At 40.0% G+C, this 243,793-nt stretch overlaps 2 protein-coding genes and 1 long non-coding RNA gene across 3 annotated transcripts; all 3 read left to right on the top strand.

The window, feature by feature from the left end:
- The first annotated feature begins 9,684 nt into the window (after positions 1 to 9,684).
- col8a2 (collagen, type VIII, alpha 2) lies at positions 9,685 to 62,268 on the top strand. Its single transcript, XM_040121624.1, has 3 exons — positions 9,685 to 10,398; positions 48,715 to 48,906; positions 56,944 to 62,268. The coding sequence occupies exons 2-3, from the start codon at positions 48,744 to 48,746 to the stop codon at positions 58,845 to 58,847; spliced, it is 2,067 nt and encodes a 688-aa protein (XP_039977558.1). The 5' UTR covers positions 9,685 to 10,398; positions 48,715 to 48,743; the 3' UTR covers positions 58,848 to 62,268.
- A 2,629-nt stretch (positions 62,269 to 64,897) lies between these two features.
- Positions 64,898 to 87,304, top strand: ptp4a2b (protein tyrosine phosphatase 4A2b). Its single transcript, XM_040121625.1, has 7 exons — positions 64,898 to 65,058; positions 83,165 to 83,469; positions 83,811 to 83,919; positions 84,004 to 84,096; positions 84,191 to 84,321; positions 86,170 to 86,244; positions 87,083 to 87,304. Exons 2-7 carry the CDS (start codon positions 83,465 to 83,467, stop codon positions 87,192 to 87,194), a joined length of 525 nt encoding a protein of 174 aa, XP_039977559.1. The 5' UTR covers positions 64,898 to 65,058; positions 83,165 to 83,464; the 3' UTR covers positions 87,195 to 87,304.
- Positions 87,305 to 91,608: 4,304 nt separating this feature from the next.
- Positions 91,609 to 123,048, top strand: LOC120786275. Its single transcript, XR_005706679.1, has 3 exons — positions 91,609 to 91,678; positions 122,280 to 122,495; positions 122,589 to 123,048. It is a non-coding gene; the product is annotated as an uncharacterized LOC120786275 (long non-coding RNA).
- Positions 123,049 to 243,793: the final 120,745 nt, after the last annotated feature.

Genomic DNA, 243,793 nt, shown 5'->3' with positions numbered 1-243,793 from the left:
TAATGATAACAGTGGTTTTGTTGAGACCAGCTGCAGTCTCTGAGCATTCTGTGCAAGAAAAGGCAGCAGGTAACAGCAGGAAAAAGTTTCACTGAGTAAAACAGTTGTAAAGAACATTTATTTGGCAACCTAGATTGACAATAATCTGCCACAAAAGAAAAATGCACAACCTCAGACACAACTTCACAAGCGCTGTTAATAATGTATGTAATGCCTGTCTTACTAGTGTGTCTCTTGTATTCCCTCTTGCTTACTTTCTCTTTTCTGATCTTCTATGCATGCATTATACAGCCCACCCTCTTTGTGTCTTTCCTGAACACACACACACACACACACACACACACACACACACAACTGACAGAAGTCATGACCTTGACCTATGCAAGTTACTGGCCTTAGCTCCAACAATAATGTTTATTCGTCTGTCTCAGGGAAGAAAAGACACGCCTGCCACTAGAAGCTAGTCAAAGCAGGAAATCTATGAGAGAAAATGTAGATGTCCTGCACATGTCCGCACAGAGAGACAGGCTCTGGCTCCAAGCCTGTGGCAGGCAGCTGTGATTCCTAATTGAGGAAGGTGCTAACTGGTAAAGTGTTGGTGACTTGCTTGGCCATGTGGAGGATTTGGACGCATGTTACTGAAAAAGACTACAGAGGATAAAGACCTTTTCCAGGTCTCAGCTTCAGTATGTAACCCTGACACTGATTCTGTGAAACCCTGGACTTTTGTTTCAGGGTTTTTAGCATTCGATGTCAGTGTTCTTTCTTCCTGCAATATCTGTGCATGAAAACTAAAGTGTGGTTGCGTTTAAGAAAGGATTGTGCTACTGGTAAATCAGCTATAGTTAAAGATATTCATTAGAGTTTCATGAAATCAAACCCAATTTTGATTTTATTTATGGTGTTCAAGGTATTAACATTCAGAAAATATAGTAGATTTATTGTTAGTGGTAGTGGAGTCCACCATTCCTGTGCTAGATTCAGATTGCCTGCACATACACAAGGGATTCACAGGGAACAATGCATGTATGTAATCTAGCATCAATTTCATTTTATCATGATCATATGAGCCTTGTTGTTTACTGTTTAGTCCCTTAATGCTGTATCAGAGCTTTATAAAGTTATTACTTATAAAACCCCAACATTTCCCACTGCTGCTACCTCACATGTGAGTGAAAAGTGGCAAAGTGTTAAACTGGCAAAACACACAATGGCTTTTATTGTGAAGCAGTCACAGGAAATGCGATGTATTTATCACCGAGGTTAGGGCCGACAGCAGTCATTCATCAAAAAGGAGTCAAAAAAACAAGGCAACGGCCACTTTCTGCATTTTTTGACTGTAATCAGTTCAATATTGCAGGGAATACACAAGAAAGAGCCACAGTGAGCCTTTAGATGAAGAGGTGACAGGTTGCACGCCTAGTACTCTGCCCTACTGTGTGGAAGAATACTCACATCGTATGCAGCTTAAAATCATATTCTTCTTTATTAAAACAATGGGATTTAGTTTAGCACTGTAAACAGATCCACCAGATTCCTTCTGTTGTATTTCTAACAAAGTACCTCCTCACCGAGTGTTTGCTGTAGTGTTAAACCGCACTTGTTGTCCCCATGGTAACCATGGTGATTCCTAGAGATATGGCAACATGACATGGCCATATCTCCATTTACTCCCTTTTCTCTCCGCCTTTGTTTCTCGTACTTTCAACTGTTTTTGTGGCACATCTGTATCAGACTCTTTATCCATCCTTGCATGTTGTGTTCTTTAGCTGGTAGCACCGTGATCCAAGAAGCTGGTTTCGGTCTTGGTTGCTCACGTGCCACCTCCATGGGTGGTCCTTGCTGCAGTTTTCCTGCAGTGGTGTTTGCACAGTTCACAGGTCTTTGTTTTTCTGGCATGTCTCTCTCTCCTTGCTAACCAAAGCCAGAGGCCTGTTGCCTGTTTTCTTTTGCAAAGCTACATATCTTCAAGCTTTCAAGGAGAAACTGAGCAAAAAGCAGAAAAACACAAGGAGGAGGGAAGAAGAAGAAGAAAGGCGGAAAAACACGAATGCTTTGCCTTCAAAACCAACTTTCTCCCTGTAGGTATATGTGAGAGTTAGTGTTAGCCCTGGTCTGCCGACATAAACTGTGGTTTGTTGGCAAAGGCCTGGCACACACGATGACAGCCTCATTATTTATATTCCATTTTGACAGCTTATTTTGTGTAATATGCACACATGTGTTTCCATCCTCGTGCTGCCATCTTCTCAGTTTCACAGGCATAAGTCAACTTAATGAATTTTGTTTTGTTTCCCCAAAGGGTGTGTTATGGATCAAACAGTCACTCAGTCACCGGCGCTTTATGGCTAATTCCCCCGACTCTGAACAAGGTCATATTGTTCACTATTTATACTCCCAGAATGATCAAAGTTAGAAAATGATGCCTTCCGACAGTTAATATTTCTAAATGCCTCGCTGAGAGCCAATTTTGTGTTATTCAAACTGTTTTCCCAGATGCATTTATCAGGACATATTACCCATTCAGAATTTGAAATATATCATGCGATATCCACAGACTGTGTGTGAACTGATCCCTAAGACGGTGACTGCGGTGTAATTTCTCCGTTTCCTTGTGTTTGGAAGATAGTGAGTGGTGGGACATGTGGAAACAGCTGTTTAGGGAGGAGGTTCCTATGAGCATCAAGGTCAGGACACATTCACAGAGCCAGACAGGAAGCCAGGTGGGACAGGATGCCAATATACTGTATATAAATGTGAGTGTGTGTGTGTGTGTGTGTGTGTGTGTGTGTGTGTGTGTGTGTGTGTGTGTGTGTGTGTGTGTGTGTGTGTGTGTGTGTGTGCGTGTGTTTGTGTGCGCGCATTTAGCAGGATGCATGTGTGTACATGCATGTGCCAATTCACAGACATTACTACTGTTAGCTTCACAGCTAAAGCTCAGTGGGGATATTTGGCTATAAAGGGGCTGTAACACAAAAAAAAACAAAACTAGAAAGTTCCCCAGGGTCAGAAAGTGGTCAAACGCGTAAACGAGTTTGTTATAATAGGACTAAACTTATAACAGCGGGTTTGAGAGGACCGCACTTACCTCCTGAGGCATTTGCATTGGGAACACAGAAGCTACTTAGCGTGAACAGAGAGGGTAAATATTAGGGACAGGATTGCTGCCTCTCAAAAGGTCATAGCCCAGATGTAGTGCCTGGGAGAACAGGACCTATGAGCGTAATACAGCTGGGAAACTTGTTGTCTCAGTGGGATGCAACATGGGAATTTACAGTGAAATTCGATCAGCAGTTTTTTGAATCTAAATCCACTATCGGATGTGCTTATCAAATCTGACTCCATTATATAATCTATCTAGTTTTTACCATTTTATAACAACATTATAGATAGCTTAAACTTACACATCCATTTGAGGTCTGTACTTTTTTTTGACCGAAAAGGTGGAAAGTTTGTGTTGTAACCTAATTAATGTTCACAACCTGTAGCCACAACCTGAAAACAAGATGAGCAGATAGGAAATGTTAACCAAATATTTATAAGATACATTGAAATAAAAGATATTGCCCATTTTATACAGGTTATTTTTCATGAGCCACCTGCTTGCTGTGTTTAATTTGCTGTGTTTAATATAATTCTAAATAGCAGACTATGGGTTTTGCATTGTTGGTTAGACAAAACAAGATATTTGAAGAAGTCACGTTCGGCTTTCAAAACTTTGTATTTTTCACTTTTTTTTTCTTCAACATTTCATATACCCAAACTGTTCTTTGATTGACTGAAAAAATTATAGACTAATAAATTATGAAAGTAACTTAGATGTAGGACTTAAATATGTTATCTGTTAAATGTTATCTAGAGATAACATTTATTTAGTTTGAATTGTTAACTTGAACTATCAATCCCGGAGGTCTCTTGATTACTAAATATCTCAATTACTTGAAATAAGCTAGACAGCCCCATTAATGTGACTTTTTAGAGTCTATCCATTAGACTGACAGAATAGACTCTGTCAGAAGGCGTGCTAAAACCACAAAACATTTAATAGCTAGGAATTTAAATCTTGGTATCACACTAGCAGAAATGACATTGGGCCATTCTGTTGTTTTTTAGGCAATACATTTTTGTCAAATCTCTATTGACTAGAAAATTCCAAAGCACAACTTTATAGGTTTGCTGGCAAACAAATTAATTTTTTCACTACGATAACATAGCATATACAGTATGTCAAAATGATTTATTCAAGTGATCACAAGAAAAACATCCTGTCAACATGTTTGACATCTCGCTATGATTAAAATCGTGTGTGTTAATTAATGGGTTTAAAGCATGTAACTATTGGCACAGCAACAGTGCTATTTATTATATCAAGATAATGAGATGATTAGGTCATGATTATGAAAAACAGTTTGTTATGAGAGTTAATGAGATAATTAAGATGTGATCTCGAGATAAAGGACCTAAAAACATTTGTAGCCAACCTTGTCACACTGGGCTTCACCACATTATACCTCAAATAATACAGCTTCTGTACTCTACACAGAAGGCTTAACATTTTCCTGTCTTAACAGTAATTCTTGAGAGTTAAGACACTCATGAATGAACTTTGCCCATCGTTGGACCACAGTGCCAGACCTTCATATCTAACTAGGGTGGAGTTTTGGATGTGCCGCTGAGATATCTAAACTCCGGCAGTTGACTTTATTTATTCTGACCTGATTGTTTGGGTTTGAGGATTCTGTTGCTCTTGCTGTGAGGGAAATTGCTCTCTTGCCTTTTGGTTCTGAAACGGAAAATGTTTTTAAAAACTATAACAAAAGAATCAAAACTTAACGTTTCTCTGTCTCTCACTGTGTTTGCGAAAGGTCACTGTTCTCTTTGCCCTGTCAGGACCAGGTAGCCCAGACGAGTCTGTCAGCGAGAGGGAGAAAGAAAATAAAATTTGAATTGTTGAATAGCTGGTAGAGTAATGAGCTTATCAGCCGAGTACAGATCTCTGGGTGTTTTGTTTTCTCTGTTTGCATGTAAGTGTGTTAGCAGAAGACTGGCAGGATATTGGTCGGGGTAGTGACCATGGAAATTACAGTTGCAAAGTGTGTTCGTGGTATGCACTTTGGAGATTGTTAAATGAGAGATGAACAGGACTAAAGAAGTTACATTTTGGAACTCACTAAAACCTCACAAAAGCTTCATAATCTGATAGGCTGGCTTTAACTCAAAGCATTGACGCTCACTTTTGGACTCCCGTCACTGCGCATTCTGCTAATGCACATATCCCATAACCTTGAATTGTGGTACAGTGGACGCGTATTCATGTATGCACACACACTGCAATGAAAGTTCTTCTGTTTGAGATATAGCAGCACTGTTGCACTCTGGAAACAATTACCCGGCAATAATCTTCACATTCTTTCATCCCACCACCAGCTCAGCTGATTGGGATATTCACTGGTACACGCTCACACACACACTTGCACATTTACTGTTTCTGCCATACAGTACAGTACAGTAGGTGCTCTCACTCCCTCTTCGGTTGATGACCAACCCTCCTCTCTTTCTCATGCTCACACACACACCTGACATCTGATTCCTGACTGGTGATTAATGACCCTAGAAGTCTTTCAGCAGAGACCACCCAGGGCCAAAATAACTTGCCATAAATACAGAAGTAGTAAATTACCATTCAGTCGCCACTCTTCTATTTGTGCCGCAGCATCTTGCATGTGCAAGTGCGTGCATGCACGTAAGTGTTTATGTGCCAGAGCAAGAAGGGTAGACAAGTTAGTGCTGAAACACTTCAACATGTGCACCCCCTCCTCCTGTCTTCAATCATTTGTGCGTGTGGTGTTTGTGAAGAAAGTGGGAGGAATTACTTTGCTAACACCTTTCAAACTGCTCAACCTCTTCATTTTCTCTCTTTCTTCCTTTCTCTTTTCCCCAGTCTCCTCTTGCCTGTTTCAACAGACGGCAGAATAACCCCAGCTGTCCTCTAATCTCCCCAGAGAGCCTTTTCCCAGGGTGGCAACACTGCCATCCTTTTTCTCTCCACTGTCCCCCCTTCCCCCCTTTATCAGTGTCAAATTATTACCCGAGGGTAAACTGATCTCAGCAACAATATGCATCAGATGAGCCAGGGGGATTCCAGCCAAAAACATCTCCTCCTCTACCTTCTCCCTCCATCCACCCATCCATCTATCCATCTAGCCATCCATCCACCCATCCACCTCCCCTCCTCCTCCTCTCATGCCTTCCCATCACCTCACACACACTCTCCACCCATGTGCCAGCCGAGTGCAGTGGCAGAGCCCCAAGACCATCTCAGAGGAATTTCCCTGTTGAAATTTATATCAGTTTCAGAGGCTTCAAGTTTTATCCACAGCGTGTGAAAAACTAAAATTCCCCTCTCCCTCTAGCATTCACCTTTCATTCCTTCCTCTCCTCTGTCTGCTGACTTCTTTAAATGTTTCTTTCTCTCCCTTTCTGAGTATACTCTCCACATTTGCCCTGTTTTTTTTAAAACTTTTTTCCTAATATCAGCCGTGCTTTTCAACTACGTATCTCTTTAAATTCACTTTCCTTTTGCTTCTTGCTTTCTCCTTTGCCTTTCTCCATCACCAGCTTTTTTTCACTCTCCCTAATGGCCCTGTGTAGGCACAGCCTGGTGAATGCCAGGCATTCTTTTGTAAGGTTACAACAGACAAAGGTGGACCAGATCACCTGAAAGAAAATGGCCCTTTTGAAACGTCGCCCAAGAAAAAGAGAGGCTGATAGAGAAGAAAAGAGGGAGCATAAAAGCAGAGGAGAAAAGAGAGGAACACCTGTCCTCTGCTGTCCTCATGTGAACCTTCAACTCTGACCTTTGTTACGTGATATCAGTGCCGTGTTTGAATGAAAGGGGATTAGCTGAAAGAAAGTGCCAATCTGCTATTGAAAAGCAAGGCCTTTGGGAGCTTTTAAAGGGTTTTTGTGCATCAGAGCAATAAGATTAAACACTGTCAAACCACATTAGCTCATGCTATCAACGCAATTACTACCATACAATACTTTACTCAGAGAGCGAACACTGACCTGACTAAACAAGGTCATATTACAACCCAAATCAATCTCACAAACACAAACAACCCTCCACCCTTCAACACACTCCAACCATTCACAAAACCCACTCAAGGAACATACATGCTTAATGCAAAACCCAAACAAATTCACCACACCACCACCTTTGACTAGAACAGACCCCTGTACATTAACACATAGTGGGTCTATGTTCGGTGATGCTAGGTGTGGTGTAGGGTGGAGAGTATCGGTGACGCCAACCTGCCTTTCACAGCTTATATTTGGGCCTTTGACGAACATCAAGGGCAAGGTCTGTGTGATGCAATGCAATGGTTTTCCAGTCAGTAAATGGCTGCTGTTTGTTTTTACTCTTACTAATGGAATGGAGCGAAGGAGAAAAGTGGAGTGAAAAAAGAGAAACTTATGACAACCAGGTGTTTTTTCCCTCTTCTCGGGAATGTTTCACCTTGTAAAAGCAAGCGAGTGGGAGGGGACTTGTGTACTGTGCTGAAGTGAATGGTTTGGGGAATTTTCAAGGGGTGTGTGCTGACCAAAAGGGTATGAGTGAGAATGAATGTGTGTTGTGTGAGAGCATTAGAGGGTGAGCTGAGATTTTTTTGAGGAGCCGTAGGCAGAATTCTTCAGTGGAACTGTAGCATAGCCATGAGTGGACGAGGCAAAGGCTTTCTTGTATTTGTGTATGAGCCTCCACCAACCAGTTTTTGGCCTCATTGAGCTACAGAAAGCTATTGCTTTTGTGGTAAGGGTGTGATCAACAACACACACACACACACACACACATGTTAACGCAGAAACACACACCTAGGGTATGAATGAATGGCAGGCCTGACTACCACACAGGGCTCCTATTGATGACATCATTTCTAAGCATCTGGTCACTCCACCCTTTCCATGTTCTGAGAGCCATTCAGTCAACTTCAAATGCACCATGGCTCTTTCACAGACATGACGCCTATTGCTTATTTTTTAGAGATTATTCATTTAAGCGGGCTCCAGTCGTGAACAAAATACTTCTCTGTTGACCCTGATGGCGCAATCGGCCAAGTTTATGACCCTCCATCAGTACAGTAAAGACATCTGTAAATAGAAAGAAATTAAATCAATTCCATGCTTTATTCCTGTAATGCATGTTTAACCACCATGTTAATATTGATGGAATTTGCCAAGGAGAGCAGAACTAAACACATAAAACCCCATCTACATTGGACATTCTGCCATAAAAACACTTTTCAAACAGTGGGTCCCATTAAATATAATAGACACTATCCAAATATATACTTAAGTAGATGTAGTCTATAGTTCCCATGCAAGGAAAAACTGAGTCCAGCCTGACTTTGGAACTAATGGTTGGTAGATTACACCGTCTGGGGACATTTATTAGTCTTCAAGAGCAATTTATGTAGTAATTGAAGTAATGAATCAGTGGATGTTACTGAAATGACAAACCTTTGAATAAATCAATCAAATCCCAACTCAACATGATGATGAGCAAAGCCTCAAAAAACTTGGGCAAAAGTTGGACACTGTGCTTTTGCTTAATTCTTTCTACCTCTCTCTCCTCTCATCGTAGGATTTCAAGATCTACTTGGAATCACAGTCTCTATCTGATCTCTAACTCAGCCCATGGCTTAGTCCCAATAGGTCTTTCAGGAAGAGGCTAGGCCAGCTGTCCTCCAGCTTGTCAAATCACAAGCACGGAACACTTTGCTCTTCAAGGTCCACTACCATAGCACAGGGCCAGCTAACACTCTGCCAATTAAACACTGAATGCTAAGACTGTACTGGTCTTACTAAACCTCTGGTGTGTTGGAAGTTACCTGGTGAGCGATAAGAAACAACTGTAGTTCATCCAGGTTGTTAGCCAACGTCCAAAACATGTTTTCCAATTACCCATGTTGCTGAGAATGTATGCATTTCCCGGCAAATGCTTGGCTTGTTTTAAATGTAAGGTCTATTTGATACTTGTAATGCATCTTGTAGCAATGAATAGCCGGGCTGTAGAAGCAAAATGTGAACCAATGTCATTTACTGCTGTGCTTTGGTGATTAACCCCAAGAGAGTGCTATCATCTAACGATTAGATGCAAGCTATACCAGGTTTCAGGTGACAACACAACACTCCTTTATGTATTACACTTATACAGTGTTACGTCGTCCACAGAGTTTGTTAACTGGCCATTGGAAATACAAGGCAAGTGAAGAAAGAAGTTTTTGTTGGAGACTCTCGGATTAAAATCTCTGGGGTGTTTCATGCCAGTATCTACAGGTTGAACTTGATGTGATGATTTGATTTGTCGGCATGTTTGAAAAGCAAAAGGCTAGAAGGCAGGGTGATTTCTTGGAAGGTGAGTTTGAGAGGGAGAGGAGAGTGGAGGGAGGCAGAACATGAGTGAGAGACACCTCCCAATTCCCCTCTTCTCATCCCTTTTCATTCCCTTCCCTCCTCTTCATCCTAACCCACCCCTCCCTGCGCTGCTGCTACCCCACCCCTTCCTGCTCACTCCCCTCCTTCCCCAGTGCAGCCAGCCACGGACACTTGCTTTTTGTATGAAGGGGGTAAACCCAATGAACAATCCTCTCTGTCTTTCCCAAAATAAGCCAGTGGGAGAGGGATCGGCTAGTAAGCCAGGGAGATTGGAGCAGCGAGGTGCACAGCCCCTGGTTATAAGTCCTGGGAGTGGGAGTGCAGCCTGCTTGGACCCACATATACACTGCCTTGCTGCCTGCCTGACTGCCTGACTGACTTGACTGACTGACTGAATCTCACTCCACTGTTACTCACTCTCTCTCCCTCTCTGTCCTGCTCCTTCACTCTTTCCCTCCTACTTTCCACCCTGGAGAACGAGAGCGCACAAATTGGGAAGGTGCTCTTCAGACCTGCGTCTGGACAGCTTGAAGACGGCACAGAGAGGATTTTTCCCTCTTCTCTCATCATCTCCCTCACTTTCACCATTTCTGCCAGAAAGCACATGGATGAACTTTTTTGCTTTTTGCTGGAGGCAGAAAAATAAAAATTAAACGAACAGTTTGCTCCACCTGCAGTTGAAAATATCCAATTTTTAACTTTTGTTTTTGGTTGTTTTTTTTCTCCTGCACGTGTGAGCAGCACTGGACCAATTCAGGGTGCCAGCTCTTTGCCCAGGAGGACACCACTCCTCTTTTTTGGCTGCATGTTCATTGAATATCTGATGCCATCGCATCCCATGGGAGACACGCGTGGCTGAAGCAAGGAGGGAGGTAGAAAAGAGACCTACCTGAAGCTCACACCTACCGCTTCCCTTACCCAGTGCATCCCCCGGCCCCTTAACACTCTGAGAAGAGAAAGGTAAGCCCTACCTACCCTCACATTTCTTCTGGCTGTGTTAGCATCCTCAAGTTCTGTCATCTGTTGTCTTTTCGCTTTTATAGCATGTGGCTGTAGTGAGCGGCTCCAAAAGAAACAGAGTGAGAGAACAGGAAAGGATAAAAAATAAAAATAAAAAACAGATGGTGCAATGTCTTAGTCATGGGACCTGTATAATTCTCCTCATTCCTAAGCTAGTGCACAGAGTAGTAACTTGCAGATTAAAATGAACTGGTACAGTTTGTTCACCAAACTCCAGCCCTGACACCGTATGGACACTGATTCTAATATTTATGTTGTAGCTATGCAACCTTTACTGATCTGCTTTGAGTGTCCTGACGTTCTCTGTAAAGATAGGGATGTTTCTCAGCTCCGAAAAGCGATGGTATTGATCATGGATTCTGCCTTGTGTTTGAGAATTTTCAGTCGTTTGGGCTAAGACACGATGCATCCATACCCACATACATATGGGACTCTTGCTGCTGATGTTGAAGTGGGCGTGGTGTGTATTTGGGCTGTGTATCAAGGTGGGGCAGTGTGGTAGTTGGATATGTATGACAGGTTTGGCTCTATAACAGATACCCTGATTATCCTCTTAAGAGGAGTGTCCTCCATGTGGACAGATCTTGCGTTTGTATCTGTGAATGTAATTGCTACTCATGAGTGATCATGGTCATGACTCACTGTCACATGTTCTGTTGGCATGGACTGCCACTTGTTTGATAGGTTTTGATAGATTTGGCAAACAAACGTAATTTATTGTGAATGGAATGTACGAAGGTAAAGGAATACTTCAAATGGTCACATGGTCCTCTCGTTTTTCCTCTTCTCCTCTCTTCTCTTCTCTTCTCTTCTCTTCTCTTCTTTTCCCTTCTCTTATTTTCTCTTCTCTTCTCTCTCTTTGTCCTCATCCCCCCGTTGCTTCACTCTGTCCATCCACTGTGATGCCTCTGGCAAGCAGCGCTGCATTCCATTGTAACGACATCCCTTCATCGCAAACAGAAAGAGGAGCGATAGCTGCTTCTGTGAGTCCTCAGGTATCCCACATGACAGAATAACAGCGAGTGTGACAGACAGAAAGAGATGAGCAAAAATTAATGCTAAAAAGAGCAACAGGAACACATTAGTGAAGCTAAGAAAACAGGTCCAGAAATAAAGAGAAGATTCTAAAATGTATGCTTTGCTGGGATGATACATTTCTTGCTCTCGTGTTTCATTGCACCAGCGCCAGGCTTTCTTAGGAGGGAGAGGGGTAGAGGGAGACAAAGAGAGAGAGAGAGAGAGAGAGGTGTAGCCTCAGAGTAAGAGAAAGAGATAGGGGAAAGAGAGTCTGGAAAGGACAGCAGGCTTGAGTATTGAAATCCAAAAACATTTGGCGAGAAAAGTCAACTGGATTATGTACCTGTTTATGTGTGTGTGTGTGTGTGTGTGTGTGTGTGTGCGTGTGTGTGTGTGTGTTGTTGCACGTATAGCGTGAGTATCAATGTGCGTTACACAATCTTCAAGGGGAGTGGGTGAATAGATACACACTAAAGCGTGAACTCTCCCCCCTGGCATTAAGGCATGACAGGAGTTCTGCGGTCTGCAGAGCTGCTGGTGCGCAGTAGCGTCTGCTTTACTGTTCAAAATGGTATTTGCTCATAAAGTTCAGGACCTCTCAAATAGATTTGGTAGATTCTAGTGAGTTTCCCACACTCTCTTCATTTTAAAGAACCTGTAAGGGATAAGATTTATGCTCCTCTCTGCCTCTGCCAGCATCACTCTCCTTTTTCATGGCGTGTGTTTCCATGCCTGGCACAAGGGTGATGGCAACACTGTACTGTGACCACGGCAACCTCATGCCACTGACTGGGATTCTGTGTTGTCCAGTGGGTGGCGACTGGTCAGCAATTGACTGACTGGTGGTTACGAGTAGTTCAAGTGTGTGTGTGTGTGTGTGTGTGTGTTTGTGTGTGTGTGTGTGTGTGTGTGTGTGTGTGTGTTTGTGTGTGTGGTACATTATTTAACCACAACTAACATCCTCCAACCCGCTGCCCATTCCAGTCTTTTGATAATCACTGCCAAAGCATGACCGACCATACACAAACAACAGTCACGCTGGATGCACGGCGGTACATGCATGCAAACTTTATGCGCTGTGCAATGCAAACATCTACATGGATTTAACACTCCTTACAGACACACATGCACACAAACACACACACATCTCAGAGAGATGAACACAATCACGCTGTCTGTTGCCAAACCGCCTGCTCTTATAGTGCTGAGATTCTTACGCCCCACTGCAGTTACTTTATAGGCCAGAACATGTTGAAGTTGGGACTTTTAAAACTCCAAACTTAATATCACCTCTTCCATTTTAATAATATAATTCCCGTTCTGATGTCAAGGTGAAAGAACAAGTTCTTCCCTGTAGATCTGTAAATTTTTGGTGAGCTTTAATCCTCATTAAAGCAGCAAAGGAGAGACACAATTGAAAGGAAAGAGCACTTGGAGGGCTCAGATGAAAGGCATTATGAATGTCTCCTTCTCAGTCAGGTGCCTTACTGTACTTCTAATTGTTGCTTAAAAATATCACACTCTTACTTCATGAGAAGGGCAGAGCCAAAGTTGATGCAATCTCGCATCATTTTCCTAGAAGCAGAGAGCAAAAGAGACTAAAAGAAGGTGAAGGGAATTTTAATGGGACTTCTACTAGCTGTTAATGCATTAATGCCTTCTCTGTATCAACCTGTCTTTGGCTTTTAAAATAGTCTACACTTGGTGGCCACAAGGAGGCAGAATACCAGGCAGTTCACTGTCAAACACATAGATAGAAACGCATAGCATCTTGTGGTTAAGAGGAGCTGTTGTTGTATTTGTGAAGGCTTAAGTGAATAATTATTGTGGCTTTATGAGTGCTATTACATCTGATGAATGTAATTCAACAATAAATCCTCTCGCAACACTAATATTCAGTGTAGTTTATCATTCTTTTGTTACCAATTAGTCACCATGATTTAGTCACATATTCTCTGACTTGATGGCTCAACATCTGCGAGCTATCAAACCACATTTCAAGTAAACGTAGAGATCTCTCAGACTCACTCTTGTCCTCTTTAAAGATACCATATCACTTTTAAAATTTGCTCAAAACTTTTATGTATCACTTGCATTGTTCTCCCTAATAATCCTTTAGTTCATGTTTGTATATGCTTTTTGCATGTGTGTGGGTCGGTCTTATGCTGTGCAGGAAATGAAGGGGAATGCCACTCATTCTCAAGGAAAGTAAACACCCACTTATTCCTTTACTTCCCTGGAGCCCAAACACCTTCAGAACACACACACACACAAAACACACACACACACACACACACACACACACACACACACACACACACACACACACACACACACACACACACATTTTCCTTTTTTTCACACGTACTTTAACATGAAGAGGAAAGAGAGTGAAAACAGGACACTCCAACAAAGAGTGTGCTTTCTTAAAGTGCTCTTTTCTGCCTGTAATTACACACACACACGCACACGCACACACACACACACACACACACACACACACACACACACACACACACACACACACACACACACACACACACACACACAGACAGACATACACACTGTACATGTACACACTCTTCAGCACGTATTATAAAGCTTGCTAACTGGTGTTGCTGATATTCTGAATGAGGAATTGCCGTGAAGGGCGGTGGAAACAGAACACAAGCCCTGGTCTTAATCATTGCCTGGACCATAACATTCAAGATTAATAGGCCGGATTTGTTTTTCAGCTAAAAGGGGAGGAAAAGGAAAAGGAAAAGAGAGAGACAAGAAAAAACTGAAACATATTTTTGCGTGTAGTTGCACGAAGATTTGCATCTTGTCTCTCTTTGCTTCTTTTAGCCTTGTATAGTCTCCGTGCTTGTTTGCACATCATCTGTACCCATCTTGGCCAGGACATGTAGCTGATGCATGTGGAAGTCAGTCAGCTATATGGCAGAAAGTGAATCCGCACAAAGTGGATGGAGGAGCACATTAATTAATCAGGCCCTTGTACGGAAGGAAATTGTTTTGGCTGTCAGCTCTTTATGAGCCCTGAAGAAAAAGAGCAAAGGACCGAAAAAGGCCAAAGAAACAGAAGACCAAAAAAACAGTAGAGTGTTTTCTCTGATTCTAATTTGGTTTTCTTTGTATTCTATTTTGTATTGAATTTCAATAAAAGTTTCGCAACTTAACTGATTTAATTCTCTCTTTCTGTCGTTCTCTGACTCATTTGTCTTTCTCCCTTTATCTGTGTTTATCTGTTTCCCACTTGCACTTTCAATCTCTCCTAACTGTGTCTGGACCAGAGGGAGTTTTTCCACTGGGCTGGCAGCAACAGATGGACAGAGAAAGAGAGACAGGGAGACCAGGCAGTGGGGAGGCTTGGCAGACGCCCCTTGTTATTTTTCCTCTGCCTCCCATTGACTCTGTCAGCAGTGTCTCAGTCTTAAAAGAGCCTGCAGGCTCAGAGGTGTTTGACAACATGCCCTTTTCAGCTATCAGAGGGAACTTATCACAGGCACGCTTACGAGGCAGAAGCAGGAGGAAGTGGGGACTTTCATTATTGCATTAACACTTTCTTCCCCTTTAACATTCCCCTTCCTTCTTGATTTCATTCCAGTTGCCCCCCCGCTTTCTCTCTTCTCTCCATCCTTTCCATCACTTTTTAATGGTGTAGACTACAGATCCTCTTGAATCAAACCCTTGCTCTTTACTAGGCTCTAACTAAAACCCCTGCAGTAAAGCAATGTTGTTCTCCTACGCCAGACATTGCCTTTAGTCAGTGAGGCCTGAACAAGGCGCGGTAACTAAGCTACAGACAACACGTTTTAAGCAATGCTTCCTGGAGTCAAATCTATATTTTTCCAATGGTGTGTCGGAGTTTTTTGGGGTGGGAGCTTGTGTTTTCAAAGAGAATCCAACAGGAACAAACAGGCATGAGAGCCTCAGTGCTCATCCAGCAACAGTGCTGTTCTTAGTTAATGGGATGTGACATCTTGCACTCTTCTGCTGAGGCTGCGTTTTCCCTGGTTCAGCCCTGGATGCAAGGAAGCAAGAGTTTCCCCGTGAGTCCTGAGAATTTGTGCAACCTCTCCACTAACCAGTCTCAGTTATGGGAGAAAGGTTGGCTGTGTAGTGCAAATGTTTGTATGTTCAGGTACCTAGTACAAATGAGCATGTGTGTGCAGAGCATGTGGGTAGGTTAATTTGCCTTTGGTTTTTGACTCTGCTACCTCTCATTCATTGCCCCCACGTTCACCGTCTGGCAAGAATTTGGTTTGGGGTTTCCAAAAGCAGGACACTGGGCCAACTCTTAACAGGGGTCAACTCCTCAGTATAAAACTCACATTATCCCTCTTTTCATCTTGTTACAGACATACTTACCAAGCCAACTATTTATTTTTATTATTTCACTTCAGATGCAGGATGGATATATCTTTCTGATGGGTCAATATCGAGTAAGGGGTTGGAAACAGGTCTTCTGAGACCATTTGAAAAGCTCCAGACTTTGTTATTGTTCAGTCTGAGCCTGATTTAGACGTGTGCGTAGGTGTTTGTAAAAAAAGAAAAGAGACTGGGGTTATTGTGGTGTTATGGTCCCCTCGGAACAGGATAATAAAAAGCATTTTATTTCACAGAGCCAGATTTTCTGGAGTAGGAAATGGATGCTTACTAAGTGACACATGCATTGTACACTCACTCACAGTGGAGTTTTTCCTAATCTTCAGTAGCAGACAGCAACCTCATATCTACATTGCAAAAACAAGTTTCATTCCAAAAATGACCTCATAGTTACACTTGCAACTGTTAAAGGAACAGTTTCACATTTTGAGAAATTCGCTTTCTTACATAGAAGATCTATACCAGGCTACCAGCACCTCTAAATCTCATTAAAAAATAAGAAGTAGAGCCAGACTAGGTATTTCCAGTCATTTCCGGTATTTGTGCTTAGGTAAGCCAACCCGCTGCGCTTGGTAGCTTCATATTTAGCAGACAGACATGAGAATGGTATCAGTTTTCTCATCTAACTCATGGCAAGGAAGCAAATAAGTGTATTTCCCATTATACTGGCAGTAGTTATATTGTAGCAGAAAATGCATGTTGGATAATATAAAATAATATAAATAGAACAGAATTTTTTATTTTGATAGTTTTAAACATTTAGAGCAGCATTAAATGATTTTTGGCCACTTGGGGGCAGCAGAACAACTCTTTTGACATACTGTATGATCACCTAACTTTATTTAGTTGATGGTGAACATTATAGCAAGAGGTTGCATATTTACACATCCAGTAAACATAGGACCACATTAGCATTCATTCTTTAGTGTTTTCCTGCCACCTGAGGAATGTAAGTCCAACATTCACTCTCCTTTTAACTCTGTTTTGGTCTTCACCAACCTCCGAGAGAAATATGTAATTCTTTAGCTGCTAAATGCACCACTATGTAGGTAGCATAGTGCGATATTGAGTAGTGTTATACTGTAGTGCATTCACTAGAACTTAATCCAAGATATGATTTAAAAGTTTAGAATAGGAGGTTATTACACAAGCAACTTAGAAGAAAGTTGATTGCACATCACAAGAGAATTCTGAGATGTTAGCATCTGTACTGAGCTTATCATGATAATGTAAATGTTGCTCAGCATGATATGAAATGGAAACATTTAAGACTGTCAATGTTTCTGATGTCTTTTCACATACTAATCACTCTGCGATCTTTCACTAGCAGGTGAATACAGGTGCACACCACATGGCAACAGACATTTGTGAGCCCTCTTCCTTCTCCCTTCCTTAAACAAACTGGCAGGGATTGCCAGTATCTGCCCAGATAAATACCTGAAATTTAGCTTGGCTCGCAGGCTCACAGTCTTCCTCAAAAAGATGGAATTAAGAGGACTTGTCCCATACAGTGGATCACCCTGGGCTCTTGGGTTGTTTCTTTTGAAAATTTAGTTGTGTCACACTGTATTATGCATCTCAAGAGCATAAATTATGCCTCTAGTGGTTCATACAGTCTTTGTATACACTGATACACATTATATTTACCATGGCTTCAATCCCATGTGAAGAAAGCAAATCAAAAATCCTAACTAGACAAAACACACAAATTTTGCTTAAGCTATTACGGTATCCCATGATTGTTCGATGCAGGGTGCTGGTTCGCTCAGACCTTATGTTTAAATGGCCTTGGCTTAGAGACTTAATCCTTTCTGTACAGACTTTGAGCTCATTGAGCAACATGTGTTTCATAATTCAACGTTCAGAGGCATTAGGCAGCATACAACACAACCAGTCCTTCAAGGCTTTTGTCCTAATCATTTCCTGTAATCAGCAGGAAAGTAGTGAAACGATGAAATGAAAAAGCGACTTTGTGCTCATTCCAGCTCGTTTTAGGTGAATGTTGTGTGAGTGTTGCTTTACTGAGTGCGTTCTACTGTGTGTGTGTGTACGTGTGTGTACACGTGGTCTGCAGTTCTCTTGTTTCTGTTTATCCCTACAATATATGTAATGCTTCCTGAAGTTAGACAGGAGAGGCCAAGCAGTCTGGCAGCATTCCTATGTGCTTAAAGAAGCTGTTGAAGAAGAATTATTTTGTTTCATGCTCACAAGACTGGAAGGGTTATTGCTCTGCCTCCAGTAACAATTTAGGAGGGATACAAGTGGAGTAGAGTTTCATGGAGGACATTTCAGATAGTGTACAGTGAAGACTAAGATAAACAAACACAAGGCTAATTGGATGACTACCTCACTGTTTGCCCCTCCATCACGCATTTGCTCAGTTTTGTCTGTCAATTTGAATTTAAGTAGGTAACATAAGTAAGCTTGCAGGCAAGTAAAGAAAGCTTTTCCTCATAAAACCTGGCATTTAAGTTAGTGGTGCCTCATTCACCATTTACAGAATGTATAGTGATGACGTTAAGGATATTTCTGTAGATTAAATACAATATTCAGCTCATTTATCCAAATGAGTGTGATGTTTTTACCCCTTTCCATGTTTGAGAACAAGATTAGAGGGTTTATTATGCTGTTGTTGGCTGTAAGAACACAGCTGTAGTTGCATAAAGCACAACTGAAGTTAACTGTCCTCTTAAAAACTGAGGGAGGTCAAAGATTAACATGAGGTGAGTTAAAAGTTGGATGTTCTATGGATGGTAGATTGTAGAATAAAAACATCCTCTACCTGATGTGAACCATGCAAGTCTGCAGTTGTTTGGACAGTGAATGCTACAGAATTACAACCACTTCTGGGAGGATATTCTTTCGCCAACCAACATAATACTTAATTAGAGAGGGCTTTGAATCAGTTACCACTCACTTTCATGTGGTTTGCAGATGGATACACATTCTCGCTCCCCCACTTTTTCTGCTCTTTACTCTGTGAGCTGACAGCAAAAGGCTGTGTTGTATTGCCTCAGTGCTAATTTGAACCAGAGAAATGGTCATTTCCTAACAGTGGGCCCCGGTCTGCTCCGCAAGCCGAACCAATGACCAGCCCGGTGGAGCCGGAGCTGGAGTACTCCCGAAGCTGGGCAGAAACCACACAAACCCAGGTCTTCCTGACATGTGGTGATAGGGATACGGGTAGCATCAAGAAGGGTTTGGAAAGAAGGAGGGCAATGGATCCATTTGGAAAAGAAGGAAAGATTGAAGTAGGACATGATGAAAATGGGGATAGAAGAAAGTGGAAAGGGCGGTGATTGTGGGAAAGAGTCAAGGAGAGGTGAAAGTACGGAAAAGATTTGAAGGTAGAAGAAGCAGAAAAGAGAAAATAAAGTTGGTCTGAGGAGCACTCAGTTTTTGTAGCAACCATGTGGTGTCTTTGATCTGGCCGACGATTTGAATCGGTGTCAACAGAAACATGCAGGGCCCGTCTATTTGCTCCCAGACACAGATCATTCCTCCATGAATTACTCGGCCTCAGTTCGCCACAACCTCTTTACTACTCCAATGTTTGTTTACCCTGTCGGGAACACCCGGTCCATTCCTCAAATTGAGCAACAAGCTCAGTAATACCCCAGAACCTCTGTAATCAGCTAAACTTTCTATGCCGTTAATCTCTAGGGGGAAGCAAAAATCTGGGTAGTTTTGTAGATTTAAAAGATACATTTGAATCAAACACTGCTGCCTTTTAATTCTATAGTTTACTCAGCAACAGAGTCATTTCTCATTTAGACCTGTTATACAGGATCCATTAATTCAACACCACTCACTTTCTCCCTTCATAGGGATGAGGCATGTTCTGTATCCCTCGTAGTTGGGAAAGAAGAGGGAGCAATAAAAAGGAGGTGGAGGAGGAACACGAGGATGCAGACATGTCCGCCAGATCGTTATAGTGAAAGGATGTGTCCTGAATGCTGTGTCCCTGCCATATGACAGCTTGCTGATTCAAACCTCATGTTGGGAGCAGAGAGACAGTGAAGAGACAATAGAGTTAGAGGATTGTTCATGGTTAGACTGCAAAAAATGTCCATCTAGAGAAGGCCTTTTGTAGGAAAGAGAAACCTTTTTTGTTTTGTTTTTAAAGCTGCACTAATCGGTATCTTAACCTGAACAATGGGTCAAATGACTATGTGCAATGTGAAAGGGGTCACCCATGGTGACAAACCCAAAGAGAGTTACCACCCGACTCTGTAGTTACACTCAGCTCTAAAGACCGTCCTTGCATTTTTCAGCTCATTGTTTTGGATCCAAAACTTTGGCTTTGGACGGAGATTCTTAAGTCTGAGAAAATAACCCAAGTGATGTCTTCAAGGTTATATTGGCTTAAGCTTACAAAGTACAAATTTCTAAGAGAAAGACCAAGAGATGTTATTGAGTTGGATTTTGGAAAATGTGTAGGATGCAGTGTTTTCGGAGCTTGACTTATAGATAGATCTTCTTTGATTTGCATTGAAAAGGACTTAAAAAAGTATCCCCAGACAGCACAAGTTTTCACAATAAATATGAAATGATTCTTATGATGGTATTATTCTGTGAAAGCCGGAAGGCATGCAGATATGCAGAAATTCAATTTCATGTTTTAGGTTTGAGTCTTATCTTTGGTTCTGGGATGTAGATAATTTGTAGTATGGAAACCAACATTTATGTTGCATGAAAATAGTTACAATATCAGACATAAGGAGAACCACATATCTGTGTGATTAATTCCTCACTGGGAGTGGATCAGCCAAGACATCTCGTCTTCAGGGTTGCTGAGGAAGGCCAGCTGAGACAAACTAGGCGTAACGAAGTAGGGAAATGCCCAAACAGCCCTCCACTCTCACGTGGAGGCAATGAGACAAATCCGGATTTCTTCAACACTTGTGGGGATGTTCGTAGACCCCCTCCAAGTCAGCACAGTACGCACTAACAGTGCCCTAATGAATTGAAAGCCTTTCCCCAGTGTGTGATCCGAAAACCAGGTTCACCAACATTTCTCTCTGTCTTATGTCTTTTTCTGTTCCCATGCATAATTCTGTTGATTACTCGTCTTGCTGTTTTCCCTCGAGCTTTGCTTGTCGAAAGGCATCTTCCAGGGAACAGAAAGTGATGATAGCCAAATCACACGGTCTTAACACAAAGCTCTTCTCAAAGACAGATAATATCTCTGTTGTACGGCACCATATTGCTATGGTCAAATTGATCCTGATAGTAAGGGACAACAATCACTTTTATGCAGGAGACTGCCATTTATGTTCCATCACAGACCTGCAATTAAATTCTTTCTTTTTAAATAACTATAAATATAATATTTCCCTAAACTTAACCATACCACAGGTCTCAATGGCAGAAATTGTAGGAAGTGAGAATTTTTTTAAAGTTTTCATTGTCTGTAAATTAACATTATCACTTAATGTCATCCTGAATTTTGCAGAATTTTCCAATATCAGTGTTCTTGTCTGGTGATGGGGGTTGGGAATAAAACAGCAATAATGGTTCAAGAGTGGCAGGATTGTTAGCAATATGGGTACCATTGTCACAGGGATGTCTCAGTTGAAGCCCCCCCTTAGTGGTGGTAGGGTAATAATTTTAAACTCATTGTGTCACTCACACATACCTCTAGAGGCACACACAGTATATGGTATGCAATGGTTTTCAAAAAAATAATGTGCAAAGGGAACTAGAGGGACCAAAACTTAACAACACAGAAGCTTTGTTGTGGGGTTTCTCACCGCTGCTTTCCTTCTTGATCAGTGATGCATATAAAAGAAATGGGAGAACAACGCTGAGGTATGCACTCCGTGGAGTCCGCATCGATTAATCTGCTAATCTACTCCATGTGACACTCCTCCTGCCTTCGTCCCTACCCATTACACTGCTCTCAATACGATTATTCAGAGAGGAGAGGAAAAAGAAAAGCATTAGTTGTAATGCTGCCAGGGTCCAAAATTGTCCAAATAGTTCTCAGGCCTGCCAGACACAACAGCATATTCACAGTCTCGGCCTGTCTGTGGATCCAAATCCATCTGGCACATTTTGATTCTATCTTCTGTTGTGTCCTTTAGCAATTTTGGCATTTTGCTAAAATACTGCTGACATGTCTTTTCTGTCTAGTGTCAAGAAATGGCATGACAGCGCTGTTTTTTTTTTTTTACATAGTCTGCAAAACACATAAGCATAAGCCCATGTTCCCATGCAGAGATTTAAACTTGGTGTCTCCTCGGTCCTCTACATGTTCTGAGCTCCAGGGAGGAAGGAATCTTGTCATGCTTCATCTGTAACCTCAGATGCACTACATCCTATGTCCTCTCTGCATCTTCTCTTTCTATGTTTCTCTACTGGTCCATCATTCATTCCACAGAGGGCGTGTGGAATGTGTCTGTAATCATTTTCAGTGAATTTTTCTGCAACAAGAGGGAAGCTCAGACATTAACACAATGTGTCTGGTGGGTGGGAGCACATGCAGAGATGCAGACAGTACAGACATGCAGACTAAGTAATGGATGGTGACGTTTTTTTATCTGAGAAAATCATCTGATCTACAGATATAGAAATTAAGACTGGCCAGGACTGGACCATTTTCTCAAAAGTGTCTTAGAACAAAAAACATCTTTGTTCTGTTGACTTACGATGTTTTGGGAAACATAGTTTTCAACCCAGATGGTAGGGTTTTGTCTCCACTATCAGTCTAGACTCCATTTATTTACACATCTGTGCTTATGCGATAAGCAAATTGTAGCTATTACCTTATGAGTGTGAGAGGGCAATTGTGTTTTTTAAGAAGTATAGGCAGAAGGGGGGTGGGTGAACACGAGCAAAAATGACTGTGACCACTGTGGGAGATGTGGTGAACATCAAGAAGTGGGGGTGGAGGTGGAGGCCGGGGGGGGGGGGGGGGATTTGGCATCACTGATGGAAACGGGGTCTGGAGCCAGCACATACTCAGGCTTAAACACATGTATATACACTCTCAGAGGACAGACACCAGCACCCATCATTCAAACAACATTTTAAGGGCCATTTAAGTCATTCCAATAAAAACCACAGTCGTTATCATACGTTGTCCAGGGGAGACAGTGGGAGAGAAAGTTATGGCATGGGCAGGCTAGGGATAAAGGGTAGTAGAAATAAAATGCAGGAAAAGTAAGTCAAACAATGTTTGTTTTCAAATCGGCACTGTGCATCTTTTTCATGTCATTCTCCCTCACTGAAAATGATTTTATAATAGCAGGAAGGTGTGAAAGGTTTTTTTCCTGCCAGTCTTATCAGTAATCAGTTTAGTTCTTTTGTTAGCTAAATCTGTTATATTTACCACTGGTGTAGTTCTGTTTGCTTGAACGCAGTGATTTGTCCACAGTGCCCAAATACTGACCCCTTGTTAACAACTTGTTGCCAGGAAACATTTCACGGGATATGTGACCCTGTGATGCACTTTTGCTAGTTGCTAATACCTGTTTATTTTCCCTGAAGTGTGACCCATTAACAATATGCTACTGTTGTTTGATTCAGTTACGCCACCCCTTCCATTAAGACCCCAGACTACCTTCAGACAACAACCTCCTCCGAAAACATGGCAGACCAGACCAACATGTAGCAGGAAAGTGGGGGAGTTTATCTGTCTACCTCACGACCTTAAATCTCCATCCAAGGCCAACAACCGCATAAGCAGCGTTGCATTCCGACGACTGTTATTTCGGCATTATGTCTGTTTGCACTGTTCTCAACTGAGGGTCTGTGAGAAGCCGTCTAAACACAGCTCTCTCATACCACCCGATCCTGGCCAGGGTTAGCATAGCCGACTGAGTGAAAATATGGAGCAGGGCGATAGAGATGTCGGATAATCGCTGCTCCCTGACTTCATGGGCTGTGTTCTTAATTTTTTTTAGTGTCTTGATACTTTTTCTTCCAACTCCTCCAACTTTTATCAACCTCTCCAGTCAGTCTGTGAATTCTGCAAATCCTCATTCCTCTTCATCCAAATTACAAAAAATGTTTTTTTTCACATACCTCAAGTGGTGTTTAGGGATGCAGGTATTTTTGGTTTCACTTGTCCAGGTTTCGATATTTCCATCTTTTAGGTTTTTGTCTCCACTCTAATACAATGCTGGTGGATCTATTTTTACCTGTGGTTTTTCACAGCAATAAAATAACATAAAAATTCAACAGCAACATTACTCGGGCCGAGCCAGACTTGGGTCACAAATCTGGTGATTTAAGTCTTGAATTGACAAAATCAAAAAAGAATTGCAATTCGACTTTGACTCTAGCACTACTGATTCATGACTTTTATCCTTTTAACTTGAAATTACCTGATATTTTCCCCAAGCCCAAAGATTTTAAGTTTTGTCAATTTTGTCAAAAGTGTGCAGCATCTGACAACAGACATACGTAATCAATCAAGCAAAGAGGGCAATCGGGTTGCAAAAGTAGGAGGGATACAGGTGTTCGCAGCACAGACCAGCAGACAAACAAATAATGACTTTCAAGGACTTGAAATTCAAAGTTTAGGGCTTTGATTTGACTTGGGACTTGCTTGTCTTGATTTGGGATTTGTTGGTCTTGACTTGGAACTTGACTTGGTAATTCATAACCAAGACTTGGGATATTTGGGACTTGTAAAACAAAGACTTTGTCTTACCAGCCTGTTAATCTGGATAATGCAGAGATCTCAGTATCAGAAGTTTTCATGGAAAACTGTTTAGAGCAACTTCTGTTGACTATCTGGAGTAATGAGGACCATAATTCCGGAGAGGGATTTTGATGTTGAATTTTTAATGTAATTTTCTGCAACACCACATAAAATTTACCTTGATTGTATTTGGTGGCAGCAGAAATTTCACAGGCAAAACACTTGCACATAAAACCAAAACAAAATATCCAGCTAGATACCACTACGGATTTTTAATATAATAATAAAACAATAATTTGAGTGGCCCACACTTAAAACTCCCATGCCAACTTGGTGCTGGTATATCACAATGGACTCCAGCTGGTCTTTGCAATCTGTAGCAACGGTTTGACCCAGTACCTTAATTTATTCGTAGCTATTTTTACTTAGACTCACATGTCTGTGATGCATGTGTATGCACAAACACACACATGCACACCCTCACCAGCACTGACATGCTAAAGACCCAGAAAATTTTTTCAGGCCATTCAAAAGTCATTACCCCTGATTTATAGAACACGTATTAGCTTGTTCTCCTTTAAACCCAGCTACCACAAACCTCACCCTCGACATGCACCACCTCCACCTCCAACACGCGTAAAGTTTTCTTAAACTTATGGTTTTTTAGCATAAGTCGATGTTTTCTGTCCCCATCCAGTTTTGCTTTCCATAGAAAAAAACCACACATACACACACACACAAGCACGAAGAGTGTTGGGGTTTTCACTCCTGCCTCTCCAGACCTAAGTAAACACAGTGGCTTCCAAACCATACAGAGTTGTGCTAAAGAGACGCGTCAGAAGGGGCCTGGGGTTATGCTTTCTCAGCAGTGGATGAATGATTTGAAAGGAAAGAGGTTTTGTGGGCAATTTACATACGCAGGACTTTGAGTCATTTCAGGGTCTTGTGCGGGCTGCAGGCAGCCATTCCTGCAGGTCTGCACGGACCATCATGTCTCTGTTTGATGGCCTTCATTCACATGTGCCCTTTCACTGCTCAGTTATTGATTGTGCACTTCACGAGGGAGAATGAGGGAAAGATTTTGTATCAGCAAGGAAGAAAAAAAGGGGAGACACAAATAAACAGACAAGGGAGACAAAAGACAGAAAAACTAGACATGCAATTTTTTTCCATTGTGTACTGCATGCCCTTAGAGCATAGATTTCAGATTTGGTTGACGATTCATTTACCCACCTCCCTCCTCTCTGCCTTGCCCGCTAGCATGACATTTCTCAACTGGAAAACAATGACAGAAGTCCTCCATCTGGTTGCAGTTTGTATACCATGCCAGTTTGAGTGAGATATACAGAGACCTCCAAGGGGCTTAAAACAACAACAGTTCACAGTCAAGAAGAGTTGTTGCATATTTCCAGCTACTGTAGCAACAAACACATGCTCACACACACACACACACACACACACACACACACACACACACACACACACACACACACACACACACACACACACACACACACACACACACACACACACACACACACACACACATACACAGACACATGTTCATACACAGAGAAGCTCATGTTTGTTACCATTAAATTGATATCATTTGAAAATCTGGTGACTGATTACATTCAGGGGAATGACAGAATGGTCAGGTATTGAAAAGGCATTAAAATTAGGAATTGTATAATGAGAGAGGGAGAGAAAGTATGACATGTATTTGGCCCATGGCAAGTGCAGTGGTGGAATGTCCTGGGGTGTTTTAATGGAGTTTGTCTCTCCACACCTGTGGAACTAATAGCGTACCACTGAAGTCAGATGTCCTATGAAAATATTTGGTGGAATGAGAGAGGGGGAGAAGGGGGCGTGGATCAGTTTGGAGGTTCATACCTAAAGACAGGCGTGTAGTTTGGCTAAGGCCTAGGATTTCCATTAAACGGCAGGTTTGAGGAACAAGATAATTGCTCTAGCAGATTCTCCCGCCTGAACCCCATCTCCCCCTCTGTCCCTGTTTCTCATAGAAGCACTCTGATTCATGTGCTGCAGAGTCTCTCAGAAGAAATCACAGTGTTTATTAGCATGCTGTTTGTTGTTTTCAAGTTTTTTTCAAATAGATTAAAATCAGTGATTACTTAATACAGTCATTCTTACAGTATATGTGTGTTTGTGGAATCTACATCACTAGCCATTTGAAAGCGCACATATTGTCTTATCAATATTTTAATGAACATTTGCACATTTAAGATTAAATTGTATTCAAAGCTCTTTCGTGGATTGGGAAAGATTTGTCCTCAGGGTGCGTGAAACTTTTTTATTGCCAATTAAATAACTTAAAAATGTAGAGCTTTCAAGCTAAAAACACTTTTCTCTTCTTTTTGTTTTCACCCGACAACAATGGTATGCCTGCAAAGGTTTTATGAGGTCAGTGAGGATGAGAAGCCAGAATGTGGTATGGAAATGGGCCTGGTAGCATTAGGGGATTGGTGTGGTGGTCTTTCCACTGATGAAAACACTCCCCATGTTGCTCCCTCTGTCTTTCTTTGAAGTCAGTGATGGCAATAGTTATCTCAAATGATGATGTACCTTTTACAACTGGGAGTGAATTGTGGTAAGCCTTGACTGGGTCTTTTACAGTGCAAAATATGTATGTTATGACTTATTTTTCTAAATTACTGGCAATGGGGCAAGATATTTTTCAAGTGCAGGTCTACTTATTTTGAAAAAAAACTTTCTTTGACCACTTTATTGAAGCCAGTGATCTGCAATTTAAGCCATACAAGTGACACGGCTCCAGGGATGGCAATGTCAATTGGTCTACCACTTTGGTCCAGACTGAAATATCTCAACAACTATTGTACGGATTGCCGTGAAATTTGGCGCAGATATCCATGGTGCATAGAGGAGGAATCCTAATGACTTGAGTGAAACCCTAACTTTTCACTTTAGCGCTTCCAGGAGGTTATATTTGTGGTTTTGACATTTGAGAAATGTCTTGGTACACATTCGTGTCCCCCTAAGAATGAATTATACAAACTTTGGGAATTCATCTATCTATCTAGCACTGTTATCATGTCAAAATTTGAATTCGTTCAGTACTCTGGTTTGTGACTAAATACTTGCAAAGTTAATGACATTTAGTTATACTTGCTATTTAATTCGCGGACTGTGTAAATAAATAAATATTTTCTACCATAATGGACAAACATTAGTGTAAATTGGGTGTCTGCTTTAAGGAATGGTGGTAGGTGTATGTGCCCATTTTCAAACTTCCTGTCCCCAATTAGGGTTAGGTCACTGAAAGCATACCATACATGAAAATAGGATTGCTAGCTAATTTATTTGAGTGACAGACACTCAATCCTCAAATTATATGATATAGAGAAGGCCTTACAGTATCTCATGAAATTTTTCTTCAAAAAACAAAGGCATTACATTTGGATCTTGTGACCTGAAGAAATTTGGTTTTACCTGCATTGTCCTCATAGAAACAAATAACATAAACACTAAGAAAGCAAAGGGTCACAGTCTCCCACATTGTTGTACAAAACTACTCAAAAAAATACCTTCTACAGTCAGCTACTACTGAAATACTATTTTTCTCTATGTGTAGTAAAGAGCCTGTTCAGGCAAACATAGTGTGACAAGGGTAACAAACATGATCCTTAAAAGTAAGTGACATGAGATTTGACCCTCTTACTCTTTCAACTGCTTCATAATTGGTGACATTTCCTGGGTCACAGTGGGTCACAGTACATGCACAGTTGGAAGCGAGGAAGTGGTGATGGTCTGCTGGCTTTTGACTGATAGGTGCTTAGCTGGTGGGCAGATGCTGGTGGATAAATGTAAAAATGGAGAGCAGGCAGAAGGTTCAAATGGAAGCCAAGCCATTGCTTGCTTTTACAGTGCTATAGGGTCACATTCCTCCCAGACACAGACTTTTAAATCCTTCCACAGATGTTAGAGCACGAGGTGTGAATGGATAATCGAGGATTTTCCTCAAATGAATATGTCTCGAGTTGAAAACCGATGTAGAGCTGTCAAATTGTGTTGAATATGTCAGCTTCGATGAGAGGGAACAAAAGCCCTCCTTCATTTCCCAGCCATCTTCGGTCACTAGAACAGAGCTAACAGTGGGCAGAAAGAGGGCGAATAACTCTATGGGTCAAGACCCAACCAAAAGCTGTGGCAAAGTGCCGGGCTGCCCCATACCACACAGCTCTTCTCCTCACCCAGACTTTAATCTTTATCCCACTTTGATATCAAAGACAGAATCACTAATGTGGGAGGAATGGAAGAAGAGGGGGGAGTAATGGGGGAATAAATGAGGAATATAGTTTCCAAAGCTGTGTTATTTTTTTTATGAAGCTGAGAGATGTATTGAAGTCTGGAGATCAAACGGTGTGGTGCTTTTTATGTTCTCAGACCACAGTGAATGAAGGAGCCGAGGTTTCCTGCAGCGGCCTGCTCTGTGTCATCCGAAGTCCTCGAGCAGCTTTCTCTTTCCCTGTCTACCTCTCTTTCCTTCTGCCTCTCTCTCCACTGTCTCTCCCCTTCTTGCCATTTAGCTGCTGTGTCAGTTGTTGGAAGTCAGTCTGGACTTTGCATGGTTCGATGGAAGCCATTCAAGTCCCTTAATCAGTCTGCAGATATTTTCTGTTCTGACAGTTAAAATGGTACACTGTTAAACCTGTCTACTATGTAGGTCTGTACTACTACCTTTTATTTCAGAATAAAATAGAAAGACTACCTCTACAGAGCATCAGATAAATCACTGAAGAACTTACTGACTCGTTTTCTGTAGCTGTTGAAGTATCAGGTGTTTAACAGAACATAAAGTCTGCTGTGTGTAAAATTTGACAGATCTTTAACAAGGGTGTATCCCAGGGGAAATGACACATTTTCTCATCTATGATCTCACTCACACACTTGCACGTAGGTTGCAGGCATCTGCCTGGGAAAGGCAAGATCACATAGTCAACCTTATTAACTGTTGCCAACCGGTGCTATTCCGACCGCACGTGACCTCGTGCACTCTTGCTCCACATTGCACTTATTTGCCAACTGACAACTTGTAAATAAACTTGGTGACAGAGGCCGCTCAACACCCACATCTCCCTCAAATCCCCCCTTCATCCTTGTCATTCCTTATTTTGGCAGGTTAGTCATTTACGTTTGTTTTGAGTAATAACACTTCAGAGACTCCCAACCTTGGAGGGATTTAGTTCACTGGAAGGACCGAATATGACTTCATGAAGGTATACATTTTACTCTGTCTTCCTTATTAATGCTCCTCATTGGACCCTTTATGTGTCATACTGCACAGAAGAGTTATTATGCTAGAATGAACGTACGGTAAGTCGGTAAAATCTGATTTTTTTGGCCACTTGGGGGCAGTGGAAACAAGCTGTGGACACTGACATTTTACCACCTTTTAGATATGGCTACTTTGTAAGCAAACACTTGCATGTTTACACATCCAGCAGATGCAGAGCAAAATTAGCATTCATTTGGAACCATGTTTTTGGCCACCTGATGAGTTTAAGTCTTCATCAACTCCACCAACTCCTGAGGGAAATATGTGGCCTTTTAGCTTCTAAATGCTCCACTATATTCACATGCTAGTCTCTAACTTAATATGTCTACTGTTTGGTGCTTGGCAGATAACATATAGGTAGCACTTTTAAAGCTTTTTTGCAGAAGTTAGCTCCCTCCCGTGGTCAAAGTGCCATTATCCGTAAGCGATAAAGTTGCAAGCCGGAAGACCAAAACAATAAGCTGAAAATTGATGTAAAACTGTGTAGAACTGTGAGTAATTCCAGAGCTGGGTGATAATTCTCTGTGGGTTTATCACTACAAGGCCCCCTTTAACATACAAATAATAATGTGAACCACCATTAATATAAAAATAATGACCATAGCAGCTTTAAATAAAATAACTTGTAAAGTTCAGACAGAACAGCTGCATCACTCAGATGTTTCAACATTACAAACTATTTTTGCATCTGCACATTTAGCTTCCTGTAAAGACAACAGGACCAGTCTCCGTGTCTGTTTTGATTTATTTGCTCTGGATAGGCTCTGTTTAAGGAACCTGGATTGCACCACCTCTCAGCATCTCTCCATCCCCCCCCACTGCTCCACTGGTGTCCAAGGATGTGTCTCATTCTCATGTCTGTGGTGTAAGTTTTATTCCTCTCTAACTCTCATATTCCTCCCACCAATCCTCCCGTCCCCTCCAGCTGCCAAGTGGAGACAAAGAAGCTGCTTCAGCCCTCCTTTGGTCTGGTGATTATCTAGGAGAGGGCCCATTTATCTAAACTAACTCCAGACTCTCAAGAATGTCCCCTTATTCTGGCTGCCAGGTCAGAGATAAACACATATCTGATCTTGAGAATCAGCCCTTAATGAACCATTAGATGCATGCAGACTGATGAAGCCTTCCTCAGCCTTATCATAACCTCCCAAACTGTGCTCCGTCATGCTATATGCACTGATATAATCTTGACTGAAGCACTGAGCACTGATCCCATCGTTCACAATCAGGAAAAATACTTACTCAGTGTTTCTTTATTTCCACTTAATTTCAACCATTTGCTACATAATGCATAATGAGAAGGTTATTATTGCGTCTAGCATTGCAAAGGTTGAATGTGCTGTTCATTGGCTCTTGGCAGCCATGCAGGAATTCCATGAGGCAGGTGAACAAGGAAATGGAGTTCATTCAGCACTACACAATTATCTGAATGTTTGTTGTCATTAAAGGCACTTTAGTTTTTTTCTCCCTCCTTCCCGATGAACCAAGCTCAAATTTGACTTTCTGGGGAGCAGACCGGACACTTTTACAGCCTATTTACAATAAATGTGTCCTGATTTTTTGTGTGTGTGTTTACAACAGTAACAGATGTGCAAATAATTTCTTTTCACAAAATTAACTCATACTTAACAGTGTCTCATATAGCATGCAGACACTTCAGACGACTTTGAAAGTTATATCTAGATTATATAAGTATGCAGTATTGTTATGAAGATAGCTTTCTGTCCCCCTAAACTGTCCCACTGTACAATGTGGACTGATGCCCCCGTTATATCTTGTCTCGTAGCAACTGGAACGTTGCATCGTATGTCTCTGATCACCTCCCGATGACTGGGCCTAAGAGATAAGAGAAGAAATGAGGAGATCTGGTTTTAATAGAAAAAAAAAAAAGGGAGCCCTGATGAAATCAATCACACAAACGGGAACTAAACAGGGAGTAACCCCGATCGCGATTAGTGTCAAGAGAGGGGAGGGGTGTTGACAGGACGGGAAGGAAGGTCAGAGGGAGAAACAGTGTCAGAGAAAGAGAGAGAGTGAGAAAGAGAGATAAAGGAAAAAAGGGACGTCTTCCTCCCCATCTGCATTGTAAGTTTTTAGGGAGGAAATATTGAGTTAACCTCTGTATCTACGAGGCACGCTTTGTCTGTCCTGCTCCAACCTTGGACTGATTTATTTCTCCTCTCCCTCTCTGTCTCACCTCCCACGCTCCACGGTTCAACATCTACACTTTTTTTCTGTCCCTCCTTCACCTGGGTTCAGCTCAATAGACAGGATGATGCACAGGACATGATAGAGGAGAGGGACAGTCAGGGCAGTTGCAGTGGTAATATTAGATGAAGTAACACATTGACATACTTTGTTGTAGTTGTGTAGAGTTGATACAACTGAGTGATATCATGTGGTAAAAAAAACAAAACAAAACGGCCATTCTCAAAGAAAGCACATTATGACCTATGGTTGCCATTGTGAGCTCTATCACTACCTTTATTTATGAAATCGAGTCCATGATATTGGCGGTCTTGGCTTGGCTGCAGATCTGCAGTGTCTCATTTAGCCACTTTTTGTTTCCTCCTCTTAAGCATACAAAGTGTGATTATTGAAACAAGGCCCAATGCTTCTGGCAAGCCATCATGTCTCTGTCTCCCTTCCTTCCTTGATATTTAAAAAATATGTCTGTAGAGCTGCACTGGATCACAAGCAATTTAGCGAACAGCATGCCCAACATATCTTCTGTCTAAAATCAGTACTATTTCAGCTAATGAGTATATATAATCCAAATATGATTTCAGATATTTTAATGAATATGTTGACTGTTGCAAGCTGTAGCAGACCAAGCTTTTTTTTTTTAAATTTTCTTCTGGAAAGTTTATTTTCATTATATCGCCAAATTTACATGTCAGCCTGTTTCTAATTGACTGACCTGGAGAACACTGTGTACTTCCACAAGGAAATGTCTGTATTACCTCTGTGAAGTAGCTTTTTTAGCGTCCAGGGATTCTTTTTTTTGTAGTGGGATTTTCAAACAGTTACAGACTATTATTCCTGTCCCTGAACTATTGTCTCTGATATACCGCAGCTTATTCTGACTGTGCCATACAGCTCAATTGTTCCCTAATTATGATGAACATGGTCACTGTAGTTTAGTAGTTTGTGTTAATCTATATCTGAAAATAGTACCCAACAAATGCACAGTTTACACCTGTTTGAGTAACATTCTGTAAAAACCAGGAATTTCTTGAGTATTTTTAAAAAATGAAAGTGTAAATTGTAACAATAAATATGACCATGTAATAGATGTATAGATTAGATTTTTGTGTTTTTGGTCCTTGTTGACATCAAAAGCACACTCCATTGAAATGTTTTTGTCTGTCAAGAGGTTAAATGCAGTGTCAGTAAAGTGAGTCTGAAGAAAATAGTCCTGATCACAGCCTTACTGAGATGCATTTCATTCAAATGTTGCATTTTTAGAAAGCGAACTTAAATAGGTTTTCCTAAAGAAAAATGATTACTAATGGAGCCAAATCTACTCATTTTATTTATTTCCATTAGCAGACTGACATAGTTGAATTGAAATAACTTATAATCTGGTAATTAGTGCAATGTATAAATAGTTATACTGCTTGAATATACACTACATAGAATATATGTGTTTGTGTAATTATACATGTATGCATGTTTTTTGTATTTACATGTATTGTTGGATGTAAGTGCGTACGATTTGCAGGCACACACACACTAATGACCCTATCTCTGTGTGAAATCACAAACTACGTCAGACATCCAGTAATATACAGTGAAGTAAAACAGGACTAGTGTTGACCCCAGCCCTTCACCTGTCCCAAGTGCCTGACACTTCCCAGAGCTCCTGATACTGTCTGGTCTGACCTGTGCTGCTCTCTGGTGGCTCCTAAGGCCTTTATAGGGTCTGGCTTTGGTCCACAGTACACTACTCCAATGGGACATATCACTTAGTTTTCTCACAGTTTTTACATGACCCCATGGGTGCACCTCAGCAGCCGCTTGTATGTGTTCCATACTATAAAAGCAGACTGACTATGACCGCACAGATGTGCCCACAGTAAAAATCCCACTTATCACATGCTTGCTCCATTGACACTGTACTGTTGTTTCAACAACCCTGCTAGCAACTGCTCGGAAAATTCTTGGGAAATTATTTAATTATATGCGAGGGATGACTGGATATTGATGTGCTGTACTCCACGAGTGTGTTGGTGGCTTTACATTGTTACACTGCATTTAAAAAAAAAAATCTTCTCACTCTTTGTTTGATCCCATCATCTGTACCTAACATTTTATTCTCACATTCTAAAGTCCAATCCTCCCTACACGCTTGCTTTTTAAATCTTTCTTTTTCACTTTGAATCTTGCAGCTTCGCACCATCTTTACAACTATATAGACAGAACGTGTATGGACACACACACACACACACACACACACACACACACACACACACACACACACACACACACACACACACACACACACACACAGATACAGAGCCATACTTATACAGCCCAGCAGTGGATTTTGGGAGGTGTAAGGCCAGAACTGGCAGGATCCTTTTACACAACCTGCGCTAGCCAGCAACTAATAAAGACTTGCATTGATACTGATGGGTGGGGTGGGGTTCAGCGAGGACCACAGTCAGAGGGGCTTATGCACCGTATGCTGGTGGTCTGGTTACTATGCATGCATGCTTTTGTGTGTGTGTGTGTGTGTGTGTGTATGAGGCACTTTGTGGGTTCTTTTCTGTTGGCTAGCCCAAGAGACTGAAACACCGAGCTGGGGTCAGCGATGTTTGAAGTGAGTGATCAATCAAGCGGAGGTCAATGAACAGTAATGGTCCTCAGCTGGGATTCAAACATCCAATGAATTCACATTTAAAACATAATGTGAGGTGGAAGGGAGGAAACAAGTGATTTCTGAACAGAGAGGGATTCTGCAAATTTCCTTCTGCCCTCTAGAGCAGCGAGGAAAATAAAGATGTAAGTGGAAAGTGTCACAGTTTGGTTCAAAATACCCTTCATCGTGTTAGATATGCAGAGGCAGTCAGCTGAATGCACTGCCTGTTTGATCCAATCTCTAAACTATGTTACAGTAGTTATTATATAAAGACTCCCAACATTAAAACACTACACTAACCCCTGCCCCCACACACTGTTGGAAAGACAGCAACATAATTGCGATGCTGTCCAAGAACTCACAGCACATCCCACGTCCTTATCCTCTAATGTCACACTGTCAGAGCCCTGGAGCAACAACAGCAGACTTGTTAGCTCATTTCCTGTTAGTTTCTTTCTTTGTTTTTTTTTTTTATGGCTCACAAAGCATTTAGTTAGTCTCTTTTACTGTTGATTTTCAAGAGGGTTCAAATCAGAGATCAGGGTTCAGATCAGAGGACCTGCAGTTACTCAAATTTAGTGATTTTGTTAAATCCTTTCCCTGATGTGTATTTTTTTCTTTACGGTTTTAAAGGAGCTATATTTAAGTTTTGCTATTTTTACATAGCCAAAATTAGCATTAACAGCTGTTTACTTACCAACCTAGAAGAAACGTTGTGAGTTCAGCATCAAACTTCATTCCTTTACTCGCCAAGAGCTGTTCTCCAGCAGTGGAAAGCAGCACCTATGTTAACTCTTGTTCTATTTCTATCATTTCTTTTCTTCTATTGAAGTTAGTACGCTAACCAACTAGCCCTGGCACGGCTGGCCCTTCTCGTCAGTTTTAGATATTGAGTCAGCGTAGCGGCTAGTTGCTGCTCAGAGGGTGTATTATAACCTCTTGTCCTGTAAACGCAATGATGGCTGAAGCTCTTGGCAAGCCACTATCCCCAACACACACTCTCACACTCTTTAAATAGATATTTATGTATTACTGATATAACTGAGTCAGTTCCCTGACTTAAATGATGAGTCTTCTGTATTTGTGCTATGTTACATTTTTGCATGTCACAGATAAACAATTCAATAATTTTATGTTGCAAAAATTAAAACGCAGGAAACACACCATACCTCACGAGGAGTCACGTTTGTGCTCTTGTTCCACTAGCTCAGGTTGTCTAATCATCCATCCATCCATCCATCCTTTTTCTGCTGTTTATCCAAAGTGGGGTTGCAGTGGTAGCAGGTTAAGCAAGGCAAGTCCCTCCCCCAGCATAGTTTTCCAGCTCCTCCTGGGGATCCCGAGTTGTTCCCAGGCCAGATGAGATATATAATCTCTCCAGCGTGTTCTGGGTCTACCCTGGGGTCTACTACCAGCTGGACATGCCTGGAAGACCTCCAATGTTAGGCACCTAGCAACCATCCTAATCAGATCCTCAAACCACCTCAACTGGCTCCTTTCGATGTGAAGGACAGCGGTTCCACTCCGAACTGCCCATGGATGTCAGAGCTCCTTACCCTATCTCTAAGGCTGAGCCGAGCCATCTTACGGAGGAAACTCATTTCAGCTACTTGTAACCGCGATCTCATCTTTTCAGTCATTACTCAAAGCTCATGGCCGTAGGTGAGGGTTGGAACATAGATTGACTGGTAAATCGAGAGCTTTCCCTTTTTGCAGGGATGCCTCTTCACCACAGCAGTCCGGTACAATGCCAAATCACAATATTTAAATACAACTGATTCTTTGAAAATCTTTGAAAATGAAGGGAAATTCTATGTGCTATTAACTTGCATTTGCCAATTATTTATGGCCACAGTGGCAGCTTTTCCTTGGTGTTAAGAGGTAACTATAGCACTGTTTTTGCACTGCAGTTCCTACACTTTCCAACCATGTCTTGTTAACATATACTCCAAACAGATATTTCTGAATTTAAGACATTATTTTATCAGTTTTATACCATTTTATTTTTGGCAAATGTATTGAATGGCTGCTTGCATCACCACAACATTTAACACTGCTGTGCTTGATAAGTTTGGCTTGTTTTATTAACAAATAAGGGCTTGAAAAAAAGTGTTTATATTCCATAAAGTAAGGTATTGAAAAAGTGGAATTTAGGTGCAAGTATTGACCCTCAGGTGTTGTATTGACACCAGTATCAAAATATTTCAAACAATACCCAACCTTAGATGAGTTAGAAGTTAAGTTAGCACCAAAACTGTTATATGAAAATGTGTAGGAGTCATCTTTAAACCTTTTGGCACTGAGCCTCATTAACTTACATGCTATCCAACAAGATTTATCAGTGTGGATCCAGCAGAAATAATTTAGCTGATACTATGGATTTAGAAATCGGTGATTTGAAATTTCATAGAGGAATATGGTTCCAAACCATGGTAGAGTGGGATTCCTCTCTTCCTGGTCTATTGTCTGCTTTTTTGGTTGTCCGTCCTGCCGCCTGTGCCAGAGAGAGCCCATTCAGATTGAGCCCAGTCATTCTATAGTCCAGTAGCCTCCAGCACGGAGGCATTTCAGCTCCTTCAGGGGGATTTGACCAAGATTTCCTGCCCCTTATTAAATTATAATCTCCCCTCTACCTCTCCTTCTTTCTCTCCTTCTCTCCATTTCGGAGAGAAAAATAGGCCTCCCTCTCTGTTTTGCTGCCAACTATTGTGTGTCTTTGTGCATGCGCGATGCATGCATGTACGTGTGAAGCTGTTGCGGCTGCCAGCGGAAGGAGTGTGTGAGATGATTGGCAGGGTACGCATCTGAAGTGGGTCAACAGGGAGATCAAGAGCTAAAGCTTTTACTTTCTGCTCCCTTTCATTTCTCTCGTCGATCTCCCTGTTTTTCTTTCTGCCTGTCGTAATGACTTCATGTCTCCTTCATGGCTTCTTGCTTTCTCCTCCCCTTCTGTTACTTCGATCTCGTTTACGGTCATAAGGCGCTTTCCTCTTTTTCTTCTTCCTCTCTGTCCCTTGAAATGAGTTTCCCCCTCCCTCCATCACCACCAGTGGTAGCCTTTGATCTGTATGTGATCTGTAATTTGTTTTCATGGAGTAAGTAGTATTTGTAATGTGCTTTCATGGAGTGTCAAACAGTGGAATCCTTTGTAAACAGACTACGAGAGGACTTTTCTGGGCTTTTCCCTCCTGGAAGTTAGCCCCAGCTACGTGCAGCTTGGGACTTTTTCCAGTCCTGGCAAAAAAGAATGGAATAATTGATGGTGTGCGATTGTTCCTGGTTTAGCCCCCTTATTTCAGAGCCCCAGAACATTTCTCAGTTTCAGAGCTCTGAATCTTAAGACCCATGCACTCCCTCTCCACATGGGCTTTGACTCCTCTCCACAGCCAGCTTTGCCTTAGGATGAACTGCTACCATGAATATTTTGACACAGTCAGGAAATAACAATGCTGTGTTGCAAAAAGCTTACTGCATAACTTGTTATGAAGAAAATGATGGTAGCTTGTTTTGAGCTCTGTCCTTTGTCTCGGCTTTGTCATTTTGGTGCATGTTCCCTGGCCTTTGTGTGTACTGCACATTTCAGAGGCCCAATTCTGGCAGACGCAAAGCCACCCACCCAGTGAAGGGAACAAGGTAACAGCTATTTGGAGACATGGCACAGAAACATAAGACATAACATAGACCAAACCCAACCCAGTACACTAGAGACCCACAGAGTCCTGCTTCCAATTCCTGATCCTGCAGAATACCACCCTACCCCTCTACTGAGCATGTGACCATTGCCCATTGTAAACCTGCCCCTAAACAGCGATTGTCCACTCATAGCTTTGCAGCTGTATCTAGACATGGCAGGCCTGTCAAGCTTTGGAAATCTCCAAAATGCATGGGGCTCTAATAAGACCAATATACAAAGAGTTTGGAGTATGGTGTCTGTTTTTTAACCAAAAATACTAGTGTAATGAACGTGTAACAAAGTGTAATGAATGGATTAAACTTTGTGTTTATCTGCTGTAACATAAGCTGCCAAAGTTAGAATTCTCGACGAAAAAGCTTCCTACCTACAGTTGGGGCATGACATTACCAAACCACTTACATTTTTCGTGGGGTTACAGATTACGTTAGCAAAATACTAGGTGGGGACTACAACATCTAGTGTGTGATGCTAGTTTAAAGAAATGATAGCAGTGCTGCCCAGCTCTTTTATTTGTTTGTTGGTGACTTACACTCCCCCCCCACACAAAAGCATTAGAGATAGTTACGCCGTTACGCTATGCTATCCTCCCTCCTCATCCTCATCTTCAAGTCCTTTTCTCTCCCAAAGAAGGATACTTTTAAAAAATGTGAACATTAAACCTTAAATCTAACCACCGTGTTGCCTGTGTCCACATAGAATGTTAGAATTAATAACATTTTAATTACAGTGTTAGCATTAGCTATTTAATACTGAACTTCAAACTTGAATGTTTAACGAAGGCAAAGTGAGTTTTGTTCTTTCTCAGGGGAATACATGTGTGTGCAAAACTTTAGGCAACTAAATTGCAATTAGATTTTTCCCAGCTTACTTCTTAATTATTAAAGTGTAACAAATAAGTAACACAAAATGACTATTACATAATATTTTTGGCCTTCAAAAACTTTCAGTGACCCTACTTTTCAATAACTGCATTGAGCCTTCCATCCACGGAGTCACATCAGTTTCTGGATCTCTTCGTGACTGACTTTCTCTGAAGCAGCAACCACAGCCTCCCAAGAGATGTATTGTCTTCCCTCACTGTAAATCTCACATTTGAGACGGGCCCACAAATTCTCAATAGGATTTATGTCAGGTGAAGAAGGGGGCCATGTCATTATTCTGTCATCTTTGAGGCATTTGGAGGCTAGTCAAGCAGTGGAGTACTTGGATGTACGTGACGGAGCATTGTCCTACATAAAGATCATGGTCTTCTTGAATGCTGCAAACTTCTTCCTGTACTGCTGCTTGAAGAAAGTATATTCAAGAAACTTCGCTCATTTTCATCTGTCCATAAAACCTTTGAAAAATCTCGTATTTCTTGGCCCAAGCTTGAATTTTCCACTTATGAATCTTATTCAGTGGGTAGTCATGTTTCAGCCGTCTTTACCTTGGCCAAATTTCTGAGCACTTGACATGTTGTACTACTGGACATTCCAGGTAGGTTGCAGTTCTGTAATATTGTGGCACTGGAGGTTATGGCTTTCTGATAGCTTCATGTTGAATTCTTTTGCAGTTAAGTTGGGCCTATTCTTCTACACGTGTTTTTTGTGACCCTGTTGGCTATTTACAACGTAACTTTAGATTGTAAAGTGGTCAGTGAAGCTGCCTAATAATTATGCACACCTTAACATGAGGTGTTAATCATTTTAGACCACACCCTCCCTCATTACACAAATACATATCACGTGAAAATTATTAAATCCAATAAGCATTTGAGTTTATATGGTTGGAATTGGAAAATGCGTATAAAAATAAGGTCAGAATACTCACTTGCCTAATAATTGTGCATGTGTATGTGAGTACCAGTGGCCTTACGGAGGGGAAAAAAATGCCTTGCTTGGTCAGGTTTTCGCAGCCAACAATAAAAGTATTCACACCAGCAATGAGCAACGTGGAGAGCGGAAGGCTTGAGTAGGGAAGAGAATGGGGGGAATCGAAGAGGGAGAGGAAAGAGCTGGGGTTGCCAGTCGAGACAGAGTGATCATTCTGATTTACAGGAGATTATATTACTGGGGGTCCTTGAAGTTTCCCCTTTTGAGGTGAGGTCATTTCCACAGTGCCCTCTAACACACAGTACCCTGTACGGTAATATATTCCAATGAGTGAATCTCATCTCATTGATTGTGTTAATTTCAAATTTTTCACATAATGACAAAATTATACAAAGCCAGTAATGTCAGTTTTTGGGATTGTGGATGTGTCCTTTCAGTGGCCTGTCTTGAACTGAAAAGCAGAACATGTATTGCTCCGGAAAGGCGGAAGCAGATTGCCCTTTACGAGATTATTTTTTGTACTCTTTCCTCTCGATTACCTAATCAGGTACTCATATTGGGTTTAGGTGCACTGATGGGTCAGACGGAAAGGTATAGCTTTGTCTGTCTGCCTACAGACTCTTGCTTTCTCCCATAATGTACAGTAACTAGTTTCTTGGCAGGTCAGGGGTTAGTCTGGATCTTTTGCAGACAATCTGTCTCCCTTGGCTTTATCCTGAACATAAATGCTTCACAGAAAGATGAGGTGATATAGCAGGATTCAGTGAAGCAGAAGGGGGCCAGTTTGGCTAATATATTTTAATTAATACCCTTTTACTGGCCTGAGACAGCCCCAGCTTGTGGCTGAAGAACAACCGAGGGTCATCTGAAACCACACATTCAACTATAAATTTGTGAGGTCCTACAGGTTAATATTTCTGTGACTAATTAGCCTCGCTTCGACTGCTTCACCCATGTACACTTTCATATGCACATCCCCTCACCCCCTCAATCTTACGACCAGCCCGCCTGCTTCTGCACTTAGGTAAGTGCCCAGCGGTATTAAACGTGTTCCTCTAAAGGTAGTCATTGAGAAATGAAAACCCTCCTTCTGAATTTTTCATTCCTTTCCCCTCCCGATGTTTTCTTCACAACCCTTTAACCTCTGCACATTTTCCGACACCTACACCCTCCACTCTGTTTTACTGTTCTACTTGTTCCCTCTTTAATCACTCCATCAGCATAAAATCACCCCTCTAACATCTCTCATTCCATTTCGAACCAGCTCTGACCCTCAGGGGTGTTAGGAAAACACACCGTGCTCCACATTTCCATTTCCTGAATTGATGAGTCTCTTTTTCTTCATCACCTCTGTATTTTATTAGATTTTTCTTCTCTCTCCTGAAGCAAAATTTGGCCTTCTTCAATTCTGTCTTCAGTTCACTCTTCGTCATCTTCAATTTTGCTTCTTTCCATAAACATTGAGACGGATACAATTGAAAACCAAGGATGCACAATCAGTTATACAGTTTCAAGTGAATCCCGGTTGTCAATGGAAGACAACAAGCAAGACAGATGACAGACATAGACAGACATGACAGATTCACAAAAAATTAGGATGTGATTGAATGCACATGCTCCTGCGCTTGAACAGATAAGCGTTGCATGTGTAAACTGAGAGTGCCCTATGTGTCATCTACCAGAAAGAGGAGAGAGAGATGGATGAAGTCCATCATTTTCTGTCTGTCTTCTGATAAAGTTTGATAAATTAACATGTCACATATATATGCTGTATAGCTGCCTCTAATATTCTGCAAAGGATTTTCATGCAATTTTGAAACTGGCTGTAAGGGTTTGCCCTCATTCAGCCACAAAAGCATTAGTAAGATAGGGTACTAATGTTGGGCGATAAGACTATGCTCTCAGACAGTGTTCCAGTTCATCCTAAAGGTCTTCAGTGGGGTTGAGATCAGGGTTGCAGGCCAATGAAGTTTTGTCTACACCAAACTGGGAAAACCCTTTCTTAATGGACCTGACTTTGTGCATGGGATCAGCTTCATATTGAAACAGGAAAGGGCCTTCCCCAAACTGTTGTCACGTAGTTGGAATCCCACTATTATCTCAAATTTCATTGTATTCTATAAATAGAGTTTAAGAAATTTGTGGATTAATTGATTGGTCAGTCAGCAAAATAGTAATCTGGAATTTATGTTTAAGCCAAATAATTGATTAAGTCATTTATCAAGGAAAAATGTAAAGGAAACCCTTGTTCCAGATTCTTAATTGGGAGGATTTTCTGCTTTTCTTTATCTTATTTGACAGTAAACTAAATATATTTGCCTTCTAGACTGCTTGTTGGACAAAACAAGCAATATGAAGACATCACTTTGGGCTTTAAAAACCTGTGATGGGCATTTCCCTATTGTCTGACATTTTATCAAAAAAGCAGTTAATCCATTAATTGAGGAGATAATTAAGTCTGATTAATCATTAATGAAAACAAATTCTTAGCTGCAGCTCAAGTTATTAAATTAAGATTTACCTTAATTGGAACTAAAAGGCCTTGCCCAAACCATGAATAGCCCCTTACCAAATTGTGCTAATGTAGTGGACAGGGATGTCCACATAGATTTGGCCGTACAGTCTAAGTATGAGCCTATCTCAATAAATGCTGGAAAATTTGGTGTGTCTCTATATTAGAGAGTTTTACTGTAAACTGTGTGGTGTAATTGTATGTGAGTAAATGTGTGGTCACGTACAGTTCGTGTGAATCAGCATGTTACAGAAGAAGTAAAACAGTATACGTCACGTGTCAATCAGTACATGACCGCACTGTAATTTACTAACGATTCGGTGGAAACACTAATAATAGAACATAGGAGCTTTTACTGTGGTGGTGGTGCAGACAACTTTTTCTCAGGAGAAAGATGTCCAGCTGGAATACACTTTCCAGAAACATATTTGAATGTCTCGCCTTATATGCATTAGCTTTGTGGCCACTTTTATAATACACACGGACACGTTGTGTCCCCAGTGCTTATTTGCACAGCGGTGAGTAATACGGGGTGTGCCCAAAGCCACCAAAAACTGTGACCACTGCTAAAATATTACACGGTGAGCTGACATCGGAAAGGTGTAATGGCCCAAGTGCCACTCAGGCTGCAGGAGGGATTACCTCATTCAAAAGACGGTGATTCTCTAAATAAAACCCCACATGCTCAATTTCCTCTCCCCCTCTCTCTCTCACACACACACACACACACACACACACACACACACACACACACACAAACACACCCTCAGACTCAAAAAGAGCCGTATGGCTCTGGCTTTCAGCATGTTATGTAAGTGCTGCGCTCACTTTCTCCCTTCTCTGTTTTTCCCTCACTCTCCTATGTATGTATAGAACAAGGCTTACACACGGGTCAATGGTCAATGGAGCTCTGTGTTGTCTGGAAGTGATACCTTAGTAGTGTTAGGGCCTGTTTATGTATGTTTAAAGAGTTTGCCTGACGCCTGCAGGTGCATTTCTTTTTACAGCAAATCTGTAAAATCCGTTAATACTCATATGTCTAGACTACAGATTGAATAATAAACCACAGATGTATAAATTGAATTTACTTTTAAGTTTGCCATTCTTCCCCTCTAGTGCTGGAAACTCATTCTTGTTATAAAAGCGAAGTTTCCAACATTTGCTTGCTGAATTTACAAGAAGAAAGTTTGGTAAAGGAAGATTGCTGTGGTCGGATAACAGCTGACTACTCATGTGGGTTCATGGTTGCAGCAAAGAATGGTTATGGTCATGGTTGTGGCTAAGATCTGTCAGAATTGGATGAGTCAGCTAAAATGTTTCATCCGGTTTTAAGTGCAGTTCTCTGTGAGACCTGTGGTAACCAAACTAACCCTCATGGACCTCGGCTGTTGTTGAACCATTTGGTGTTTTTGTAAAAGCTGGCATTTTGCGGTACAGGATGTTCAGGTGATTGTTCCTCCACTCAACAAGCGGCTCAAAACATTCACCACAAAAATAACTGCCCCCCCCCCCCATGACACTGAATCCTCACACTCGGTGTACCTATAATCTCTCTGTGGCACGTGGCTTAGTAAATGCTTGGCAGTAGGGATCCACACATGTAATGCTTAAGGGAAGTAGAAGCAGAGCACCTTCAACCTCACCTCCTGTTGATTTCATTAGCAGGACGATGGAGCAGTTAGGGAAGTGTGTGCTTGGCTTGAGCTCAGCTGTGGTTTCTGTGTCTCTTCTGCCTGTCTGAGCAGGCCACTTGAGATGCTGCCGGGTATGGGCTTGGAGGCTGTTGAGTCTGCTTTGGCGGCCCGAAGTCTTCGAAGATTACCGTTTCTGCTCTGTTGAAATGGCATCCAACACATGTTCAAGAAAGGTGACGACTGCAGGTTTCCAGTTTGGTTTGTTTTTGTGACTCAGATTACCAGGTGGTTCGGAGACAGATCTGCCAGTTGTACTGTGTGTGGGAAAGTGGGATGTCTGTCTATGTTCTTTATGTGCACTTGCCAACATGTGTCTTTGTGTTTGATGTGGGCATGGATGGATTACTGAACAAGCCTACCAGGCAGAGGCCTAGGGGCCCAAGGACTGAAGAGGCGCTTTTAATATTATATGCCACAAATAAGAATCCAAAAAATGTTTTTGTTTATTTATTCCTTTATACTGCAGCTGCATGGTATACTGAAGCTACAGCAACGTTTCATTAAAACACAGTGAAATTAGTGAAAACAACTAAAATCAGTATGGTTTCCTATAATAGTTTTATCTTGTAATTTGTATGTGTACAGAAGAGTGTCAGTGTGGATCTGCTGTGGCAAGAAGCATTGAATAGCGTCTTTTAATCTCCATTGTAAACAAAATACTCAAGTTCAGGTGCAGTTTTGAACATAAGTCATCATTAGATATTACACATTAGTTTTGAGAGTATGGTTTACCTGCAAAATGTTGCTGAAAGAGATGCAAGACAATTACAAAGAGACAAAAAAATTAATTAAAAGAGACAAACCATCTACAATTAGATGCAAAATGAGCACAAAGAAATGCAAAATGAGTACAAAGAGATGCAAAAGCACAACAAATAGAGGCCAAACAACTACAAAGAGACACAAAACGACACCAAAGAGACACAAAAACAACTTCAAAGAGACATAAGATAACTTCATATAGAAGTAAAATATACTACTAAGAAACCACACAAAGACAAAAATATATGCTGCACAGTAGTAAGACATACACAGAACTATACATAGAGACACAAAACGCTTTGTCCTTTGTTGTCATTTTGTGTCTCTTTCTAGTAGTTTTGTCTGAGTGTCTTGCTATTGTGCAGGACTGGGTGTCAGGCCTTTTGCATGCCTGTGACCAGAGGCCTATTTTTTCATAGTCCATCCATGGATGTGGGTGTCAGACATAGCACTCAGTAATTTAGACAGCTGTCTGGAAGTGGGAACAGCAAAGTGTTGACTAGAACACTGCAATGGTGGAGTTTGCGGTGCCCTTTTACACCCGAGGGTCAGTCTCTCTGTTATTTCTTCATTAATGCCACTTGTCTGTTCTGCTGTTTCTTTTTCTTTGTATATTTTTGGATCTGTTACTGTAATGTGTGTGGTTATTTCTTTTCTCAGTGAAATCTGTTTTATATAAAGTGTCACTCAGCCTGCCAAACGAGGCTTTTTCGCTATAACTTTGGATGCTGCTCATGTTTAATGACTGAGGGAGGCTTTGATTCACCATTAGCTCCTCTCTCCTCTCAAACCCAGGGCTTTGTTATAGTTTGTTTTGAATGGACTGATTTTATGTGAAAATGGAGGAAAGTTAACAAGTCTTAGCATTTTCAAGACACCCCACGTAACCACTTACATGAGGTATATATTGTTCTCTTGCATACCAAGAGTGTGCGTTTTGTTACGTGGGTGTTCTTGTGTGTGAGAGCATGTCGGAGTCTTGGATCAGCAGTGGCCCATGATGGCCAGCCAGAGAGGATTGCGTGAGATTTTTTAACAACGTCTGCCGAGCTTTTCAACAAAAACATTTGATAAACAGATTGTGGAGGTCTGTGAACCGCCCATTTGTGTCTGATCACTGTTCATGCACAACTTCTGTGTTTTAGTGCGTGTTGCTGTGGTTCTTCAGAGAGTTTGACGCCTGAAGAATAGTGGGCATCCAGAGCCGCCTGTTAAATTACATCTGCACCAAAACCACAGACCCCCATACCAGACAAGCCTCCCTGCCAGCCAGCCAGCAAGTCGGCCAACGACCAAACACTACCCTACCAACTGGCCTCTCTCTCTCCTGTTTATTACTCTTAACATCTTTGTCTTTGCTTTCTTCATTTGTCATAGATTAAGCTTTGGTGCGAAAATTTTAGAAATAATCTTTGATTTATCGTGGCACAGATTCCAGCAACACACAACAATATAAACAAGCATAAACAGATACCGCAGACACACACACAGCTATGACTAATTACAAAAAATAGCTCAGAAATCTAGAGAAACACATTTGTACATGTTTGTAAAACGAGAATTTGACTGCCTAGCTATTTGTTTGCTAAACAAACACAGACGAAAGCAAGAGCAAATCTGTAAAACAGACTTGATCTCAGCACACATGGTGGCAATGAACACACCTATTTCTAAGTACTTGTGATTTGAAATCGGTTTGGAACTCCCAGATTACGCCCAATCCCTGTTTCCAATTAACTGCAGGGTGTAATTTGATGTAATTTTCAAATTAGATAATGTCAAATCATTTTCAAATTAGAAAACTCATGTACGTGTAACTCCTGTACCTCAGAATAAACTTTCAGAGAGAACTCTCCTCTACCTAATGCAATCCAAACTGAGTCCATCTCTGCAGAGACAAGCAAGACTATCCCAGACACAGGATAACAAAATGAGTGTTATATAAAGAAGGAGAGATTAAGGCTGCAAATGAATATTTTAAATAATCAGATTTGCCAACATAAACAGATTATGGCCATGATATGGCTGGAGGAAATACAATATGAGGAGCTAGAGAGCTACTGTAGCATGTCTAAAGACTGTATGATCAGGGTCCAAGTCTCCTCTCCCATTATGGAGCTGGGGAGTAGTACTTAATGCTGCTTTATATCAATGAACCAAAATAATTAAGAGGTGGCAGTCAGAAATTACATTTGCCAGAGTGATGAAGTGTATCTTCCTGTGTCTTACCTGGTTTGCAAAATGTCTTTTATCCCTGTTGTTGGTCTGACTTTGTTGCATAGTCATGTAGACGATATTCTATGCCAGTTAAATCAGGAAATTCCTGGCAGGTCAATGGAAAGAAACTTGCAATGTACAGTTTTTTCATAGCTATGCACTATTTTATGTCATCCTTAGACAATTTCCATGCCTAATATAAGCATGACATTTTTGGCCTTAACTCCTGACAGTGATCAGTCCACAGAGACCTGACGAAAACAGCTCAGGGGAGAGTTTGAGTGGAAATTTTTGGGCATTTTCACACATCATTTTACCAGTTGAAACCAGTCTTGGACAATTACAGCTGCTCACTTATGATACACAAACACACTAACTATCCTCTGGTGGTTTCCTGTTCACACCTGACTACGGTTGTGAAAATATTTGGTAGAGGGCAATGTGGTCATGTCTTCCTGAAGTAAATTAAAGTCAATAGATCTGCCTGTCACAGGTTCAGAGTGCCATCTAGACCAAACACTGCCCCAGCCAAGTATCTACCACATACTGTACTGTACCTGTGCAGCAGCTGACTGCAGGGACATAAGGTACTTACAAGTTATATTTGTATGTGTTTGCATCTTGTGTTTGCACGTAAAAACCATTCGGGATCATTCTAATTTATCCTTCAACAGTGCTGTAGAGAGTGTCTGTCTTTAACAAATTGGTGCATGGCATGACATACAGTTTTGTATGCTTTCTGTAGATGTCAGCCAACGTTTTATCCCTTTATATTTGGGGATACATATCAAACACGTCTAATGCTTTTGTTGAAGAAACATTTGAAACATTTCCTTGGCTTCCTTGGTTTGCTTAGGTCAACTGTCTGTGGCTACTTGGATAGGACATAGACCTTCTATGCTTGTAGAGGATGTAAAGAAAATGTAAGACCAAATCTTCACGCCAGAAGAGATTTAATATCATTGCCAGCCTTCAAAATGCTTGAAGTAGTTTAATGCAGTAATTTTAGCTGATAAAGAGTAACTGCATGTTTCCAAATGGTAAATTACTGTGTGCCTTGCGTCTTTCAAGTATTTCAAAAGAAGCTTTTTTCCATAAATGTGTGGTATTATACACTGGTAAGTGAGGTGCAGTAAACCATAATGGCAAGATTTTCAAACTTATATCAGAGTGGTTCCATAATTTAGGTGGGTGATGGTCAGTGATTTCCGAAATCTACAAATGCTCTGCTATTTCTCTATGACTTTGTTGTGAACTCCAGTCCACAGTAAAAGGCAATGAAGCCCATATTAACAAATATCCCCTGCCCTCTTTTTCTGTTACCACCAGTTCTTTGTGTTTGACACCTGAAGCCTGAGATGCTGGTGACCATGCTGTTGGCTCCTGTCTGTGTGCTACTGATGCTGGGGGGGCGTGCTCTTGCTGGAGGCTATCCCCCCATACCCCACATGAAGTACATGCAACCCATGATGAAAGGGCCTGTTGGACCTCCTTTTCGAGAGGGCAAGGGACATTATGTTGGTGAGTAATTCCTGTGGGTGTAGTACATGTGTGTCTCTTTTAATTTATTGTCTCACTCAACAACTCTGTAGGCCTAAAGGTCCACTTACACACATAAGCAACAGTCCACTGTGTCAGTGGAAGCCTTGGTACTTTGAACTGATTTAACCTTATTTCTCTGTCTCTCTCTTATGTTAATTAAAGCATTCACAAATGCATTCACAAAATAGTGCCTGGCCCAAAGTTATTTTCTGCAAACAGTATATTTTCTTGCAATATCCTGTTGGCGGTATCCTGAGAATTAGATCTTTTTCCAGCTATTTGAACCAAAGTGGGCACGATAATTATCATATGGTAATGTTCATACATTACGAAGAGGCCAAACCTACAAAGTACTAAACATAGAGATATACAGAAAAACAACCTCCTGCAAACAAAGGGGTTCTCCAACATCGCAGTTTAAAATGTAATTGATATGGAGACTACCCCACGAACAGGACAGACTTGTGCACTAAAGCCACTGGTTTAGTGTTAAACCTCCGTCAGTCAAAGGGCTCACTACAGTGTGTATCTCCTTGCCCTGTGGGTCCAGCAGCATTTGGCGGAGGCCTGAGTGCTCACTGCGCCAGTTGTTGCTTCTGCCATCTGTATGGTGTTACTCCATTGTTTATCACATGTGCTTCAGCTGTAAGATGGAGGGGAGAGAGTGTGAAATTAGTCATCAAAGATCTGCCAAAATAATTTACCCAGTCTTAAGTTATGCTTAAAAACTGGGTAAACAGGATTGCAACAGTTGGCAGAAACAGCTGGCAGAAACAAGATTTCCCTTAAATGTGGTTCACATGAATACAGTGCCTTTACTGCCACTCAGTGGTCACATGTCCACATTGCATAACCATTGAAATAATCAAACATCTTTATTGGAGTATGTAGCGTGTGTTAGTAGCAGTCCTCCAGTTTACAACTGCATGAAAAAAGACTATCAATGTATGATTTCAGCTTTTGATTTGAAGTGATTTTAATTAACCATATACATGTGTCTTTAATTTTAGCTTATACCTGTCATAAGATCTCCTGTATTAGGTGTAGAATCAGTATCCTGCGATGGTCTTTTATCAACTTTCACATGAATGTAGGAAATGTATTTTTTTTGTGTGAGTGCTGTTACACAAAAGAGATAAAGATATAAAGCATTAGTACCATACTATCAAACAGCATGATTACAAAATGGTATCCAAGATATTGATATTTAATGTCCAACATGTAAGACTTTTCCTAGTGCAATAATTTGAAGATATTTCTCTGTCTAGGTCAGTGACGACAATGAGTCCAAATGTTATCAGTATGATTAATAATTGATGTTTAGTTACAACGTGAGGTTAAACACTAAATTATGACTAAACTTCAAAAATTTCAAAACACTAACCAGGACTTTATTTAACGGAGTTAGTCACAATTTCAAGCTGTACTAGTTTTCACACCTTTGCTGCAGTTTTTCAAATTAGTCTTGAATTTTTTTGCACACAAGCATTCGTGTGTTTCAGGTTATACATCAAATTTAGCTGGCCAGAAATCAGTACCTTGGCATTGTAATGGCCATCTGGCCTGTTGGTTGTTCCTGTTGCTTTGCTTCCTGTTTCCTGTTGCTGAGCATATTGCAATATATACATATTTGAAAGCACAAAATAAGTCTTTAAATCCCAGAAAGCATCACAACACGAAACTTAGGAAGTCTTTGTAGCCTCTCAAGTGTGCAGCGCTTTTTCTTTCCTCTCTGGGTGATATATTATTTACAGCGGAGCTACATGACAGGAAACAAGAGTAAAGCTACGGCTATAATGCTCATTGCACATTTGAAAACAATGTTTTTGTTGGATGGATGAAAAATGAATGAGCAACCTTGCTATTCTTAGGTCCACTAGTGGTGCAAAAATGAAGTTTGCCCAGAAGGTGGCACCCATGCTTATGTAGACAAACCACAAGTTTAGACATGCCATCTAAAACTTTGCTGCATACACAGATTTTAGCAATAAAGTTAGTAGGTAAAATTTAAGCAAAACATAATACGGATGATGGTCACAGCCCCAAAAGTGAGATCCAGTGTGTGGAGTCATATGATCACTTGATATAAAATGTGTGTGTGTCTTCTTGCCCTTTCCAAAATATTTTCAGGTTTCAAACTACATGATGCAGGCCTACACGAAATCCACCATCAGCTCATAATACCGCTTTTTTTTTTAGCATGCTGCTCACACACACGTTATAACATAACTGGAATTATACAATACTATATTACCCAAATACGGTTAAGGATCCTCAGCTTTTGTCAGCACTGTGTTTGATTTCATATATTGATCTTAAAAAGGCTGCATGGCACTAGGGAGAATTAGTGGCCTTTTGTTACATTGGGGGATGTAATTGGAATTTCAGCTTGAATTTCCTTGCAAGCTTGTTACAAGTAAAGGAAAAATTCAAGTTTTTAACTCATGTCATTTTTTGTTGTTGAGGTGCTCGTGAATAAGACATCAGAGGCATTTCGGTCATTAGTAAGAAGTAGTAAAATACTGTGGTGGTATTGGCAGGTCCCAGGTTTGGGAGGCCATGCATCACATACTGAAATTTGTTTACTAGGATATGGTTACAAAATGCAGAGAAATTATTCATACAGCTAGAGGAATAAACTGGCTTAGATTGTCTTCAAAACTGAATCTTAGCTTTCAAGCTTTCAGTGGGGATGGCTGGCCAAAGCAGTGGTTGTTCCTTGATGAACAGAATTAAGGATCAGCTGTCCTTTGGCCATACGACCTGCCTTGAAGAGTAATATATGGGCACAGTGTTGCTGAGATGATGCAGTGGAACAACAAGTCAGCAGAAATTGGTTAGGGGTTGTTGTAGTGTTCTGCAGACTAAGCTTGTCTGCTTTTTCGGCCCAGGCTGTGTTCTTTTCCACTTTGCTAGGAAAGAATAATGAGACAGTATGAGTTTAGCGTACTTCTTCCGTCTAGTTATCTGTCTGTTGCACAATCGAAAAACAAACACTTTACAAACACTCTCAAACTCAATATGACCCCCAAGTCAGTCAGTTGGAAAACAGAAACGTTAACACCTGTCCAACTGTACTATTACATAACAACTGCTTAATTCAGGAACTCACAGGCCCTGTTCATACCTGGCATTAACATGCATCTTGGGTGATGCGATCGAAAGGGGACATCTCTAAGTACAGGTGTAAATGCACCCAAGATGCATTGAGGATGCATTGAGATTTGATTGCTCTGAGGACATTCGGAGGTGGTCTGAGCCACATATGGCCAAATTCTTTTAGCATTGTGTATGCGAATGTGTCCTGGGCCACACTGAAAGACCACCTACTCAACTCATGTTGTCTGTGTAAGCAGTTGTACGTACTCATTTGTAAATACAAGTCATACAAATTGTGTCAGCTGGCTTTGTACACGATGTCTGAAAATTTTGAAAAGCCCATAGAAATATATTATGAGTGCGTCAAACATCTTTCGCGATTTGGTTTGCCTGGAACATGCCAAGGAATAGACACAGTCTATATTCTTTGATTTCTTCTTCTTTTTCTTCTTTTAATTTCAGATAGACTAGGCAAAGGAAGAGCATGGCTGCCTCCCACTGGTTAAAAACAACAACAACGCATTTGGTCCTTGCAAATGGAAACAATGTACGTGTTTATTTGCATATAGAGTAGGGAGGTGAGATCCGATGACAAGTGGTCATCCGAGACACATGTGGAGACACATTCTAATGCCAGGTGTGACATACTTTGAGCTGTCCACTTGTGATCTGATCACCCAAGACGCATGTTAATGCCAGGTATGAACAGGACCATAGATTACTATTTTATATATGGATTCACGACCTGTCAAGAGTGTACTCTGCCTTCCACTAAATCTGTGCTGGGATAGCCTTTATCCTTGCACAATCCTGAACAACCATTTATAAAAAAAGAATGGATGTATGACCTGAATAGTCAAAGAATTATCATACCTTTGATGGAAAAGGTCATAAGGCCACACAAAGATATAAAAGTGAATTCATATGACTAGATGCTTTATGACATTATGTTTTGAATTTCAAGATACTGGCAATTTCCAAGTTTTATTTTGACATGACTGAGGTTTGAATTTTAATTTCCCTATTTAATGATTTTTTGATGTCAGATGTCTCTTGATGTATGTACTTAATTCACTTGGGCTAATGCCGCCCCTGACTTTGACATGACGCCATCTGCTAGAAAGAAGACATCTCACTCTGTTGGATTCGTTGAAAGTAAAGGAACACTCAGTTCACTCGTGGTTGTACAGTGGTGTTAAAGGTTGGAGCTTCTTCCCTCACAAATGATCTTTGACAAATACGGGCAGTAGTGTGCAGCTTCTCAAAAATTACTGATACCAACATCTAAAATGTAGTTTTTATTAGCTAATCTGTCAGTCTGTCCATTGAGTATGCGGTATTAGTTGGAGTAATACGCAAACTTATACTACAATTTAAAACATTGATTAAATGGAGACAGACTTCTCAGTGCAGAGGTAGCTGATTTCATTTACTCTTCTACAACAAGTGTATCCTTTAGCGACTCTCATATATAATGTGGTATTCTTGAAGAGATGTGTCAGTAAGAGACCATAAATCAAAATATATAACTTATTCCTCCGCTCTTAATGACCAGGCTGCACCCATAAACACGCACAAAAAAAGAAAACGCGTTTAACTATAAGGCAAACAGCATGGCATCTAAAACACAACTAAGTTGTACCATGGGTAACCACAATGTGTTGCATTTCATTTTGTCACTGTAACCAAAGAGCATTCTCTGTGAATGTGGGTTGGCCTGGAATGACCTGCTTCAGTGGCTCTGTACAAATCACTGTAGCTCCAGAAAGCAGTTGGTCGGTATATCTCCTCCATACAATGTTATCTGTGTTCCTGACTGTGTAAGACACAGGGCCTGTCAGTGCTATGACTGTTGCAGGAACCCATTTTGGCTAGTTGTTATAGTTACATGCAAGTATATGATCACCTGGGTGGAAAATCCTTTCCTTTGCTCTTAGCCTGCATCTGCCAACCTGGGTTTGCTGTTTTAATACAACAATCTTTTTAGTTTTGGGTGGTTTCAGAAGGTCGAGGTTGGTGTGAAGCTGTCTCTTAGTGAAAAGTTCTGGAACAACTTTTTTGGTCGGATATGGGATATTTCTGTAGGACAGCACGAAGCTGTTCAGCCGCTGATGGAGGGAGCCTTGTCCTTGTGAAGCCTTCAAAACATGTTTCAAGCTCTGAAAAAATCTCTCTGCTCTAGATTGGTGATATGGAGCAGAGCAAATGTGTTGTACTCTAAGCAGATATTGCATATCTGCTTGCTGAGTGTTCCCCTCACCAATGAAACAACTGCTCCCACACTATAAGAAGAAACATCACATGCAAGTTGTATGGGCAGTGTGGGGTCAAAATGTATCAGGGCGTCAGACTCCAACAATGCTGTTTTTGTCTGAATGGATGCATTCTCACACTGATCTGTCAATTTCCAGACTCTGCCGTGGCACAGCAGCTGGTAAAGTGGTTTAAGCAGAGAATACAGGTTCAGGCTGAACCGCCCATAATAGTTGAGAAGCCCAAGATAAGGGTGTAGTTTACTCACATTTTGAGGCGCTGGTGCATTCATGATTGCCATGACCTTGGATGGGGCTTTGTGCAAGCCCTCAGAGTCAGTCACATGTCTCAAATACTCAATTGAAGGCTGGAAAAACAAATACTTGGATCTGTGGACTCTTAAGTCCATATTCTTATATTCACTGCAGTGTGGCATCCAGGTTCTTCAGATGCACTTCTTCTGTCTTCCTGATGACAGGTATGTCATCCAAATAGCATTGGACTCCAGATAATCCACTCAGTATTGTGTCCATTAGGTCCTTGTGAGTGACGATTGTGTGCAGCTCTCCCGACTTCTCATCAGCATGCATCTGGAGGTAGGCTTGGTTGAGGTGTATCTTAATGAATATTTTTCCTCCAGCCAAGCCGGTGAACTGATCATTAATGTGAGGAAGTGAATAATGGTCAGCCTCTAGCAGTGGGTTTATGGTGACTTTGAAATCGCCACGGATCCTCACTGAGTCATTCTTTGACTGGTACAATCAGAGTGGCCCAGTCACACTGGCTGACAAGTTCCAGCCCCCCACTCTTGATCAAGGACTCCAGCTCTGCTTCAACTTTCAGTCTCATTGCACATGGAACTTGTCTGGCTTTTAGGAACTTTGGTCTGCTATCAGGCTTAATGTTCAGTTTGACTGTTATTTCCCTCATGCTTCCTAGTTCCTCTTTGAACACCTCAGAATCTTTGTTCAGGGCAGTTGTCATTATTGTGTCAACGTTACATAGCATGTATTGAATTGCATGCATGAATTTCAGCCCAGTCCAGTATGATTACCTCGTGCCAAGAACGGCCTGGCAAAGATGGAAAGTTTCCTTTAAGCAAAGATGGCAAGTTTCCTTTAACCACGTACAGTGGTAGTTTAGCTGTTTGACCATTCACCTGAACTGTGACATCCATGAACCTTTTTGTTGGCACTGGCTCACCGCTGTAGGTTTGCAGGATGAGATTGGATGGTTGTAATACACTATGTACAGAATGTCTCTTTTTCAACCTTTGCTGTGGCTTTTTGTAGCAGGGTTTTGGGTTTTTTGTCAGCTCCCTTACTTTGGCAAGCACGTTCAATGTGTCCCTTTTTGCCCCATTTCTTGCACTTTAGGTCCTTAGTTCAACACTCTGCTGCAAAATGTCCTGTTTTGTCACGTCCATAACATTTGCTCTGAGCTGCCTGTTCTTCAGTGGAGACCTTGTGCCGTTTTCCATTTGTACTGACCTGATGAGCCTCCTTGGCAGCTAATGCCATGGACACACTCATTTCAGTAGCTTTCTCCAAGGTAAGTGCACTCTCTGTGAGCAGGCGTTTCTGAGCAGCTTTGCTCCTCAGCCCGCATGAGTCTATCCCTGATGGTGTAGTAGCACATCATTGAATTCACAGTGTTCTGCTAGCTTCTTTAGTGCAGCTACAAACACTGTTAAAGAATCTCCTTCTTCTTGGTTTCTTTTACGGAAGCAAAAGCACTCAGCAATTATCAAGCGCTTTGGTGAGAAGTGGGCTGCTAAGATAGCAATTATTGCTGTTGTAGCTTTTTTGGCTAAACAAGGCAGAACAACAGATTCAATGTCTTTGATCCCATTACACCTAAGAATGTTGCCACAAGCTTTTTTCTTTCAATGCTGTTTGCTTGTAAAAAAATAATCAAAATGCTCTGTGTAGGAGCTCCACTGTTCACTGTTTCAGCATAGGGGCCAATGCTCCTGACTATCCTTGTCATTTTAGCCTTGTTGTCAAATTATGGTATTGTCTGTTGCAACAGCTCTGGTTAGGTTGACTATATTCACAAGTCCCTCATTTTCACTGCCATGGTCTGTCAGTAATAAATAACATGAGAAAATAAATTCAGAGGACTCTTTTCAACAGACCAGATGCTTTCTGATGTTATGTTTTGAAGCATGTTGTTACATATTACAACATCCTTCTTTTTTACAAACTGGATCAAGAAATCAATCAAGAAAAATAAGGCATTGTTGGTGAAAATTTCAGCCCTCATTTGTTTTTGTTTTTTCTTTTTTTGTTTTTTTGACCTTTTTAAAAGCCTTACACTATTACCATTAAGTGGTATTAATGTGCAAAGTCCAGTGTTCGAACCACTTTTAATTCTTACATGGGGATGAAGCCAATGTTACTTTCTGAGTAGAAAACAGGTGGATTCCTGAATTTACCTTTAATGGTGCAGCAGCTGTGGGATGGAGTTTAATGCGATGTAGACATCTTCAAATTTTTTGTAATCTCTGACCTTCAGCAATTTAAAGACTTTATTTTTTCTTTTTCTGAAAATGCATACAGTATAAACATACAGTTTGATATGACTCTTATATGTCTGTTTTCTACTTCTTTGTTTTGAAATACATTATTATACTAACAACATGATCATCTTCTCTTTTTCTAGATATGCCACCCATGATGGAAGTGAAGGGGGAACCAGGCCCCCAAGGAAAGCCTGGACCAAGAGGCCCACCTGGGCCACCAGGACTTCCAGGAAAACCTGGACTGGGAAAGCCAGGTCTCAATGGCCAACCAGGTCCTCAGGGGCCTTCTGGCTTTCCAGGAATTGGTAAGCCTGGACTTCCCGGTCTCCCAGGAAAGATTGGGCCAAAGGGGATGCCAGGGCTTAATGGTGAGGTTGGCCCTCGTGGTGAACCAGGTCCTAGAGGTCCTCCAGGGCAGCCTGGACTCCCTGGCCCAGCTGGCCTGTCTCTGAATGGGAAACCTGGGCTTCCAGGCATCAGAGGCCCCCCTGGGGCTCGGGGAGAACCAGGAATAAAGGGTATTGCTGGCCAACCTGGTGAGCGTGGGCTTAAGGGTGAGAATGGAAATGGGAAGACAGGGCCTCCAGGTATAAGGGGTCCTCCTGGGCTGAAAGGCAGTACAGGACCACCTGGTCTTCCAGGTATAGGCAAACCAGGACCAAAAGGTTTGCCTGGACTGCCTGGTCTTAAAGGTGATCAGGGAATCCCAGGTGATCGCGGAGAACCAGGAGAGGCTGGGGCTCCAGGTCTACAAGGTCTCCCAGGGCCAGTTGGGTTAGGGAAGCCTGGGGTAGATGGACTGCCAGGAGCACCAGGTCCACTAGGACCAAAAGGTGAGCCAGGAGCAAGGGGTTCTCCCGGATTTCCTGGGACTCCTGGCTATGGAAAACCTGGTCTCAGTGGGCCAAAAGGAGAAAAGGGCCATGCTGGATTGCCTGGTCTCCCAGGGGACAAAGGAGAACCAGGAATGATGGGCTCGATTGGGGAGCCAGGTCTTGATGGACAGCCAGGAGTGTCAGGACTTCAAGGCCCAATGGGACTCCCAGGAAAACATGGAATGCCAGGACAGAAGGGAGAGCTGGGGCCCCAGGGCCCTCCAGGACTGCCTGGCCTCAGAGGTGAACAAGGCTCCAGCGGACCCCCTGGAAAATCTGGCATCCCTGGGGAAAAGGGCATCCCTGGGCTTAATGGTCCAATTGGAAAACCTGGGCCCAAGGGTGAAGCAGGGCATATTGGCCTACCTGGGAATCCAGGGCTGACGGGTGGTCCAGGGCCTAAAGGTGAGACAGGGTTTATAGGGACCCCAGGCCCCAGGGGCCAGTCAGGCATTCCTGGTCTTCAGGGACCCATGGGTCCTATGGGGCCACAGGGTGCTCCTGGCCCAAAGGGTGAAAGTGGACTTCCAGGGCCTCCAGGACTGGGTAAGTTAGGAGAGAAGGGAGCTGTTGGTCCCCAAGGTCCTCCGGGGAAATCAGGCCCTGCTGGGCTTAATGGTAACCCTGGCCCTCCTGGGCCTCCAGGGCCCCCTGGTCCTCCAGGAAATGGTCAAACAGTTGTTGCAGGGCCAACAGATTCACAGTTGGAAGGGGATGAAGTACCAGGGGACAGGAAGGGGTCTGTTTACAGTCAAGTTCCACTCTCTGCCTCTGTAGCACCAGCCTTCACGGCCATCCTCACCACACCTTTCCCTCCCTCTGGCATGCCAATCAAATTTGACAGGACTTTATACAATGGGCAAAATGCCTACAGCTCTGCTACTGGCATGTTTACTGCTCCTTTATCTGGTGTCTACTACTTTGCGTACCATATGCATGTAAAGGGAACTAGCCTGTGGGTGGCCCTGTACAAGAACAATGTACCAGCCACCTACACCTATGATGAATACAAGAAAGGCTACATGGACCAGGCATCTGGTAGTGCTGTCCTAGAGCTGAAGGAGGGTGACCAGGTATGGGTCCAGATGCCCTCGGATCAGGCAAACGGCCTCTATTCGACCGAGTACATCCACTCCTCCTTCTCAGGATTCCTGCTCTGTCCCACATAACCCTGTCCTTTCTTTCAAACATGTTCCCGTATTGGCACCTCAGAGCAACCCTAAAACCTAAAATACCTGCAGCCATAATAGAAACACAAAACCCATAAAATTCTCAACATAATTGCCATCATCTTTAAATGTCTCACCCTGAACAACATGAGCGAAAGAAAAAAAAAACTTTGTGAATGAAATGAAAAGTTTTAAAAAAAAGCAGGGGATGGAATTTCATACTGTGTTCTTTGTTTCAGTGTCCTTCAGATGTGTGTTTTGGGTTGTATTTTATGTTGGTGTTTTTTAGCTTATATTATTTTAATTATTATATTGTCATAATTTTATTGTTATTATTTGGTCCTTGTCATCATTGTTAGTGTTGTTTATTGGATTCAGACTATTAAGTGCCTTACTTTGTGCTAGTAACAGACCTTCCCATGTGACTGCACATCCTGCCCACATGCTCGGACATCGTAAGGAAGACATCATCAGACCCTGGGGGGTGATTGGTTCTTCTGGTTGCAGTCACGACCCCTTCTGTTGTTAAACCGTGAATACTGACATGAAGAGCAACAATACAACATGGAAAATAGACACAAACTATAGCAAAAGTACACATTTGGTGCTGTAATACCATTACTTTTAATTTTTCTTTTGTTTTACCTTTTTGGTAAACAATTACTACTTTAAAATTATTAATGGGATTGAATCTTTGTTTTTAGCGTGAGATGTATATTTTGACATTTAGTCGGCATAACCATCTGTTTGGTGCTTATTTCTTTGCATCTTTCTAAATTTAGTAGCTGACCATTTAAAATGATGGGTCTTTGTCTTTCTTATAGTCTACCAAACTGTCCAAAAAAATGCAATCCAAAAAAAAAAAACTATATAGGAAAATGGCCTCACAGTATTAGAAATGTTAAATTGCCCTTTATAGGAGGATCAACAACATCATGCAAGGACAATGCCTTTTTTAACTTTCAAGACGATATTAATTGAGGATGATATGTATGCATACAGTCAATGTTTACATGCCATAGAATAGATACTGAGAGCAACTACAAATGGATCGTAAGGACACAACTATAGCTGGATTGATGGCCCGTTTCCTTGTATCGATCTGATTTTTCCCGTTTGGACTGCAGATCCCATCACCGTGTCGCAGCCATCCTCTTCACATGCTCTGACAATGACATCACTGCTTTTTCTATTGGTATATTACCTATTAATAAATCAGTATCACATTAATATTCCAAGTCAGTAATCTGTACTGCCCTGCAGACAACATATTGCAAAACCTGTGAAGACGCTGTAAACGCTGCTTATAAATAAGGAGGCAAACAGATAACAAATAAAATAGATCCACTCTTCCTTCAGTACAAGTTTCTGTGTGACTCGTTGCTAGGCAAATGCGAGCAATTCTAAATCATTTGCAGTTCTGAATAACAAGACTTTCTATTACTTCGAAAACCATTGTGTTAAAAATAGCTGAATCATTATTTAGCTCAATGGAACATCTGTGGCTACAAGGACAGTATGTTTTAGAACTGAATAATGTCAAAGTATACAGCTGGAAATGAGAATCGATCTGCATTTACTCTATGAATAAGTAAAGGGATTTGACTGAGGCCCACAGGTTGTGAAAAACAGGTTGTGTAACTTTTAACAAATCCCTGCCAGATTTCTGGAGAGGTGGTGGGTTTCAAGTGAGACCTGAGTATTTACTCATTTCTGTTGGATAAGGCAGAAAAGATACACGCTGTGTTTGTGTACGCATGTGTTTGTATGTTGTCGTAGGTGTACCTTCTGTTTGTCACTGTGTCAATATGTTTGTGTGTGTTTGTGTGTGTTTTCGTGCGTGCATGTGTGTGTAGTTGTGTCACATTATCCCCCTGGCATTCAGGTCATGAACACTTCAGCAAAGATAATGATAAACTTGAATGAAGTGACAAAATGTTAGGAGAGCTTACAGTCCTGTCAATGTTCCACAAGAAATCTGACTTTAAAAGGTTTCAGCATCCTTTGGGTTATTAAGAAATTTCACACACTCTAACGGTGCCTTTGCAAAGTAAGGGAACAGGTGATGAATGTAATGGATTGATTATGGGAGACAGAAATACCTAATTTAAACAGACATAATGAGATAAGAAGATAAAATTTCTGGTTAACACTGAATGGGCTATTTTGCGTATTGTTCCAATGAATGGCATAATGGTGTGCAATAATTCTGTGTTGTACCAAGTCATGAGCAGGAAAAAGACATTCTGGGAAGTGTACGAGATCTTTATTCAGTGGATTCAGTTAAAGAAGACAGAAGATAATGAGGTTTGGGCAAAATTGTCGTGATTTAACAATGAATAGTTGGTGCTTATATTACCATGTCCGTGCCTTTACACGCCTCAGCTCAGACAGAATTCCAATCTAACTTATGCCGCCCAAACACGATCATTACACTGAAGTACAACTACCTTACACCCTGGTGGAGGAATGTCAACACACAGGAGGGCTGTGCCAAATATTGAGCTTTGTAATCAGAATGAATGTATACTGTTTGACTGATTTCCAATAGTTTCTACAATCCATGCTGTGTCACTATACATAAATGGTAACTTTTCAAGTGGCTCTAGAGAAGCAGTGCTAGGATAAGGCCTAATCAGTATTTTACATATATGTAATGCAAACAGTGCACTTGCTCTTGCCCTTTCCGTCTAATAACACGAATACACTTACAACTGCTATGTATCATTATTGTTATGTGAGTCTACAAGACAGCCTAAGGCTCGTTATGTACTGTATGTTGCCTTTTTTTGTCGCATTCTTTTTTTTGAACATATGAATGGTGATGTGAGTTACATGTGGCTAATACTCGCTGTCCTTATGTTTTCATAGACAATGTCACTTGCTTGCGGAGTTTTGCCCTGTGTGCAAATCATTTAACAAGTGTCAGTAAGATCCATGTACCGTCTCAAACACAAATCGCTTTGAAATGTTTTCTGTTTTTCTTTATAAAAACGAACAAAAAAAAGATAAAAAAAAACAGCCTTGCTTCGGTTCTTAAGGGATATTTGATTGTTTTACTTTCAGTAAATACAAACGGCCATTCCCATTTGCACATGAAATTAATGAAGATGTATTTATACATTTATGATAATTTAATAGGGATGCCAAAACCGACCACCGAAGCCTAGAACGTATAAATGGTATTTAACAGCATTGATGAGTTAAGAGCATTTACAACATGTAGTTAGCATTCTAGTGTTGTTTGTGAAGGATTATTTTTGGACTTTTATTTTCTATTTGTGTAATGTACAATGTATCAACGTATAGAACTTTTGTCATACAAGGCTATTGCGTGCACTCTGTGCAATAGAATTTGGGTATAAAATGCACTCCTTTTGATTGAAAATGTTTGTCTGCTTATACAAAATCTTCAGTACTTGATTGTATTGATACCACATCAATAAAAACTTTCTTGTATGTTGGTGTCAGGCTCCCATTTCTGTCTGCTGTATCTACACGTGGATATTAGAAAGAAAATGCAAAATCACTGGAGCAGATACGAGACCCTGGCACAAAAAGTTTTATCAGAGTGGGATTACTGGTTTTAAAAGCCACTGAGTAGTAGTAATGAGTTTTCATTTTTCTAAGTCAAGATATCTGCATGGCACATTTGGTGTAGAAATCTGTTGCAGGTAAAGGAATGGACACTAGAGGGAGATATACAGTTACAGGAAAAAGTGTTGCAGGCCTCTGATACTGTACATCTGAAACATCCTTGTCTGATCTGCTAGTAAGATCAGAGCTGCATTGATAGGCTTTTGCTTATCAGTTTGGATCACTTAGAAAACAAATATGTGTTAGTGAGTCACTTGGAATGTCAGTTCATCGCATATAGTATCGTATGAGTTGGCTTATGATGAAAACATACACTCCACGAGCACTTTATTAGGAACACTACACTAATATTCGTGGCCTCAGTTCATTGTGCCATGGATTCTACAGTTGTTGGAAACACTCCTTTGAAATTCTGGTCCATGTTGACATGATTGCATCACATTAAAACTATGGATTTGTCAGCTGCACAGTCATGCTGCCAATCTCCAGTTCTACCACATCCCAAAGGTGTTCAATGGCATTCAGATCTGGTGACTGGGAAAGCCGCCGAAGTCCATTGAACTCATTGTCATGTTCATGAAACCAGTTTGAGATGACTTTTGCTTTGTGACATGGAGCCTTATCCTGCTGGAAGTAGCCATTAGAAGATGGTAAATTGCAGCAATAACGGGATGGACATGGTCAGCAGCAGTCCTCAGATAGGCTGTGGCATTTAAACCATGATTGAATGGTATTAAGGGCCCAAAATGTGTCAAGGAAACTTCCCTTTCACCATTAAACCACCACCACCTGCCTGGACTGTTGACACAAGGCAGGTTGGGTCGATGGATTCTTGCTGCTGATGCCAAATTCTAACCCTACCATCTGCGTACTTCAGCAGAAAACCAGACACATCAGACCACGCTATGTTTTTCCAATCTTCAACTGTCCAGTTCTGGTGAGCCTATCCCCACTGCAGCCTCAGAATTCTGTTCTTGGCTGACAGGAGTGGAACCCGATGTGGTCTTCTGCTGTTGTAACTTGTCCACCTCAAGGTTCGACGAGTTGTGCATTCTGAGATGATTTTTTGCTCGCCACAGTTGTGTAGAGTGGATATCTGAGTTACTGTAGCAACAAGGCCCTTCTTTCCATAGAATTGCCACTCACTGAATGATTTTTTGTTTTTGCGACCGTTCTGAGTAAACTCTTGAGACTGTTGTGCGTGAAAATCCCAGGAGATCAGCGGTTCCAGAAATACTCAAACCAGCCCATCTGGCACCAACAATCATGCCACGGTCAAAGTCAGTGAGATCACATTTTTTTCCCTTTCTAATGTTTGATGTGAACATTAACTAAAACTCCTGCCGTGTCTCTGCATGATTCTAGGATTTTATGCACTGCCGTGCTGCAACACGATTGGCTGATTGGATAATTACGTGGATAAGCAGGTGTTCCTAATAAAGTGCTGGGTGAGTGTATAGACAATATCAATCTTTGTCTCACTTTGTGTCTTTGGTATGCCATGCTGAGAGAAGCAAGCTCAAAGACAGCTAATGCCAAATTACTCAAGGGGGACTTTTGGAACAGAGTAAAATGTTTGTCTAATTTTATCGTGCTAGCCAGTAATTTTATTTATTTATTTATTCATTTTTTGCTGTGATAGTGGTATCAAAAATAGTACAGAATCTTAACATATTTTGTAAATAAATATATGTATACACACACACACACACACACACACACAACACACACATACACACACTGACAAATAATAAATAAAAAATTAATAAATAAACATTTAATTAACACAAGAACTGTAGACCCACCCTGGTGTAGGTCCTATTGACTAGATCATTGACCCTAAAATCTATAATATGCATACCTCAATTGTCTATTAGAGCTACCTGAAATGTGATTGGATGAAGAGATCAAATTAAAAAAATACATGTTACAAAACAACTCATGAGCGCAGGGATAATATTGTGCACTTATTTTCTGGAACTGTCGTCACCATGGTGAGCTGTCTTCACGTACCCGGATTCTTCTTACGTCGTGCTGACGCCAGACCCTCCATGCTGCATTCGAGTGATCCCGATAAGCTCGAACATCTTGCTTAACTACTTGAGAATACGAGTTGACGTGCGTACATGTGCTTTTGTTGAGAGAAATAACAGCAAACGTTTTAAAGAGCCTCAGACACAACTCTAGTTAATACAATGTAGTCGGAAACGTCTGGAGAATGTTTATTCACTTCTTTGTTTTACTGAAAACACAATGCCTGTGGTCATATCAGCCTGCAGGTTGCTGCGTGTGCATTGTAAAAATTATAAATTAAAAACTACACATTTTGACAAATTAAAATGTTTAAAAATGAAAGTTTCCCAGTTAAATGTCCCCAGTTTCCCACTGTGTTAACTTGAAATCAACTTGGGCCGCCTTGAAAGTCACATTTCCGACAGCGCCTGAGGGTGTAGACAAACTGAGGAGGCTCCTCCTCAACAACAGTTCCCGACGTCCGACGAGAACTCAAGCTGCCACATTGAAGAGGAACAAAAAGGCAACTTGACAGCGGTTTCTGCACTCCCTCCACTTTCTCCGGGGTAGTCACGGGATTTCAATGTTCAGCCTGCTCTTTGTAAGTAGCTAACAACCAAACTAACCAAAAACTGACTTGTCGGAACTTGTCTCTGATGCGATCGTACACGAAAGCAACACCACAATCCCGCTAGAGCCCGATTAAAGTTCGGTTACAAATTGTTGGATGTGTGATCATTAGCATAACACAGGGCAGCTAAAGTAATCTACACGAGTGGTTGTTTGAGTAGACGGACCAATGTGTAGCCACGTTAACGTTAGCTCGCCGAGCAAAGCTTGGACGGTAGAGTGTTGGCTACGTACACTGTTCAAAATTGTGTTAACGTTTATTAATATTAATCCTCATTTTTCTGCCAATTACTTTCACCCACCCTTGGGTTAGTTGACTCTAATTTAGCGAGTGTTTACGTCTGGACTGGTTACTAAATGTTGCTGGAAAATGCAAAGTACGGAGCTGAGCTAGCCAGCTAGCTAATGTAGTTACGTTAGCCTGCTATCAGGGCTAAGGCTATTTCCTAGAAGGAGAAGAAGCATACGAAAAATAATTAACATTGCGGCCATTAAGTCACATCAGCATGCTCCCACGGGCTTTTAGTGTTGTTTTGAACCACAATACATTAGTTGTTGTATAACGCCATGTTATTGTCCAAACTGAACGTCGTCCGCAATTTCATAAAATAAGAGCTAACGTTACCCTTAGCTGTATAATGAGCCCTGGGTATATCAGTAAAGGTAGCATTTCTCTTAGACAATATCTAGCTTAACGTTAACGAATACTTTGGTTAACGTTTTAACAACTGTTCTGGCTGACGTTTACAACAGTGGCATAATTTGGGTGTTTAAAATATAACCAGTGCTGTGCATTGTCAGTATTTTCAGCTTATTTTGCTGTTAGGCGGTGTGGTCTCGACAGACATCGGTAGCCGGGAAAAGCTTGGCTAAAAGGTAGATGGCGACTGAGCAAACTGTCTTCCGCCCTTTGTGACAAATCTTGACCCAAAGAATGGTTGACCCATTTATTTGAAGCCATGTGCCAGGCTAACATTTCGATAACAACTCCAAGTGATCGACAACCCGATATATCCCGTCCATCGATTGTTTCGATGTCTTGGGTGCCCGTTTTTGTATTGTCAAACTGCTGCCTTTATTGCTAATAGCCGGGTTGACTCCGTAAATTCAACATGCCTCCATGTGGAAATGAAGCTAACACTGGGGTTAGGTGGTTCTATAATTTAGCTTTGTCTGGTTTCTTAAAACAGAAGGCACTCAACCATTTAGCCATGTGGGCTGAAGTGAAATGAGGAAATGCACTTGGGGAGGAAGTTGACTCGAGCAGCTGTGACACTAAAGGCCGCAGCACATTCCCATGCCTCTCAGTTTTCAATTTATGACCTTCCAATGGTTTCAGTGTCCTCTCCGGTAGTAAATTCTACTGGGTAGCTAATACAAAAGAATAGCTCTGAACACTCCGACCAGCATGGGTGTATGAGTCAATGATTAACTGGTGTAACAGGTAAGCTAATTATACATTCCTGCTTATGAGTCAATGCAAGGTGACCTAATTTGCTTGCAGAGAGTATAAAAGATGAGATGCATTAATGCAATTAGTTATCAAAACAAAATAAGGCCATGACAAAGTATAGTAAAAGTAACAGAAGTTGTAATTATAATTTATTCTAATTATATCACATTCTAATTTTTTTTTTATTGCAATTCACATAATTCTACCCGTAATTGGGTAATGCAAACAAAAATGACACTCTTGATACACTTGCTTCATGAAAGCCTAGGATTTCGCAGTTTTTAAAAGACTGCTTTGAGTCTTTATGCTCTATTCACATTTTATTGTGGAAGTAGGTCACTTGTACTGGTGACCTGCTTTATATTATAGCTAATTGACACATGATGCACAGCCCAATCTAGAAATAGCATAGCTCCACTCAGTCCACTTAGAGCAGAGCCTTCAGCGAAAGGCAGGCCTATACAATGGGAGGCACTCATGAGACACCACACCTCAGGTCAGACACCCATTACCTGTGGGCCCAGTCTCTAGCAGTAGTGTTCATTTTTGTAAAGTACATAACTGCTAGGCTAATCCACAACTTTTGTCTGAAACAATACTAAATAAGCATAAACACACATTATTTGGTAATATTTTTGTTTGAAGAAATCCATAACTAATATGCATCCTGTTGTAATTTTGTCTTCGTTTGCTTTGTGTTTGCAATCTTACTTAAAATCGGGCTGATGGCATCTCCTACATCTAAATACGCATTGCTTCACACTGCTCATGAATAAATCGGTTTATGTTAAGAGTTGAAGTGTGATTAGTAGGCATAAATATAGCTGGATGCCTACATGAAATTTCACAGCAACAAAAGGGTGGTTCCTCTGTCTACAGGCAATATAAAAATTAAAAAAAAAAGGCAGTGTGACAAGCAAGGAAGTTCTCAGCCTTGGTTACCGTAACTGTGAAAGGTGAGCCCAGCGTACAGTAACTTGACGCCAGCTTACCAAGGAGGGTTACTGGGGGAGAAGAACACCTATGTTGTAGCCTGCTGGCATTCAGCCCATCTAGCCACAGGGTGGCTGTGAGTGTTGAAAGGTAGGGTTGAAGAGGTCCGTTCCACAGTGACTGGCTTAACAGATTTAGCCAATTTAAAATCCAGCTATGCCCCTGGGTGTCTGGCTGTGATGAGAATGGAACAAAAGCTTTGGTTTTACTAGCAATTTTGTTGTTTTGAAATCAGCCCTAAGTGGGAAGTTAGGATTAGATGCCCAAACTATTTTCTTCTCATTTCTAGCCATTAAGTGAAAACCCATAAATAATTATGCATAAATTGCCATGGGCACCTTGTGTATTTCTTTTTGCTGTGTGTCGGTTAATGAATCATGTCCTGGTCGGCACGGTGTTCGTTTACTGTTGTTGCCACAGTGCTGGTATAAAGCAAAGGCACAAGCTCTGTAGCACTGGTAGTGTCTGACAGATTGACACCACTTCTAGATGCTGCTGCAAGGCTGCCTACTGAAGCTATAGCAACAGGTAGGAATAGGATCTTCCTTTATTATTAGTGTTTTCAGCTACCTTGTCTAGCTACAGCTGCCGGAGCTGCAGTAAGCATGGGAAAACACAGTCCTTTGCCAACGCATGCTATAGCGAAGGGTGTTGTTATTGTTATTAGAGCTGTTGTTTGTAGGCTTAGGTAGCTGCTCACCTTTGCTGATCTAGAAAATGTTCTTCTTTTGAAGCAACCATAGTCTAGAAAATGCTGGGTTACTGCACATAAACAAGCTTGCTGTGTTTTCCTATTGCCTAGGCACTGTATTGTTTCTCAGCGGAGCTTGACTTTTCCTTAATTTCCTTAAGCAGCTTATTAAATGCATGAAATGTGTGACTACCTCTCACAACATGACCTCAAACTAATGTGTTCATTGTGGCCATAATCTTAAAAAGATGGATTTGCTACCAGGAGCTAATCTTAGATCACAGGTTATATTTTATGCATTTGGCAAGGAAGTTTGATTTCATAGGTTAAAAATTTCCTAGATCAGTGTATTTGTGCTGCCATCTACTCTGAACCCTGACCCTCATCAGTGCTGCACCTCCTTCTGCTTCTTCAGCTTTGCTTGGTGAATGTTTAAAGAAAGCACAATTGCTCTTCTCTGATCACTTCACAAGGAACAACAAAATTCCCTACAGGAGCACTTGTTGCTACCGCTGAGAGAACTGTTGATATGGCAACAGGCGTCCCTTGATGCTGCTGTCAGAAGGCCACATTAGTTTCCAAATGTCAGAAGAATTGATGTCGCAGTGGGACTCTGCACCTCTCGGCAAAAATTTGAGCAGACTATCTCCTGTCTGTTGATGAGTGTTGGCCTCTCTTACTGAAACTTATTTTTTATTTTAGACCGTCATGGAAATCTGCACTTTTTTTTTTTCAGATTGATTTCCTTCCCGGTGAACATGTTCTAATTTCACTCGAAAACACACTTCTGACATTTGAAGAATAAGTTTAATCCAGAAGTCGTCATACTTCTTATACAAGTACCTTTTGTCTGTACAGAAGTCGGTGGAAGTGGCTGTCAGTTATTTGCCAGGGGAAATGAGTTGTGAGCTGGAATGTGGAAGGATTAACTTTTTATTGTGATTGATTAATCAGCACTGTATCTTTGCAGATCTTGGCTATACATGCAAATTTCTTGTTAATACTCAGTTTTAGTACTGGTTTATTGATGTGTTGGCCAACAGATAGAGGTGTGGCTCACTGCCATTATATATGTATCCTTCTAGGCGGGGAGATGATTTGAGGATTTTGACATGACATTATGACTTCTCCAAGGAGCTCAGAGATACCCGAATATAGTCCCTCGACCCATATTCTGGATCAAAGTTACTGTCATGTCTGGGGCGATGCAGTAGTATTGACAAACAAGCAACAATCTTGATACACAAGCAACTAAACCGAATGAACTTTACAAGCAGTATCCTCCCACCAAATTTCTTGCCTTAAACTTTGAATTAATTGTGAAATCGTATCCGTGGTTGTTCTGAATGGATGATTTTCAACAGTCATTTAGTGATCCATTAAAAGATTTGGAAAATGTTCAAATGACTTAGGTTCAAACAGGTTAATGTTTTCAATCATTTAGGCTCTAACTAGGGATGTCCCAGTTAAGTTCCTTTGTTTTAAATATTTAATCCCCAATGTAAACAAGTTGTTTCATACTAGTTCAGCTGTATATCCATACCATAAAATAATTAACTTCCTTCACACCACAGTGCAAACTTGAGGACAAAGTATTTGTCCTTTTCTGTGTCTTTCAGTTGTTGACCAATTATGAGCAGCAACTACAATTTCCAGGCTGAAATAACTCCTGAACAAGTAGTGGTAGTCTGTTATTTTCTACAGTTGTGAGACAAGACTACAAAAACCGGTCCAGTTTTCCAGAAACTTGAACAAAATTATCACAAATTTAGTTAATATTTGATATTTCGTTTAGCCAGGGTTGAAGCATATTTTTGGCAAGAACACTTATTTGTGTTAAGAGCCTATCTAACCTCGTTTGACTCCATTGTCAGCAGATAATCAGTTTTCCTCTGTGTTCTCATTGTCAATCCTTATTCAAATTATAGTCAAATGTCTATGTTATGTCAGGCTTTGTTTCTCTTTCAAATGTATTTTTTCAGGTGCTGGTATTTAATCTTGTGTAAAGTGTGATTAAAAGTGTAATTAGGCCAAAGCGAGGAGAGAAAAAGCCTTTGTTCAGACATGTTTTCCTCTTTTCATTCCTGTTTCTAAGGTACTGAGCCCTGGTCTCTTTCAGTCCTTTCCAGAGACGGATCAGTCCTTGTCCCCCTTCGCCCTCCCACTAAGCGCTATCAGAGGCCTTTGATCGACACACTGTTTATCTGTGCTCACTCAGAGGCTGCAGAGCAGTGTGATAAGTGGGCTTTGCCATGTGCGAGTGCATGTGTAGGGGGGTGTTCGTCTGTTTATGGAAATAGGGGGGGGGGGTTACATATTCTATCACCTCCCTTCTCCAGCCGGGTTTACACGGACACAAGAGGCCAGAACAACAAATACTCCACAGGAAGATTAGCACCTGTCCTCTGGGAGCAGATAGTAAGGTAACCTGTTGTAGGGGATAGAATGAGGATGTCTGTGTGTCTGTGTGTCTGTGTGTCTGTGTGTGTGTGTGTGTGTGTGTGTGTGTGTGTGTGTGTTATAATTACAACTTTTGATATTTTCAGCCAAATAATTAGTGTTTTCCCCTGTGCACAGAGACTTGAGACTGCAAATACTCTAATGATGCAATATAGACTTGGCACATCAACACGAGAAGCACTAAAGCCAAAAACACCTTGAATATTATATGCACTGTTAAGGTGGACACCCACTCATAACAATATTACATACTTCGCTACCATCAACAAGGCATAAATTAAGGGATAATTGGATCTAATCAAGAAGATACAAGACTAAACTGACATTATAGCTAGAGATGCACCAGTGCACTTTTTTCCAGTTCCGATTATGACACCTGAATTTGGATATTATTATTATTGTTGTTGTTGTTGTTGTTGTTATTCATATTTATTATTATTAGCATTAATATAGTTGGTATTATATGTAAGGTTACATGACGCTGTAGTAAACTAAAGATACATTTTTACAAAAGTGCATTAAATTTAAATGTATTACAAAGCAGTTTATTTGAACCGCAGGGTAAGTAGGCTACACATACAAACCGGTTCAGGATTGCAAATTACTATGGCAAATCCTGTAATATTTTGAAAACCTTGAACAAATCAAGAGCTCAGCAATGCATTATCAACTACTAGTAAGTAGATGCCTTTAAATTAGTTAGAAAGTAACAAGAATGGGGACTACTGGATATCTTTGTAGAGCTGTTTAATTACTAAATAATTAATGAATTACTGCTACAACATCTTGGCTATGGTTTCAAAATTGAATTATTACATTTATAATTCCTAAAAACATCAGGCTATGGAATCTGGATCGGTATGTGGATTGGTGGCGTCAGTCCGATATCTGATAAGTGAATTAAGTCAGTATCGGCACCCGATACGATACTGGATCAGATCAGTCCCAACTCTAATTAAAGAAGTATTAACGTTGTCTGTCATGTACACTTGTTTTTGCCGTCTCAGTTCTGACAAACCACAGAACAAAACTTAGTTTAATATGCTGATGAAAGTTTTAGAACTTAAAATAAACATTGCAAAAATGTTAGTGGGCCTTTTGAATATCAAATGTGCTGGAGCTCAGCCTAAACAATAATTAACTGTGTAAAATTGATCAAAAGAAAGAGAATTGACGTGTCTATCAATCATGTTAATGTTATTTATTTGCTTTTAATATACATATCATCTCTGTTATACATTAATGTGAACCATGCCTTATTGGCTTTAATGTGATTTTCTTTTTCGTGGATAAATGCAGGATTGTAATTATTAGCTAGCATTCGCTTTTGCTGGCAAATTTTATCAGCTGTAGGTTAGTTATGTAAGTTGGCCAAAGGACAAAAAGAGAGTTTTGTCTGAGGTCTGGTAAGTGTGCACTCTGCAAGGCGGTGTCTGTACTACAGTATCTATACTTGACCAAATGGTTTCCAGAGAAACAAACACACTGTTTTGATATTTCACATGAAAGCTAGCGGACTGTTGCTTGTGGACAGAGTCACAAGTCTTTCTTAGATAAACATTCTAGCAGTTTAACTTCCATTAAACTTTAAAGCATATTGATATTTTTAGCTTGCCAATTTAAAAGTTCTGCATTGGTACCACAGAGTCAGGTTATTCTCATCAGGGCATCATCTGTCTTTATTTGCAGCCCTTCATATACCTTTAACTTTATTTTAACCAGTTGGCTTTAATTTGAAAATGTATGCTCTTTTAAACTTAAATTGGCCTTCTACTCTCTTTGGGGTTTAGTCCAGAGCAGAATAGTCGAATTGGAAACGGAGCACACATAATTTTTTCCCTACAGCAGCATTCGTATTTAAAGACTCATTTACACCTCAAGACATCATTTTCTGTTGAGTCAGTGGGCACTCTAGTGTTAAGCCATTTGTCAGTACAGCTACCTTAGATGTTTTTCCTCCTTTACTGCATGCCTACTTTAGACTTTTAACTATTGTTTTGAACAGATTAAAAGCGTTTGAGCAAGGCTAGGTGAGACATTGTGGTGAATCTATAAACCCTTCAAAGAGGTCTGCTGTGGCTGGAGGAATCTAACTTGTTGGCAGCCCTGAAGGGGTTGAACAGTTACATTTAGAAAGGGTCATTCTGTACCCCCAATATATTTCTAGGCTTGATCAAACACGGTCCACCCACACACAGGCTATAACAGGAGGAATGTTTGTTTTTTTTGTTTTTTTTGTTTTTTTTGTTTTTTGTTTTTTTTCATAAGCAAGCGCAAACGCCAAGTCTTTTATAAAGTTTTATTTATAAAGTTTTATATATTATATATTTATATATTTTATTATATTATATTATATTATAAATACACTCACACAATCTGCTTGTTGACATTTCAGTTTACATTTTATCAGCAGTGCAAGATCTTTGTTATAACTGTAAGTCTATCACCAAACCAGAGTTTGAAAGGTTTTTCCTAAACACACTGTTAAATGTTTGTGGCTCTACCACCACATTTGAATTTTGGACTGAGTACTATTCTCTCTTCAACCATAGCAATGTCTTGCTCTGTGGTTTTTTTGAGTCCATTTCAGAGTACTACTACCCACAGTGGGGAGTGTGTATATCTTAAGGGCCTGCAGTGATACCTCAGTGAAAAACACGGGTCTATTATATTTCAAACCGAGACGTCCACAAGCCATAGTCAGTGTGTCTGTGCACGGTTCTAGCTTGACACAGATATACACAGACATTAACAGTTGTGAATCATGTTGCAATTATAAGTCTCTAATGAGGTGATCTGGTCCAAAGGGCAGGCAGTCTATTATTTTTGCTTTTATACACTAATTCTTTTTTGCTTTGATGCCTTTTACTGTCCATATGGTCAGAAACGTACTAAAACTGCCTTCCCATGAAATTGCACAAAATTTCTAGTTTGGATAGACTGCACAACCACATTCACTATACACATACTTAGACCTGGACAAGAAATTACTGAATTCAGTTTTGAAATGTATAAATTGACACAGTAAAGTATATTCAAAATGCCTGATTGTAACTGCTCTACTAAGGATTTCCCTTAATATTTAAGATTGTATTTACATAATATTTTTGAAGGGATGGGGGACACTTTTTAAACGACTTGCGATAAATTTCATCCATTTATCTTTAATATTAATGTGTGAATTTTATAAGCTTTGGATTTTTTTTTTTTCATAAAAAAAATACTTTTGTCAACAGCTGCCTTTACAAGAATGACAAATACAAGCAAATAGGGCTGCAAATAACAATGATTTCCATTATCAGTTAATCGGCCAATGATTGCTTAGTCTATAAAATGTTAAAAGTATTAAAAAAATGCCATTTACAATTTCTCCAAGCCTGTGGTGATGCTTTTGTTTGATCAACTGTCCAAAACCTAGAGATATTAAATTTACTGTTGTATTTAATATTAAAGCAGCCAATCTTTACATCTAACAGGTTGAAATCAAAGAATGTTCAGCATTTTTGCTTGAAAATGCCTAAAAGGATTATTGTTGCAGCTCTACACGTAACATAGTCCAGTCATGTCTAATATAGCATATACTAAACTGTTGTGCTCTAGAACAATGGTGCTATACAAGGCAGATGTTTGGCCAAAGTGTTGATAGTAGTTGCAGCATTCACCCACACAGCTATAATTAAGCTTTGCCGCTCCATCCCCTTCCCCTACCTGTACAACAGGTGAAGTAAAGATGCTGTTCTAAGAAAGTTTTGATTTGAAAGTGTATCAATTTTTCCCCGATCCATGACTACATTCTCATAAACCAATAGGTGGGCATGTTATCAGAATCAATCAACAAAGCACAAGGCCATACAGAAGCTACTCACTTGAAGTATCACTTGCAGCCTGAGGCTCTTGTTTGCAAATCCCAGGAGTGTGCAGTTCATTGGAAGCACAGGAACAGTTTGGGTTCACAGTTGGAGTTCAGTTTTGCATATAAACCTTCTTTTCTCCATCTCTCAATGCTGCCTTGTCCAGGCATGCCTAGGGATTTTTACTGCCTTGCTTGTTACAGTAGATAAGCTGGTGAGGCAAAAGTTTACCTAGTATAGCATATTGCAGTTTTATGTGTGTTTCTGCTTTCTTTCTTTTTCTGTCTGTTTGTCTTTGTGTGTTTTCAAGTATGACTGATGGCGAGGGAGAGCTGTGCACACTACTTCTTTTGTGTGTACTGTTTGCTGAATGCTGTGGTGACCTGTCAACATACCCCACACTGACAGGCCCCTTCAGTCTTAGACTGTGTCCCAGGAATCCACAACACACTTGTTTTTATTAAGCATAATGTTAATTCTCCTATCTTGTGACCTACTAAGTGCTTTGAATTTTACATTTCAATTTACAATTACAATTACAATTTTCAGACTTCTAAGGTGCAATCACTTGAGTTAAAACAAACTTTGTTAGGTAGATGTTACTGAAGGTTTGCTTTCGTACATGACCTGTGGATTGATTTGTAAAACGTATTCATTGCAGTATTCCAACTACGTCACACTTGTAAACCCTGAAAACATGAAACACTTTTCATTTTAATAGTTTTACTTGGGTCCCGCTGCCATGAAAAAAGAGATGAAAACCCGTGTGTTGTGGGTGCGTGACATTTCACAACGCAGCTGCACCTTCACACTAGCACACAACAGTGCAGGCTTTTACCTGACGTGTTGTTCTATGGGCTATGAATTCAGACTGTGAAAGTAAACTCATTGCAGTGATAATTGGGATCTTGGTTTTCCTGATAGTTTGATGCTGTATCCATACATATTGTAGTGTGACACAAATTATGATGATTAGCTCTCTCTGTGTGCAACAGTTGTCATTCATCTTTGAAAATAGGCACCAGCGAAGCCTGCTGTAGGTTGTGGTATGCCACCATTTTGAAGTAGACCAGAGACTGCTTGTCTGGTCAACAGCCAAAATTGACATCAACTTTCACACTTAACTAATTGTACTTAGGTCTGCAAAAAATACTTCTGGGTACAGAAGAACCTCTCCAGTTGGCCCGTGTGTGAAAAACACCCTAAAAGTAGGTGTGTGTCAACAGGGCTTTTCGTATAAATTGGCGTCTGCTCAACTTTTCTCTGTCACCAAGTCACAAAGCTCTCTCAACCAGTTGCTGCTTTTTCTTCTTGTATCCCAGTACTTGTTTGAAATGAATAAATACCAGTTCCTTCATCTCTTGTTGCTGCAAGCACAGAGTTAGGTTGAGGACAGCTCCAATTTGAGTTGAAATCCACCCGTCCAACCTATCAGCAGCATTGATGACACTGCAAAAAACCAGCTGGACCATTGGGCAGGTGTAATCCTCTGTTTTATCTCAGGCCTAGTTGCTGCTTAGCGCTTGGCTTTTTTTTTTTTTTTTTTTAATCTTGTCTTAGCTATTTTTGCTTTCTTTTTCTGTCTGTTTGTCTTTGTGTGTTTTCAAGTATGACTGATGGCGAGGGAGAGCTGTGCACACTACTTCTTTTGTGTGTACTGTTTGCTGAATGCTGTGGTGACCTGTCAACATACCCCACACTGACAGGCCCCTTCAGTCTTAGACTGTGTCCCAGGAATCCACAACACACTTGTTTTTATTAAGCATAATGTTAATTCTCCTATCTTGTGACCTACTAAGTGCTTTGAATTTTACATTTCAATTTACAATTACAATTACAATTTTCAGACTTCTAAGGTGCAATCACTTGAGTTAAAACAAACTTTGTTAGGTAGATGTTACTGAAGGTTTGCTTCGTACATGACCTGTGGATTGATTTGTAAAACGTATTCATTGCAGTATTCCAACTACGTCACACTTGTAAACCCTGAAAACATGAAACACTTTTCATTTTAATAGTTTTACTTGGGTCCGCTGCCATGAAAAAGAGATGAAAACCCGTGTGTTGTGGGTGCGTGACATTTCACAACGCAGCTGCACCTTCACACTAGCACACAACAGTGCAGGCTTTTACCTGACGTGTTGTTCTATGGGCTATGAATTCAGACTGTGAAAGTAAACTCATTGCAGTGATAATTGGGATCTTGGTTTTCCTGATAGTTTGATGCTGTATCCATACATATTGTAGTGTGACACAAATTATGATGATTAGCTCTCTCTGTGTGCAACAGTTGTCATTCATCTTTGAAAATAGGCACCAGCGAAGCCTGCTGTAGGTTGTGGTATGCCACCATTTTGAAGTAGACCAGAGACTGCTTGTCTGGTCAACAGCCAAAATTGACAAACCATTTTTCACACTTAACTAATTGTACTTAGGTCTGCAAAAAATACTTCTGGGTACAGAAGAACCTCTCCAGTTGGCCCGTGTGTGAAAAACACCCTAAAAGTAGGTGTGTGTCAACAGGGCTTTTCGTATAAATTGGCGTCTGCTCAACTTTTCTCTGTCACCAAGTCACAAAGCTCTCTCAACCAGTTGCTGCTTTTTCTTCTTGTATCCCAGTACTTGTTTGAAATGAATAAATACCAGTTCCTTCATCTCTTGTTGCTGCAAGCACAGAGTTAGGTTGAGGACAGCTCCAATTTGAGTTGAAATCCACCCGTCCAACCTATCAGCAGCATTGATGACACTGCAAAAAACCAGCTGGACCATTGGGCAGGTGTAATCCTCTGTTTTATCTCAGGCCTAGTTGCTGCTTAGCGCTTGGCTTTTTTTTTTATTTTTTTTTTTTTTTTTAAATCTTGTCTTAGCTATTTTTGCTTTCTTTTTCTCTTGTTTAATTTAGCTTATCCATTGTTATGTCCTCTTGAAGATTTTTCTTCACACCTTACCTTTCTTCATGTTACTTTTCCTTTGTCCCTGTCCTCCTTGACATTTCCAAGCATATCAGTTATCTCTTATTTGGCACTCAGAGGCCACAGGAATGAAGACATGCTTCTGTGACACTTGGCCCAATTTCTATTCCCATTGATTTATGGTTTCTGTACATTTGATTACGGCTGTCAATGTTTCCCCCTAACTGTCCTTGGTGAACTTAAGATCAGGCAGTTAAAAGGAAAATATTTCTCTCACACCTTGTATTTATGCATGTGTGTATTTTTGTGTATGAAAGCGTGTAGCCTGAGTAAATAATCTGAATGAGACACTAAAAGGAGAAGTGTGAGCTGTGGGTGTAGCAGACAGGTGGTATTTGGGGCAAGCATATCAGGGCCTTTATTATTTTCTTGTGCCGTCCATGCTGCTCTCACTCTAAGGAGAACAGGGGCTTCCTCCCCCCTCCTTTCACTGTCCATCCTGCCACGGATGACAGGCGCTCCCTCTGCTCCTTGACTCGGCGCACACACAGTACATTAGCCCTCCAGCTGCTTCAAGGCAGTACAGTCTGGTCGTGCCCAGCCTGGCTCCAGACAAAACATCAGACTGAGGCACAACCTCAGACCAAAGGAGAGGGTTGGATATAACACTAACATCTTTCACAAGGGGGTAAGAAGATGGACTAAGACATTCCAAATTTGTGTAAAGGTCTGACGTTTTGCCACCGTGCCCTTCCAGTCTGTGTATGGCATGCCCAGACATTTGAGCTCATTCGCTCTTGCCTGTCTGTCTTTTTCTTTCTAATTTTGGAACAACCCCCTCACCCGTGTGGCAAATGTATTGCCCCATGCAGCTCATGACTGTGTACATAATGTTAATAGAGTGTGTGCTCCATATGCTAGTGGTGGTGGGAGAGTGGAGAAATGGCACCTGACATCTAGGGTGTCCACACAAGCTGCCCACGGCTTTAGCTCTACAATTATGGAGTCCCATGGCAGTAAAATCCTTAACACAGTGAAATGCTTTCAATTAGCACTCCCACTGTAGCAATTCAGTCTCACTCCTTGTACTTAAGCTGTGATAACTTTACAGCCTTCACTGGCAGTGTTCCAATCTGTTGCTGATATTATGAGCTTTGTCAGTAGAAAATACTAAATAATCTGCTACTGTATAAACCTGATAATGAACAGCTGCCTCATCTCTTAACACTTAAATCACACTACAGTTGAATATGTTTTTCGCTCTTAAGCCTGACTTTACACTTTGCAGGACACACTGATGAATCATCCTAAAACGGTGAGTTAGCAGTTGCAGGATATCCATGCCCCAGTTCCCATTCTTTTGCCACCTTATCACCTGTTTAGGTTTGCGTACCCTTTTCTGTTCTGAGATACCACGGTCCTTATCAGCTAGTACTGCTACTCTCTGCTCTCTCACACTTCCCATTTTTCGCTCTGTCTCTTTCTCCGTCTCTCTCTCTCTCTTTCTCTCTCTCTCTCTCTGTCTTTTCTGTTCTTTCTCCTTAGTCATTGTAAGAGATTTCTGGGAGAGGCCAGCTGATTTGGGAAGCTCTCCCTATCAACTCTGTCAGTCCCCATCCCCACTCACTCACTCTCCCTCCCTCCACTTGCAGCTCTACTCCAACATTAGAACATGTGATGAGGAACAGGGCACCAAGGGAGCTTTCTTTGGGCCACTGCGTGGGCCTCTGCCTTTACTCAGTGACCTTTCTCCCAGATTAGTGTATATAGACTTGTACATAGACACACATGCACAAAAGCCGGATGTAACCGAGATATACTTTAACAGTGTACAACAGTACAACAGTGTTTTTTTGTTTTTGACATTTGTTTAGCCGAGGTGTACTTGATCCCACAACAAGACAAGCTGGCTTTTTTTGGCACCTGTCACTGAAACTCCACCTTCATCTACAATATGATGGGTTTTGTTGATAGAACGCTGTACATTGATTTTGTTTTGGGTTCAATAATTTCTTACCTGCGTTTGACCCGATAATAGTGACGGCGTAATGGAATTTCATTTGGTCAAAGTGTGAAGTTATACACACTTTGTATAATAACCAAATGGCCTCGGTTATTTAAGGTGGAATTTGTAATTGATGTTTGAAGTGTTGTGACATTCTGCTTTGTGCATCTTTCCCAAGATAATGAATACAGTGACTGTAGAATGGAAATGATTAGTCTTAATATTAGTTTCATAATCACTCAAAGTAATTCTTATGGCAAAAATGACAAAACGTTTATGCTTCCATCTTGTCAAAAGGGATTATTTGCTGGGTTTCTGACTCTTCTATTATAGTAAACCAACTATCTTTGAGGTTTGGGCCTTTGTTTGGACAAAACAAACAATTTAAAAATTAAAATTCGGACTTGGGAAATTGTGAGTGGCAGTCTCACTATTTTTTGGACATTTAATACCAAGTAATAGATGTTAATTGTTATAATTCTTAGTTGCAGATGTAAATCACTGTTTGATTTGGCTTACTTATAACACTGATAGTGTTGAAACAGTCAAGTATTGGAATATCACTCATTCATGTTTGACTCTACTGAAGGTTGCTGACTTTTTCTAAGTATACAGTTTTCAGGGCTTTTGTATATACTGCCTCATGTTTCCTGTGTGGTTAAACGTGTTTTTGCTTCTACAAAAAGATTTGGTGTGCATGGTTGTCTGTTTGTTTTGTCCTTGCTGCATCTGTGCCGTGTGTAACTGCAGAACCAGTTTGCAAATTCAGAGTGATTTGCATGTGTTCCCGACAGTGCTGTGACGGCAGGGTGGCAGGCTGTGTGGCAGGCGCTTGATGTTACCACAGTTTACTCACTTCTTCATTGACAAGCTTTCTCAAGACCAGGAAGCCTAGCTTTCAGTCATTCTACAGTCGATTTTTGCAATACATTACCTCAAGCTACCTGCTTTTAGTTGACTAAGTCATACATGCATATTGGCACATCTATTGTTTCTACCGTCCCCATCAGATCAGTGCAGTATGTTGGACAGTTAAACATGGTGAGGGGGTGACAACCAATACAGATAGTGTTGTAGCTTAGTCCAGTGCACACTGCATGGAGTATAATTGTGGTTTTCCTTAGCTACTGCTCATACTTCCAACCTAACCCTGATAATGCTTCAGTTCATATATGCCAGTTTGAACTTTGGCATCTCTCTGTAACCCTACTATTGGCTTAATTTAAAATGCAGACTGTTTGAAGTCACTTATTGCATCTGGGCAGCCCCCAAAAATACAGTTGCTTTTCATCTTTTAGCATAAGCTGTCATTTTGGTGTCTTCGGTGTGTCTGTTGGCCCTTTTGTTCTTAAGCATTTCCTCCATTTTTCAGTCTGCCTTAACGGTCCACTCTCCTTTCCACCATCCAGTTTCACAGGTGAGAAGCACATGTTGACTTCCCCCTCTCGCCCCTTGTCCATCCTTTTCAACTCTGGAGGATTAGAAGCTGATTGAAAACAAACCTTTAAGGTCTGGTTACCCTTTATCCGCGCTTCAGTTGTGTGCTATGCAGCAATGCCACATTGTGTTCCGTACTGTTCAGAGGCGGTAATTAGTGAGTCACGGAGAATCTCAGCCTTCACACAAAGAAAAAAAAAATCAGGGCTGTTTGAGTGACCTTTTGGCTTTGCCAAGGATAAAAGATGGAGGGGAGGAAAGAAATTTAGAGAGGACAGTGGGTTGATAGATCTCTTTGACAGTGGCTCTGTGGTTGGCAGTTAACTGAGAGGATAAGTGACAGTGGGGTAGTGAGTAGGAGCAAGAGGAAAAAAAAGGAGAGTTGGTGTAGTTTTAAAGAGTGACCTTGGGGGCTTTTTTTTTTTTTTTTTTTTTAGCCACAGAAAGGCTGGGTTGAGAAACAAAATAAAAAATGGTTTATACTGTCATACAGTTAACTTAAATACCCTGCGTAAATTGTGACTGATTGAAATGGAAATAGAGAGAGTACAGAAAGTCTTGTGTCCATCTCCAGAAGGCGAAAAGAGGGAGCATGGGACTGAAATACTTGAGCTGTTTGAAGCTTTGCCCACCCTGTAATCCTCACCTTGTGATTACTGCCTGTGACACGGTGCTAAAGTCCAAGCCCTTTCTCTCTGTTTCCCTCCCAATACCTTGTGTACGTAGTCGGCGTAGTGACAGCCAGCGCTCGTCATCCACTTTCCCTCTACTCTCCTTTCCCCATTCACCTCCTACCTCCCTCCTATGTTGCTCTGAGACAGTTCCAGCCAGTCTGTGGCGGCTGGGTTTAGGCTGTCACGGACTTGGCACAATTTGACTGACTGCTCCTGGCTAGTTACAGACTAGACATTACCTGTTTGTAATACACCCTTGTGTGCTTATGGGTGCACTCCATACTGTGCATATTATTAGTTTCCATTTTGGTGACAGGTGGTGAATTGACAGAGTGGTGTAATCCAAAAGTGTGGTCAGTTACAGCAGACTAATAGCTATGGCTGCAAGGTAGAAACTGTCATGATGGTACCCTTTTTAAGTTTCTTGACGTAGATTTACATATCCAGAAAGCTGAATTTTCAGAAGTAGAGAGAAGTAGAGACGCAACTTTCCACTCCCATTGTGACAACAGCTTTGTGAATCCTGCAGATCGTGTTTCAGTTAATCAAGACTAGAGTAAATACTGGTTGTGTTAAAAGGTGTGGAACGAGCTGAACAATTTGAGAAAAACCTTTTTATTGCAATTTTTGTAACTAATTTTGCATTTTGAATTCCAGTTTTTTTTTTCTCTAAATTAAACTCCAAACATGTATGGCCTATTAAATAAGCTATAGGTACCAAGCATAAGCATAATCATGTGCTGTGTTTCTACAATAATAGGATCATATGAAATAATCCAGTAAACATTGTCGATGTCCTCCCATGGTTCAAATGTGTCCGAGAAAAGTCAACCTCCAAAAAAGAAAAACTTGGTAATTTTAGCAATCGAGAGATTACATTTATAGTATGCTGAACATTATTCAAGTATATTTAAATATAATCCTGACATTGAGCATTGTATTTATTAACAGCTCTATATTTGGCCAGCTAAGGTACTAATACCAAAGTGCTGGTAGCACACATCTGACAATGTTTTGATACCTGACTGATGAATCCTAACACTACTGTTAACAGTTCTGTACTGTAACAACTACCAAGTGACCTGCTAGCTGGCTAACTGAAAGTGATGTGTGGCAATCGCCCAGAGTGTTCATGCACAAAACGGCCTCATGATCTGTTGTTCTTTTATGACCCGCAATAAGACAATGTTCTGTTGGTATTTTTTCAAACATCAAAATTATACACATTGGAGTTTTCTTCTTTGACTATACTATCGGCGGTCAGTTGTAAATGTACAGACACCAGCATGCAGAGGGCATATTAATCAGACAGCAGCCAAGATTTCTTTTTTTTCTTTTTGTTTGCTAACACACATAATTATTGTTAATGAACTATGATTTACAAGTTGTCATTTTAGTTGGTGAAATTGCTGGCCTAAACTTGCCATTTTAAGACTCTGGATATTGTGTAATTAGAATAATGGCTCTTCCGATTTGAAAGTTTGAATATCAAATCATAATTTTAATATAAAAAAAGCACAATTATTCAGCCTTAGGTGTGTGTGATGTCATTACAATTGCATAACCTCAGTCTGTTCTGTCTCTTTCTCCTGTCTTCACAGGGTTTCTGTGTTGACTTGAGCCGTACCTATATGGCGTGTGTGAGCGGAGAATTTTGCCAGGCACAGCACCTCACCTCTGTGGAGAAGTGAATTGGCCACCCCCCGAGGGACTACGCTACCCAGAAACCTCCCTGACTGCCGGCACACTAGGAACTGCAGACTCTTCCAAAGGCCCCCCCTCCCCCACCCCGGGATATTGCGTAGTCCTTGGCCCGACTGCCCTGCCCTGTCCCAACCAATACGAAAAATCTTTGCTTTCTACTTTCTCCTTGAACAGCCAATCACAAACAGCTCTCCTGAATGGGGTAAACTGATTGGATGACTCCTGGATAGTCTCTCCATCTTTTTTCTTTTTTTTTTTTTTTTTTTTTTTTTTTTATTCTTTTAAATTTTTTGGTTTTATATTAATTCATTTTTTACATCCCGGAGTACTGTGGACTAGTTTATCCTTTTTGTTCCTTCTCTGTGTACATCATCCCATAGTTGAACACTTGTTGTCCTCCTGACCCATCCTTCTCCACGTGTTGTCATTTTTATTTATTCTACCCTTTCCTGAATACATAAATCTCCTAGCAGTCTTTGCTGACTTCTGAGCCAAAAGTCGCTTTTGTTTTGTAAGAGTATTGTATTGTAATTGTTTTTTAAGCCGTCTCGCCAACATGAACCGCCCCGCTGCAGTCGAGATTGCCTACGAGTGCATGAGGTTCCTCATCACCCACAACCCCACCAATGCCACCCTAAACAAGTTCACTGAGGTATGCCCTCATCTGTCTGTTTGTATCTGTGCGCATCTGTTTGTAAGTCTTCTGCCTAAAGTCCTCTCTTTTGATGTCTGCCAGGAGCTGAAAAAGTTTGAGGTGAACACACTGGTGAGAGTTTGTGATGCCACCTACGATAAGGCTCCAGTAGAGAAGGAGGGGATACAGGTCCTGGTAAGAGTTGACACACAAGCACATTTGTATCAGCCTTTCATGTTGTAACTTTATCCTTTCTAACTCACATACTCTTTTCTTTTGTCTCCTCTAGGACTGGCCCTTCGATGATGGTGCCCCTCCTCCCACCCAGATTGTGGACGACTGGCTCAAGCTGCTCAACACCAAGTTTCGAGAGGAGCCTGGCTGCTGCATCGCTGTGCACTGTGTGGCAGGGCTTGGCCGGTGAGTGGCTAGCTTTGTTTGTTTTTTCTAGGGATGTGATGATAACTCAGAAGGCAAAGCTGAGTATTTTGTCTCTCATCTTTGGATTGTTGTATGGTCTACTGTTGCTAAAGCCCTCTTTGCTACTCCCCAACTAACCGTCTTGAGTCATAAGAGTAACATGCACTGTAATAAGGATCAGGTAGGGCCTTAAAATAAATGATTGGACACAGCAAATGCAGTGGCATATATGTTAGGTCAGGAGGCAGGTGTGTGGATGTATTATCATAAGATTATCCATCCATCCATCTGTTTATTTAGGCAGCAAGGTAGCCCAGACTTTTTTTTTTTTTTTTAAACCGATCTTTTACCAATTGGAAGGCAGCAACACAAACTATCAACTACTCCCCGGTGAAATGAAATCCATTCTGACCTAGTCTGTCAAACTCCCCTTCCTGTTAGTATTTTCTGGTTAGTGTGATGCTTGACAAGGTTCTGTTTCATCCCCACTGGAACAAAGTTAATCCAAAGAGATGTGGGCCACCTTTAAGAGTCCGCGCACACAAGGCAAAAGAAAGCATTTATGAATTAAATGTTACAGATGACTAAATAATTCTGTTTTCTACTAATCTTCCAGTCTTCTAGCCGTCCTCCTCACCTTACCCCTTCCTTTAACACTTCTTGCTTCTTCAGCATCGATCACACAGCTTAGGCTGGCTGAACTGTACTTGTATTTCCTGTTCTTCTGTGTCTAATCTTAAATACACACTCGTGATTCATTCAGTATCATGAATGGTTGTCCTCTCCTCCTGCTCCTGTTATTGATCTGGAAATACATAATCAGCTGGTTAAGTTATCTATCATTAGCAACAACGGTCCATTGCTGTTGCCCCTGCAGACTTGAAAAGGAAAAGCAATTAAATTTGCATGTCATCGGTCTCTTGGTCATGGGGTCTTACAGGCGATTTGCAAATATCATATTCACATACTAATGTGACAGTGAATTTATGAACAAGTTATACCGAATAAACAACATACGTGTGAAAACAAAGAAGGCAGAAGCACATGATGCGGGCGGGCTAGTGTGAAAACGTCTTTCCTGACTACAGACGCACAATAAACCCATCAGTTCTCGATGGCATACAGTGTTTTGTATTGCTGTGGCATTCGGGAAAACATATAATTACCAGTACGGGTTAGACTGGCATTTTCTGAATCCGTCTCCCCTTCTTCCCTGTCCTGTGTTTTTTGCAGTCATTGTGGTTTTCCATAGCCTTATGGTCTGATCTGCTTTAGTCAAAATTCTCTTAAGGCCTTCAGTGGGGGAAGCTTGCCTTGTTGTTGTTGTTGTTGTTGTTTGTTCTTTAACAATATCCATAGCCCTTTTTTCACACTATTGCACTGATTTTTTTTTTTTTTTTTTTTTTTTTCTCCTTCCCATTTTCTTTATATCCTTTCTTTCTCACATACTGTCCCCTGTGAATCTAGTGTGAGAAAAGCCACTCAAGCTAATGCTCTGTCAGCACTGGATTTGACCTGCCAAGTTTTCTACAAAGTTTTTATATTTATTTTTTTCCTCACTCTATCTCTTCTGGTGATAAAGGAGAAGGTTGTCTTACTGTAACTTATCAGAGTTATGTGTGTGAGGCTCAGGGTGTGAGCACAGTGCCCCAGCAGGGCAACGGTGAACCTTTGCACCCCTGTTGATTTCCCAGGCCTGTTTCCCAGGTTTAAGCATCACCCACCCCCCCATCAGACCCACAACATTACTATAGAACCATGTGAACCTTGGCATTTAATCTCTTCTCTCCTTCTTTGATTCTCTCACTGTCTCCTTGAACTGATCTACTGGATTTTTTTGCCTCTCAGAGCTCCAGTCCTGGTGGCCTTAGCCCTCATTGAGTGTGGGATGAAGTATGAAGATGCTGTGCAGTTCATAAGGCAGTAAGTTCCCTCCCTACTTGTCTGCTCTAAGGTTTTAATCAAAATTTAGCCTAAAGTCAGTAAATGGTGAAGTATGTGTAAATAGAAAAGGGGAGCGTATGAAAAAGCCACTCTCCCTTATGGTTATTAGCCAAACTGTAATTTGAGGTTGTTTTAAGAGTTAAATAAGTTGTGCCTTTTTTGTTTCACAGGTTTGTTGACAGATTATGAATTTTGGCATTTTTCTATCTTAGTCTGCAAAATACTAGGAAATCTTAACTGTAATTCTAGAGCCTGGAACTTTAGAAACTTTGACTTTGTTTCTAGAGTTGGGTACTACAGATAGAAACAAAGCCATAACTTGCAAGATATCCTTGCAGTACTTTGTCATTGCTCTCATTTTGGGAAATTCGCTTATTTGCTTTTTGCCTTGCAGAGACTCCAGGAAGTTGCTGCTCCCAGCCAAGAAATAGTCTGGCATGTAAACCCCCGTAAAACAGCAAATTGTTGTTTTTACAGTTTTTGTACAGATTAAACAAACAAGATATAACATGTTAATTAGTAAGCTTTAAGGGTGCTGGCAGGGGGATTTTAATACCTTTGGACAGAGCCAGGCTAGCTGCTTCCCCCTATTGTCAGTCTTTGTAACTGTAGCCTTATATTTAAAAGACAGATAAGAGTGGTATTGATCTTCTCATCTAACCCTCCACCAGCAAATACGAACGAGTGTATTTCCCAAAATGTCGAACTATTCCTTTAATCACTACAATAAAGACCATAGTGTGAGTTTAGTTTTAACCCTTTTTGTGAATGGCATAATTTTAATCTTCTGTCCTCCTTTTTCCTCTGTTGTTCATAGGAAGAGACGTGGAGCCTTCAACTCCAAACAGCTTCTTTACCTCGAGAAATACAGACCCAAAATGCGTCTGCGGTTCAAGGATACCAATGGCCATGGCTGCTGTGTGCAGTAGGCTGCCTGTCAGTGCATCTTTCTTGTGCGCATCTAGTGGGGAATCTTCCGTCAAGGGGAGATTTAAAAAAAACAAAAAAAAAAAAAAAAAAAAAAAAAAAAAATGAAGAGTGCTATCAGTAATTATTGTGATGATTTGTTAACACTGAGTCATGGTTAATTGATCAGAGAGCAAGTGAGTGATAGAATGAATGAATCCAGATCTGGGGATCCACCAGCTGAACCAATGAATGGAAGGTCAAAGCACACAGATAGGCCCGCCACCCGGTTATACTGTACAACCACGGGCCAGAATTTTTTCAACTTGAGTCCATCCTGTGTTTTTTTTTTTTTTTTTTTTTTTTTTTCTCAGTTGTAATCATGGGATAACATTTTCCATTATGTGAATTTTTATTTTAAGACAGTGGTGATGAAAAGATGTAATGTTAAATATTCTGATTTTTATCTCCACTAATTATTGATATTATGATTAGGCCAGAATAATGTACCTTTTTAAAAAACATTTTTAAACTTTCAACACATATTGTGATTGTCCATTTTGGTATTGGGTGTTTTTTTTTTTTTGTTTTTTTTTTTTTTTGCACAAAAACTCAAAGGTTCACCTGAAAATGCAGTAATGTTTTCCTTTTACCCTTCACTTGCTTAAAGTCACTTTCAGTTTAGGGGTTCACTGAGTTTGAATATTTCTGCAATATTTATTCACAAGATATGCTATATGCTATGTGTGGCAGTTATGAGTTTGGCAGGGGCAAGGACACTTTGTTATCCAATAGTTTTTTTTGTTTTTGTTTTTTTTTGTTTTTTTTTAAAGCCTTCGAGAGCCATGTGTTTTGTTTGTTTGTTTGTTTTTTTTTTTGTTTTTTTTTTTTAATTTTTTTTTTAATATTAAATCTTGTTGGAGTGCAATAATCAGTCCACCTCAGATAAGCCCACCAAACCCTGCTGAGCAGCCTACACACATACACATATACACTTCAGACACTCATCCGGGCAGTTAAACAGGAAAAAAAACTTAACAACTCCTACAACAGGTACTTCTCCTGCTTTCATTCATTCTCCCTAATGGGGCTACAATAGGACTTCCCCAAATATGCATATTTAAACTCATACACACAGAGCCTAAGATCCAATCTGAAAGACAAGGTGGAGAAGAATGAAAATGGTCAGTTTTTTATCATTGTACCCATTTTGAAAACATCCCCAATTCGTATTGGTTCTTACAAGATAAATAAATTGAAATAAAAAGCATACATGTCTTTTTTTTCTGCCTCATTTACACACATTTAGTGGGCTGCTTTGTAAGTTTGATTGTCATTTTTTTGGTTTATGACTGTAAAGAGGGAATGGTTTTGAGATGTGTGAATGCAGTTTGTCCTTTACGCAAGTAGTTGGAGTTGACGACAGTTAACAAAAAATTTATATTGCTGGACCTTATTTGTCTGCACAAGCATATACTTAGCTTAATTTTAGTAGAGATATTTTTGTTGGTCTTCTTATCCATGCCTTAGGTCAGTATTATTTTCATAAAAGTTTAAAAGTCCTGATAGAAAAATGTCTTTTTCATCCTGTTATTGAAACTGAGCTACAATGCTCTCACCTTGCACTTGGTGATTAATACGTTCAGTGTTTCCCAGACACTGTGTGCTCAGTATGCATGTCAGTCAAAGGCTGACCTACATGTCCTCTCCCCAGTGGAGAGTGAGTCAGCACCATGTGGAAGGCACAGGACACCGTGCTACTGAGAAATGACTCACAACCTCAACTGGTAATCATGACTCTAGCCATTACCTGAACCAATTGAAAGTGCCCCCTCTGCTGTTCAAATTCTGTTATGGCACAAGCAAGTCAGAAAATCTTGACAGTGGGTACTAAAATGTGCCAATAGGGTAACATTAACAGCACAGTTAAGTAGAAACAGAGATCAGGGACAATCAGTAATTGGAAGTTGCAATAAAATGTGCCTGCAATCGACGGCATCTGTTATTTTTAGATCCTCATAAGTAGATGTACAACATATGTACAGTCATCATTTGGTGTCTGATATTTAAATCATACAAAGATTAAAAAAACGAATCTGCCCATTTAGAGTAGCTAATGGAAAAAAAATGACAGAGTAATAAATTAACATGACAACGAAACTTGGCTTTTTTTTTTTTTAACTGAATAAGCCTTGACACTGAAACAGTGTCCGTTACTGTCATTCCCTATAACAGAGCAGCAGAACCACAAACAAATTCTGCAAAGTCTGCTCAGAAAATGAGTGTAATGTACTTTGAAATCTACGACAATTGAATCCACGGATTTAAATCCAACTTTTTATTCAGTGTTCCAGTTAAGAAGCTGTATAGAAGCTTCATTGCAGTGTGACGGGCTGGGTTACAACATAATGGGATAAGAAAGTGTTGTACACGGGTACAGGAAGCAGACTGTTTCATCCCTGGTACCCCTGAAGAATCCTTAAATTTACCCAGTGGATCCCTTTTTGGTTATCATTGTGGTGTTTTGAGTTTCCTAACAAATTATATTGCTGGTTAAGTTATGTTACAGAATGGGAGTAGAGTACCTGCTGGTTTAGATAGAGAGAAACATGTCTTTATGTAAAAGGTGAGATCTATTTACAGACACATAGCGTATGAACAACGACAGATGCACTTCAGAGTACATTGCAGACTGTAACTGTGTGCCATGCTCCCCACCAACAAGTGTTGCTAAGAGCTAACAGGATCTTTGTGGTGGCAATTGATGAAGCCCAGTGAATAAATCACTCAATACGTTGTCATTGCTGGGTAAGATAATGATCAAAGCCATAAACCTGTGATGCAATGGGTTGTAAGCACAAGACAGTGGCCTGCTGAGTTCCTTCCTTAACCGGTTAAGAAGACTGCTTGGCGTTTTCACCTTAGATTTTCCACCATATTGGCCATTTGACTAGGGGACAACCTTGACATGGGGGCCAATCTGCCTTATAAACATTTCTATCTCTCTAAGAAAAAAAATTACCTGTGGTTATGTTGATAGACAGATATGTAAGTATAAAGATAGGTCACAGGCACCATACTTGCGCATTCAGTGACACTTACATTGCATGACCCGGTGATGCTGGTTGCTATGGACACCATTAAGCACTATAACCAACACATCTTAGCTGTGCAAAAAGAAATAATACTTTCAGGTTACCTTGACTTGAAGCAGGTCACATCTGAAGGAAAACCACACAGACGCAAAAAAAAAACAAAAAAAAAACTCCATACAGCTAGTGAATATGAACACAAGACCTTCCTGCTGTGAGGCAACAGCCCCAACCACTATTAGCCATATGAACACGTAATGTAATTTAACACAATAATGCCAAATTAATGTACTACATAATCTGTTTGTATAATTCTTATGTAAGGGAGTATGATTGACCTATTGGTTTCCTCTAAGTAAATCCAGCACTTTAACTTTTGAAATAGCGATCGTATTCTTTTATCATAGCAAATATTTTGTCATATAATACACTGAGACGGCATACAGAATAGCCCGGTGGCACCGTTTATCACCAATGATTTCTTCCTAACTTGAGGCTCATGATGTATGGTATCAATTTTGTACTGATACAGAACTACATTTAAATATATACTTTTAAATACCAACGAGACTTTTGATAAATCCTTCAACTGAAAAGACAGAACTTAATGAATGGTCTTCCGAGTTGCCCATCTGCTTTTAGACCAAACAAGATGGCAGCCAGAATGCAACAAATCTCCTTGCTCCTTTTAAGTGGTTAGGGGAAAAAAAAAAAAAAGATTTACATAGATAAATTATCACGATAAGACAATTATTTATTTTGGTGATATAAAAGGTCAGGTATAAATGTCACTTCCGACAGCCATCTTGAAAAAAAACAAACTTTTTTTTACAGAAGAATCCTAAGTTTGGTTTACATCTATCTTAACAAAGGTTAGTAAAAATAAAAAAATAAATAAATAAAAACATACTACGTTTAAGAACTATGCATGATAGGGACAAATGAATTGAAACTTTACCTACAACCAACTATTTAATGCTTTGCCACCTTAAATTAAAAGAAGAAGAGCAGCAGCAGCAGCAGCGGGGCACATTTATCCCGACACATACTGTAGTTAGGCACCTGTTCAGGTGCTAAAGTGGAAACACGGAAATTGACGTCTCGAGGACGAGGAGAGCCGCGAGTCTGACAGCTGTTACCTGACACACTGCCAGCCGACGTTTGTTGGGCTTTTCCAGACCAACGTAACTTATAGGGACTTGTAAAGGTTTTTCCGCAGTTTGACACCAGCAGGAGCCGGGGAATGAAAGCCGGATACCGTGACCGGTGGAGTGGACATGCTCGGCACATTGGGCATAGAGCTCCTGATGTACAGAAAGCCCGAGGAGGAGGAGGAGGAGGAGGAGGAAGAGACTCGTTCAAAAAGTTCAGCTCATGGACGACCTGGTTTTCGAGAGAAGTTAAATCGACAAGCAGTAAGCGCAAGACCATTTTTATTTGCAGTGTCGTGTTGTTTGTGATGTGTTGGCCGCCGCGTCAGCCTGTTTCTTCAATTTGTGTCTTTTCAGCTGGTTAAATTGATTTGAGTGTTTAGTGGCTTGGGTGTGCATAAACATCTGGATTTGGATTGTCATTGGTGTCGTGGTATATGTTAGGCCTGATGCATTTATGTATCTGTCCGTTTGCCTCAATGCTTGGTACTAATTAGTTGCCTGTATAATTGTTGAGTAATCTCTTCTGGCTTTTATAAAACCAGTGTGGTAAAGTGGAGATCTATGGAGTTACCTAAGCTGAGACAAAATGCAGTCTAAGGCCCCATTTTTGCAATGAATCCTATCGTCATGATGGTTGTAAAATTCAGTTTTAGTTCAGTGTATTTTAGAGAGGTGTTGATTCAACTTTATGGTCTTTTTTGAGGTTTGTTGATTCAGCATCTGTTGAATAGCATTGTCTTATATTGACGTTTAATTCTAAATTTTGTCTGTAGTTATTGCTATAAACTAATAGGAAAAATATATTTGACACAACCTTTGACAAAACTGAGCATTGTCTAAGTTTGGTTTACATCTATCTTAACAAAGGTTAGTAAAAATAAAAAAATAAATAAAAACATACTACGTTTAAGAACTATGCATGATAGGGACAAATGAATTGAAACTTTACCTACAACCAACTATTTGATGCTTTGCCACCTTAAATTAAAAGAAGAAGCGCAGCAACGGGGCACTTTTATCCCGACACATACTGTAGTTAGGCACCTGTTCAGGTGCTAAAGTGGAAACACGGAAATTGACGTCTCGAGGACGAGGAGAGCCATGAGTCTGACAGCTGTTACCTGACACACTGCCAGCCGACGTTTGTTGGGCTTTTCCAGACCAACGTAACTTATAGGGACTTGTAAAGGTTTTTCCGCAGTTTGACACCAGCAGGAGCCGGGGAATGAAAGCCGGATACCGTGACCGGTGGAGTGGACATGCTCGGCACATTGGGCATAGAGCTCTGGATGTACAGAAAGCCCTAGGAGGAGGAGGAGGAGGAGGAGGAAGAGACTCGTTCAAAAAGTTCGGCTCATGGGCGACCTGGTTTTCGAGAGAAGTTAAATCGACAAGCAGTAAGCGCAAGACCATTTTTATTTGCAGTGTCGTGTTGTTTGTGATGTGTTGGCCGCCGCGTCAGCCTGTTTCTTCAATTTGTGTCTTTTCAGCTGGTTAAATTGATTTGAGTGTTTAGTGGCTTGGGTGTGCATAAACATCTGGATTTGGATTGTCATTGGTGTCGTGGTATATGTTAGGCCTGATGCATTTATGTATCTGTCCGTTTGCCTCAATGCTTGGTACTAATTAGTTGCCTGTATAATTGTTGAGTAATCTCTTCTGGCTTTTATAAAACCAGTGTGGTAAAGTGGAGATCTATGGAGTTACCTAAGCTGAGACAAAATGCAGTCTAAGGCCCCATTTTTGCAATGAATCCTATCGTCATGATGGTTGTAAAATTCAGTTTTAGTTCAGTGTATTTTAGAGAGGTGTTGATTCAACTTTATGGTCTTTTTTGAGGTTTGTTGATTCAGCATCTGTTGAATAGCATTGTCTTATATTGACGTTTAATTCTAAATTTTGTCTGTAGTTATTGCTATAAACTAATAGGAAATATATATTTGACACAACCTTTGACAAAAACTGAGCATTGTCACCTTCGTAAAGGCAGATTTTATTTCACCTGATAAACTGGCAGGTGTAGATTCAGAGTCTCACTTGAATTTGTTTAGATCACTACAACAAGTGCATCTCCGCCTCCTCTCTTCTGTGTATGTGAACAAGGAACATGTTTAAAAATCAATCAATCAAACTTTATTTCAAAAGAATATAAATCAATTTCTTACAAAGAGACAGCTGCACCAGCGTTTAGTTTTAAACCTTTGGGTTTGATAAGCCCAGGATGATATTCAGAGTCATTAAACTGGCAAATAAATTTATACCTAAGCTTTCTTAGAATGGTTTATAAAGTACTGACTCCTGCAGCCACAAACATTTCACCTGCACTACACCATCTAGTTCTCTTAAGTAGTATCCTCATGGATGTTACTATTATGGTTGGACACTAGTTATCTAGCTGCGCACAGAGACGCTTCTAGTCCCCACTGAGTTACTGCAGCGCATGCAACTCAGACAGGTGTTTGGCCAAAAACTAGTTAGTTTGAGAGTGAAACAAAGTGTAAGGTTGAAACTGAATGATTTTATCTACCTGGGTGGACCGCCCAAGTAGAGCCTATGTATGGGAATCGCTGCTCTGTCGTCATATTTCTTCCTGAAATGAAGCCACGCTTTGGATAGTTTCTTCCTCGCCGCCCCGACCCCTCCTTGTTGCAAGTACCAGCAGCATAGACGCCCACGTTTGACGTTAATGTTTTTAAAATACGCAACAGTCTTGAAAAACATGCCGCATTGACAAAAGGAACTGATAAGCTCGGAGGCATAAAATTCTGCTGGTTCGGAAAATTCGGAACCGGTTTTCAACTGGAACGAGTTCTCGATTCCCGTCCCCGTTAATCTCTCCAGCAGAATTCTTTCTCGGACTTGTGACAGTATGCTGGCTAAAGCTACGGGCCTGTAATTATCCAGGATGCCTACTTTACCAGCTCTGTCTTTAATGATTAGCACTAACAGCATTGACTTTGGTAACAAGCCATGAATCATAAAGGCAGTAAAACAAATAGCAAGGAGAGGAGCCGTCCACGTACTGGCATATTTAAGATGTTCAGCAGAAGAATGATCAAACCCCTTGCTCTGTTATCAGACAGCTTGTTTATAGTCGCCATAGCCCGTGATACTCAGCTACATACCTTTTCCGGCCAGCCCTGATATTAATGTCAGATTTTTTTTATGCTTGCAGTAGGGCTTACTGCCCTCATACAGGGCACTTACTATATCATTATACGTGGAGCAGATATCTCTCCAGTGCTTCACATCCTTATAATTAGAATCACTACACATAATTGCATCTCCAGATAGATGAATATTACCCAAGGATTTATCAGTATGAGCATAACAGGCTCAGATGCCTTCCCGTGTGAGGTTTGACTATTCCAGTTTTTCTGTGTTGACACTCTTTCCATTTCTGGATAGCACAGGTATACGTTTAACATTTATGGACATGGCAACAGGTATATCATCAGTCGTTGCTGCCCCACACAGAATGCTCATACACCCCACTGAAGCAAGCTTATTAACTGCACTAATTAAATAAAAAGCAATAAATAACTGCATATTCGTTGAACTGAGAATATTCACTGCGAAAGATCCACTAAAGGCATCATGGTAATGCTCAGTGTATAGTTTAAATTTACTCAGCAAATTTATTGGCCCAAGCTTCTCTTAACTCTCTTAAGGAACTGTGTGTATACAAACCCCAACTCTGACCCCTTAACTGGACATAAAGAGTCCAAGGACTCCTTGGGGTAAAAAGGCCAAGTGGTTTAGATTCTTCTACACGAAGACGTTGATCTCATGCAACACTCAGCCCTCTGCATAGCTGATCTAGGCCACACAACTAAGCAGCCAACTCTGTGATATGCCATTGTGAATCGTGGCCGTTTAAAAATGCATGTTCGCTCTTGGCTCTGTATCTTTAATGAGGTGTGTCTGAAATATTTGATAGCCTTGTGCTCATTTGAAAAACAAATACGTTTATTTTCATTAATATTTGATACGGAAATGAATATATGTAAAACACATACATTAATTAGTCTGTTTTGATCAATTGTTTCTGTCTAATGCAGATGGAATAGTTCCGCACAGTAACTCCCCACAGGCTACACTAGTGCATATCATTCTCTGGTGCTTCAGAGCAAAACCATTTAATTTTCAAAGTGGGATTTAGCATCTTTTAAGACTATGCACACTCAAAGAAATTATCAATTTTCACTCAGCAGTGAGGCAGGTTTGTAAAAGTGATATTTGTCACATTAGAATGTGTTGCTTGAGGGATGAATGAACAGGAATGCAAAAATCACAAATGTGGCATTGCAGATACTTACGGTGACAACTGAGGACTGATTTTGCCTTAGAGGCCCAGAAACGGGGCTACAGCTTCAATTGAGGTAACTGAAGTCAGGCAGTTTGGGATATTGTAGTTTATATTCGACAATTAAAAAAACTAAAACATGCGGGGTATTTTATAGGCTGATTGAAGACTGGGTATATTTAATTTTTTTTTTTTTTTTTCTTTTAAGGAGCAAATGGACCATGAACATATTGGGACATCAGCACTCAACTCCCACAACTTTTACTGTGCATACACAGTTCACTCGTACTGCTTTTAGGGTTTACTTTGGCCAACACTTTAACTTACATCCTCGTTCAATTTATACTCTTGAAGTTGCACTAATTTCTTCCGGGACTTCCACCTCCACTAACACTTTCAGCTCAGTTCATCCTCTGCAGTCTTTTTTTTTTTTGCAGTTTTCATCTCACCAGCTCCTTTCAGTGCTTTAGCTTGAACTGAATCGGCTTCAGCTTCTTTCAGCATTTCCATTTAAGTGCTAATTCAACTTCTTCCAGTATTCTTTAGACTGCCACTTCAACTGCAACTTTAAATGTTTCAGTATTTCATATTCCTCAAGTGTTTCCTCTTCAAATTTTCAGCTGCAATCACATGAAAATAGCCTTTTTTTCGTTTCCTGTTATGATTGCCCATTGTTCCATTGCAATTCATTGACTAATGGTTCATATTGAAGACAAGCAGAGTCTTTAATATCAGCTGTTAGTGGCAGCTGATTGTATTGATTAATTCACTTCTTGGATTTCCTTACCCCAGTCAACACAGCTTTGCAGTACAAAGTCTTAGGCATAGGCACACGTCACCTCTCCGTTACTACAGTCAAGCACAAAACATTTTTGAGATCAAAAAGTGTAACGCCAGCCCCAGCAGATGGTGATGGAGACCTACATGAACAGCAAAGTAATACATGTAATGACCACTAGAGCGCAGTACTAATACGTCACTCCCTCAGATGCCACTGGTAGGCTGCAGTGTTGAGAAGTGTGATGTAGTCTCTCTGGCAGCACCTTGGACAGCGCCAATCTGGTGAGTCATTCTGCCACTGTATTCGGGATGTTTGGATGAAGCAGAGGCCGTGCATTAATGAATTACCACATATTTACTGTTCATGGATTAAGGAGAGGGGGAAAATGGGGCATGTTTAACTTCTCTGTTACTCACCCTTACTTAACCCAGAAGGGAGACTGCATCAAGGAAAGTGTGCTTCTGATTGTACGAATAGAAGCTGAGTGCAGGTTGACTTGGCATTTGTTTTTTTACAGGTTATAAAAAATGCATTTTTTCTTTTTTTTCTTTTTTTTTGCAAACGCCTTCCCTAAGATGACAGCAAATTTAGTGTTGTTTGTTTATATCAGAAGTGGTTGACAGCTCTCAGATGTCTTGCCAGAATAACATGGATGCTCATTGAAAAAGAGCTGATGACGGGGAATCGCATATTTTAAAAGCTCCTTTGATGCTGTGCAGCCGTTTAGCACAGAACAGCTTTATGTGGACGAATCTTATTGTGCAGTGCTGCTGTCTGCCCTTGGCTCCATCGCAGGGAGCCCAGCCAGTGTTGATGACTGTAAGTGGATGGTGAATGACAGACCGAGACACTGCCAGTCAATCAGCAGGGTTGTCTGGACCCTCTCTTCCACTCTTTAGGGGATAAGATATGTGTCATCCTCCCATAAGACATCTCAAAATGGTCCTGCCTCTATCCTTCCTCTACTGTGCCAAGTCCTCTCCACACTACTCTGCTTCTCCCTGCTAGTTTGTCTACACTATTCATCCCTACTGTTGTGTATCTATGGAAGTTTCTTTCTCTTCTCTTCTCTTCTTCCAGGTCTCATCTTCAACTCCTGCTGCTTCTTTCCATCTTCCCCTTTTTCCTGTGCACTCGCTACTCTGCGGTGCCTCACAGCTTCACCCTCTAACCCCATCTATCTCTCATTCACCGTTCCATCTCTACTCCTCAAGCCCCATCTCTAGGCCCACCTTCCCCTCTTCACCTGTTCCCTTTCTCGCAAAGGTAGTAAAAGACAAAAACTGAGGCAGCAAGTAAACAACAGATGAGTGGTTTCATATATTCACCTACTGAAAAAGGAAGTATTTATCCAGAGAAGAATACCGCAGTAGAGAACGGGACTTGGTTAGGCCCAAAGCTTTTTTTTTTCTCTCTTAATGCACTCATCAGCAGCCATATCAGTAGGCAGTAGCCCCAAAGCAGTCATGAAAGGCCAATCTGTCCTGACACAGCATGTGTTAAGTGGCCGGTTTAAGAAGCACCACTACGAATTGGCTATGTTTGAGCTCTCTATTCATTAGCAGTTAGGGTCATGCCATTCCAGCAGGCAGGTGTGTGCATTTCTTTTGTTTTTATTCCGTGTTCGCTGTATTTCTCACCGTTTAACTTTAGCTCTGTCACTCTGTGATTGTGATTAGCAGGTGTCTTGTGCCGCCTGAGCAAGTCCTCGTCTTCGGCACATATTTGATTAGCTTTGGAAAGAAACAATGTGCAAAAAGTGTCATGTGGACACACACATACACACACATTGAATGTGCTGTCTAATTAGCAAACGTTCCTCATTGCTTGCCCACCTGTGAAAAAATAAGAAAATAAAAAACAGGTCTGACTTCTACTGTACTGAATTGTACTGTACTCACTACAATAAATGAAAATAAATTGAAGTATATGTCTCTGGGCTGCAACTAACAATTAATATGTCAAATATATTTCATGATTAATGGATTAATAATTTGGTCTATAAAACATCAGAAAACCGTAAAAAATGTGAGTCACAATATTTTGGAGCACAGGATGACATCTTTGAATCTCTTAAATCTTGATTTGTCTGAACAACAAATAATTCTATTTACTCAAATTTAAGACCAAGAAAAGTAGTGAATTCCCACATTGGAGAACCTGGAACCATCAATGTTTGTAAACAATTAATGGATTATCAAAATAGTTGCTAATCGATCAATGAACTGATCGTTGCAGCTCTAATATGTCTAGTGGAGGAAAGCATCTTAATGTGGATTGTTCACAATTTATTTACCCAGCCTTTTATGTTCTAAGAAGACAACCATTTTTAACTGGCCAGGCTCTATGAGGTAAACCAAGGCGATTAGTTTGATTTAAAAAATGTTAATAAATGTTCATGTTTTTGAAGGCAGTAATAAAATTTGATCATTGCCACACACTATTTGAAGTACCTTTTTAGGATTTGATGTTAATGCTCAGTAAATATTCAACGAGGAATTTCAGGCGTAAATCTATTTGGATGCATCGATATGCAATCCTCAACCATCAACCAATGTTAAATCTAATATGTATTAACTCTACTCCTCTGTGGTACACTGATGTTTCCAAGAGAGATCACCTTTTCAGGGTCAGCTGTCAAAACACACTCCAGAGACGGCGTCAGTATCCCTGGTGTAATCTCTTCTGGCAGACATCTGATCCCTGCTGAGTGAAACGGCTGCCAAGGAATCCGGTCTGAATGCCAACCCTCCCCTCCAGTCTCTCACTGACAATGAGCGAGCCAAGTCCATCTCTGGGGTCAAACTGCTAATCAAAACAAAGGCATTAGCTATTCTTTCGCAGCTTGCTCCTCCCACTGACTTACAACCTTGCCTCACAAGAGTGTCTCCAGCATAGTCCTTGTTTAGACTTTGCATTGAACCATGTAATTCAAGTAATCTTAATCTCTAAATACTGGTCAAATCATTGACTCAATAATGCTTTCTCAGTGCTGCCTTTTTCCACTATTGACTCTACAATGCTTTGCTCAATGACTACTGCCAGAGTGATATTCCAGGGAGTGGATGGGAGGGGGTTGGAGAGGTGATTTCAATCCCTAAACTACTCCTCTATTGTAGGCAGATCAAAAGTGGTATTTATGCTTGGCCTCTGGATATGTGCATGCCACATTGCTGTGGACAAGAATATGCAAATGTAGTATCAAAGCTTCTCCATTAATGGATGAAAGGTTGTTGGCCTAAATCATCAGATGGAAGTTCAAAAGGGCTAATCAGGCCCTGAGCAATACCGTGAAATGTTATTGCTGCAGAGTATCAGCAACATAAGGATGCTTTGTCTCAAATGAGTACTTTGACATTTTGGGACAAGTATTTCTCTTCTTGCTAAGAGTTAGATGAGACAATTGATATCACTCTCATGTCTGTGTGGTAAATAAAGTTACAGACTGCAACGTAGCTTTGCACAGAGACTGGAAGGTAAGGAAATTCATCTACCAACAACTCAAAATGTTACTAATTAACATTAATTAATTTCTTAGCGTCTGGTAAAGAGATAGTGTTTGTTTATTATTTTTGGGTTTTGGGTTTTTGGTCGCTGCAGCTTGCGGCTGTTTAATTTGGCTTAGCAGAGATACTGGAAATTCGGGGAAATGGCTAGCCTGGCTGTCTCCAAAGTTAACACGTTATCTTGTTTGTTTAATCTGTACAGAAACCAAAGTGTAAAAATGACAAGTTGTGGTATTATGGGGGGCTACGTGCCAGGCACAGTTACACGGTAACCTCCTGGAGTCGCTGCTGGTCGCCTGGCAACCTAACAATGATGGCAAACCTACAGGAAATTATTGAGCCTGAGAAGAAATAGTCCCGCACATAACCCTTGGTTTCAGTTGGAAACATAAAGAATCTAATGTATTAATTAGTGAGGCTTAAAGGTGTTGGTAGGTGGAGTTCGTTATATTTGGACAGAGCCAGCCTAGCTATTTCTACCAGTTTCCAGTATTTTTGCAAGGTCAAGCTAATCAGCTGCAGGTTAAGATCCTATTTTGCCAACACGTCTTGATTTATGTACATATATGCATCTCCAAAATGTTCTTTTTCAGCATATCCAGAATAGGATCTGCCTATTAAAGGTAATACGTTGTCAATCTAGGAATTAAGTCACTGCTTTTCATCTTGTGCACTTAGCTTTCTAACAAAAAAAACATGCAGTGAAAGAATCACACAAGGAACAGTACACGTAACTGACCTAAGTACACTAACCTACTCAACTGTGCAACTTTGAAGCAAAGTTACGTAAATGGAGGTTGACTGTAGCGTGCACAGTCGGAGGTACACACCGAGCTCATCTGTGCGAGAGATTGAGGCTACGCAGCCTCTTGTGGTAGCTGTGATCATGTGTGGTTTCTGCCTTTTCACAAGATAAAAGTGCAGGTACTAATGATTTCATTAAGTGACATATAACGCGCATCTGTTGGAAAACAAATGCCTTTAATCTCTGCAAAACCGCCAGAATCTCTTTCTTGGTTGTATCACACTTCCCTAGAAGAGGTTTAGTCAGCAACCTTGTGAACATGTCAAGAAACACACCTTTTCTGTAATTCTGCAGTTTCATAGAGCAAATGCCCAAAAGGCTGTTAAATTAAAATAATTAAGCATTGTTCATTACTTTTAAAACTTTGTTTGCCACGTTTGGCGAAATCAAATGTTCATGAGTCCAGACCACCTGTAACACTAGATGCAAGCGTAAGATTTTTTTTTTTTAAGTTCATGTAAAAATCAAGTTAAAATATGAGACTCCCATGTTCCTCAGGTACGGATTCAAACTTGCGTACTGAGATGACAGGGTTTTTTTTTCCTTTTAAGTATCTGAGTTGCACAATCGCAGTTATGTGTGTTTTATTTACATGCCTCCTTGTCTGCGTTTGTTGACATCCATTGCTTTATATTTTTCCCTTGTCTATGTTCAGTTTTCCGTCTGTTTGCACGTGTTAGGTTTTTTTTTTTTTTTTTTTTAATCCTGTCTGTAGGAAAAAGGCAGGGGACGGTGGCATTTGCTGATTGCTGATAGCAAATGCACCGCATGCAGCAGGGCTTGCATACTAAATTCCCGGGAGGCTTGAACTTCGATTGCAATCAGAGGGACTGAGCAAGGGAGGTGTTAGGAAGGAACAAACAGTAATACATCCAAATTCAACAAGTGCAGTTGACAGGGCATCAGAGACAGGGAGAGGAGTGGGTGAATTGGAGGCTAGCATAATTGACAGCTGATTCTACATAGTGGACCTCCGACCTTTTCAGCTTTGTTTTTCTCTCCCTCTTTCCCTCTCCACGCAAATACTCAGTGATCTCCAAATACATATATAATTCAAACCTGTTTTTGCGGCAGAGCATTGTACAAACCTATTTAGTATTCCAACCATTTACTGCGCTGGCACAACGGCAAACACCCGTTGCTGTCAAGATGTATAACCGGTTTGCTGTTGGTGGCGGTAATAGAAATGGCTGGGGAGGAAACCAGAGGGTGACAAGAGGTTGAAGGAACTGATGAACTTGTCTTCATGCAAATGCACTAGTGCACTATTCTGTGCGTTTTCTCAGATGTGTTTGTGGAGCACCACAGGCCATGCTCATCTTGGAGGAAGTTTTCCCAGCAAACAAATGGACGGATTTAGAAATAAACTGAAGAGGGAAGGCAAATCGGGAAACGCATGCCTGTGGGGCTGTTGGTATGTATATATGTGTGTGTGTGTGTGTGTGTGTGTGTGTGTGTGTGTGTGTGTTTGTGTGTGTACACAGCAAATCAGTCATACAGAAAGGCAACAGTATAACCACTGGACTTTTTTCTTTTTTTTCTCGTGCTGCCTTCTCTTCTTACCTACCTACCTACCTTTGCAGCACTCCTAACTCTCCCTGCAAAGACTAAATTCTCCATTCTCTTTATCCGATTTTCTTCCCGAGGCTGCCCAATCACTTGTGTAGCTTGAGTGACTTGACTGAGTGTGGCGCTGACTATTGTAATTATCCGCTGACAAGTTGCAAATCAGTGGTTATAAGGGACAGGCTTTTGAGGAGAGGGCTCATCTCAAGCTTGGAATATGATTGCATGTTTTTCAAAGAGATTCAGTATTTTGGATAGTATTGTGTTGTGGAACATCACACAAGGGCTATCGTCAAGCTGTGTGAAAGAAGTCCAATACAGTACAAATAAGGAATCGTGGCAACGCCACCACTGCTTCCCCAAACGTTGCAGTTCAGAAATATCTGAGGCAATGTCTGGCAGACTCTAAATCCAGTCTGGGTAGCATTCACCGCTATCTGATCCCTGCTGTCGCATTCCCTGCAACACACACTCACACACATACACGCAAATCTCAGTGCCAACACAGTACCTACCCAGCTTGCATGGCTACCTCTATATTTCTTAATGCATCTTGTACCAGTGTGAGAAATGGTCCCTGATTTCATTTATGTGGAACAATGGTGACTCTTATCTGTGCTGGAGTGAAATAGTGACTGTGGATCAGTGTCGTTAATATGTCAGTCTCAAACTGATTGAGTGTTTACATGCCGTAGAGAGCTACAGCGAAGCAGTTGGAAGCTGATACACGAAAGTTTAGATAAATATAGGCATTTCTTGGGTTTTACATGCTGATGTTCGCTCTGAATTTGATTTTGACTCATGGTCTTGATTCAGTCTGATGCTGCGACTTCTTCACTTCTTCTAAATTTGATTTCTTGATATTAACTAAGACTATATGAGAGGAATTAATCAGTAATTGATTTTCACATATGCCATCAATTCTTGTGGAAGTCCATTTACATTCTCCTTGACCAATCACCTTTTGTAGCGTGTTGACTGAGTTTGATGAGCGTGTTTCCAAATGGCTGATAAAAGTAATGCTCTGACTTAAAGGCCAGACACCTGAATCTCACTGACAACTTTTACATGTCCTTTTCAAACCAATTTGTACTTCCCCTGATTAAGGTTTTGTCCAATTCCAACAGGTTCACAGGGACAAAATTATACTTGGCTCTAGCTGTGAGTAAAAGCCTGTCTTTAATTTTTGGGGTGTTTTACACTGCTGTAAACCATACAAAAATAAAATAGGATAGAAAAATACAGAAAAAGCAATCAGTGGATATTTTTCAATCAAAACGCCTCATGAACCGCTTCCACTATCTTACTTTTCTTTATTAATCGTTATTTATTTCCATCTGTTATTGAATGCTGTGGGCTTTGTGCTCAGTAATTGAATCTGATGCTAGTCTAGACGGAAACTGTATTCTTAGGAATAGCAAGCTGAGCTGTTGGCTTACGGAGATAGTGAACAGACATCGAGCCAGCCATCCCAACCCCACAAGCATAACTAATCATCCCACAGCTTACAGTCTCTCATCAAAGCAGCAGAAACATGTTGGGATTTTTAAGTTGACTGTACTTGAAGTGTTACTTTGTGAGAAGCATGTGTAAGAATCGACGTGCATGCCCAAACATAGACTGGTGCTGCATACGACTGCACTAAATCAATCAGCTAAAGTATCAGTTCCAGTTTGAGCTGGAACGTCATGCTGTGAATATAAACATCTAGGCATGTGCTTATCTGTCAGGATCAGCAGTAAGCTCACAACTGGATCAAAGTCTTTACAGTGTTATACAGTGAAATATGACAAAGGGTCAATGTGCAAGTTGAGCTGGAAATTACTTTTGCTTCACACAGACACTGCATGTTCATGACTCTCTGTCTTCGCTAAACTTAAAAACGTGTTGGTTTCTTGGCACTACATTCACCAGTTGACATTCTTATTCTACATAAGCAGCATTCATTCCCTAAGGTTCAAGCAAACCATATAATAATGACTCTGAATACCAGATATGGAGTTTTAACATTTGAAATTATTCCATAATTTCTGACTAATGTGTGACTAATAGCCTTCTTGCTCTTTCCATCTTCTAGCCTATCTCGTCCCATCCTTTCTCTCTCACTTGGCTTTCACTTTCTAATAGCCTTCTTTCACTGCTTCTTTTTCTTGCAGTTTGTTAAGAGACGTGGCGAAAAAAACATCGGGACAGTGAGGGATAAAAAGCTGCCACTTTGCCAAAGGAAGTTTTAATTGGGGCCCAGGGGAAAAGAGAGTCCTCCCGTTTTTGCAAATTCTCTCTGCTCTTTATGGAAGAGATGAGCAGCAATCTGATGCCCAATAGGGAAAGGGGATGCCGTTACGTTGACAAAAATTCAAAAAAGGATGCCGCTGCACATGTTCATAAGTTTCCTGCTTGTGTTTGTATTGATAAAACAGCAGGGCTTTCTTTCTCCCCCTAAATGATGCAGTGCTTTTGAAATGAGCCTTGGTGTTCCACTGCCACTCAAGATTTCATCATGCAGTCAGAGACGTCTTGGAGCACCAGGATGGGGCTAACTGTGGAATAATATGTTATGCATGTAAATAGAAATTAGAAGACATTGGCATGAATAAACCATGGCTGGTTTTCACTACAACTCCAGAACAAAGATGTTTCTTCGAGCCCTTGGGAGACATTTTTTAATCTTTCTTTCCCTCTGTGTCACTTCTAAAGCTGTTATCTCACTCCTGCGCCCTCCATTGCATTCGTTCCCCCTCCCTTTGTTTCTTTCTCCAAGTTCATTCATACAAGTAGTGGCCCGTATTGAGTTTCTGTCCAGGCGCAGCCACAAACTGCAAGCAATGCTCGGCCTAAACTCTAAAGAAATGTCTATCAAAAGTAGGGCGACCGGGAGGAGCAGCGCATAATAACAATGGTGGCGGGAGTGACCCCTTGACAGACTGACATCACCAAGAGTAATTGCCTGTCATGTGCTGCACTGTTTCACATTTCACATAAAAGTCCCCTCTGTTATTCATTTAAAATTAAGCTGGGGGGGGCGAAGGTCGCTGCACTCGTCCTGTAAAGAGAGGGATAATTGAACACACCAACACCTTCTCTCCGGACTGAATTGGGATGGAGTGACAGCAGTGTCAAGAATGACTGGAGGTTAAGAAGAGAGGCAGTAGAATTTGAATACAGCTTGTGAGATGTGTTGGTATTTCTGGAGTGTTTACACAGTTGTGTGTGGGCTCGGGGTGACTTTTCATCCTGCTTGTCATTTTCTCTGACTCTATCTCAGTACCTCATCTACCTCCTCTTTCTATCCAGCCTGGCTCACAGGAAAACCACAAGAAGTGGGGGATTTTGAACCTATTCCTCTCAGTTTAACAGAGAATTTACCATTTCACGAGAACAAATCCATTTTCTTTTTCTTCTTTAGGCCAATGCCTCTTTTTTTTTTCTTCATCTGCCACTGCCATGAAAGGTGGTCATGTAATTTTCAAGCAATACGTAATGCTCAAGCACACAGGTGTATCACCTGTCATTGGAGTTCTTCCATTTATTTTTTTTGGTTGTTTTGTTGTGTCTGAACTTGGTTTTGTTAAAATTTTGTTTTGCATGTCAGCTGCTGGATTGATTGTACAGTATATCCCTATGAACTTTCAGTTACACTTATTCCTTATTCATCTCCTCCACCTAAACATGACAGACATCAAAATAAGATATGAAATACCATATATATTGTTCATTTAATTTAACTATTTGACATACAGTGTGCCATAAATCCTTAACCCACAATAGGTCTATGCAAATAAAAATTAAGTCATCAAGGAATATGTGTATTTTCATATTGTGAAATGATACATCATACCTTTTTAAGCCATTCACTGATAGATGTTTCAACTAGGTATGTTTTATTAAAGCCCACATTGATGAAAAATGTCACTGACGATCAGTTTTCGAATAACGGAACTTGTGCTCAGCTCGATACCTCCTGTGGCAGTGATACTGCAGGTTAAATGATATAATCAGAAAAGAAATTCATCCCTTACATTGTATTTATTGGTGAAGCAAAATTTTGTCGTTCCGAGACTATTTTGCTGTCTGAGTAAAGTGTAATTAGGAAGAAAATGGACTTTTATCCTATAAAAGATGCTTATTTTTTTCCAGGGTTACTCACATAAAGCCCAAGTGACACATGAGCCCTTGCATTGCCGATGTAGACAGCTGTACTGATTTTAAAATAAAATTATATCTGCTTCACTAGACATGGCTGAGACAGACAACTGAAAAAAGCAGCTGAAAATCATCCTGTGTATACATACTGTAAGTGTGCACAGTGCAGATGTATTATTCATGGAAAATAAGCAAAAATGATTACTCTTGAAGCTCAGCAGACATGATTTTAAAAAACATTAGATTGAGTGCAATCAAATATTTACACCAATCAGTCACAACATTAAAACCATTTACTGGTTTTTACGCTGTGGCAAAACTGTGTGTATTTATATATTAGCAGGCACTCAGTATTGTTGCGGGTAAAGAAGTATGAGAAGGACTTGCGGCAATACTGTCGACTCGATTGGTTCCCCGTGCTTTATTTGTTTAGTAGAGAACAAGAAAGTTTGAATGCTTCCATCTGCCTGATCTTAATTGAGTACATCTGCTATTTGACCTTGTTTACACCTGGCATTAACATGTATCTGGATATCTGTGTTGGAAAAGTGGAAATGCAAGGTAATGCAAGGCATAAATTCACGCGGAATGCATTGTGATTGGAAATGCGATCCGATCAGCCAGACCACATGCGGAGGTGGTCTAGCTCGCATTGTGATCAGATCTCAGCCAGGTGTAAATGCAATCCCTAAAGCGTGACCACATTCTTAAGAAACAAATCTGCCCAGCAACCTGGAAGATCACCTAACTCTGTTTCTTCCTTCTAATTCGAGCCGCCTGGCAAAAGTAAGGCTACAAGTAAGGCTGTCTCTAGCAAGTCTTGCCTTTCAAAAAGTGATTTTAAAATGAATTTGCATATTAAGATCATATCACAATGTGGGCAGAATCGAGGCAATTTGAGCGCTTACTCGTAGGGTTCAAGAGGCTGATAGAGGGCGATGGTCTTCTTGGCAATGGAGTTGCTTGTTTATGGAACTGACGCTAATGCCTCATGATTAATATGGTTATGATTTATTAATGTTAAAATGTTCTCCAAGGTTAAAGCCTTTTATATGGTTATTTTTGCAGTGTGATGATGAACAGAAAGCAGAGAAGGGGAGAAGGGAAGGAGGGCAGAGTGGAGGGAGCAACGGTTGCAGAGGTGATGTGATAAAAGATTCATAGCGCAGCAGAACCCAGGTCAGCTGGGGCCTCTGCAGCCTCTCTATATCACCAGCAGGAGCTTATCCAGCTCTCCATGCAGAGGCTGTGTGTGTGTGTGTGTGTGTGTGTGTGTGTGTGTGTGTGTGTAAAAATATTGACAGACAGAAATATAGATAGAAATATATATAGATTGAGCTGAACTGATGAGAATCAGTTTATGCCTGCAGCTCAATAGTCTGGTTAACTTTAACACTTGGTCATTTCGGTAACAACGTTAACTTTAAACAACCTCATTGTATGTTTGTTGTCTGAGTCAGCTTCGAAGACGTCAATATTGTTTGAATCTACAAATGATATATAAACTCCTCTGTGACCCAACCGCCCCTGTATGAACATCTTATACAGCTCTCTGTGTGTGCTGTATGGAAATGCCAAAAGTTGCACATGGGTTTATTCAGATAAGAGCATATGGCAACACTCTGCACCTTTAGCCCATAAAGCAGTCTGTCTGACAGTGCCAATGAATATGTTACTGCGTCTGTGAGATTAAGAGGGACAGCCAGTACGTTCCATATCAAATCAGGTGGAAGCCATTTCCACCTCTGCCATACATTTATCATCCCATGTCAGGACGTTTTTTTTTTTTTTTTTTTCTTTCCCTTCCCATCCCCATCGTACTCTCCCGCTCCCTCACACTGTCAAAACAACACCTTTGGCTCTTTCTTCACTCTCCAGAGAGAAGCACAGAATTAGAGTAGGGAGAGAAATGAGTGATTTTGTGATGAGTTTGGTGTGATTTATAATAAGGTGTTCCAGTGCAAAGTGCAAAAAAGAAGTTTCATTATTCTAACTTTTTTTTTTTTCCAGGGAGTCTGTAATGATGATATATCGCCGGCATTACCTCCCTGCTCTGATTTGATGTTGGCACAAGTCACCATATTGAATTTTGTTTTCAGGTTCTGGGTGGAAGATATGGGAGAAAATGTACTTTACCGCTGGTGAATCCTCCGCCTCAGTGTTATTTTTAGGGCGACAAAGGCTTGACGGCATGCCGGGGAAAATGTCATAGGATTTTTTGTTGCTAGCAGGAAGATCGCTACGTCAGACTTCTCACACTGCAGCAGAGTATGGAGAAAAGTTAAGTCTGACAAATTTTGATTAGAGAGAGACGGAATACTGCTGACACTATGTAAATTGTGTATCAAAATGTTTTTTTTTTTCCATCATCCTTACTTTTTTTTTTTCTTTCCCTTCCCATCCCCATCGTACTCTCCCGCTCCCTCACACTGTCAAAACAACACCTTTGGCTCTTTCTTCACTCTCCAGAGAGAAGCACAGAATTAGAGTAGGGAGAGAAATGAGTGATTTTGTGATGAGTTTGGTGTGATTTATAATAAGGTGTTCCAGTGCAAAGTGCAAAAAAGAAGTTTCATTATTCTAACTTTTTTTTTTTTCCAGGGAGTCTGTAATGATGATATATCGCCGGCATTACCTCCCTGCTCTGATTTGATGTTGGCACAAGTCACCATATTGAATTTTGTTTTCAGGTTCTGGGTGGAAGATATGGGAGAAAATGTACTTTACCGCTGGTGAATCCTCCGCCTCAGTGTTATTTTTAGGGCGACAAAGGCTTGACGGCATGCCGGGGAAAATGTCATAGGATTTTTTGTTGCTAGCAGGAAGATCGCTACGTCAGACTTCTCACACTGCAGCAGAGTATGGAGAAAAGTTAAGTCTGACAAATTTTGATTAGAGAGAGACGGAATACTGCTGACACTATGTAAATTGTGTATCAAAATGTTTTTTTTTTTCCATCATCCTTACTTTTTTTTTCTTTAGAGCTGGGTGGTGGTGTAGATACTCAGTGCCAGAAATAGAATTTATGGTAAATCAACACTTTTTGAAGTGTGTTGCAGAAAAGTTAACAGTGTAATTGTGTATGTACATGAGCGCCTGCATTTATTTGTTTACTTGAGTTTTTATTTGTGTGCACATGTGTGTGAGCGTGTGCATATTGCATCTCTGGCCATGATCAAATATCCATAATGGCGGTGTAGTGCCGTCACTTTTGATTATGTTAAGAGCTCCTAACATTGCCTGAAGCCTTGTGTGTTTTCACCATCACTCTGGCTCTTCAGTTGCCTTCTCCCACTCCATTGTCTTTCTCTTCATTAAAAAAAAAAGGCAAGCATTTCTCGGTGGATCTGACAATGCTCATGTAATTCCATTCTTACTTGTTGGAGAGAGAGTAATGGAAAAAGGATGGCGAGAAGGGACAGAGAGGAGAACTTGGTGTTGGAGGAAAGGAAGGATTTAATGTTCAGAGTGAGGGATACGGGTGGAACATGGACTAACAGACAGACAGCGTTTAATCATCCCTGCTCCATTGGCTGTACATAGTTCTGGGGCCAGTTCAGTGACGGAAATGTACCGGACACTGAGGCTCTGCTGGAGCTGGAGTAGGCATTTCACAGGTTCAGAAATACAGCTTTTCTAATTATGTGTTGTGTATATATTGCGTGATATTTGCGACCAACAGTCCAAAACTCGAAAGTAATCAACATACACTATTTCTTGGCCAGATGCTGGTTGCTTGGCAACCAAAGAAGCAAAGAGATATTCTGACACCTAAAACCCTGTAAAACCACAATGTTTCACTTCATTTTTACACCTTGACCTTTGTATAGATTAAATATAACATGGTAATTAGTGAGCTTTAGAGTTACTGGTAGAAAAATTGCAATGCCTTCGGACAGAGCCAGGTTAGCTGTTTCCCCCTATTTCCAGTCATTTTGCTTAGCTAAGCTAAGAGACATGAGAGTAGCATCAGTCTAAGCCGTGAAGGGAAAGCAAATAAGCTGTAAAGTGCCCATCACAATTTCCCAAAGCCCAAAATGGCATCTTATCTGAACAGCGGTCCACAACACAACGATATTCATTTTCCTATCACATAAAACAACTCTCAGTCCCAAACAAATCCTCCTAATTGAAAAGTTGGAACTAGGGAATGTTTGGTATTTTGCTTGAAAAGGATTGATTATCAAAATAGTTTAAGGTTAATTTTCTGTCAGTCAACTAATCAGCTAATCAACTAATTGTGTCAACTCTAAAGTAATTATCATTCAGCGATCAAAATTGTTAATTGCCTGTTTTCTGCACTAAAACTGTGCATTTAAATGTTTATTTTTTGCCCATCTGGGAAAGAGCCTGTGGTTGCAAGTGCTGAAATTTAAAAATTGTTTGGCGGTCTAGATGGAGGAGGAAGCCAGAAGAGAACTGCAAAGCTTGCCTTGAGACTTTGCAGTGTAGAAATCCTACATGTATGTGCGTTTTGATATCTTGTAATAAGTCCAAGCAGCATTGTCTGTAAGCACAGCCTTTAGGGGAATATACAAACAGGTTGGAATCAAATGCACATGCGAGCACAGTTTCATTTGTTCTAATACTGGGATATAAAAACCAGTTTTATAGATAAGTTTGACTGTGAATAGAGACATTAACGACTACAGCATGTTTCGTTGATAATGAAAATCACACTCTCCTCTAAATGTGCCTTATGGTAATAAGTGTTCACGAGACAGGAAAAAAAACCCACTTTGATATTGATTTACTCTCATATTTAATTCTCATCTTATGAGACATCTCTAGAGGGCGAGAGTAAAATATGCTGGCAGATGAGCAGTGCATCCTGGGGAGAATGTTTTTCCCAGCGGGCTTTGAGGTAATAGATCCCTGTTGCAATGATTAGTGGAAAGGACCAGGCCTATGCCAACCTTCACAGTAATGCACACACACAAACTCTGACATAACCTACAACTATGAAAAAAATATTCTAAGGATGCGACAGACAAGAGTGACAGTCTTTTCAGTCTTAGCAGCTCACCTCCTTTTGGAATCAGAAGAAATAATGTAGCACTTGTCTTCCATTGTGGGCATGTTGTTGATCGCTCGGTCTGGGTCTATTAGGCAAAGCAATAACTTCTTTGAACAAAACTGTACAAGGCAAACATTCGTAAGGGCAGGAGTAGTTTAAAAGGTTAAGAATAGCCTTCTCTAAGGTTTTTTTGAAATTTAAAAAAAAATTTTTTTTTCAAACAACTGTAAAAAAGTCCAGATCCAGCTTTTTCCAGAGCTTTGGAATACATCTCAAAATCTTGACTGGGAAATGGAATTTGGTTCAGGTGTGCCATGAGTCCCATTTCAATCACATCTTAGCCAACTCCAGTTAAATAATGAAGACTGAGATGTGTTTTAAAGCTCTAGAAAAGCTAGTAAGATGATCTTGAGTTACGATTATATGGTCAAACCACAATTACCACGGTCAAGAATGAACATTCACTTTTGAATAGCAAATTATTTATTTTCATGATGTTCTTGACATATATAAATGAACTATTTTGTCAGTCACAAATAGTACTTCATTTTGTACGAAAATAAAATACCACTTCACACAGCATCTGGTCAGCTGGAACAGTTTCAGAACTTGGGAACCAAGATCCCATCTTTACTACACTATGTGTATCCTTGGGCTTGTCATAACCTCTTTCTTATACAAATATGGACATTTTATTTCTTAATGCAAGTTTTTTTTGTTTTTTTTGTTTTGCTCCATGTCTACATATTTTACTACCAATGGCGTTAGCGTCACGTTACGGCTACTGATCATGACCACTCAGGCTTATGATTCCTCCAGATGCGCTGCGGCGCATTTTAAAAGTGTCCCAGAAGCAACTCTCTGCTCTGCGCTGCTAAAAATATGCGGCTGGTCTGTTTTTGATGGAAGCAGCGTCAAGCTGCACAGAGCACATTGAGCTTGGCCGGAAGTCAGACACGGGAACGGCATACAGCAGCTGGTCAGTTTTCAAAACCAAACGCCTTGTGCAGACTCCTGATCATATCACTACATCAGCATCACAACTGGTGGCACGAGGACAGAAGTCAAATCACTTGCATCTACAACTTAAAACAGATGCGTGTGAACAGTAGGATGTATTTAGGAGCATGTGTGCGAATAAGAAGTATTACAAAATTCAGCCTCTTTTTTTTCTCTCTTTTCTTTTTTTTCAACAAAAAGGTTGATAACACAAGAATGACAATGATGCGGTCAATGCGCTGAACCAATGTTGTGCATTGAAAATGGTGGATCATGTGATCCACTTGTCAGTGCAAAGGGCCAAAATTGCATAAAGAATTCAACAAGAAGCAGCCTTGGAGTGTCCACAACTGAAGACTTGATGCGGACTAGCTTGGGGGGGCCTTTGGTAGAGCAATATGATTCCTGTCCTACTGTGGACTGGTGGCTGGGCTCAAAATGGGCTAGGCGACCTTCTTACAAAAGCTGCTGGACCAGTGATACCCTTTGTGTCTAAATGGACTGAGCAGACTTTTTTGGCAGTCACTACTTTATTTTAGAGGTGTTCATACCGTTTATACTGTTGAGACTGATTTAAAGCAGTTTAAAGTATAAATAATTACATAATTATCAAATAAATACAGTTTGAAGCAGAAATAAATAAAGACCTAGTGTACTTTTTGTATTCAAATAAATTAAATCATTAGTCTTGTAAATGTCTCCTTGTATCTGTTTATTAAAAGTGTTTGATACATTTTCAATGTGCCCCTAAAGTTCTTTGTGTGCCTAAATTTTTCAACTTAGGAGCACATGTGCTCCTTGAGGAAAAAAGTAAGTGTCCAGTCCTGCCTTTAACTACGTAGCCTACTTACCCATGGGATAAGCATAAAAATCAAGGAAAAATGACCAAATCAGCAAGTCAACAAAATTGGGCACATGAAATGCTCCGCTTCTGAAACGCTCCCAGTGGGGTACGAACCCTTGTGGAGAATGGAATAAAACATTGACCCGTGCCCGGTGGAATCAGGAAGTTATATTGTGTCATAACTTTCCTGTGTTATATTATGCTATGAAGATCTCCTGTTCAATACTTACAAACTACTGCTAAATAGAACAGCGCTCACATTGGCTCCAATCATTTACAGTTGTGAAGGTTTTCTATGAATAGATATGAGTGAAAGAACCTGCTCTACATCTATTCTTTCTGTCTTTTATTTTTTATGTGTATGTTAATACCATTCGCAGAAAAAAAAAAAATAATAATATTAATATTATATTTTTAATATAAAACACTACTTTCCACAAATTGGATTGGGACTTGGGAGGTCTGGGTGTAAAATCCATTGGCAGGGATTTGTGGCATGTGTGATCCTCGAACCTAAAACCTCGGCAGTATAACCAACACAAATGACATTTACCACAAGTGCCTTCTCATTAGTTATGTTGTAACTGGAGTTTAAAACATTTACACTGAATGACATTCTGAAAATGTCATATCACTGCAAGTGCCTTATAGGAATGGATTTAATACAGACAGTGGTGCATAACACCTAAACCTTTGGAGTCAGATCTCAACTCTAAATCTGACTAATAACTACAAATCTTATCTTTATTCTGGTTCTTTCTTAGTGGAATATCTAAAATTTCTAACATCAACCAGCTCAGTAACAGCAGTACTTCAACAGGAAGAAAGATCAGGCACTATCTGGGAGCTGAGGGTTTTTACCTCTTTGCAAAATGAGAGGAATTTTTTACATCTCTCAGAAGCAGCCACGGCAATGGGAATGGATGAAAACAATAGTTACATTTAATGAAAATGAGTACAGTTGGGTATTGAGATTGGGTTCTGGATTGATTGAAATTTTAATGAGTAATAAAACAACATTGTTTGTAGTATTCTGACAACCGTTTTTTTGGTTTTTTTTGGCCTTTGGGGTACATAGGGATGAGTAGTTTATGCCATGGGGTTCTCTGTACAAAGTCAGGTAGAGATAGCACTTTCTGCAACGAGCTACTGAACCCACATGCTGAATGGTCAATTTTGACTCGACAGTGGTACTGAAAGCTAGAGGTGCTACTCTGCTCAGACAAGCTGCATGTACAATGCCTACAAAGGTGTTTGACAGCACTTGGCTGTTAGTTACTTGTTATGTGTACTGGTGTAACCAATCCTTAAAATTGTTCAAGCCCATATCATGTAACTTTAGGTAAAGTATACTTTTGTACCTTTCTAATTTAAAATTTTCTTTTCTCATGTACAGTAGGTATATACTGTACAATCCACAAGGTCACTCGTTTTGTACACTTGACATGGGCAGCTACAAAAAATTACATCGACCTTGGGGCTTCACTGACCCGGAAAGTATAACATTGCCTTAATTTACCGCAACAATAAAATGTGTATGCACAGACCTGTTGGCATGAAGAGCACCTAACATAATATGTCTAACATAGGCCAGATGCGATGCTGTGAGGCTGTACTTGGGCACCATAGTGCTTTAAGTTAAATGTAAACATCCAGGTGCAAAACTGCTGATGTTTAGCAGGTATAATGTTAACTATGTTAGCATGTAAACAATTGCTAATTAGAACTCACATTAAAACACGTTGAGGTGGGCGGATTTTGTGGAAGTCCATTTAATAGTTATCAAAACATTTCACTCATAATCACAAGTGTCTAAAGTTTGTGCTAATTCATTAAATTGATGTTGAGATACAGTATTTTATTGAAGAAGTGAAAAATTTTGATCTTCTGGAGGCGTTAGATAAAAAGCCAGGGTATCACCAAATTCTTTAGGAGTCATCCTCTGGGCACCATGAATGTCTGTATACGATTTCATGGCAATCCATCCAACAGTTCTTGAGATATTTCAGTCTACACAAAAAAAGACAGTAACCGACAGACACTTTGGCGGACAGACTGACATTACCATCCCTACAGCCACGCTGGGGAACGACTCAAAAGTTTGATTCATGTCTTGGAACAGACTCCAAAAGAACGAATCGCTAAAAGTGTGAAACTCCCCGGTACTGCGTCACATGGGACGAATCATCCAGACGTGAAGTTAGTCCTTATTACAAACCCCCAGTTACAAAATGGAATGCGGTTGTGATTGAAGCGTTTGGCTGCACACTTATGAAAACCCATGTTTTTCAATGAGACACTCATAATCAAATGAGTTCCATGATTATTCCGCCACAAAACAACCATGGAAGATAAGACCATGTGTCTAATTTACAGAGTGGCTGCTCTCTCTCTTTTCTTTACTCTCTCCCGTTCCATCTTGTTCTCTCTTTTCCTTCCTGTCTGTCTCATTCTCTCTTCAGTCCTTTTTCTTATTTTGCCTCTCAAAATTAGCCTCCCCTTATGTATCTGACTAATCTCAGACTCACGTTTCTCTTTCATGTCCATCTCTTTGTCGTCTCTCTGCATCTCTCTCTGCCCCCTCGCGCTCTCTTTCTGTCTTTCCATCTCTTCCTCCATTAATCATTAATTCATGCGATGTAGCGCAGCAGAGCCTCAGTGAGTGATACACTTCAACCATAATAAACAAGCCCAAATATCTGCACTCAGCAGGAATGATCTGCATCAATGATGACTGAGAAGGGGGAGAGTGAGCTGGGGATAAAAATCAGTTTTTTAATTTTTGTTTTCAACGGTCAAAAAGCTACTTTTTCCTGTTTCATCAGAAATTTTTAAATTTAGATTACCCTCTGTTTGATGAGAGGAATTGTCATTGTATTCGATTTTTTTCCAAAGCTGTAAAGAATATTCAAATGTTTTTACTGAGTACCAAAAGCTTGAAAATCACTTCTGCTATTACAGTTACTTGGCAGTTTTTTTTTTTTTTAAAGGAATGATGCACTTTGTTAGTTTTACAAGATAATAGAATTTTAGAAGTCTTCTCACTATCTACCCCAATACCAACAGTGTTTTACTTTATGTCCAAAACCATTAACTTAATTAATGAGAAGTAATACTTGCAAATGACAATAAGCAGACTGTCAAAAAGGTGAGAACAAATGGGCTGAAATATATAAATTGATAAGAATATAAAAACAGCTTACAATTCCAGTTAGTCCCCTTTTTAATAAACCCTGCAACTTAGTTGACAGTTGAACCTAAAGTAAATGTTTTGTTTTCCTATTTACATGAATCATGTCTCTACTCTTTTTCGCTATGGTAACAAGTATGCCCTTACATTTTGCAAGTTGCAGAAAAATAGAAAATAATTGATAGATCAATAGGTCTTGACACTGCCAAACACACACACACACACACACACACACACACACACACACACACACGCACACACACACACACACACACACATTCGGACATGTACACAGTACATTCACATCGTCCGAGAGTTGGACGAGACTTTACAAAACACTCCTTCTCTGATTTTCGATTAGCAGTTAAAATTACAGCTCCAGTGAAAATCCCAAATCGAGTCTATTTTCTGATAACTGCCTCATCAGCTTATCATGCCCTCATCCAAGAGAAATCTCTAATTGTGGGTTATGGATTTGTCCACAACAATGTTGAAGGTTCGGCTTGACAGGAGCAGTCTGAGTTCTCATTGTGTTCAGATGGAGTCATGTCCTTGAAGTTGTGCAGCCTTCCAGGACATTGAGCAGATTTCATCCCCAGACGAGAGCACTGCCTGTGAGCACTTTCTGCTGGCTCATGTCCCCCCCTCTGTGGACAAAACAGTTCTGGCAGGCTGTTTGTCAAAATGCCACAGTATTGAGTGTGCCTATAGGAATGTGTTCACCCAAACTGAGTGCCTCGTCATTACTGTCAGGACTGCCCTGGTCATGGGTAGGTCTGTTAGATTTGTGAGTGCTTTGTCCGTTTTTATGCTTTTTGTATTATTCTTAAGTTCCAAGTGCTGTGTCATGTCTACGTCATGCTTACTGATCGCTCTGTCTTGTTAGAGGAGTCGTTAAAAAATGTATTTCCTGCAATGGCCCCAAAAAAACAGTGTGATGGCTCACACTCATGCTGCTTACCGTCCACAGCCACCTCGGATATAACAAATACTGCCGCCGACATCCATTAATATTGCATTGCACTTTTTACAACATTACCCCACCTTACCCCAAGCTCATGCTCTGGATAATACAGAGGCCAGCCCTTATAGTAGCCCTTACATCCACAAAAATTTAGACAATGTAAGACCATGATCACAAAAGTATTGTTTTTGAATGTGGCTTCACGTTATCTCTGTTACTGGTTTCAGCACAGACTTGTATAAACAATCGGGGGCAAATGGGCATCTCTTCTGCACTCCACTGTAGTGTTATTAGATGCTTTTGTGCACTGATAACTGTCTCATGTCTGTATGGTAAATATAAAGCTACCGACAGCAGATGGTTAGCATAGCTTAGCGCAGAGACTGGAAGCAGGTAAAACTACAACTACTGTATTTCTCTTTCGCTTGTCCTCCACCACCCCCCCTTTTTTTTTTAAACCAAGTTCACCTAACTTGGATAGTTTCGTGGCAACCTCAGTAATGTAGCACTCTGCATCCTTTGAGCTCTAGCTTACTTTGCACAAAGCTGCACCCTGATTTTAAGCAGGAGAAAAATATGCCCAAAGTAACACAGTGGATGTCTCCATTCCTTTTTAAAATACGGATAAAATCGGAATCATTGCCTCTACATATTCCCGAGCCTTGAGCATGTCCTTTGCTTGATCACAGGGACTGTGGACATCTCTAGGCTCGAAGTATGTATTATTTTCCACTTGCATTTGTTTGAAGTATCGTGAAACATGACTTCCAGGCCGAAGAGGGAAAAACATTGAAACTAGAGGGTAGCTTCTTAAAAAAATACTTTCCTTATCTGCACTAAATCCATTTCATTTGGGAGAGAGGTTTAAATATGGCCATTTTAAATATATGCAATTTAGCTGCCCAATCAGTTGCTTAATTAGTGACCATAACAAGTCCCTGGAGTGCCACCAGCCCTGACATCAGAAATTTTCCATTGAGGAGTTCACCTATGCAAACTGGAAGACCATAAGTGATTAATATAGTCACTGCTCTGAAGGTTTGTGTCAGAACTTTGATTACAAACCTCATCTTGGATTCCATTTTTATCACCTTTCAAGCCCCTTGTGGTGTCTGCAAGTATAGCTTGAAATTTATTGCAGAATATTTTAGCTTCGTATCTTGACTGGTGATATGTGGCCACACACCTCCTGTGATGTTTTAACACTGTTGCCAGAACGCTTTGTTTATCCATCTTAATTATGTGCACAAGTGCTGTTTAAAATAATAATGACAAATGAAATGATATGACCTACATATCTGATAAATCTACCTAATCTGAGATTTTTTAGATTGACAATTATAATTGAGATAGATCTGACAGTAGATGCACTGAGTAAGACAAGGTTTTTCCATGTTTTAAGCACTAAAACTTGCTAGAAAAAAAAAGAACTGATTTATCTGTGCTGACTGTGTTGACCTTCTCTATGAAAGTGTGAACGTCTTGCAGTGAATCCCAGCTAAGGAAAACGACCTTGGGATTCACTCTATAGTCCTTTTTAGCCAGTGAAGGATAAGCAGTTTTTCCCACTGAAACAGCCTAGAGAACCTCATGTGAACTTTGTTTTAAATATTGCTAACCTCAGCACTGAATGCTGGCAAGAAAAATGTAGAGGACAGAGTTGTGGGCTGACCCGTTATCTTGAAAACATTTGTCCTCAGGTTCATTTAATACTCTTAGAATCGTTAATGGGAACTTTCAATTGGAAAGTGTGCCCTAACAACTCCATTAATCTTCTTCCACTTTTTGTTTGTTCCTAAACACACATATTTTTAGTTAGCAATTTGCTTAATCGCCCGTAAACAATCATTGTCCTGTCCCTTAGGAGGGTTGGGCCCTCCGCAGTGTTTTTGAACAGTTATTGGTATGGCATAGCTCCAAAAAGAAATGCTCAGTTATCCAGTCAGGACTTTACCCCTCCCTCTGTTTTACCTCTTTTAATCCTTTTTCAAACAGCATACACCCCCCCATCCCGTCATCTTACTCCCCCCTCAACACATCGTATTCTGTGCTGCATTACACTTGCCAATAATCACATTATTGACAAAGACACCCTCTGATAAACAGAGCATGTGTGCATATCAATTAGTTTGAACATAAACGGTGCATTATTATTTTAATGAAGATCTGTCACTGTTGACAGTGTTGCTAAAGTGTGTGTTTCTTTTTTGTAAACGGCATTTAATTTGCCACAACAGTGCCACTGGGGTCAGTGACAGAATAATTGAATGAGATAGAAATAATGAATTAATATAAATGCATTAAAAAGATCCTTCTGCGGAAAAAGAATATTTTTAACAGCTTGATTAGTCAGGACTAATTTGATGGAAGGGAAAGTATGGGTTGAAGGGAAACTGTGGGTTTCTGCAATTAATATTCAATATTGAGTCAAACAACTTTCACAGAATTATTAAGTTTTTTGCCACTGTATGCAAAGCCAGTGACTCCCCTGATTAATCACCCATCACACAGCCACGATGCTAATGAGTAGCAAGCTGGATGAATCTAATTTCTTCTTTAGCAATGTTGCAAATTTCAGCCAATGACAAGAAAGAAAGGATGTGTAATGGTTGGTGAAATGGTGGACTAAAAGTCATTAATGAATTTTGACAACTAATTAGCCACTAATTATCGTGAAGAGATAGTAAGATTCATACACAGTCATGTGAAGTGCATTTATAGTGTAATACACGGAAGCTACTGACTCACATTTATACTGCTTTGCCACAACAAAATGTTGTTAGGGGAAATATTGACTTACCAAGCACTTTATTAGGAACACTATACTACTACTGGGTAGGGCTTCCCTGTGCTAAAACAGCCTCAGGTCTTCGTGGCATGGATTTCACAAGATTTTGGAAACACTCCTTGGAGATTGTGGTCGATGTTGACACAATTGCATCACATAATTTCTGCAGATTTGCCAGCTGCACATTTCATCCTGACAATCTCCCATTCTACCACATCCCAAAGGGGTTCTTTGGGATTCAGATTTGGTGCTTGGGGAGGCCAGTGCAGTACACTGAACTCGTTGTCATGCTCATGAAACCCGTTTGAAACGACTTCTGTTTGTGTAGCCAGTAGAAGATGGTAAACTGTAGACATAAAGGGATGCACATGGTCAGCTAAAATACTCAGATAGACGTGGCATTCCCACCTTGATTGATTGGTATTAAGGGCCCAAGGTGTGCCAAGAAAACATTCTCCACACTGTTACACCACCACCAGCCTGGACCACCGACTAAAGGGCGGTCTATTGATTCATGTTACTGGCGCGAAATTCTAATCCTACCATCTGCGTGACTCAGCAGAAATCCAGATTCATCAGAACAGGTTATGTTTTTCCAGTATTCAGCTTTTCAATTTTGGTTAGCTTATGCCCACTGCAGCCTCAGATTTCTGTTCTTGGCTGCCATGAATGGAACCTGATGTGGTCTTCTGCTGTTATAGCCCATCCACCTCAAGTTTCGATGTTTTGTGCGTTCTGAGAATTTCTCTTTTGTTCATCAGAGTTGTAAAGAGTGGTTATCTGAATTTTAAGGACTGGAATCAACTAAGAATCGATTCAAATCTGACTCACAAGGTCCCAATTCGATTAGATTTCGGTTAGGGATGTCTCGGTTACAATTCCAGTTTTGCTTGGATATGGATATACTGTATATATAATTGTACAAAGTACAAAGTGCTTGGCTAGTGTAGATACATACATTTTGTCGGTATAAATACTTTTATATTTTGCTATTACGTCAAACAATGATTTTTTTTGTTTCGTCCCTGTGGTTTCATACTTTTACTTTGAAGGATAAATCCCCAGAACATTTATCTCTCTATCATGTATTTTAAATGCTGGTGGTGTTATTTTCTCCTTGTGGCTTATTGTTGTGTGAGGAGTTAATATTGTCTTGTCATGTTGTTTGCTTTTTAAATCTCTTCTTGTGCACTGCATCCCTAAGAGCTACATAATACAACAGGGTATTTCCTGAATAGAGAATTACGAGGCGGCTGCCTCCATCAAATTTTGTTCCGCCTCCAGCTCTTGACAAACTCTGACGGGTGTCTTCATGGAAAACACTATTTTCTAACAAGTATTGCACTCAGTGTATTTCCGTCATTTGTAAATGCATCTGTGGCATTACATCAATATGTTGTGTGGTGCGGTATCATAAACACAACAACTGCAAAAGAAGAAAAGAGCTGCAATTTTCCTCAAGGAATTTCCTCCAATCCAAAGAGTGTCTGTTTTTTCCCTACAGCAGGAATGTATCTGGTGGCGGTCTGATATTTCATGGGTGTTCAAACAGGTGATTAATGTTTCTTTTGCTTCCAAGCACATCCAATTTCTTAAGTTTTTCTTAAGCTTTGCAGATATGGCTCATAGAATCAGTGACTACTTTAAACGGCGAGTTCGCGAGGAGGAGAATCATGAGGGCGGGTGAAACAGCGCATACATCATATGATTAATACAAGCAGTTAAAAAGTAATAAGTCACGTTTCTGACAACATGCAGTAAATTTGTCAGGTGTGAAAGTAGCGCCCAACCACAGGAAGTGGAAGGGACCAGTGATGGTCAGGATCAGAGTCTGAGTGCAAAACAGGCGAGGAGTCAAGGCCAGGGTATTAAGTTGCCATGTCACTGGGAGTGTATTAAAGCAAAGCTGATATTTATCTGATTTTTAATGTCACTTTTTATTCATCTTCCCAGATTTTCTCAAAAACACAAAGGCCAATGGTGTTGACCTGCAATGGCTGAAAAAATTTACCGGGCTCAGACACAACGAGGAGGGGATGGCACGTTATCTATGCCAGAAGCATTGTGCCCCCATCATGCAGCTTGCTTCTGGCTTTGTGAGACAGCGGTAACAAACTTCAGGCTGGATACCCTTTGTGGCAGAGGAAAAGGAAAAAGGCATTAGAGAAGGTAGCACTTCTACAAACGCTTTACTCTACAAGTTATAAAAAACTAATATAAAATAGTTGTTTTAAAAATATGATTGCTTTGTTGTGTCTTAAGGGAGAACACTGCAGCGTGCCGTAGCTGGACATGGACCACAGGGCTCTTGAAGGCTGCTTCAAAATAATACATGAATGCCTCAAGCAAAAGATGCCTCACCACACCAATTACGAGCCCATTATTTGCAAGCGATTGGAATGTGCTTATTTTTAAGGTTGAATGTAAATTCTGCAGCGCATTTAATTACGATTGTAAATTGAACATCTCAAAGTAATTACTGTCAAGTAGGCAAGCCTAATAGTTTTCTTCCCCTGAGTCAGTGCCAACACCAAATATAAAAGCAGCCACATCATTGATGAAATGGTGGAGATCGTCGGGAAGATTTTGAATGACCAGCAGGTGGCAGAGTTGTCAAAATCCCCGGTGTGGGGATTGGTGGTTGATGAGAGACCACTGACATCTCCGTCACCAAGCAGCTGGGTCTTGTTGCGAGGTGAGATTGTGACTTTCTACAACTAAATAAAATGATTCAGATTTCTTTTATAGTATTTTGGGACAAAGTAAGAAGCACTGTAGTAAAAACCAAAGTGGGCTTAACTTGGGTTAAGCGTCTGCTGGGGAATCTGCACCTTCATATTGTGCCATAATAACAGTCATCAGAGATGACTGTTGCTATCAACCGAGAAGCTGGCCTTTGCCAGTGATGGAGCCTCAGTAATTATTGGTGAGTTGCCTTTCTTTTACCTTTTAGTTTAGGCATTTGATGAGATTGTCATAGTGACCATTTTGAAATTTTTTTAGGGAGAAAAACTGGAGTAGGAAAGACACTCCAGGTCAAATTCCCCGGCCTGATAACTACACTTTGTGGCACATCGCTGCAATCCGGCCGTGTCAGACTGCATTACGGGGCAGAGGGGAGTACCTTACCTCCTCAAATGTGCCTGTTGGAATAATATTATGGTTCTACCAGGCCTCCAGCAACAGGACCAGCATTCTTAAGAAAATGGAGAGACTTTTTGAACTCCCCCAAATCAACCTGCAGGTTACCAATATTTAGTGCTAGATTATTCACTGATTTACTTTTGCTTTTTTGTTATTTATTAAGATCATGAATGAATTTTTTAGGGAGGAAACACTACTAGGTGGGAGTCAAATAAAGAAGCAACAGATGTGATGCACTGGATTCTGCCTGCTCCTATTGCAGAGCCTGTAAAGAGCAAACAGTTCAAGGACTGCATTCCTTTGCCCTAATGCAACCTGTGCATGAGAAGATCCACCAGTAGCTTTTGGTTTTCCAAAAGAGAAACCTTTTCTTCTCCCAGGTGGAGCAGGAGGTATGAGATCAAAACCACAGTCCCTGATTTTCTGTTAATTGAATGATATTCCTAGCTGGGCTGTCATGTTTGACCTCAGGTCACTGCGCTGAAACCACCGCTAACACAGCTGAGAGAGAGCAGCATAGTGAAGGACTGCTGGCAGGCATGGCACCAGTCAGATGCTGGCCTGAAGCCTCCTCACGATGAGATCCCAGCGTACTTTAAAGAAGATGTCTGTGAGAGCTTCCCGTACACTGTACAGTGTGTGGAAAGTGGTCTGAATGTCTCATGAATGGGAATTAAATGGGAAAGTGGTGAGACTACTTTGAGACCGCTCTCTCAGACTTTTGGACCCCACTATAAGAATTATAGTTTATGTAACATAGTGAAAGTATGAATGTTATTTGAGTAGTAACTGTGGACTCAAGAACTGTTTTATTGAAATGTGTTCAGATCCTCTATAGGTGAGGAAGCCGTTTCTGACAGCACTATTGGTTTTAAGGAATAATTTTATCTTTGTTCTCACTTTGCTCTACTTGAGACCAAATCCCTGAGGAAGATGCTTCTGTGGCATGTATCTCCAGAATCCGCTGAGCTGTGTCCCACCCTGAGCCTTGCAGCTGCCATTGCCCTGACAGACCCTGTCTAGACTGCAGACGGGAAGTGGCTATTTTCTGCACTCAAGATTGTGATATATGATTGAGAACACCATAACTATTCATATCTGTATTAGAATAATACCTAGTTTCTTAATGCATGAATTGTTAAATAGGTTAAAAGGGTAAGACACCCCTGCACAACACACTAAAAGAGAAGCACTTGGTTGTGTGTTGCAAGTTACCCATCGATGGACCAGCACAGGAGGACTTGAACTACAATAAGTGCATGAAAAGGTTTTATAAAATGCGAAATAGGAGGCTGAAATGTTCTGCTTCTGATTGTGAACCTTGTAGATGAAAACAATTGCTTTATGCAATTTTGAATTACCCTATAACAGGAACACATTTTGGTGGTTGTGAAATGTATAAATGAAAGCAAAGGCTTTTATGTTATATTTATGTCATATTTGATTTGATTTTAAACAACTTTGCTCTTTATTAACAGTGGAAATTAATACGTTAGCTTTTACGTTGTATTTAATTTAATGTTGAATAGGACAACTGTATTGTTTTAATTAAAATATGCTTTAATGTGATAATTATGATTTTCTTCAATCATATAATCATCAGAACTCCTAAAATACATTGCTTGTAAAAGGTGTTTACTTGCAAGTTGAAGGCACGATACACAAGCATGTGTGTGCACATGATCAGGATGGTACCATCTTCGCCTCATTTTGAGCTAGGAAAAATCCCAGTACAATAATTTTACATTTTTCACATTTTTTGAATTCATTTGAACATGTCATTTTTTCTTTATCCAGTTCCTGGCTGCCTTCGTACAACTTTTCCACCGATTTAGATACATAAAAAATTCAAAGGAACAAATACATAAAGTATTTTGTTTATAGTAAGCAACATAGATAACATTCCACCTCTTTATGAACTTGGGCTTTTGGAGCCTGAGTGAATGTTATTTGCACCATCTCATAAAGTTTCCATACTGTTTGAATTTGTATGTTGCATGAGGGAGGGTCAGATTTCAACCACCTAATTGTAATACACTAAAGGTAAGATAATGATTTTGACTCTGAGTTTCTGGTCCCTGAAAATTACACTTGGTCTGATGTGGGTGGTATGAGTAAGGGTCAATATATTTAACAAAATATCCCCCACCAAAAAAAACCAAAACAAAAAAAAAACCCAAAACTGAAATGCTCCAACAATACTATTTACACTTTATACATTGAAGTCAAGTGTCACTGTGGTTCTTTAACTTTAACTCTCAAGTCCTTTAATAACGTCATCAAAATCACAGTTGTTTTAGTCTTTTATTCAGCGGTGCGAACAGGAAGACACATTGTTTTGTGAACTTGGAAAGACTTTTCTGTTCTTTGGCTTCTGTTGTCAGTGCTGCAAAAATTCAACTTTCTTGGAACAATCCCAAAGAAGGAATGGTCTCTCAACTTGATTACAGACACTGAACTCTCTCAGTAACTGAAGCAGAGTTTGACCTGTCTGACTCAGTCCTGAGCTTGACTGCGACTGTTCTACAACTTGGGTCGACCATTTCACACTGAGAGTTGACCCACATATTTCTTGGGCCACTAGTCCAGTGTGAAGCAGTTATACAACAGGGAAAAACAGAAAACTTCTCATTCGTAAATGGTTGTTTGAAAATGTTGGAAATGGTTGTTAAAACAATATAGTAAAAAAAACAAAACACAGAATGAATTAAATATATCTGAAGTATATTTTCAAAATGGGTTGTAGTACACTGAGTTTCTGTGGCACTGGGTGTGTTTGGAGACCTTTGTCATTGCTACCTCTCTATCACCAAAATTGCACAAAGCCTTGAGTGTACCTGGAAGGACCAGGGAGCCAAGATCTCAAAAACAGCCTCTCAGATAAAGAGCTGAAGGCAATGAGGGGGCTCAGGATTGAAGAGAAGAGAGAGAAAGGAGAGAGATTCCCCCCCCCCCTTTTTTTTGGCGATCTGCAGGCAAGATGACGAGCATGTTTCAATCGCAGAACGATTCTGTGTCAGGTGGCATTGTCATTGCAATAGCTTAGGGTGTGTTTGTGTTGGTGTTCTTATGCATGTTTGTTGCTTTCATATATATATTCAAGATATGATATTGAGTCCATGTCTGTGTGTTTGTCTGTGCATATATACTGGGTGTGCGTGTGTCTGTGTATGGTCGACATGTCAGCGTCGCCACATGGGAGGAAAGAGGGTCGGGAGCACAGAGGGGGAGCAGTGAGTGAGCATTTGAGTCTCAGGTGCACTACAGGAAATGAAAAATGAAAATGAAAAAGAAAAAAAGAATGGAATATGAGGAGCACTTGTCATAGGAGGCAGCTGCCATTTCTGACGGGAAATTAATAATGTATTCTTGCAAATTTGCCATGTTATTCCAGGTGGGGAGGCAAGGTCGAGGGCTGCTGCGGACTAGAAGAGGAGAAGAATGCTGATTAACTGAGGGAAAGAAGACAGAAATACATGCACATGAAAATCTAGTGCATGACTTAATGCATACAGTATATGCAGTATGTGTGAGGATTTTTATATATGTGCACTACATACTCAACATTAATTGAATGTAATGGATGCTATGTTTTGTGAATGATTCCAATCAATTGAAACTATTGATTTGCTAAATGCAGCAGGTCTCCAAGGGCAAATAAAGACATTTAGAGTGATAGGTTGCAGGAAACAAAGAGAAATTGACAGAAACGTGTAAATGCTTTCCATCATTTTAAGGCCATCTTGCAAATGATATCTTCTGAGTTAAACCATTACTCACATTGTTATTAAAATTGATATTTCAGCTCTTTATTCCCTACAGAAAAGTCAGAAAAGTAGTGTTAAGAGAAAAGAAAATTCCAAGAATAAATTCACCTCTGGGAACCCCCCCCCGGGAAGAAAAGCTACACATACGTGGACAATCACTGGATTTATTGCACTTTCATTAGCTCCTAACTGTGTCTGGCAGCCATCAGCTGAATGCACACCACATTAAAGTACAGCCAAATCAGTCACATAGCAGACGCTTGAATAAATGGAAATGTGCATGTAAGCAGCCCAGTTATTACCGAGGCGATGGATTTGCATTCTGCTCTGTGTCAGTTGGATATTGCTTTCCTGAGCATGGAAGGTCAGCTCTCATTGCTTTACTAATATCCTCGGGTCCTCTTTTCATCTTTTAAGGCATTCTCTTGTCCCTCTGAATACGTTTGTGTGTGTACGTGCATGCAGGAGCAGCCGGGTTTTTTTTTTTTTTAAGAGCTCTCAAGGCCTCTGTGTTCAGATTAATTTCATGGCTGGCTTCATCTCGGCTTCACGTTGCTCACATACATGAGCTACGCCGCATTGTAGGCTCTCACATGGTTGTACAGTTTTCACCCCTGGCCTCAAACATGCAGGTTCATGTTCGCTCTCCTGTCTTGGCTGTGTTTTCAATCTATTCATTAGCGGCTCTGGTTTTAAAATCCCAGCAGGCAGGTGTTTACTTCTCTGGGCTTAGTTACTACTTATTTCTTTTTCTGCTGCTCTCCCGCTCTATCTCCCACTTCAGTTTGATGCGATCCATCCCTCAGATGACTGGCGAGTTGTTAAAAATTGAGTCTTACTTCAGATACTGGTTGCTTTCGGGCATAGTGATTCAAGACTCTCCTTTGTTTTCAGCTAATTCTTTTAACAAAATCTGACTTCTGTGATTTGGAGAAAAGCAGTATGAGCGGGAGATGCCGAGAGCAAACAAGACAGATGAAAGGGGTCTCAGCATCTTATCACTCTTGCACTAAATGGACACATTAATTAATTATTGACACAGATGCTGTGTCCCAACATTTTATAGTCTCTTACGTGTCACAAGGGATGACTCAATCCGCTAGGCAAAGAGAGATCAAGGACAGGCCAAAGCGTGACTCTCACTTTGATATCGCCATCAACACAGCCATCTAGAGGAAAGTACGGAACTCAACCATCACATATGGTTCCAGATAAGACCTCTTAGATCTTATAGTATGAGTAAGGGTTTGAGGTTTGAATTACTTAAGGTGGGTTGATATGGCCAATTTGGGGAAGGAATCAAGAGTTCTAAGAATTTTTTTGGCCAGTTAATCCCTTTCCAAATCTTTCATTCACATTCTGTGCTTAGTTAACATTTTGCCCTTAGCTGTGACACAAAAGGCACTGGCAAAGGAAAAATTGGCAAAGGACTGATGATGCATACAAACGCGTAATAATTAAACATTCCAAAGTCAACGACGCAACTCGGAAATTCAACATTGGAGGGGGCTCATGATGAACAGAAGGATGAGTGCGCAGCCTCAGCCTACTGCCGGTGTTGCAGCATTAAGTGCATAGTTTATTCAAAACCTCTGTGGTTTATTTAATTGATTATTACTGAATGATTAAGTAGAATTAATATTATTTTCACTGTGTTGTGTTTGCTTCAGCTTCTACAGCTTCTTCAGCTGCAGTGCAGCCCCCGAGTGAGGAGCAAATGCACCTAAAGGAAAAATGATTGAGGACAGGGTTAATGAACGTTACAAAGCCGTGACAAAATATGTGCTAAAAGCCCTTCAGCCCTTCAACACAACAGAATGTTCATGGTTTAGGTTGGTAGTTAATGACCATAGTTTATATTAGTGTCATTGTCATGCTTGTCTGGTAATAAATCAAAATGAAAGTTACCAGTTCTAATATTAAAGTGATTAGAAGTTAGATTGTTAAATATCAAGTTGTATGTCTGTTAAGCAGTGAGCAGCAGTCTAGTACTTAGCTTGCTTTGTGTGCAAAGAGGTTCCAAATATTTTTTCTTTTACAAATTTATTTAAATGGTAGTGTGCAACTTATTGTAAACACTTCTTTTTATAACAATCTAGTGCAACACTACCACTAGGCCTACAAAGTTAAATCTATATATATTGTATATATATAACACTACTGTCGATTCATTCGAAATGCTCTGTGATGCTGTTTGCATACTGGCTTTTGGTCCTTTATGTTTTGGTTTTCAATGACTCTTGTTCCCACAAGTTGCAGTTGACCTGTTGCTCCACCTACACTTGCCAGTGCCTTTCTACGTTTCGTTTTTATTGTTTGTCTGTCTTCTTCTTCTTCCCTTTGTGTTTGATGTCAGACGTTTTTTGGCTGCGTTGATTTATTTTTTTTTCTTTTTCTTTTTGGTCATTTTGTGTCATTTTTTTGTCATCTGTGTTGAGGTGACCATAGTGTTAGATCTGATGATCCTAGAGTCTTAAATTCTTGCCATGACTTTTCCGTGACACATGGCAGACTACACGTTGGATCCCCACCAGTAATAGCTCGCCCTCTTTAAAGACTTGAACAGATGCTTACTGACGGCATGTTCACTGTGCCACCCGACAGCACAAACAGCAAATGTTTACACATGTAATAGCATTTTTATGAAGAGTAAATCTGGGACCATTCATCGTCACATGGTGGTCAGTCATTTATTTGGTGGAAAGAAGGTGAGTGTGTGGGTCAGCACCATACATACGGTGTGTGGAAGGTGACATCACACCTGCCCTTATGATTCATTTGGTGTAACGCTCCTGACCTGGAAAGCGAGTAAATGCCCGATGCTCATTTTTGATCCAGATGTATCGTGTCTTAGGTCTGTGCAAATATTTGGCTAATTTCATATTGTCTGATCTTGACATTAAAATCCTTTGTTAAATAGGTAAAAACAAATGGCCGTGGGCTGAGATCATTTCAATTTAATTCAATAGTTTTATTTAATCTACAGGAAGCTTGGTTAAAGGTGTAAATGGTACCCCCAATAAACTGAGAACAGCACCACTGGAGATAAAAGGTGTCAAATGAAAGGCCAGCTGTATTAACGACACTTCTCTTGAATCTTCTTACAGGTTCCATTAGCCGGCAACCCATTGATTTAATTTCACCTCTCACACATAGAGTGCATCCCAAGGTCACACATGGCATTTCCCCTTGAAATATGTAACCAATTTTACAGATAGTTCATGCTGAGAGGGCTGTCCCTTGGCTTGCACGTGTTGCCCGCAGAAGGAGAAGATGGAGAAAGAAGTGGTCATGGGTGATTGGTTTGGAAATTTGCAGCAAAGATTGCTATATGGAACAAAGTGAGCCCGAAATGTCATGTGTCATTTTCTGTGATTGCATGGTGGGAGCTACTTTTGCTTTTCCACACATAGACTTAACCTCTGTCTGTCTCTCTCTCTCTCTCTCTCTCTCTGTCTCTCACTCAGTCACTCAGTCACAGACACACACACACACACACACACACACACACACACACACACACAAAGAGACCTACATCCTCCCTTTTAAATAATTGGCTGTTCAAAAGTCAAGGGAAGGTTTTGTGTACTGCGTCACAGCTCTTTTTAAAGGCTGCTAACCAAATAAACCCTGCAGCTGAAACCTTCTCAGAATCATCGATTGCATCAGTAAAACCTAAGCCGCAAGCCAAGAATCATGCACGCACAGCACGCTTTCTTAAATGTCTATTTTTTCCTTTTCTGACCTTGACAGCCAGTACGCATGTGTGCCTTGCAAACATTGGAACAATCCATTTCTTTGTTCCTTCTTTTCTCTCCTTAGATGAGTAGAGAAACATTCTGGCAAATCTGCTTTTCCAGCAGCCTTTGATTAAGACATCACAGTTCCAGGCTCGCCTCTGCTATGTGTTCTTTGGCAAACTCAGAAGTAAAATGAACACATATAGAAGATCCTTGAGTTTCAATAAATACACCTGGCGTGATTGCAAGCATATTAACCAAAATGTTATGTCTATAGTCACTTGAAAGATTCATGCATTCAAAGAAGGTGCAGGGTGACAATCAAACATTCAAAAGGAGTGGAGCTTTGTTGTCCATCTGTGAAGAACGGCTAAATGCACTTTGGGTGTTCAGATTTGATGGAGCACAAACATCTGATGGGATTAAGCTGCTACGCCTGTGCAAATTTAGTGTCCCCATGAGTGGGCTGTGCAGACCTTGTGACATTCACACCGGAATAAAGTGGATGTGCTGTAACTGAGCTAACTTTGTTAGGTCTACAGATATACAGGGATAGGCGCATTCGTACAGCACAGATTGTGGTTTAGGAATGTGTCCGCCACCATTGTGCAATGGCACTGACAGCATTTCGGGAATTATGTCAGCCTCCTTATTTAGTTTCAAATATGAGTAGGAATATATTATAACAGGATGTAGTGAATAATGCCAGACTTCTGACTAAATTTAAACTTTACTATTTCAGTGAGATAATTGAGTAAAGCCTAGCTTAAATCAAAGCTATTATGACTGGCTAAAGAAAATATGAAATGTAAAAAAAAAAATGTAAGTGTATAACAGGAGGTCTTACAGTCATCATTTTGTGCTTTCACCCAGCATAAAATTTTCTATTAGTACTTTCGGTTTAGCCATGGCTGCAGCAATCATCTGATCTTTTGAAACTAAACTTCAAAGCTTTCCCAAACTCTCCGACTGGACCTCACATCAGTGTCACACTATTCATCATTCAAAAACATAGTGTTTTATCCAGTATTTTCTCCTAAGGCTTGCATTCATGCATTGCATGATGTGACGATATTATGGTTAAGGTTCGGTTAGGGGTGTACTTGCACATCGCCCCAGATTCTAACCACCCTGACAAACCAAAGGGAGTTGCCAGTGAAGTGGCAGCCACATAATCCCTCACCAGCGTCCCGCCTTGCATAAAACTGCCAATTGTGTTCACACACACGAGTCAGAGGCATCTCTGTCAGGAACTGGAAACAAGTGTCTGTGGTAAAGGGGCTTACTGTTTTGCCTGTATCCTTGATTGTGATTTTGGAGATAAATAAGTTCTAAATCTTCTCTACTATGGATCAGAAAAAATTGTATTTCCCTAACGTACAGTGATCTCTTCACAAATTTGTCTCCATTCTTCATTTTATGTCTTTTTAAATAAAATCAGTATTACATAAGATACATTGTAACGATGAAGAATGTTATAGTAATTATTATAGGAAACAACCGGTTACCAACACAGTCACATACAAATAAGGACTATAGAAATATGGGGAGGTCAGTAATTTCACTACCTCCCCCTTAAGTTGACCTGTCAGCGAATCAAGGGGTAGTGAGTAGTTTCAACCAATCAGATTGCTAGGTCTAAACTAAACACTACGCCAGTCCACGTTTTTTTTTATACTAATACATAGAAAACGTCAAGGATCTTGCTGAATTATTAGAAGTGCAGCACTTGAGTTAACTTAAGAGAAAGATTGTCGCAGTGGATTCAGAAAAAACTGGTTTCTTCGATTGCTGTCTCTCAAATCTCTCTCTTCCTCTCCTTTTGTGGTAGTAATAAAAGTACCACTTTTTTTGTCATAAGCACATCTTGTGATGGATGGTGTAAAATAATCTCCCACATTATGAGATCCAACGTGCAGATTTAGACTTTTAGATTACACATTTTAGGCATTTATCTGATGGTCTTAACAGGGGTGAGCTACTGCAGCAATTAACTTCCTACATCACCAGTATTACCAGCAATCAACAGTGAAGCCACACAACCCTGGGACTGAAATAATGATAAAACATTTGTGAGAAATTGTGCCAAATTTTTAAACAAGAATGTTTAAGTGTGTGTCAGAGGGTAGATGATATTGTAACTGCTTGTTGCCGATAATGGAAGCTAGCCGCGGTTAGTCACACCTCAAGGGACAGGCTGTTGCATTTGGTTAAACCTGGGCACACCACTGAGTTGTAGTGAATGACGCCATGCTAAAGGTTAAGGGGTACTGGATACTTGCAGAGAGCCATCACAGAGGCTGAGGCAGGTTAACCTTTGCTTCTCCCTATTGATTCACCCCACCAAAAAAGCCGTATTGATTTGGCCCCTGAACCTCCTGGAATCAGTGACCTTTTGCGTAAACAGAGCCGGGATGCAGCACGCACACATGCACCCAGGCAGTATCCAGGTTCATAGCACGACATGATCGCTCCAGTATGTGATTATTACCAGCGGAAAAGGAGGAGGTGTTTCTTCTGAAACCACCTGTTAGTTTTTGTGGAAGGGAAGAAGACTGTGGGATGCGGTCATGCTGCTCCTATGGGGGGGCGAGACGTGTGGTGCAACCATGTGTGTTGGGCTGATATGAGATTGACGGTGTGAGTGCTTGCTTGAGCTGATGGGTGTCAGTCTTACTGTTCTTGGCCTGATGCAATTTACATCTCATTGTGGAACTGTGACAGAAATAAAAAAATAAAAAAATAAATAAAAATAAAAAAGAATAAATAAATAAACTGAAGGCCAGAAAATCTTGGTATCTCATGTTAGCAGCTTCTGCTTTTTATGCAACCTATCACCAGTAACAAAAGAGTCTGAATGAGAACTTAGTGAATTGGAGTACAGCACGTGTTTTCTGCTAAATGTGACATTAAGTGAGATTACTGCATTTACTCCCTCTACTTTGCTGCTTTTGATTTTTTTCTTATGTTGTGTGCTTACTCTTTTATTACTTTTAATTTAGCATTGTGGAAAAATTAAGAGAATAAAATATGCTCAATACTTGTATGCACATACATTCCCCAGGCAGCCTGAGGAAGAGTGCCAAGCTTGAAAATGTTGTAATCCAGGTAAGCTGCCAACCCAAATTTTATTGTGTTTTTTGTGTTATTCGGTGCCTGTTTATTTGTGTGCAAATTGAGCTAAATAAATTCTAATTTTTCTGTATTCAGTGTCTCCCCACCCTAGCTCTTTGTTTTATTACTGACCAATTTGGAAATACTTTTCCCACTCTCTTTGGGGATTAGTTCCAGTTTAACATTGACTTTATTATATTGCAATATTTTTGCCTTTTTTACTGGCTTTTAATTGTCCTTGTATAAATGACTTTAGAATGTTTTTCTTAATTGAAAAGTAGGGTTTAAGGCTGCATTAATTGATTTTTTTTTTTCTTTTCTTTTTTTGGCCAATTGGACTTAGTAGAACAACAGTTGCAGTGACTAATCATTAGCATCCCTTTGGAGCTTTCTGTCTGTCCAGCTGTGCAATATTCACTTTTCCTTACCTTCTGGTTTGGTCTTAACCAACTCTGGAAGAAAATTTATAGCAGCTAAACATTCCTCCATGGTCACCAGCTACTTGCAAATTGTGTAGTTTGGTGCTGGGCTGGAAGCGTATCGTTGCTTTATTAGAACTTTAGATCAAAATAACAGTGGTCTTTTACCTGCTACCTGCTTTAACAGTTAGCGGGTAACAGATGAGCATAGTTCTGTGGGCTCGGACACAAAAAGAAAGACCTGCAATGTGTTGAAAAGCTCTGTAGAGGCGTGGGGTACTGCAGAACTGGGTGGTAAATCTGTGGCTGAATGACTTTTTTATTTCATATTACATACAGTCATCTGATCCATTCTTGATATAAAAAAATATCGATCGGTACATCTTTAAATAAAAGATGGCAACAGCAACCCCAACAAAAACAAAAAGAGTAACAGCAACAGCCACATCCACAACATCCTAAGCTGTTACAGCTACACCCGACCGCAACTCTACGTGTCTTCTGGTGACGAGGAGAACCCCACCCAGTTTCCTGCACTCCCTTCAAAGCACCACTGAAGTATTTGGTAATTTATTAGATTAATGTTATTAGTTCTACTTAATATGAAGTGTTAGGAGGACATTTGAGAGTAATCTGTTATCCAATTTCACAGGCAGTCTAAAAACGGCTCTTGGAATCTCTAGTGTCTCAATCTGCTCCTCCCTCTCGCTCTAATCTCCTCTTCTCCAGCTGGAGCCCAGGGAACAGGGGAGCTCCAGTGCCACTCTGAGGAGGGGCTAATCTGAGCATGGGCCGCCCAGGATTGCTGTTCTGGTCCTGGGCCAGAGCTCTTGGCTAGCCCCCTGCTCCAGTCATGAGGCCTGCTCAGCTGGAAGCGTGATTTGCTAGACGGCATGGTGACGCAGTGGTGGGTGGAGGGTTCAAGAGGAGAGACAAGGAGGCGAGAGAGCGGTCGGGGGGTGGTAAGGAAATCACAGATGAAATTAGGCGTTTGGAATGGAGAGCATATGCAGTCATGGCTGTGTGGGCTTGCTGAGATTTGAACATAAAGAAGAGAGAGGTTTAGTGAGAGAAAGGCTGGCAGTCAACTGTTTTATCAGTTAATTAATTAAATCTGTTGACCAGTGGCCGTTGTTAATTGAAACTCTTGGCTGATACCCTGAGAAAGACACACATCCATTTTTAGGATTTAAAAAAATTGCGAGAGGACTGTGTTTTTGCTGTTCACAAAGACAAAGATTGAAGTTTCTCCTTGCAGGGCAATGATCTCGTTGTAAATGTAGATCGGAAGTACACTTGTAACTGACAGTGTCACATCATTTTCAGTGTTTATGCTAAAAAACACAAACAGCAAACAGATATTAGTTTGATTCTTTTAAGCGTGTTTTTCAGCTTAATTAACCCAGTAGCTTTCAAATCAGGAACAACAGGATTTGGGGCTGTGAATAAGTTTTGTCTTTGAAGCCAATCGTAGCTCACACTGCTACAGTGTACTGCATTTGTTGAAAGTACCATTTGGTCTGTGACTTTAAAGTGAAGGCAGAGTACTTGCCTGTCAATTCTATTAAAACCATAGGTTTATAATTGCAGAATAACAAATGTTTTCATGAGGGAATCAGTTTCAGAAGTTTTTCAGAATGGTTTTCTGCAACCAAATCAATTTTAAAATGTATTTATTTGTCCCTAAACCTACATTACCTATGACATGTCTATTACTTGTTTAAAATATAGTCATAAAATACAAAAACAAATGAAACATAAGTAGTGTAAGACTAAGCCCACCACTTGTTTCTTGGCTTATTTGTGAACTGAAAAATAAAATCACAGAATAAGGACCACCCAGTAGCTGTTCTGGAGCTTTTGATCATATCACAGAATCTTCCTCAGGAGTGGCCCTGTTGTTATTGAAATTTCCAAATATTTTATAAAATCTTTTTTCCTCAAATCTCATATCGTAGCTCCAGCTTTTGATCATTATTTTACTTTTCAGAATTGTTGCATTTTTTTTAAAGATATCACATCAGAATTTTTCTCTGGATTGTATACTGTGAGCTAGGTTAAAATCAGAAAAGGGTTGAATATTGTGAAGTTCATTTATGAATAGCTTTGATGTGAATATGAAGTCTTTATGGGAACAGAAATGAAATTCAATCAAATATCTGTTTGCCCTGATGAAACAATGGGTGTACAATGTTTAATTTCCCATATTTCCCATTAATTTCTCTTACCAAACTAAAGGCAATTTCTGATTTGTGTTATGTAGTAGAAAAAAAACTTGTCAGACTGACATTTGTGGTGCTGACTTTCTAGTTTCTCCAAGGGGAATATGTAAATGAGAGAAGGAGAAAGGGGATGCCAGAGATCTAAAGAGAATGTTAAACTTTGCTTTGACAGGGGACCAAACAGAGAGGCAGAAAATGAAGAGTTGCACAGAGAGGTGACAGAGAAACAGGAGGAAGAATAGGAGGCCAAATGAGAAAAGTTTCTGGACTGAAATGAGAGGTGGTCAGAACAAGGAATAATAAAGAGGTGCAGATAGTGAGGTGTAGCGTTGTGGGAAGAAGAAAACATGAACAGGATCCCCCACCATCTGTGTGTCTTTTTGTGATAACAGAACAAAAGGAAGAAGGCAAGTGCACAAGTAAAAGGATAGACTCCCTTTCACAGAAGAGTTACAGGAATAACTTATTTTTTCTTGCCCACCAAAGCCTCTAAGATTAAGTATTTACTCTTAGCCTCCCTGGTTTTTAAGGAAAAAGTAATTACTTGCCTTCCACCTCAAAGGGAGGCTGCATAATGAACGGGATTTTCCAAAGCTCAAGTATGTAACTATTGTTATGAAACTGGTCCTGTATACACACACACACACACACACACACACACACACACACACACACACACACACACACACACACACACACACACACACACACACACACGTGTTAGACCAGCTTTAAATGTGTCTCTGTGAGGCAGCATTTGAGATTATGACAGGCGCTGGCACTGTGAGTTTAGCCCGGCTGGGCAGCTGGCACAGCTTAAAAACCTCTACAGGTGCTTGGGCCGATGCCTCTGTGTGTGTGTGTGTGTGTTTGTGTTTGTGTGTGTGTGTGTCGTGTGTGTGTGTGTGTGTGTGTGTGTGTGTGTGTGTGTGTGTGTGTGTGTGTGTGTGTGTGTGTGTGTGTGTGTGTGTGTGTTTGTGTCTGTGTGTGTGTGCGTGTGTGTGTGTGTTGTGTGTGTTGTGTGTTTGTGTATGTGGCGTGTGTGTGTGTGCGTGTATTTGTGTGCGTGTGTTTGTGTGCGTGTGTTTGTGTGCGTGTGTTTGTGTGCGTGTGTTTGTGTGCGTGTGTTTGTGTGCGTGTATTTGTGTGCGTGTGTTTGTGTGCGTGTATTTGTGTGCGTGTGTTTGTGTGAACTTCATCAGGGTGTGAGGCAGCATGCATTTCCTGTATTACGATGAGATTGCAGCAGGTGGTCTGTAGCAAGGGAGGCTCACACTATCTTTCATCATAATGTAGACTAATATGATAATAAAGGCAAGCACTTCTCAGAAAAATGTTAGTCAAGCAGAGCAGGAGAAACACAGCACTTGAGCATGTGAATGTGAGTGCATACATTACAGCAATGATCAAAAAACAAGTGCACCATTTCAGCTTTTTGCTTATGCGTTTTATGTATTTATTTATTTATTGGGGTTTTCACCACTAAGGCAGTGTCGCGCTTTCATCATACATTCAGCAGCAAGCAGCATCTCTCGGTGTGTCTCTGAGATCAGGCAAACGGGAATATCAATACACACCTTTACAGATGTCATTAGAGATGCCGTTACTCATCCCTGCATCATAGAGTACCTGTCAAAAAACATAAGCTACAAATTCACAGCCTGCATGAAAGTGTGCCTGTGTGAGTGTTAATAAATATTTTATTATTTTAGAAAACATCCCTAATGGAAATAGTATTTTAACAAACCCACCTGGGTTTTTTTTATTCTTAGTTAGTTCTATTTCGTGCTCTTGTGTAAGTGTAAAAAGTAAGGTTATATCAGCTTTTGGCTAAATGTATGTATAATGATGGCGATTTTCACCTGGAATTAAACCAGGATTGGGTCTTAATCTGGAACAGTTATTGCTGTTTTAAAAAGTGATTTTCTGCGATGCATTTTAAATTAGGACTAATTACTAGGATTAATTGCTTAACTATAGATTCCTGGACTGATTTGAACAAGATTAAATTCAACCTTTGGTATTCCATAGTGAGAGTATTTACACATAGCACTGGACTGACAACGCTCATAAATCCTCGAAGACCATAATTTGGTAACACTTTTAAAACACAGGCAAAACAGTAGCTAAAGAAATGAGAGCATGTTCAGGAAAACTTTGCCAAAAACCTTGAAGTGATCATTACTTGGGGAAAAGTATGGAAAGGCATTCGTCAGTGCAAGTCTGGGCTTGAGCAGTGAAATGAACTTCACTGCATTTTCCATGCGAATATGTTCTTGGAAACTGTTTTCATCAAAATTATTGAGAGCATTGTTCCTGTCAGTAAGTACTTGCCTGGTTGGTAGTGCTCACTGGTCTTCAGCGAAATAGACTGAATGATCAATTCTTCTCAATTGGCAGACAGAAATATGCAAAATGCAAAATGCAGGGATCACACAGGAGGTCAGGTGAGAGTTCAAAATCAGAGTCTTTACTGAAAAGCAAGAGGTCATACACAGGAAATCAGTTAGCATGCCAACAAAGCATCCAAGGGGCAGGCAAAAAGGCAAAAAAATAGTGATACATGAGGAATACTCAAATATAGACTGGAACGGCTGGAAAGTTTGACCAGCTGGTAGTGCAAAGACAATCTCGCAGCTGAAGTGGGGGGGGGGGCAAGGCTTTATATACACAGAGAAGGAATTGGCTGATAAGACACAGATTATACAGAAAACTGGTGGGAAAAACACAAAGGTAGGAAGTAAAACAACCATGAACACATAAGGTAAGTTATTTCTACACAAAGAAGGGAAAAAACCAGGCTAGACATCACACTAATACCTTCAATACTCATATCGCTATCTTATGTAGTGGGCCAACCCCATCTGCTGAGGAAGATATTTGAATACAATATGCGTTTCAAATTTCAAATCTAGCTTTCAACCAACAGAAACACTTAAAAAGTGTGCATTTGTCATGAACTTTGTGCTGTTAGGAAGAAATCAAGATAGCTACACTAACTATGCTGTTTTTAATTTGTTATATTGTTTCACTGATATAATTGGTGACAATTCACTATGTTGCAAGGGCATTATGAAGGTTTTTTGAATTAGTATATAACTATTACTGCAGTGCTGTGGTTTTACTGGCTAAATTGAAAATACACTGTATGCGCTGATTTAGCAAATCAAAATCCTTAAAAGATCATAATGCAACAGGTGCAGCAGCCTTTCACAAAAATTAAATGGAAAAAAAAATCATCAATCTATCCCTCAATTCTTCAACTCTGAATTCAAGTATTGTTGAAAATAAATTGAAATATTGACAGTATTTCCATTATTTCCCCTTATCTTTTTTTAATGATCTGAACAACAAAAAAATGGCCCTGCGGGGGAATTCAGATGGCCGTCCAAGAAGTTTTCTCTGGCTACCTGGGCTGGAGTGTTAGCTTTAGTCACGTTGACTTGACTTGTTTTGGAAGGTTGGGGGATTTTCAAGATTATTAGCCTGGGTGTATTTACTCTTTAAAAAAAAAACCATCTGTCTAAAAAGGATGATCAAGGTTTGTCTACAACTACAGATAATGTGTTTTTTCAGTCAGTGGTTCCCACCATTTTTAGCTTGTGACCCATCAAATCAAAGCAATGTCTACTTGCGACCACTGTCGTAGGTTTAACATAATATTTATTAAAACATATAGTAATATAATAATAAAAATCCATTACAATCATTCATTTTCTCAGTATAACTGAAAATCAGTCATTTACTAAAAGGGTCATAGTGGTTCTAAAACAATGTACCTTTTGTTTGTTTGCTGATCGAGACCAATATCTTTTTGTGTAATAGATGCGGCCGCAAAGAAGGGAAGAGAGTCTAACCCCCAGGTTGATTTCCTGGCATTCAGTCCAAGCCCGGTCACCGCTTATTCTTAATTTCCATAAATGTTTTGACATTTTCTCAGCCCGTACAGCAAAGGCATCATTTATATCTGACTAAATATCTGGCTGTAGCACCGTACACTGATAAAGGGCAAAGTGAGCATGAAATCATGAATAATCTAGCAGTAGCTCTGTTAACTATTCCTGTCTGATTTTAGCCAGTAGGGTAAAAATTGCTTTCTACTCCGAAATGTTAATGCATTATTTAAAAAATAATGATGTATTTTGGTCAGCTATTTCAAATATTGTGAGCTGGCAGTTTCTTCGGTGCTGTCATCCACATATTGCTTGAAAAAGAAAGGACTTGACTGCATCTCTCGCTGTCCAATTAGGGACACATTTACATAGCATCCTTGTCATGTCATTGCCATGTCGACTAATGCTGAGGTGGGTGTATTTCAGTTTTCTCCTCACAAGTTCTGTGGTTATAAAGTAGGGTGTCACGTGGTCATGTGTCACTGTCCAAGTGTCAGGGCTGGTAACGTTAGATGATAGCTGTGACGCACAAAACTATCACTAAGATTGAATGTCCTTGCCTGAGTGCGACTAATAATAATTAATGGTGATGCATAATGGATAATGTTGGATTACTATTTCTTGATTCATGGGCTATTTGGGATTTTTGTGGTAATGTGTAGATATTAATAATCATGAAAAAAACACTGCAGCATTTGAATACTGATTTGGACATCGATTACCATAGCAATGGTAGAAGCTCCGAAGCTTCGGGGTGTTTGGGTCAGCCCTATTATTAAGAACAGGAAGACATGACATGACAATGTGTTGATATGTTTATTTTATAATCTCAAGTTAATACAGACTGTACCATCTTATTGGACAGGACCTATCCTGAACTCTGACTCTCATTGTTCCATATCAATCTAATTATCACATTGTCAAAAATGTTGCATTGTTATTTGTGGGGGTGGCAATGTATGAACTTGGGAATTAAAAAAAAATACACTAGGTTATGACACATACAAAGTAAGAGGACAGATGCCCATTCATTCCAACTGGAAGTGTCAAAAGTGGCATTGTGAAGACAGACCATGACAAAGATAGAACTTACACTGAGCATGTCGTGAATTGTTATTCAGAGCTTAATTACTATCATAAACACTTTTAATGGTCAACAAACTTAATTTTCACCTCGTTATCAAACTTAAGGAAAAAGTTAACTTTTCCAGGAGAAAATTTCACAAGCAACATCTGTAAAATACTACTTTCTTTAAGGCGATGATGGCAATCTAAGTCCACGTGTGACAAGCTTTGATGGAACTGTCACTTTCTCTGACAATGTCTGTGACATTCTTAGCATCCAATGACGTTCATGTCAGTCTGTTGAAAAGTGGGATGAGCAAATGCTCACTGGAGAAATTGCAAGGCTGTTGTAGCTATTAAGTGTCATCAATACAGTCAATTTGACGCATGGATTGCGCAGCAGATGGTGGTGAATATATCAGATCCTGTGCGCAACAGTGGTTTAGTGTGGATTTCTAAGTGTATGTGAGTGCATGTTTGATATTTCATTTGCTACACAGTTGTTGAAAAGATGGGAACAATTTACACACAGAGAGTCTGCAGTGCAAATGTTCAAAAATACAGAGTTCACATGAGACTTTTATAATGCTAGATGGGCAGAAGCTTGCATTCTAGCTGACATATATCACACACATGGTGAAGGTAGTTTCTTTGCTTATCATACAGGAATAGACAAGTGAGATGGCCTTGAGGACGGGAACAAGAGTGCCCTGTTACTCGCTGATATTCACGTCCTCCCCTGGGTGCAGCCTCTGTTGTCATGAGATAGTTGTACAGACTCTCACACAAGTAATAATACGAGGTGAATACGAGGTGATTACACAGTCATGAGCATAAAGGGTAAGAATTTTTCCAACAATATATGTATGTGTATATATGTATATATTGCTGCACATAAGCTGCACTCGCAAATCATGAACAATGTTTTGATTCATGATGTCACAAGCAGTGGATTATTATAACTGCCCCATTTGCCAAAAGAGACATCATCTTTTGTAGGAGCCCTTTGTCTTGATGAAAGCAACGCCACTGAGGAAAGTCGTTGTGTTAATATTATTCACACCTTCCTGACTGATGAATCTGCACAATGAGCTCAGGAGGTGAAATGTAGACTCTAGAGGGGAGTTGCCACATAAACTTACTGGAAACCAATTGAGCTTGGTTAGAAAGCCAACAACTTTGATCAATAGGGTTGAACTAGGAACTCTGGTTACAATATGTAACCATCAATGTGGTGTTATAAATGATTAATCCTTTCAATTTCTCATATCGCAGCACTACACTGTACAGCAGGCTCAACACCACCATCTGTATCCTATGATCTGCTTTAGCAACCCCTGTTCAAGTGGTAAAAGGCAGGGTTTACAAATGGCAACTAAGTCATAAATTATGAATATTTATATGCTTTTAGTTGATGTCTAATATGTATTCAGTATAAAAACCCTAGAAAACCCTTTCTAATTCTGCCAATTTCTATCTTGGTTTCTCTTTGTTTAGCTTTTTCTTTCTACCGACCATCTTTCAGCCACAGTGTTTTGTTTTTCTTAAAATGGAAAATATTTTTGCACAGCTACAGATGCTCCTATTCCTGTAGCGTGTGTAGGATTTCACACAAGCAGAGACATCTCAAATATAGACACTGACAGAGAGGAAAAGCCTGCAACTATCTGTGTGGGTATTTGCATCTATGCAGTTGAGCAAATACTCTGAAATGGAGTGTTTCAGACACACTCAGAATGTACACTGATTGGTGTATGTACATATAACATATAACTGGGGGCAAATTACAATGAGTTAATAGGGGCAGCTAATGGCTCAGTCAACATCACTTGGGTGCATCTTTGATCTTTTTGAAATATGTGCGTAGTTACACTACATCTTTCATCTTCTACGGTAGAGTCACCACTTCGATTGACCCATTACACATCATTATAACAACTTGGGTTAGTGTGATTAAGAAAATTTATTAACCATTACACACCACTGCTCTAAATTACACACAGGAGACACAAGTAATGTACACACAAACGTAGACAACAAAATGAATGGAAAAGCAGAAAAACTGATATATTTTTCCCTTTTTACCGGCTCATTTAATTCTATAGCTTTTCCAATGGTTGAATAGTACCCCACTGACCTGTTTGCTGTTCCATGTCCCATCACATGTAACAGTGCCGGTCTATTGTAGTCTTGATTTACGTAATCACTCTTTGAAAAGGATTTGATTTCTTTCTTCTCAAGCAATTGTTTTTTTATGCTAGTGAAAAAACACAACTGAGGCACATCCTGGAAATAGTACGTGCTGTAAAATGCTGTGTAAAAAAACGCTGAAAAAGAAATCCGCACTTTTTAATTGGTCGAGAAGCTTTTTTTTTTTAAAGTATGAAAATTTCATCCAACAGTATTTCTAGCAAGAAATTGTTAATCACCAAGAGATGGTTGAATGGTAGACTTTGGTTGGAAAGATATTTTCCCCAAAAGGTGCACAGAGCTTCTATTCCTTCTGATAAGACGAAATAAAAGCTTAAGCAAATTAATTGACAGTTCTCAATTTGTGAAGCCCAGCTCTCTTTGTCGATAATCCTTTATTCTTTCTTGACTGGTCTCGTGCTGTCTCTTAGTCTGACTAGAAGAGGAAAGAACTGTTGGATCCACACTCTGAACAGTAGGCGAAAACTCTTATCAAGCTCTGTGGGGAGGTTCTAGTCAGAGGTTGAATATTTTCTCCTCAGTCTTTTTCTTTCTCTGCTGGGGAAGGGATGAGATCCGCAAAGCTGTGTCATTCACTAAGAAACAGTGTATACTCAAAGAGAAACAGACACTGTGTCATGTTTGTTCTGTGAAAGGTTGAGGTGAATTACTCACCTAATCACCCAAAATGAATGGTGGAAGGCAAGAGAGGTTTTATTCAGTGGAAACCAAAGGAAATAGAAAAAATGGAGGTCAGGCTCACTAAAATAGGAGTATTATAGATACAATGACACATGACAACATGATGGATTCAGCATTGGATCAGTAGTATCACATTGCTGCTGCCCTTTGGCAATGAAGGTGCTGTTGTGTCAATATTCAAGCGCTGTGTGCTCAAGACTAAATAACAGAGCAGCGTGAAGATGGAATTAACTATTTTGAAAAGCAAGAGCACAGGGACATGAAGGTCACTTTTCATGGAGAACAGCACAATGGGACCAGAGTCTTCTTGACATACGAGCAACACCAACCAATAAGCAATAGAAATGCTAAAAATGGTTGATTAATAATAATAAAAAAAAGGTCATAATCCATAATTGTTTTGTCTTTTGTAAAGCAAATATGCCAGATATTTCCTGCTTCCTGCTTCTCAAATGTGAGGATTGGCTGAATTTTGCTGATTTTAGTTGGTTTGTCGCTCAGTCCATCAACTTTAGTCCAGACTGAAATATCTCAACAACTATTGGATTACCTTCCATGGAATTTTGTGCAGACATTCATCAAATTCTCAGCATGAATTGGAGTAGATTCAGTAATCCCATAACGTTTCCTGTGGTGCCACCATCATGTAAAGCCTTTAAGTTGTTCAGTGTTCTGGTTTATGACCAAATACCTGCAAAACTAATGACAATCCTATCAGCCTCAACTTTATCTTTGTGTTTAGTGCTAATAAGCAAAAGTTAGCATGCCAACAGGCTAAACTAAGATGTTGAACATGCTAAACATTATACGTGCTACACATCAGCTTGTTAGCATGTGACGTTAGCGTGGACTCAAAGCACTGCTGTACATCGTCAAAGAGCTGCTACCATGGCTTTAGACTCTTAGTCTTGTTGTCATTATAAATTCAATGTGTTTCTGTTTTGGATAGTTGTTTGGACAAAAGAAGCAACAAGCACCTTGGTCTCTGGAACATTCTAATTGTAATTGCTATTTTCTGAAATTTGATAGGCTAAACTTTTAATTGATTTGACAGATTAATCAATTCTGAAAACAAGAGAGAAAGATTAGAAAATATTTTAATTAAATATTGTTTGTCAGACAATGCTGGGAAAGAGTAATTTAAGTAATTATAGACATCAGCAATTATTCTAAAAACTATTATTTACAATTGGTTGCAAAAACGAGATTTCATAGCGGACTCTGAAATTTTCGTGGTAGACTGGATGTCTGAATGACAGTGGTTATGATGACAATGGGCATGCATGAACAACCACATACAGACGTGAAAAGGCATTTCCAAAAAATAACTCTCCCTTCCCCACATGAACTCATCTGAACCGTGCTCCTCGTCCAGTATTCAGAAGTTTTCACAATCCATGGACAATTGACATCAAGCCCCATGGTGGGTTAAAGAGGAAGGGAAGGGCACCACCCTTATCAAATTCATCATGGAATATGGTCATTAGTTCAGGGAAAGATTGCACTCTCTTCCATTGCTCAAAATGGCTAAGTGCTAAGCACCCAGCATAAGGCATTTTGGGGACAATTGCCTGACCAATTTTGTCGAACTTCAGAGAGGAATTTACCTGTTAAAACCTGCCTTAAACCAAATTTGTAAACCTTATATGGTACTTTTCTCTCTTACTGCAGAAGCAAAGAGGACATTTAGAATGGATTATTTTGCAGGGAATTTTCTAAGTGGACTACTACCGTGCACTTGACGTCAAAAAAAAAGAAAAATACATGGTGTAATATTTTAGATTCTCTATGTGATCTGTGGTCTTTTTCATGGTCAGATTCATTCACTCTGACCCAGAGTGTTGGCCTCTGGAGAGAGTTTGAGCCAAAGGAATTTGAAATTAAATAAGAGTAGAGGGAATCCAGACAGCAGTTTAGGTAAATGAAGAAGAGGCTTGATAGAAATGACACTAAATATCCACGATTCTTTGGGTGGGCGGGCTGTCTCTTAGCAACAGCAGTGTTGTCGGTGTGGAAAAATGAGGCCAGGGTTGTCTTTAATTGAGTGGTGTGTGTGTGTGAGGCTGTTCTTTATATGTAAGTTTTTGCTATCGCTACATAGCTAATGTTAGCATGTTTACTTACCAGTCTAGAAGAAACGTTGCGAGTTCAGCATCAAACTTCATTCCTTTACTCACCAAGAGCTGTCGCCAGTGGTGGAAAGCAATTGCAATGTTTTGCTTCTATTTCTATCACTTTTTTCTTCTATTGAAGTCAGAATGCTAACCCGCAAGCCCCGGCCCGGCCTAGCTGTCTCGTCACTTTCCGACAGTGAGTCATTGTAGCTTCCAGTCTGCCCTGAAGAAGTAGCGCTGCTCAGAGGGCGTATTCTAACCTCTTGTCTTGTAAACGATGGCTGAAGCTCTTGGCAAGCGACCATCACCAACACCCGCTAACAGCAAGAAACCACGTTCGACGGCAGAGAAAACTTACATATAGCCCCTTTAAAGCATAATATTGCTTTGAATGGCACACACACAGTGTACCCTTTCATGTACTAACCTGTCCCTCTTATTCATTAATAAATTGGGGACACAACAGTCATTTTGGGTTCACCCCAATTTTTTGGGCTGTTGGCTCAAAATACTTAACCTTTAACATTTCAAATGAGCTGGAAATATTCGTCAAAAAAAAACAACCTTTTGAGCCCTTTTGAAGAGCCTTCAATTGTTGGCCAACTCACAAATCCAACATGTCAAAAACATCCTTTTTGTGTAACGAACAAAATTCGATTCTGGTTTCAGTGGAGAATCATTACTTTAAATTCTGACTTCACAGGAGAGAGTAAACCAAGAAAGACAAGGACAAAAATGATTTCCTGTCACCCTTCTATGTGCTGTATCTGTGCCAACTGTGTGTCCTGGATTTATCTGCTTTCTTAAGGGAAGTGAATGGACTATCCTGTCCAAACTGGGATTATGCCGAATGTGGACTTTGTACAGTGTGGGATAAATGGATCTCTCCAGAAACTAATGTAAATCTTCCAGATGGTGTGAAAGGAGGAAGGTCTTAAGTGTCTTAAGTGTCATACAAATACGTCTGAGGTACCTTCACAGTGATTTAAAAAGTGTGTATCCAGAATGTCAGCTGCACTGTACTAGTAGAGGATCTGAAAGTCATACCTTATATTTTAAGGAGGTTTGACCAATCAGAGTGCCTAATTTAACCCTTTGCTGTTTTATGAAATATATGAATGTTGGCAGGACCAAATGACATCAAGAGGTAACAGTGAATTATATTTATAAAATAAGTCAGTTAGTTCTACACAATGTGCTCATGTTTACTTTCTCTCTGATGTTTCATGAAAAGATACCAGGTGAGATGCTAAAGATGTGACATTGAAAAATCTAGTTTTCCGTGGTCAGATAGCTAATTTTTTATTTGAGGGAGCAACTTTCTCATACTAACTGTAGACAAAAAACGAAACATACTTGGACAAGCAACACAGAGATGTCTGCATCATTGATAATGTCTCAAGACTGTATTTTTCACTTCTACAACAGAAAACCCTTTGAAGATGAGGACCAAGGCTAGAGGGTAACAAGTTTGACTGGAGTTGCTGTTGTGTAAACTTCAATTCTTGCATAGTGGCATCTTTGCTCCCAATAAAATGCAGTTAGCTAATGATATGCTACTTGGCTTTGGAAGTAATGAAAAGTCACTGTGGGTAGTAAGCTTGTTAGTCAGACATGCTAATATTTGCATCTTACATTAACAGTAGACAATTACACTCAATCCATTCCATACACTTTTGCTCTTATGTTTTTGGTTTTGGAAAGGCGATAAAAATGATCCTCCATACTTGTCAAATTGGAAAACACACTGTGAAAGTGTGTTTGACGTAATTGTGTAACATGTAACAGCATAACAACATAAAATCAGACACTGTTTTTACTGACAACCTGTAGAAATCAGATTTCCTGATTTCATGCGTGGCAAAAGGAAATGCTGCTGCATTATTTTTGCATGCTTTAAATTATTATTATTTTTTTTTTTTCATTTGACTCATCCATTTTGGCCATTTTGCACAGGTGGACATTGACTTTAAAAAATGAGTTAGTCTCCCTTTTAAGACAAAAGGTGAAGAGAGTATCACTCTGGCATTTAAGCCATGTAGGTTTGATATATGTGTATGAGAGGAAAGAGAAGCTAGACAGTTTCCTTTTTTCGGTGTCGGTTTCTATGAGAGAAAAGAAAAATTTTCAGAAAAAAAGGGAGGGCACAGAATTAAAGGCGAGCTGATTGTCTTCATGTCAATTTTGTGTAAAGGTTATAATTTTCTGATTCTGAATTTTAAAGGCATTGGATTCATTATGACTGCCTGAGTGGCCATAGCTTCTCATCTACAGTAGGTTATCATGCACATGTGCACAGTTGTTTGGCAGGTTTGGTTGTTTGGGATCAAGGACAAAACTGAGACATGAAATAACATAGAGGGAAAAAGCAGTTATTTGTCATTCTACATATGCATACATAATAAAAGCTAAAGATTAAGCCTCAGCTCCTAACGTAACCTCATCTTGAAAAACTCACCCAGATTGGAAACCCCTCAAGCCTCGCCTGCTTCAAATGAACTTACCTAGCAGAAAGACGGAGATGTGCTTCTCACTGAAATATAAAATAAAGGAAATGGAGAAATAAAAGCACCTCTTAGAGATTGTTCCATTATTATTTAAATCCCTAACAGGCAAAAGAGAGGGAGCTGGGAAGTTTCACAAATTCTGATCAGGCGCTTTTGAAGTGCATTATACACAACAGCAGCTAAATGCAATGTCATTCCTTGGTACGTCTGGGTCAGGGATCATTTCACTGTAGATTTTTGTGTGTGAGAAAGAGAGGGAGAGAGGGTAAGAGGGGAAAGAGACAGAGAGGCGTAACAAAAGGAGAGGGTTGGGAAGACTTCTGCGAGTCATTAACAAGTGTGCTTTGACTCCCATCTCTGCATTCTTGTCCATTTGTGAGTCTTATATTGCCTGAGTGCCAGGTTTGTTTTCTTTATTATGAAAGCCTTTCAGACACCTGAGCATCCCCAGCTTCAATTCAGCTTCTTGATTGGCCCCAGATGTCCATGTGGAAAAGATGTCAAACCAGGAGGGCATGAGGAGCCCATTTCTTGCAATTTCTCTGTTAGCTCTATGTCAGCTGCTCACTGCCAGGAAACAGGCACAAGGACAGACTGCAGCAAAGAAGTCGGCAGGAGAAAAATAACCAGAGAAAATGAAGGCAGTGATGAAGAAACCTTAGCTCGATGAAGGTCTTGCTGTATCACTGAGCCACATTAGCGATAAACATAGTGGATATGGAATAATATGGCACTGGCTGACACAAATTTATGTGCAAATGTCGTGTCCGGGGTACATGCACAGCAAAAAAGTGCAGAAATCAACACTTGGCCTGGGTTTCTTTTCAGCAAGTGCACTGTCGTTAAAGTTAATGTGACACGTTATATCAGCTCCATGAGAGGGAAAAAACAGTCAAGGCTTGTTTGCTGATGAGAGCACTGCAAATTTGCTGTGTCATGAATGCTAAATTACAAATGCAAACAGGTAATATAATGTATTTCTGTAAAGTTTTGTCAGTAAAAACAAAAAAACGATGTCACCAATCAACGAAAGAGCTGCTCTGATTTCAAGGGTGGAGTCCTGAGGAATAGAAGCCGGTGTAAATGGCGTTGTGAAGCACAATGTAATGGCCAAAGATGGATTACACCTTACAAAGTGAGGATTTAAGTTGATTCATGTTTGATTTGTGATTGATAGGTCAATAACAGTTAAAATAATGTTAGCTCATTGTGGATGGATAATAATAGACAGATAACCCCCACAAATCAGAGAAATCTCACATCTTTCACTTGCAGTATACAGCAGAAGTCCTGAGTGCAAAACCATAGTCTGCACACACAGAATTTACACATTTTCTCTAAGAAAAATTGGGTTTAAAAGCCTTATGCTTACTTTCAAGAAAAAATTTTCCTGTCTGTTTGGGTTGCTGAGATGTTCACTGCGGTGTGCAGCTTGATCCATTTCTCTCTTCGGAATTTCACAGTAATAATATTAATGTGCCATTTGCTCGGCCTATTTTAAGAATTTATCATACACTATCTTTATGGAGATATAATATCTGGACCTAAAGAAGGAATTTCCTCAATTCCTTTGCATGTTTGACTGGTCATCATAATATATGAAAATATAAGGGGTTGAATTTGGCTCTCTTGCAAAACCTTTTTCCTCCCATTTGGAGAATTTTGATGGTTTTTAGATCAGTTGAATAGGGAAAGAAAGAAAAAAATAATGGAAGTAAGAAAGACAGAGTGGGCGAAGGTCAGTATTGTACAGGGTGAGTTGAGTAATTCTCTAAAACTCTTAAATCTAAACTTAAGTCTATGCTTAGTCTCTTAAGTGTAATATGTATCACATCATTTATCAAATCTGAATCTGGAAAATAACTAGTAATTTCAGGTGTCAAATATTACAATGTCTCTGACGTTTAGTGGAGTAAAGCTATAAAGCCCATCCCCCAAATCAAAGCTAAAGTAAAATATCTCAAAGTTGAAACTAAGCATATTGTAAATTCTCAAATAATGACTGGGGCCCTCATTTACCTTGGTAGCTGAGAAAATCATGCTTTTATGTGGGACAGGATTATATTAGAGATAGGACTTTAGTTCTAGTTTCCCCTGTCCTCCAGTTAATGCAAACTCAAAATGTCCTCCATGTTTCTCTGTGGTCTTGATAACCTCAGTAAAATGTCCATTTCCACAGCACTAATTCCATCAGTACAGCAAGAGTCACATCAGGCCTGCCACTTCCCCCGAACAATGTTAAGCTACCATTAGTGAAGCTCAGCGCTTCCTCCAAAATGTTCAGATTGAAAGTCTTGCAGTTTTCGCTTCATAGGCAAACTTTTAATTTGAAACAATATCAGGAAATCTTAAGATTGGATAGATTAACATAGATCAGGTGCATGCCAAGAAGATATGACTATAATTAATAAAAGTATGAAAACATTATTTCTGTTTTTAAAAAAAGAAAGCAGAGTGATGAGTAAAACAGGAGTCTGTTGTACCAATGGAATTAGTGCTGTTGAAAAGTACATTACACTAAATTTACCATGTGAGCTATTGTAGTAGGCAGCCTTTCGCCTTTATTAGTGACTCGTCTTCCTTTGTTCAAGGTGACCATTCCCCCGCCTAATATTTGAGACTGTCATTATTTGAATACAGACTTTAATATGAGAATTTATGGTAGTACTTAGGTGAATATACTTACCACCTCTGCATAGTGCTTATTGCATGCAGTTCAACGGAGTACTTCTGGTGTCATGTAATAATGTTATATTACTTCAGCTTTACTTTCATATCTTCTTGTTACGCACAGTGTGTACACATCTAAGTATTATTTTCTCTCACTTAAGTGAGCTTGAAGTAGTTGCAAAATTTACAGGGGAAAAAGTTTTAGTGGAAATATTCAGCCATTATTTTTAAATGATTTTCAGCTTCCGCCTTTTTAATCAATATACAAAGTTATAGTTGAAAAATAAAAAATTGAATTCGGTTTATGTCATATTTTTGCAGGAATGGCTCTTTAAGCATGTGTGTATTCTTAAAGCGATTATGTTAAATGACCATGTTACCCCAAAAAAGTACTATCATGGTACAAGACATGTTACAAAAGTGGCGCAACACCCCAAGCAGTGCTTGTCGCATTGCCACCTCAGTGAAGTTCATTTTGTCTGACTCACAGTGCAGACTGACATAAGGGAAGGATATTAGTTTGTGATGGCGCGATTAAACTTTCTGTTGTTTTTTTCCTTTTCCATCAGACAGAAATTCACCACTTAATCTATCAGCCAGCCAGGAAGTGTCGGTTACTCAGCCAAAACTCTCCTGTTTTTTTTTCCACAGACCTGACAAAATAGTCTGCTGTGATATGTATGATGCATGAGTAAGCATGTGCTTCCTCCTCCTCAAAACTAACCCCCAAATATGTCTCTGTGTGTGAATTATTTTTCTATGGTACATTCTGTGTGATCTCATTAGACCAGAACAACAGTGAGCTGTCAGGACAAAAGAACAAAGTGCAGCACAGCCACGGCATTGTCACCTCCTATGGGCACATTCTAAAGGTTGAGAATGATGAAAAGCAAAGTAACACCCCCGGGCCAGCCTCCGAACACTGCCTAGAGGCTAGCAAACTACTGCACCCTCAGCACTGTACAGAAGAGTGTGGCACCCTGCCTTAAAATAAGAAGAGGGATTTAAGTTTGACTTTACTGCATAGTGAGATATGCAGCAGTGAAATGCAGTGATTTCTATAAAAGGATTAACTGAACAAAATACACAAATACAAGTATGAAACTTACATTTAAGAATACAGGGGAATTTCTCACAAACTTTGTTCCCACTTTTAGGTGGTAATGTTTATTGGCAGTGCAGAAATTGTTTGCAAGTGTGACATAGCGTCAGTACAGCTGGAACTAATGGACTAAAAAGATGAAACTAATTAAATATAATAGCAGAGATTTCTGGTTCAGCTAGGCTAAAAGCTACTGATGCCATGAACCTTTAACGCTGTTAAAAGTAATGTTATTTCAGATCAGCAAAATTGAGATTAAGATTGAGCAGCCATCAGTCAACCCGAGACTGTTTGATCGGTATAGTAGTGCATTCTTTTGTCTTTTACTGACCCCGCGACCCCTGTGAGAGCTCGCAAGAGTATACCACGTCTAATGGGATAGTTTACCTGAGAGGAAAAATATCTGCGAATTGCATTAGTTTGTGAGGTAGCTCTCTCTTCTCTTTTCTGTAAAATCGATGCAAAACAATTTGGAAATGATGTTTTGATTATTAATAGCTAATGTATGCTAATACATTGGACTTATTAACATAAATGACAGATTTATAGATGTGCAGGGATGCAAATTGAAAACCCACAAATTATACAACTGTCAAGTCTGCACATTCAATGAAGTATTACACATATCCAACACTTAATGCTGTTTGGAATAACTTTCTCTCTTCTAGTCTTGTCTTTCTCTTCCTCTCTTCCTGTAACTCTGCCACGAGTGCAATGTTTTGGGCTCTGATGAAGGCTGTGGTTGCAGCAACGACAGAGTAATTAAAGGGATTGATTGCAGCACAGGGAGAAGCATTGCAACGTGTGTACAACACACACACACACACACACACACACAGTTTTTAGGGGATACATTACCTCCAACCTATTTTGCAGACAGTTGAAATTACAGTTCTAAATGTACCAAGTCAATCCAGCATGAATCCAGTGCGGGATGAAAAGCATGAATTAACACCATGTGATAGAATTACACGGTGTCAGGGACAATTTCATATTACAAGACTTTCAAAATTACAGGATAACAGTGTACAGTATGTTGTGTAATTAACACACTGTATGTACTAGTAATATCAGTACAAAATCGACTTTGCGAGGCACTTCCAAAGTTGCTTTTAAATAGGGAGTATTATGAAAATCAAAAATGATCTATTTTTTTTGTGCCTTGATTTTATAATGGATGATATTTGAACTCGACAGCAGAACATACACTCCACCCTTTCAGTGCTTCCTCAGAAGTGCTTCCTCAGAAGCCCCAAAACCAAACATGGAAGTGCATTGCCAAGGCAACGAGACAATGGCAGAATCCAGAGTGTCCTATATGGTGTTGAAGTGGATACTCTTTCTCATAGCTGAAGAAAAACAAACCTTAGAATATATAACATCTTCAAACAAACAACATGCATACAAACGCAGCATCCAAAACAAAACGGAGTAAAAACTAGTTTAGATTGTTTTTACAAAACTACAGTGACAGAAGAGAGGAAAGTAGGTTTGCAGCTAACAAGGAAGGTTACATTACCTGTCCTAGCATTTTGAATGATGCATCAATCAAAATAAATCCACCGTGTGGCTTATAAAATCCTTTTCACGTTGTATGGAAAAATAGCATAAAGCAAACAGCGAGACAGCAGATTGCTGCTACACTTGATGCTGCAAAGCTAACATGCAGAGATGGTTTCCCAGAACCAGCACAGCAGCTGCAGACAGCCGTACTCAGAACTCTCCTACTGCTATAGCTGACGTCACACCAACAACATACAGTATCTTGGCAAACTAGAAAGTAAGCTGATTGTCTGTGTGCAAGTAATTTAATGTCACCGGACACGCAGATGTGACCCGGTACCTGCCCAATAATTAACCAGTTGGTATAAGCTATCGCAAATATTAGCTAATGGGACTTAACAATACTGACCTACTGGGTCTGTGAAACAGCAAAACTGGTTTACACACCTGTCAAGCAGAAAACAGAGCAACCTCCTCATCCGTCTTTATGCCTTTCAACTCTCCCCTTTGGCTGATCATTGGTCATTGGTCATTGGTCAATACTTCTTTATAATGTGATAATGTTGTGTATGTGCCGCTGTCACGCCACCGCTGGTAGACGTTCTTTACGTGCATTTACTGTAACGTCACAGCCGGTCTCTTGACCGCAGTCCCAATCAATCCCATTCAAAACACCACACGGTCTGGCGGTGATGGAAGGGTAAACTACTCCTTCTCCTTCCCCTGGTAATCCTTATATTGTCACTATCCTTTAGCATGTGCCAGATTTACCGTGTCCCGCTCCCCCTGCCCCCTTTCCCCCAGCTCCCCTCTTCTCTTCTTCTTTCCCTTGTCCTATGCACAAGCACGAATGCCCCTTGTTGTTGATTGGCTGGAATAATGTTGTGTTGTGTGGCTCGGTCCGAGCCACTTTGTTTGTTTCCCATCTACAGAGCCAGGGCTGTGTAGGACCACCGGATGTTTGTTTTTTTTCAGCACACACACAGAACGACCAGCTAGTGGACCACGAGGAGATATTCACTAAATTTGCTGAAATGTATCTTATTAGAATTGCTGACTGTTAAAGCATTAAGCTGGTCCTCTTCACTGCTATTTAGCTGTTGACATAATTAAATTGCGCCATTCAAGCAAGTCAGTCTTAACTGCCCATTTCAGTGATGTTACAAGTGTGAAAAATAATGATAGTCAGTATTTTAAGTGAGACAGTGCAACTTTTAAAATACTGTTCTTCATAGACTTGGAAATGAGAAGTTGATGTCTATAGAATACACCCATGCTCTGTCAAATACCCTCAGGAATTTTATTGAATTTTGTAATAATAATAATAATGAACCCCAAACTAAAGGTCTTCAAAGGTCAAAAACTTTAGACCAGATCCAAATGGAACTGTGGAGAACTTAATTATTGGACTCAATCGGAAATGCAGTTGACTCAGAAAGACATAAAAACAGCGGCAATACTGACAGCAGCATGACTGGGAAAGAAAATAACCTTAATCAGAAGAAGTCTGCATGGCAACCTAGCTAGAAGATGAATTTTTTATTTGCCAAGTGTGTTTAACACACTGGACTTTGACCTCTACATTTAACCCATTCTTGAACAGTGAAGACACCCACACTAGGAGCAGCGAGCACACAGCGAGCCAGAGCCGTGGAAAGCTGCAGCTGCAGTGCCCGGGGAGCAGGGGGGTTAGGTGCCTTGCTCAAGGGCACTTCAGCCATTGACATTGAGGGAGGGGAAAGCACCGTTCATTCACACCCCCTGCCCACATTTCTTCCTGCTGGTACCTCACTGCTTCCCTAACTTCTAGGTCACGGCTACTACAGCTAATAAAAGGTGGAAAATTTGATGTGCGTTTCCACTGGACTCAATTTAATAGATCTGAGTTTAACTGTACTGAGGGAAGAATGGTACATGCATAAAAGTGTCATGATATTTTAAACATATTTAGTCCTTTGTGAAAAGTCAGCCCACATTCTAATCATTGCTGATTTTTAGCATCAATTTAGAAAAAAAACTGAAAAAGTAGCTTTGATTTGGAAGACGGAGGTCTGGGCCATCACTCACTCAAATCATTACCGATCTGAAAACAACTTGACTTTACTGAAAATATATCTGGAAGGGAAGTGGTGGTTTGGTATCATTTAATTTAGCTTCCATTTACCTTCCTATCTGCTCCATGCCGAATATTTCAGGCCTTTCTCAAAGGGACATTGGGACATATGAAGTGGTAGCTGAAAATAAAGAGTGGAAACTCTGGTGAGGTTTCTGGGTTGTTATCAAAAGTTATCGGAAGTAGATTTTCCAATGAAACACTAAAAGTGACTCATCTGTCAGTTTTTAAAAACTGAAATCAGGAACTGTAATTTCAGCAGTGCTGTCATACTCTAAACTATTCATGTCATGAAGACGGGGGGAAAGAACTCCACCAAACAAAGCTTTTGGTACATTAACCTCATAGCTCTTATGTAATTTGACAGTATAAACAATAAGAGCAAAGATTAAACCATAAAAGAGGTGTCACTGTCCAAAAAGCACTACAGATCAGTGAATACTGCAGAGCATAAGCCAGCACCACTGTCAACGAAGCCTTGAAAACATCCTGTCATTCGAAGGTAGAGAGTGAAGTGACAGCAAACATGCAGCATGAACCATTCATCATGTAAGTAAATACCAAGAATATTATCAAAGACATTAAGCATCATTTATATATCAAGATGCCTTAATGTCTTTGATCAAGAGACAGCTGTCAGAAAGCTGAAAGCTGGAATGCCAAGAACTGAAGACTGTCATGTAGCCACGTCTCATTTCTGTCAACAGGAAGACAGAGCTAAAAGATTAGATTGTTGTAACACAAACATGCTCAAACAATGATTATTTCTATACCGCTATTGTCAGGACATGAAAAAGACACAATTCCCACAGCTGTATGCTGTTAACTTTATCGGTGACTGCTAAAGCCACTGAAATGTCCGAAACTGAGGAATTCTAGGTTGTTTTCTTTGTGTTTTCCATAAACTGCTGCATGAAGTATGAACATTTCACTCAGGTGGCCTTTAATCCCCCTATAATGAGATCCCTTTATAAATCACTTAATGTAGATTCTCTCCTGTTCTTGCCATCCTTTGAGTGCATGTAATGTAATGTATTCTTGATTTTGCTCTTTTTTTTAAGGCTGCATTTACAATTTGTGAACACTAGGTGGCAGAAAGACTCAGATGGAGTTCTTTTCTTCACTACCTGTTTAATATCAGTTAAATATCTACTAATATTTTAGCCCTGATTCAAGAAAATGGCAGACTCAAACAGTTTTTCCTGTTTCCTACCGACAGTCAAAGAGGGGCTGTAATCTCGTGGTTGACTGGTCGATTGGTTGATCGATATGCTCTCGTCTGATCAAAATCTCGTCGGCCTCAACTGCGGTTGTTACTTTCATAAGGAGAAAAGTGCTACATCAATAGCCTTCCGGGATTAATCCATTATTTACTGGGGCGGTGGGAGGGACAGACTACTTGTGAAAATGGGGGGATATTGTGGAAACCCCCCGACCCCTTTTCACACTGTGAAGTTGTTGGGCACGGAGAGTGAGAAAGGTCAAGGTCACTGTAACTTCATAAAACATGTTTTGGGCCATAAACCAAGAATTCATACACTAAAAATTGATGGAATTTCACACAAATGACTAATAAGCTAAAATGATAACGTGATGGTATTTTATATCCAAAAGGTTAAAGGTAGACTTCATCGTAACATCATAATTTTCTGCAAATACACCTAATAACCTTTATTAAATTCCTTCAAAGTCTTCACTACATACAGTATTTTTTTATGAGTCTGGACAGACAAGAATGTAGAACTGCAACTTGACTAGTTAGCAGAGGAATACAACCATGAGGAGCTAGTTCTAGTTTCCCTCGGTGTTCAGTATTCAAACACTTATACGTTCACTTGCCAGTTATCAAAGTTATTGCCTGAAAAGAGAAAGAAAGCTATTTTCATGCTGAATTAAGATGTTGATTAAGTACCAACAGTGGATAAGGCGTTTCAACTTAGCTTGACCCTCTGAGTGCTGGTTGTGGAAGCAGGTTTAAAAACCACTGTGCATAATGCTGGTATTTCAGGGAATATGGAAATACTTTGGAAATGGCAAGAATATCTCTGTTAAGTATTCTATCACAAGGTGGCAATATTTACAAGTCTTGTAAACACACATACATTGATGTGTAAAATACTCAGTGCAGGCCCACCAAGAGATAGAGACAAACAGAATTCGTCGTAGTGTTCTCTATACAGAAACAGAGATTCTGACAGCTAAACTAGCATGAAGCGACTGGAGACTCAAAGGCACAGTTGGTGTTATAATGGAAACTTTGTCTAGCCTGTGTGAACTTAGTGCCCCTAGAACATAATTTAGATTCCCCCAGGGATGGTGGTGATAGCGGTTGCGATGCAACCAGGCTTACTTTGTGTCTGCAGGTGGCTGTGGAATTTTATTTTGTCTTTACTGCCTTGTGCTGTCCACGGCATTGATTATTATTCTGAGAGAGAACCATATCTCAGGCTGATACATAATGTATTTCCTGCTACTTGTGTGTGCTCGTGGAGCTCTCTTCTGTGAATGCATGAGCCCATTCAATAATGCGCTTCATTTTTTGAGGATAATATATTTTATTTCTAATCCCAAGCAGTTAAAGTGGCTCTCTTTCTGCTCACTCACCCAACCCACATCAGTGTCCTCTACACTGTTATTCTCTCAAATTCAAATTCAGATTCAAAGTTTCAAAAACAATGTTGCCAAAGCATCAAAATATAATTTAGCCAAGTACACAATAACAGAAAAAACAACAATAAAACAATACCAAGATCAACATAGGCATGTGTGTGTGAGTGTCTGGTTCATTCACTGTCCCACAGGTTTTGGCATGGTGAAATATTGTGAGATATCTTTTAGCTCATTGAAATTTTGAATTACAGATTGAATTGGTTAAAGTAAATATTCCTTATTTTATTTAATGATTTACATTTTAGGAAGATGGGGGGAATTTATTCTCTGTGTTTTTTCTTATTCTTTCTGCTTCTCCTGCCTCTGGTCAGATAAAAGTGCATATGGTTTTGAAAGAAGAAAGATTAATGCAGGTCTGAATACTGAGTGCCTGACATCCTGGCAAGAAAGGGGTACCGAGAGAAACTAAAGTCAAAATGTCTGAATCCAGATCACTATTTTTACTCATATGATGCACTGACCATATGATGACTTTAAAGAAAGTTGGTGGTCAGTCTGATCATAGAACTGTGCTAAGGACTTTTGGTGGCGGAAACACACCGAAACACTTCAGTGTTTACTTAGGTACTGTACTTAGGCCCAGTGGTGCTTTTTTAAAATGCTAATGTCAGCTTGCTAACATTCTCACAATGACAATGCTAACATCCTGATGTTAAACGGGTATAATGTTTACAATATTCACTGTGTTAGTTTATTGTGTTAGCATGCTAACATTTGCTAATTAGCATTAACTGCCCAGGAATCTATCTTAAATCTGACCAATCAGGAGCCAGTCCCAAGTTAAGACCAGTTCTCAGTACCCATCCTTACCTGCTAGGCTGAGCTACATCAATAAGTAAAACTCTCTAAACTTAATGTCTTCTACATCAAGCTTATCTTGCATTTGAAAAGTCTTATTCAGTTAGCGGATGCTTGACATCTTTAGCTTGTTAATAATGTTGGTCAATAAATATGCCAGACTGAGAATAATTGAATTGACCCAACATTCTAACTCCCTATTTTCAGATTTACTGAATTGAAGACTAAACTTTCATTTAGATCAAATCAACTCTTGAGCGTAGTAAATCAGTGTCTCACTGCATTAGAATTTCAAAGTAATTGATCAAAGGGAGTGCTAACATTGATCCTATTGTAGTCCAACTGGTATAACATGGTGAGTAATACTGAACAAGTCATTATTTAACAAGATGCCATTTTCTCCTGCAGGTTTAGTTGATGCTCAAACAATTGGTATTTTTAATTTTTTAACCTGTGAAAATGCCTCTGATGAGGCACATTTTTGTGTAATCAGCTTGTATTTTCATAATTTAGCCCATCTCATGGACAACAAAGTTTTGATTCAACACAAATTCTAGATTGACATTTAACACCTCCACTCTTTCTCTCTTTTCTTTATACCCTTTTCTCCAAATCCCCATTGCCTGTCAGGTATTTTATCTTGTCTGTTGGAGAGAGCATGTATTGAGGTAAACAACGGCTTTGTGCTGCCACCCAAAGGTACCCGTACTTCATTCTTCAAATCAATGGTCAGCAGGGCACTCTATCCACTCGAAACCCCCCCAAACCACCACCGCTGTTCTCCTCAAACCTCTGTCCTCCCCCATTCCCACTTCTTAACTTCCCTTCCTACCCTTGTCAAGCTCTACACTGATTTCATCTCTCCCTATAGCTGAGACCAGCTCACAGTTGTTCTATCTCTCTATTGCCATATCTCTCCTTTACCCCATCCATCCCACTGATATCACCTGCCCACTGGTCATAAAATACCTTCCAAAGTCATATTCCCACCTTAAATGGGGCAAAGTTTGTGGAGAGGTTCAAGGTTAAGACTCCTCGTCTGAGCTGCAGTGCTACTTCTTCTCATTAATCTACAATAGTTCATCGAGAACAGTAAGTGCACTTCATGCATGTCGCACTAACATAAGCCATAATAGAAAAAGAAAATTATGCAAGACGGCTAAGCTGTTACTTGCAGTTTTCAGGTGATTTGCCAAACTCATTTTAGATTTGTGATATGTGATATGCCAGATATGGCATATCTTGTACTCGACTTTTTGGGGGTTATCTTCAAAAATATGGGAGTTATTCCAGACACGAGTTTTTCGACATCTTGCAGATTTGAAAAAATTTAAAAAATGTTGTTTTCACTTTGTCATCATTATTATTGTGTGTAGAATGATGAGGAAAAATGAATTTATACGATTTTAGCATAAGGCAGCAACATAACAAAATCTGAAATAAGTGAAGGGGTCTGAATACTTTCTGAATGCACTTTACATTTTACATTTCTGAGCTGTGGCAGGAATATGTTGTGTATACAGTAAGATATATGAGCGTTTATCTCAGCTGGGGAAAAAATGAACAAAGCACCTTGAATATTCTGTTAATTTGAGTTGACATTGCATGTAAAAATGTTACTTTTAGTTCTCACAGTCTTGCAACATCACTGTAGTTGTAACTGGCTTATTATGCGTGCAAAATCATTGGCAAGAGAACACAGAACAGCCTGAAATGTAATCTACTTGCATGCAGAGAAAATTTAGTTTGAGTTATCAAAAGTGTATTTAAACATCTAAGCACACTAAAGGCTCCCCAAAAACAACTTTAACTTGGATTTTAACCGGTATCTTAGAATGCAGTGTGCTTGAGTGAAATCGTAGCCTTTTCTCTATTTGCCACACTGCTGGTGCAGAAACACCTTCCCTGCTATGTGACAAGTGCCTGGTAAGAAGAAAAGTTTATATTCAGAAACACAAGTTGGAATTTTTTATCATTTTTTTTATTGCATACAGTGAATGACCCCCACATACACAGCTGTGGTTATTAACTCAAGAACTGCTTCAATACGTTCCAAAGCAATCTTCGGGGTGGCATTAAGCAATCCAGGATTCCTTCTTTCGTTCTTCTGTGCCCTGATCCTGACCTCACCTTTTCAGTTCAGCCATAATAACCCATCACCTCTACTGGCTTGTCCCATTGTCTTTTTAAGGTGAAGCTGTTTTCACCAAAAGAACTTAGATATATTGGAGCCATTCGCTTTAACTCCCAATGCACACGGTGAAAAAATACATGAATACACACACACACACACACACACACACACACACACACACACACACACACACACACACACACACACACACACACACACACACACACACACACACACACACACACACACACACACAGACTCATCAATAGACACAAGCAGAGGCATTCCTAAAATGACCCTGCAACCTCTATATCTCCTCACAGCCTCCCATTCCCCCACTACTCACACTGACGGTGGCAGTAGCTCTGGAGATTGATATTAGGATTCAGCAGCAGGCCTGATGAACACCAGTGAGCAGCCCAGGAGGTCACTGCTGCGAATTAATGAAATATACATCTTCTTCACTGCAAGGCAGCTTCCAACTGAAGCTGCACCCCCAAGATTAGATTTGTGAAGGCACACGAGTCTACACTACACTTAATCAATCCTCCTCTGAATGTGGAATGCAAGATTTTATTCTCTGTGTTCGCGAGAAGGCTGACCCCTTATATGGCACAGAACCACTACATCAACACATCCACACCGGAAGGTGGTATCCCAGATTTTTGGGGTGTCTGGGACACATCTCAATTATCAGCCAGCTGATCTAAGAGGCCAAGCAGAAGCAAAGTGATCCAACAGTTTTCTCAAAGGACTCGACCCCTACTGCATCCCAATGGCTATCTGAGAAATGATCAACGGCTACCTAGGAGGGCTCAAACTCAGATTCACATCAGCCCATTAAACCAACCTGCAGGACTTCAAGAAGGGGATTCCAAAAGGGTGAACCATCTCCCACATCCTGTTTATTATGGGTATGAATCACCGAATATCAGCAGCAGAAAACGTAACCCGTGGCCCTGCATTTGAGTCGGGCATCATCCAGCCAGCATGAAAAGGGTTCACGGCCGACATCACAATAACAACTGTGTCACATGTCCAAGCAAGATGATTATTGGAAAACCTGGACAACGTGGCCACTTGGGTGAGGATGTCCTGCAAGTCCAGGAAGTTCAGGAGCATGGTGATCAAGAAGGGCAAAGTTATTAGCAAGTTCAGTCTCCAAGTTCAGAGTGACGTCATCCCATCCATTAAGGACAATCTGATAAAGTACTTGGGGAAGTGGTTTAATGCGTCACTGACAGATGGAGCCAATGTTATCAATGCTGTGAAGCAGACTGATGAATGGCTGAAGAAAATCGACAAATCCGGACTCCCCAGTAAATTTAAGACCTGACTGTACCAGCATGGACTTCTGCCAAGGCTTCTTTGGTACCACCAAGCTTCTCTTATGTCAGCCTCTGTGTCCGAACTGGGCAACTACAGCTCCCCCTGTCATCAGTTGTGGAGGAATCCAAAGTGGAAAAATTCAGACTCGCCTGAGAAACTCCAGTGATGACCTGTTAAAGCAAGCAGGTCTCACAATAAGATCTGGGTGCAAGTGGACAGCCAATGCAACCATAGAGCAGGCAAGTTCTTCTAAGTTCTCTGAAGTTGCAAGACATCATCCACAACACCTGCATTGGGCGGCAAGGCCAGGGCCCTGCATGCTTCCAGCAGTGGGCAAACAGAAGTGCAAGGAAAAGGCGAGACATGGTCCATGACGAAGTACGGACCTGTAGAAAAAGGCAGTGGAACAAGGGTCCCAGGGCACCTGGACAGAATGGGATCTGCCCAGTCATCAGATCTCATGGGCAGACTTGTGGAGACTGGAGCCCTTCTGTATTTCCTTCCTCTTGTGATCCGTGTATTACACTCTTCCTTTGCCATCACATCTGCACACATGAGGGCTTAGAGAGGACCTGCACTGCAATTTCTGTGGTCAAAAGGGGACACTTGCACACATACTGTCTTGGTGTAAAAAATCTCTCTCAAGGAGGGTATAGGTGGTGCCATAATAAGGTGCTTCTGTCTCTTGCTGACACACTAGAGTGGGAGAGATGCAAGAATAGGCCAGCTGGCAAGGACTTGAGGAAGACCACCACCCTTATCAAGGAGGGAGCCAGGCCTTTCTCAACCAAAAGACCAAAGCAGAGTCTGCTGCAAACTACCGGCTCCTGGGAGATGAGGGTCGATGTGGGACGGAGGATGCAATTCCAGGAGGTGGTACCCACAACACTCTGTCCAGACGTTGTATTGTGGTCAACCGGAGAACAGAAAATAACTCTGGTTGAGCTGTAAGTGCCGTCGGAAGAGGGATGCGAAGAGGCCCATGAGATAAAATCCATGACCTACCAGCCCCTAGTTCAGAAGTGCAAGGACAAGGGATGGCAGGCATGGCTGCTCTCTGTGGAGATCAGTTGTAAAGGTTTCCCAGTCAAATCAAAATGGCAGTTATTGTCAGCGCTGGGTCTTGACGAAAGGAGCAAGAAACAAGCAGCTGACAGGATGGGGGAGGAGCGTCTTGCTCGATATGGAATAGGCGAGAGGAGGGAAGCTGGAAGCCAGGAGCCGATTGGCATTGATTTGGCCACCACAGCTGGCCCACCAGCTGGAGAGTGCCTTGGTTAAGGGTTTAATTTTTTTTTTTTTGTGCTCCTCTAAGCTAACCTTCCTACCGCTCCAAGCCTGAATAGAGCACGCATTTATTTATCTACCGACACTGTCAGGAGTGCAGTTCCTCCATCTTCATTACAAAGAAAGGGCCTAAATGCTGTTGCTGGTAGCTTTATCGGCTGTCTCCCAGTGCAACGTGTCCTCAGAGCTTCACAGCAAATTTACACATGGGCTTATGCCTAGGATCTCAAACTGAAGGGTATTTAGCTGATAAAGCCTCCAGGGATGGATGGGGATATGTATTAAAGATGGGGAAAAGGTGATTTGTTGTTCGCAAACATGGGAGTGGAGTATGTGACATCACTCTCAATAGGACTTGTTACTCTCTGTGGAGTCGTCATACTTACAGTGTGGTTATGTGTGTGCATGAGGGAGCTCAAACACAGACACTTGCTTCTCATGGGCCCGAGCTGAGGACAGTCGTTGTAGAGTGATGGGCATTAAATGGTAGTAAGGGAACATTCAGATGTGGGGAGTTAAAGGAGAAACAGCACAAACTGAGATAGAGTGTTGATGGGGTTGAGGAGAGCAGGGAGGCTGTGCTCACTTCTGCTTTTAATCGTAGTTAAAGTGGCAGAAAAAGGAACACTTAGGCGAAGAGCACACAGAGTGTTGATATTAATTTCTCTATGCTTGAGAAAGTTTCAGAAATAAAATCAAGACACAGTTACAAGGGGAATAGATGAGGTGCTATGTAATTAGCTCCTCATACTAGTTTGCCTGTGGTGTCTGGTCTCAATGCATTTATTTTCAGGTTTATTTCGTTACAAGCATTAACAGTTAAGTTAAAACTCTGGAGGATGAATTTGGACACCCGTGTTATTTTTCATGACTTGTACAAATTGTGATGATGGATTATCAGACCAAATGTAGGGAGTTGGTATTTCTGACATGGCATGATGTAAATGTCTCATGAAGTAAATTACTTAATCAGTGCCCACAGGGATTTGACAAAAGTTTGTATCAACTGTATTAAGATTAAGAATGGTCACAAGATGCTACAATATTAATCTCACCAACAAATAAAAAAATTCTTTATTGGTAGGTTTAGATAATAAATTACAGAAGACAAAAAAGCCATCAAGCTAATGAGAGCCTTGGAAAACAAACAAATCTTCAGCCTATAGTTCAGTAATGAAGATAGAACAAAATGAATAATCCTCTCTGTAACACTGTGCTGCTAATGAAGATACAATAGCTACATACTGACCCACAAATAACATATATTGATAGGAGTGGATAGAAAATTGTATCTGACTGAAAATAAAACTGACCAGTGACCCGATGTTCAGCCTGTGATGCATGGCATGGCTGACCCCAGTGCAGCTGACCTGCATGACTGAAAAGGAATTTATTTTACTCTGTGTAATATCAGTGGGTTATGGCGTTGTGAGTGGGAGCGTATATGATAATGTGTTATTGCAGTTATTTGCTATTTCAGCACGCATATCTTATACAATACGCTTGATTCTGTAGAGTAACTTGAATCATATTGGTACTGGTAACACACTGAAGCCATCTTAAATTATTTTCTCTTTCTGTATAAAACTTCTCTGCCAAAAGCACCAACAGCAAGTAGAGGAATACATCCTGCCTTGTACAGAAACATTTGATATATAAAGCAATAGTAAGTTTTACATGTTTGTTGATGGCAAACAATTTATTGGTAATACTATGCCTTGAAGCCTTCAAGCCACTGATATAATTCAGTATTTTGTTGTGCTAAATTGTGAACAGGACATAATCAATTCTTGAGTGTAAATATTTAAGTGAATAAATATGTTCTCCTGTAGGATTTTTATAATTTTTGCAAGTTGTGTATTTCATTTTGAGATGATGTACGGACATCTACTTTGTCAACACTATTTACAGTTATAAGCATTATATAGACATTTAATAAATAGTTTATTACACACCATAATGCAGTTGTAAGTGTTAATTGATGTATTTGTTAACAACTCTAACACATCACTCTAACTCGTGATGTGGAGTTACCCAAAAGCAGAACCTGTTGTATAAACATATTGTCAATGACAATGTAGTTAAACACGGTTGAAATAACATAAAATATGTCTTCATAGCAGAAGTTATAATCGTTGACAAATACTGTACATTCATTAAGTGAAGGTATTGACTTTTTTTTTTTGACATTCTTTGAGCTAATACTTTATTTACTTTCATGCATACATGTGCTAAGTAGATGAGAAGTTTTTTTTTTTAGCATGTCAGTAGCAGGACTATTGGTAGCTAGCTATGTTAGAGTTTACTGTTGAGACCATGCTGGCTAGGGTGGAGCATTTATTTTATTGTTACGTGAATTTGCATTATGATCTGTTTTTGTTCTTAACTTTACCCTGGGGCAGTCCTAGGAAGTGTGGTCCTTTGCTAGTATACAACACAACGCACAGTTAAACCCACTACATATGCACATGACTAAAGGGCAACTTACAGTGATACAGGACACACATCACAACAGCCTTTCCTATTGTTTCCTATGTTTCTATTTTGTCGTAATGCTGCACATTATCACTGGTTCGCTTGAAGCGATTTATCAGGATACACCCGTTTCCCAAGCTGGAGGCTCCAGAAAAGGTACATCCCAGCCACTGTAGCTCAACTACCTCTGTCTGTATAATTTGTCCGATGTCTGCTGCAGCCATCAAATGAGGTGATGAGTTGTCCTTAATTATTCCATCTATATTTCTAACCACTACAAAATTAATAGTCATCAATACACTACTGCTCTTTTACAAATTTAAATTTCCATGTGTCTGATCACAGAAATAATCAAATCAACTGATTAACAAATGTTTTTAGATATCAGCTGCCTTGTGGCTCCTTACATATGGGCAACTGTATGACATATTCCAAATCAAAGTAAAAATGTTTTCAATGGGTTTATATGTGGCTTGTTTGGCTTATATCATGTGTGTTTTGCCATTTTGATTGCCCGTTAAAGGACACAGTGAGATTTTATCTTGCAAGGATTTCATATTCCTAGTGAAAACGAAGTGGAAGATGGAAGCTGTGTGCTGATATGATTTGTGACAGAAAGAAAGCAAGAGAGAATATGCTTAAGAAATCTCCTCTTCCTATCATCATCTAAAAGTTATAAAAACACTAAATCATGATGAGGTAGAAAATTTACACAATACAATGTAGAAACATACACATGTAGTTGCACAATGTTGTAGAAACCTACATATGTAGAGTCAAACTAACACACGCGCACACACACACACACACACACACACACACAAACACAGAACAAGTTCTAGCACTGTTGGACAGCCAATTACAGGAGCAGCCTGCGGGGGAGGAGAACAGACGAAAGGTGGAGAGAGATGAAGATTGTTGTAGCAGAAGAGAAGGCAGATGAGGGCTGAGGGACCCTGATGCCCATCAACTACTGATGTAAAATTCTGAGTCTGATCATTGCCTCTCAGCGGGCCTAGAGAGATAGCCGGCGTGGGTTTTTCCCACTTCTCCTTCCCCTCTGGGCTGCCTGTTCTTCCCTGACTCCTTCTCCTTTACTTGCAGTGCGTCGGGCTGCTGTGCACAGCAGAAAGACAGCACTTTGATGGACATCCTCTCATGTTTCTCACTCGGTCTCTCCCTGTTGTTCTCCCTCTCTCGGTCTCCCATCCCTCTCTCTGCATGCCTCATATTCATAACAACCCACATAATGCCCTCCCTTTGTTTCTCACAGCTCTCTGTCTTTGTTCTGCTTTTGTGTTTTTTCCCCCTCTCATACTGTTCAATAACATTTGTCTTCACGCCTCTTCAATCTCTTCTCGCTGTTTGATATCCAAGAGAAGAAAAATAGCAAAGCCATACTGACCTGCCATGTACAAAATATTTTCTCTCTGTCTTTTCAAGATGAGTATGAGCATTGTGTGTGAGCACTGAGGCTTCCCTCGTTTTAGGCAATATCCTTCAATTTCTTATCTTTGTCCAACATGGACCTTTTTGGATGCCTCTTTTCATTTGTATGTTTTTTTTTGTGTTATTTTTATTTTAATTATTTTTTAAATAAACTTCCTTAACTCCTGTAAACTCTTGGCAACTGTGGTCAAGTACCACAGAGCAGGGATCCTTTTCTCGAAGGAAACTGCTGCTTTGCTTTCTGCATGGCTAAGTACATTTTACTGCGTGGATGGATATCTGTAATTGCAAACCAGCAGTGACTGAAAGTGTTTACAGTACACGTGTACTTGTGTTTACTTTGCTCACTTGGTGTTAGTGTAGATATGCCTGACAGAGGGGTTTCATAGCCAAAAACAGGCTCAGAGGGCAGAAGATCTCCTGCACCTCGGCTGTGAGTCTCAGCACCCTGTAATTTTGCTTTCCCCCAAAGCAGAGCTCACAGGAGCAGTGAGCAGCTATTAGCTGAGGTGTTACACGTCATGTCAGATACTGAAATATTATACCATGCGGTACAGAGGGAGCTCCCAGAGAGAAGAAGTGGGAGGGAAGGTGAAGGTGAGGAGGAGGAGAAAGGGACCAAGGTGTCTTGCCTCCCTTGGCATGACTTTATGAGTCTGTGTTTCGGGAGGGTGGAGAGGGATGAGTGTAGATGAGAAGAGTGGCAGAGAGTCATATTTAGAAGGCAAAGATGCTGAGAGTGTGTGTCTTTGTTGACTGGGCAGGGTGGACATGTACGAAGAAACCACGTGTCCTTGGATGTCTGAAGCTACATGTCTGCACTGTGTGTCTGTTGTTTTCAGTTTACAGTAGGCAGAGACTGATGTTTTTGTGCAAAAACTACTCACAAACAACATTTGATGTCAATATATATACATATCTTTATCTTTATAGAAATTATCATTTTGGAGCTCAGAAAACAGTTTTCTTTGCATGGGAAAAATCATGTGCAGCAGAAACACTGTTGAACTTTGAACTCCATCAGTTTAAGCAATGAATCAAACTGGTCCATTACATGTGAAAACCAATTCCTTTTCCTAGTTAAGAATGCAACTGAATCCAGATATCAGACCTCACAGGGTTTGATTATTGCCTGGATCATATATATATACTACTATATCATTTGTGTCTTTCCAGATGGCACCTATGTCAGTTTAGGTCATCATGGTCCTGCCAGGATTTGGTCGAGAGATCATGAGGTGCAAAGGTATTCAGGCTGATGGGGACGGAGACAGATGTCTGAGATCATGATCTGTTGTCTTTCACTATGACACATCACGATAAATCGACACAGCACTTGATTTTTGTTCCTGACAGGTATATCTGTAGGATAGGACCATTTTTAGACTTACAGTGTAAAATTTAATTTAATTCCCAGTATAGTTGATTCTAAATAGTGTTGAACCTCAGTGATCATATTTTGTTTGATTTTAATATATTCCGATCTGCCACTTATTCCCCAGTTGATGTTTTCTTAATGTTTCTTAAAGCAAACAGTTACTGTATTATTTCAATACAGATGCCTACATGAGGTGCCCCTGTAGCTTAAGGGGTTAAGACGTCGACCATGAACCTCAGTATCCGAACATTTATCTCAGGCCAAGGACCTGCGTGTCTCTTGTTCGTTACCTGTCATCTATCTGCTTTCTATACTAAAAGCTTTAAATGTTCAAAAAATACGTAAAAAAGCAGTACCCCACCAATTATTTTTCCATGGCCCTGTGGTTGGGTGCCCGTGAGAGACAGATTTATAAAAAATGGCAGAAAAAAAGGAACAGGGGCTGAGTTGCTGTGACATTTATTATCTGGTATGGGTCGAGCTCCCAAAACACTGTATCCTACACTTCCCATAATGCAACTACACTGCGTCTTTCATCAACTCCAAGCCTAATAATCCCCCTTATCTTTGAAATTCCACAACCCCAGTTTGTAACACAGGCTTTCTGTTGTAATTTTGAAGCATTAAGCCCTGGCCAAGACATCAACAGGGTTATTTTCTAAGACTACAGAAAGCTCCTTCCAGAAGACATCATACAACTGCTATCACAGGCTGAGTAGCACCTCTCTTGATGAGTAAACTGATCTTCCTGTGTAAAATCAGAGGAGTGCCTCTTAAATTTCAGCTGGTGATACTGTGGTGTCTGCTCTTGGATATATACATCTGCCACAACATTACAACCAGTTAGTCTGTGGCTGATCGGTGTAGTTAGGGGTGGTAATAGCAGTGGACAGTATATACAAAATTGATTGTTGATTGGTTTGTGCAGTCTTCATCATATCATAATGCAGTGAAGCTATATGTTAACAGAAGATGTAACGAGAACTGAAGAGAAGCTCATATCTCCTTATTCACTGCATAACGAGGTACCTTTTAAAAATAAAACTTCTATATCAAAGGGACTTGATTAATGTATTTGCGTGAGCATGCCTACATGCGAGTGTGTGTAAATGCAAGCCTCGCCTATACAAACCTCACACAGTTACACATATTACACCCCAGCAGCCGTGGAAGGCATGATGCGAGCTGAGATCAAGGCTGTGGTGGCTGGTGGGAAAACAAGGTTTCGACAGACCTTCTGACAGGGACACGGATAGACAGACATCCAAGCAGACAGCAAAACCGACAGGTAGGCACAAAGGCAGCACTCAGGGAGGTGCTAAGTGACAGCTTGGGATAGAAATGAGTGACTTTAGTGCATTGTAGCATTCATGTTCTCGACTGTCAGTGAAAAAGCCCCCTTGAGACACATTTGACGTGACAAATGACAAGAGAGAAGAGCAGATGAAGTGAGGGAAATGTCCAAGTATCTTGCAGTTTCATTACGCACGCTGGTTAATATTTAATATCATTCCATATGATCTGAATTGCAAGCTGCATTATGTGCATGTCAGAATGAGTGTGTCCGTTATTTTTCTTTGTGGTACCAAAGCTCTTCTCTGAATGTTTACCTACTCCGAGGCGCCAAGTACCCATCCTCAGGGACCCAATCATGAATTGCCGACGTGCAACACTAGCAAGGGAAAGGCAAGGCAGAAACAATATGGGGGCATATAATGAGAGGCTAAAGTTAGGTTGGTCCTCCAGAGAAATATGCACAAAAGCAGAGGGAGAGAGTGATATGAAATGTTTTGAGGGTTTACAAAGAAAAACTAGGCAGTCAAGAAGAGATGCACTTGAAAAAACTCTGCCATGTAACACAAATGTTTGGCACCTTTTCAGTGAATATGCTTTTTGAGATTTCATCAAAATGAATATGCTTTTTGAGTATTCACCAAATTTAAAGCCAAGTTTGAATTTTGGCCAATTAAGTAAAATCTGTCTCTCTCCATCTATGCCACTTCTGAAATTCTGGGTTAAGCAATCATAGCAGCAACAGAAATAGCAAAGCAGTGGTAAATTGAGACAAATCTCTGTATTCAGTCCACCAGTGTTCAGGGTCATATATTGAATAGACGATAACATTAGTTACCCAGAGTAAATCTACATATTGGAGCTTCTGGGAAGAAACAAAAGGGCCTGACCTTGAGTGTTTTTCACAGTGGCAGCAGTGGAATCACGTGACGTTAATGACATTCACACTGCATTCACATGGATGATGTATGTGAATAAAAATCGTGATGCATGATGGAATAAAGCTTCCATGTTGGATGTCAGTGATCTCATTGATGGGTTCTCACCCACTGTGGACATGGGCATATTAGAATACTGTCACAAGTGTGTGTGTGTGTGTGTGTGTGTGTGTGTGTGTGTGTGTGTGTGTGTGTGTGTGTCTGCGCCCGGGTCTGTTTGTTTGTTGATGATCTGATTTCAAATGTGGTCATATATCATTGATTGTATAGCCACGTTCTGTTAACCTAGCAAACAGACTCTGTTTGGCTCTTTGCTGCACTTATTGATTTTGATAGAGTCTTTTGCTTCAGTCAGCCTATTACAAAGTCTCATTTGGCTTTATAATACGCTGTGACCGCTTCCTGATGTGAACGCTATTCGCTCATTAATTTAACATGAGCAGAAACAGACAGCTTAGATGTGGACAACAGTTGTACGTGTTAAAACTCTGGGGGGTTCCATCAACCACACATTGATACGTGCACACAATCACGCATAGTCTCACATACACACACGCAGGCAGAGTCACATCTTAATGCACACCACCCAGGGTTTGAGAAATAGTGATAATAATGACAACAGAAGTGCTGTTCAATGTTCATCAAGCCAAACTGGCAGCTGGTGCTTTGAGTAGAGAAATGAACCCTTTTTTTTTTTTAATACCTTGTGCTTTAGACCAGTGGCTATCAAAAAACCACCGCACCTGTATGAAATCTATGCATTAATATAAATATTACACTGAACACTAAAACACTATAACACTGAAGAGCCTTTATTTTAAAAAAGATATGAACAGTAACATGCATAGTATGAAACTAAACTAATAACACTGAATAGTAAATTATCAAAGGTTATCTGTTTACAAAACCATATAATATTCAATATAACAATTTATGTATGTTGGAAAAATGGTGTGTGCAGAAAGTAATAAGCCATTTACAGTTATAACAGTATACTTGTGTGAGACTGCTGGTGAGGCAGGTGATTGAATTGCTAACGCAGTGTTTAAGACACTATCTGATTATTCTCTTCATTAATTTCATTGCGTGAAAGTAGTGACTGAAACTGTTAAGTATGGGCAAAGATTCTCAGTGATAAGTATTTACTTGCACTTTCATTTGGAATTAACCTTAGCGTTAACCTGATCCTGATCCTGTTCCTTAACCAGGCTCAAACGTAAGGTTATAATTAGACATGCTCGCAAACATATAACCACACATTTGGGAACACGAATGTAAGAACAAACAGAACATATATGTGTACTCATATGTGTGTGTGTGTGTGTGTGTGTGTGTGTGTGTGTATTTATACGTATATATATAATATAATATAATATGTTGTATAATATAATATATAATAAAAAAAACATAAAAAATATTGATTAGTGGAGCTAAAATGGCTTTGTAATCTGCATACAATCTGCAGTATTTGTCTTCCAACCAAATATAAATTTCTGAATTTGTAACAATTTCACTATTGACCAAGTCTAAGTTTTAGTTCACATTTTTTGTTAAGGTTTTATTTACTTCTATAATGAAATTAAAGTAAAAATGACAACAAAGGTGGAGGTATCAACTTCTTCAGCTCTACCGTGTGTCTTATCATTTCCAGCAAAAACACACTGATGATATTGCAGGCGCAATTTCCTATCATACTTCTGTTAGAGACACAAAAGCACACACAAACGCACATGTACTTGTAAACACACACACACACATGCTGTCAACGGGGCATAGAAAGATAACCCTGCCACAGTGAATGATTCAACAGGTTATCTGCAGCTCATTTTCTCCATCTCAGCCGTGGGAGGAGAATGGACTGCTTCTGTTCACAGGGTTTCACCTGAGAGGCTCTCCACGGCTTCCTAACTTCCCTCAGACCCTCCTCGAGTCTGCAGCTTGGAGGCAGGAGAAAGCACTACCCTTGAAATATGTATGATTCAGAAAAAAAAAAAATGAGTAGGGAGAGGGTGAAGACGTCAGGAGGGGATGGGGCGGGATGACATAGCAATGACTGCGAGCATCAAGGTGATATGTAAGTTATTCACATTAGACGACATTTGATCAAGGTTATATGTTACTCACATTAGAAGACTTTACATGACATTTCCTATGTGTGATAGATCCAAGGTATACTTTCATCTGTACTTTCATTGCAAGAGACACGGGTTTGACATACATTCTGCTGAAACGTAAAAAAAAAAAACTTGCCCGTCTCTCTCACGCTGTTCTGTAGTGCACTGCAGCACACCAGCAGTCTGCAGAAAGTCTGTACTGTTCATACACTGATTCTCAACTGAATAATGCAGAGGGCAAAACAGCAGTTGAACTTACTGAGTAGTCTTGCTTGGGAACACTACATAATTTCATTTTGCAAGTTGAAATGTGTGCTTTTGAGTGTGTTCAGGGGTCTGATAAGTCAAGTTGGTTGTGATCAGATAACACATTTTAAAATAAGTTCTTTTGTGTTTAATTATTGTTTGTCTAACTGACTGCATTTGCATAGACACACGAAACAAAGATTGTTCGGTAAAATAAGTTAAGGGAGGAAATTAGAGAGCTTGTTTACACTGAAATAACCTGGTTAATTTAAAACCCTCGTTTAAATAAAGCTGGTCACCAATCAGATCTCTGCTCTAAAGTCTATAATATTTCTGAACAAAGGCAGATATATTGCACTTGCATTAGTGACATATTGTATGATGCTGCAGCCTGAAGAGGTACTTTTCTTTTTTGTAGTGGACCATGTCCACTGAATTTTACAACCAGTTGGATGTTCAGGAAGCTCACAACTTCGGACTTATCGTTAAATTCTGTTTGACTTTGGTTTCACCGGTGTGAGATACAAGGACACAGTACCACAAGTCACTACGAGCACTTCTGATCTTTCCTTTCATCCCTCCTCAATGTTAATAAAATGCACACAAGCGAAAAAAAAACAAAACAACAACCCGTAGAACAGATGTCTGGGAAAAACCGTGTAACAAGTACAGAGGTTGAAGGGATAACTTCCATTTATGCCTTTTTAGGCTGATTATTTTATTCCAGTAAAATCATTGGCATAGACCAATCATGATATCTTAAAAAAATCTCTGTGTTATTTCCTCTTTTATGTCTTTTTGAACTAATTTATTAGGAAGAAATAACTTCATATAATTATTTATGGTTCATAGTTCATAGCGGTTATGTGTATCTTGATTAACAAGTTAATATATTCAAATATGTGATGCAAATTTAGCTCAGCTGCACCAAATCTTCTCAGTTCCATTAAATCAGAAACTTATTTATCGATACTCTACTAAACTAGGCTAGTTACCCTTCAGCAAGGCTATTTTATTAGCTAAATCCATCAAGACTTAGATGGAGGATTTAGGAGGATTTAGCTACTGTTTTAATTATGGCAGTTACCAAAATGAATCACCAAGAAGTTGTTTCATCCCAATTTACATTCTTTGTTTACATGTAACAGCTAGTGGACAAAAAGAGTGCAAATTTAGGTTTATCTAAGACTAGCCAGAGCTACCTCACCAACTTGATACAGCTCTCTTGCCACGTTTGGTGGATTGGCTTCGTTTTTAGTTCCATTTTGTAGTTAGGCTACTGTAATTTATTTTCTTTACTAGAAATCTACCTGTGTCAGCCAGATTTCTTTGAACCTCTCACCCTGATTAAGGAAACCATGTTCGTGAGTTATATGATGTTAAGAAATCGGGCAAATGCAGAAAACCGAGAGTAATCAGATTACTTAAGTGCATGTAAACAAACAGATTGTTTAAAGAGCTTTCAAGTGGTCGCACTCACTATCTCTACAGCAGCACTCTATTTAACTGAGAAGCAAGGGAAGAGCGAACAGGGGGTTGTTTCCACTGCTTGTAATGTAGAGGAAACCTCCCCTGCTGATGGACAGCAGTGCCAGCAGTTTGAAGGCAGAGGAGGGTTGCTTTGAAAAGCAAGAGAAGCTCGGGTCAGCTATAGCATTTGTCAAAATGCTAACAGAACATGAAAAAAAAAAAACCCTGACAAAACTCCCTGCCTCTCTTTGTTTCTCCTGTCTGTCTCTGAAACTAGATCTCTTTGTCTTAACCTTCACAGAACTACCTGCTTTAGCTTGACAGGTGAGTCGAAGGATAAAATTAAAACACACTGGCTTATGCACACTTCTTGTCAGGACTCCCCAAAGGCCTGCTGTCTGTTGAGGGGCAGGTGAAGGTATAGCAAGAGTAAAAACGAAGTGTGTCCGTGTGCATAGAAGTGTGTGTGTGTGTGTGTATGTGTGTGTGTGTGTGTGTGTGTGTGTTACCCTTTTCTTCTGAGAGAGTCATTACGTGGTTCTCCACATTGGGAATTGACATTTTCTTCCTTTGCCTGCCATTTCACAGACAGAGCCGTGACTTTCTTGTCACAACACACACCCACTTCTCACTTTTGAAAGGCTGGGCAAAGTTTTCGCGCACTGGTGCATGTTCGTATCCACATGCGCACATTGGGATGCACACACTATCCCTGTAAGTTTTAGTAGGTCAACCCCTTAAGGGTGGCCCAAACTTACACTCAGGTAGGAACACAATGCATATTTCTAGATACACGCAGCCTAATTAGGCAAAGAACAAAAAGATCACATACTCATGTACCTAGGGTTTCTAATTAAAGGAAATACCTCATTTTCCTCTCATACCTATTCATGACTAAAATAGGCATTGAAGAGGAAAAAAGTCTCAAAGTACAAAGTACAATTGTACTCTGCCTCAGGAGATTTGTCTTTGCCCCAGGGCTTAGGCCCTCACACTCTTCAGGAGTTTCACTGATTTTTTTCTGTTTCTAGAGTCATCTCTATCCCTCTGTCTGTTCATATTAAATAGGGGAGTGAATCAGAAAGAGAAGGAAACAGAGGGAAATGAGCAGAAACCAAAGTCCTGTGCTTTTCTCAGAAATGGACGTCTGTTTGACTCAGTGTTCTGGGCAGCAATGGCATACTGGAAGTTTTTATCACACACCTGTCAGCTCTGGAGAACGGTGAAGTGAGTACTGCCTGCGGGGATGATCACACAGACCAGCGGGCCAGCCACTGGAGCCCAGAACGAGGCTGGAGGGCCTTGAAGGGGGGAATGTTGAGGGGCTGGGGAAAGTAGATGCAAAGCTCTGCTAGCTTGTAGTGACGGATGGTTAGCTGGTGTTACAGTTGCTTGGTGGGGGCACAGAATGTGTTGCGGGAAGGATATATAAGCAACGACACCTGTGTGATAGAAATCCCATGAGATTATCTCGCCAGAGTACAAAGGCTGAAGTGCGGGACAGATTTGAGAATGGCTTTTCACAGACAGTGGCACCACTTCACTGCTGAACAATACTGGACTAAAAATGACCCAGAGGGTGAACTGACGGCTTTTGGTGATGCGTTGTGCAAGAAATATATCTCCACTATAACCCCCACACCCTTTCACCTAATATATCTGTTTACTTTTTAATTAACTTTAACTTTTGTTTTAGACCGGGGAGTACAGCTATTGTCTTGTAAATCAACTTATGCATTCTCCACAAAATCAGAGATTACACTTAGGCCTAACTAAACTGCACGTTCTCCCAATCAGTAAATGTATTTCTCTCTCTCTTTTTCCTGCTTTTGTCTTTCTTTGTCTCTCTACCTGAATCTTTATCATTTTCCGACAAATAACCGCGGATTTAAATACTGTAAGCGATAAGATCCAGTTAAAAAAAATCAGCTGGTGCTTATGCCTCATGCAGATAATTCGAGAAAGCCAAACATGGCAATCAATCCAATTCAATTTGGGCAAGGCAACCAGCTCAGAAAAATCAATTTCCGAGAAAATAAAACAACACAACATTAAGTCATTGGAGGCTGTCAAAGACAGAGTTGCAGTAATTAAATCTGGTAATTTCTTTTAAGTTGAAGTTATGGTTTAAACTGTGAAAAGCACCTTTTTTTCAGAAAAATTGATTTGTAAGTGATTATGAGGAAACAAATGGGTAATTGGTGAGTTTTGTTCCTTTTACGTCAAGAGTCAGCTTTTATATTTACAAGAGAAGGAAAATAAAGAAAGAAATACATGGATGGGAGAATGGAAACAAGTGACTGGTTTTCTCACAGATCTCATCATTGAGCATCATCAACTTGTCTTTCAGCGATCATTTCTCACCTGCACAGCTGACAGAAACACCTGAGATCAAGACAAACAGACAGAAGTGGAGTGTCAGGTTTGATGTCTTGCTAACTCCTGTTTCACTGAAGGCAGTGTTAAGGTGCCCTGTCCTTGAAATGACTTATTTATGAAACACCTGAAGCAGAATTCTAGTCAGAACTCATTTCCGAAATCATTGTCGCTTCCATGAACTTGACCTGTGTTATCAGAGTGAGCCATCAAAGCTCACCCTTGAAAAAAAAGCTCAACATCACTCTGATTTGAAGCTGCACTTGTCTGCTTGTCTGTACCACTTTGTCTCATTAATTACTACGTAAGGGATCCAGACAACAAATGAAAAAACAATGATGCAATCAAACACCCCATCTTTTATTCTCCCTGGCTGACAAAGAGAATGTGTCCCAGGTGAGTGGGCGGTGAACCAATAGCGTCGTATTGATCCAAGCCTTCTCTTATGTACCCATCAAGGATTTCTGTCATGCATAGGCATGCCAAAGAGGGCTTTGATTTCTTGGATGTCTGAGTAAGAGGTGGTTCATCAAATCCACCTGCAGTCTGGCTTCAGTATCAAACTGCCCTCCCTTAATTATTCTAAGTTTTCAGACTAGAGTCTTTTATTCTTTTGCCATAACCATGATGCAATCAAAATAATTTCTTCTTTTGTGAGGTAATACCTCTAAACCAATAGGCTACACACAAACTCAGTTTGAAAATACTTTTTTAGGGCATTTTCATTCTCTTGAATTGGCAAATTTCAAATGCTCAATCTTTCACTTGCCAGCGCACACACACATCTGCGCTTTCTGTGGTTGTTTGTTGTTAAATTCCAGCTGTGGGTATGACAGTGAATAACTGATGGGTGATTGGTATAGCTAATTCTTCATGGAGCTCAGTTTGAGGAATACCAAGAGCCCAGCAATGAATTTTGAAATGCAAATATGGAGACCCATCTTTTATTCTCCCTGGAGAACAGAGAGAGGGGCTTTACTCTTGTACGGCCAGGAATCAGAGGACTGTATGAATCAGTAATGCTCACATACACACACAAACACAGACACACGGTATACACTCCATTTGCTACTGCATCATTCTCTCTCTTTCTGCCTTTTATACTTAATTCTGTCACTTCCAAAACCAGATGCAGTGTTGTAATGCAGTGTTTTTTTAGAAAAAGCATCCTCCTATTAGCGATGTAAGAGATCAGGATCTGGCTCTGGTCGATTGGTTTGAACAGCTTAGCTCCTTATAGTATGCGACAGAAAAGCATCATCTGTTTACACTAAAAATGTGTGAAGAAGTGTTAAATACTGTGTATTTTGCTTTTTCTTTGATAGCTTAACGTGTGTGGGACAGTGAATAAAGAAGAACAAAAGCATAAAAAGGATCCAGTTTAAGCAGAGTAAAACACAAAAGTAGAAAAAGATGTGAGCAGAAGTGTAATCGATAACAGACAGGTTCCCTTTTTGGACGTGGAAAGAGGAGAAAAATGAAGACAGGAAAGCAGACAATAAGAGGAACTATAGTGGGATAGTAGTAGGAGGTCGGAGGTTTCACTTAAAAGTCGACGAGACAGCTCAGTTAAAGAAAGAACACAAGGCAGTGCTCTCGGGAACTGGTTGCCTACACTGGAAGTATACACAGGAATTCTGTGCTTCAAAAGCAGTTTGCACAGACGTTCCCCGACTTTTGGGGATAAATTAATTACAACGTTGTTCAGTACTCACATACTTTCTCTCAAATTCAGAAAGAGAACATTTGTTTTAATTTAATAGCCATACTTCGTGTTTTGGCATGAAGCTAAATGGCAGAAGGATCTGTTGTTGGATCTGCCTAAGCTCCAACTTTCATCTTCCATCATCATTTTCTTTCCTGCAACTGTGCAACATTTGTCATCACTGAAGCATAACTTGAAGGGGATTTATGTAGTCAACAAACCTTTAAAACATACTGCGCTTTGCAATGAAAGACACATCAGAATTTTTTTTCTGCCTCAGCCTACACAAAGGAAAGTTTAAGTATTCCCAACAGCGTTCATTGAGCTGGATCTTCGCAGAAGACAATGGATAGGTGTTCCAATGACTGTCACCAGCATGTCATCTATTCTGTGAAACATTTTAACATCTGCTAGATGGGGTAAGATTATGAGCACATGGTAAACATCACCATGTGAACATTGTCCTTGTAAGTGTGTCAGCATGCTGAAGTTGGCAGTTACCTTGAAGCTATATGCAAATACAGCCTCTCAGAGATGCAACATGGCTGCATGATATAGGATAATTGCATACTGTTTGTACTAAATACAGATTGTCATAGTACAGTGTTTTTGCAGTTAGCATACAAAATAAAATCAACATGGAAGAAAAGGACACAAGACTTGTAGCAATATATATCAACCAAACTGCAACTTTAGAATGCCACTGCCAGTTACCATATAAAGATACTATAAAATGTTTATTTTTTGTACTGCTTACTGACTACTTTAAAACTTTAGGCTCCCCTATTTAGCATTTATCATTAACCATTTTATTATTGTTTTATAACAGCTGCTTATTACAACTCCATTTTAGTGTAATGAACCATTTATTAAATGTTTACCTAAATTCTAAATAGGGGGACTTAAAATCCCACTTCATTTTGTTACTTTTCCAATGCCACAGTACACACTGAAAACCTGCTTAGAATTAGCATGCAGTATGGACTTGTGACAAAGCTCTACTCTTGTTGCTGCTGGTACGCAGTGGCATCGTTCTACAGTATCACATTGAGGGCTGAAGAGGATACAGCGGTTACTCTAACCCGTGCAACTGGATGTGTGTTTGGTCATTTACGCCGGTTCAAAAATGATAACTTTGTCTCAAACAGTATCCATCCCTCGCCTGCTGGTGAGGAGGATGTGGAAGTTGGAGGAGTGGGGATGAGAGTGCCAAAGATTAAGGGTGAGTGGCTGAGTAGATGAGGGATAATGGGTAACAGTCGAGTTTTGGAAGGCATGGGATTGCATGGGAATTCTGAAGAGGGCCGATTCTGGCTGGATGAGAGAGGAAGCTGATTACCTACCCTCCTTTTGTGTGTGGGATCAGGATCAGCAAGCAAATCCTCCACTTGGATTCGAGAGTTGAGTAATGTGAGAGGAGGGACTGGTGAGGCGAGGGAATACAATGAACAGAGAGGAGATGGGAGCAAAGGAGATGACAGAGGAATAAAAAAAAAAAAAAAAAACAGAAGGATCCAGAGGGAAAGAAAAGAGAAGGAGAGGGTAGCGAAGGACATGGGAGGTGAGAGCTTTGCCCTTTTTGCCTTGATTTGGCATCTACAATGCAATCAAGTTATCAGTGATGCAGTTTTCACCTGCCATGCATGATTATGTGAATATATCTGATTATACACTCTTTAGTCCTCATTAGCCACTACATTTGTTGAAAACTGCTTGGTTCCTATTCCACTGTTTTTTCACAGCTCACAGTCTCTGATTATCCAATGAACTCAGAAATGTCCTGCTCTAAAAATCTGCACTTTTCCTGTTTGTCATGGGAACACGAGAAGCCAAACTAATTGCATGCCCTTCCGGATTTGCTGGATACTCGGTGAGGCTGAAATGTAAAGTGTTTGTTACTGTGTGCGAGTGTGTGTAAGTCCTAGTGTGTGTGGTATTTGTCTTGGTCCTAGGTTCTGCTTTCCTTTGCCAGACATCCCTGCCTCTCCCTGGTACCTGCAGCAATACAGGAGCCATTAGACACTCACTGAGTGATGAGACGAAGCAGTTTTCATTAAAAAGACATTTGGTGAAGACTGGAGGCCTTGAATTGATGTGAAGCGAGAGACAAAGGTTCGTGTATGTCTTCGGGGGAGCTGAGTGACTCATATGTCAGCGTTTCAGACTGCAAAATCGAAAAAGAAATTCTGCCACTCAAATAAACATCTGAATGTGAGCCAAGGTTTGATGGTGATGAGAGGGAGGCAGGTGTGCAGGCATGCACGCACACGGGGGGGTTGAAGGACAATTTGAAATCATTTGGTGAATTTGAATGTTGTAGAGTGAAACTGAGACACTGTCGTTAACACTAGTCGTTGAACTGTGGATTTACTAGAACAAACAGAGGGAGAACCTGTACAGCCTTCCAGCCCACTACCTACCACACACGGAAAATCCATGCCTCCCCTGGGGTAGGATCCCTACCCAAGGTGCGGGTTACTGGGGTACCAGCCCACCCTGCCAGAGTGTATTATTTTCATCCTGATGTGAAGAGTAGAGTTCAGATGGGGAGAAGCCTTTCTTTCTACGATATATTGACACTAGAACACTACTGTAACATTTTAAACAATGTGAATGTGCTGTAACTCACTCCATTGGCAGAAATTTCCACTAGTTTGAAGAACAATGAGAGTGGAGAAATGATGGAGGAGATTTCAGTCATAGAGGTTGCATGTCTGTAACATCCATAATACTAGATACTGCACTGTATCACTAAAGCCATCCTCCCAGTTCATTTAAGGTGTCCATTGGCATTTTTTGATGTGCATGAGAGAATAACTACAGGTAGATCTAAGTATAGGCACTGTAAGTAATTCCATTAGGCTGTACATGTGCATTATGCTATGCTAACATATACACAACACAAACCATATTTCCATTATACAAGAATGGAATGCTAAAGGAGTATGCTTATCTTGATCATGTCTGGGAAGTTTGTTTCATCAGGTGATTGAGACTAGAAAGACTTTGTTGTCAGAAAAGTTGTTGTTTTGAAGAAACGTTATTGGAATTCTCTATGGAAAAAAAAAAAAAGTGTATGTTCAGCTCAAGCACCTACGTTTTGACTGGGTTGATTGATCATATACGGGGTTAGCATAGAAGTTGTATGTTTTGACCATGCAGATAGGGTGATTAAAATGTGTAGTTTGATTTACCACAATGTGCGAGACTGAACTGTCAAGTGTCTTTAGCAGTTCATTTGTGGCTACATCATATTTTTTTTCATCTTCGTTCTGATTAGTTTAAACTGTTCTACTGCCAAAAAATTCCATACACTCTAGATACAGTCTAGCCTGTACATATTTGTATAGATACACATTTTTTCCCCCTCCAGGCTCTGAGATTCAACATGTTCAATTTGAAATAAAATAATGATACTACTACTTTAAAGTGCCAAGTCTCAGCTTTTTGAGTAGATTTACATCAATATAGAAAGAACTGTGTGGGAGATATGGCACCTTTAAGAAACATAGTGCTCAGATTGCAAGAGTTCAAAAGTAGTTGGACCCTTGGCCATTTAAGATTTCTTTGGTAGCTGCGTGTTGTTTCAACATTAGTTCACACACAAAAGACCTCACACATGGCTCAGAGGTGACTGGGAGTAGATAGTTGCCATTTAGATTGAGGAGGAGTTGTCCTGTGCACACTGGAAAACAAAAAAATGTAACTGTCAAGACACTAACAGTCTGGACTGTACATTAATCTAGATTCACCGCACATCCGTTTTTTGCATACAAAGACTCAAGTGTGTCACTAACATCAGTGACTAAGTCATTATGCTTGTAGCTTTGAAGCAACTGGAGGAGCTACTCACAGCGACAAAACTACTGAAAGCAAAATATAGCAATGGCGCATTCCCTTTAATGACCACTTGTTGAATTTATGCCACCACAGATCATTTGAATCTGGGGACCCTCAGGCTTTTGTCCTGGTAACCTGTGACAATCTGCTCCTGTGAGAATGCAATAGAAGATGCAATAGAAATGCAAATGAACCTGATTTGGCACTTCCATGATGCCGTTTAAGAATGCAATAACATGCAAGTTGAAAAAAGAACTTTCCTCAATTTGCCTGGAGGCATCACCATTGATTAGTCTGCCTTGAAAAATGAAAATGCTCTTCATGTTTTACAGTGTTCAGTGTTTTCACATTTGCGAGGCAGGTCAGTGGGCATGATCCATCAGTATACCTGAGCAGGGAATATCTATTTCTTTGTCAGTAAGAATGGCTTGAAAGTAGTTGTAGTTTTACTTGAATACTTAGACTGGTTGTACAGACTGGGCAAGCACATAGTGAAAAAATGGTCTTTCTTTGTGGATGCCGGATGCAGAAGAATCTGTTTACAAGTGGGCAGTGGGTGAGAAACATTTTGTAGATAGCTGGGGCTGAGGAGAAACGATGTGAAGAAAGCATCTAAAAAATGGGTATACATTGAGATGATGTGCAATATTATTTGATAAGCACAAATGAACACACATACACACATTGAAGGGGCTCTATCGGAGTCAGAGAGATGCCCCATAGAAGGAAAGTTAGCCAGTCATGAAATTACTAAACAAATAGTGGCTTACAGGCTTCCCAGCTCACACATTTTAAGTGGCTATTGAGACCTGAAGATAAGCTCGGAGGATGTGTGCCTGATAGATTTAAGAGAATAGTCTGATGAGGCCTATGATCATGATAATAATAATGATGATGTTGGTGAACGTGATGTAATTACTTAATGAGTGTCTTGCCTACATTCAGATACTAGGTCGAAACCCCACAATCATTAATCCCTTAACGTTGTTTTGTAATTTGAACTTTGAACCTAATTTGAATATTTATCTCTCTGGCAATTTTGTTGCTTTAGGCATTCATTATATTTATGTTCTGTAATTGCTTAGGTTATTTTCTTTTGTGGGAGAAAATTTAGTGGTTAGCCTTGCTTACATCGGGCTCATAGACTATAACTCATAATTCATGGCAGCATATCAGGGTTTTTATGATGTTTAATTTAGAGGATAATCCACTTGACTCGAATAGTGTTTCATGTAGTCAACAATATAGCCTGGTAAGTTTCTTCACATTATATGCTTGATAAATAGTAGCCAGACCTAGCTAGCTAACCTAAAAACTCTCAGGGGACTGCTATAACTAGATAAGGGTCATGTAGCTGAGCTAGCACTGGCGCTAGTTAGCTAGATTTCAATAAAAATGTTAAAATGAATGAGTGAATGGTTGTTAAAAATTAGGTTTGTTGTCTCATGTTGGAGCTCTAGCTTACTTTTTTTTATAAGATATTTCTCCAACCAGGCTCTTGCTGTGCAATACACATATCAAAACATTTCTACACCAGTAGAACATTAATGCAAAAAATATGAAGTAACTTACGTTCACTTTTTTAGTGTACCATAATTTATCATATGATGTTTATCATATGTGTAGCCCAACTAGCAAAAACGCTACCAAAAATTAGCCCCCAAATACCTTCAGCTGTTTTCACCTGTCACTTGACCATCACCTTGCAGTCGTTTGAGAGTCTCCCTGATTACAGAACAAGCAGGTACCAAAGATACTGGGAGGGACGATGACTAGCCACACATTAGCTTCCTCTGCCAGCAGAAGCTAACAGGAGAAAGTCTCCTTGAGACTGGGAGAAACACATTTGACCAGACTGTAAAAGTAGTCGTCTCTGATTAGCTCGGTAGTAGGCCCTTCTGTAAGCAGGCATCACACCAACTGGATGAGAGGTTTGCTAGCTTTTCAACTGTAGTTCAATTATGTGGTAGTGCTAAGCTGCAGTCATCACTGTTATCTGAGATCAAATATACGAGGGTAAAATTATTTATTAGCCTCAAGGATAACAGGCGAAAAATTGGAAACAGCTTCTCTAGTCAACAAAGAGACATGACTCGGAGTGGAAAACCTCTGCACAGGGGAAATCCAAATATATCCTGGCGCAGAGAAAGTAAATTATTTAAAATCTTGAAGAAAGTCCAAGAAACTGGTTAATTTTCTTTAAGAATGTCAATAAGTAAACAAGCAGAGAAAGTAGAAGCAAGTTAATACATTTCAAGTTAAAATCTTCTTGGTAAAATCTCTGACTAGGTTAAACAATTATAAAAAAAAAACAAATTTCTGCCATTTATGCATTCTTGAAAGTAGAATTTTTCCTACAGTAGTGTGTTTTGTGTACATCTGCGTGCATAACATTTCTCATAAGTAAACATCTTGTATGTGTTTTGTTGTATTGTGTATTTGAAAGTACTGTATGTTGTGAATATTTTAATTTAACATGTTAATTACATTTTATTCAAGATGATTGTCAGGCTTAATAATAATAATAATAAATTAAAAAATCCATCTGACAACTGTGACACAGTATCAAATCTGAAAATACCATTAAAGAGATAAATAAATGATGAATTGATTTAAGAATTTTAAACATGGTGATTTTTTTGAAATTTGGATATGTCTGATTTTAAAGAGACAAATACAAATTACTTGACCGAAAAATTATCAACCCAAGCTTTTCTAAAGCTTTCTTCCACATCTTTTGGCCTTCCTCAGCAGTTAGAAATGGCGTAAATTGTACTAAGACTACAGGAGTTTTAGGCCGATTTATCCCCAATTGACCCCACCCAACAATCGGAGAAGAAATCTGGTCTTGGACCTTGGTACCGATGTTTGGATTATCTGGGAGTGTGAGGGGTATACAAATCCTAAACCTCCCAAACTGCTTGTACAGTACTGGTCAACATAACTAGCATCCCTGAATTTCATGTACGTACTGTAATTCAGAATTTCTTCAGAAATAAATGCAAATGAACCAATTTTGCACAACCAGAATATTTTGATAAAATGTCCATGGTTACTGAACAAATAAAAACAAACAAACAAAAAATAACAACAAACAACAAACCTTCATAATAATGAAATAATACAAACACAAAATATGCCACATACAGTTATTGAAGAATTTAAATTAGTTCTTCGAACACAATAAATAACAAATAAAACTTATCTGGGCTTAATTTTCAGTGTTCACATGACCTGAATAAACCAATGAATATTAGTTTTACCACATAAAAAGGGGCTTATTGTTCCCAGTTTCTTTTTCACAATTGCAAGGACAAGAGAGCTGTCTGAGAGCATCAGAAATACTGTTATCAAAAAACATAACAATTCCAAAGGCTACAAGGCAATGGGCGAAGATCTGGAAATCCCTGTTTCAACACTTCGTAATGTTATCAAGAAGTTTCACAGACATAAAACTGTTAAGATGCATCCAGGATGTGGTGCTACAAAAAAACTCAATGAGAAAAGTCTGCGAAGGTTGGTGCAGATTGTGGAAAAAATACCATGTGAGACATCTAAAGAAGAGTGGTGGTTTCAGCCTGTACCATGTGTCGCACACTAAACCAAGTAGGGGTCCATGGGCCAAGGCAAAGGAGAACACCACTATAGACACCACTAAGCTAGTCTTGAGGCGAAGTCCTTGGGTCTTTCAGCAGGACAATGACCCAAAGCACACACCAATCAGCACAAAAGAATGGTTGAAAAGGTAAAGATGGACTGTTTTAAACTGACCAGCAGTGAGTCCTGACCGAAATCCCATTGAAAACCTTTGGAGATAGCTGAAATCTGCCATTGCAAAAAGGACTCCTGCAAACTTAAAAGAGCTTTAACTCATAGCAATGGAAGAAGGGCAGAAACTACCAGCAGACAGGTGCAGGACGCTTCTAAATGGCTACAAGAAACGTTTAGAAGCTGCCATTGTTACCAAAGATTCTGCAACAAATATTCATGTAGGATGCCAATAATTGTGTTTGGGGTAAATTTTGTGTTTGTACTATTTCACTATAATGCAAGGTTTTTTTCTTTTCTTTTTCCCTTTGTTCATTAACCTTTGACATTTTGTTAGAATATTCTGCTTATACAAAATTGGTGTAATTGAATTTATTTTGCATTTATGTACTTGAATTTCAGGCGTACTAATCCTTTTCACCACATGTAAACTCATCAAAGCCCCCCGATAATATCAAACATGTTTGTTTGTGGACAAATCCACAAGGTGATGGAAATGAATGAAAGAACTTTTGATTTGGTGACCGTGAAACAACAAGGAGCTACTATACAGGTGTGTTGGACAGCTGAAATGGAAACAGCTGATAGCTGAGATAGATAAATAGTTAAGATGGATAACAAATTCAGTGAACGTACAGTATTAAAAGTTACTTGCTGGTCACCGCTTATTACAGCTATATACAACCACTGACCAGCTGTTGCATACAGTCGCTACATTTCCTCCCTCTACGTTGGAACATGTTGGCACTTCTTTCCACAATAGTGCAAAAGGTTCATTAGCTAGCTAAACATTAGTGTCACAAGCTAATGTTAGTCTCAGAGTAGCTGACAGTGTTGCCAGGCAACGATAAACATTCTAGCCTTTGAGGATAATATTAGCTAGCATACCAATGTTGACAGATATTTAAACTGACAGTCAAAATCTTATCTCCAGTTCTTACTGAGGAACAGACCGGTGTCGACCACGTCTCCACAACCATTTTCTTAAGCCTTCTGCTTTTTTTTTTCTCACTGCAGAGTATTACTAATGTTACAACAAGTTATTACACCACTGTCTCAAGTTTGTTTACATCTGCTTACCCCTGAGCTCACGTGAGGTCATATGGGGTGGCTTTTGTAAATTTTGTAGTGTGTGCATGTTCGAGATTAGAGAGGAAAACGTCTGTAAAATTTCTCCTTATTTGCGTGATGCAACCCGATTTCAAAATCAGTTAGCATTTTAAAACTCCTCTAGCTTGAGCCCGGCTTTAGTCGTTTTTGGTCACATGGTAACAAGTGGTCATGTAAGTTTTTACTATAATCACATGGTATCAACGAAACCATCTACATGACAATAGAGCATCTCTGTTTCCTGTCATGAGATGTGATTGAAAGCTTTGGAAACAGAATGAAAGAGGTACCTTGAGTTGAAGTTTTATTTGTAAATAAAATAACATTTAACTCAAATAAAAATTTGACATAAAAGGGCTGTGGAATAGTGAAACTTCGTTTTGCCATCCCCTCAGTTAGGAGGACTAAAAATGAAAAATACAATCGTTTAAACAGGTGCAGCACTTTTATTTGAGGTACACGTTTTGTCCCTGGTGTCAGGATTCGGCAGCCTACAGAGCTCTGTGCAGTATTCAGTTGAGCGCCTCATTAAAGCTCTCATCTTCTCTCTCTTTTCCAATCCTTGTACAGTTATTCTCTCTCTGTCCTCCACACCCACTGATTTTCTGTAGGCTTTCTATACTTCTCCTCCTTCCATCCATCCCTAACTAATTCCCCTCCCTGTAGAGGAGCTTCCAGTCTTTGTCCTGCTCTGCAGCGAGTGGGTCTCAGACCCTGAGCCCTAATCCCCTCCATGGCCTGAGAGGGAGAGGGAAGAAAGAGGGCTTGGATTTTAGCCTCTAGAGTTTAGGGCCCGGACGTAAAGTAATTATCCATTGTGAATGACCCTGGTGAAAGATGGCTGCAGCCTCAGAGAGCCGCACAAGACCTCTGGCCTTTTCTCTAAGACGGAGATGTGAGAAGAAAAATAAAATTCTAAGGGAAAAATACTTGTTGTGCGAGTCAGTTAACAAGACAGTGAAGGTGTGTATTTGTGTGTGCATCATCCATCCATCATCCACAGTGACCTCCACCGTTGACTCCACAGACTTAATTCCCACAACTCATTTCAACATCAGATTACTGTCTGTCTATCATAATAACTTAGAGCACATAATTTCTCATAACAACAAATGCAGATTCTATAGAACACCAGGCTCATATGGATGAATTCTCATTTGAATTTGCTCCCATGGGTGAGGCTTAACGGGCTAACTGGGTACACAACTTAACTGAGTGTGAAATCTCAGAAAACTCTTAGGAGGAAAGAGGAAAATAACCTCTTTGCGCTCTGACTTCTCTCAGGTGTGAACAAATGGGTCAAGCACGAGCACGAGTGTAGGTGTTTACATGCTTTTATATTTGTGTATGATTGTTCTTTTTGCTTAGACAAGGATATAACTAAGCGCTTTGTTTTCATTACCATGGAAACCAATAACCGAAAAAAAAAAAGGTCAGAAACTGCTTTCTTTAGAAAACAACAAACGTATTTCCTCCAGTTTACTAGTAGCCACTTTCTCCTGAATCTAACAACCGGTCCTGCATATTTCACATCATGCCTCAATGTGTCCTCCCAGCAGGACACATTGGACTTGCAGTCAACATATCATCTATCATCGACTTTCATCTTGAAACGTTGAAGCTTTCTAATCTCCTCTGCCAGACTTGCCGGGCTGGCAGAGGATGAAAGTTAACAAATAAAAAATAAAAATGAATCATAGAGTGATGCGGGACAAACGGGGGCTTTCTGTGCTGCTCAATCGCCCATTTAACCTTAAGTAATTATTTGGCCTCTACTTTTAATGGAGGCGTGAGCAAGTGAGATAAATCTCCTCTCACTTGAGGGATACTAAAGGATTTGGGAGTGAGAGACAAGTTGACAGAGTGAGTTCTGATGAGCCCTCTGAGACAAGTGAACTCACACACACAAACAGAGACACACATGTAATGTACATTATGCAAGGACACATGCACAAACAAATGCTTCTGTTTCTCTCTAACAGTCACACACATGCAATGAATGGTTGCACCGGCTGCACATAATGCAGCATGGTCAAGGATGTTTAACAATATTTTTTAAGTAATTGATTCATTGTGTTGCTCCTGACCACCAGTCGATGTCCTGACCACCAATCAATACAGCAAATCAATGGATGTGCAGGGTGCATGCATAGTTTAAACTACAATGGGTGAAGCATGAAAAAGGACACACACACAGAAGCAGACACACTCGTTTTGAGTCAGTCTGATTCATGTTAAAGTACCCCAACTGGTGTCACTCAGCGTTCGGCTCTGTAATTTATTTTGAAAGGGATCATCTTGAGGATAGAAGTAAAAATGCAGTTTTAAGGCTAATACTTTTGGCTATTTTGATTGAATGTTACTTTCTTTTTTCTGGCAATTTCTTTTTTCCCAGTAGCACCTAAAGGTAGCCAAACAAAGATTTTTGGCCTTTGATAAATATTTCTAAAAACAAATGACTGGATATTAGATTAAATTCATTTTTATTCAAAGATTCATGACGTCTTGATTTTAATGGTTCTGCTGCCTTTCCTTTATCACCACCTTCAAAAAAAAAATGACATCACACAGATTAATCTTGATATAATCAGATCCGATTGATTTGGTTTCCACTTGGATTTGATGTCCCCACACATACAAAATGTGTTTTATATGGTGCTGCAAGAAGACACTGTTGACAGATTTTACAGTGGAGACAGCAGGTCCTCTTGCAGTGAGGACAGATGACAGCTGTTTGTACTAAATAATGTATTTTAGAAACCTTTTTTCACCTAGACTTTTAGTTTTTTTTAAAGGACACATGCCTCCTGATTAATTATACACGTCCCTGGTGTATCTGAACACCTGTATGTGTTTGTAAATGCCCATGTGAGTGTCTGCTTACACATGTACTTAGTTGGCATTACATTCTCAGATGCACTGGCATTAAAGTCAGGACAGTGTAGGCAAAGTGGGAGGAAGATGGCAGGGAAGGGAAATTAGATGGTGTTTCAGCTGAAAGTACAGATGTAGTAATATTGGTTGTGTAATAAAAATTTAAGTGGTGTAGAGGAAGCTGGTGTCCTGAGGGGCACGAATGCTATTCTATACAATGGGCTGATATACTATATGTTTGGGGAAAAATATTACAAAAAAGGCTCAGTAAAGCATGGTAATGTAGCCCCACGAATCCTGCTCCTTTTGAATTTGACCCTTTTTCCTGCCCCGTCCTTTTTTTCCCTGTTTTCTTGAGCCAGGTTCAACTTTATTGCCAGACGACCCTCCATTTTTTTTCTCGAACCTTCTGCATCCGCACACCTGCTGTGCTGCCGCACTGGCCCCATTAAAAGGAATGAATTTTTCTATTCTGAACGCAGCTTTCGTCTGCTGAGACCATATCCACATTAAACCTGCTAACTCTGAAAATGAACCCTTTTCTCTTTGGCCTTCTGTCTGGACTGTGCTGGCAATTTTTACAGCCTCTAAAACTGAGCCCCCACACTCCCCCCCAAAAAAGATAAAATAAAAAAATTGATGAGAAGCAGAAAAATTGATATGAGATATGTCATATTAAAAATGATAACTGATAATGTCTGATATTTTTTGAGGAGTGTGTAGCAGTAATGTTATATTAAGGTAGAACAGAACAATCAAAAATGTTAAAGGTCAGGAATGAACTTTTATGCTCAATCTGTCTGACTGATTTGGGTGTGCAAATTTAGATTGGTAATTTGATTAACATCTTGGTGCAACCGCATATGAAATACTGCTCCCCTAGTTTGCAGGTATCCTTTGTGGGCTGCCATCAAATCGCTGTTTTATGTTCATTCTGCTGTCTGACAGCAGACACATTAATATATAAAAATGACGACAACAAAATACTGTATCCATACGAATTTGTTTTACTTTTATATTATTTGCTTTTAAAGCACTGCAGTGACTGGCACCAGGTTACACATCTGAGCTGCTCAGGGCCGATTCCACCTGTGGACCCCTCAGATCTGTTGAGCTGGGTGCTCTCCATTCCACGCACCCAATTCAAAACCGTAGGTGATGGAAAATATTTCAGTTGTTGAGGTAAAATGTACAAATATTTTCTCTGATGGTTGTCCATTAAGTGTAGTGACCTTGAGGAAAAAGACGCTTGGATCATCAGGGTAATGTAATTCTGGTCCAAAACAGCAAAAAGCAACAATGGCTGGACCACATTTGTCCTGCAACAACTTAGCTGGTGTAATGTATGTGCTTTTTTCTGAGCCATTCCTTCCTGTTTATTATATTCCTGTGTATATGCATAACACGTGACAATGGCAGTGGCTTCCACAGGGCCTTGTGGCGGCATATTGATTGTAGTGGTAGATGATGATGATGATGATCATCATCATCATCATCATCATCATCATCATCATCATCATCATCATCATCATCATCAGGATGGCAGGATAAGGCTGATTGGGATGAGGTGGCTTGCCTCAGGCAATATTAATCAAAGACGTCCTCCAAGCCCCCTGCTTCATTCTGCTTTCATCAAGGGGCTCAAGATGGATCTTAACAGTAGTGCCGTGTGTGTGTGTGTATATGTCGGGGCAGTGATAGAAAGACCAAATCACAGAGTGGTGTACACCAGTAGCCCAAGGCAAGAAGCGCACTTTGCAGGAGGTAGCTCACACAGGCTCACTGCTCTAATGGCCGATTGACAGTAGATAGAGGAAAACGCAGCAGTTGCATTTCAGCATGAGAAGAGAGTGGGACTCCACTTGTAGCCCTTTTTATCCCCTCCACATCCTCTGTCCCTCTCTGGCTCGCTTCATCTTCTGTTTGACTGAAGCGCTAATTCTGTCTAGACGGCTCTCGTTTTTTCATTTCCAGCAAGTGTTTCATGTAAGTGTAGTCACATTGCTTTACCCAGTAACACACTACTGTTTGATTTTCAGAAACTGCACTAGAGTCACTGGCCTGCTGAAAAATAGTGTGACTCCATAACACTTGAAATTTCAGAAGGAAATTGCAGTGCTGCAGTGTAATGGATAACGTCCATTCTCTACATACAGTGGAGACTCAAACAGGCACCAGAGGAAGAAACGAGGAGACAGGCAGCACTGAAGGAAATGCTGCCCACTTTTCTGGATTTGTGTGACTTCAATGTTGTGTTAGGACTGGATGCAAAGTATATCTTCAACTGGCTTTATACACATGAATGTCATCACTGGACTGTTTGGCTGGTGTGAATTTTTTTTTTTTTTTTTTTTTGCCAGAAACAGCCAATGTACAGACTGTAAAGTTGCTAGCTAGCTAACAACATATGCAGCTACTGTGTGTGTGTGTGTAGGGAACTCTGCCTGTACATGTTTTTCTGCAACAGCTCAGACTCAGTGTTCATCCCAAAAGTCACCAGGAACAAGTTTGTGCAGGGTAAAGCAGGGACAAAAACGCTAGCTTGACAATCAAGTAAAATCTTGTGTTACATACTTGCATTGTTCCATTGACTTCGCAATCTCGCTGCTTCTAAAATTCACTATGCATTCAGTCTGAACATGCTTTTGGAATCGAACATAAACAAAAGAAACGTGATTACCTTCCTCATTAAAGTAATGAATAAAGTAGCTAATGTGATTACACAATTTTTGGACTGATAAGGATAATTTTTTTGAGAAAAACTTCACGTGCATTGCTGTTGCTACACATATTAATAGATAGACTATATACATACAGTATTAACATAAGTAGAAAGATAGATGAGAGATGAATCAACCAGAGCTACAGCCACAGTTCTGTGGAGATGTAGGCTAAATAAAAAGAAACTAAACTATCACTGAAAGACTAGGGCTCTCTCTCTCTCTCTCTCTCTCTCTCTCTCTCTCTTTCTTTGACTTTTTCATGGTCAGAAACAGCAGATACAACATTTATAAAGCCCTTGATTTATCTTTTATGTATTATTCTTCCTGTTAATAAGAATATGAATACTAAGAATAAGAAAACAGATGAAAAGTTACCGCTGCTGCCTGCTGTGTCTTTCTGCACCCCGGAGTCGTGGGAGTGGCGAGGAGACAGAGATTCTGTTTATTTAGGTAATAACAGTAGTACACTTTATTGCTGCGAGAGAGACCATTTTACTATTCCACCCTCCTGTCTGGGATAAGTACACCTTCATATTCCTTAGTGCTATGGTTGGATACATTACTTAACTGTTTTATTTTATATTTTACAAAGGCGAGAAGGAAAACCAAGTCGCTTGCGCGTCCCTTAAAGAGGGACTGACTATGACATTGTTGCAAAGAAACATTCATAGCTACAATCATGTAGGCCTATTTCAGCACATCTGATGTAATATAATAATCAGACAATGACCACATCAAACTTCCACATGAGTATCAAATCCAAACATCATGTACAAATGCTTGTGTCTTGATAAATAAGTATTGCTACTCAGGCAGGAAGTTGTTTAATTATTATTCAGATAATATTTTGCAGTTATTTTGTGACACATTTTTCTTGGTCTTAGTTTGCTTAAGGGCCCTCTAATCAACTGGCTAACAAGAGTTTGTTTGGTGCTGCTTTCCATTTTAGATAATTAACAATGTTGACAAGGCTCAAGCTTAAGGCCGCATCACAAATTTTAATATGTATTTTTTTTATCAATATTCCCAGGTAGCTCATCATATCCACTAGATGTTCTAAAACACTGTGTTTTTTTACCCTGGAGAAGATAATACCCAGGCTTGTGTTACAGGGTGCCTTGAGAGCTGAGTTTAATTAAAGAGGGAGGGTAAAACTGAGGGAGATTTTGTGAAATGGGTCCATGCCATTTGGCCCAGTCTCTCTTCCCTCACCATATTCACCTTTGACCTATTCCATCCTCCGTGTCGCTTCTTCTTTCTCTAACTCAATCCCTGCCTCCCCTCCATCTCATATAATAAAGGAGAGAGGCCACCTCTACCAGAGAAATACCATTCCCTCTGTAAATGTTGCCACTGCTCTAAGTCTTTCTTTCTCACACCATTTCCCTCTCAAGTGTTTTTCTTCTTTGTACCTTTCTCTCATCTCCCGGGACGAAGATGAGGGGAGGAGAAAGCCAAACAGGCAAGCCAGCGGGTGGAAGCGCTGGGACATGTACTTCTCAACTCGGCACCCCTTTCTTTGGTACTGCGCTGTTTCATCCTCACGTCCTTGGTTGCCTGACCTGACAACCTCCCTGCTATGTGTTATTCTCCCCTATGCCCTTTCCTCCCCTCCCTCCCTTTTCTTTTTCCATCTCAATCTAGTGTGTTTTGAGATGCAGGAATAATGAACGGCATAAGCAGGCAGGTTTTGTGACTCTGGGCTTGTGTGTGTGGCACATTTCATTCATTCACAGAAACCATCAATGGGCTATAAGCAACAATCACAAACGTTATTTAATTAAATCAAATTAAATTAAATTAATTAATTAATTTTTAATTTAAATCCAAGGTGGAGCCTCACTCATCATCGATGGCTGACAGAAAACAATTAACCCTCTGGTCTCCCTCATTCTCTCCTGCCTTTCTTTCTCTACATAAACACATTCTGAAAAGTTGGAAATTACAGTCAAGCCCCCACTTTTGTGGTAATTAGTCATAAAATGTGACACACGGCACATGTGCTCCACCACAGGTTGCCAGCATTCTTCTAGCATCATCACTCCAGTGAAACTGAGCAAGGAGGAAGTTACTATATTAACAGCATGACTGAGATGGGAAAGGTAAAGGCGCCTGTGGAAAGTTAATTGATCAAGCAGATGGTGTAATACCGTTTCTGATTGTGACTGCTTATATATGTGTGTATAAACAGACAGGAGGTAAGTGTGAAGAGGGCCGGCTTTTTCCAGTATACTAAGTTTGAAGGATATTGGGGTCACAGAGTTTTTGCCTGAAGAGAGAGAGCTTTTCATTATAAGGCAAGTGGGAGGTCGGGTCATACCACTCCTACTCAAACACTCTAACACACAGAGTGTGATGGTCAATGGTAGGCAAAGTCGCCCGACGGGCTCCCAGCTTTTGTCCCCTCGTTAAATTATCTGAATCACCAGGCGCTCAATGAGCGCGACATCGTAATATGAAAAAATGGTGACTTGTGAATTAAAACACAGAGGGGGTTTGATTACTGATTCATGCCTGGTGAGCTTGTCTGTGTTTACTGTAAAAGGATCTGCCCACAGGGTCTTGCCATTTTATAGTTGATGGAATGATGATTACCTTGGACAAAAGAGCTAATAAATGTGATCAGGAGGTAGAAGGTTCCTCCTTGTTCGATTCCCGGCTCCTCCATAGAGAAAGTCGAAGTGTCCTTGAGTATGACACTGAACCCCCAACTGCTCCTGACCATCAGTGTGTGAATATGTGTGTGAATGGGTTAATGAGACATAGTAGTACTCTGTAAAGCACTTTGAGTGTTATAAAGTGCAGTCCATTTACCTTTTACCATGTTTTTGCTTTGATGACATTGCCAAACAAACAGCTGACTGACAAAACCAGTGACAGATACACGGAAAAGATCAGAAAATTGTAAATAACAAAAAGCTTTAATGATTTCTTGCTTGAAAAGAGAGAAAGAAACACATACTCAAGAGTCATAGAGGGACACATGTATTTGTTGTGCAGGTGGAGCAATATACCACCAATTCATTATCATTAGTTGGAGTTAATCGCCTGTGCAAACACTTTACTCTGAGAATTGATTTTCTTAAACAGCCAAGAAAAGAAAATAAAGATTGGAGGTACTCCTGCAGCTTCTAAGTAGGGACTGCTGTAGTCTTACACAACACTGGCTTGGCTGGTCCGTCAGGGTAGCTTATGGTAAAGTTTACTTAGATTTACTTGGATTTACATGTAGCCAAAGCCTGCATGACTTTACTTCATACCCACCTAAAAGTTCCTAAAATCAACCTCAGCCTCTCGACATCAAACAAATTGCTTTCTCAAGTGTTTCAAGTGTGATATTTTTTGCTCACTTTCATTAAGGTATGCGGTTGATGCATCACACCTTGTTGCCTTATTCATGCCAGTCACGCACTGTATAACTGGTGGTTGTTATCCTGACAGCAGATACATTAAAACAAAGGAAATGTAGAAATCTGATCACTGAGCCATTTAAAATAAATATATGTAATAACTAACACTACATGTATGGCTGTCCACATAGTTATTCGAGTGCATAATTAGAAACTAATACTAATTCATAATACTAATTCACTGAGTGTGTTTTTGTATTCACTGAAGGCATAATATAAACGTCAGGATTCCAAATAGAGACCTTTACGGTATAACATTTGGTAGCAGCAACCGTATTTTAACAGTTTATTGAAAATGCGTGCATTAGGTGAGTTTGTGTAGTACCTTGGCACACATGCGTCTCTCCTTGTGTAGTTGAAGAGCTAAGTTGAGCGCTGTGATTGCGATCCACCAAGTTGTTGTTGAGCAGAGGAGACAGGTCTGAGCCTGCGGTGTCGAGGGCTAGATGGATGTCAGCAGGGTAGGTTAAAATGTGTTTCTGCCCGCTGTCCTTCGGTGATTTCCACAGTGCACTGAGCAGAGCACACAGTCCTGGCCAGGGGGCACCATTACTGCTGCCGTGTGCAGGAGAGTCGTGGCAAATGTACCTGGATATGATCCACAGTGGGGCTACAGAAACAACATGACTCCCACCCTCTCTTTGAGAGAGCAATTTCAACTTCATTTTGTCTTACAATCTTAAAATTTGTGCATGATCAGTACCCAGTTATCTGTCTAGAGACTTTATAATACATGAATATAAAACACACACACACACACACACACACACAACAAAATCTGTTCGTTAGTGGTCACATTGACACAGTTTCCTCTGCTGTCAATGTTGTTAAAGACAGTTTAAGCTCAGTGAACAGAGTATCACACATGGAGGGCTGTTGTGTTTCCTCATTCCACATTCAGCGAACGTAAAGCCCTGCAGGCACTGGATGCAGTAATTGATGCATATGATTGGACACTCTAAATTTGATGTTCTTTTTTGGCTGAGTGCAGATGGAAGATTTTAAGCATCAGACATGACACCTGCTTTTCATTACTGCAGTACTCATTCCAGTCGCACTATATTTCTCGAATTCCAACTCAGTCTTCTGCAAGCTGACTTACTAATGATGATTCTAACTTTTCTGTATTTGGAGACCTACCAGAAATACTTCCAATGATAATTTTGAGACTTGTAGCACATGAGGAGCATACAAATCCGGTTTCAATCTCTCTCTGAAATGATTATTTCCCTCAGATTCCACTTTAAGCACCTACAATTCGCTTGTCATCACAGCATGGCAGTGAAATCAGTGTGGAATTGTTAGCATACGAGCATGCAAGTGCCCCCTCCCAATATATACCACCAAATGCTTAGTAAAATGCCAATAATTAACCTGTTAATAGCAGTGTAATTTTTCCTTTCATTATCATTTAGGAAAAACGTCACAGACTATGGCTTGTGAAAGAAAAGACCCTAAAGCAGCAGAGTTTCAGTGTCTGTGAAATTGAAACTGTAGAATAAGAAAGAAGAGGGAAGCATAGGAATGAAAATATATGGTTTGCAGGCCTGGGATGTATTATTTGAAAAAAAGAAAAAAGAAGAGTGGCAGAGGGTCAACGATGCAGCTAATCATGTAGGTTCTGAGTTCTGCATGCTGGAAGAAATAAGGAAACGGTGGGCTGACTTTTTAAAAGGAATTGCCAAGAAGCACATTAGTGCACACAGAAGCAATGCGTTATACCACAGGATCATGGCTCCCATCCTTAGAGACACTGCTGCTGTGTGAGCTGTTGCAAACTGTAGAGAAACTGATGAAGATGCAGGTGGGAATGTAACTTTATTTACAAATAACAGCATGCTAAGTTATTTAATGAGTATCACAGTGTAACAACAAACCTCAGTGCAAACATCTGTCTCCAGTTTTGTGTTCAACATAATTCGGTCCTCACATTATGCTTTGTATTAACATAATGTTATTAACACGTCTGACAAGTCATAAAGTGTTCAGGCCGGACTCTTCGCAGTGAGCAAAATGGACAGTGACAACATGCTTCAACTGTAATCCGCTTTTCTCCACAGGCAAAAAAAAAAAAAAAACCACATGATTTAAAACAAGATTATGTAAACCACATGATTTGATTTAAGATTGATAATGCCTTAATCTGAATGAGATTGGTACTTAAATATTTTACAGACATCATCTAAAAAAAACATAAATAAATCATAAAATAAATGTAATGCAGAATGAGTGTTCTGTTCAAGATGTTTTGATGTTTATAGGCATATTTTGATACCGTAACTCACGTAGTCCGGAAAATATTCTCCAACAGCAGCCTCAGGGTCTTGAAAATGGAGGGGGTACTTTTCTACTGCGCTGGCAGTGTAACATCCCCTACTGTCTAATATTCTGTCAGCAATCTCCATGACTGTCAAATCTATGTCATACTTATTTATCGCTTTGCTTTTGCCAAACTAAACCATTCCCTCTTTATTTGTGTGATGGAGGGGTGCTGCCCTGTTGCCATATCATTGGCAGGTTAATATTTTCTAATTGCTTCAGGTTGAGGATTTGAAGCGGTGTAGTAAAATTCTTCTTTTCACTCACGGTTATCATTTTTGTGCATGAAATATAGCGACGCACTGCAAAACAAGTAGTCTTATATCGCAATTTGGTGCTTAAAAAGGGCAATTTATGTTTTTCTGTGCACAGAACTCAGGGTCCCAGTCCCAGTCTCCGTTGTCAAAGAGAAGATGAGCGAGCGTGGCGTCATTGAGATGTGTCAGCACCCATAGTGCGCACTGGATGTGTTATAGAGACAGAAGAAGTAGTTAAGTTAGTGGCCTGTTTGTGCCCATTCAGGGAGCAAATACAACAAAATTGTCGCTTTTCTGAAGAGTTGACATGCGTCAGTGCTGGGCAATAGCACAGTGACGTTTCCAGGTGACATGATGTGCTTCACCCTGCTTCTCAAGCTGTGTGTTGGCCCTGAGATTGTACAACAGAAAGCACATACTCATGCTATGCTCCAAGCCCCCTCAAAGATCTTCCATAAGCGAGAGATTGAATCTCTGAAAAATCAGTGTCATCTTTTTGCACGGTCTTTTGGTCAAGGCATTGATGCAGCCATTATACACTATTTGTGACAACCATTATGGACAATTTTATACAGTGGCAACTCAAGTTATTGCTGGTATATTTATCTGTCTCTATTGTGTTGAAACAGATCTGCTGTAAAGCCATAATTGACTCATGCAGTGAGATACAATTTAACTGTCACTTAAAATACACAGATGGCAGTGTCACTGTACTTTGTCTGAGAGAAGCATCCCTCAACCACACAGAATAAGAACAGGAAATTCTCGTTTTATTTTGTTTGTGCGAGATAATATAACAATAAGACAAATGAAAACCAGCATGATGAAATTTGAGGCACTTGACAAAGATTCCCAGTCAACTTTACTTCCCGAGGAGTGTCAGATCTTTGTGCAATAGTCTTCTCAACATGTTTACCAGTTGGCGTGCAGCACAGCATCCTGTGCAGCCTTGAGCTGGGGAGGAAACATCAAGGCAGGGGCTGCAGGAAAGACTAATAATCCTGGTGAAATAAGGGATGGCTGTCTTGTTGAGGCTGGACATCCCGGAGGCAGGAGCAGATGGGGAGGATCAGGACTAAAGTGAACTCCATCTTGGACAGCACCTCCCGACTGTCTGCGCTGTGAAAAGGCAGGAGGCTGAGGACACCCCCGAGGTCTTACACCGAGTGCTTTCGGCCCTTCTTTGTGTCACAGCCATCACACCGCTCAATGCTTTATGTTCAAATGGCCCCAGTTTCAGCCCACTGGGAGGGAGATTTTCAGGAACAATGGACTGCTCTAAAGTGCTGTTACATTCTTTACCTCTATCAACACTTTCTGAAAGGCGATACAGAATATCTGCAAGAGTCATCTCGGCTGACACATTACATTACGCACATTTTGTACACACGCTGAATTTGCTATTTCGTATTAGTTAATTGATTGCATTGTGCAGCGGGACCGTGGCTCAGTTGATAGAGCAGGCTGGCTGCTGATCCCTGGGTTGGCGGTTCAGTCCCTGGCTCAGGTTGTATAAAGACAGGCATTCGGTGTAAAAACCTCTGCCAAATCAACCATGTGAATGTTGATCTGCTGTGGCAACCCCTAACAGGCACAGCCAAAAGACCAACGACAATTGATTACATTGTGCACATGTGGAATATAAGGTATTTAATATGTAAGGCACATTTGCATTTAATTTACACTCCTTAACATGTTTTTTTTTTTTCAAATTCCACATACTTACGGCACTTTGTTATAATTTGTATACATAATGACATTTCTACACTTTTTAATATAACATGCATACTGGTTATTCTATAATTAGTTTTCTATAGTTATGTTCTTAATGGATACAAAGACATTATATAACCTATCCATGGTTTGTTATATTTTTATTCAACTGCTATTTTCATATTGTTTTTTTTCCCAATGTTTATATTCTTTTTCCAGTTTTTCATGCTGAATTCAAATATTTCCACAACTGTCACTACCAAAATTCTCAGTGGGAGTGCATGTATCATCTTGTCCTTATCTGAGAGATGGATTTTTGAGAGACGGCATTGTGCCAGAAAATGTTGTCAGGACCTAAAACATTGCTTTGTGAGATCCCAAAGGTGACATATGCTGAGAAGAATGCCGCTATGCTTTGTTGTGACAGAGCGTTTGGTTGGGATCTTATATGAACTAGCTCTGAACTGAATCTGGGATACCTGGCAGTGTTCAGAGGAAGTCATTAGGCTGCATTAAATGTATCTCCATTGATGGGCCTTTAGATGCCTGCCTCTCTGTGGCATAGTTTTCAAAGTGAAATTGTGGAATTTTTCCACACAAACACAAATAAATTGTAACTATTACTTGATTAATTTCTGTAGTTGCTTGGTGATAAAGTGTCATGTTCTATCAAGTTAATTTTGATATAGTACTGAAATGTATACTGGAGGACAGGACAAATATCATCTGACTGTGGTTGCAATAATTGCAGGTAAACTTATATACAATAATTAGAATATTTGATACATTTTTTTTCTTAGAAGAAATCTGCCTTATATGGTTATAAACTACTTCAATTTGATGTGGTCAAACACTGGAAAATGTTTTCTTTATATTCTCAAACCATGAGTTGTAAATGGTTTTTTCCCTGTGCAATTATCACAAATGCATTCACCAACATGTTTAACCGTTTAGTTTAAAAAATTTATTAAAGTTGTTAACTTCTACCTTTAGGTATTGAGACCAGCAACAGCCATAGTGCTACAGAAGCTATTGTGGCCGGTGAAGAAGGTTCCAGCCCCAAATGATTTGTCCACCCGTAAATACATGTTCTCAAAATCAGCTCATCTTCGTGGTATCATGAATGCTAGTAGTGTTTGTATTTCTGAACAGCACAAATACATAGCACAGCCTTACTCTCTGTCAGTCCCCATAATGAGAGAAATATCCAAAAAGGGTAGAGAATGGATGCAAAATTACTCCAAACAGTTTGTGGTGTTTGTGAAGTACTGAACTATGCTTTCAAAGGTCCAATATTCCCCTCCCAAACTCCCAGATTTTCTTCAATTGGTCACCATTTCAACTGTCAACCTTCCACATGTGTAGGTGTGGTTGTGGACAGAGTCGTATACACTGCAGTGAGAGCAAATGAGATAAGCTACCTTAAATACTGCTCAGCAAGTGTGATTATTCTTGGTTTATAGAAAAAGTGTTCATGGGACTTAAAATCTTTGACGTGTTAGCCTGGTATGATTAAAAAAGAAAAAGTTTTCCTGCTTGAATGTAAACTAAAAGCTTAATTTAAGAGGACGCTGCATTCAAATATTTTAAATTATTTTTGACTAAAGTTAGAGTACTTTTTCACTTATTTCCACTTTTAAAATATCATGGACATGACCTTTAGCCAATTAAGATTTAATGTAATCTTCTTCGCTTCTTTCTGCCACTGCAGTTAAGTAGGTGCATGTCATTAAAGTAGGCACTATTAGTGCAACATACTTAACAACAGAGAGTTGTATTAATTACTTTCAAACTCTTAATGGGAGGATTTTGAATTTTATTAAATATCTTTTTAGAGAAATTTTTTTTTTCTCTTTTTTTTTTTCTCTTTTGCTTGTCAAGTGGATTAACTCTTGAAATGTTCTAAGTCTAAGGGTCTATAGTCTTCAGCAACCACCTGATGAAATGATGATATTACAAGACAGGCAACATGGAGAAAAAAATAGCATAAAGGGTGATTTTATTGCAGTTACGTAGCTTTTACACATCTCTGCACTTCTTAGCGCAATTACCGTTGCCTACCGTTGATCGGTGGAATGGCATGAAACTGGTGACAGAAGTATACATCACATTGTGAGCATGAGCATCTCTCCCGTACAAGATGGGGATCTTCTTAAACTTTTGCTCTATAGAGCTAAAACTCAGAAATTCAAAAACTCAGGGGGTACCTAACTTTGTTAAAAACAACATTCCCAAACGTTTGAGGGATATTTTTAAAATATCAGCGAGGATGCGAGCAGCTAGTCCTGGCTAGAGCACTAGCAGCTCTCCTCCTGCTATTAGAGCTGCACCCCACAACAAGCATAGGACAGGCTTTGACCCATCTTGGCTCTTAAAGAAGATACACCCCCTGGCTCTACAAGTCTAATATTGTTTGGTTGCAAAAGTAAATAAAAAATATACACAGGGACCCCCCCTGAACAAAATTTCAGAAGTGTATACAGTTGTAGAGATGTACAAATTGTGTATTAATGCTCCCGTTATCTCCAGAAAGTATAGTTTTACCCCTCACAACAGTGATGTATGGGCTGTGTACTGTGTGCGTCTGCGTGTGTGTGTGTGTGTGTGTGTGTGTGTGTGTGTGTGTGTGTGTGTGTGTGTGTGTGTGTGTGTGTGTGTGTGTGTGTGTGTGTATATGCATGAGTGAGTCGTTGTGACGGGGTTGCTCGTGAGGCAGGCGCTTTGGCACTATGACAGAATGAGGTCGCCCCGCTGCAGAATGACATGCTCACCACTCACACACACACATGCTCAATCACACATGCACAAACATGCGCACACACACACACACACACACACACACACACACACACACACACACACACACACACACACACACACACACACACACACACACACACACACACCTCACCATGTCCCTTAATAAGTCAGCCTGGATAATGTTGATGCCTTTGGCTGTGAAACACTGCCCCACTCTCAAACACAGACATAAGCGCAGAAGAGAGAGCGTGTATATGTACACAACAGTACAGTGATATGGTTATGCATGATTCCTAGCTGAGTCACAGTAAAGAAAGTCCTTATGGGTATTTTGGCCTCTTACAACTGTTTCCAAATTATATGCAACATCAGAGGAGTTTTATTCAAACTTATATGCAATATACAAATACCAAACTAGTAAAACTAAAAATAAAACTAATAGGTGTTCTATAGCTCGTGTTGCATAATGGGAATGATCAGAAAAAGTTCGATTAGCCTTTTGGACTGCTTGGCTGAACAATTACAAATTAACCATTTGGATTTCAAATATGTGTGTGGTGGACTTTATATTGGCTACTTGAAGATTTGCTCTGATGTTTTCAGAGATGTGAGGGGTCTGCTTGCCTGGCAAGGTTGAATCACATGGCAAATGTGTAAGCTGCCTATTTTACTACCTACACTAGTAACATATCTTCCTAATCCAAGGAACCCATCATCAGCTAAGTAAGTTATGTTATTTTTATAGGTCACAGGTTATGTTAAAAAGCCTTGTTCACCACTGGCACATTGACTGTGTACTATATACCCGCTTTTCTGGCACCTGGACCTGGATGTTATGAGAATTAAGGGGGATGTCAGCAACCCTGTCCTTTTAATTCGATTTGGGGAATTTACATTTTATCCAAAAATCCTTTTTTTAGAACATTATCAGTAAAAACATACATTTGAAGATACAGTATGAAACAGTTTGTAAGCTAAGCATCCAAAAAGGGTTACATTAAAACGAAAGTAACATTCTGATTTCACATTTTTCCTTACAACTGTTATAATACATGGGTACTCTAGCTCCACACTCAGTCTTTTAGCACAATATCATAATAGCCATCAAGCACATATTTAAAACCCCTTTTACAGTATTATTGTTTTAAAACAAAATGAACTGAAAACATAAAAAAATTCAGTCAGACAGTGTTTTTAACCAACCCATGGAGCTAGTGTTAGCTTAATTAGCCAGCTAGCTACAGCTGGTAAAATCTGCAAGCAGCATTTGTCATTTCATCCGGCAAAATTTACAGTTAGCGGCTAAATATGAGAAACCTGCTTTTGTCTACTTCTTTCTGAAATAAAGGACACATTGTTTCAAATACTACTAAGAATTTTCACTGTAAGTCTGCTGCTGGTATTATCGTAAACTGCGTGTGTGCTCTGTGTGAATGCAAAGTTTGACAGATGTAGTAAAAGTAACTGCGATGCAGGGGGCTTAGCAAGCGTGTGTGTGTGTGTGTGTGTGTGTGTGTGTGTGTGTGTGTGTGTGTGTGTGTGGCAAAGTTTCAAGTTTCCTTCAGGTCACTCTATCTCTTTTGTTGGCCTGTATACCCCTGCAGCTCTGCAAAATGGAGTTATGTCCTTATTATTTTTACTTGTAGCATCTCTGCACTTCTGTACGCTGTCAGAGTAATGCATAGACCTTATCTAAGACAGATACCTCTCTGCATATGAACTTGGCCTTGGCATATTACAAAAGGATATCACTACAGATTCTGGCGGTGGGAGAAAGAGGGATGGTAAGAGGAGGAGGAGGAGAAAGGAGGAAAGAAGAAAGAGGGAAGGGATTAGGTCACCTGAACAGCTGATAACGGCAAAAAATGGCAGAGAAATTTTCCCTTATAATTTAGTAACATTATTCTTTTCCCTTGTCTCTTGGGTTTTGCATTTCATTACAAAGATAGGATAAAGTATTGAATAGCAATATGTTGGCCAGTAATGGGATGAATTTTAATGAAATGAATGAGGATATTTTTTAGAACTTTTAGATGCCATTAAAAACGGCACAGAGGCTCATAGTGAATTTATTTTCGAGGAGCGAAATTTTCCAGAGCAACCACTTTTGAGTCTTAACATTAAGTTTGTCAAAGACTGCGCTACACTTCTTTAGTGTAGTATATTCTGGGCAAAGGATGAGTAGTGCTAAGCCAGAGGGTGTGTGTAGATTCATTCTGTGGCTTTTAAATTCCACTTAAGTCAGATTTCTAAGTTTTCCATCACAGTCACATCTGAAGGAACAGATGTGTATCTAGTTTAATTAGAACAGCTGTCTGCACAGGCTACCTAACAGCCTGTACTTTAAACACGTAAACATGACCTGAAGCATCTTTTTAGGATCCAGGTCTAGTACAAATACAGTGATTGTGTATCGGAGTCTGAGCCCAACGGAAATGCAGGCAACCTATGCAGCTGTACTGTGCCTGAACACATCCCGTGTAGACACTAATGGAAGACTGAAGCTGCTGCTGATGTGCTACTTTCACTTTGCAGCCTTTGCAGACATGGTGTCACAAAACTTAAAACCTAAGGACAATTCTGGTTTATTACAAATAGAGACTTATTTTCATACTTGTAGGCATCATTTCTACTGGTTAGGATAAAAATACACTCCCCAAAATAATTGCTGAGATCTGATAAAACAACAATATTGCTGAAACAAAGTCCAATTGGTCGTGAAACGAGTCAGACAATCAGGCAGGTTGTAACCTCATCTGAAATGTTTATTATCTAATCACCTAATTGAGAGCTGATCGTATTTTTTAATTGAGGTCGCCAAATTTCTAGCAATTAAATGGTTAAAAACATTGTTACTATAAACAAGTGGAATGTTGGACAAAACCACAACAATAACTGTAAGAGTTTTAATCGACTGGAATTAACCTGAAAAACTTGAACTCATCAATTTTTGTCTTATAACTGGGGAAAAAAAACACTCCAAAATACAGTGTTCTATTTTTATAGTTGGCCTTGGATATTTTCAAACCAGACATCATGTAATTAAATTGCAGATTTTTTTTTTTTTTTGATTGTCTGAATCTGCTGTAGTTACTAGATTGGCTCTTTAATGCAGTTGTTATCTCCAAAACATTGTTCTCCAATGAGAAATGCCAACAACCCACAATCTACAACATTACAGCATAATTGAAGAACAGAGTACAGTGACTGGTTAAAATGGATTCTCACACTCACACAGTTTCTCAAAGTTTCACCCCAGTTGGATAACTCGTATGAAGTCCACATTCTTGCACAGTATCGAAGCACCATTCAGGTACAGTATCCTGTCATTGCACATCGCACATTCATCCACATGTATACAGCATCTTCTCTTTCTTCTCTCTCTGAAACACAAACTGTGTCACACAGACACACTCTTCATATTGCCAGGCCTAATCATGTTCTTGTGTGCCAACTGCTGCCCTAGGATATGGCTGCTACACTCTTCAGATATTTTAGATAATTAAACAAATTATATACGCCATGTTGTCATGTTCTGGGGTAAGTGTGGCTCCTAGCATTACATTCTTGCCCTTATGTCTATTATTGTTGGGATTTGTTAATTGTGAAAGTTGTTGTTTTTCAGCTCTATTTTGCTGTGCAGGCATCATTAGTCACCAGGCAGACTTGCTTTAGGCTACGCTTGCTACGAGTCAGCAAACCAGCCTTGGGGGGGGATGAATGCGGGTTATTGTCCATCTGCATGAGTGTGAACATAAATGTGTGTGTACTGTGTTACGCCCATGTCTGTGCTAGAAACCTGACAAGGCAGTAGCAGTAGTTGATGTCAAAGGGGTTGTTGACAGTAATTGTTATTCCCTGTTTAAAATTACTCTCAGTGTTTTAGCACTTTGTCAACCATAGACATGAAAATGAAAATGTCGAAGGTCAGCCGAAGTTCAGTCTCATTTGGCACTCAACAACATAATGGTGGAATAAAAAATGTAATAAAGTAAAAATAAAAAACTCCAATAATGTACCCTAAAATGAAGGGCTGTGCGTCTTTCCCATTGAAGTGGATTGAGTATTCATCCTGATACGTAATCAGCAATCTGAAGCGTTTTTAAGAAACCGAAAGATTGAGCCTTGACTTGCACAACACTATAATGCAGCTGTGCACATTTATATTGTAATTCTACTAATATTATAGATATTATAGATTGTGACAGCTTTCTATGGAAATCCTCAGAAGAACACGTCAGTCAACTCAAAGTAATCCACCAGTCAAACAGAAGTGCATTCGATCCTGCTTTGTAAATGACCTACATAAGGTGTTGAGGAGTGTGGTAGTGGTTGTTAAGTATGATGTAATCCTTACAAAGAGATGTAAATGACTCTCTGATGTGCCAGCTTCTCAAATGGTCTTTCTTATACTCTTTTTGGACCTTTGTGTCCTTTTTTATAAAGCTTTCCGTAGCCCTAACCCTAATTTAAATTTCATTAACGTATGATATGTTCTCACTCAAGGCAGTACCTGCAAGATACATTTAATGCCACTACGTTGCATTTGTAGGGTGCATGTTATATTTTTTCTTTTTAACTTATTACCTTTGAAGAACTGTCCTCTAAACCACAATCCCAAGCTTGATAATTTTCATATGCTACTGTATTTCTAGAAGGCTTTATTTAATTTAAAAATGGCATACTTTGGCAGAGAAACAAGCTAGAGGAAAAGTCAGGGCATCACCAACAGTAGGATTCATCCTCTGAGAACCATTGATGTCTATAGAGAATTTCATGGGAATCCATGGGAATTATCTACATTTATGTATAAATTTGTCTTCGACAAAGATCCAACCATATTTTTGGTTACAGTTACAAACACAATCTCTTTTAGCTAATAACACACAAATCAATGTATTGTTCTTGTCAATATTGAATACATCATTCACACAGTGTAGCCTGGAAAAAGTATGTGAACCCTGTTTGGCATTTTGCCTTTGTTGGACAGCTTGTGTGTAAATAAAGACAGGGAAGGTGAGAGAGAGAAAGAGAGTGCGCTGAAAAACAGCAAAAGATGTCCTTAGCTGGAGACAAACCAGGGACGTTGTGATTAAATAAAGCACTAGGCAATCAGATGCCCATTCTATAAAACTTAAAGATAATCCTGACTTCTGGGTTTACTGATCCACTGAGGTCTCCATATACTTTTTTAATTATTACCAACATTTGCTCAGTACAAGCTGTTGGGATCAAAATAACTGGCTTTTACATGTTAAACACAGTGCATCGGTTTGTATTGATGAATTCTCAGGTACCTGTCAAGATCTAAAAGTTTTGGTCAGACGTTAGGCAGCAATACAAAAGAGGCTGCTGTAGCAATGCTGAACAATGCAATAGACGTTAACACTGGGCAAAATACTTAAACATAAAATAGTAATGGGTGCCATTAGGTATGGCCAGTGGATAAGAAACGTTTATTGAACTTTAAAAATTCATAGAGAACCACAGGGGCGACTCATAGGGAGTGCATTATTTAAGATGTCTCACTAGCTGAGCAGAGGTCCGCTAAGTAGAGGACAAATGTGATGGCTATCCTCTCACCATAAGTCTGTGTTTAAATTAGAAAACATTTAATTTAGTTACCTTGAGTGCTGTGAAAGGGTATGGAAGATTGAGAAGGTTTGTATACAAGGCATAGAGGCATATGGAATTTCTTGCCCAGATTCTGTTCATTTCCTGCCCCAGGACTGAGATAGCAAAATACCATTAAGCTACAGTATATATTATTAATATTTCCAAATCATCACATTCTCTGGATCTAAATTAGCTTGAAATACATATACAAATAAACAAAATAGAACACATTGAGTACATTGCTTGATTAGTGGGACTAACTATGTCACCCACTGATCGCTGAATGCAGGTTTGGAGTTTGGGTTCACCAGTTGCTGTAATTTTTCTCTTAGTTTTCTGTTACTTTTCTGCCAACTTTTCTGTTACGGGAGCCAGGGAATCCAAATTTGAGCATACAGCACAGTCTGTATTAAACTGAGGGAGGGTAAGTGACTGCCACCATGGCCATGGCTGAAAAATCCATCAGTCAAGGCAAACTAATCCCATATTGTACATTTTCAGTAATTCTTAATGTATCCTTAATAAATAAACTGCCAATCCTCAAAATTACAAAAATAATAAAACCAAACTTGAAACAAAATACCAATTTGTGGTTGTCCTAAATTTTAAAAGTACACATGGCTTTGTCACATGGCTTTGTCTCATGGCAAGCTATAAAAGCCCCTAGTCTGTTCTCATGTAGGTGTCCTTCCATGGCACCATGCCTCTGGGAAAAATGAAGTGGTCCTTCAGGATTCTGTGTAGTTCCTTGGCTTAAAAACATAAGGTGCCTTGCCCAGTTTCTCTGGAATGGATTTTCACACCCAGTCCCTTTCGCATGAAACTGATTACAGAAATAGCTTTTAATAATTTAAAGGTATATTCAGCACTGAATGGTAGAAAGTCACTGCTGTATTCTCCAAGGGCTGAAAATTTCGAGCAGTTCTGGCCATACCTCAGAAAGTTACATTGTGTCACAGCAGGTGTTTTCAACAGCTGTCAAAGGCAAAAAAAAAAAGAAGAAAAAAAAACCTGCTCTGACATCCGTCACTGGGGGTTTTGTTTAGAAGTGCACCTGCTTGAAAGTTTCAATCTATGGATTGTGCTACAGAAGTTGTTTTAGATTTAGTTTTGATTTACCCTTTAAAAGAAAACTCAAGGCTACACTGGTATATAAGCAAACATCTATGAAACAAGCGGTGAAGAATGAGTAAACAGAACAACATGTATTTTTCTCAAAAGGAAAAAAAACATGCACAATTTTTCACTTTGCTTGTTCACTCCTTCAACAGTTATAATCACCATGCCACAGGTGCAGATACCACAAGAAACAAGAAAAGCTTTCAGATTGTGCAAGTAGTTTCTCCCCAGGGATGGTGTTAAATACTGTAGACTTTAAAACCCTTAAAATGTTCATGTAAAAACCCAACTGGGCATTGTGCCAAAGCTTTCAATCATCACTTAAGACCCACTCTGTGGATACCATTAGATGATGGATTCCAATTTTCAATTTCAAGCCTTGCTGTTTTGATGGCTTGCATCCAGAAAGAAGTGTTTCTCATGCAAACATCAGTCGCTCCCGTTAGTCATTGTCAGAGGAAATAGCAGATTTGATCATTGTCCACATCCACAATTCACAAGGAGAGGACATGGGCTGGTTCTTTGCAGACATTTTTATGACATAACTTTAAAGCAAGTATAAAAATATCAGTTTTCTGCTCCAGGATAGTGTTTTCTCCCTTCACAACACAACAATAACTCACTAACATGAAACAAGCATACCATACGAAGTGATCTACATAAAAATAAAACCCTGAACTGACCTTCCCCTCTATAACTGTGTCCTTTGTAATGCCATCAATGGTGTACAGTATAAGAAGTTACTTAGTAAGCATATTAGCTTGAATTCAATGAGAGATAATGATTTTTTCTCTGCGCATGCTCACTTGATATAAATCTTTCTCTTCTCTTCTATTTTGAGAAGACAGAGCGAGCGATCCCTAAGGAAAATCATACTAGGCTGGAGGGCTGATTGTGCTATTCAATAGAAGCGTTATTATAATCAGTCCATAGCTGGCAATGCAGAAAAATTACTGATACGACGTCTCAAAGAGAAGGAGAGAACCAAAGAAAGGAAACCCAAAGAGATGCTATCAAAGCCTATCACAAATCCTGCCACCACTATTGAGAACTTTTAATTTGTTCAAACTGTCATGGCTGACTACTAACTGATTTCAAAACCTTAGTTTGTCTTCAGAAGACGTGAAATGCATTTGGATTCCTTGTGATAACCAATACATAGATGTGGGAAAATGATTTGCTTTTTTTCTCAGTCTGATATCGAGTCAATGGTGTATCATAGCAGTTAGTTTGGGTTATGTATACAGAGCTGGACTCACTTTGTGTGTGAGTGTGAATGGCATGGAGAAGAAGCAAGGGGAGAAATTGGACTATCTGGTAGTATTATAGCAGCTATCAGACCTTGCTACTGCAGCTGTGCTCATAATCAGAGCTGGGGAGGAAAATTGACTGCTGAATAGATTTCAAATTGAGCCTCTCGTCAAAATGCCCTGTCCAAACTGAATGGAATCCTAGCTGGAGGCTCGTGGCATTGCATTTTTTTTCTTATGGAAATTATTCACTTATAATTGGGTGGCTGCCCCTTGACATTGTAGGGATATGTCATTCATTTACGTTAATAGCCTCGTCCTGAGTCAGAATCTGTGCTCATAAACACAGAGAGTGTGCCAGAGAGAGAAGAGATACAGTGAATTCATTACCTCATTTGACATTAACCACTGTGAGGGGATATTGCTGCTAATTCAAATTTGTTTTAACCCCTGTAAATGGTGCTCTGCGTCACAGTGAGAATGAGGAATGAGCCTGCCCAACACCATGAAATCATGGTGGTAGCAGCCCTAAGGGTCCTCTGTTAATCAAATCACCCACCTGCATACCAAACAAAGTAGCCACATATGTTTACGTTATGTACACAAAATATAGCAAAGGGAGGTCTGATTGTACTAATAAACCATGACACCAGCTAGAAGGGCTGAAAGAGAGTTCAGTGCTTGGAACTTTCCTTCCCATGCTAACTTGAGAAAAATCTATCTTAAAGAGCAACTGTTGGCTTCATCCAAATCAAATCTGAGTTTTTTTTACGCTCCAACGTGTTAAGTGGGTGGACCCAGTTTGCTCCAACTAGCACTGTCACTCATCATCAAACACCTGACTAAGCCGCTTAAAAGGCCCGTCATTGGATATTGAATCTGTCAGGATTTAAAAAAACAAAATGTACGTCAAAATTAAAATGTTTCTGAATGGCCCTAATTTCTCAGGATGACAGTGTTGGTTTTCTACCTTGGTGGGCATTGCTGTTTAGACAAGGGAGACTACCTGCCACAAGACATCGTGGGTAATAATGCATTGGCATTGCACCAACTCAAAGTAGATCTGACAGCAAGGGCACCGAGAGCCATTACTGCTTGTCTAGAGGATTTATGGGATATTAAGGAAAGTGTGATGGGTGCTTATCGCTGCAAAAATTTTGTCTGTCAGAGAAACACGCCAGAACAAGCAAAGGGAATGTTGCATACTGATGAAAAATGGAATATATAAAACCAGAATTGTTCCACTGCTTTAAAAAAAAAAAAAAAAAAGAACGTACAGCATTTAACACTGAAAAGCGCTTATTCTTTTGAACTCAATTGATAAGTTAGGATAGAGTATTATAAAACAAACAAACCATTACTGGTTTGGAGACAATTATCCAATCTCTGCTATTACAAAGTATTGAATTTCTTATTGAGTCACAGATGTCCTGGTTACCAATTCTAATCAAGCTTATTATAAACAAAGCCAGCTCACTGGGAGTGACATGATTCACACCTTGTCTGTATTTTCACGCATCTAAATCAGCAGCTCAATCAAGGTTTCATGAAGGGTTAAAATAAACAGCACACAACTTTTCGCAACAACTTTGCCATCTTTGCTGTAGTTGCAACATCAGTTGTATTATTTCCTGCCACTGGAGAGGCTGAAGATGTGTTGAAAGTTGTGGGTTTCACTTATGATCACCAAAAGTACCATCTTGTTGTCTATTTTTCAAGCCAGTGCCTTGCGGCCTCCAAATACATCCTTTATCCTTTTTCCATTCCATCACTCTCTTTTCTCTTCACTACTGTGCATATTTCACTCAGATGATTCCGGAGTCGGACCTCTAGCAAATATGAAGACATTATGATACAGGCAGAGGTGGCAGTGACAATATGTTCTCCCTGGACATTGTGCAATCTTGACACAGTGTTATGCACTGAACATTTACGTCCATGCGCCAGTGCCTCTTCAATCTGATAATCATTGGTCCTTAACGGAGTAGCTGAATGTCATTACTGGCTCCTCTGAGCCATTGACAGACACATGCTGGGGACCAGGAATGACACGGGCCCCAAAAAATCTCATTAGCACCAAGTCAAATATCTGAGAGTGAAATGGGATGTCCAGTCTCACACCATCTTCATTACATACCCTGCTGTGTCACTGCACCAAAGAGAGGCCAAACTGTTTGAAGACAAATGGTCATTCATTCTTCTTCTACTTGTCAGTCCCATTATTAAAGTTCGGGGGAGTTTTACCTCCTGTGAAGGGCTAGCTCACACTCAACTTTTAGAGAGTTGAAAGTCTTATATTTTGGTCTTTGAATGAAGTGTAAAACCCGTTTTATCACTTTGTTGGATCATATTTTAACTTCTTAACATCAACAAGTAAAGAATGTATTACATTAATCTATTACAGTACATTGTGTTACAGTTTGCTTGAAATGAATTACAAGCTAGTGACTTACCTATTGTTAAAAATACAAAAACCCATCATTTTGCAAATGCATTCCGGTGTTAATGATTTTAATTCTAGTTCAGGGACTGGATCCGTGCAGACTTTGCATTCATCATTGACTGCTATTTTAATTTAAGAGGTTTCACAATCAGAGAATTAGCAGTGTGATAACCTGCCTTTGTACACCTTGAAGAGTGTTAAGGAAAATGGGTGAAGCACAAAAATTTAAAAGAAAAGGTCAGATGGAATTTGAGAGAGGGATGAGTGTCACTGATGTAAGATGAGGGGAGCAAGAAAGTAAGTATTGAGGAGAATCTTGAGAGACAGAGAAAGACATGAGTAGTTCATACTGACATGAGTGGAGTATAACAAATAGTAGCTTCATATTCTTTTGTGTTCATCAGCTAAAGTACAACCAAAAGCAGAACACATGATTAAACTGGGACAAATGAGCATGAAATTGGAATAAAATGGAAAATATGTGCATGGTGACATTTGTAATGCAGCCTAATGTAGGTACAGTACAAAGGCTTTAAGGATATTATGTTAAAGTTTTAATTAATAAAAATATGAGTTGCTGTTACATGTGTATTGGTCATTCTTTGTTGGTCATATGGATGCAAACAGTCCACTGTAACATAGCACGCATGTAATGTGAACGTGTGCTTACATCACAATCTAAATGAAAGCTAATCATTATGTGAATGCAAAAGGGCTTAATTACTATATGAGCTCATTTAGTCGACTAGTTCTCCTGTAGTCCACACTGTCTCACACACTCAAAGTGACCAGGTGTACTTTTGATAAAATATGCTTTGAGTGGCTCTGATCAAAAGAGAATGTGGGTTGGTTTTGTGAGTTGACAGGCACTATGGTACATAATGTGGAGACGGAGCAAACCGAAGACAGCAAATGATTACACTATTTGAGAAGATGACGGTTGAAAAATAGAGAAGTGCTGATGAAATATGATAGTCATCAAAGAGATTTCATCCATGTTTTCTATGCAGTCCACTGGTGTTGTTGGGTATTTGTTACATTTGCTAACTGTAAAAACAGTCTGACAGCTTTCCAACATGTTGTTGGATATAAACACACAGTGCCCCTATCATGCTCTGAGAAAGCAATCAAGATGTTATCCTTAGATGCAAAACAAATGATTGAATAACTTAAATTTAAAATAGCTCAAAATCTTTCATAATCACTCATGACCTTATAGTTGATTAAGGTGCATTAAAAGCATATACATAATTCCTGCAGATGTTGAGACTTAATAGTCAAGATCCCTCCTCAAATATTAAAATACAGTATGTTATTCCTGAGATGGAATCAAAAAGTGATGTGTTGTGTTATTTTACTTGACTAATTGAGACAATAATTTTGTGTGTTTATTTTTTTTCAGGTTTTGCACAGCAGTAAGTAACTAACGCTGATACCTAATAACCTTTGGAGATTATCCTGGATAAATGTCCACAAACTCCCAGTCAGTTTACTGTCAGCACAGTGGACCCACAATATGTTCCTAATTATTTTGTACTCTAACCTAAGTCTGGAATCTCTGGAATGTGCACAATATGCTGTTAACAATATGTGCATATTGTCCCTTTCTGAAAAAAAATATCTCCAGCCATATAAACTGTAAATTCTGAAGAAGTTGAGAAAAGTATACAGCTTGATTGTTTTTTCAGTTGGTCGGTTTCACCTACAACCACGCCATGCTGCATTCCGCCGCCATATTTGTTGGTATCTTATAACACTATTATCTTTAGCCTCCAGCTGCATTGTCTTTGACTACAAAATATTTCTTTGTAATGGTGCAGTTGTATGTCTTTCAAAACGGAAAGATAGCACCTATATTGTGCTTTAAGCTGAGGAGAAACACAACCAACGATCACAAAGAAGCTCAAAGGAGCAGAGAGTTGCCTTCAAACTATCTTCAGTGATAAAGCTGAAATACGATATGGCTATGTGATGTCACACTGTTTGAAGCACATGAATGTTTAATTTTAACGGATGTAACTTTGATCATGTTGATTTCTACAAAATAAACGAAAGAAGACAAACGGACAATGGTCAGTAATTTATAGTCTTTGAAACTCAACATCAACAGTCACATCTTCAGTACCACCCATAGGCCTTTTTTGTACAGGGAAAAGTGACAAAACTTTATTTAACAATATAGCAGGTTAAATAGCTGTTTCACCTATTTAGTATTACACTTGCATAAGGTTGGGACACTAAAATTGGTGGCCCCAAGAGCTGGATCCTACACCTCCCATGATACAACTCAGTAGTGTCTTTCTTTAGACCCTTAGTGCCTGGTAAACAACAAGTCCTCCAACCTAAATGATCATATACTGTAGGTCGCTTGTCCCTAACCTCAGATATGACCCATAGGAGCGTACCAGCAACAGGTGTACTGGACCTCCGTCGTGGAAACATGGTTAAGGTTGTTGAACTGTTACAGTTTGGTTAGTTTTAGGCACAAAAACTACTTGGTTAGGTTTAGGAAAAGATTGTGCTTTGGGTTAAAAATAAGTCATTCCTTTAGGGTAGAGGACCTTCGTTATCATGGTTACAGTAATAAACACGCAGTTAAGGAGAAGAATGGTCATGGGTAAAAGAAATCGGTTTCACATGGGAAACAAAACAGTGCTCTCCTGTGTGCTCCCATCGTAATAACTACGGCCAATAGAGGTCAACCAACAATAAAACGTAACTGTGGGTCATAATAAGCTGCTTGCATAGACCACCTATGGTTTCCTATTTCAGAAGTGGACAGTCTCCTGCCCACGTCCTTCAAACTCCACACCCCCAGATTGTAACACAGGCCATGTGTCAAAAAAATTTTAAGTCTCAAACAACCCTGATGATGTCATCAGGATTATTTTCTTAGACTTTATAAAAGGTCCCCTCAGAGCCATACAACTGTTTTCACAGACTGAGTAGCGTTCCTTGTGACAGGTACAACAGACCTCCATGTCTAAAATCAGTGGTATGCCCCTTTAAGTTTAATTTAACTATGGGAAATCATTACCTACTGCGTGAAACACTTTCTACAACCCATGGGTAAGAGTGGTAAGATCTTGTAAATTTGGCATGCAGCGAAACACGTCAGGCATTATCATTGTGTATATCTGTGTTCTTCACCTGCTATTTAGTTGTTTACTGTACATTTTCAGTCGAAATTAGGGGTGAAATTTACAAATTAGTACCTGCATCTTCCTCTTCTTATTTCAACAAATAGCAGCTGCTAACAACTACACTGACATGGCCAGTGAATTGCCTTATTTATCCTTTTTTTACCGTTGCTGATTCACTGATGATCTCATGAAGATACTGCAAGAGTGGTTTTAAAGACCTGTCTCATTCTGAATAGTCTTTGTGTTTCTTTGGAGCACTTTGCTAAGTGTTATCTGACGTAGCAACAGGAAAGCGGTTTGCCAAAGACTTCTTTTATCTTCACAGTCATTTTAAAATCACATGCAATTGCTATGTCCATCATCATTTATGGTACCTTTAGAGGAGTTGATGATTGAACTGTGTCTTTATTCATTGGGTTGAAGAGTGTGAAACATAGGATGAACAAGTTGACCTCTCTTTGAACAGTGCTGCATTTGCATGTGAAAGGGAGGTTTGTAGAGTTCAAGCATAGATAAAAAGAGAATAAGAAATGCTATTTTTCCTTTGTCTCCTCCCACTATTGTGCCTTGAGGCGTCTGATCTGATTGGTCTTTTTATTTTGGCCTGTAATAGTTTTTTTTTTTTTTTTAACTTACACACATTCTGCTACATTTTGCTACACACATTCCCTTTGGTTGACCTCTTATGAACAAACACACACACTTGCACGCTCACTCAATCCTATCCTCATCCTCATCTCCAGTTGAACTCCCTTATAAGTACTTAAGAGTTCAACAGAGATTTAAACTGTGCTGTGCAGTGGCTGTACAGTAGCAAGGGAATAATGGTGGAGGGGAAGGGGAAGGGGAGGAGGAGGAAGTAGGCAGGAGGACAGAGGGGAAACAAATCTCTGCAAAATACCCAGAGGGATCATGGCTGAATTGACTTCTCACATCATCCATCCGTGGGTTTGCTGCTTGTCATTAGTGCTCCCTATCATGCTGAAGAGAAAACTCAGTGTATTAACTGCGTGTGTAGGTGTGTGTTTGTTTTAATGTGTCCATACTACGGGTTTCCTGTACCATTGTAACTCTTATGTAGAGCTGCATATAAGTATTATTTAATCCCAGATTAATCTGTTAATGTAGAATAGTTCAGTCTGTAATGTGTGAAAAATAGTTTAAAAAAAAAAAAGGTTTTCACAAGTTCTGGGTGTCCTCCTCAAAAATGCTTGTTTTGTCTGACCAACAGACAAATATCCAAAGGTATTCAATTACAAAGGGGTGATGTAAACAGAGTGAAACGGCATATCCTCACATTTCAGAATCTAAAACATTTGGCATGGCATTTTTGTTAGATGAATTACTTTGAAAATTAAGGGATTATCAAAATTGTTACTTATTAATTTTCTGTCACTGTTAATAAACCAATTGTTTCAACACTGTTATATGCAGCACAGGTGGTACATGCACTACTGTACAAATCATGTAAAGACTCTATGAGTCCAGGATGGTGCAGTAGCTCAGTGTTTAGTAGCACTGTTCCAAGGATCAAATCCACCACCTGGCTGGCGCCTTCCTGCTTGGAGTTCGCATGTTCTCCATGTGTCTGCATGGGTTTTCCTTGTGGTTTTCCTTAGTTTTTTTTCCACAGCCTTAAGACAGATACAGATTAGGTGTAGTGTAAGTTTCCAAAACTGACAGACTGTTGTGCTCATTTTCCACAGCAATTGTTTTGCAGAGGTGACAGTGTAAAATGGGATGAAGTTCTCTTTCAAGCTTTCAAACTGTACAACTGAGTGCAACACCATGAATGCTTTTGAGGAGAGACTTTCAGAAAGTGTCTTCATCAATCACATTGAGACAAAAACATGCTAAAGTTGATTCTTGTAAAGAGATCCAGGAGGCAGCATTATGCAGCCTGGATGAATCAATGATGCTAGGATTACTCCTGCATATTTGAGTGTGGCCGTTTTACAGGTAACATTTTCCCCTTCTAGATATAGTCAAACAACATGTTTTACAACCTAGTTGGGTTCAAACTTACTGGACCTTAAAAGAATGCTTCAACATTTTGGGAAATAATGCTTATTTGTTTCCTGTTGAAGAGTCAAATGAGAATATCGATACCCCTCTCATTTCTTTCTCATTAAATTCTAGGCTACAGCTAGCAGCTGGTTTGCTTAGCTTAGCACAAAGACTGGAAACGGGGAAACAGCCAACCCCCGCCCTGTCCAAAGGTAACAAAATCCGCTGTTGAGAACCTCTAAAGCTCAATAATTAACATGTTGTATCTCATTTGTTTAATAAGTACAAAAAATTAAGCATAAATATGACAATTCAACATTTTACGGGCAGTTATGTTGCTATCTATTTCTTGGCAACCAGTAACTTTCTGGAGTTTACTGTAGTTGCCTGGCAACAGCTCAGAGCCAAGAAATAGTCCAGCACCTAACCCCCTAAAATACCATTTTTGTTTAATTGTTTGTTTTACGCTTTAGTTTTTGTACAGAAAAGAGACATAAGAAGTTTAACTGGTGAGGGGTATCAATCTTCGCATTTGATTCTGCCGGAAGTTGAATAACAGTATATCCCAAAATGATGAACTATTTCTATTATCTGTACGTTTGACACACAGGATAAGCAGATTTGGGTGGATGACCAGATTTATGTTTCCAGTGATGAATATGCAGATTGAGACTTGCAGAATTTGTCAGCATCATGACCTGCAGCTGTGTAGCAGTTCATGCAGGACATATAGGATTACAATTATTTATATCCACCTCCTCTCTCTGTCTGTTTCTTTTCTTTACTTTACTATTTACTTCAGAGTTTCACAAAAAAGCTCTTACAGCTGACCTCCAACCTCTTAGCACAGCATAAATCAATGGGCACTCAGTATTTTATCTGTGTGAATCAGTTAGGTTTTATGTTTTTTAAGAGCCATGCACTCTCAGCCCAATTACATCATTTTACTCGTGAGGAACTTATTGCATCATGATTGTACCATGATCTGAAATTTAAAACGCCACAAGCTGAGGAATTTGCTGTGCATAAAATTTATGATGCCACATCAACAGCTTCTGTACCTCATTCAAACTCCAGTCTCATTACTCAGGAGCCATCAAACCTTCTGGTATGCTCTTGCAGCAATCGGTCATTGTTATTCATAAAAAGTGTAACTATGAATCGTAGGGTGTTAAGTGAGTGACAGTTTAATTTTCGCCGTCTGCATTATGGGCCCCCCATCCCCTCAAATGTTAACCAGTGCTCCATCACCTGTGAGGGCGTCAGCATTGATGACATTTTCATTAATAGCAATACACTTTATCAGCCTCCTGGGCTTAGGTTACTACTCAAAAATGTATGTTTTCAGGTTGCTTGTTTATCATTCTGACTTTTTCTAAATTTATTTTTATTTCTTGTTTTAATTCATGTGATCATTTGGGAAAGAAGTTTGAATCTGGCACTCTGACTGGAATCTATCACAAAAAAATGCAAGCTAATAGCCCTTTAGTAATTTTAACAACTATTTTCTCTTGCATTGGCAGTGAGTCTCATTCACCAACAATCAAGTTTCTTTTTTGTCAGTCTAATAATCAGCTCTGTCCAGTTAATTCTTTTTCTTCAGTTTCTTATTTTTTTCTCCAGCTCATCTGCCAATGTCCTGCTGTAGCAAAGCCAGAGCGATCAAAAGGCAGTGGATTTTAGGCTGTTATGATGGAATATGACACAACATGATGAAATACAGTTTGACATTATGTCAGCATCCCGATTTTCATTAGAGCTGCATATCTTAAGCTTGACTGAAAACAAACAGGTGGCTACATCTTTAACCTGTCTCCACATCATTTTTTCCCATTGTCCTGCTCTAATAAGACTGTGTTTATTCCCCACACTGCAAAAATACCACTGTTGTTATTCTCAGTTATCTTGTTTGTCCAAGCAGTCATTTGCTGTTGAGACAATTGAGGTTTTGATTGCTCATGCAGTTATAAAATGGAAGTTGTTTGAGGGTTTTAGGAAAATGTTTCTTTGTTGGCTATTCAGAACAAGCTCTGGAGGTGAAGACACGCCAGGCGACATCAAAGTAAGGTTATGAAAAGAATATTGAGTTTATGTGGAGTGTAGAATCTGAAACAAGACATATTGCAACAAGAACACTTCAGTTAATTTAGTGCATTTTTTTGCCTGATGTACCCCAACAGTCCTGTCAGGTTATCTCGAGTACCTTTTATCAACGCCACCCTTATTTAATTGCGGATATTGGTACAATAATTTTGTCATACATTTGATTGTTATATTTAGGTTATTTGGTCAAGTTACACGATATTACCACTTGGAGTGGCAGAAGGTGGACGTTTCAATCATTTATCTGTTACTTTTGGTTATTTTAAGTCTTTTTTTCATGAGTTCTAGCTATCTATTTCAACCATGTATACATTATTGTGATATGGATATTTATTTTTAATCAAATTTTAATTTTTTAATTTATTTATTTTTTCAAATCAATGGAGAGAAATCTGCAATCTTTTGAAGTACCCCCCTGGGGTATAAGCACTCCTGGGTGGATGTCGGTGGTCTATAGTGTCAACAGCACCCTCTGTTACTGTTCTCTCTGCTGGTTCTTAGTAATGTTCTTTATATCTGAGCTGCATTCAAAAGCCACTGGAGGAGCAAGGACAATCACTTGGCAGTGTTAAACTATCGGCTTTTTGATCAAATATGCTGCATATAATCTGCATAAACATCATCCTAAAATGGCCCTGCCTTGCATCCCCAAGATGAATGGAGCTGGGAACGTCAGACACTGAGTTTGTGTGGTGACTTTGGGGAACAATGCCCATTTGTCATGTAATTAGAACCTTTGAGAAGTTTTTGTTGTTTGTGCATTTATTGGCTGCAAGAATCTTCGGCAACATAAACACCACCATCCTCCCAGCTTTCCACACACGCTTACACTGTGACACATTCATTTACACACCAAAAGAATGGACATAGCCACAGGCATAATGCCTGCAGAATATGTTTATATATCAATGGACATGTATTATACATCATGCTTCAAAGTGTGGAAAAAAAGACAAAGTTGTCCACCACAAACTGTTGGCTAAAAGATGCAGCGTATCCACTCCCCTCCAAATGAAATGTTGTTGATTCATCTTTTTTTCTGAGATGAAATTCTGGTCTCAGTTATGGCCACCTCTTCAACCCAGAAGAAAGGGCAAATCTAAATGCAAGAGTGAAATCCTAAAGAATCACATAAATACCAGCAAGGTGGGGTAAATATAAATCCATCCCACATCACTTCCACTTGCCCCTTGTCCTTTGCACCTCTCCCTTACTACCCTCCTTTTGGAATGCACCACAGAAGACAGCAGTGAGACAGCAGCCTTAAACTGGAGCTTGACAGCCTTTGCAAGTGATGTCAGAAGTCCTTAGAGAGGCAGTCAATACCACAGAGGCAGGTCACCACAACTCCATCTTGTTCCCAAAAATCAAAGTTGTACTCTGTGTTCCAGGAGTGAAGGAGTCAATGGATTGGCTGTCTGCTATCCATCTGTTCTTCCCTCCACCTCCACATGTGTGGGGATTAAACTGGTTTGTCATGTTCTGTTATGCAATAGAGCTTTCCTTATAATACTTTTCTGTTGATAATACTTATCTGTTATTGTAATCAAAAATTTTGCAGGATTTTAAACTAGAATGCACAAGGTCAAGCTTGCACGTGTACCCAGCTGCTGTTTTATGTCACTGAGGACCAAATAGGGGCTGGCTCTAGCGTCCAGCTCTGATATGAGAGACTGCTGTTCCATTCTGTCTCTTACCAACCATCAGTGCTCTTGTAACCATTACTATAATTTTCCCCTAACCTTAACCAAGTTTTTTTTCGCCATGCTAGCGATGTGGCTCTAGGGATGGCAATATGTTGGCGTGCGGCTTATGAACTTGCTTAAAGACAGCATGGTCCCATGGAGAATGAGCCCACTGACTTTGTGTCATTCCCTGACTTTTCCTCTGGCACCACCATGAGATTGACACTTTTTATGTTTAGGGTTTCTGGTAAAGAATCTCGCCAACCCTTGGCTAAATTGCTACAAAATTTGGTGCAAATATCCATGGTCCCCAGATGATAAATTTTAATGATTTGGTGATCCCCTGATTTTTCTTCCAGCACCACCATGAAATTGATGCTTGTGGTTTAAGTGAAAAGTCTTGATAACTATCTGTTTATAAACAAATGCCTGCAAAACCCATGATATTCCCTTCAGCCTCAGCTGTACTTTGTGTCAGGAAATGTTACCATACTAAGACGCAGAGATAAGATGGCAAACATCCTTAGTATTATATTTGCTAATCATAAGTGTGGTAACATTTTCAACCTGAGCTTGTTGCACCCTGACATTAGCATTTAGCTTTAGGCATCGCTTTGTGTAAGGCAGCCTCACAGAACCGGTAGCATGCCTTTAGACTTTTAAGGCCAGTTCATGGTTTCTAAATCTGAATGGCCACGTGGGTCTGAGTGATGGAAGTTTTGTCATCTACCCCGTGTGGATGTCCGTGTGCAGCCCAAAATTTGAGATTGCATTGACTGTCTGCACTACAAGCATGCTGACTGCACATGCACCAGAAGTAAAGTGGGCACTTGTTTCGTACACCGTACATATATGTTCCACCATCCCTCCTTGAGTGTGATCAAGGCTTTAGTCTTGTTTTAGCCAAGACCACGATACTTCCCGAACCTTTTTTTTTTTGGTTTTTGTTTTTTTTAACCTATAACCACAGTCTTACCCCAATCTTAACCGCAGAGTTTTCGTTGCCTCAAGTTAACCAAACCTTTATTGTAGAGGCGACAGACAAACATATGCATCAGATTTTAATGACAGTACGCTTTTTATAAAGCGCTGACAAAAAAAAAATCTTGCTAATATGGACTTCAGATCAGAAAATGCTCAAAGGACTCACTTTTTAAAGGCAATTTGAGGGCTTAAATTTGAGAATTTTGGTTGGAGGACTTGTTAGGTAGATTTCCATTGTAACATACATTATGCTTCACAGCTAAAAAATGTATGAACCCTTTGAACCAGCCATACTAAAAACAAATAAAAACTTGAAGCAAAGCTTTCTTGATGTTTTCTTTCATTAATTCATCAGAAGCAGCAAACAAAATAACACAAACCTATTTAATACTGAGTAAACCCTTCATATCCACATAAAATGAAAATCACTAAATGTTCTTCCTCATCTCACTGGAGGCCAAAGCGAAGTAAGCACGCTATAATAACAATTTTTTTCTGATTCATTATGTACTAATAAAAGCAGCCAAGGAGGAACTGTGCAATTTTAATAGGACAGCAAATTATCTTTTGTAATCTCTATGTTTATGCAGCATGTGGCCCTAAAACCCTCATCAAAAAACTGTCTGAAAATATAATTACATGTACAGATTCTCAGAAGAAAAGTCAATCACTGTAATTATGTATAGTTTTCCAAGATATAAACAGCAGCACATTGATGAATGATTAGAAATCAAAACATTGGCCGTGGAAGGTGGATGGTATTATACACTGTTTAGGGTTTTAAGTTTAAAACTGTAAGTGGATTGAAGCTTTGTAAATGACAAATAAATACAGTGTATTCAGAAAGTATTCAGATCCCTTCACTTTTTTTCATGTTTTGTTATGTTATAGCCTAAAGCTAAATTGTTTAAATTCATTTTTTCCCCTCATCAATCTACACTCAATGCTTCAACTCAATAGTTGAAGCACCTTTTGCAGTGATTACAACCTCGAGTCTTCCTGGATATAATGCAACAAGCTTTGCACACCTGGATTTGGGGATTTTCTGCCATTCCTCTCTGCTGATCCTCTCAAGCTCTGTCAGGTTGTATGGGGACTGTCGGTGGAAAGCCATTTTCAGGTCTCTCCAGACATAGGGTTCAAGACAGGGCTCTGGCTTGGTCACTCAAGGACATTCACAGAGTTGTCCCTAAGCGACTCCTGAGTTGTTTTGGCTGTGTTCTTAGGGTCATTGTCCTTTTGGAAGGTGAACTTTTGGTCCAGTCTGAGGTCCTGAGCGCTCTTCATTGAAGATATCTTTGTACGTTGCTCCGTTCACCTTTCCCTCAACCCTGACCATTCTCCCTGTCCCTTTCGCTGAAAAACACCTCCTCCACATGATGCTGCCACCACCGTGCTTCACCATTGGGATGGTATTGGGCAGGTGATGAGCCTTAACTGGTTTCCTCCAGACATGACGCTTAGAACTGAGGCCAAACAGTTCAATCATGGTTTCATCAGGCCAGAGAATCTTGTTTCTCACAGTCTGCAAAAAAACACCTAAAGGACTTTCAAACTCCAAACGGGCTTTCACGTGTCTTTCACTAAGGAGAGGTTTTCATCTTGCCACTCTCTGATGGTTGTCCTTCTGTTGTCTCTCTGGAATTCCGCCAGAGTGACTATCTAGTTCTTGGTCACCTTTCATACCAAGGCATGTCTCCCTCTATTGCTCTGTTCGGCAGGGGGGCCCGCTCTAGGAAGAGTCCTGGATATTCCAGTGATATATCAGTTTTTCCTTTTTAATACATTTGCAAAAAAATTCTAAAATTCTGTTTTAGCTTAATCATTAATTTATAAGCTAATTTTGTCAAATTCTACTACCTCTTATTAAATTCCTTCAAAGTCTTCACTACATACAGTATAATATATGAGTCCTGACATGGATGTAAACTACACCTTGACTGGTTGGCAGAAGCATACAACTGCAAGGCTGGAATTGTAGTTTTTATCTGTTCTACTAGGCTTTTATTATAACTGCTTGCAAATGGTGTCACAGAACTAAATGAGTTACTGAGCAATATCAGCAGGGGTCTGGATCATTTCAAAATCTGCACTACACACATTTGACACCAATGCCACACAATTTTCCAAATCAGTGCAATTTCATGTTATTCCAATAGCCACTGTATGTAAAAGAAAAATGCATCCATAGGAACTGATGGGATAAAAATGTTATCCCAAATGTTTTTGAATATTTTTCCTATGAAACTTGAGCAAATGTCAGACTACTCCCTTAAAGAAATGGTCTAGATTAAGGCAGCGTTCTCAAGACATTGGTTAACAATATTTTACTTTCCCACTATCTTCAGTAGAATTGGCAAATAATCACTCATTAAAAAAAAAAAGTCCTTAATTTCAAATATAATATCATCTTAGTTTCATTTTCAAGTACATTGAATTACCTTCTTAGTTCAGCCAGAATAGCAAAGTCATTCTCCATCATCTTGTGTAAGTTTAAGACCCATCCCCTCAAAAATCACCTCATGTCACCTTCTTCCCTCTGAATCATTTCCCATCTCCTCTAATAACTCTAATTGTTCTAAAAAACCTATAACTCACTACTTAGCCATTATTTTGTTCTTTTCCCAGCACTTCTGTCTAAGAAGCTTATTTACAATTTCAGGAATATTATCAGGGCGCTGTGGCTCTGACCTCGACTTTTATTGGTTGCTAGAAGGCGTATAATAATATACCATAGCTCTTTTGCCTACAGATAAGGAGCAAGCTTTTTCATTAATTTTCAGCTCAGTTTTGACTCAGTTTTACCCCTGGATCAGTTTTGCGGTCTCTGTCTTTTGGCCACAAACAGACATGTTTCTGAATTGAGAGTACGGGCATTTGCTGGGATGACAAGCACCAACTGTGTGTGACAGTTCAGAAATTTACCTGGAACTACACTTTCACTTCATTTCCTGCTTTTACTTATCTGGCCAAAACTCCTTTTCTGTTTGCTTTATTATAAATCAAGAGCAAAATGTTGATTCACAGAATGACGATGTGTCATACTTCTAGTTCATTTGAAGCATGCTGATGTCTGAAGGAAACATTTTTAACTTCTATATTCCATACCTCAGAACACTTCCAATTACTGCTCCTCTTTTTCTTTACATGTTACTGTGCCAATTTTGCTGCAGTCTGAACTGTTTGCTAACAACCTGATGTGCAACACATGTCCACATAATGTCTGTTTGAATGCCATTAAAACACTCTTCTACATGTTCAATCCATTGTGTAAACAGTGAATCAATATCTCTTCAATAGTCAGATTTTCTTTATTGTCCAATCTAAGTTTAACACTTATAAATTGCGAATCATAAGTATTTCTTTGTGGGATTATCAAAACGACTCCAACAGTCCTGGTTTTACTCTTGCTTTGGCATGTACTGTGAGTATACAAGCGAAGCAGTTACGTTGCTACTTGTGAGGTATAGATACATTATGGGCCAAAAGGCTATGGCTGAGATGTTGCGGTCTTCTGAAACATAGTATTAAGCCAGAAAATGATATGAGGAAAATGAACTGGGAGGGGAAACAAAAGAGGGAAAGTGAAGAAAAATGCCGTATGTCAAGAGAGATGAGCTTTTTTTTAAGCACACAGTTTGGAGTGCATTTAGTATGCACGAAACAAGCTTAAAAATGTTACAAACCTGAAGGAAGCATTGTTTTAAAATTCAGTTGTAGAATTATGTACACTTTTTGGTGTCTTTGACATTGTCAGTTATTTTTTTTACACCAATGTAATATACAGCTTTAATGAAAAGCACCTAAAGCTGGAAATTGTCCTTTTCCAAATTGTTATTATTTGTTACTGTTATTATATCTGAATGTAAGAGTGTGGTGAAATTGTAGCACATATTTACCTTGGTTACTCTTCATGTTGCTTGTTGTTCTCAGGACTCAGCTGTCGGCTTTACAGTGAATATGCCATTAAATGTCATCATTTAAGTTTAATAATATACAGTATTTTTATTCATATTATTATTTAAAAACAAGTTGAAAAATGTCAAAAATGCAATGTTAGATGTGTAGTTGCATATTATAGCTTTCATGCATCAGCCACATTTATTATTTGTGTGGGTCAGTTTTATGAAAAGAAATCAACTCTTAGTTTTACCCATCGTTTCTCACCTTATAAAACTAGTACAGCTTGTCAGTCAACTATAACTTTTTTTTTTTTTTTGTCATTGTCTTTTCAGCTGGTAAACTGTGAGTGTGTCTTTGAGCATAAGTGTGCATGTCCATGCATGTCTGTATACATGTGTTTGGTCTTTATAGATAGTCACTGCCATTCTGAACCATAGGGCAAATTTGAATCGGAGGAGTGTCTTTGCACTTTTTTTCTTTGCTCGTTCAAATGCTCTTTTGCTGCTGAAACTTTAATTGGTTTTATGTTTTATTTGCTTAATACTCTATAGGGGAATGGATTTTATGATCTGTTTGTTTTGAAGTTGTTGCATTGTATGAAGCACTTTATAATGTGGGTTTAGAAAAGGGCTCTATAAATAAAGATTATTATTATTATTATTATCCATATGGTTTAAAGACATTATAAAGACATCACATTAGTCATACATAACTGACCTGTTACAACATATTAACAGGTCGGTTTTCCCCAAAATTAGTTCTTGTTTGATTATGTAAACTTTTCAAGGATGAAAGTAAATTAAATGCTGTTGAGAAAATGGCCATGCATTTCTGTATGACACGGCAAATGAGGTACATAGCACCTAAGACGAAACTATAAATACATTTGGTATTGTCGCCTTTGCCGCAGGGTATTGGACCATGACCTTGTGACTTATAGCCTACCTCACACAGCAGCACTGTACAAGTTTGGCTACTAGAGCCAGTTTTGGAAGTCTTAGTTGATGTTACACGGGCTGTTAATTGTGGTATGAGTGCGCCTGTCAGAGTGGTAACACCCTTGCTTTTTCCTTTAAAAGAAGTGTGAGTAATGGCGCTATAGTGGAGACAGTTGTAGTTAATATGTCAAGTGCACTTTTTTTATAGCATCTTTGCTACTGCCTTTAAGCACAGTATGCACATACACCCCAACCTCTCATTGTTCTTTTACTACCTCTCTAATGCTCACTGCACACACACAGTCCCTTAAACCGGGATGAGGCGTGAAGTGATGTAATCAACTATTTCAATTACACTGATTAATATGCTGTGGAGAGTCCCCAGAGAACAGTGAGAGATCTATGAGGAGGGATTTGTGAAGAAAGTGGTGATTAGTTTTTAGTATGTGTGTGTGTATGTGTGTAAAGAGAGAGAAGGACAGAGGGTGGCAGAGAGTCAGCTCGGGGGTAGTGTGGCCGATGGAATGGGTTAATGCTTCAAACGTATCGTTTCCATGACAACAGCAGTCTCCATTAAATGTAAGCTTGATGAAGGAGCTCTACTTGAGAGCTGAGTGACACTTTGTGAGGGTGCAAGTATTTTTGTCTTTGAGTCTCGTCACCCCCCCCCAAATCACATCCGTTGCTGATTGAGTGAGACCTGGCGTGACTTGACGTGGGCTTTGATTATGTGTGCTAGAATGCATAGACTTTATGGACAGAGACAGCTGGCCTGTCTCTCTTCAGTGCTGACCCGGGGCACTTCTCGAGACATTGGTTCGATTTGGGAATCAAATAACCAGGTTTAGATCTCTCTGTGTGTTTGTTTGTGAGTCTAATAGGGATTCAGATGAATAAGAAAACGTATCTAGCAGAGAGGAGCATGCCTTTAGAAGCTTCTGGAAAACAGGGTACTCTGGTCTTCTGCTAGTGTGACATTTCTCAAGATCACATCTTTGTGTACTTTAACCCTTGAAGAAAATCTGCTCATCTCCATTCTGTAGGATCATGCACAAGGAATAAGGCTATATGTAGCCTAACCCTGTGTGTGTCTGAGGCAAGGTATGGATTCATCTGCCAGGGCAAGGCAGGCTTTTTTTTTTTTCCTTTGATTGATGGCTGAAATAGAGCTTGTTATCTAGAAATGGGGGTGTCAGGCAACACCAGGGGACGGAGTGATAAGGGACACTCATTCTCCCAAAAGACACACACTTGTCTCTCTCTCTCTCTCTCTCTGATTTTCTCTTTTCTTTCAAATTTCCTATGGCTATCTCGCTGTTCTATATTTGTCCTCGCTTATTTGTTCACTCATACACTTCCCCTGTCTCCTTCCCCTTCTTCCCTTGATCCATAGACAGTAATTTCCAGTCAATTTCAGTCATTACATCTTTACTATCTAAGTGATCAGGGACACATTGTTCTTACATGAGTACAGCCTGCAGACATTCAGTGTGTGGTCAACTAAACGTTAAAATGAATAAAGTAATGTGACTTTTAGTATGCTGTGATTTTTTTTTTTTGAGCTCAATAAGCTGCTTCTTGCATCTCAGACAGACCCAGTTTTATGGCATTTGACACTCAGCATCATGGTAAGGTTTTGCACCAAAAAAGGTGCAATGACCTAAAAATACCCTGTTAGCTGTAGCAGTCCTAGGGGTAGGAATTCTATTTTGATGCAAGAGGTCACAGGAGAGAAAAAATGTATTCAAGCTAACATGCGGGTGAAACAAATTCAGATAACATCTCAGTACAAAAGTGAGAGCACACAACTAAAATGTGAGTTCTTGAAGCAGATGGGCTAAATGCTGGGCTCCACTTTAAGATAAAGATGCATGTCGCATCAAAGAGAGTGTAATGAGAAGTGAAACAATGGGTACAAAATGGTGCATATAATGTCTCTTCAGACAAACCAAAACCTTTTTCCGTCTTACAGGCTGGACTGCAACAATTTCCATTATTGATTTATCTGACACTTCTCAATGAATTGTTTAATCTTGGAGTTTTTAAACTGTCAAAAACTGTCAAAAGGTTTGTATCACATTATCTCAAAGCCCAATATTCACATTTAGAAGCTGGAACCATAAAATGTGTGATGTTTTGCTTGAAAAACTACCGAATATAATAAATCAATTAATCAATATTCAGCTTTGGATCCATTTTCTTTCATTCAACCAATCTAGCAGTTGGCTAATTGTCTCAGTTTTACTTATAAATTAAAAATGTATATTCATTACAAGTTTAAGGAACATGACACTGACATGAGTTTGCACCAATTTTTTTGTTGTTTGTTTGTTTGTTTTTTTGGGTTTTTGTTTGTTTGTTTTGTTTGATTAGTCTCTCTGTGTTGAACTGCACTTGACCCTCCTGCACAAACTGTCAATCACAAACCATGAGTGTTGCTGCTCAGGATAAGCTAAGTGAAACTGTGTGTAGTAATGTCAGAGCTGGTATATCTGCTGATACCAGGAAGCAAACGTCCCTCTAACTAAATAAGTTATAACATTAGTATCTGAAGTGTGTGCTATATTTGTTTACATTGCACTGGGGTGGGTGAAATGGATAAAACCTTCTGTACTGGTTTATCTAGACAAAATGAGTCAAATTCAAGGACCACTTATTAGTCTTTTCTGGAGCTTTCAGCACTATCTCACAGTCTTAATCAGGGGAAGGATTGGCTCAGTTGTCATCATGTGACTAAAATATGGAACTTTGGTCATGTGACCAGAGGTGGTGCGCAAATACCATTAGCTGCTGAAGAATGTGAGGTGCGATGAAAGCTCTGGAATAAACCAATAATTGAACCTTGAATTAAAATTGATTTTTCAGAGTACTATTTCCAGGGTGGCCCTGCGTCCTAATTGTGTTACATGTGTCACCCATCAAAATAAAGGCAAAAACAAAACTCTTAAACTTTCCACGGTCAAGAATTAACTTTCAGGTTCATGATGTAATTGTATATTGTGAGATTGATTCATACAATAATACACCTTCTGGAAATTTATTTGAGAAACAATCTGTAGATAAAATACTCAGAGGGGAATGTCAGTTTTTGGCCAGTGCATTGAATGTAATACCTGACAAATCAAGGCACTTTATCACACTGATGCACAAATCCTGTAAATCCAGTATAGCCATAAAACAGTTTCTCTGCTCTCGTTGATTTGCAGCATTTCCTGCAATGGCCTAATTCAACTGCAGATAGTGTATTAAAATTATAGCTACCTCTTTAGAAATGGTACAAGGCCTACTGTTGACAGATCTCTATCGTACCATGGTATATATCATGATATCGCCCAACCCTAACACTCAATGTAGAGCTCCATATGTCTTCGCTGTTGGCAGTGAGATTGTGTGTCCAGAGGTGGATAAATATACCTCTCACAGATGCCTTATCATGGTGGTTATAGACCCTGGCTTATTCCTTTCCCTGACAGCTACCTTTAGAGCTAACTAATAGCCCTGCCAGCCACCTTTAATTGGAAATCTATGGCTGCATTTATTTTAGAGCACAACTGACAAGCACAAGTCTCTACATTTATGTATTATCAAACTGAAAACAATCAATTACTGGTAGACAGGATGTGATATTTCATGGGCAATACCTTTATCAATACATAAGTAGGCTGAGGGGACAGGTCTGAAAAAGAGAGAGTGGGGAACAGATGTTAGAGTGCATCAGATGAAAGCTCTTCTTTAGCCGCGCAATACCAAGATGCATAGCCTTACTGTGTTCTGCTAGCATGTGAGAGGCAAAGAGACGATGACTCTTGTCTTGCTGTCTTAGATTAGATCTAACCAATTGATCTCATAAAAGTGGCAGTTGCAATATGTCCCCTCACTTTGTACACTAAGCAAAGACGATTCATTTGCGTGTATGTGCAAATCTGTCTTTTACAAATAGGAAGAAATTGAAAGGAATTTATTTAGTTGATGAAAGGGTACTGGAGTTCTGCTGGCAGGTCTTTGGGGAAACATTTTTGGGGAACCGCTGTTTTAGATTATAAATAAAGGCTGTTCAAAAGCAATATCTGTAAAATTTTTATTTTAAAACAGACCAGGAAGGGGGGTGTGCATGCTTGTAGGTGTTCTACATTCATCTTCACCCGCTGATAACAATACACAAGGCCACCTGTGTCTCATGCTGTCATGGGGATAGATCAGCAGGTGTTTTGGCCTAACTTTGTGATTTAATTCAGTGTGGATAGGGGCTTTGACCTACTCATTGTACATTTTGTGTGCTTGTGAAGCCGTGGATGCCTGCATTTGCATGTGAGCGGGTGTGTGTCTAGGACTGTTATTTAAAGCTATGCATTCAGGGACCAATTAATCAGAGGGTGGTGTCACTATGAGAGGGCCTTATGAATGTGTTGCCCTCTCTCTGAGAAACAGGATGTAGAACAAAGACTTTACCTTAATTATGAACATGTTAAAGCTATCCAGCTCGTGCTTTTCTCTTTCCATCTTCAGATACCGTTGTTCATCTTGTGTTGCCATGCAGTGTCCAATTTTTCCAGGTTAATAATTACATGCACACACTCAAAAACACTCAAATGCCTTTTTCTTGAATTCAGTTTTTCAGTCACTGCTTGTTCGACCACAAGGTTTTCTGCAAAATAAAACTTTAGTAAAACATTGCACTTTAGCTGCCCCTGGAAAGTAAAGAAACAAAACTCCTAATCTTGTTCTCCAGTGCCTTTTGTATCCTTCATCCTTGATTTAGCTGCAAAGCACAGGCCCTGGTTTCAGAAGGCTATGCATTCCAGTATCCCATACTTTGAAGCAGCAGAATCCTTAACAATAGGTCATCACTTAAATTATGTTTTCTTTCCTTTTTTTAAAACTTTGACATGCAGTAATGTCAGTGGGGGCATGCACGTTTGTCAGGCTGCATGAGGCTTTTGTGAAGGAAATGACGGTGAGTGATGAATTAGCATAGTAATTGATAATTACTCAAAAGATCAGTGGGGCCTTTGTTTCTTAGACGGCTCAACATGTTTTCCCTCAGGTTTAGGTCAGCTCTAAAAGGAGAAATATAATTGAGTGCCTTGTGTCTTAATTAACGAGCTTGCACTAATTACAGGAAAATAAATGAGGAAAGGGGCCACACATAAATGTGCACACAATCACCTACCTAACTTATTTTCATTTATGTCCCCATAAGTCACCTGAAGGATTTGTTGAGAGATGAAAAATTGTGAGAGTTTTGAAAACTGATTGATAAAGCGGCTAAACTGATGAACATTTACTGCGTCCAGATTTTCAAATGTGATGATTTGCTGTTTTTCTCTGTGCCATATCATAATAAGTTCCTTAAGTTCTCTGGGTTTTTGATAAACCAAGCAAAATAGAGCTTAAGTGAGACTGGAGCTCCCAGGGTTCTGTCTCAAAAGTAAGACATCCTGATTCAAAACCAAACTGACATTTGCAATAACATAAATTACGAAAAGTATTACTTTGGAACATAACTTACTCAACAGTTTGCAATGTGGTTCACTCCACATGTCAAGATATGGTTGGTATTTTTCCTTTTGGAAAAATGTTCTAATCTTAAACAGGTTTTAAGGAACACTATTCCCAAAAACCCAAGATCATCATAAACATCCTCTGCTCAAAAGATGGAGGTGAGATCATGGGCAAGTTGAGTTGCCACTAGTAGTTCAGATAAAGCTGCATCAATAGCAGGATAGACCAATCCCAACCGTGTAAATGTTTTATAGCCAGAAAAAAAGTTGACGTTAGAAGAGAGTGTCGGAAGATATCATGAATATGGAAAAAACCAAGTTACAATGGTTACTGCACTGGGAAATTTTCATGGGAGCTGTAGTGAGGGCAGTTTCAAACACTCCATTTTGTCATTGCATTTGGAGGACTTGTTTCACGAAGCCATGCTTTTGTACATCTACACAAAAAGACACACACTAAGATGAACGATCCAAGGGCCATGTCCTTATTTCTCAGAGATAAGTTTAGTTCATTCTAATTTTACCTCCAGTTTATCCTTTTCTGTATTACTATAGGTGTTGTTAACTGTTCATCGCTTTATTCATCTGTTTTACCTGTAGTGCTTTGAGTAATTTGGTTTTTTGTATTTCTTTTGTCTTTCTCTCCCTCTCTCTCCACCTGCATCTCTTTGTCACTCATCTATTTCTCCATCTCTGAAAGCAATACTCAACCTCAGAGTCTGATCCCCTGGGTTCTTTGCTCCTACAATCAGGCCACCAGTCCTTCTTGTCTGTCATCTAATCTGGCAGAGGTGTTATCAAGCTAATGACAGACACAATTTCCTCTGCCTCTAATGACGAGTAAATAATACCATCACATCAAACCGTGAGCCAGATGAAAGCGAATCCACTGCACAGATAAAAGAAGAGGGGGAGACTCCAGCTGTTTGTCAACTGAGGATAGGGGTGGCTGTCTATCTTTCTTATCTCTACTTCTCTCCACGACATGTTTGTTCTTCATGTACCCGCCTCTGCCTCTGATGTCAGATGGAATGAAACCTGGGTGTTCGTCATCAGGATACAGGAGACTGTTGGAGTGCTCACCAGGGCCTCCCATGCGCACAATTTCCATTTCAAAGCCATCTCCTTTTACCGTTATAATTCCATCTAAGGCAATTGTTAAATGAACATTCCTAACTGCTGACTAGGACAAAGATATTTTGAAAAAAGAGAGGGAGATGTATGCATCGGTAATGAAGTGGAGAGAAGGTAGGGCGAGTGCGATCAAAGGTATGGTAATGCCTATGGTAAAAAGGATGGGAACGTGCAGGGCCTCTGGAATAAGGGGGTGCAGGGGAGAGACTCGGCAACTGAAAAGGACGTCTTCTGGGGAACAGTGTGAGGAATCAAGCGGAGTGGGGGGCGGGGGGGTGGAGAAGGAGGAGATATTTATACAGTTAGATTGCACTAGGGCTATAGATAGGCTACTTTAGATATCACCTGAGAGATACGGTCTCCCTGTGGAGAGGCACCTGGGAGCTTTTCAGCTATTTTATTCCCCTTTGCTATACCTCAACCCCTTTGAGCACGCAGTGCAGTTCGCCTGTCTCAGATAAATCATTGATACTCCAGTTGGCATAAGCAGATAAAAGTGAAGCAATGTTGTTAGAGAAGAATTCTGAAACCATCAAAGTGGTGACCATGCTTTATAAACTGTAAACCTTAATGAGAAATCCAGAACTTTCAAAAAGTTTGACAAGAACTACCAATTGATTTAGGGAGAAATGGTGAACATTTATAGTCTCACCCCTCCTTACCTCTTGTCTTACAATACCAATAAAGTTTGGTCACCTCCTCATCTTACTTTCTGTTTTATTTCTCCTTGTACAACCTTTTGCCTCTCCTGCTATTATTTTCTTGATTTCTATTATTTATTTATCAAGAGCAGATGAATGAGGTTAGACCAAGGCCACAAAGCGAAATATTGAAGGTGATGAAACATTGAGAATTGTCTCTGGGGTAAAAAGAAAAAAAAAAAAGGAGCCCAGAATTAAAGATTGAACAAAAAAAGATTGAATTGCATCTAATGAAACAGAAGTTACCTCTGTGATTTTTAGCTTGAGGCATAAGTGGAATCAATTGTTGGATTCAGGGTCACAGAGCTTGTTTACAAGTTCTGTGAGAAGAGAAGTTTTGCACAGTGCACATGATTATATAGTACAACCTGCCACCTATTCACTTGTGAGTACCTACATTCACCAGTTACTTCTTTAGAGTCAAAGTAAGTATTTTGATATAAAAACAAGAAAAATGTATAGTTATAGTTAAGATTTTGAGAAATGTCACTACAGATGAAGATAACTGATCACACGCCAGCACTAATGGTAGACCCCATGTCTACTATTATTGCATTTCTTTCGAGGCTTCCTGTTGTTCTTCAGAGACACTCACCAGCAACATAACTGTCGCTCCAACTATCAAAGTCACCTTCCTCCCCTCTTTCTACCCTCTACCTCAATTTTTTTAACTCCTGCCTTTCTACCCACTTAGGGCTTTGTGCTTTAGTTTTGGAATGTCAATGAAACCACGGCAGCTTCTAATTCCTCACTGTCTTCCCCTTAATTTCAATCCATTGTAAAAAGATGAATGGGTAAATAAATATTACACGAAATTCTGTCCTGATACAAAATAGGCAAGGCCAGTTTCTCTGTTCTCCTGGTCTCCATTTCATCTCGGTGTGTGCAATCATCCTTTCATCTTCCCCCAGGATGCTGGCTGAGGGATCTAGGTGCACACAGCAAACATTTATTCATCTTGGAGTCGTCATTTTAGCCATGATACCTGACTCTCCAGTGCCACACTGCTCTCCAGAGCAGGGCATTCTGGGATATGACTAATGCGTTCTCCAAGTGTTGTGATTTGTCTAATCTGCCCTGCCTTCTGGGATATGAGTAAGACTTCCTCGAATGTTTCCTGAGCTCACTCACAGCTGGTTTCCACCTTGTTGCCTGGCTAATATCTCCCCACCTTGCTTCATATACGGTTTCTCTTTTTCTCCCTACTCCCTGTGTTTGTACATGGTTTCCCTCTGAATCTCTCTTGCTTCATCATTTTAAACACATATGCAAAGGCACACATGTACACAGCTGCAGAGATACAGAGTGAAAAGGTAGTTTGAGGAAAGTAGAGAGAAACATATTTCATGGCACCTGCTAGAAGCAGCGCATCATTATCACTAGCTACCAAGGTTGTTTTTTACTCTGTGTATATTCTGATAGTTGTATAATAGTCCTTCTTTTTAAACTTGTTATTTCCAAATGAAGAATACATTAAACTTCCAGGTACAAATGTTTGTCTCCTAGGAGATCTCTCCTGTAATTTACCCAAATATAGTTGCTTAAACATGTTTTCCTTCAGGCTTATTTAGTTAATCAGGGAAAAGAAATTCAATTGTCGAGGGGGATTTGTTTATATACTTGAAATGTTTGAAAGTTTAAGTTTTATGTGTACACACACTTGCAGCTATATTCACACACAAGCCAACACAGGGGTGGACACAACAACAGGAACACCTTTACAAAGAAATGTAGTCTAGTAGAATAGCCGTGAAATACATACTACTGTTTCTATAACTTATGAGTTGTGTGTGTTAATTCAAGTGGATACTTTTAAAGGTGAAGTTTGAAACACTGTTGCCTGAATAACCTTTCTGTCTAAATAGTCCCAGGACGTAAGAGGTCTTTACGAGTCAATTTGTTTTCTAATAACTGAGACCTGACCCAGGACCTCAGTCAAGTTGGGTTGAAATTGGCTTGGATATGGTCCCACTTTTGCGCAGCGAGCCTCAATTCTGTGTATTAATACTGTATGTCTAATACCTGAATCGAAACTATCTCACTCGCTGTGAACTCTCATCTTGTGGCGTGCTAGGGGAAAAGTATGCTGTTTGAGGTGAGACGTAGCGTGTGAGCTGTGAACGCCAGTGAAAAATGACATGCTGCTCTTTTCAACTCACGCTGCTCCATAATTCAGGATGCTTCATGCTGCTGCCAGTGTTGCTTTTCTCTTTTTAACTAGGTCCGTTACAGTATACCACTTTTTGGATCAGTTCTTATTATCCATAGGGTCTATTTGAATCAGTTCCCTTGTTGCCCTTGGGTCCCTTTCAGATTGGGTCTCTTGTTTTTGAAACTTCATTAAAGCATTTTGGTCAGGTTTTCCACATATTTTTTTCAGATCAGGCCCAAAATTATGAACCCATGAAGAGCACTAGGAGGATCTACGAGGTTCCAGGAACTTAAGTAAAATAAGAAATAACTTGAGAACTGAAAATCCCTTTACCACATTGTCACAGCACAGGTAGTGCTGGAGAAATATTCTTTGTTAAGTCCAAATTATATAACACTAAACCTTGCAAATATATTAGATACTTACAGGACACAAAATATACTGAGTGCCATTAACTGCCGATGCCAAAGAAAGGATGCAGGTCTTATCTGAACCCTGGTGAGTCCGACTTTTCACCAGCAACATCGCTTCGTGTTTTTGTTTCTGTGTCTGAAGAACCATTAAGAATATGCAAAATATATAAAACAAAATGAAAAAAGAAACAGCTTTGTTTTAGAGTTTTGCATGCAAGGCCATAGCAGCCACCATGTGGTTTCTTTTAATAACCATTTGTGAATATTGTGTAAGTTCTGAATAGATGTGAAAAAAGAGATATCCGGAGCTAGGTCGAAATTATACAGAAGACGCCAGTCTGAAAAGTAGCAATGACTAGTGCTGTTATTTTTTTCTCTGAAAGACTGAAACATAATGAAGTTTAATTTCTTTCACACTGTCTCTTGTTAGCCATTTTATTTTTTTTCACTCCTTTTAAGAGTAGTCTGGAAGACGGGTAATTAAAAGTTGTTTCGTTGTCAGTGGCATTAAATTAAATTCCTAATAAGGATACCATGAACCAGTGCTTTTTTATTTGCTGTCCACAGCTTGTAGCTGTCTTGTGACTCCTTTTTTTTTTTTTTTTTTTAACCATTCAGCAGTTTTCAGTTATGCTATTTCCACCCCAATAGTTCCCAGGCCATTGGAAGGTTTTTATACTGTACCTCCAAAGGAGGAACTTTTTGGGTGGGCAGGAAACAAAACTGGAATTACATTTCTGTATATACTCTAAATACCGTTATTGATTACACTTATTGCTTTTTTTTGTCTCTAATGTCTCTGGTACTCACTTGTACCTATCAACTAACTAAAATGTACACAGAACAAAGAACAGATATTTGCTTGCCTGCAGCTTGGACCCAGCTACTGTATTCATCTTATTCCACTACAATGCGGTATCTTGGTATGAAAGTGTGAATATGAGGCTGTTCGCCGTGTCTTCTGTATGCAGCCGTTAGTTTGCTTTTGCATAATAGAAGGATCAGAGCAAATGACCCATGGCATCCCTACAGGGAATTAGGTTATCAGACATATGTGCTCACACATACACAAAGATGCACACAGCCTCTAAAGACATCCAGATCTGTGTGAACTCATGTATATAAATCTCTGAAGAGCCCTAACCTCGACCTGGATAACCAGATCTGAATTTACGCCACTCAGTTGAGCTTTTAAGGTACAAGCCTCTGCACTGCAGTAACACCATATGGCTACAGTGCTAAAAGCTTTAGGTTGTCTTGTTGCTAAAAAAAAAAAAAAATATCGGCTGGGAGGAACACAATGCGTAGATATGAGACACCGCTGGGACTTCATCCCTGTAACTCTTTGAAGTCATGAAATATTGAGTGTGATGGTATCAAACTGCAAAGAAATACAGGTTTCAGGACAGAACACAAACAATCTATAAAGAGATGGGATGATTCTGTTTTGATGATATCTCCAAGCAAGTGAGGAATAGGCAATAATGTTCAACCCCAGTGCATGGGGAGATGGTATCTGTATCTTGCATCGAGTCTCCTCTTGGCTGTGATCCTTAAGTTGACACATAATGGGGTTTTTTTACTCGCTTATTCAATCATTCCACAACCAAATGGATACATACAAGTTGAGGTTTGAATGTAAATACTGGCCAGAAGCATTGAAAAATGAACACAATGTTGCTTAACCTTAAGGCTACATGGGTATTTTCCTGCAACCTGAAGGCTCTGATTTCAGTGATGCACTCCTGTTGAGTGATTACCCACTGTAGCTTGACCCCTCCTATTCACGATTGCTTGCAGGAATCGCAGCATTTCATTCATCAATCTTTCTATTTTTTCTTTTTTCCTTTAATCCTTATTATTGCTTTGGGAGCAAGAGCTGCGATAGCAATGACTTGAATCATAACCTTTTGTACATTTCTTCTGGTTATAGTGAGGGCTCATACTTCTGAGTTGGGATCCAGTGATATATCAAGTAAAATTATTTTTACCAGGGAGATGAAGAATTTTATTTCTAAGACGACCGTGGTAATTGTCAATATTATGAAAATTATTAACTTAATGTCCATAGGCCGAGGGATATTATTCTTTATTAAAAACCATTTTACCATTTTTCTTCTGATTAAGATGCAATATCTGTTTGTTTTCATGTTGATTTAATGTCCTGCCATCAACCACCCTGTACCCTCACTTCGTCCCTCACCAGGCCCCTGCCAAACACACACACATCCTGGTACTTCCTTGTGTCCCTTTTCTGAACCTTGTAATCTCCTGCCCATACCTCTAAACACAACAAAAGAAACTTAGGTATACCCTTCATGCTGTGCTGTCTGGTAAAAGCCACAGGGAGCCCCCTTACCTCATGCCAGCTCACTCCATCTCCCCACGTATGAACTGCAGCAGAGTGACACAATCACTTCCCGACAGATTTTTGCACCCACCAACACTCACACAGACAGACACAAAAACACACGTACATATGTGCACGTGCACACACACACGCGCACGCACACACATGCTCACACGCACGCACACACATGCTCACACCCACGCACACACACGCTCACACACACACACACACACACACACACACACACACACACACACACACACACACACACACACACACACACACACACCAATAACTCTTGCTTGTATTCAGTATGGTGGGACATTAGTGTATGCTGCCAAAATGCCGCTCAGTCTTTTATGACTACCTATTCCTGAAGGCCATTTGACTTTTTTGCCGTATAGTCAGTGTGAAAGAAATCATTCATTTTTTAACTATTCATCCATCCATTAGCTATGCCGCTGATCCTCTTGAGTGCCATGGGGGGCTGGAGCCAATCCCAGCTGACATTGTGCAAGAGGCGGGGTACACCCTGGACAGGTGGCCAGTCTATCACAGGGCTGACACATAGAGACAAACAGCCATTCACGCTCACATTCATACTTGCGATTTAGAGTTGTCAGTTAACCTAACCTGCAAGTCTTCGAACTGTTGGAGGATGCAGGAGTGCCTGCAGGAAATCCATGTAGGCTCAGGGAGAACATGCAAACTCCGAACACTAATTTTTAACTACCTACATTAAATTGCATCAGATTTTTACAGCCAAATGAATACATTAAATGTTTAAGAGTTTAAAACATTGCAGTTTTTTGCATTTGAGAAATGTGTGTGTCGTCTATGGTGTGAGATTTCACAGGTATTTATCTGTATTACTTTATAGCATAGGACAGTTTCCTATATGTGGTAACACATGAAGACAGTGTGTATGTCTAGTAGTGTCATGTCTAGTAAATGCAAGTCAATTGCAATTTTTTGCACCTGCGGCTGTTTGGTTATTATGTTGCTCCAAACAAGTGTGAAGTCTTGCAGCTGAGGTTGTGTTGTGTGTGGGTTTTGCAGATCATAGGGTGCGGTGCAATTTTTGTTTTTATTTTGGCATAAAATTGCATTTATATTTCATTCCCACCTGTTCAGACCACCTCTTAACACAAACAACGTGCAATCTGCACACAATTTTGTAAGTTAAATTAGCAGAGGAACAGACTTGGATCTCTCTAATATAATCAAAATGATTTTATGGATGTTGGTTTTTGCCTTTTACTCTTTGATATTTTTCATGTAGTACAAATTTAAATGCACATCATGTTACCGTGTAAATTTCATT

The sequence above is a fragment of the Xiphias gladius genome, chromosome 24, assembly GCF_016859285.1.
Source record: "Xiphias gladius isolate SHS-SW01 ecotype Sanya breed wild chromosome 24, ASM1685928v1, whole genome shotgun sequence".
In the NCBI taxonomy this organism is placed as follows: domain Eukaryota; kingdom Metazoa; phylum Chordata; class Actinopteri; order Istiophoriformes; family Xiphiidae; genus Xiphias; species Xiphias gladius.
Note: the sequence above shows the minus strand (reverse complement) of the source record. Positions and strands in the feature narration are given on the sequence as shown.

What these genes read in the sequence shown, in the direction of transcription:
- col8a2 (XM_040121624.1), top strand. Translation starts at nt 48,744, where the DNA reads ATGCTGGTGACCATGCTGTTGGCTCCTGTCTGTGTGCTACTGATGCTG. An exon ending in GGGCAAGGGACATTATGTTG is followed by an intron (nt 48,907 to 56,943) that starts GTGAGTAATTCC and finishes CTCTTTTTCTAG; the next exon opens with ATATGCCACCCATGATGGAA.
- ptp4a2b (XM_040121625.1), top strand. An exon ending in AGGAGGGGATACAGGTCCTG is followed by an intron (nt 84,097 to 84,190) that starts GTAAGAGTTGAC and finishes TGTCTCCTCTAG; the next exon opens with GACTGGCCCTTCGATGATGG. An exon ending in TGTGTGGCAGGGCTTGGCCG is followed by an intron (nt 84,322 to 86,169) that starts GTGAGTGGCTAG and finishes TTTGCCTCTCAG; the next exon opens with AGCTCCAGTCCTGGTGGCCT.